Source organism: Anabrus simplex, chromosome 2, assembly GCF_040414725.1.
Source record: "Anabrus simplex isolate iqAnaSimp1 chromosome 2, ASM4041472v1, whole genome shotgun sequence".
In the NCBI taxonomy this organism is placed as follows: Eukaryota; Metazoa; Arthropoda; class Insecta; order Orthoptera; family Tettigoniidae; genus Anabrus; species Anabrus simplex.
The window spans coordinates 955,637,097-955,884,667 of record NC_090266.1 but is presented as its reverse complement, the minus strand read 5'-3'; the positions used below and the strand labels follow the sequence as shown (position 1 = coordinate 955,884,667).

The window sequence follows — 247,571 nt, the reverse complement described above, 5'->3', positions numbered from 1 at the left end:
CCAGTCACCTTCAGAATCTTAAATAGCTTGGTGCAATATAGAAAATTAAAATATTCAAGTTGATGCTTTTACGACCTGTGTTAATAGATCTGAATCTTTCAGGATTTTGCAATATGAAAGATGTAAATGAAATTCTATGGCTAAGTTTAACTGAGACTTTGCTCCATGTCCTCTAGAGAATTTATTCTGACCATGACTGTTCTAACAATGTTTGTCACATTTGACTTAAGATCGCTAGAACAGTTGTAGTCTGTTACTCTTCTGAGGATGTGGAGCAAAGTCTTTGTGAAACTTAAAATTCCCACAATTTACTTTTTTGAATAAAATCTGTGCCTGTCTTCCTGAAGTGTGCAGTCTTGAATTTATTTATAGATTTTATATAAATAATTGGTCCTTGCAAAGAGCTTGTACAAGGAATGCCTTCCTTTTATTCCTTCTTAAAAAAGAATGAATTAAATACTTCAGCATACATATAATAGTTATAAATGGATTTCTTTATTAACATTATATGACAGCAATTTGGCTTTTGATTCTCAGTATTCCTTAAACTTTCAGTCTAAACTTTTCTAAAATCTCAGAAAATGCGAAAAGACTGGAATGTGGGTATAATAAATCCTTTCTCCAAGAGGTGATAGAGTAGTTGTTCAGAGTAAAACTTTAACATCTTAAGGCATATTCCAAAAAAAATTGTAGGAAGGATGATTGGGCTTCTTGACTGAAGTCAGACAGAACAAAGGTATTAATTAGACACTGGATGTAGAGATGAAGTTTGGATGACTGAAAAACTTCTGAAATGAACATAACATGGTGGAAAGGATCATGAATATGTATAAAGTAGGGGTTAGAATCCTCACTAGTTTTGAGGCCAGCTGCCAAAATCTTGAATCTCTTAACCCTTCTGGAATCAAAATAAAGTGTTGCACTCAGTGCATGTGCAAATAGACTTACTCTATATATTTCTCTCAAAACATAGTACTTGAGCTGCCTTAATGATCATGTTTTCTTGTAATATATTGTTATGTATACCAAAGATACATTTTTAGAATTTCTTGCCTTCACAGTACCATATGGTGGATCTTCTTTATGGGTGGGAGGGGAAATAATGGAATGGAACAAACCCCAGTATAGGAACTCTTCAAAAATACAATGAAATCCTGTTTATGATTCAACAAAAATTGTGATTTTCCCATGATTTGCTCAGTTTTTTACAAAAGCCATGTATTTAGCTGCAAAATACTGCTTTAGACATGAGTCTATGCATTTTTTTTAAGTTGATAAGCAGGGAACAAATATTGTATTGCACTTAATTTTTTGGGACTTCTGTGAAATGCTTCCAGGTCTTTAAATTTTCTTTGTAGCCATCAGTGCAAGCTAAAAATATTATATTCTATAAATTATGAACAGAAGGGCACAGATCTTTTACATCTGCCATAAATTGAAAGCTCAAATGAAACCTTTTGTGATGTTGGCCTTGTGGGTTAACAAAGGTAAATCAATCCTGCCACCCTTATTCCTGCTTGTACATAAATGCCAGGGATGGGAAAAGAGAGCATGACTCGAAGTTAGAGAACTTCTTCATTTTAGCAGAAGACTCTCACGAGAATGTTAAGTACACTTCTAACATAACATGGTACAGATATGTCTGCCAACCGGACAAGTCAGGCGGTGGTTTGTCCTTAAGTTCGTAGCAAAGACATGTGCTGGGACAGGGGGAAAAGGTGGTGCCAAGTCTGATATACTCCAGCCTATCTTAAAGGCGGTTAACATCTGTCCTTTCATTTGAGTCTGGGTCTTGGAGATGGGAAAGTTCTGTACACTTCTGCTCTTCATTTTTGAATCTAATATTTTTAGCACACATTTATGGCTACCAAAAGAAAATCTTAAGCCTGGGAGTATTTCACAGAAGTCTCTGAAAATAAAGTGCATTGTAATACTTATTTCCAGTGTATTACTTTTGAAAGCAAATATGAATTGAGCACAATTTGCCATTTTGAAAAGTTATTTCAAGGCAGTAGATTAGACCAGGAGCTCTTCTTTGCAGAGAGTTTTTAGCTCAAACTACTGTCTATTCATTCCCTTTTTGCATATTAGTTATTATTTTGGAGTTAAATACAAGCTTCAACTTTAAAATTGAAGTGCAATTCAAAGAAATAATTAATTGTAAATACTTTTTTAGGAACTGCTAAACTGAGTGTAATTCTACAGGATTTAGTTTGTTCGCAAATAAGCAGTTATGTTAATATTGACAAAGATCAAACATACAGTGCTGTGGAGGAAAGAGGTCGCATATGTTAACATAGATATATAATAATGGTATGAGGCCTCTGGAGAGGCCTGGTGCAGATCTCTTTATTTGACGTCCGTAAGAGACCTGCACGCAGTGATGAGGATGAAATGATGGCACATACGCCCAGTCCCCGTGCCAGGGGAATACACCAATTCTGGTTAAAATTCCCGACCCTGCCGGGAATCGAACCCGGGACCACCGTGACCAAAGGCCAGCACGCAAACCATTTAGCCATCGAGCCAGACGTTAACATAGATTAAACCCACTTTCTTGGACTCAGCACAGCACTACGTTCAGTCACATCATATTGTATTTGTATTACTAGTAGATACAAATACTGTAAACTGATTTTGAGGTGGGAAGTTACGTTGGTAAAGACTTAATTTTCAAGACCATTTTGAAAACTGCTGGAGTCGCTTGCTTTGTGAGAGAACGTTAAAAGTTTGGTTTGCACACTATACAGCACTATTCACTTTGACTTGGGAGGTCTTCAGAGATTCCTGAAATTTTGGTGCCTTCAGCAGTCTACGCTGTTTGCTGTAAATGGAAACCAAACCGCCCCTTGATTGGTGTACTTGACAGAAGTCTTGGTGCGTTTTCGCTCGCGGTGTACTTCTCGAAGTCTCCTCGGCAAGATCTCAGTTCTTGGGCTTCTTGCAACATGCTCTAGCTTCCCATCCATAGCTGTTTATATTGGATGGAAGAGGAGGATGCAAGCAGGATTCAGGCAGCAAAGATGTATGAACGTCCTCAGTCCTATAATGCTCCTATACTACAATCTACATGAAAATGCTACCTTGCCATCATCTGCTGCCATTATACAATGAACACAGCTCAGCTTTTAGCCGACTTCACTCCACCTGGAACTCTGTCCACTTTAGACTCCGGTGTGGTGTGGAGGGACTTTGCCTTGCCACGTATCACATGCTTCAATGCTTCTGTTTGTTCCCTACCAACAAGACTTGTACTGCATGATTCCGGGTGAGCAAAGAGATATAATTTTAATTTTGCGCTGGGGATTGTTTCCCAGAAACCTCAGGCTCTCATGTTACTTAAGCTGTCTTTATCTGTGCTCACGGCCATAAACTGTTGGAGTGCGTGATGCTCTCTTCCTATGTCTCGGTCATTAGATTTGGACTTTGCCAGTAACTCGACGCAAGGAACTTTCAGGTAGTGATGCCCATTCTGAGACGAGGTCTCGGGATTTCTCGAGACTAGCGCAGGCATTATTTCTCGCGAGAAATTTCGAGAAATCTCGAGAGCGTTGTCCCCACAATGTGCTGCGAGCAGCGTGTCGTAGGCCTGCAGGTAGTCGGAGCTGAATGTTGTTTGTTCCGAATATGCGAAAGGCCAACCACGGGCCTTCTCATTTTCGCAAATACGTGTCCACAAGCGCCTGGAGCGTTCATTTCTACCAAGGTCTATTTTGACGCAGTATAACATAAAAGTAAAGGATACGTACTCTGGCATTGTATGCACTGGCAGGCACACGAATGAGTCGTTTAAGTACAGAACCTGACGGCTACTGTAGGTACACGTACCTGGATACTACAGTAGAGGTGTGCATTATTCGAACTCGAGACGAAGCAAGATGCGCCTTGCTGCATATGCAACCACCATTAGGCATGAGTGGAATGTGTAATCTAAAATGCATCGGTTTGCTCCAACTCTTTCGACAGGTAGGTGTACATCATCAGACCCCGCATTCAATAACATACAAGCACTGCTTCTGTTTACCGATATTTCGGTGACGAAGGAAATAATTCATTACAACGTTAGAGTATTCGCGTCATAATTAGGTACTTCGATATATGACGGTGGAATGTGAAATTGTCTAGTTGTACGCGACAACTTGGAGAAGATATCCGAAACGCAACGTAAGTCGTGAATGTCTGTTATTCTGAAGAGATGTCACATAGCACAGCCCGGCACTTACAAACGCGTAATATCAATGAAGAGGAATCGTCACAGAACACCTCCGGCCCGGTCTGAATCACAAGAAGTCACCTTTCCGACAACTATTGTGAGGTATCCAGGTAGGTTTACATCCTAATAAGTTATTAACATATTATACGGGTTATTCAGCTAAGTTCGCCTGAAATAACTCGTGAACAGTTTAAGATACTGGCATTCTGTATTCACTTTCGTTAATGGTATTAAGGATATCATAGTTCAACATGCGGCGCTTTCCTAATCTTTCGACAAAACTTATCACACACGTTTCTATATGAGAAATGCTGATAACTATCGAGCTTACACTCGTAGTAACTGGGACGTCGCACAGCTCGCAGCACACAAGAATCGGTCTCAAGAGCGTTACCCATCACATCTGCTGGAAAAATTGGAGCAAAGTCGGTCGTTTTAGATTACACGTTCCGCTAATGTGTAATGGGGGTTGCATATATAGCAAAGTACATCTTCCCCGTCTCAAGTTCAAATAATGCACGCCTCTAGTATCCAGAGTAGGTGTACATCATATCTATGGTTATTCACAAATTATGCAGGATTATTCAGCTAAGATGTCCACCCCAAATAAATCGTGAACAGTCTAAGATACTGACATTCTGTTTTCACTTTCGTTAAAGGTATTAAAGGGTTCATAGTTGAACATGCAGTACTTTTCCAGGCTGTTGACAAAATGTATTGGCTCACACGTTTTCATATGAGAACGTTATTTCAAGCAATAACTGCTAATGATATACTATCAAGTTTACAGCCGTAGTTACTGGTACGTCGCACGGCTTGCACTACAGAAGGATCGATCACGAGATCTGCTACGTCAGTCTCTAGTCTCGAGCGAGAGCGTTGCCCATCACTACTTTCAGGTCAATTATCTATGGATGTTCTTAGATGAATTATTCATAAATTTTGGCAACTTGCTTGTATGTTCTTGGCTTATATGCCATTTTATCCACGTATGTTATGAGGCAAGTTTGTAAATGAATCTTTAAATACTGGGGTAGCTTGATCGTGTTAAACTTCAAGCATGTTAATTCTTTTTCTAAGTTACTGTTGTCAAATTGTCTTCAAAACGCATGTCCTCTCCTCTCCTCTTGTTACATTATGTTGCGATCTCAATTATTTAAATATCGGTATACGTTGCAGTCTAGATTTTAACTTGAGATTATCTGATGGTTGTTTTCTTCTTTACTTTGTAGCTAACATGGAAAACCTGGTTTCCCAGTTGGTTCAGACAAAACCTATGCTAAGTTGGCATATGAATTACCTCTAAGGAGTGCTAACAAGCCACTATTTGGTCATTTCACTACTATTATTATTATTATTATTATTATTGCCCCTGCTGACCATACAGTTCATTGCAGGGTTGAATAACTTCCACATTCATCCCAGCTGCTAGCAGAGTTTATACTAGTGATGGGCGAGACTCTCGTGAGAATCTCCAGACCGATCCTCCTGTAGTGCAAGCTGTGCGACGTACCAGTAACTACGACTGTACACTTGATAGTATATCATTGGCAGTTATTGCGTGAAATAACGTTCTCATATGAAAAAGGGTGAGCAAATACATTTTGTCAAAAACCTTGAGAAGTACTTTATGTTCAATTATGAACCGCTTAATACCATTAACGAAAGTCAAAACAGAATTGTCAGTTTCTTAAACTGTTCACACGACTTATTTGGGGTGGACATCTTAGCTGAATAACCCTGCATAATTTGTGAATAACTGTAGATAGGATGTACACCTACTTGGATGCTAGAGACGTGCATTATTCAAACATGAGACGGGGAAAGAATGTTGTGCTTTGCTACATATGCAACAACCATTACATGAGTGGAACGTGTAGCCTAAAATACCCGATTTTGCTCCAATTCTTTCGACAGGGGTGATGGACAGCGCTCTCGAGACGATTCTCGTGTGGCGCGATCTGTGCGACGTCCCGGAAACTAGGAGCGTAAGCTTCATAATATATCAGCAGTTCCCATATGGAAACGTGTGTGACAATAAATTTTGTCAAAAGCCTAGGAAAGCACTTCATGTTGAACTAAGAGCTCGTTAATACCATTAACGAAAGTGAAAACAGAATGTCAGTGTTTTAAATTGTTCAGGAGTTATTTCAGGTGGACTTCCTGGCTGAATAACCCGTATAATTTGCTAAAAACTGTAGATAGGATGTACATCTACCTGGATACCTCGCAGTAGTGATGGGCAATCTGAGACGAGGTCTCGAGATTTCTCGGGATTCCTTGCGACTAGCGCAGGCATTATTTCTCGCGAGAAATCTCGAGAAATCTCGAGAGCGTTGTCCCACAATGTGCGGCGAGCAGCCTGTCGTAGGCCTGCAGGTAGTCGGAGCTGAATGTTGTTTGTTCCGAATATGCGAATAGCCAACCACTGGCCTTCTCATTTTCGTAAATACGTGTCAACAAGCGACTAGGGCGTTCGTTTATACCGAGGTCTATTTTGACGAAGTATAACATAATTATAAAGGATACGCATTCGGGCATTGTATGCACTAGTAGGTACACGAATGAGTGGTTTAAGTACAGAACCTGACGGCTACTGTAGGTACACGTAACTGGATACTAGAAGCGTGCATTATTCGAACTCGAGACGAGGCAAGACGCGCCTTGCTGCATATGCAACCACCATTACGCACGAGTGGAATGTGCAATCTAAATTGCTATAGAGTATTCGCATCATAATTGGGTAGGTACTTCGATATATGACGGTGCAATGTGAACTGTGTCGAACTGTACGCGACAACTTGAAGACGATGTCCGAAACGCAAAGTAAGTCGTGGATGTCTGTTATTTTTAAGAGATGTCACATAGCACAGCCCACTGTGTTGCTTATTCGAAAGAAGTAAAACATATCGGCAGAAATACTTCTGGGATGATCCGGCACTTACAAACGCATAATATCAATGAAGACCGGGCGAGTTGGCCGTGCGCGTAGAGGCGCGCGGCTGTGAGCTTGCATCTGGGAGATAGTAGGTTGAATCCCACTATCGGCAGCCCTGAAGATGATTTTCCGTGGTTTCCCATTTTCACACCAGGCAAATGCTGGGGCTGTACCTTAATTAAGTCCACGGCCGCTTCCTTCCAACTCCTAGGCCTTTCCTATACCATCGTCGCCATAAGACCTATCTGTGTCGGTGCGACGTAAAGCCCCTAGCAAAAAAAAATCAATGAAGAGGAATCGTCACAGAACACCTCCGGCCCGGGCTGAATCACAAGAAACTACCCTGCCGACAACGATTGTGAGGCATCCAGGTAGGATTACATCCTAATAACAATTAAGAAATTATAGGGGTTATTCAGCTAAGATGTCCACCTGACATAACTCGTGAACAGTTTAAGATACCGGCATTCTGTATTCACTTTCGTTAATGGTCAGGAGCTCATAGTTCAACATGCAGTGCTTTCATAGGATTTTGACAAAATTTATCGTCACACACGTTTCCATGTGAGAACTGCTGATAACTATCAAGCTTACATTCGTAGTTACTGGGACGTCGCACAGCTCGCAGCACTCGAAAATCGGTCTCGAGACCGTTGCCCATCACCCCTGTTACACGTTCCACTCCCGTGTAATGGGGGTTGCAAAGCACATCTTCCCCGTCTCAGGTTCGAATAATGCACGCCTCTAGTATCCAAGTAGGTGTACATCCTATCTACAGTTATTCACGAAGTATGCATTGTTATTCACCTAACTTGTCTACCCCAAATAAGTCGTGAACAGTTTAAGATACTGACATTCTGTTTCCACTTTAGTTAATGGTATTCAGGGGTTCATAGTTGAACATGCAGTAATTTTCCAGGCGTTTGACAAAATGTATTGGCTCACACGTTTTCAGAAGAGAACGTTATTTCACGCAATAACTGCCAATGATATACTGTCAAGTTTACAGTCGTACTTACTGCTACGTCGCACAGCTTGCGCTACAGGAGGATCGGTCTCGGGATTCTCGCGAGAGTCTCGAGAGTCTCGAGCGAGAGCGTTGTCCTTCACTACCTCTCAGTCTTTGTCGACAGGATAGCTTCTTGTGAATGAAGGCCGGGCCGGGGGTGTTCTGTGACTATTCCTCTTCATTGGTATGCGTTTTTAAGTGTCGGATCATCCCAGAAGTATTTCTGCCGACATATTTCCACTTGTTTTGAACAAGCAACACAGCGGGCTGTGCTATGTGACATCTCTTCAAAATAACAGACATCCACGACTTACGTTGCGTTTCGGACATCGTCTTAAAGTTGTCGCATGCAACTAGACACAATTACACATTGCACCGTCATATATCGATGTACCTAATTATCACGTGAATACTCTATAACATTGTAAGGAATTATTTCCTTCGTCACCAAAGTATCGGTAAACACAAGCAGTGGTCATATGATATTGAATGTCGGGTCTGATAACGATGTACACCTACATGTCGAAAGAAATGGAGCAAACTCAAGCATTTTAGATTACACACTCCACTCACGCGTAATGGTGGTTGCATGTGCAGCAAGGCGCATCTTGCCTCGTCTCGAGTTCGAATAATGTACGCCTCTAGTATCCAGGTACGTGTACCTACAGCAGCCGTCAGTTTCTGTACGTAGCCTATTTATTCGTGTACCTACCAATGCATACAACGTCAGAATGCGTATCCTTTATAATTATGTTATGTTGCGTCAAAATAGACCTCGGTAGAAATGAACACCCTAGTCGCTTGTTGACATACATTTACGGAATGGAGAAGGTGCGTGGATTGCTATTCGCATATTCGGCACAAACAGCATACAGCTCCGACTACCTGTAGGTCTACGACACGCTGCTCGCCACACAATGCGGGGACAACGCTCTCGAGATCTCTCGAAATTTCTCGCGAGAATTAGTGATTGCGCTAGTCTCGAGAAATATCGAGACCTCGTCTCAGAGTGCCCATCACTAATAGAGGCGTGCATTATTCGAACCTGAGACGGGGAGGGTGTGCTTTGCTATATATGCAACCCCTGTTACATATGAGTGGAAAGTGTAATCTAAAATGCCCGACTTTGCTCCAATTCTTTCAGCAGGGGCGATGGGCCAGGCTCTCGAAACCGATTCCCGTGTGCTGCGAGCTGTGTGACCTCCCAGTAACTAAGAGCGTGGACTTGATAGTTATCATCAGCAGTTCTCATATGGAAACGTGTGTAACGATAAATTTTGTCAAAAGCCTAGGAAAGCACTGCATGTTGAACTATGAGCTCAAGAGATTTCTCGAAATTTCTTAACGAAAGTTAAGGCAGAATGCCAGTGTCTTAAACTGTTCAAGGGTTATTTCAGGTGGACGTCTTAGCTGAATAACCCGTATAATTAGTTAATATCTGTTATTAGGATGTAAACTTACCTGGATGCCTCACAATCGTTGTCGACAGGGTAGCTTCTTGTGATTCAGACAGAGCGGGAGGTGTTCTGAGACAATTCCTCTTCATTTATGTGTTTTTAAGTGTCGGACAATCCCAGAAGTATTTCTGCCGATGTATTTTACTTCTCTTGAAGAAGCAACACTGTGGGCAGTGCTATGTGACATCTCTTCAAAATAACCGGCATCCACGACTTACGTAGCGTTTCGGACATCGTCTTCAAGTTGTCGCGTACAACTAGACAAAATTTCACTTTGCACCGTCATATATCGAAGTACCTAATCATGACGCGAATACTCTATAACATTGTAAGGAATTATTTCCTTCGTCACCAAAGTATCGGTAAACACAAGCAGTGGTCGTATGTTATTGAATGTGAGGTCTGATAACAATGTATACCTACCTGTCGGAAGAATTGGAGCAAACTCAAGCATTTTAGATTACACATTACATTCATGCATAACGGTGGTTGCATATGCAGCAGGGAGCATCTTGCCTCGTCTCGAATAATGCACGCCTCTAGTATCCAGGTAGGTGTACCTACTGTAGCCGTCGGTTTCTATTCCTTCGTGTACTTACCACTGCATACAATGCCAGAATGCGTATCCTTTATAATTATGCTGCGTCAAAATAGACCTGTGTAGCAATGAACGCCCTAGTCGCTTGTTGACACGTATTTACGAAATTGAGAAGGCCCGTGGTTGGCTATTTGCATACTCGGCACAAACAACATTTAGCTCCCACTACCTGTAGGTAGTGATGGGCAGTCTGAGAAGAGGTCTCGAGATTTCTCGCTACTAGCGCAGGCATTATTTCTCACGAGAAATTTAGAGAAATCTCGAGAGCGTTGTCCCCACAATGTGCGGAGAGCAGCGTGTCGTAGGCCTGCAGGTAGTCGGAGCTGAATGCTGTTTGTTCCGAATATGCGAATAGCCAACCACGGGCCTTCTCATTTTCGTAAATACGTGTCAACAAGTGACTAGAGCGTTCATTTACACCTAGGTCTATTTTGACGAAGTATAACATAATTATAAAGGATACGCATTCGGGCATTGTATGCACTAGTAGGTACACGAACGAGTGGTTAAGTACAGAACCTGACGGCTACTGTAGGTACACGTACCTGGATACTAGAGACGTGCATTATTCGAACTCGAGACGATTCAAGATGCGCCTTGTTGCATATGCATCCACCATTACGTATGAGTTGAATGTGGAATCTAAATTGCTATAGAGCATTCGCGTCATAATCAGGTAGGTGTCTTACTTCGATAGATGACGGTGCAATGTGAACTCTGTCGAATTGTACGCGACAACTTGAAGACGATGTCCGAAACGCAACGTAAGTCGTGGTTGTCGGTTATTTTTAAGAGATGTCACATAGCACAGCCCACTGTGTTGCTTATTCAAGAGAAGTAAAATACATCGGCAGAAATACTTCTGGGATGATCCGGCACTTACAAACGCATAATATCAATGAAGAGGAATCGTCACAGAACACCTCCGGCCCGGTCTGAATCACAAGAAACTACCCTGCCGACAACGATTGTGAGGCATCCAGGTAGGATTACATCCTAATAAAAATTATTAACAAATTATACGAGTTATTCAGTTAAGAAGTCCACGTGACATAACTCGTGAACAGTTTAAGATACTGGCATGCTGTATTCACTTTCGTTAATGGTAAGGAGCTCATAGTTCAACATGCAGTGCTTTCATAGAATTTTGACAAAATTTATCGTCACACACGTTTCCATGTGAGAACTGCTGATAACTGTTCCGGGATATCTGTGGAACGCAGAGGTGAAAGAAGGTGCCGGGATGAATGGGTCTAACTACAAAGTCAATGTTAATTTAAAATTTCAACAAAGTTTATATTTTCTTTTCTTTTAAAAAATTAACAAATAACAAAGTAACAGGTACCAGTAGCAAAAAACAGGTCTAGTAAAGACAAGATTGGTGGTATAGACAGGTCTTGGGCTTCAAGCCCTACTACACAATTCCTGAGCTACACGCTCAAAATTACAAAGGTCACCATTTATGCAAGGGCAGAACACCCCTCAATACCTGGAGCACTTGCTCCCAGTTTTTAACATCAAGCCTCCCAGAGGCACTTTTACAACACTTGAAAAGAGCTAACACGCTCTCAGGTTTGCAAGCCTATTAGAGGCAATATCAGACTTTACAATACCGAGCTCGATAGCTGAAGTCGCTTAAGTGCGGCCAGTATCCAGTATTCGGGAGATAGTAGGTTCGAACCCCACTGTCGGCAGCCCTGAAAATGGTGTTCCGTGGTTTCCCATTTTCACACCAGGCAAATGCTGGGGCTGTACCTTAATTAAGGCCACGGCCGCTTCCTTCCCACTCCTAGCCCTTTCCCGTCCCATCGTCGCCATAAGACCTATCTGTGTCAGTGCGACGTAAAGCAACTAGCAAAAAAAAAAAGACTTTACAATTACTTGCCATCAAGGCACAACTTACACAAATGAAACGGGGGTATCTCGTACCCAACCTACCGGGCCTAAGCAGAAAACGAACAGGTTAAGTAAATGGCCTGAAACACCAAGTTGAATGGAGGCGTGTACTTGCACTCTTAAATATGCATTCTTAAAACCTAAAAGGCAGTGGGCCGATGAATCAGAGGCTATTCCCAAAGTATGGAGGTGACTCGTATAAGAATAATTTAAGACATTACAGAAAGGAAGAAAACCAGTTACAAAGCGTAGTCACCTCAAACCAATATGAAGGGGAGCTCGAGAGGGTAAATCACTCTATATCCCCGAATTACAGTTTCAGATTTTATGAAATTTTCACATTAGCCGGCAGAACTTACATTTTAGAGAAGAAGGTTACATATTAAAGTTTCGGACCTATCCCTCGGGTTAAACTGCGGAGCTAGCAAGAAATAAGGATGTTAAACGGCCATTACCTTGCTGAAGAACTGCTGCCTGATGAAAGAGGCACCTCTCACCTCCTGCTTCACATACACGCACTCAGATGTTGATCAAATGGCCAAGAGCCGTGAAAATCCGCAGTTTATAAACCCCCGGGGTAAGTTAGAGATCTTTCATGAATAATCAAGCCACGCCCTCTTACTTTTAATGACTAGCGTAAAGTTACACACCAAATCGAAGAAGCCTGTGATAGACCGAAAATAAATTACAGAAATTAGGGATTGGCTGAATTCAAAACTGGCGGAAAGAAAAGATCAATATTGCCAACCCAAAAATGAATTAACATAATTTAGTAAAGAACAAACTTATGAATACAAAATTTCTTCATATAAAGTTCCTTCACTTCGCACCAGGGTGAATGATCATAGTTTTTGTAGTGACATCTGTTTCAGAAAGTCCAAACTTCTTGATAAATGGTAAGCAAAACACGTAGAATTTCATACAGTACTGGAAACTTCACAATCACAAAATTAAGGTGGTGACATCTTCTGAGTAAAAGTTTAAGTAGGTCTAGTTTCAAGTTCAATGCTTCTCCTGTAGAGGAGGTTTTATTGGCGCAAGATTTAAATGTGCGGCGTAGAGGTGTACCTCCCGGTACAGTAAATATCAAGCTTACGCTCGTAGTTACTGGGACGTCTCACAGCTCGCAGCACACGAGAATCGGTCTCGAGAGCGTTGCCCATCACCCCTGTTACACGTTCCACTCATGTGTAATGGGGATTGCGTATGTAGCAAAGCAAATCTTCCCCGTCTCAGGTTCGAATAATGCACGCCTCTAGTATCCAAGTAGGTGTACATCCTATCTACAGTTATTCTCAAATTATGCATTGTTATTCACCTAAGATGTCCACCCCGAATAAGCCGTAAACAGTTTAAGATACTGACATTCTGTTTCCACTTTAGTTAATGGTATTAAGGGGTTCATAGTTGAACATGCAGTACTTTTCCAGGCTTTTGACAAAATGTATTGGCTCACGCGTTTTCATAAGAGAACGTTATTTCACGCAATAACTACCTGTAGGCCTACGACACGCTGTTCGCCACACAATGCGGGGACAACGCTCTTGAGATCTCTCATAATTTCTCGCGATGAATAGTGCCTGCACTAGTCTCGATAAATCCCGAGAAATCTCGAGACTTCACCTTACACTGCCCATCACTAGTTGATACTAGTGATGGGCAACGCTCTCGCTCGGGACTCTCGAGACTGACGTCGTAGGTCTTGAGACCGATCCTCTTGTAGTGCAAGCTGTGCGATGTACCAGTAAGTACGACTGTAAACTAGATAGTATATCGTTCTCATATGAAAACGTGTGATCCAATACATTTTGTCAAAAGCCTGGAAAAGTACAGCATTTTCAACTATGAACCCCTTAATACCATTAACGAACGTGAAAACAGAATGTCAGTATCTTACTGTTCATGACTTATTTGGGGTGGACATCTTAACTGAATAACCCTGCATCATTTGTTAATAACTGTTATTAGGATGTAAATCTACCTGGATACCTCACAATCGTTGTCGGCAGGGTAGCTTCTTGTGATTAAGACCGGCCGGAGGTGTTCTGTGACTATTCCTCTTCGTTTATATTATGTGTTTTTAAGTGTCGGATCATCACAGAAGTATTTCTGTCGACGTATTTTACTTCTTTTGAATAAACAACACAGCGGGCTGTGCTATGTGGCATATTTTAAAAATAACAGACATCCACGACTTGCGTTGCATTTCAAACATCGTCTTCAAGTTGTCCCGTACAACTACATTAGACACAATTACACATTGCACTGTCATATACCGAAGTACCTAATTATTAACAAACACATCGCAAATGGGAAATATCCCGGTGGCCATGGTCACTTACATTAGTATAATAACCAGCATACTGATGTGGGCAAGTTTTCCTTCGTAAACGGGATCCTAAGGGATTGGAATAAATTACCTGCAGCAGTCTTTGATAGATTCTCTTCCGGTATCACATCGTTTAAGATGATGATTAGTGCTAGTGTAAAGTGAAAAGTAAAAGCTGTAAATAGTAATGGGCAACGCTCTCGCTCGAGATTCTCGAGACTGACGTCGCAGATCTCGTGAGTCTCGAGAGAATCTCGAGACCGATCCTCCTGTAGTGCAAGCTGTGCGACGTACCAGTAAGTACCACTATAAACTAGATAGTATATCGTTCTCATATGAAAACGTGTGATCCAGTACATTTTGTCAAAGGCCTGGAAAAGTACTGCATGTTCAACTGAAATGAAAATGAATACGAATACCTACAACCTGTTTTCCAGTCATTGACCGGGTCAGGGATGTAATGAATGAAGCAGATATAGGCTGTTAGTACGATGGGGTCGCCACTCCCAAAGTGATTTATTAATGAATGATAGATGCTATGAAATGAGAAGAGAGTGTTTCTGGAATGAAAGATGTCAGGGAAAACCGGAGTACCCGGAGAAAACCTGTCCCGCCTCCGCTTTGTCCAGCACAAATCTCACATGGAGTGATCGGGATTTGAAACACGGTATCCAGCGGTGAGAGGCCAACGCGCTGCCGTCTGAGCCACGGAGGCTTTTCATGTTCAACTATGAACCCCTCTATACCATTAACGAAAGTGATGACCGAATGTCAATATCTTAAACTGTTCACGGCTCATTTGAGGTGGACATCTTAGCTGAAAAACCCTGCATAATTTCTGAATAACTGTAGAAAGGATGCACACCTACTTGGATACTAAGACGGGGAAGGTGTGCTTTGCTACATATGCACCCCCCATTACACATGAGTGGAACGTATGTTCTAAAATGCCCGACTTTGCTCCAATACTTTCAGCAGGGGTGATGGGCAACGCTCTCGAGACCGATTCTCGTGTGCTGCGAGCTGTGCGACGTCCCAGTAACTAAGAGTGTAAGCTTGATAGTTTTCATCAACAGTTCTCATATGTAAACGTGTGTGAGAATAAATTTTGTCAAAAGCCTAGGAAAGCACTGCATGTTGAATTATGAGCTACCGGGCGAGTTGGCCGTGCGGTTAGGGGCGCGCGGCTGTGAGCTTGCATCCGGGAGATAGTGGGTTCGAATCCCACTCTCGGCATCCCTGAAGATGGTTTTCCGTAGTTTCCCATTTTCACACCAGGCGAATGCTTGGGCTGTACCTTAATTAAGGCCACGGCCGCTTCCTTCCACCTCCTAGGCCTTTCCTATCCCATCGTCGCCATAAGACCTATCTGCGTCGGTGCGACGTAAAGCCACCAGCAAAAGAACTATGAGCTCCTTAATACCATTAACGAAAGTGAAGACAGAATTCCAGTATCTTAAACTGTTCACGAGTTATTTCAGGTAGACTTCTTAGCTGAATAACTCGTATAATTTGTTAGTTGCTTTACGTCGCGCCGACACAGATAGGTCTTATGGCGACGATGGGACAGGGAAGGGCTATGAGTGGGAAGGAAGCGGCCGTGGCCTTAATTAAGGTACAGCCCCAGCATTTGCCTGGTGTGAAAATGGGAAACCACGGAAAACCATTTTCAGGGCTGCCGACAGTGGGATTCGAACCTACTATCTCCCGAATACTGGATACTGGCCGCACTTAAGCGACTGCAGCTATCGAGCTCGGTCGTATAATTTGTTAATAACTGTTATTAGGATGTAAACCTACCTGGATATCTCACAATCGTTGTCGGCAGGGTAGCTTCTTGTGATTCAGATCGGGCCGGAGGTGTTCTGTGACTATTCCTCTTCATTTACATTGGTTTCTTTTTTTTTTTTTTTTTTTTTTTTTGATATTGGCTTTACGTCGCACCGGCACATAGAGGTCTTATGACGACGATGGGATAGGAAAGGCCTAGGATTTGGAAGGAAGCAGCCGTGGCCTTAATTAAGGTACAGCCCCACTTTTGCCTGGTGTGAAAATGGGAAACCACGGAAAACAATCTTCAGAGCTGCCGACAATGGGATTCGAACCCACTATCTACCGGATGCAAGCTCACAGCCGCGCGCCCCTAACTACATGGTCAACTCGCCCGGTCTTATGTGTCTTTAAGTGTCGGATCATCCCAGAAGTATTTCTGCCTACGTATTTTACTTCTTTTCAATAAACAACACAGCTGGCTGTGTTATGTGGTATATCTTCAAAATAACAGACATCCACGACTTACGTTGCGTTTCGGACATCATCTTCAAGTTGTCGTGCAGAACTAGTATAATTTCACATTGCACCGTCGTATATCGAAGTACCTAATTATGACGGGAATACTCTATAACATTGTAAGGAATTATTTCGTTCGTCACCAAAGTATCGGTAAACACAAGCAGTGGTCATATGATATTGAATGTGGGGTCTGATAATGATGTACACCTATCTTTCAAAAGAATTGGAGCAAACTGAAGCATTTCAGATTACACATTTCATTCATGCGTAATGGCAGTTGCATACGCAGCAAGGCGCATCTTGCCTCGTCTCGAGTTCGAATAATGCACACCTCTAGTATCCAGGTACGTGTACCTACAGTAGCCGTCAGGTTCTGTACTTAAACCACTCATTCGTGTACCTACCAGTGCATACAATGCCAGAATGCATATCCTTTATAATTATGTTATACTGCTTCAAAATAGACCTCGGTAGAAATGAACGCCCTAGTCCCTTGTTGACACGTATGTACGAAATGGAGAAGGCCCGTGGTTGGCTATTCGCATACTCGGCACAAACAACATTCAGCTCCGACTATCTGTAGGCCTACGACACGCTGCTCGCCGCACAATGCGGGGACAACACTCTCGAGATCTCTCGAAATTTCTCGCGAGAAACAGTGCCTGCGCTAGTCTCAGACTGCGCATCACTAGCTGCAAACTACGGACATTGAATTTTTGATTGTCTGTTGGATTTAGAATGTTAAACTAGTAGTATTTATTCTAATATTTTCTCGCCATGGAATTTCTTGTTGTACTCTTTTTGTTGTTGAGTAGTTTTGTTTTAACTTTAATATCACTTGTAGTGTTAAGCTAGTAGTAAGTTCAACCTATAGTATCATAAGCCATAGTGTTAAGTAATGGAAATACTTAAGTTGTGTGTGAATTTGTGTATAATGATGCTGGATTTAGAAAGTTAATCTAGTAGTATTTCTTGTCATATTTTCTTCCGTTGTTTGTCGTTATAGGTGTACGGTAACGATGGTTTAACTTCACTTTATTATCACTTGTAATGTTAAGCTAGTAGAAATCTCAACCTATGGTATTGTAAGCGGTAGTGTTAAGCACTGGAAATACTGAATTTGTGTATGATGCTGGATTTAGAATGTTAAATTAGTAATACTCCTTGTAATATTTCCTTTCCATGGAATTGCTTGTTGTACTCTTGTTATACTCTTGTTGTTGTTGTTGTATAATTATCCTAACTTTACAAATGAAGCGAATAATCTATAACATTGTAAGGAATTATTTCCTTCGTCACCAAAATATCGGTACACACAAGCAGTAGTCATGATATGATGTTGAATGTGGGGTCTGATAACGATGTACATCTACCTGTCGAAAGAATCGGAGCAAACTCAAGCATTTTCGATTACAAATTCCACTCATGCGTAATGGCGGTTGCATATGCAGCAGGGCGCATCTTGCTTCGTCTCGAGTTCGAATAAAGTACGCCTCTAGTATCCAGGTACATGTAGCTACGGTACCCGTCAGGTTCTGTACTTAAACCACTTATTCGTGTACCTACCAGTGCATACAATGCCAGAATAGGTATCCTTTATAATTATGTTATACTGCTTCAAAATAGACCTCGGTAGAAATGAACGCCCTAGTCCCTTGTTGACACTTATTTACGAAATGGAGAAGGTCCGTGGTTGGCTATTCGCATACTCGGCACAAACAACATTCAGCTCCGACTACCTGTAGGCCTACAACACGCTGCTCGCCGCACAATACGGGGACAACGCTCTCGAGATCTCTCGAAATTTCGCGCAAGAAATAGTGCCTGCGCTAGTCTCGAGAAATCCCGAGAAATCTCGGGACCTAGTCTCAGACTGCCCATCACTTATTACTGTACAGTATACCTTGTAATAGAAATAACTCTAAATTAACTTTTAACTTATTATGAAACTATACTTAAAATGCTACACACATTTACAATACTTAATGTGAGCAAACTGCTCTCTGGAATTAATAAATAATAGTAATAAAAATGTGGGCTACTTTATCACAGTGCAAAGTAACTTTGACCTTCTCAGTGGCATAATTCTTATTAAGTTTGCCTGTCGGTTTCCCCTGCAACCAATTTGTGTTTATTAATGAGGAAAGCAGTCTTGGGAAATGGTTCATTTCGAACTGCTGTAGCTGATATGAAAAGGTACTCCCTGGCTAAAACAGACAATGTGGGATATAGTTTCTCGTTGCAGCACCATTATTCTAGAAGACTGACTGTACGCTGAACATGGGCTTCTCCAAGGTTATGCTCTCTCGGCAGCAGGAGCATTGGGGTTTCCATTTTTTCTGCTACTATAGCACGTGATGCTCATAGAGAAAATGCATAGGGATAGAGTATGATCGCAGTAGCAAATGGATTGTTTCCAGTGTCACCTAGCTTCATAGCTACAGATCTTCACAAATAGCTCCCTAACTGCAGCCCTGCCTCAGTTCTCCAACCTCCCCTTGACAGCGCCAAACGTAGTTGCCTGTGTTGTTTGTTCAAAAGGACTAAAATATATCAGAAAAAATACTTCTGGAATTAATCGGCACTTAAAAACACATACTGTCACGGAAGGGGAATAGTTGCAAAAAACACCTCCGGCCCATTCTCAATCACAAGAAGGTATGCTGTCAACAATTGCGAGATATCTAGGTAGGTGTACATCCTATTTAAAATTAAAAAAATATACAGGGTATTCAGCTAAGATGACCACCTCAACTTGTGAACAGTTTGATATTGACATTATTTTAATGGTAAAGTTACCTGCTTGACTAGGTACTTCCTGTTTTGTAAGTCAACTGTGAAGGTATCATTCTATCCTACTTTCTAGAAGCACATGTTATGTGGGACAAATTAGTAGAGTTTGAAGCAACCACTGTAGAAATACAGTCGCACTGAATCGCACAGTGAATCTGAAACTTGTTGTTGGGTGTTAATGGCCTGGCATCTCTGCTTGAACAGGATTCAATAACATGGAAGTTTGCGAGCCCCAGTTCTAGACCAGTGATGGGCATGCGAGCACTGTGTAGAGCTCTTCCAACCAGCAATGGGAAGAACAAAGAGCACAAAGCCAGCAACATGACTCAGTGCTGCTACAGTGTGGCAGGACAGATGAGGCCACAGTTTGGGAAGTGCACAGTCTAGCTGCAATGGGTATGGGAATGGGGCTGTGTGTACGGTAAGAAGTGAAGTTTAAAAACGTTCTCCCCTGCTCTGCACTCTTTTTGTTATTAACAAAGTGGAGTAGTCTTAAGATTTCATACATCTGTACTTCCAAATCAATTCTATCCCATTTTTTAAATACATTTTCAAAATAAGCAGTACATCACACATTTCAGCTTAATTTCCAAACTGTGTCAAGGAATTCCTCTTCACTTTCTGTATTAAACTTCCCCTATGTTCTGTGACATTGTACCAGTTTACTTCTGCTTGGTTGGAAGAGTGAATGTGCTTATCGTGCAATTGTCACCAACAAGTGTGCTCCACTTCCCCTCCTTCTTCACGTCCAAGTAGAAGCAGCCTAGTCCTCTTGTCTGCACTCTACGCTAGGAGCATGGGGTGCTCAGTGTGTGTTGGTGACCAGATGCCCATCACTGCTCCAGATTTTGGTGCATGATTATTTCCCTAGGACTTGTCCAATAATTAAACATCCTGCATGGGCCACTGAAAAAAAGTATGAAATAATTTTACTATAATTTAACACTTCATCTGTCCAACGATCATTGCAGATGCAGACATGTAAAAATGTCCCGCGAGAGTTCTGTAACATGCTGGAAGCTAAGAACATTGCTACCGAGCTCGATAGCTGCAGTCGCTTAAGTGCGGCCAGTATCCAGTATTCGGGAGATAGTAGGTTCGAACCCCACTGTCGGCAGCCCTGAAAATGGTTTTCCGTGGTTTCCCATTTTCACACCAGGCAAATGCTGGGGCTGTACCTTAATTAAGGCCACGGCCGCTTCCTTCCCACTCCTAGCTCTTTCCTGTCCCATCGTCGCCGTAAGACCTATCTGTGTCGGTGCGACGTAAAACAACTAGCAAAAAAAAAAAAGAACATTGCTTTTGGACTTAACATCCTTAAATGTCAATGACTTTGTGATTAAATCTTCTAGCTGTTAAGACTTCTGATCCGAAGATAATTGACCGCACCCTAATTATTGTGGAGTTCATGGTAATGCAATTAATATACTTTTAGCTCTGGGTTGGGATAGGTTTTTTTAGAAGTTCATGAAAAGCATTGAAGATTTTTCTGGAGCAGGAGTACAATGTCATCTCGGGTTACAACTACTACTGCCAGGGCTGAATCCTCAAATCTCTAAGCAATGTATCAAATTAATTCCCCACAAGGTTCTGCATTGGTGTTACATGAAAGCATACAAGGTGCCCCAAATAAGTCAGACATTACTTCCAAAGGGCCATTGATAGCCAAGTGACATTATCACTAGCTTCTCATCTGGTTGGATGCAATCCAATTGGAATTTTTAAAAGGGAAAGCCACGTTCGTGTGGTTGAGATTCCCCATAAAAATTTGAGGTATGGTTTATTTTCTAGTGGCTTTACATCGCATAGACACTATGATCATAGTATTAGATTGCATAAAACTACAAGCTAGCCAGTTTACATTACTTCCTCCCTTCATAAAGCAAGCAATTATTATTATTATTTTTAATGACTGTGTATTATTTCCCCACCTCACACCAGTACATGCATCTCCCCATACATCATCACAATTTTACGCACGCAAAGTTCATGGAACAGATGATCAAGATGCTCCAAGTAGTAATGGGCAATGCACACTCTCGAGACGGATTGTCCTGTGCTGCAATCTGCAAGACATCCCAGAAACTATGACCATAATATTGATAGTATATCAGCAGTTATTGCGTGAAATAATTTCTCATATGCAAACATGTATGCTGATAAATTTTGTCAAAAGTCTGGAAAAGTACTGCATATTCAGTTAAAGCCCCTTAATACCATTAAAGAAAGTGAAAACAGAATGTCAGTATTTTAAACGGTTCACGAGTTATTTGAGGTGGACATCTTATCGGAATAACCTTGTATAATTTGTTAATGACTGTAGATAGGTTTTACACCTGGATGAATACCCCAGAATTGCTGACAACATATTGTGTAAGTGCCGGATCATACCAGAAGTATTTCTGCAGACTTATTTTACTTCTGTCGAACAAACTTTGCGAATTGTGCTATGCAACAATTTACATTGTGTTTCAGACAGCTTTAAAGATGTTGCGTACAGTTACACATTGCACAGTCATATACCGAATTACCTAATTATGACTCAAATACTCTTAATATTGTAAGGAATGATTTCCTTCTTAGCTGAATAACCCGTATATTTTATTAATAACTGTTATTAGGATGTAAACCTACCTGGATGCCTCACAATCGTTGTCGATTCTGATAAATTGAGTGATAACTATGTACACCTACAGTAGCCATCAGTACCTGTACTTAGCCTATTCATTCATGTATTTATTGCTGCATACAATACCAGAATGTATAACCTTCATAATAATGATATACTGCGTCAGTAATAGACCTCGGTAGAAATAAACAGCCTAGTCGCTTGTTGACTCTTTTTTACAGAATGGAGAAGGCCTGTGGTTGGCTATTTGCATACTCAGCACAAACAACATTCAGGTCATCTACCTGAAGGCCTACAACACACTGCTCGCCACACAATGCAGGGACAACGCTCGAAATTTCTTGCGAGAAACAGGTGCTTGCGCTAGTTTCAAGAAATCTCGAGAATCTGCCCATCACTATTTCCAAGTCCAAGCAGTGGTGACGAGAACTTTTCACGATCATTTTGGTGGAGATCCAAATAGTCCCATAGCATTACATATTTAATAATAATGTTATTTGTTTTACGTCCCACTAACTACTCTTTTACGGTTTTCGGAGACGCCCATTACATATCTAAGGACCCTGAATTTGTTATAAATAGATCCTATTAGCAGTGAAAAGATAAGGCTCTAATAGGAATGGTGTTTACAGCAGTAAATAAAATTCAGTCTGTTTTATTTTGCACAAGTTATACAAGGAACAAAATCAGAGTATACGTACTCTGTAAAAGTACAAGGTGTGGAGATTATTAAAAACACTGTATTGTAAAAAAATTAAAAAGTGCATATTGTACAAGTTCCTCGCAGGCACATCTGCACATGCGGGAGTCTGTGGACCATGGTTCACACTCTCCTGAAAACAGTTCGGCTGTATGGCTGATTATCTTAGGCAATGGAATGACTGAATCAGTAGAATTAAGTTCACGTTAGCTCTTATTAATGTAGTGAATTAAGAAAAGTCTCTTGTAATTAAATTTATCCACGTTCAGCAATATGATGCATAGCAAGCCACTTCGTATCCATGCCAGGCGATGTAGACACATCCAAGTTGTGCAAGTTTGACTCCCGTCCAGGACATATTTATTTTATTTGTCTATTTTAGAGGTTTTACCATCCACCTGCCAGATGTCATTGTTAGTTAAATTGCTTATAATTAGGGGTGGGATATTATGGTGATGTAATTTTCCCCTTATTTTGAGGGGTAAAATGGTTTCATATGCGGGAATATTTCGTGATTAAAATTGGGTGCATATTTCACACCCTAAAAAATCTATAAAATTTAACTATAACAAATCCAGGATATAAGCAGTTAGGTATAAGCATCACACGATATGAATCCGAGAGGCAAATGGTGGCAGCTTAAGGTATGGGCTCAGAAGAGAGATGCAAGTTTCGATCAGCTGCTTGAAATTTGCATAAAAATATTTCAAATACAAATCAGCAATTAAGTTATTTTATAATGTTAAAACAAACTTTTCTATAGGTTTCAAAGAACTGATCATGAACATTAATCACACGATTGTTTGATTTCATCGACAAAATCAGAATACTTTTGATATTGGTTTAAGTCAGATATCCTACTATAAAAGGAAATGTCTCAGTTTGCATAACATGTTCATTCACCGTCTACAATTGCCACTGGAAACCACAGAAGAAGCAAGAGACTTAAGAACATCTATGGTATCCTTCAGCGTGCCCTCAGAATTAGTGATGGGCAACGCTCTCGCTCGAGACTCTCGAGACTGACGTCGCAGATCTCGAGACTCTCGCGAGAATCCCGAGACCGATCATGTAGCGCAAGCTGTGCGACGTACCAGTAACTACGACTGTAAACTTGATAGTATATCATTGGCAGTTATTGCGTGAAATAACGTTTTCTTATGAAAACGTGTGAGCGAATACATTTTGACAAAAGCCTGGAAAAGTACTGCATGTTCAACTATGAACCCCTTAATACCATTAACTAAAGTGGAAACAGAATGTCAGTATCTTAAACTGTTTACCACTTATTTGGGGTGGACATCTTAGGTGAATAACAATGCATAATTTGTGAATAACTGTAGATAGGATGTACACCTACTTGGATACTAGAGGCGTGCATTATTCGAACCTGAGACGGGGAAGATGTGCTTTGCTACATACGCAACCCCCATTACACATGAGTGGAACGTGTAACAGGGGTGATGGGCAACGCTCTCGAGACCGATTCTCGTGTGCTGCGAGCTGTGCGACGTCCCAGTAACTACGAGTGTAAGCTTCATAGTTATCATCAGCGGTTCTCATATGGAAACGTGTGTGACGATAAACTTTGTCAAAATCCTATGAATGCACTGCATTTTGAACTATGAGCTCATTACCATTAACGAAAGTGGATACAGAATGCCAGTATCTTAAACTGTTCACGAGGTATGACAGGTGGACTTCTTAGCTGAATGAAAATGAAAACCTACAACACGTTTTCCAGTCATTGACCGGGTCAGGAATGTAATGAATGAAGCATATATAGGCTGTTAGTACGGTGGGTGTTATATTAATGACTGATAGATGCTTTGAAATGAGAATGGAGAGTGTTGCTGGAATGAAAGATGACAGGGAATACCGGAGTACCCGGAGAAAAACCTGTCCCGCCTCCGCTTTGTCCAGCACAAATCTCACATGGAATCACCGGGATTTGAACCACGGTATCCGGCGGTGAGAGGCAGACGCGCTGCCGTCTGAGCCACGGAGGCTCCTCTTAGCTGAATAACCCGTATAATTTGTTAATAATTTTTATTAGTATGCAATCCTACCTGGATGCCTCACAATCGTTGTCGGCAGGGTAGTTTCTTGTGATTCAGTCCAGGCCGGAGGTGTGCTGTGACGATTCCTCTTCATTGATATTATGCGTTTGTAAGTGCCGGATCATCCCAGAAGTATTTCTGCCGATGTATTTTACTTCTTTTGAATAAGCAACACAGTGGGCTGTGCTATGTGACATCTCTTAAAAATAACAGACAACCACGACTTACGTTGCGTTTCGGACATCGTCTTCAACTTGTCGCGTACAATTCGACACAGTTCACATTGCACCGTCATATATCGAAGTACGGTACCTACCTGATTATGACGCGAATACTCTATAGCAATTTAGATTCCACATTCAACTCATACGTAATGGTGGTTGCATAAGCAGCAAGGCGCATCTTGCCTCGTCTCGAGTTTGAATAATGCACGGCTCTAGTATCCAGTTGCGTGTACCTACAGTAGCCGTCAGGTTCTGTACTTAAATCACTCATTCGTGTACCTACCGGTGCATACAATGCCCGAATGGGTATTCTTTATAATTATGTTATACTGCGTCAAAAATGAAATGTCGTATGGCTTTTAGTGCCGGGATATCCCAGGACGGGTTCGGCTCGCCAGGTGCAACTGCGTCAGGATAGACCTCGGTATAAATGAAAGCCCTAGTCGCTTGCTGACACGTATTTACGAAAATGAGAAGGCCCGTAGTTGGCTATTCGCATATTCGGAACAAACAACATTCAGCTCCAACTACCTGCAGCCCTACGACACGCTGTTCGCCGCACATTGTGGGGACAACGCTCTCGAGATTTCTCGAAATTTCTCGCGAGAAATAATGCCTGCGCTATTCTCGAGAAATCCCGAGAAATCTCGAGACCTCGTCTCAGACTGCCCATCACTACTCAGAATACTGTTCATGCAGTCACTATTGCTTTTTTTTCTCCTGTGAGTTGTTTTGCAAACTTTCCTTAAAATACATTTAAAAATACCTGTTTCAGAATGCAGTCTAGTTCCTCTACTTTCTTTAGCAGACTACTGTAAACAGTGTTGTCAAGGATGGGTAGGTACGTAGGTTATGAACAGTTTACCTTTAGGGCTGTTCTCAAATACGCGAGCTTTGCAATAGTTTTTGTTGCCACTTGTTGGTACTTTTGAGCATTTGTAGTCTGTCTTTACTTACGGTAGTGAATATCTGTGGCAGAATCCCATCAAATATGAGCAAAAGTTGACATTTTTAAGTACATTCTATTTTAACTGTAATACATAAAGGTTTTTTGTTGAAAATATTGCAGATATATATTCCACAGTTTAGGGCTTTTTATGAAGAGATTTGGATTTCCCATGTAAAATTATGTTAAACATGAAATGCGTTGTTGATTGACAAAACGAAATATCACACCCCTACTTAATCTTCAGTCATTCCATTCTTTTGTGTTTATGAAACATGAACAGATTTTCTTGTCCGTTCTTGCGATATCCAAGGGAATATCGTGATACAGTACATTTTATTACCTAGGGCCAGTTCTACCACCTACGGGTAAAGTAGCGCGTAACTTGCCCTCCACGTAAAAGGATATTTCCATTCAACCACTCCTGAATAGCGCTATCGGCAGCATAAATCATAGTTACCTGGCGCATAATTTGTGCCGATAAGACTTTACCTGCCAGGCAAGTTTTGAGAGCTGAACATTATTAGCTGTATTTTGGATGACATACAGCTTATATTAGCTTAGTATGTTCATAAAAGTATGATACCGTAATTGTGATCGGTATTGTATAACAGGATTTTGAATATGAATGCTTCCCTTGAGTTCCAACGGTCACGCCAGCCTCTCATCTATAACGTTGGGGACACACGTGTCAAGCTTTCGCGAAGAAACTTCACAAGAATACAAAATACACACCTAATTGGAATTTATCTCAAACGAGCTTTAATTTTCTAATTTTTGTCAGTTTTCAGACACCAGGTATAACTTAGTATATGTATCTGAGTTACCCCAAGCGTTCTCGTAGCGTAGTGGCTAAGGCACTCGCTTCGTATTAGGAGGTACGAAGCTTCGAGCCCTCATTATGCAGATTTTTCTTCATAATTAGCTGTTTCAATCTGCATGCATCTTTTCAAATGTTCCTTTCTTGATAATAAATTTAACTGAAATTTTTAATCACAATGTTATGGTAAAGTAGCGCGTGAAGGATCGTGGAGATGCTTAATTCACAGAAGCCTGCAGATAGAATGCTCAAAGGCAGTAAGTCCATAAGGAAGATGTGTGTATATCGAAGCATGTAAAAGAGAGTTAAGAAGAACGGCAGGGAACGAAAATAAATTTCAATTCAAATTAAAAAGACAAAGAGAATCTGCGTACCTTTTATTTGGGAGCGAGCGCCTTAACCACTCTACTACAAGAATACTGTTCGAAACGCTGCCTTACACGACAGTTTATAATTGGCATAAGAACAAATTACGACCTCAAGATTTAAAGCCCAACTAGGTAACGATTTTGAACCTCATACATTAACCTCTCAAAAGCTCGACATAAACAGTTGTTCATAACTCTACAGACACTCTATTATTATTATTATTATTATTATTATTATTATTATTGGTGATAATCAGCAGATGCAAATACAGGAAAATAACAATCGAAATGAGCTTCATACGTCTAACGATAAATAGCACCTCAGTCGAAAGCGAGAAGTCGCTGAAAATCATTCTAGCCAACCCAGCATATCCGTGTCTAGCTCTAGGTAGCTACCTAACGCTTACGTGGAGGTGGTTGTACGCAGACCAAAGTACCAGCTGATTTACACTCCTGGGTAGTTTACATCCCACGCACCTGCCATCTAGTTTACCAGCACATTTACAACAGTCATTCCTATAATGAATGAACTGGTGGACTGTAGGTCAGCAGCATTAGCACTGGTGAAGGATGGTTTCTCAGCTACAGAAGCTGGTCATATGGAAGCTTTGTTGCAAACATGCTCAACAGGCCCTCTGGGAGCACTAGACAACCTTTTGCTCAGCTGTTTCACTTAGGGCTTGGTCATCCTTTCCTGGTATGGTGCAGATCACAGGCACATATTTTTTTCACTTCTCAAGCGCAAGGGCGTAACTTCATGGAATGAGTAAAAATACTCTTAAATAAATATGATACTGTCCATGTATGGTAATGTCTACATCTTTCCTAGCATCAAGGAATCTGTTTAATTAAAATTAAAAACAAACTTCAGCTTGCTAGGATTTGAACCTACGTCAGTTCCCAGTTGCCACTGTCAGTTCTACCCAGTGCCTCTATCCACACAGCTAACACATGGCTCCACAAATCTTCATTTCCTTCCAAATTATTCCCATTTGTAGAGACTGAAGTCAAGTCTTGGGTCACATTATTACTTATTTTCTTGTTTAGTTATCAAAACCAGAGCCTTAACTCAAAGGAATGAGTTGAGTAACCTCAATACACATTCAAAATCCCCAACACGACTGAAAAGGTTCTTGTGCAAACCCACCATTGGGACTTGGCCAAAATAATTATCAGAGTTCTTTTTTTGGGTGCAACAGTTTTTCAGGTGTGGATCTGGCCCCAGTTTATGGCGCATCCCCTTCCTGATGCCAATCCTATATGGAGGGATGTAGTAGTTATTGCACATTTCTGTGGTGGTGGTAGTAATGTAGTGTAGTGTATGTACACCAATGAGCAATTCAATTAAGAGATAACTGCAGTTTTGACAAAACGACTGTGCTCTACCCGGAGAATGTAATGGTACGGCGTGGAATTAAACTACGAAGATGTCAGGGCATGAAAAAGCTGAGCACAGGATGGGTAAGATACAAGATCTCTGCGCATTTTGTCACAGCCAAATTTTCGATGTCCTAAACATGGGCAATTTTATCTCTGAAGTCTTGCGTGCACATGGCTTTCCATGTCCGAGCATACCCGGAGTACGTGAATTTAGTCAAAACTACTGCCGCCAGGGTCAACTCACGATGTGCAATATGTTTACAATAGGGTCCTTAGTAGTCTAGGTCGAATGGTACGAGTGGATAAACTGGCCGCAGTGCATCAGATCACTCGTGAAATCAATGCTGGACAATAACGAAGCGTCAGCGACTATACTATCCAGAACTATCTCCTCGCAGTGGAGTGCATTTCCTTGCCGCATGGCACAAACATTGACATATGCAAAGAAACAGTGCCACTGGACACTAAGCATGGCAAAAGGTCACCTGGACAGACTAGTCTACGTACCATTTCATACATATCGATGGCAAGGGTATGAATGAGTCAAGTACGAGGCGAAGGAGGCCTCTCTTGACAGCAGGGTACTATTCAGGACGCTGGTGTTGGTGGTATCCTTATTATGTTCACATGGGATGAAAAGCAGCCTCTGGTATACCTGCCAACATCCCTCGCCAGCAAACCATATAAGAAGCCGCTGACACATCATTTCCACCCATTTGATCACCTACAGTACCCTAAAGGAGACCTGTACCTATAGCAAGACAATGCACCTGTCCATCATTCCCCAACTGTGGCCAGTTCATTAAATGAAAATGGCACCGACAGGATGATTCTTGCCTAGCTCCCAGGGTCATTTGGTCAGAATACAACTGGGATGCTGTTGAAAGGAATGTGTGCATCCTGCACTCTCTTTCAGTGAATCTCTGAATTGTGAGAAGCTGTGTAGTGGTCATGGACCACTAAGTCTCCCGAAAGCTTCCTGCATGTACGGAGTCTTGTCACGCTACATCACTGCCATCATCCAGTCTCTAAAGTAGGTGCTAAATGCTACTATCCAAGTATCGCCAATTCAATTGCTCTTAAGTATATATATTAGGCAAAGCAAAAGCAAAGTCACCTCCGTACAGGCCATGAAGGCCCTTGGAGGAGTGGAAGGTAAAGGCTTCCACCATTCTTAACCTCGGCACGTGATGGGGTAGAGTGGTTAGCTCTACGCCCGGCCGCCTTTGCCCCCAGGAATTAACCTGGTACTCATTTTTGGTGTAGGCTGAGTGAACCTCAGGGCCATATGCACCTCCGGAAGTGGATATCTCGTTTCTTAAATTTTACGACTTCCTGACGGGGATTCGAACCCACGTCCCTCCGGGCGAACCGAGCACGCCTTTACCGCCTCGGTCAGGCAGCCCCTGTATATATTAGGGATTGAAATTTTTCTTATTCAAGTGTGTCTAGACCGGCATCAAAAAAATCTCTAGAATCTCAAAACCCGTGTGGAGTAGAAGTGAGTAGTAGTGATGGGCAGTCTGAGACGAGGTCTCGAGATTTCTCGGGATTTCTCGAGACTAGTGCAAGCACTATTTCTCACGAAAAACTTTCGAGAGATCTCGAGAGAGTTGTGCGGCGAGCAGCGTGTCGTAGGCCTACAGATAGTCGGAGCTGAATGTTGTTTGTGCTGAGTATGCAAATAGCAAACCACACACCTAACCCATTTCGTAAATACGTGTCAACAAGCGACCAGGGCGTTCATTTCTCTCCAAGTCTATTTTGACGCAGTGTAACATAAGTATAAAGGTTACACATTCTGGCATTGTATGCAGTGGTATTGTAAGTACACGAATGAATGGGCTAAGTACGGAAACTGACGGCTACTGTAGGTATACCGACCTGGATACTAGAGGCGTGCATTATTCGAACTCGAGACGAGGCAAGATGCGCCCTGCTGTCCATGCAACCACTATTACGCATGAGTGGAATGTGTAGTCTAAAATGCTTGAGTTAGCTCCAATTCTTTCGACAGGTTATCGTTATCAGATTCCACATTCAATATCATATTATGACCACTGCTTTTATTTACCGACATTTTGGTGACGAAGAAAATAATTCCTTAAAATGTTACGGAGTATTCGCGTCATATGTAAAGTTAGCATAATTACCCAACTACAACAAGAGTACAACGAGCAATTCCATGGAAAGGAAATATTACAAGAATTACTACTAATTTAACATTCTAAATCCAGCATAATCATACACAAATTCAGTATTTCCAGTGTTTAACACTACCGCTTACAATACTATAGGCTGAGCTTTCTACTAGCTTAACATTACAAGTGATAATAAAGTGAACTTAAACCATCATTACTATAACAAAAACAACAAGGACGAAAGGAAATATGACAAGAAGTTTGACTACCGAAATTCAGCTCCATTATACACAAATTCACACACAACTTACGCATTCCCATTACTTAACAATATGGCTTACAGTACTATAGGTTGAACTTACTACTAGCTTAACACTACAGGTGATAAAGTTAAAACATAACTACCCAACAACTACAAGAGCACAATAAGCAATTCCACGGAGAGAAAATATTAGAAGAAATTCTACTAGTTTAACACTCTAAATCCAGCTGAAAATCACCAATTCAGTGTCCGTCGTTTACAGCTTTTACTTTCCACTTTTACACTAGCGCTAATCATCTTCTTAAACGATATGATACCGGAAGAGAATCTATCAAATACTGCTGCAGGTAATTTATTCCAATCCCTTATGGTCCTGTTTACGAAGGAAAACTTGCCCACATCAGTATGCTGGTTATTATCACACTACTGTAAGTGACCATTGCCACCGGGTTATTTCCCATTTGCGATGTATTTGTTAATAATAATAATAATAATAATAATAATAATAATAATAATAATAATTAGGTGCTTCGGTATATGACAGTGCAATATGTAATTGTGTCTAGTTGTACGCGACAACTTGAAGACGATGTCCGAAACTCATCGTAAGTCGTGGATGTGGGTTATTTTGAAGAGATGCCACCTAGCACAGCCCGCTATGTTTTTGATTCAAAAGAATTGTACGCGACAACTTGAAGACGATGTCCGAAACGCAACGTAAGTCGTGGATATCGGTTATTTTGAAGAGATGCCACATAGCACAGCCCGCTGTGTTGTTTATTCAAAAGAAGTAAAATATGTCGGCAGAAATACTTCTGGGATGATCTGACACTTAAAAACACATACCGGTACTATAAATAAAGAGGAATAGGCACAGAACACCTCCGACCCGGCCTGCATCACAGGAAGCTACCCTGCCGACAAAGATTGAGAGGCATCCAGGTAGGTTTACATCCTAATAACTGTTATTAACAAATTATACGGGTTATTCAGCTAAGAAGTCCACCTGAAATAACTCTTGAACAGTTTAAGATACTGGCATACTTTTTTCACTTTCGTTAATGGTATTAAGGAGCTCATAGTTCAACATGCAGTGCTATCCTAGGCTTTTGACAAAATTTGTCATCACACATGTTTCTATATGAGAACTACTGATGATAACTATCAAGCTTACACTCGTAGTAACTGGGACGTCGCACAGCTCGCAGCACACAAGAATCGGTCTCGAGAGCGTTACCCATCACATCTGCTGGAGGAATTGGAGCAAAGTCAGGCGTTTTAGATTACACGTTCCACTCGTGTAATGGGGGTTGCATATATAGTAAAGTACATCTTCCCCGTCTCAAGTTCGAATATTGCACGCCTCTAGTATCCAGAGTAGGTGTACATCATATCTACAGTTATTCACAAATTATGCAGGATTATTCAGCTAAGATGTCCACCCCAAATAAATCGTGAACAGTTTAAGATACTGACATTCTGTTTTCACTTTCGTTAAAGGTATTAAAGGGTTCATAGTTGAACATGCAGTACTTTTCCAGGCTTTTGAAAAATGTATTGGCTCACACGTTTTCATATGAGAACGTTATTTCGCGCAATAACTGCCCATGATATACTATCAAGTTTACAGCCGTAGTTACTGGTACGTCGCACAGCTTGCACTTCAGGAGGATCGGTCTCGAGATTCTCGCGAGTCTTGAGATCTGCGACGTCAGTCTCGAGAGTCTCGAGCGAGAGCGTTGCCCATCACTAGTGAGTAGTGTTGTACTCTCCGTGCACATGTGCAAATCACAGTGTGTTTTAAACCTTTCTCCCTCGAAGCGCAGGAATAACCGTTTTGATAAATCTCAACACATGAGCAACACCAATTTAGAATTTCTTGCTTTGTGCGTATTAGATTGTCTTTATGTTTACAAGACTTCGTATTTGCAAAAAATAAAAATGTACCGTAATTGAAAAGCTGCATGTGTGTATGTTGGGTATTCAGCCCGAAGGCTGGTTTGATCCTCTGCAGCTCCGCCAACAGCTATCATAAATAGCCTAGGCGTCACTGAAGAGGCGTACTAGGGAAATGAGGAGTGTGAGGTAGTTTCCCGTTGCTTTCCTCACCGAACCAGCAGTTGCTATAACTAAATATTGGGTGTTTTTAATTCTTTAAATTGTGCCTTTTTAATTAAGTTAACTGCAGAATAAAACCCGTAAAAACTGAGCAAATTGGCTGTGTGGTTAGGGTTGCACAGCTGAGCTTGCATTCGGGAGATAGTGGGCTCTAAAGGATGGTTATCTGTACTTTAATCGAGACTACTGTCGCTTCCTTCCCTCTCTTAGGCCTTTCCTATCCCATCATCACCATAAGACCTAGGCCTATCTGTGTGTGTGATGTAAAGCAAATTGAAAGAAAAAGTATTAACTTTATTTGAAAAGAAAAGAAAAAAGAAAAGGAATGAATAGTAAAACTTAGTTTGAGCTGCAAACTCACCCTGCAAGTAGATGCAGGTGTTAGACAGTCGTGAAAGGTCTTGTGGCTCTTCAAGCAGTGAATTGTGCCTGATGGAATTTTGCTTTTGAAATTAGTACACCAAGAGTGAATATTACATTGAGCTTTATTTTCTAGAACTTCTGTAAAATATTTCCAGATTGATTTTTATCTTAGTTTACACAGTCTGCATTAGTTACTATGTTCAACAAACTACAAACAGTAGGCCACAGATCTTTCCCATCCACCATAAATTGAAGGCTCAAGGTCAAATGAAACTACCATTTCTGCCATCCACCTCGCGTAGGCTGATGGCATGGTGGGTAAGAACCATCAACTTTCTTTCTGCTTACACATACGTCCATGCTAAATTCTCCGAATGGAAGACTTGACAGGGATACCACTTGTTATCTCTCAGTGTACTGTGTGACATCAGAAGCATACTTACGAGTTAGTCTTGGAGAGTCTTGATGGCAAGAAATCTAGGAGTTCTTGGGCTTTGAGACATGCACTCATTTCCCATTGTGTATATGGAGATGTACGTGCTGAGACAAAACAAACCTGTAGTCCACCACCCAGGCCATAGGAATTAACCAGATGCACCTAAAAATTCACAAACCAGCTGAGAACCTCTGAATGTAAGGCAACAACACAGATCATTCAGGTTGGGAGTCTGGCCATATTTGTCACTACTTATCAGTTTGATAGAATTATTAATAGCATAGGTATTCATAACATTTTTGCACTATTCCCATTAAGGCTGGATGTTCAAGTAATCATAGGAGCATCATGTGAAGATCATAGAGAGTTATCTTCAAAATTTTCTCTAAAATAAGATTCTTGAATGCACATCTGTGCATCATACTCTCCACATTGCTACCGAGTGTACCAGTTTTCATTTTATGTATTAAACCCCCTTTTTTGGCTCTGTACATTCATTAAATTCAACTTCTGTGTCCACCACTGGACATGTGGGATCGGCATCAAGAATGACTAACAGACTAAACACACTGGCCATATACTTTGCAGAATTGCAACATGCATGATATGGTCTTCACTCTCATTGAACTTTTTCCAACAGATTTGTAGCACTATGTACTGGATGTATTCTCCACCTCTTCAAAAAAACTTTAGTACATTACTGCTTTCTAGTACTACAAATAAACAAAACTGTAATGACCTTTCCTGTTGGTCGCTTCATGAGAGTGATAAGATGCGTCTTCAATCACAACTTGCAAGGATCACTCAACTCTAGTACAGATACCTCTTGTGTGACAGTGATCAGCAAATCTAGTTCCAGCAATAAGAAATAAACCCAATAACTGGGCCTATCTATCAACTGTTGCACAAAATGACCTGCCTTTGATGTACTTCATTTATTAATCCAATTATGAACACTGGGAACAACTTTTTGCAAGATATTTACCTACAAATATTATGCTGCTTGTTTAAAGGGGCCTAACATCTAGGTCATCTGCCCCACCTCCAAATATGCCTGAGTGGAAGAAAAATTCAGATGTCAATTATGATCACTTTTACATCAGAAATACTGTAGATCCTGTAACAGTTGTCTTTAGTGCCCATCTTTATTTTACTTGTGGTTCTTCCTAGTTCAGCAGTGCTTTACACAGGCATTTTTCCACATCCAATCAATGACTGTCCTCCTGATGAAGGGGGAAACAGAAAACAGCAAGTTGAGGGCAGAGAAGAAATGGATGTAGAAAAACTGATGAGAGAGGCAATCTATGTGCAGATGATAGTGTATGAAAGTGTAGTGTGCACTTTCCAGTTCAACCTCTTGTACCCTTTCTGTTGCTCCTGCTTTCCATACTGATCTGTCATTGTATTTATCCTGTTGTGTGTTCTTGTTCTTATTCATGTTCATAAGTTTCTAGAGACAAATTTGTTCCCTTCCGTAACTAATAGGTCATTCAGGCGAGCATGGTAGCTTACTGGTCATGAAGATCAAAGATGTGATGGAGAAGATGTTAGTGGGCCTGAATATAATAATAATAATAATAATAATAATAATAATAATAATAATTTGTTTTACGTCCCACTAACTACTCTTGTACGGTTTTCGGAGACGCCGAGGTGCCGGAATTTAGTCCTGCAGGACTTCTTTTCCGTGCTAGTAAATCTACCGACACGAGGCTGACGTATTTGAGCACCTTCAAATACCACCGGACTGAGCCAGGATCGAACCTGCCAAGTTGGGGTCAGAAGACCAGCGCCTTAACCATCTGAGCCACTCAGCCCAGCGGGCCTGAATACAGTGTATATTTGGTTGGTTGAGAAAAAGGAACAGAATGAAGGAAATCCTGATTTCTTAACTGCACTTTAAAATAAATGTACAAATATTTTGAAAATGAAATAGCCACTAGCAGTACAAAGAAATTAATGGGAAATTGAATAATTTTCTATTCATGGACAAACAAAATCATTTGGTACATCAGCTTCATACTTTTGTCACAATGATGAAATTTAGTACTTAGAGGAAGTAACGTAAAGAAAACAAGATACAAAATTATGGGTGTGTAGTAGATTTGTTACCAAAAGGAAATTATGGGTGTGTAGAAGATTTGTTACCAAAAGGAATGAAGGTAAACCACATACATCTACAGATTTTTTTTACTGAAAATGGGATTGGACTTATCCCAAATGCTTGCTTTAATGACAAATAGTCTCATCTAGTACATTTTGAATCATCTCGCTTTCTTGAGATTGGTACTTCATGTGATGTGAATTTGGCTCAGTTTTACAGCCAGATGCCCTATGCTAGCCAAATTCTACATTTTAAATAAGCAATATAAGGATTTTAAGAATTTTTGCTGTTTGTGCAAGAATTGCCAACAGAGGGGATTCTTCTTGGTTGTTTAGAGACCAGCAGCCAAAATCTCATCTCTCAATTCCTCTAGAATTGAAGTTTTTTTTTTTTTTTTTTTTTTTCTACTTGCTTTACGTCGCACCGACACAGATAGGTCTTATGGCGACGATGGGACAGGAAAGGCCTAGGAGTGGGAAGGAAGTGGCCGTGGCCTTAATTGAGGTACAGCCCCAGCATTTGCCTGGTGTGAAAATTGGAAACCACGGAAAACCATTTTCAGGGCTGCCGACAGTGGGGTTCGAACCTAGAATTGAAGTGAACAGTGTTACAAATCTCAATATGCTGTAAACATTTCTTTCTATAAGCATTTGTCTCAAGCTGCTTAGAAGGACCATATCTTTTGCATCAAGTTGTAAGAAGCACAACTATCCTTTTAGAATACATTCTTTTGCCTTTGGAGGATCATCTTTGTAAGCATACTGATTAGTTGCAAAAACAGAAATGAAACTGAATAGTTCCTAACTTGGGTTTGATGATGATTGTTTAAAGGGGCCCCTAATGGTACGAAATGAGACCAAATGTCATGACAATTTAAAAGTCCAAAATAATCCACCGATCAGAATTCAAAACAATTATGAAGAATGAATGTGTGAATATGAAACAATCAGTGGATCCGACCTGCAATGCTCTCTCAGGAAACTTGAGGTTTCAGAGTTCACCTACTCCTTTTGATGTTGCAGACTTAGATTCCTATAGGGAACTTATTTGTCCTGAATGAGTAATTTCATAATTCCAAAATAATTTGTTATTTGAAATTATAAATTTTTCTGCTAACTCATTCGTGGTTGCCAGCGTTTCGCCCCAGTTTGCTAATTTGGGCTCATCAGTTGATAACAAGGTCACCTACCAAGACTTCTGACTAGTGCATGTAGTGGAGGCCATACACACTGTGAATGTATTATGAGGGAGACTTTTGGTCAGTCTATCAGTTACTCCATAATAAGAGTCCAAGGACAAATATGTGTGTTAGGGCAGAGAGGATTTATTGCTAATTCTCTTAACAGAATCTAACAACATGTCGTCTGTAGGTAAAACTTATAAAAGCATCAAGAATTTTTGGTTTTATCAGCATACATTTACTTTGATTAAGAGGCAATATCTGTTCATTAGTTTGAGGACAACCTTAAGAAAGCAAGATCCAATCTGAATTAAACATATTTAGCTTGCTGAGAAGCTCACATTGCAGAACTCTGGCTTTCTGAGCTCAAGTTGGTAGGTTCAATCCTGGCTTAATCCACATGTATCTAAAGGTGCTCAAATATTTTGGGTAGATTTACCACCATGTAAAAAAGAACTACTGTCTGACAAAATGATGGCACCTCTGCATCTTCTAAAGCTGTAAAATTAGTTAGTATGACAAAAACCAATAACAAAATATAATTTTCTAGTAGAAATAACAACAACAACAACAACAACATAATGTCTGGAGTTTGTAGGGCTCATTACAAATTTGCTCACAGGATAACATTACAGTAGTATACAAGTATCACAATCAATGCCTAACCTTTATTTCTGTTCCAACATTGTTATGGCTTGCTGGTTGGCATTCAGGGACACTTATCAAACACATTTTGGCCACTAAATTTCACTAACAACTTTGAAATGTAGGAACACAAAAAGTATCCAAGGCAAATGGCAACACAAGCCATCTATAGTTCAGTTCTTATGAGTTTTGACTGGACATTTGAGCGCTGCCTTTTGGCGGAGGTTAAGTGAATTAATAAACAGCCCATCATAGGCAGCCAATCGCTCCGATAGAGTGCATTAGACTAGTTGCTGTTACCAGTGTTGTTGATCTGTTTTCTGTAACCACGTGCTATCAGCAGAGTATTGAATTGTGCTCAGTTCACTCTGTCATTCTTGACAACGCACCAACACTGGTGGCTAGAAGTAACGAACTGATTGAGCGGTTGAAGGAGCAAAACATTTTGGTTCACAATAACATAAGGAAGGGGCAAACTCTTGCACCTTGTGAAACAAAAAGCCTTAGTATGCAGTTTACATTGTTGATGAAATACCCAGGAGTGTGAAACCAAAATAGACTGACGATGCTGACAGTAACTTCGAAATCAGTGCCGCAGGATGTCTCTCCTTCCTTAGGAGAAAAATCTATCACCAACGCAAGTTTTTCCAGATTGAGAGTAGAAATTTCATTCCTTTTTCTCACGGTTTATCTGTTGAGAGTTTATCTTTTTTTTTTTACCTTATAGCCTTAGCTTCAATTTTATGTGTGTTATTGTTCATCTTTAGGTTAGTTACGCAGAGGTGCCAACTGTTACGGATTATCCGTAATTATTACGGATTTCCCCTGCCGATTACGGCTTTACGGTCCAAGGATAAATTGTTACGGAAAAGCGACATTATAAGGAAAATATAATTTCTACGGAAAAAATAAGGAAACAAGGAGAATTAAACCTTTTCGAGCATTGGTACTCGACTCTCTTCGTTTCAAATTTTGTGAGTTGCCAACGATACTTATTCGATCGTCACTTCCTTTTGCTACCCGCGAGCGTCGTGAAATTCATTGTGAATGAATAACTCTGCTCTCCTATTCACTAAAAAATGTAACCCTGTATCATTGCAGTATTAAGTGTACCTCTCCCACAGAAAGAGTTGTCAGTGTTACAAGGAAAAAACAGAATGAATTCAGGCCTACAATAATCACATCTACACTGGAATCACTTATTGTTCTTAAGGTGAAAATGTCCTCACAGGGGGAAGAATGCTACGAGAAAAATCCCACACAAAAGCACCTGTTGCGTGGGGAAACAAGTTACAAAGAATATTTTATGACAGAACTAACTGGTAATGTGCAAATTTATGGTGTAATAGGATATGTCTTAGAATAGTTGTTGTTGGGAAGGGCAAAGAGGGTGTAATTATCCAGAAGGGACGAGTGTGCTTTCGATTTGACGCCAACATTTTTCGGAGGGTAGGGGAGGGGAATTACGGAAAAGCCATTTCAAAGGTTGGTACCTCTGGTTACGCATTTTGCTGCAAAGAATAATTGATTCTGGACTTGTATAGTATGTACATTTCCCTTAGTGTTGTGTGTTAATTTGGCACCAACGTCTGCCTTGCGGTTAACCATGAAGTCGAAAGTCATAGAAACTGAACTATAAATCACGGACTTTGAATTGTCACTGGTCAGATATGCTGATCTTCCACAGATGTTCAGTGGAGATTTATCAAACATATGAATAAAGATCATGACAATACAGCCTATGCTAGCTGGCATAAAATTTCCAGATTTGTTTGCGGGTTACCTGGGATGCGTTTCTTTCCAACTGGAACATTACTGTAATCTTATCCTGAAATTACAGAACTAGCCAACAAAATCAAAATCCAGCATCTCTTGAAATAAAGTTTACAACCATTTGTTTTAGTGTACTTTTATTTCACTGAACTTCGTACAACTTTATTACATTTTCATTTCTTATAAAAACTGAATTGGCATCATGAATTTACTTTTTAAAGTCATAAAAAGAAAAAAAAGAAAAGAGTTTTGATACAGTGAAAGCTTAGACTAATGAAATTTAAAAAGTTACAAAAACACTACAGTAGTATAAATGCTTCCAGTTACATGAAATACATATGTAATAATAAATTTGAAGGTTGATAATAAATTAAGAACTTTTCAGTCTGACTTTACTTGCGGGCTTGTACAGTCACTGTAATTGGTTCAGGAATTGGTACACCAGTTATCCCTTTACGAAACTCTGGTGGAATCTGAAAGTGAAGGAAAAGTAAGAATAGAAAGAAGACAATATCTTGACAGCAAAATGATTCATAGCCCAATATAAGCAACTCTTTGCTGCTGGTTTATTCTGACTGGAAATAATATTTAAAATTGCATAACCTTCCCATCAAATATATACTTACAAAATCTATATTATTTTGCAATATAGAAGTTTTAATTTCAAATATTTTTTTAAGTTTCCTTAATGTTGTACTTTATTCATACCACAAGCGAAGATGCATATGAACGTCTTTCATCAGTGCCTTTCACTTATAAAACTCTGGCATATCAACGGAACTTAAATCTACTCTAGCTACCTTCAGCAATATAGATTTGTACTCATTGAAACGTAAAGACCACCAAGTTATGGCATATGAGCTTCCAAGCCCGAGCAAGCCATAGACCGTGCAAGTTAGCACGTCGTCAGCTGACGTTGTGAAAATGTTGTGGGGCAAAGATCAAACCAAGAGCGATGCCTCGTGTATGGAGGGGAAGCGTTCCTGCTCCAATTCAGCATGGGTACATTAGTACTCGGGGAAGCAGTAATCAGATGATTCATTTAATCTTTCCACTCCAGCGAAGTGAGAGCAAAAGCATGGCCTGGAGGGTAAGAGCCTCGACTGGCTGTCCCTGCTTGCTGTATAGGATACTTTCTGCCCTCTGCTTCTCGCTCGCATTTGTTCACATTGTTAAGACATGGCACGTTGACCATTCCTTTCCTAAATACATAGTTTGGTCAAATAATACAAAAACCAACACAACTAAAAGAAGTTACCATAAATGGTAATAAAAATCGAAATAGTAACTGCATTTAAATATCTTGGAGAAGTAATAACACACAACCTAAATTAAAAAATCTCCAATCCAAACAAGAACAAATAGATTAGCTAAATCACAAAAATTAACATGGGATATCTACAAACAGAAACGTCTATCAATAAATGCAAAAATAAAACACTACAACACAGTTATAAAACCGGAAGTTACATATGCAGCAGAAACACTTTTTCACCTGAATAAACAATCAAAGAATGACAGACTTCAGAAAATTGAAAGGAGGATTGGAAGGACCTGCATCAACAAAAAATACCAGAAAGATGGACAGTGGCAGTTAATACCTAACAAAGTGGTGTACAAAGAACTAGAACCCATTACAGATACTATGCGTAAGAGGAGACTGGGATTATTTGGACATATCATGAGGATGCAGGATTCGAGACTTCTGAAACAACTAGTACAACACAATCTCGTCTCAAAAAATACCACCAGGATGTAAATGGATCAGAGAAGTAAGAGAGGACCTGAAGGAAATAAGCTTTACAACAGAAGACACCACAAATAAGATGAAATTGAATACAAAACTCAAGAATACAAACCTCCACTTTACCCTTACACAAAACAAACCAACAACACTCATATTTTCAACTGAGGAAAGGGGCACGAAGATTGGAGCGTCTGAAGAAGTACTGGGATGACCGCAAAGCCCGAACAATCCCTTAAAAGAGACCTGAATGACAGACTGACTAAAGTGATCCTATGTGGTCATAAAAGAAGAATAATGTATACTTTTGTCATTTTCATTCATTCATTCATTCATGTAAAGCTTCCCAGGTTCTTTTTAGATCCACAGTTTGGACATGCCACTGGTGGAGTTATATCCTTCCAGTCTTCATCTTCAAAGTCTCGATCCAGTATCAGGGTAAGAGTTTCCTGCGCAGTACACAGTTTCTCCTACATAATGGAATATGGTACCAGAATGCTTTGAAGCAACCTACAGAAGCCTACGAGAGTTAACAGTGACTAGCATGAAGATCACTGACCGTTCCTTTAAAGCAAATGGCTTCCCCACCTGCACCTCACAGACATCTGGTGGACTCTACTAGTAACTACAGACTCTCAAGGCAACCGTTAGATATCCCAAAAGTGTATCTTCTCCAGCAGTCTACCGTAGCAGAGCACAGAAAAGCCGAACACCATCAACCGTGTAGCATCACTTACGTGTGACCACTGGAGCCATTCACTGGTCACTCAGCAGGTCTCTCTCCAGACTGCTACAGCAGTCCACCAAAGTGAAAAGGTTAACCTTGCACCACACAGGTCTGGAACAAATTTTAGTGAGAGATGGTGAAGGTGTCAGAATTGAGATGCATCTACTCCTTACTGGTTGCTTTCAGTTTAACTGGCTTTGGTGCCCAAAGAACTGCATATTAAGGCAGCTCTCTTTGATGACCACAAGCTTTATCCGTACACATTTGTACAGTTAAATGAAGATTGGGATCATCTCTTTTGAAATGGTTCAAAACTTAGTGCAACAACAGATCAGACCATGAGAAGCCCAATGTGAAAGTACTCAAATTGTTTGCTGAAAAGGCAAATCTTGTTGATTTGCCTGCTCAAGTTCCTGTCTTGAATTTGAATTAAATTTGTGGGCAGAGATTAAAAGTCACATGCACTTGCATCCACAACTGGAGATTCTAAATTTATGCTGTGGAATAAAAACCCACCATAACAGACACGTCTCACCTCCTTAGACTACTTTTTAGGTCCAAAATTAAATCCCATGTTGAGTAAAAGTAATTTACCCCCTTATTTGGACACCCTCTATTACGGACGTGGACACACATTGCCACTAGAAACTCCAATTAAACCTCTCCTAATGGACACCACTGTTTGTTTTTTTCAAAAAATATTTTTGTCCCGTACAGTATTTGTTTATTATTTGCACAGGTGATATTCCGACAATTGCAGGCACCATAACTTGCGGTGCAGGTTGTACACGTTCTTGGAAGGCCGTACTAAGATATGCTCGACAGCACTGGAATTTGTACCTTCAGTGTACAATTACTTTTAATCGACTTGTGGACTTTTGATGTGTTCAGTTTTACATTAGTAAGTTGGTGTATTTTAACATGGCTCCAAGGAAGTTTCTAACTCGGAAAGAAAAGGTAGGAATAATACACTATCATAAACATGAATAGTGTGGTGGGCATAAATTGTCCGAAGTGTTCAAGATTGGAAAGACATAGGCGTCTGAAATTGTGAAAAATCACGAGGAACTAGTGAAAGAAAGGCATTTAAATGGCAACCAACAGTGATTTAAATTGTTTTAACGGGGTAGTGGAATGAAGTAACCCTTCAAACACTGATAAAATGGACTGAATGTTCTCCAAGCAATTTCGTGGATAACCAATGCATGGAGAAACTTTACAGCTTCAACAATTCATAACTGCTTTCTGAAAGCCGGGTTTCTTGCTAGTGGTGTACATCCCGAAATAGAATCCGATATTTCGGACTGCAAGGAAGGAACAACAGTTAATTAATGCAACAGGTAACAGGGTAGAAGTGAACACACATCTAAATTTATTCAGATATTCCAACAGTGTGTTAAAATGGACACACTAAAAAGATTCTTCAGTCAATCCAAGGGAAGAAGGACAAAAATGAAGATTCTGACGAAAGCAGCAGTGGAAGCAATGCTAATGATGATTTTGAAGATTATATGGAAATTAATGTGCTGCCAATAACCTTGTACAGTGATGTTCTCTGCTTTGTTAAGCGACTGAAAGAATTCTATTATAAACAAAATGAAATATGTGTAAATTTGGAACAGGATTTAACTGCACATAGTGAAAATGTCTTTGCTAAACCGAAGTGGACAAAAACTAACATTAAGGACTTTCATGTGCTAATGTTTTACTAGGGATTGCTACATGCAGGCCTACATATTGATTTAAAGTTTCACAGACTCTTATGCTGCTCTTAATTTTAACATTGTGAATTGTAACAGTGTACAGTGTACTCAATAGTTTTCCATAGAAAAGTTTTTGTCTCTCAGATACATTGCAGATGTAGCAGCGCATCTACAACTTTCTCATGCGAGTAGTGTACTGTATAATACTATGTACTATTATTTGCGAGAGTTCGTAACGCATACAATACATGGGTTATTGTATTCCAACTAATGTTTAATGGCACCAGGGGCCTATTCCACAAAAGTATGGTCTTGTACATTACAAGTTACTAGTGTGGGTTCTTGTAATGTATGGAGTTGTACATTTCTGTTCCACAAAAGATTGATAGTCTCTTGTATATTACCAGTGAATTGTTACAAGTTTTACAAGTGACGACATATCAATAAACATACTACGTCATAGCATGAATCAGCTGTTTATCTTCGTATTCCATTCGTTGAATTAGGTTATGCTTGCCTCATTTATCGTAATATCGTATTTTACTGTAACTTATGCAGCAAAGATTGAAAGAACTAATATTCCTGTGAATTTTTTAATGCTACGATGTTATTTTTCAGTTTATTTCTTTGATGATAGGAAATTACTCCGTTATTATCACCCATTCTGTTCTTCCGCGATCCTCGCGTATGTTCTACGAGAGTCTAACATACCTACCTTGGTCTGTCATTAGGAATCAGATGCCGCTAATAACGATATTCGGCCGCCAAACTTAATTGTTACGAAATTGCAAACTCTGCATGAATTGTTAAAATGATGTCAAGAGAAACAAAGTTATTCATTTTGAAGGAAATAGAAGGTAGGAAAGACATTCGTTTCGGTGGATTCAGCGAGAGTCTGAAAAAACAAGACAAAATAAATGGTTGGATGGAAATATTTGACTTGGGAAAAGCTCATGGAGCTTTTGAGGGGAAAAGTTGGACGTATGTAAGAGATATTCTGCTCATTAATGATTCCGGGAATGTCCTTCTTGGAATATGTTTTTTTCAGTATTTTCAGGCCAACAAACAATTTGAGGAAATTTTATATCATTTATTGCAGCTACCACAGACCGAAGATTTTGCCATCCCAAGCATATCTGCAGTACCATGGTACTGACCACCATTTCCTAGCCAATGTAATGTTGTTAGTAAATGTTGTTTAGCAGAGAGAGATTTATTTCTGTTCGTAGGATATTTTAAGCTATGGCCAATATCTATCAAAAGTTCTTCCACTATATTGTGCTTAACCTAAAACGTTCATTGTATTCAAATACAGTGTTAAACTGGAAGTTTATTCTTTCCCTGTACAGACGATAGTTTTCATTTTCATCACCATCACTATCACTACTACTAGACCACATATTTATCAAAATGTATCCAAAATAAGCGTATTTAAATAGCACTAGTACATTTATATATTATTGTCCTTTCACTGGTAGAGAATTCTTCTCAATTCGCTAGTAAGTTAAAAGTACTAGTACTTTTGTGGAACCCGCCTATAAAAATTCACTAGTAGTTTGTAAGTATGGAGTAGTAAAGTACAACTGTAGAAAATTCTTTTGTGGAACAGAAACTCTGGTATTTGTACAAGTTACTAGAGAATTTACTTGTAATGTACAAGACCATACTTTTGTGGAACAGGCCCCAGTTGCATGCCCTCTCTCGGGCAGACCCCTTCACAACAGAATTTTTTCGGTCCCCAAGGTGTCTGTTATAGAGAGGTTTTACTGTATTGGATTAGTTTTGACAGACTGAAGAACCTTACAGTTATAAATAAAGTCTAAGGTGTTGGTGGTGATTGTTTTAAGAGGAAGTACAACTAAGCAACCATCCTCTAACACTAATCAGAGGGAAAATATGGAAGGGGTCCGACACTTCGAAAAATGAAGATATCGGCCAAAGGAAGACAAGGGCCACTAAGGGCGTGAAAATAAAGACTCCCTAGCCCTTGCAAACCTAATAGCGTCGGGGTCAGAAAAGAACAAGAGTTAATCAAGATAGGTCAGATAGGATAGATGAAAGCGAGGAGCCTGGCACAAGTAAGTGGAAGCAATGCCAGGACTCAGCTAAGGGCCCCGTGGTTGCCAACCCACGATCCAAAGTTCAGAGCCACTGGGGCCCCTTTTAGTCTCCTCTTACGACAGGCAGAGTATACCGTGGGTGTTATTCTCCTTAAGTCGCATTGCCAATCAAGTATATGGGTCTTGTTTTTTCTTTAGTGTCTACTCAGTTAATATTACTTTTAAAGTTTTTCAGTTTCAAAAAGAGAAACTTAACACTTAGTTCACTAAAACTGAAAATTGATTTCTATGAAGTAACGACTGAATATTTCAAAGAATGGTAAAGTCCTGGGTTTAGTTCACCAGTTTCCCTTTTGACAATGTGAGAAAAATCAGCTTTGGTTTTGATACCTATTTCTGTGTGTGAAGATATGTTTGATGATTATGACTTGTTAAATGAGGCCTAACATCTGAGGTCACTGGCCCATATGTTTGATGAAGTGACATCAGCTAAATAGGAAATTGAAAGCATTCAGCAGATTACAAATTTATACCTGTGGACAAGGCATGGGTTGTGCTGGAGAATGAATATTTCTTGTCATTAGCAAAGGTTGCTGGAGTGTAGCTGTCCTTGTTTTCATCAAATGCAAGTATTCAATGTGTAATTCCCTTTATGAACAACCAGTGGAGTGAAAATAAACCTTGCTGTGAAAACCTTCCTTCATCTTCCAAGTTCTTGTTTAACTAAGCAGTATGTTCCGAGCTGTCAGTGGAAAGACAAGATGAATAAGCTTGAGTGGAGCTTTTAAAAATGTAGAAAAGGGTCATAATACAAAGATAAAGTTGGAATTCAATAGGACAAATTGCAGCAAATATTAATTTATAGGAATAAATGATTGGAATAATTTATCAAGAGAAATATTCAATAAATTTCAAAGTTCTTTGAAAACATTCAAACATTCAAGAAAGGTCTAGGTAAACAATGGATACGAAATTTGCTACCTGGGTGAGTCCTAAATGCAATTTCAATTGTGAATTTCAATGTAAATCCGGTAAAACTCTTTCATCAAGTACTGACGGACAGTAATTTGAAAAAGCTTGTTCAAGGATGGCTGAAAAAAATTAATGTCAATCACAAACAAACTATTTTGGGTTGTACTATACACAAAGATTGGAACTGATATCGATCATTAGCTTTGACGATGTGCTTCTATTTTTAAAATTGGTTCATCTACACACAATAGCATCTGCATTTTATACCACGTGATAATGTTGTGGTAGGAATACTGACCCACAGCACACACATCATTAGGAGTGAGAATTCTTTGAATGTACTCTCACAATTTTGAACCCTGGATGGCAGAACCTTACTGGCCAAAGATCTAAGCAGGAATTTGTCACATAGCAGGTGCAACGATTATATAATTTGCACTTCCATATATTACATAACTTTAATCATCTTAAATAATTAACGACCTGGTACAAAAGCTGCATTACACAATGTGGCATAGATAGCCCATTTTTTTAAGCACATTTTCAAGTTCATGATCATGATTCCACACAATATTGTGTATATTTTTGTGAAACAGTCAGTTTTGAGAGTCTTCTTTTGCAACAGCCCAAATGTTTCCCTATGGGATTAATGTCAGGGGAGTTCCCTGTGCTTCTAGAGCACAACACATATTGTCACTGAAAAATGTCTTCACTTTCTTTGAAGTGTGGAAAGGAGCAAAGTCATATTGAAGCCATTTCTGCAATGCACAATGAATTCTCCTTTCCAGTATTTCAACGTACTGGTTACTCTTCTTCATGCAATAGACTGGCACTTAGGGACCTGCAAGCACATGCACGGAACGCCCCTGAACATCTTCACAGGGTGTACGGTCTGTTGTAAACATGCCAAACTTGCTGGCTCATTCTTTGCTCAGCGCATATATTCAACCCTCTGGCCCTACACTAAGTACCTTTGTTTCAGTGTTCTACTGTCTAATGCTAAAGACTATGGGTCCACAAGATATTCTTCACAGGTTTGCAGGCTTTCCTTCCACATGCTAGAAGTTTACAATGAACAGCACTTGCAAGCAGAATCACTCCAGTCATCAAATTCATAATCCAAGTTTAATTTGCTTCTTTTGAGGAAAAGAAGTTATCAGGTGGTGTAGTTTTCTATAATAATTCAACAATTGTACTATGCTTCCTGGGAATTTATCTATTTAAGACAGTTATGAAACTGAAGGTTATCTCAAAATCCATGCACTTTTAACCTAAAAATCAAAGACCTATTGCTACCCAATCAACAATTGGCATAGAAAGGGGAATGTTAAGAGTAACCAATGTGTAGCACACTTGCCAACCAATGGGAGAATTCTTTTTAAAGAAAACCTTGTCAGATTAATTTGAGGGGGGACCATCTCTTTGGCAATTTTCATTAAAGTGATGTGGAGTTCTTTTTCATTGAAGTGCCAATTGACTCATGTGTCATAATGTGCTCGGGCAACAGGTGCTCAAAGTTACTTCACCACTGCATGACTTCCTGCTATTTCTTGAGGGATAAAACAATTTTACAAGCGACTACGGGAAGTCCAATTTCATCGGCAGTGACCAATTTTTTCATGGAACACTTTGAAGAGGCGGCTATTTCTTTGGCCAAATTGACTGTTTAAATTACTTTTTAAATTTGAAATTAACATTTTATTGTATCCAATGATAAAATTTAAACAGGGTCGACAAAATGACCGTAGTAGAATATGTTTAAGTTTCTACTTGCACCAAAATGCCAATCTCACCTCACTGAATGGGAAACATTCCAGTTTTGTCTATATCACTGTGAAGACAAATATGAATCCATCTCCACTTTCTTAAGAAAAATGTGAAATACACACTGCATAACAAAAAGAAAACTGAAGCACCCAGAAGGGAAGAAGGAAACGAAACGAAAGTTCACGTATTAAGAGTGTATGTGGTGTTATTTCAGTGATTACATAATAGTCCTATTTACAAAGAACTTTGCAGTATGAGCCCACTTATCAGTACGATATTGCATCCCTCTGACCTGGAAGCATGCACAGATTCAGTTAGGAATGGTGTCAAAGCAATTTAATCCTCCCCTGGGGCAAGATGGCCCACAACTGTTTTAACTGGTCCTCGATATTTTGGATACTGGCAATAGGATGGAGTATACATCCAAACTCGTCCCACAGGTGTTCTTCTAAAGACAGATCTGGGGATGTAGTGCTGGGTATGGGAGTACGTCGACATCATACAGACAGTTGATAGACACGTGCCATGTGTAGACGAGCATTGTCCTGTTGAAAAATGCCACCATGATATTGTCGAATGAGGGGCAACACTCGGGAATGCAGGATGTCCGTGATGTACCATTCTAAGTAACTATTCTCTTTTCAGAACCTGTATTGAAGATCAATTATGATGTAGAAATACAATGGGTTATTACAATCCACCTATTCAATACTACATCATAATGTACTGTTCTGCCATCAGAGTTTCCTCCGCCATTACCAGCCATGACCTGAAGTCACATGCGATGGCTCCGCACACCGACGTCAAAACATTGGAAGAATGGGACCACTCCCCAAGTCACCGCCGTACTCTCATCCGGGATAGTGGAGAACCGTGATTCACCGCTAACACAACGCAACACCATGCATCACCAGTCCCATGCTTCCCAGTCACGGCACCACTCCAAATACAGCCGTTTGTGTTGTGTTAATGGCAGCCTTCGCATGGGACGGTAATTCCATAGTCTGGCTGCAGCTAGTCTCCGATCAATGGTGCAGGATGACAATGTTGCAGGGAGTGCATTATTTGCTCTATGATGGCAGACACGTTGAGCTTGACATACAATACGGCGATCATTCCTTGTGGTCAGATGTGGTCGACTGGAACCAAGACGACGAGTATGCCTGCCCTCATGTTTCCATGCAGTCCAACATCGGCCCACTATCACATCTGAATGCCCCACAAATTGGGATATCGCAAGATTCGACCAGCCGGCCAAACTGAGACCCACAATGAGGCCCCTTTCAAACTCTGTCAGGTGCTTATAACTCTCGTCTCACGCGAGTACGCAGCATCTCCGAGTGTTTCACAGTGATCACTCAACATCTGAAGTTGTTCACACCCCTTATATACCCTACCAGGTCTGGTAACAACACTAAAGCCAAACAAGACTAATGCACTCTGATGGCCATTCTACCAGTCACAGAGAATTGCAACTAATCATTTACACATCCGCCGATGGTGTCTTCGTGAACGAAGTTACTCTGACTACTGATAATTTCTTCTGGGTGCTTCAATTATTTTTTTGTCAGGCAGTGGACATTAATGCAAAATTAAGTAGGCAGTGAATAATATTACCTTTGTGTCTTCCAAGGGCACGAATTTGAAGTTCTTGATCAAACTGGCAAGGGCTAATTTTGCAATCAGCATTGCTACTTGGACACTGATATTTGCTCCATTGTTACCAGCTTGGCCAAATGGTAAGTAAGAGACCACTTTACGTTTCTGCAAATTCTCAGAGGTAAACCTGAAAGAAGAAAGAAAACATTTATTGCTTTCCGATTGTTTCCAGACATTTTCACTAGCACAGGTTACAACCCTTTCCTCAAAACTTTACCAGGAAAAAAAAAAAAGAACTCTAAAAGGAAACTTCAACTGTGTAACACTCAAACTGGAGGACAATTAGCTACAGTCCAGAGCCTTCCAAAACACAGATCAATCTAAATCTATTCAGAAAATGGTAATTTGTACTCCAGATGACCACTAACAAGGCGAGTAGTGTGGTGGACACAGACTGTTGGGTTTTGGTTTTTCACAAAAGTTAATCCACATAAAAATCTAAAAAGAAACCATTTGTTAATACTGGCACTGGTTTAAACTTCTATTTTACAAAGATAGATATACCTTTTATCTGAGGTGATACAATTAGTTCACCTTTAAGTCAATGAATACATAAGTTCATAAATTTACAATTTTGAGCATTGCACTGCTCCTGGTGGTGGTGTAGTTTCATCTTTGTTACTAAATACATCAATACTGTCTTCGTTTAACAGAGCGCTGTTGCCGGAGAACACTTCCTGCAGCTGAATTAAAACAATTCATCGGAATTTATTTCTCTATTTGCTGCCAATGCAAGCAATTGTCGTTTAAAGTTTCCACAGGATCATCACCATTCACTTCCTTTCGTATCAAGTGCAACTAAATTGTGAATCATCCAACTGACCTCTGAAATGACAATTTTGAAAGTCAGCATTGGAAACTTCATTACTTAACTAAAAGTCTTGTCCGTGCAGGCCATGAAGGCCCTTGGAGGGGTGGAAGGTAAAGGCTTCCACTATCCGTAACCTCGGCACTTGATGGGGTAGAGTGGTTAGCTCTACGCCCGGCCGCCTTTGCCCCCAGGAATTAACCTGGTACTCATTTTTGGTGTAGGCTGAGTGAACCTCAGGGCCATATGCACCTCCGGAAGTGGAAATCTTATTTCTTAAATTTTACGACTTCCTGACGGGGATTCGAACCCACGTCCTTCCGGGCGAACCGAGCACGCCTTTACCGCCTCGGCCAGGCAGCCCCTCATTACTTAACTGCCACAACTCATTCTGCTCTTTAAATAGTTACTTCTCGCTTTTCATTGTGAAGGTTAGATGGATGAAACTAAATACAAATTTTTGTTACGTCATGCGAACTGCAGTATGGCCTGTACCCACTTCGAAGCAGAATTTTGTTTCTCTGACAAATTACTTTGGGGGATCTCATATGCAAGCTTTATTCCATTTCCGTAGACTCAAAAAGCCAAGGGAGGGGGGTTTGATACATGAGGGGGGGGGGGGGTCCAAAACGGTTAACATGAGAAGAGGAAACTAGAATTTGCTCAGCAGAGTTTACATAAATGATTATGTAGTGGCTAATGTAATTTTGTCCTGTACTTGTCCTTATCTTGTAACCTTTACAGTTTCTTGAAAAAATTATTCCAACTCCAGGTTTTGTTATAAAATCCTCTACTTTATGAACTAGCATGTTATACAAAATGTTATTATTCACAACATACAGATAAATACAAAGAAATACTCACCTATCAGGGCTGAATGTGTCTGGCTCTGGATAATACTCTTCAAGGTGGTGCAATGCATAGATTGGAACTGAAACAATCGTTCCTTTTTCGATTTTCAGTTTTTCCCATTCTGTTACTTCACAGCATTCTCTTTCTAGTCTGAAAGAAACACACCACAAATTCAGATTAAATACCTTACCTAGCTATTATAGTTTTTTTAAAAAAAAAACAGGAAAACAAGAAGAGTTTGTATTGTTTTAGATTTCTATAGAATTTCTTTCTTAGGGAATAAAGAAGCAAACCTACCCAGCCACTGGCATGCAAATTAATATAGCACAGTCCAAAATGTCTGACTCAACCTTAATCAGTAAAAGGGAGCAGTGGCTCTTGTACCTGGATGTCACTTGGCTATAAGAGGGGAAGTCAAAGTCACACGAGAAGATTGAGATATGAAGAAAGTACCTCTCAAGTCAAGGTCAAATATTTGAGAACACAAACAGGTGTTCCAACTAAAAAGGTCTTCAGGGTGACCAAGTACGAAGACAGGATAAACGATATTAAGGTATAACGGGAATTACACCTGGAATGCCGGATCCAAGAGCTGTGTTTAGGGAGCATTGTAAGTACTGCGATAATATCCATTTTATTAGAGTGAAGAGTGTCAGGGCAATATATAAATTAATTCTTGAACTGAACGGTAAGTGATGGTGCCCTTTCAGGCACTTCAGAACACTGAACAGAGACAGTATACACTGCAGAAAAAAAAAAAAAAAAAATTATCAGACCACACTTTGGCAACTATAAAATTTTATCGTTTTTATGTCCCATTAACTACTTTGGACGTGGAGATGCCAAGGTGCCGGAATTTTGTCCCACAGTTCTTTCACGTGCCAGTAAATTACTGACACGAGGCTGACATATTTGAACACTCAAATACCACTGGACTGAGCCACGATCAAACCTGCCAAATTGGGGTCAGAAGGCCGGCACCTCAACAGTTTGAGCCACTCAACCCAGCAACACCTGCTCATAGGTTTCCAATTCACTCATGATTCATCATAGAAACAATACATATTGAGTACATGAAATGATTACATTTACAGATCAGTAGCTCAAGCAGTTCTGTGGTACCAGATACGGACCAATGCTCTAACACCCATATTAGTAAGCGGTGTAGCCTCCACTGGCGGCAATGCAGGCGCTGACCGACATGCAGTTGATCATACAGGTGGTGAATTCTGTCTTGGGATACGTTATCCCATGCCTGCTCCACCTGTTCCTGTAGTTCTATAAGAGTTATGCGATGAGTCGCACGAGTCATTAGTTGTTTCATCGTGTCCCACACGTGCTTGACTGGAGATCAGAGGTGATCCTCTGACGACACCAGTCTAGCTGTGCACGTCTATGCTGTGGTGTGAATGGAGGATGAGCTAGATGCGTGATCCCCTAGGCCCACTGCTAGTAACAGACAATTCAACAGTTCGTGTTGTCACTTCTGGGTTCACATTCACTTTTTTGTTCTGTGATAGCTGTACCATCTGCCACTGCTGCCCTTACACCACGATGATCTTGGCAAGCTGCATGGATGTCCACGAGTGTGAGAATGTTCATGGGTCCACCGTTGCCAGCATTGTTGCACAAATGACATGGCATGTCCAACGTGTGGGGCAATTCTCTGAAAGGACCATCCTGCCACTCAGTAGGCCACAATGACCTAAATGAGCTATTATTTCATCCTCAATAATGCCACACCACCACCACCACCACCACCACCACCACCACCACCTACCAGTTTTTTTTTTCTGCTGAGGTGTGAAAACTTGCCTGCCATAATCATTTCATGCTCAAATGAAAGACTGTCCATACAATCTAGAAATGAAAGCTCTGACGGAGGAGGATTCTGAAGAATTTCACATACTCCAGTTTCCTTTGAATAACAAAATGAATGAATTAATGAATTAATTTGTTTGCCCCTACCACTGATATCCAGTCACCTTTGCCCATTCTCGCAGGTTTTCATTGTGCCTACCATGAATCAACCGTATGTATTCTCACCATTACTTTCGGACAACGAGTTTAAACCTCGCTTAATATTCTTGTAACACACACTCTTCAAAATCACTTTCTTTCATGTCTGATCCACTATCCGAAACTTTCAAGCACTCAATAACTCCTAATAGGGAAAACACAATTTTCAAAAAAAAATTTAACTACACAAATGAAACCGTAAGGAAACCTATTGCATTGTGATAAGTTACCATTTTCTATCATTAAAAAAAATATTAAAGTCTCCTTCCGCAAGGCAAGTAAAACGTCCTGCAATCTAAATGGTGGGCTGTGACATCAGCATCCAGAACTGCGTGAAGCTCTACCAGCCATTGTGCATGAGCTGTTACTAAAAGCCAATTATTTATTATTTGCGATTGTGAATAACTTCAAAATGACTGAAGAAGAGTTCAAAAAAGCAGTCAGACAACCTAGCGCATGTGGATGCCATCATGGTGGCATCATTCTTGAAAAATAAGAAGCAACTGTTTTTCAGGCTGCAGAAATTCATGGAACAAAAGCAAATTGGCTTCTTTTATATATGTGCAATGTACTGTAACTCATGGTACAAGGATAACAAGGAACATGAATAAAAATCAGTTTAAACTCTTCTACAATTGATTTTTAGACTGGTTCCCATTGTAGACAATATATCAAATTTTTGGACTTTCATCATAACTAAAGTAACAATTTGGACTTCAACAGCTAGCATATAGGATATAGTTCTATATCCTATCATTCCTGAAAAGTATAGATTGATTAAATTTCCTTAGTTCGTTTCTCTGGTTCTTCCCAAGCTGAGCATATCAAGCAAGAACAAAGCCGTGGTGATATTTTTGTCTCTAAATATAAGAACGTCTTTGGGTTCTGTAATTTTTACCCTTTGGTTTATTTATTTGGCATGTACAATCTAAAACTTGGGCTAAGTTTGGACAATACTTTAAACAGCAACATCTTTTATTTGTTGTAATGCATTTTCCAATTAAAATGTTTTAAATTAATATTGATATTAATGAGCATAGTTAACCTAAAAGAAAGAGACCACCCATACCGATAAACATATTTTATAGAGACATATATATTTCTACTAAATTAATGTTTTTTCATGATTTACCTGCTTACTTTCTATTATTTTTTTTTTACAATTGGCTTTACCATAATCTATTAGCTTCGTGTCCCATATTGATAATTCCAATGATCACAAGTATAAAGAATGGACTTTCCACTGTTTACAATTGGCTATATCTCTCTTTACAACAGATAGGTCTTACGACGATGACGGGATAGGAGTGGGAAGGAAGCAGCCGTGGCCTTAAGGTATAGGCCAACATTTTCCTGGTGTGAAAATGGTTTTCTGTGGTATTCCATTTTCAAGGCTACCAGCCGTGGGGTTTGAACCCACTATCTCCCGAATGCAACCTCACAGCTGACCATCCTTAACCCCACGACCAACTCGCTCGATGTTGTATTGCAGAGTATTCAGATGTAGCCTAAATTTGTTTTTCAAATGCGAGTTCTTAACTAAATAAATACTAAATAAATAAATAAATAAATGTTGCATGCTAAGATAAATTTGTATAATTAGAGCAATCATTGTGGTTCATAAACCCTTTGGTTTATTTATTCGACACTGATCACCGTCAACTTGGGTTAGATCTGGAGAATACTTTAATTATCAGCATTAACTTATGCACTGTTTATTACTTCCATACTCCAATATGTAACTGAAACATTTAATTAAAAGAATCATAGATTCATATTTAAAGTTTTACAACTAGAATAGCAGACATGGAAAAGTGATTAAAAGTTCAAACAAATTAAACTTATATTAAAATGATTCACACAGCAATAAACTGTAGCCTTTTTCAATATATCACTGGCATTTCTTCCTAGTTTTACTGTCCATTGGCACATTGATAAATAATTTGTTTTGAGTGGTATGCCATGCATTTTGCATATCTGAACTATACACAATTTATAAATTTTCTGCTTCACTGTCTGCACAAGATTCATTTTAAGTCCAAAAACTAACAGATTATTGTACACCATATATAAATTGAGCCGGCCCCGTGGTGTAGGGGTAACGTGCCTGCCTCTCGCCGGGAGGCCCCGGGTTTGATTCCCGGCCAGGTCAGGGATTTTTCTCTCGACCTGAGGGCTGGTTCGAGGTCCACTCAGCCTACACGATTAGAATTGAGGAGCTCTCTGACTGTGAGGTGGCGGCCCCAGTCTCGAAAGTCCAGAATAACTGCCAAGAGTATGAGTCGTGCTGACCACACGGCCCCTCGTAATCTGCAGGCCTTTGGGCTGAGCAGTGGTCGCTGGGCAGGCCAAAGCCCTTTCAAGGGAATTAAGTGCTGTGGGGTTTTGTTTGGTATATAGAAATTGAAGTCCGCCTCTGTGGTGTAGTGGTTAGCGTGATTAGCTGCCACCCCCGGAGGCCCGGGTTCGATTCCCGGCTCTGCCACGAAATTTGAAAAGTGGTACGAGGGCTGGAACGGGGTCCACTCAGCCTCGGGAGGTCAACTGAGTAGAGGTGGGTTCGATTCCCACCTCAGCCATCCTGGAAGTGGTTTTCCGTGGTTTCCCACTTCCCTCCAGGCGAATGCCGGGATGGTACCTAACTTAAGGCCACGGCCACTTCCTTCCCTCTTCCTTGCCTATCCCTTCCAATCTACCCATCCCTCCACAAGGCCCCTGTTCAGCATAGCAGGTGAGGCCGCCTGGGCGAGGTACTGGTCATACTCCCCAGTTGTATCCTCCGACCAAGAGTCTGAAGCTCCAGGACACTGCCCTTGAGGCGGTAGAGGTGGGATCCCTTACGAAGTCCGAGGGAAAAACCGAACCTGGAGGGTAAACAGATGATGATGATGATATAGAAATTGAACTTGACTTTACCAGACACTAACATAAAGAAGAAATACATTAAACTGTATCCTGTTTCTCAAAGCACACTGTGATTTTGTCTGCTAATAAAATCAACCTGGACACTGAAGTCAGACCAATGAGAATGCGTACTTGCGTCATGTGACATTTTCGTACTTTAATTTTTTTTAAATCATGTCCGAGTTATTTCTACATTCTGAACACATTTTTTAATTCTGCATGAAATATTGAATCAGATTTAACACATTTTTAATTAAAACTCTGGATCATGCATGTTCCCTATTCTAAGATTTAAAGTAAACAGGGCAATAACAAATATGAGGATAAGTGAATCGGTCCCACGCAGCTCAGACCAGTGCGTCATCTTGGAATGACTTGGCTAAGCTCAACTCTGCTCGGATTTGGAGTGCTACAGAGCAAGTGAGGACGAGGGAGACAGGCGGATCGAGCGAGACATGCGTGGAGAAAGAGAGACACAGTGCTATTGCTCCAAATCGAGGAGTGGGGGTCTGCATTCTGGTCAACCAAGCAAAATAGTCTTTCACTGTGCACCGCGCAATGCACTGGTGCATGCGACCTGAGAGGCCCTAGGTTAGACTAATACTGTAATTTCTAACATGGTCTAAACAGTGCAAACAGTATAGGTACATTTTAATTAAGAGTACTGTATCATTGTAACTACAATACCGTACATATTTATTCGTCTGAACATCTGCATGTTTTCGTGTTCTGTTCCGAGGTTCATTATGGTATTACATTTGTATCCCTTTCCCTTTGAGACAACACTTCATGGAACAAGGTAGGTAGCAGCTTTCAATCAATCAATCAATCAATCAATCAATCAATCAATCAATCAATCAAGATCTGCATTTAGAGCAGTCACTCAGGTGGCAGATTCCCTATCGGTTATTTTCCTAGCCTTTTCTTAAATGATTGCAAAGAAATTGGAATTTTATTGAACATCTCCCTTGGTAAGTTATTCCAATCCCTAACTCCCCTTCCTATAAATGAATGTTTGCCCCAATTTGTCTTCTTGAATTCCAACTCTATCTTCATGTTGTGATCTTTCCTACTCTTAAAGACACCACTCAAACTTATTTGTCTACTGATGTCATTCCACGCCATCTCTCCGCTGACAGCTCGGAATACAGTATACCACTTAGTCAAGCAGCTCGTCTCCTTTCTCCTAAGTCTTCCCAGCCCAAACTTTGCAACATTTTTGTAAAGATTACACATACGTCATTCATGTCTGTTTAGCTTCGCTTTTCACTTCGGAAAGCTGTTTAGTTTCATTACTTAATACCTGTGCATTGAAGTACCTTCTGAAGTGCCAACAGCGGAAAGCTATTGCATCATTTAGTTGCCGCTCATTTAAAATCTGACCCATGTGCAGGAATAGCTTTGTTTACTACAGTCTTTGTGATGTGCTAACGAATTTGCTTTTTTTATTACAATTTTTATTAATAATTAGTAATACAAAATTAAGGATGGTAGTCTGTTTTGGTGCTCAGGATTTGGTTAACTGGGGGAAGTTCAATGCATAGGCTTTTACTTCAAAACTTCAGCTTTCATTCATGGTTCACTCAATCTCATCATACAAAAAACATCTGCAAGCGTTAGGATAACTACAAGTAAATAATTAGGCCTACAATTATTTTAGTTGCTTTATAACCTGTGCTGTGATCACTGCTTATACTACAAAACCTCGATTTTCATTCACTTCACCTTATTACCATGCAGAATAGTTTTACTACAATCAGCACACTAATGCTGCCTAAAAAAAAATGTGTGGTCTCTTCCCACTTTACTACTGCTTGCACTTGAACAAAATTTCAATTTGCAACCGCGTTTGTTCAAATCATCAATCGTACTGTTCTGATGATGCTGCTTGTTGTTTAAAGGGGCCTAAATATTTGTTCATCAGCCCCTAATGGTACGAAATGAGACTAAATGCAATGACAATTTTCCCTTTTTCGCTATTTGCTTTACGTCGCACCGACACAGATATGTCTTATGGCGACGATGGGATAGGAAAGGCCTAGGAATTGGAAGGAAGCGGCCGTGGCCTTAAGGTACAGCCCCGGCATTTGCCTGATGTGAAAACTGGGAAACCACGGAAAACCACAATGACAATTTACTAGTCCAAAATTCATCCCAATGACTAGAATTTAAAATAATCAGCGAAGATAACTCGCAATATTGAAAGTTTAAAATAATTCCAAAATAGATCTACTGACTAGGATTCATAAAGATGATGAACAATGACTATGAACTTTAAACAATCAGTGGATCCGACCTGCAATGCCTCACCTTCCCAGAAACTATATTGAAAAATTAGTATTACTGATCAAGGGACTGCTTACAAAACAATTCTGAATCAATGATTCTTGTTGTCCAAAGGGGTCCAAAATCTAGGTCAGAAGCCCCTCATAATGGCACTTATCGCTAGTAAAGTAGAACCATGGTATTTCTCAAGTTGCAGTACTGATCGAGAGTAGTGTAGACTCACTGTTCCAAATGTTATGGTACTAAAGTACTATACATCGCACAGGTAACGCAGACCTATGGTATTTCTCACACGTGTACTAATCGTAGGGACTCTTACTATCCCGTTGTGTTCCTCACATAGTGGGTAATAACCACACGCAACGCAGACCCACAGTGTTGCTCATATAGTACTACTGATCACAGGCAACCCCCAGACCCGTGGCGTTTCTCACAATGGTACTAATCAAGGCAACGTAAGCCCGTGGTGTTCCACATAGAGGTACTAATTATGGGTACTGTAAACCCATATTGAGCCACCCACTACTCTCAAGTAAAGGCAACCCATGGCGTTCCCCACGTGATGGTACTAACCAAAACTAGTTTCATTGTTCTGATTCAATCATCCCTTGGTCGTCCCTTTTAGTCACCTGTTATGACAGGCAGGGGATATCGTGAGTGTATTTTACATCTGCATCCCCCACCCACAGGTTGTAGACTGAGAGAAAAAAAGAAAGAAGGGTACATCACTTCGAAAAATGAAGTACCAGACAAAGAAAGACCAGGGCCACGAAGGGCGTGGAAATTAAAGTCTCCCTAGACCTCGAATGCTCTAATACCGTCAGGGTTGGAAAAGAACAACAGTTAACTAAGGGAGGTCAGACAGGACAGATGAAAGTGAGGAGCTTGGCACATGTAACTGTAAGCAATGCCAGGACTCTGCTAAGGACCCAGTGGTCGCCAGCCCATGCTCCCAAGTTGAGAGCCCCTGGGGACCCTTTTAGTTTCCTCTTACGAGAAGTAGGGAATACCGTGGAAGTTTTCATTTGTGTCCCCTACCCACAGGGGGTTAGTTTTGAGAAATGGCCATTCTCTACATCAGCGATAACATCATAAGCAAAATCTCCTTATATAAAATTCTTTATCATTAACGTTTTTCGATATTCACTAAAAGTTGCTGCATCTGTTCTTGCCTTAATACTGAAAACTCGCTTTAATTTTTATTTTGAAAGGCATTATTATATTAAGGAAGTCAAATGTTAAATTAAAAATTATGGTCTTGATTGTTTTGAGTTATTAAACTTTTAGTCCAACTACGATGATAAAAAGATAAAATTTTGACCATCTGTCTCTTTTCTACATGCTTCAGTAGAGCAAACTCATTCTATGACAAATTCTAGCCCAATTTAAAACAGAACTGATCCACCAATCCTGCTGTATCTTTGAAATATGACTAGTGTGCCAGGTAGACCTCATTTCTAAAATAAAGTCTTTGTTAAAAAGACCATAATCAGAACCAGATTCAAATATTCGGTAATATTTGAATGATGGAAAAAAACTTGCATAATGTAGCAAGGCAGCATGTGTCATCTGTCGTAGGTACGACATCGTAATTGGTGTAAAACCCTCAATTAGTATGTTTAATTATAGTTTATTTAATGCTAAATTATCTTTCATCAAGTGTTAAACATGACTAGTATATGGTTTCCCTGTAAATATGTAGTATAGAATTGTATAACCTCAAATACGTATTGTGCATAAATTTAACCTCAAATCTAGATAACCAAAAGCGGTAGAAAATTCCATAATGTTCGTATCTTAGACTTATTGTACTATAATTTGGTATATATGAAGGGTTCTGGAAACTTACTGTAAGGTTTTATTATCCAGATACATGTAGAGACATTACGAATGTTGTAGATATTTCCATAGGTATTTGTAAATAGCAGAGGAATGTTCGAGTACCCATTTGACTAGCTGGTCGATCGATGTTTCGAGTGTGTTCCATTAGTGTTGTAAGGACTCTTCCAGAAGTCTATCAATCTAGATGGTTGATCGAATGGTATATATATCGAGCTGTCAGTCAGTGAAGTTAGTTCTCAGTTCTTAGGACTCAGGCAAGAGATGAACTGGGAGTGACTGCTGGGCTCTGAGGAGGAGTCAGAGTATTGGAGCCAAGCAAAAGTGAGCGAGGCGGTGAATTCAAAAGAGCATGTTATAGTGCGCGCGTCAGTGTTGTTGATATCTGTACTTGTCAGAATCGACTTCAGGGTACTCCGTTGTTGAGTGTTGTATATAGTGTCATTTGCTACTGTGTATAATTGTGTGTTGTGATGTACAGTGTAAATAAAGTCATTTATACAAGGAAGCGAACGTGCTCATGTGATATTTATCTACGTCAAATAAAATCGCATCGCAGAACGATACATTTAACTCTCCAGCCAGGAGCGTGCTGATAGTAACCCTAAGCATGCAAGGGACTTACAGGCGGGGAAAGCAGAGAGAACAAGGCTACTGGCGGGGAAGGTAAGGGTGGTAAACACATGCGAGCACTAACTGTTCTTGAGACATGGGGTGGGGAGCGAGGACTAATGGCTTAGGTAGAATGTTATCTGGCCTTTGTTTTTCTTTAATACTAATCTGCTAATTTGATTAAAGAATTTTCATCCACAGAGTTTTCATTTAAATGATTGTCAAAGTTGTGCTTCTGTGATGAATTTCCAACTTCTCCAGGACGTCCATATATTTCCCTTTACTTGGAGAATGTCTTAATTTCATAAGTTGGTCAATGATCGTAAATAAATTTATTATTTTTTTTTTTTAAATTGACCTGAGGTGAGTTTCATATCTTCAATTCTTTTCTATAGTACCGCGTATCATTCTCAATAACTCATACTCATTTCACTATTTCCTTTTTTAGGTCCATACTGGTTCGAGATTAACACTATTTACGGCCCATTTCCATCTGGCACATAAAATAATATTCAAGATCTTAACCATAGTTTCGGCCTCAGCCACACAGTTATTTACATTGGAAAATACTAGAAGCAAGGTTCAAATTATTATTATTATTATTATTATTATTATTAGCGAGTTCTCCCAATACTGAAAGATGTTAAGCAAATAACTGTCAATTCTTCTGTGGGTTCTTGTTTATCCAATAGGTTTTCGTTCTTTCCGAGAAGGCTTGTTTATGTTCCGCCGACCACTTTGGTCGGTACTGTTTTTGTTGTGGTTGCTCGGACGTAGCTTCCCAGTCGTTTACTTTGTGCCTAAAGATGTCTCCTAGGATGTCTGTTGAACTTATGTTTGCGTTTTTGAGGTCCTTTCAAAGTTTGTAAAGCCAGGGTGTTGAGTTATTAAGCGAGGTTACATAATCTAGCATTATATCATCATCATCATCATCATCATCATCATCATCATCGAAAATCCACAGTCTGTTTCCAGTCATTCAACGGGTCAGGAATGGAATGAATGAATCCCCCATCTAGCGGCAAGGATAGGAAATGTGCTGGCTGCCGAAGCCTGTCGCACTCTTCTGGGGCAATGATTAACGATTCATTAACAAAATGAAATTATATTGGAGTGTTGCTGGAATGAAAGATGACAGGGATGACCTGGAAAAAAACCTGTACTGCCTCTGCTTTTTCCAGCACAAATCTCACATAGAGTGACCGGGATTTTAACCACTGTATCCAGCAGTGAGAGGCCAGCACGCTGCCACCTGAGCCATGGATATTATTATTATACCATGATGATGATCATCATGATCATCATCATCATCGTGCACATGGTCAAATATATCTAGTGTTTTTTAGCATTTACATGCTCTTTATATCTGACTGCTATGCTGCATCCCAGCTGTCCAATATACGGTTTCTTACAATAGACATTCTAAGGCATATACCCCGCCTTTATTATATTATCAATGTTAATGACCAAGAAAAATGAAGATGAATCAAAAGATTCAGAGATGGAAGACAATGGGGAAGTTAAAAAGATACTCACAGTAAAGGACTACAGGCTACTGAGGGAATGCTGTTACATGGAAGAGCAAGGAGAATCTGCAATCTACGTTTTGTTTCTCGGTGTAAGTGCGTGAAGACAAAGAGAGACTAAAGCATAACAAAATTTTCTCCTACAAAGAACTAGTCAATTCTTTAGTATTGTATGTGAAATTTTAACAATTATTTTAGGGTATGTTGTGCTTCTCTGTATCCTGTATTGTGCTAGAAGTCTCAGAGTAATATGCAGTGAAAGATGAGTTTTGAATAACCCACCCCTTACTCCATAAAACTTGACATTTCAGAAACTACACCTGCCAAGTACACATTACGTCGAGTTTTGCGAGGACTACTTTTACTTGCAGGGGTAGCCGAACTAAAAGCAGAAATGTAACAACGGTCGTCAATGGGTTAAGAGTTGATTAAAACAACTTGTTCCATACATGATTAATCATTACAGTGGACTTTTAAGAAACCAATCCTTTTATTAAAAAAGGCTAACTAAAAACAGCTAAGCTGAATAGCACATAAACCATTGACAGAACTGCTTGCAGAGGAAACACTAGTCTATTACAATGAACGATAAAAAAAAGTGATTATTTTTGCATAATATACTTAAGATTAAAAGAGAGCTACCAAATAAAATTCACATTTTTTAAAACACGTATAGTTTAATTTCTAGCGATTTGTTTTAATTTAAAAGGTTACGAGTTTTCAGGAATATTGTTTTATATTAATACAGTACAATTCTTAAAATATACACACTTTCTTCCCACCCAAATTTTGAAGGTGGCTCATATATGGAGCCATAAATGCACTGGGCAGTTCTCACTGGACATTTATAAAACATGGAAGTATAGACTGCAACAGAATTTTCAAGACATTTAAGAAAGAAAAATTAGTTCTTACCTGAATTCTATTGGGTACATACGCAACATTTCACCCAGAAACATGTCCAAATACTCTGAGTTTTGTACCAATTCAAATGAGATTTCTGCCTGAAAAACAAAGGAAAATAATATGACAAACAATATTTTGGTTTGAGAAGATTAAATTGTAAAAATGCTAGATTTATCAATTATACTCACACTAGTCTGTAGACTCTTGTTGAGCTCAGAGTGCAACTTGTCCTGAATCTCAGGTTTTGATGCCAGAGTGCTGACAGACAGACAGACGAGAGGTTTTGTAGTAAGAGATGCATTCAGGAGAACAGCAAGACACTGAAACACAAACATGTTAAATTAAAGATTAATTCTTAATGGAAATTCTAAGAACAATAATGGGGGGAAAAGCTACTTTTTCCTCTCGCCAAGTGCTTCTGTCAGTGAAGACATATACTATCTCATCAAAAGTATCCAGACACCCTTCTGTATACATAAAACTAGATTATAGATTCCAACCGCTGCTCATCATCATCATCATCATCATCATCATCATCATCATCATTTCCCTTTATCCAGCTGTAGCCGGGTAGGGACAAATATGGTTCCTTTCCACATTGTTCGGTAGGGGACGCCCTAACATTTTCGGAGGCATATCTGCTTTATTCATATAGGCTATTGTTATGATGGGCTCGCCACACCCAAAGGCATTTTATACCTACTGCTAGGTTCAAAATTAGGCCGCCCCTAACATGGAGTCTGAAGCCTTTCATAGCTGCTCCTCTGGAGTACGGACACTACAGGTTTGCCCCTTTTGCTGCTACTGCTTTAAAAGGCAGCTGAGGGCTCGACGTTTTTCAGATCTACGAAATACTTGCAGAATTAGAGCAAGAGAGCTTAGCCACTTTCAACGTGGAATAGTTATTGGTTGCCACAGCAGTAAGGAATCTGTCTCTGCCATTTCCACCCCTCTCAAGTTGCCGAAGATGACCGTCTGGGATGTGGTTATGAAGTGCAAACCATGGTGGAGTATGCCACGTGTTCACCGAATGGGATCTTCTAACACTGAAGGAGGTGGTACAAGAAAATGGCAAGACACTGTGCAATACAATTGGCTGTAAATTCTGCAGTGTCAATAATTGTGTAGCCAGCACCTGGTCTTGTGCCAAGAAATACAAGGATTGGGGTTGAAGGCTCCAGCACCAGCCCATTTCACTGGTCAATGCCAAAAACCACTGCTTCACTGCCTGCACAAGATTCATTTTAAGTCCAAAAACTAATGGTGAATGATTTTAGGACAGCCTGTTCAGTGGCTAGAGTAAAATATGGCAGTCTGGACAACTGTCTATAACTTTGTGGGAGTGGTTAACATGGAAGGAATTTTCTCCGTAGAGCACACTGAAAGCAGAAGGATACAAGGACGTTCTAATAATGTTATTTTCTTTACGTCCCAATAACTATGTTTACAGTTTTTGGAGACGCCGAGATGCCGGAATTTATTCCCGCAGATGTTCTCTTATGTGCCATTAAATCTACTGACATGAGGCCGACATATTTCAGCATCTTCAAATACCACCGGACTGAGCCAGGATCGAACCTGTCAAGTTGGGGTCAGAAGGCCAGCGCCTCAACCGTCTGAGCCACTCAGCCCGGCAGCGAGGACGTTCTGATCAACTAAGAGTTTTCTTCAGTAGACCAGTTTGGAAATTATCGTGTTCCAGCAAAACAATGCTTCTTTCCTAGAGCAGGGTCTGTTCACAAGTGGTTTGTGGAAAATACCGTCCTGAGAAAGGATTAGCCAGCCCAGAGCCCTGATTTCAAGCCTACTTAATACCTCTGGAATGAACTACAAGAAATGACCCAAAACACTAAATTTGCTACAGCACCACAGGAAGAAGGGTCCATCATTATCCTGGAGACTTTCCGACGCCTGTTAAGACAATCTTTGACGCAGAGTTTGAACTGTAATAAAAACCAAGGGTGATGTGGTGCGGGCTCACTGCTCCCACCTTCACCACATATGAATGTCCACTACTGAGCAGTATAACCAAGGAACACTTCGAAGACAGTTTCAAGTAGGTGTCCGGGTACTTCAGATCAGGCAGTGTATTATCGAGGCTATCTTCTTATACTACATACCTGAGCAACTAGTACATCTGTGTTGGGAGAGCTCTGAAGTTTCTCTTCATTTCCCTCTTCTTTATCTGCCTTTTTTTCATCTTTAACAGCCTCAAGCAGCAAGTCCACCAAATCTGGTAACCGACCCTGAGAAGAGAGATAAAGATATACATAAAAACTGTTAAAGCTCTAAACAGGTGTCACACACTGTAAAATAATTTTTTTTAACCATTAAAAAGTATAGTTCAGGATTTAAAGCATCAACCTGGAAACAAAACATGTTAACCACAAGCTTTTCAACAAAATTGATATTCTCTAATATTGGAATGTATGCAAGATACAGAGCTCCGAAGTTTCTCTTCATTTCCCTCTTTATCTGCCTTTTTTTTTCATCTTTAACAGCCTCAAGCAGCAAGTCCACCAAATCTGGTAACCAACCCTGAGAAGAGAGATACTCTGTAGAGTATTCTGTTATTCTCTGCCCCATGTCTGGTTAAGACGCTTGACCCACATAGCTAATCTGCGATAAGCTTCTCTATACAGTGTACAGTAAGATCTAACGTACAGTATTGGTTTAGTGTATGTTATGGTTTCTGAATGAAGTGTATGTCTGCATGCTGTAGATTTCTGAAGCACAAATCTATTGGAAGAGTGAGAATAGAACTGTAAACAATTTCCTGACACACAAGAGCCAACATGTTGCAGAATTAAGAAAAATGAATGAATTTAAAACTGTGGGTACAGTGCTAAAAAAAAATTTAAAATAGTTAAACAACCAACTGTCTTAACTGGAGATACTCAGTTGGGCGCCCGTTGAGGTTAGCTGAATGTGGCTGAGCTGGCCTGACGTAAATGCGGTCATCTTTCATAGCAAGCCTATGTCACAGCAAAAGGTAATATATTTGCATAATTCAATGAGCTTACTAGATTTGGCACAGTACTGTAATGCTGTGTGACTTTCCTTGTTCACTGAATTTCTGCAAATAGTATTTAAAACTTATCAGCTGTCTGATAATACCAAGCCTCTAAATGGTGAGTTTCATCTCTATTGATAACAAATATTTATTATCCAAGATTATAGTACAACAATGTAAATGCATTTACCAAATAAACACACAGTTTGCCTTCAAATAAATAACCTATTCCCCTGGTAAGCATAATTGGATTGTTGGTATCAGATAATTTAAGCCCAATCAACCATAAGCCATAGCTTACCCACCTTAACTCTGTATTGTATCAGAAATGTTTCTATAGCACCTCTAAAAATGTAAGTGAAAATTGTAATTCATATACATACAGTACAAATATTTTGAGGTTGTAGGCCTAATTCAATTGTATCTAGTCAAATCAAATAACTTATTTCTTACAATGTAAATTTAAGAGAGACTGGTTTCTGCCCTCTTGAATTATTTTCTGCTTCCATTTCAACCTCTGGTATTGCTGCAGTGATTGAGTGACAGAACTTTGCCCATCTCTCATGGCCTGTGACATAACCACAATGTCACTGTGACTGAATAGGATGCACTCATCACTTGCCTGCCTGCTTACAATGCTGTGCACCTGCAGGATGAAATGCCTAGCGAAGCTCCTCAGGTCTTAACAGATGAAAAAAGAAAAAAATCAGAATGTTTTTGTAAGACCTGAGAGATTCCCCCCCCCCCCCCACACACACCAAAAATAGTCTTAAAGGAAAGTGGCTCAGCAAAGAGAGGTTTCACATTCTTCTGCATGGTGGGCAGCAATAAAACTGAAATTTAAGCCCAAGTGTTTCAGCCACAGAAACCTTTATTGCAATTTGTTTTTTCAGTCTCAACAGTGGTGAATTAAATCCTGAATTAGTACCATTTCTGATCAAGCATGGTTTTATTTCCATGGACATTTAAATTCATAAAAATAATATTAGTCACTTGAGAATCCAAGAATAATTCATGAAACTCCACTTCATGACCTTAAAATATGAGTGTGGTGTGCTATTTGTGTTAAAAGATTTGTAGGGCCAATTTTTTTAATGCCATTCTGTCCAATACACAGAATTAATATTGAACAAGTTTTTTATCCCAACTGACTCGGCAGGAGAAGTCTGATATTTCCAGCATACCACTCGTAATTCAATGAATGCAGTACGAGAAGTTTTCCGAGACAGTATAATTGGTGTAGGTTTAATTTCAGATCATTCTCCTGATTTAACAACTTGACATTTATTGATGGGATAGTTTGAAAGATAAGAGTTTATAAACAAATAAAAAAACAAAAAACTACACCACAGAAGAAATGAAAAACACAATTTGCTCAAAATTTTGTAGATTCACAAGGCTCAATTGCAGAGAGAGAACAGGAATATCACGCTATGCTTGTCTATATGCCAAGGGAGAGCTTTTTCAACACTTACTTTAACAGGGTAAGTTTTATAGTTTTTCTCTGTTTTTCAATTTGATTATCCACTCATCAAAGTTGGTTTTTTTTTGTTTTGTTTTTTACGAGCGTACAGGAATGGTACAACTGCAACTGCACTATTTTACAGACATATGGTATGCAAGAAGGACTGCAAACCCATTCAGGGCTTGCCCTGTACAATTGAAGAAAAAAAAATTGCTGAGAATGTAAAACTACTATTGCAAAAGTTTATCCAGGCAGACTGGAAACTTAACCATACAAGAGAACATTGATATCAAAGTATAAAATAAAATTGGAAATAACATATATATGGTTTGGCTGCTTTAACAATAATATCCTAAATGTAAAACAGTCTTTATGCATTAATCTTCACAATGAATGTATCGAATTTGTTAGCCCAATTTATCATTTTAAAATAATATATTTGTTTGCTCAGAAAGTTCCAAATGTTTTATTAGATGGAAATGAACCAAATTTCATGCATTTAAGAAAAATCATTCCTTCAAGTAGAAAACAAAAAGATATGATCATGAATAGGAACACAATGGGATAAACACTATAACGAGCCATTGCAGGAAGAGTGAACAACAGAAAGCAGAGACTAAGACAATCTCTTCATCTTCACACACTACCGTCTTCACATCGACAGGCTCTCCCCAACAATCCCAGCTCTTCTACATTCATTCCTTCTCCAACTAATGTTTCTTCTGCTACCCAGCATCATCACGAGGGCAGGTTTTCAACACTCACTGAGAAGCCATCTAGGCAGATCTTCAGTCCTGATGTAGAAGGTGTAGGATAAGAAAGCCAGACAAGTCCAGTTAAGAATTAAGATAAAGAGGAACAGGTGGTAAAAAGAAAAAACCACTAGGAACACAGGACAAGTACAGAAGAACAGCCAGAGTCTAGGTAAATATTGGAAAGGAACGAAAACTGGACACATCAAGTCTAACAGGAAGATAGGCCTATAATTTTTTGCAAGTGACAAAGAACTCAAAGACTTCTATGTTATTGGGACAAAAAAAAATTTCATTCACTAATTCTAGCCTAATCTGTTAAGATATTTCGTATAACTTCTCAAATCCAAACAGACTGTTCAATAATGGCGTGTGGCCTCCCGAGAGGCCTGGTGTAGGTCTTTTGATTGGACTCCCGCAGGCGACCTGCGCATCATAACGAGGATGAAATTATTACGGAGATGACACATACGCCCAGTCACCGTGCCAGGGGAATTAACCAATTATGGTTAAAATTTCAGACACTGCCGGGAATCGAATCCGGGACCTCTGTGACCAAAGGCCAGCACGCTAACCATTTAGCCATGGAGCCGGACACTGTTCAATAGTGACAATGCAACTCGTGGAAAGGAACAGGCCTAAAATCTCAGAAATAAAATAAACTTTCTTGCACGAGTACTCAGTTTTGACTTTCGTTTTTTGTAGATCCCATGATAATTTTTGCACCATACTGTTCTAGACATTTAATGGTTCTAGGCCCACTTACCCCAGGAACATGAACTCTAAAGACATTTCACCAGTATTATTCATCCATAAGCACCCATAAAAAACAAATTCAACCAGAGTAAACTCATTCTGCAGGTTTGTTGTTTAAATTTATTTCTTCTTCTTCTTGAAAATATAAGCTGCTTATGAGATATATTATTTGTAGAATGTGGAACAGAATTTTGGAACATTCAACAGATGATTTGGGCACAAGCACACAGGTATTGTAATATCTCTCCCTCCCTCTCCCCATCCCTGGTCTTAGTACTCATCATACCTTCAAGTTAAGGAATGCAGTCCGACTTAAGTTCTTATATTTACACTTCTGCAGTTGTGAATCAGTCCACCCAACATCCAACTCTCAGATCATCATTTCTGTGCCACGCTCTTCCTTCTGAAGACACGATATTATCTCAATCAATCAATACTGATCTGCATTTAGGGCAGTCACCCAGGTGGCAGATTCCCTATCTGTTGTTTTCCTTGTACAAGGATGGATGATATTTTTTAACACAATAGTTTGGAACTGATTGTGCTACACCTCTGTTATGCTCATATTAAGTTCATTGGATCTGGCAGCACTGAACTGATTGCCATTAATTCTTCACCTGTTAGTCACAATTTCAGAAACTGTTGGTTTCACTGCCTTTTAGGGGTATATTACATGTGGAATATTTGTCCACATGGTTTTGGTCCATCTGGCTGTGTTGTGATTGACTTTACAAGAAGCATTTGTAGAAAAAATTATAAACATCAAAACATGAAATGTGCTTAAGGAGGACAAAATCAGGATGATATTTACTTAATATATGGATCAATTTTACTTTGTACTTATGATACAAACTGAAACTAATAGATATCTGTTCAGTTCATATTCTTCGAAACAAGTTGATTGAGGTAAGTCGAACTTCAAACCAAAATATCTCGGCCTCAATTTAAAGTCCAAGAGAAGATTAATTACCCAGTTATTTTATCATTAACATCTGAAATAACAAGGAGACTTGGACAGCGACAGAAATAGTTTAGCTTCAAACAGTCCCTTCAAAAGGAGCTGTTAAGGGTGGGCAGAGAAGACTAATAAAATCTGAACATTGTACTTTGACTTGAAAAGACTGCTCCACAGTGGAGAAATACAAAGCCACAGTACACTGAACATTCCTGACCAGAGTTCTAAGCTGAAATATTTTGCTTTGTTTGTCTGGGCATAAAAATGATACGAACACTATATCTTAAAACACCAACATTCTTAATAAATAGATGTACATCGAATCTCGTGCAATACACGACCACATTTAAAAAAATATAACTTTCTAACCATAACAATGTTAACAGACTTAAGATATTAAGCATTTTCCTGTCACAGGAGTCTGTTGCTGAGGATGAACATTCAAGAATGGTAGAATATGCCCTACTAGGTAACTCATTTACCATTAAAAACAAGTCCTGTAGTTAGCATCATTCTTTGTTAATAATTGGTCAAAAACATCTTCCTAAATTTGGAATAAATTTATACAGCTGAGTAAAAAAAATCAAATTTCTAAATACTTTCATATACATCAGAATATATTCCTAAATTACTTAATTCACAAATAAAATTCTCTGAATAACTGAAGAAATCTATGATCCTCCTAGATTTCCGAGATTAAGTCCAACATGGCATGAATTATGCCTTCTATAGCCCAATACAGAGAAGGATTAGAAATGTGAATAAGGTAGATACTGATATTTAAGACTTCACATTCTCTATGCGCAAAAAATGTTAAATGCATAACCATTAGTCAATTTTGCTTATTTGACTTACTGTACTAATAATTTCATTTGTTATTACAATTACAACTTCTCGCTTCCCATATGTAACAATTTGTTAGTTAAACATCTAATGCAAGTTGGTTACATGCTGTCAACAAAGTAGTATATTATTATTATAAATAAATAAATAAATAAAATTCGCTGGGGCCATCAAGGACCACGTTAAGTCTTGTTGCATTTGACACTGAACTTGGCCTTCTTTAGAGCCCAAATTTCCCTCATTCTTTGTGAGTGGGCCTGCTTACGCTCCTCTGTCCAAGGAGCACGGTGTCTTCTCTTCGGCTGCTCGTCTCTGTTCAGCCCGTTCGTCAAAATTTTCTTGCGGAAGAGATTTCTGTTAAGGGCGTCTTCAGCTGAGATATGTAGCATTTGCAGGTCTTCTTTGGTATTTCTAAACCAGGGAATTGTGGTTTGGGGGTATGAATCAAAAAAGTGAAAGATTTCTTTAGTTAACTTTCTTCCGTCCATTGTTTTCAGATGACCGTAAATCGTGCCCGTCTTTTTCTGATTGTGTCGGTAATTTTCTCTATTTTGCTGTAGACTTCCTTGTTGGATCTCTTTTGATGGATTCCATTTCTGTACTTTGATCCCAAGATTCCTCTCACTATTTTGCGTTCTCTTTTCTCCAGTTCTTCAAGGAGTCCTTTGTTGGCATTTAGAGGCAGGGTTTTGGCTGCATATAGAACTACTGGCTTCAGAACTGTTTCATAGTGACGTATCTTGGTGTTTTGGGAAAGGCATTTTTTGTTGTAGATTGTGCGGGATGCTTGGTAGGCTATTTCCAGTTAGCGTACTCGCTCCTGAAGTGCTGCTTTGTCCAGTCCATTTTTCATGATGATCTCACCCAGGTATTTGAATTTGTCTACTCGGGTGATGTTCCCGTATTTTGTATGGATTTTTGGTGGAGCCTCTTTGATGTTAGTCATTACTTCTGTTTTCTCAAGCGATATCTGCAAACCAGTTTGTTCGGCAATTTCCTTTAAAATTTCAACTTTAGCTCTAGCGGTTTCTATGTCGTTTGAGAGAACAGCAATATCATCGGCAAATGCTAAGCAGTCTGTTGCGATCCTCTTGGATTTGCTTCCTATTCTTAATGGACTGTAGTTGGTTTCCTGTAATCTCACCCGCCAGGTTCTGATGATCTTTTCAAGAACACAGTTGAAGAGTATCGGGGATAGCCCATCACCTTGTCGGACTCCTGTTTTGATGTCAAAGGAATGTGAGAGACATCCGTGGAACTTCACCTTGGATTTTGTATCGGTCAGGGAGGCTCTAATTAATGCCAGCAGTTTCAAATCAACTCCAAATTCATTTAAGATGTTTAGCAGGACTTCCCGGTCAATGGAGTCATATGCTTTCTTAAAGTCCACAAAGACAGACACATACTGCTTGGACCTTAGCGTACAATATCTGATGATCGTTTTGAGATTTTGGATCTGTTCAGCTGTTGAGCGACCTTTTCTGAACCCTCCTTAGTATTCACCTATTTGATGTTTGACTTGTGCTTCCAAACGCTCCAGGATGGCAAGTGATAGAATTTTGTAAGTCACGGGTAGCAAAGATATTCCTCTGTAGTTGTTGATGTTCTTCATACTGCCTTTTTTGTGTAATGGATGGATCAAAGCTATTTTCCAATCTTCGGGTAGGGTCTCCTTGTTCCAAATATCTTCTATTTGCTTTTGCAAGATATCAAGTGATTCCTCTGGGGCATATTTCCATAGTTCTGCTACTACTACTGAGTCTTCCCCCAGCGCTTTGTTATTTTTGAGACGGGCAATGTGACGCTTGATTTCATCTCTGTCGGGTGGTCTGGAATCTGGGTACCTGAGTAAGGGTTCCTTGGTCTCAATGTCGCTTTGAGGTTTAGATCAATTAAGTAAATTCTTGAAGTAATCTGCCTGAATGCTGCAATTTTCTTCATTTGACGTCGCCAGTGTGCCGTCCTTTCGCTCAAAGCATAGAGATGGTGGTTTATAGCCAGTGAGTTTGCATTTGAAGGCTCTGTAGTACTCTCTGCTTTCATTCTTCCTAAAGTTTTGTTCTATCTTTTCAATGAGAGATTTTTCGTATTTACGTTTCTCAGTTCTGAACACCCTAGCTGCTTGGGCACGTTGGGTTTTGTAGGTTTCCCAATCATTTTCTGATTTCGTAGAGTAGTACTGTTTCCACGCATTGAGTCTTTGTTGGAGGACTGATTCGCAGGTACCATTCCACCAGGCATGTTTTTTGCCTCTCTTGATTTCTGCAACGTCTTTGGCGGCCTCAACAAGGAGACTTTTGGAGTTGTTAAAGTCACAGTCATTTGGTCTTCTCCTGGAACTCCTCGACCCTTTGCCGAAGTTTATCATTGTCGAAGCGTGTGATCTGTTTGGTTGTCTTCTTTGTGTTTGCGGGAATTGGTTTGAATTTGATAAGAGACAATGATCTGAGGCCACATTGATGCCTTTCTTTACCTTGACATTCATAATCTCAGGGCTGTTTCTCCTGGAGATTGCAACATGATCAATTTGGAACTCTCTTGAGAGCTTGGATGGGAGAACGCCAAGTCATTTGCTTTCTGGGTAGATGGCGAAAGTGGGTCGACATGACCTGCAGGTTGTGATTTTCGCAAATGGACACCAGTCTTTTGCCGTTGGGATTGGTTCTTTTGTGAGCAGGGTAATTTCCTATAACTCTCTTGTACTTCTGTTCACGACCCAGTTGGGCATTGAAGTCACCCAAAAGAAGCTTGACGTGGTGTTTGGGGATTTTGTTTAATTTTTCATCCAGTAGGTCCCAGAAATTATCAACTTCATCTGGATCAGACTTGTTCTTATCGTTTGTAGGAGCATGTGCGTTAACTAGGGCATAGGTTTTGTTCGCGCATTTAATTGCGAGTATAGACAATCTGTCGCTCACAGGTTCGAAATTTGCAACCGATTTAAGGATCTTGGTCCTAACAGCAAACGCGGTTCCAAGCATCACAGCTCCATTGAGGATTCCTCTTTGCGCTTTGCTCTTGAAAAATCGGTAGCCTTCGGATTCAAAAATCTCTTCATCTGGGTACCTCGTTTCCTGTAGGGCCATTATGGATATCCGATTTTCGTGAAGAGCTTTGGCGAGGGTTTTCAGCTTGCCAGTTTGTGTAAGTGAATTTATGTTGAAAGTTGCTAGAAAGGTTTTAGATTTTGGCCCGAGTTTGACTCTTCAGGGTACACCGAGATGCTCCGACTCTTCTCTTGCATGATGCCGAGTCTCCCCAGAATTCGAACGAGACTCGTGCGCCGTGGCGTTCACGACGAGGGATTTATCCGAAGATTTACTCCCTGGGGTATGTTTCTTGAAATGTTGTGCCATCATGCTTTTTGACTTGACTTTGCTTTGGACGGGTACCCATCCTTTTACAACTAGGGTTGTTAGCCCTAGAGGTTGCCTCAAGATGTTTTCTGGCTTCTGGTCATTTACCAGTCTTCGCCGTAACCCTGGCAAGGGACCAGTTTTTTTTTTCGTGGTGGTATTTTATTTCCCTACTACCCTCTGACTCTGCTGGCGGCAGAGCCAGAGAGTTTCCCCAATTCCAATGGGACGCGCCCGATGGAGGTAACCGGTAAATCCCCACACGGGTATTACTATTATTATTACTATTATTATTATTATTATTATTATTATTATTATTATTATTATTAGAACTAAATGTGAAAGAATATGCTACTTCAGACAGCAGAGCAAAAACAAAAAAGTCAACTATTACTTAAGTGGTGTCATTAATGCTTTCACGGCCTGTACTTAAAGACATGATACTGTATAGGCTTTTGAGCTGATGCCGTGTCAAGAAAATGAGGTGAAATTCTTAACTTTTCACAGAGAAATGTGCTCTGCGTCCTCAGAAGAAATATTGACTGTCCACAAGAAAGGCTTCGTAAGTGTATTCATAGTGCTACAATGAAAATACTAAAACCAAGTTTGTTGAATAACAGATGGTAACAATGGAGCTCGATGCTGTGATCACGCATACCTTCATTTCAACAACACAATCTCAAAGAAAGTGATTAATAGTAACTATGGTCCACATCAATAAGTATTTGTCACTGAAAATTAATACACAGTTCAAAAAAATTAGGGGAATATGTTTTGTAAAGTCTGGTATGTGAATGTTAATTTGGTAGATAGGGTTCCCATGGTTGTACAGCATACCTTGAGACCTTAGCTACTCAGGGTCAGATAGAAGTTATACTCCATCTGTAGGCGTACCCATGCATTAAACAGTCAGGTGACCCCTCAAAACAAAGTGAATAGCAGTGCCACCGTGTGTCGTGAGGTACACAGACTACTGCGGTCATTTTAGCACATTCTACATCAACCAGCACATCCCACGAGACATCTTAAGGAGGTTCAAGTCGCAGGGGCCGTCGCTTTGATCCAGGAAGGATGGACTTCGTTGTGTTGCTGTGGATCTCAATGTCTCTCAGCCAGTTATTCAATGCTTGTGGAATTGCTACGACACAGGCCAGTTCACAAGGAGGGATGGACAAGGTCGTGGACGCATGACAACCCCACAGGATGACCGATATCCGGCCATCTGTGCGTTGCGGCGTCATTCAGCACCCATCCTGTTCAAGTGCCCTGTTTAATGCAGCAACATCTTGCAGCTCGTCTTCTGTTTGCCTGTAACCATGTCAACTGGCAACTTCGCCAATGGACACCTGCGTTGTTCACAGGCAACCTCAGATTTCCCCTGACACAGAGTGATGGACATCAACGTGTACAGAGATGCCGTGGTGAGCAGTACATGCCAAATGTTGTCCAGAAAGGCGACCGATTTGGACAAGGTTCTGTGATGGTTTGGGGTGGCATCAGTACTGATGGCCGTACGGATCTTGTCGTCCGCAGTAATCTTACCGCTGCGGGGTACACTGAGCAGATACTGCTACAGCATGTATTGGTTGCTGCATGCAGTGTTGGCCCTGAATTCATACTCTTGCACAATGCCAGGGCTCATGTAGCGTGCCATCACAAGAGCTGCCTTGCAAGAACTGGACATTGAAGAGATGGAATGCCCAGCAGCGAGTCCAGACCTCAATTCCATCGAGCAGGTGTGGGATAGGCTTGACAGTGTTCACGGGCGTCCTGTTCCACCACAGACTCTCCAAGACCTCTAAGAGGCTCTCATTGAAGAATGGGACCTGAAACCACAATGTGACCTCCGTCGACTTAAACGGAGCATGCCACATAGGTGCTAAGCTGTGATAAACGCTTGTGGAGGACATACACCATACTGAAGCTCTCCAACTGTGATAAAAATCCACCCTGGAGGACTGTTATCACTTTGTTTTCACCCTTTTTGGACATTTCCGTTTGTGTTCTGAAAATGAATGTGAATCCATCCATGTTCTTCTGTATACTTCAACGGTAAATAATAAAGGTTTAGTTTGTAATATATCTGGGTGTGAGGTGAGGTATTGTGGAGAATGGCATACGTTCAAATACATGTTCCCCTAATTTTTTTGAACTGTGTATGTTCCAAAACAACTTACCTCGTTAGGTTTATCAACTTTCAGTCTTTCTTCAATACTTGAGAGGCACAATGATGTAAAATACTTGTTAGCTTTTTGTCGGAGAACAAATTTATCAATAGGAGCCCATGATGGATAGATAACTGCAACAGGGAAATATTATCCACATCATATGTTATTCTTATTTCTGTAAAATCTTCCTCCACTTTCAACTCTTACAGTACTAGCACACAACAAGATTGTTCTTTGGACCCGTAAGTAGAACTTATTTATACAAAAAAAAGTTGTATACGGTACATAAAGAAAGGAACAATTAATAGAATACAGCATACATGAAGACAATGTTGGAAAAGGAAGAAAATAAAGAGAAGGCAAACCATGCAAAGAAAAAGGAAAAGGACAAGGACAAACTCCACATCTCTGAAAACTGCAGTCTTTCTATAAAATGGCTCATCATTCCCAGTTCTTCTGCATCCTTTTCTTCTCAGTCCCTGACTAGATTGTTTTTATCTCAGCTTCAGACTGATGGTCATCCACATGTACTGTTGAGAATTTCCTTAGAGAAAAATGTAGACAAGGAGAAAGTTGGAGAAACAAGGAAAAAGGAGAGGCAAAAGCAGGAAAGTTAAAACGGATGGTAAAATAAAAGTAATCCAACAGGTTTAATAGAAGTATAGAAACGCAATGAACAAGTGCATAAATATGAATCACTACAGATAGGATGCTAGAAATGTGGATTGAATACAAAAAATGAAAAATGCAATGACGGGTCAGTTTGGAAGAGGGAGCACAAAAAAGACGAGTATGACAAACATGAAAACACAAAGGACAAGAAGAGTCTCTGCATCTACATACACAAATCTACATACACAATGTTGTCTTCAAAGATTGGCTCTTCATCAAACTCAGTTCTTCTAAATTCATTTTTCTCAGCCCTCAACAAACTGGTTTCTGCCTTCCAGCTTCATTAGATATGTCAAGATGGACCCTCAATGAGAGTTTAAGCCAACTTTGATCGACTAATTTAAAATAATTTTCTTAAATGCACTTTTGTTAAATACAGTTGTTTTCTCAATCTTTTACTTTTCCATTTCAGGGGCTTGGTTTGCATTTCAAGTACACTGGTGCCTTCAACATATTACATCAACTTCCAGTTTGTCCCTTCATATAGGTTCTTTGCCTGTTTTGATGCATTTGAAATGTGGTGGCCTTACATGCTGAAATTCAGAAAATACGTATCTCCCCATGTTAAGAGCTTCCTCCAGCCCAAAGAAGTACACCCAACTTGACATGGCATGGATTTTACAAGTAGACAATATCTCTCGAGAGACACTAAGCCATACTGCTTGGATAACTTCAATCCTCCTGTAAGAGGGCACGGAATACATCTATGATATCCCCTGCATGTCGTAAGCTACTACTGCTACCACCACCACCACCACCACCACCAAGCTGGAGTTGGCAACCATGCGGCTTCTAGCCGAGTTTTAAATTGCTTCCACTTGTGCCAGCCTCACTTTTTTCCTTTCCTATCCAACCTCCCCTGGTAAACGCTTGTTCTCTTCTGACCTCAGCAGTATTAGAGTTGCAAGGCCGGAGATGATATTTTCACACCTTTCATGGCCCTTTCCTTCCTTTCGCCAATACTTTCATTCTGGGATGTGTATGGGGAGAAAATTCAGGGCAAAAACTACTCTCAAAATGGTCACGGTGTATACCAGGATTAAAACCTTGGTTCTTGGAACAGTATATCACAGTCTCCTGTTAGGAAGCCAGGCTCAAATTTAAGAAGTTCAGATGGACTATTAGAATGAAAAAAAAAAACACCTACTACATGCCATATAGAACATTTTTCCTAGCCCAAAAAAGTAAGCATCAAAATTAGATTAAGTGGCCTGTTGGGCCGAGTGGCTCAGACAGAAGGGTGCTGGCTTTCCAAGTCCAACAGGCTTGTATGGGAAGCTTTTTTTTTTTTGGCAAGCTGCTTTACGTCGCACTGACACAGATAGGAATTATGGCGATGATGGGAAAGGGAAGGTCTAGAAGTGGGAAGGAAGCGTCCATGGCCTTAAGGTACAGCCCCAGCATTTGCCTGGTGTAAAAATGGGAAACCACGGAAAACCATCTTCAGGGCTGCCGACAGTAGGGTTTGAACCCACTATCTCCCGAATACTGGATACTGGCCACACTTAAGCGACTGCAGCTATCGAGCTCGGTGAAGCATTGATTAGATTTTATTATTAAATTATAAACAGATCTCTTAAACAGAATGATGTTGGGAACTGTTAATGAATATATTTATTAAAGGCTACTCACAGGAAAGTGCAGATGTAGGCGAATCAGGATTGTCATTCGTAAATGCACAATTCAAATTGGAAGAGAACTGTTGCATATCTGTCGCACTAGGGTCCAAACCAAAAAGTGTGACAGCCAGACAGTTACTTAGGAACTCTGATACCAAACTGTGGATGGAAAAAAAAAAAAATCCTTTTAATGACCCAGTCAAATCACAAGAAACAGTTAATTACCTAATAAATACCAATGAATGCCAAATAATATTAGTTAAAACTGTAGCATATATTTAGAAAAAAAGTAATTTAAGTAAAAATCATCCTCTGAACGGCACTTGTATGAGCATAGGCAAGAGGTTTGAAGCTGGTCTGCAAAATACTCATGTGAAGAATGTTAAGTTATATGAATGGAAGAACTTTTTTATAATATGCAACTTCTAAGAGTAGTCTAACAATTCAGATATGTACTGCAGCTAGTTGGAGAAATTACACCATTGATGTGACACACACACACACACACACACACACACACACACACACACACACACACACAGATTGTTTTACCACAGAGTCATACAAGACATTCTGTAATCTGCTTTCTACCTCCCTTGAACCCTTCAGAAATCTTATAACAAGAAGTACGGTTCAATGCAGACTGTGATTAAGAAATTATAGAAAGGTGGACTAACAACAAAAGAAAAACCTGTAGATTACTTCGATCAACGTAAGTTTTGAAACGCTGGTAACAAATAAAAGACAAGATAGTAAGATCCAAGCAGTAGAAATGAAATTTTTAAGAACATCAGTTAGAAAGACAAAGAGATAGAAGTCAAAATATTAAAATCAGAGAAGAGCTAAATATAGAACCGTTAGTACAGAACATACAGAAAGCAAGACAGATGGTTCGGACATGTAAAAAGAATGGGAAAGGAACGGGATGCAAGAAGGGAATTGGAAAGAGAAGTTTAAGGGGAAAAAGACCAGTTGGAAGACCGAGAAGAATGTGGATGGATCAGATTTGGAAAGACATTAGAGAAGCTGGATTGGATGTGGGAGAAGTAATGGAGCAGGAAAAGTGAAAGGACAGAAAGGAGTGGAAGAGGCTTGTTAACCACACCCAGGCGACTGGAGTGAGACGACGACGACGATGATGATGATGATATTTTGAAAAATCTACTTATCACTCATTTGTGTGCATTAACTGTCTTTACTGCCCATTTTTTTCCTCCTCTGAATATATATTTTCTTTTTTTCTCAATCACAGGAGATTAATTCAACAAACAAGGGAATAAGCAAGCTAATACTGAAACCTACTTTGATATTTTACTAAAATCATCTATGTCCAATAGGCAGCTCACTTATCAAAAATTAGCTGCGAGATAACTCGCAAGCTCCAAAGTTGAACCTTGAATAGGTCGTATTAAAGCAATTAGTTAGCAGCTGGATATCCCTAAACAGTTCTTGATGTTGAGCAAGTGGTGGAGAGCATGCTTGACCACAGCAGTTCTTTATCTACACATTACTATTTGTCCAGAATAGAGCAGAAGCACAAGACTCATTTTGGTAAGACTGATTGAAACACACATTTCTGGCACCATGCACCACCAATGATCATCTTATTTTCACACTGTTCTTGTACACAATTTTCTACACTTGTCTGTAAACCATAAATGGAACTACAAACTGAAGTTCGTACCATAATGTATTTGGTTGTGAACATAGAATATTTAATAAATACCCCAGAAGGGAGAGGGGGGGAATTTAGAAATAAATAAAAACCTCTCATTTTCAAAATGCTGTTCGCATCAAACACCTCAAAACTAATGTCTTCGCTAACTGTTAAGATTTCAGTCAATCTACGGTTCGAGTCTTCCACTTTTGAAGAAAATTTAATGGTCAGATTTTCCCTGGGATTAACCTACAGAAGTTCAATGGTCTTGCTGGAAGGAATATCTTCTAGGCAAGATGTATCATCATAACTGGTCCATGAAGCAAAATGCAGGGTACAATTATCTTCACGGAATGCAAAGACTGCCTCCTTTAACAAAATTTTCAGCCCTCATATTTTTCCAGATTTAGTAATTAAGTTTTCCACTTCAAAAGTTACTGTCTCCTCCTGCAGCACTGTCATGTCCAGGGACACGAACTTTCATCAAGTAGCAGTACATGAGTAATACATAGTGATTACTTTGGTAACTCAATCCATTGGCGGTGCTGTCTGAGCAGCCAAGTGTTTGGGTGATATAGAATGACAAACTGTTGTGTGAGGTCAAAAGGTCTCACGAGGATGTCTATATGGACAAATCTAAATAGTCACGTCCTGTCGTCTGGAGATGGCAAGAAAAGGGGTTAGTTTGAAGGATACCATACTTAAAATTAATGGCAACCCAACTAAGTGAAACAGGACGCAGAGTCATGTTTATGATGACAAGTATTAGAAATGAGGGAGTTATTTTAGGAGCATAGGTTTAAGGGCGAGAAGTCAACTTCATGTTAATAAATATTGCCACGTGCATAGCTTGGAATTTTGTGATACATGGGGGAGGTGGTACCACCAATGGTAAGCCAGTAAGGCTTTAAGAGGAGGGGACCCTCATATATTGCTGGTCCCTTTAAATACGTATGTAATTGAAGGAACAAGCGTCTTATTGCATTAGTCTTCACTTTGGAAGCCTTGCCTTCCGCTCACGTTAGGGAATCGCGACTGATTCTCCAAGCGGTCTTGCTACTTAGAATATTTCTTAGTAGATCAGGTTGAACGGTGGTGCTCTAACTCTTTGTATTCACCATTCATACTTTGATTCTCGACTTAAGCCCTAGTTCTTCTGGGTTTTATCGTAGTTGGCAACTTAAAGCTGAGGAATCTCTGTGAGACTCCACGATACTCCGTTTTTAACATCGCTAAGCATTTCAGTGGCACTCTAATGTTTTAGGGTCCACTTGCATTTACTTGGAGTAGCCGTTCTGAGGAAGGCTAGTTTCAGTACGTCACATTACGTGACCAACTTCAATTGTATGTGTATATTCTTTGTACATCATCTGTTAATATACGCACATATATAGGAAATCATATGAGTTTCAACTCTTAACAACCAACTTACCTAACGCCTATAAATTACCATCTTATATCCCTTTCGTTTTTAGTACTGTTGTTAGCCATCAGGTGATTCCACTCACTGCTCGGCGTCTCACCTGTTGGCCGGGATACGACAGCACAATGAATAATTTAGGCAAAAGGGATCCATCCATGCTAATCGTGGGCATTGTGGTATGGGAACGAGCTGATGAGCTAACGGATTGTGCCACAGTTTGTGTATGTTTTAACCCTACAAAGTCCTTTTGGCTCTCATTGCACAAACAAAACCACTTTGATTAGTAGTGAAAGGATTTTAAGGTACAGCACCTTTCCAAAAATATAGCCATTTTCATACCGACAGGTCAATTTATTTGGAGACATAAGCAAAAATAATTTGTTGCACCTTTTTTAGGAGATTACTCTACTTTGCCAACTTTTCCCTTCTATTTCATGCTTCAGCATCTTTTTCCTCCCCTACTTTTATCTGCATCTGTGAAAGATTGTCAAATCTTTTCCTCTCTTCTTGAAAAGATTTTTCAAAAAATTTTAAACCAGAAGTCTTCAACAAACAATTTATGGAAACCACCAGTAATTCAAATCCCAGCAAGAATGGCCAACCTGAAGCTGTGAAATCAAATTAAAATTTAAACAATGATGCTGCAACAGTTTAAACTAAGTTTAATAAGTACCGGCATGAATTTAACAGTTCCACCCATCGACTGTGTACTCTCTCGTTAGCTGGGTTAGCGTCTTACCAGTCCGAACCAGAACGTAATTTTCACAACATGAAATCATGCCGAAGGTTAAGTACAAGAAGTTGTATGCACGTTCAGAAGAACTGAAAATGCAATTTATTGAAACTGTTTGTATGATTCTTCAATGAGCTGTCTAAAGTAAATAACACAATCAATGACGAGAATCAAGAAAGAGAATAAACCAGGACATCGAGTACAGCATACTTGTAGAGAATATTGTTGAACTTCGCAAGTCGAAGCCTAAACAAACTACTCTGATACACGCCTTCGCTTCGGTGTCTGAAAAGCAGCTATCATTTTACGAGTTCTGTGAAGATCTTGCCATGGCATTAATCCAGTCAGGAATTCTCGTCCACAAGGTAAACAATCCTGCATTCAAATCATTTCTTGAAATGTACACAAAGATAAATACCAGATGAGAGCACTGAGAAAAAATGACAGCCATTTTACAAGAACATCTGAGACAATAAAAGAGGCAGTCAGCAAACATGAAGTGGAATTCAATTTAGATGAAACTACTGATGACCTGCAAAGATTTATTTTGAATGTGTATGTGTTTCCATTATCTGGTGAATGAGTGAAACCTACATTTTTTTTTAAATTTATAAACTCTAGAAGACAAATGCCTACACAATAATGCAAACATTCAATGACTCTTATCTGAACCTGTGGGCAGGGGGCATACAATATGAAGAAGTCAGCCTTGTGACTGATCAAACACACTACATGCTTTCAGCTTTCCAACAACTGAGAGGGGCATTTACCCTAACATCAGCTATGTGACATGCATTGCATGTTTGTGAAAATAACAGACAGAATTACAGCAGGGTAAATGACTCCACTGCTACTGCGAAGATGATTCTCGTAAAGGTTCCCAGTCAAGTTTTGTACCTAGAAGCGAGTGGGCTCCACATTCCACAGTTTTCCTGTCACCACAATGTGGGGTACTTGGAAAAGATCCAGTTTTCTTGGGCAAAAAATTGATAAAATCAAATGCTTCATATGTGCCCTACACTCAGACAGTAGCCATCAAGCAGACCTAAGAATTGCTAAACAAGACCTAGAGTTGAAACTTTTTGCAGAGCATGGCTATTAGTATTTGCCTAATATGATTTTGAGTTTGAAAGAAGTTTATGAGTGTTAGCAACTTAGTGTCAAAAACACTGAAATGTGTGTAATCAAATACAACAAGTTTCTTAGTTCTTAGAACCCAGTAAATAGGATAAGGAAAGTTCATGTATCTTTTTTAAAGCTTAGTAACGTGATTTAACAACAACACTTTTTGTATGTATCTTCAGAACCTTTTCCTACCCCCAGCCCCCTCTTCTGACCACACTCTCCATCTTAAAATCCTTTCCCTATTGATCAGCATTGTAAATGGAAGAAGGGAAGTAGTTCAACAATTTCTTCCCAGTCATTTTCAAAAATTGTTCAGCATATTAATTCATTTCTCCTTTCCTATTTCTCAAAGGAACGAGATAATTTAGTTTTTCTGCTTTGAATTCATCTTGAAGAGAGACAACCAAGAAGTATGCTCTAAAATTACTCTTCCCAATTATAACACCTCACAAAATATAACAAGCCCACAGTTATAAATCATCTTCATTAGCAGTGCACTTTGCTCCTCTTAATTCTTCAAAGTGAGGATGTAATTACCAATTCAAACTTCTTTGATGTTCCACACTGCTGATTGACAGTGTCAAATTTATTGCAGGAGTAAAGTAGCCATTATGTCACCAATAAAACTTTCTGCATACACAAAGGAATAAAAACAGTTCTCTGCTACTGCCATTCATCCAGAAAGTTACTGCTCTTTTCTGATCACTGCTAATGTCTCCCTTCTTAGTTTTTTCTGTACTACAAATTTAGCTTGAACTAGTGGATTTACTCTGTTATTAATAATTCGATTCACAAGGTTCCATGGATCTGACATCAGGCTCTAACAATGACCCTTATTGCCACTTATGCTTGCTGCGTGGGTCTCACTTGTAGATAAAGACGATTGTCAAGAACATCATCGCAATTTTCTTGTACATCTAAAACACTTCTCCATAATAACATTAACGCCCATGGCATGTTTTTCGATTACTTCAGAAATATACAGAGTCCTTTCCATTCTTTCGTATTTGTTTCATCCGAAGAACAAAACCCTGAGTTTTTGGAATAACACAAACTGTACTGTAGTAAATAAATTGGATTCAGGACTTTATTCTCACAGAAATAAGAGATAAATGACTTCTTAAAGTCATTCTTGAAAATTTAATTTACAGAAACTAAGCAATAAACATTTGTCTGCATACTGAAAAAAAAACAAAAAAAAACACACAATATCTCATCTTTTAAATCATAACTCAAATTATTGCAGGTAACAATTTTTCTTTCTTTGTTGAAAAATATCCTGAACAGTTCGAGCAAAAACAAAAAATATTGTGTATAATTGCCTTTTTTTAAGGTCTTAAGCTATACCTACCAACTTAAAGCAATCATCATGTCTATCACTCATGCACACTCAGCGAGATATCGAGGGACAGCTATTAGAGCTCTCTCTAGTGGGTAGACCTGAGAACTACTGATTCTGTCATAAGAGCACGTGTATTTGTGTGTGACGTTTTTGGTGTTATTTATGCGTTTTCAGTGAGTTGATAAAATTAAATAGTAGCGTGCATCATTCCTTGATATCTCCTCTCAACAAGAGGGGAAAGGTATGTGCTGTGTTTGGCTGCAGCAACTATGAAGTAGAGAAGAATGTGGGGTCTTTCTTTCACTACCCTCGTGACAAGAAAATGTAAGTAATATTGTGTTTGCATATATATTCTTCCAGTGACAAAGATATTTTTATAGTACTTCATAATCTTCTGACCTGCTCAACCCATATTTTAACTGGCTTAAAATATAATGCGCATATTTTATTGTATAGTGCAGCAGTTAACCTTCAATACTGATATGTTGTTGTAGGTGTGATGTGTTGATTTTGAAATGTCACAAAAGTGATTTGGATAAGGTGTACAAGAAAGAAAGGACATTATGCTTTTATAAGAATTATAAGATCTGTTCAGATCATTTCCAGGCCAGCAACTTTAAAAATCCTCGACTATACAGCCAAGAATATGTTACATTTTTACTCTAATTGTACGTAAATATTCCTCAAAGCATCACTATCGACAACATTTTCATACTTTTCTTTCTTTTATCTCTCTTCTCAGACTAAAGCCAGGATTTTATAGATTTTCTTTCTGTTAGTAGGCTTCATGTTAAGAGGAAAATTGTCCAGCTTTTAAATGTTAATTCATTGCATCATGTGTGTAAGGAATGTGCCGATATTTTTATTGACAAGTGTCTTAATGTGATGATACAATGTTTTTTAAACGAGAAAAAAGACAAATCTAACTCTAAAAGCTCAGGCAGGAATGCTAAAGCAAAAAGTTATGCATAAATGAAAGATCAACCTATTTCACAGTAGTCCACTTCACATCTTGTTTGTCTAATTTCAATCTTTAAATAATAATCTTTTAAATAATTCTTCATTTATCCAGAATTGCTTTAGCAACTTCTAAGTTAATATCTCAATAATACTTTCTTTCTATACGTAATTTATGTATCCATTTTCGTATATGCATTTCCATTGATATTTGAATTTAGCGAGACTTTTCAGGTCAAGTCACTAGGAGCACCACTGTTGAATTGTCTCCCATTTTAACAAGGCTAAATCCTTAAGCGTCGTGTATTGTCTACTGTATTTGATATTATAAATACAAATGAATAGATAGCAACATCAATAATTAGTTCAAAATCTGTTCAAGAGTAAACAACTTACTTTGTTACTGAAATTTTCCCTTCTGCAGCTCCAGAAGCCTGTTCAACATTCTTTGTCAGGGATGCTGTATTTTGCAAGATAGATGGCACCAACTAGAGAAAAGAGGATGCAAATACTTTCAATTAAGAAAAATACAAAAGTAACAGAAGGTTTTTGAGACACTAAGTATCCTGTGCATCATCATTTTCACATAAAAACGAAGCAAAGTAACAGCCTATTTGGATACATGGGATAAGATAGCATAGGTATGTTCCCTATGGAGCTCAAGCCCATATGGGCTCAGCTCAGAGACCAGCAGATTACAGTGTGATGCATGGTCAGTGTGCTGTAATTCTTTGCCTTCTTGACCAGGACTGCTATCTCACCATCAATTGTTCTCTTGTACAGTAGGCGAGTGGACCTCAAACCAGCTAACAGATCCATGTAAAAATCCCTGATGTGACCAAGAATAACATGCAAGCCTCCAGGTAAAGGACACTTTGCTACCCCTAGACCAAAGGAGAGATTTTACAGGGTCATTACTGTAACTTTTGCTGAAGACACCTAATACAAATATTATTGTGACTTATGATTATAAAGTAAGTCAATGTAAATCTGAGAGCTAACAAACTGGCTTGCTATTTGGATAGCACCATCCATATGATAATTAACACAAACACAAAGGATTATGTTTATGTCTTGCCAATGAATTAGTCTAATCTTGAACTCCTAGTTTTAATATTCCTCCACAGAACTTCCAGGTACAAAAAGCAAATCAGATAAGCGGCAAGTGTATGCCAGTAACTCTTGGCAACGTTTAATAATTATCCAAATGAACTATTCAGAGGTTGAAAGAGTGCTAGCCCCTAGGCATGCCTGCTCCTAGGAGACTCCAGACTCAATTCCCAGCTTGGCTAAGGATTGCAATCGTGGACAGATTGCTAGAATGGACTTCACTCAGCCTTGTGAAAGCAACCAAGAAACTGTCTAAATGAGAGGCAGTCGAAGCAATATGGCTAAGGATGTCTCCTAGTTGACCACATAGCACTCCAATATCTGCAAGACATCTGAATGGGTAGCAGTAGTCTTAGCAGGTCTGCAGGTTTTATTTCAACAGACCATGTTAGGCTTTAAGAGAGTCATTTCTGCCTTTTTTGCAGTTTTAATGATGAAATATCCTTTATCTAATAATAGAGATGTTCACAACAACTAGCTACTGAATACTGCTGAAAATGAAAGGCATGATGACAAGGGTGGAGTAACCAAGCTTACTTCATCCACAGGAAGCACAAGAAGCTATGTTTACAAGCAACTTCACTGTTACAATCACTTACATTCACTTTGTATAGAAATATTCTACACACAAAATTCATGTAAAGCACATTTTTGATAACATATCCTACTAATCCTACATTGCAACCCTCTTCAGAATGAAAAGCAAAAAATTGTAGGATGTTCTTTGAGTACAATTGTATAAAATTATAAACACACTACTCAATATGGACACATAATAGTATACAGGGAGTGTGTCTCTTCTACAGTAAAAAGCAAGAGGGCAATCCAGAATGTGATGCAGAAGATAACCAAACCAAGGTGTATAGCCTAATTCACTACCAATATTTGTACTACAACTGTATGACCACAATTTCACACCCGGGCCTGCATCTGATTATGCTAGAGCAACTGTGTGCGTCCTTAGCAACACTAGTAATATATGCAATGCATACCTGCCAACTTCTAGAAATCAAAAGTAAGACATTTAAATTTTTGGATTTGATCACGTATATTGTGTCACAGTCACTGTGGAAAAAAGACAAGATAAAAGTTATACACATCTACAGTTACAGTATGAATTGACCATTCAATTTAAAATCTTAAACTTAGAAAACTAAAAATGGTTTCAAGAAAACTTAATGATCACGGAAGAAAATCCTTAATAGTTTCTTTTATTTGACTAAAATGAAAGGAAAGGAAATTCAATTCATAGGTTTTTGGCCATATTGTGGAGAGAAAATACCAGAAACTCTCACCGAGACAACACTCTGAATACATTCAAATCATTAAAATTATGAACTAAAAATAAACACAAATGCAGTGAAATACGCAAAACTACCACATGCAAAACAGATCAATATGTCACATACATTACTGAAATACAACTTTGACAGGGGGGAAAGCACAAAACCACAAGAAAAAACACTTTGACTACAACTCCAACGAAACTACACAGGAAAACTATGTTAACAGCGCGTGAACCACACAATAACAAAGTAACAAACTCCTATTTTCGTCTTGATTAATGGAGTCTATAGCGCACGCTAGCCTCTCTCACTTGTAGGATGATTTCCGTCCAGAATTCCCAGCTGTAAAATACACACGCTGCTGTAGTGTGCAGGAAACACGATACAATCGTCAAATGAACCATCAAATAAATACGCTTCAAAATTGCACAAGCACATAAGAATTATCCTAGGAGAAGAGTATTGACCGCAATGGAGGTTATATTGGTCAAAAATCTGAAGAAGTAAAAATAAATCAGAAAATCTGAAGAAGAGTTAAAAACTGAAAGTTTCTGGGTAAATCGGAAGGGTTGACAGGTATGGCAATGTTAGGGCAAGTGTCAATAGAAGCTGTATAAGAGATCTCCCCTTTCCATACTGCAATCTGTGGGCAGACTGTTGAGCAAGTCTTGTGTAATAGGATCTCTACTGGGCTTGGTGGGGAAAAAACGTCACAGTAGTTGCTCAAAGAGACTTCCATCGACATGCATGGACGCTTCACAGCACCGTCTGACTGAGAAAACAACAGTGCTTGGCGGTAAAGGCTGACTTCTGATGTTTCCTGCAGTATTCCGTATGCGACCGAGGTGTTCTTCACAGGAATAAAATTTCTGTGGCATGAGAAAGAAATTCAAAAATGTTAAATCAGGGCTCTTGAGAAGCCAGACCCTGGTCCATCATGACCAATCCATTTCAGCGTTCAGCCATAGACGAACACTGTGGGAGTAACGTAGGGGTGCACTGCCTTGCTGAAACTACATGCAGGGGTGTACATAGAGATGAACCTCTTCCAACAACCCCAGCAATCTCTCTTCAAGGAAGTGAAGATCGGGATTACCATCGAGATGTCTTATCTCTGTATTCCCACTATTCCTCTCCAGATGTTAACTGAAAATATTTCCACATAAGAGGAATATTGCACAGAATAAGGGTTCTCCTGAGCCCATACGTGTGCATTATGGACCGTTTTTAAGGCATTCTTTGTGAACCAACCACAATACGTGGCTAAGAAAGTCACACATCACCCATTGCAGCAGCAACCAAGAGAAATTGTAGCTCCTCCATTCTCAGTCTGGAGTGCTTGCAAAGATGTAAATGAAATGGGTATGTATAGCTCACTCTTGTAAAATACACCATGCTGTACTCTGTAGTACGCCAATTCCATCTGCAGCTTAGCAAGTGCTGATTGAACAATTGGCATGCGCTATGTAGAAAAGGTGGGGGATGACATTACTCATGTCTGCAGCACACCTTAAGCTGTAGTGTCTCCTGGGTGGTGCTAAACAATTAACAATTTTGGCAAAAATGTTCCAGAATATTGAAACATGAACAAACAAATGCAAACAAATAAAACTGCTCTTTTCAGAGTAGTATAGCACAAAGTAAGAATACTGCAATGGAATGCAGGTGGTCTTTCGACAAAGTAACTATTGGAAGTAAAGAAAATTATGATAGACCAGAGAGATAGATATCCTTCTCATCAATGAAGCCAATATTACACCTGAAAACATACAATATTTAAAGATCCAAGGTTATACCATCTACATTCTCTTCAAAACAAAACAAGTAACTAGTGGAATATTTGTAGCAGTGAAGAACAGTATGTCAAAATTCAGAATTGTAAAAGAAATGAACTCAGATACACCTGAAATTATCGAACTTTGTCTTATGGATCAACAACAAGAAAACAGCAATCTTTGGCGTTTACAGCCTTCCAAAGAATAAAAATCAATCTCCACCTTTTATAAATCAAAACAGCTATTTTTAAGGAGGACTTCAATGCAGCTTCTCTAGTCTGGTGCTACAACTACACAAATACAGCTGGGAAAGCAATAAAAGACCTTATAGAAAACAGCTCTTTAGAACTATTATACAATAACAAAAATCCAGCAACATTCATTTACCACTCTGGAGCTACAATTACTAACCCAGACATATTAGTGTCAACAGATCTTGCAAACCACAGTCATCAATCAGTACTTGAAGATCCAGACAGTGGACATGAAATGTCCCTCCTTACTGTTACATCATACAGTGAACCTGCTCAATGTGCAGACCAGAATATTTGGTGGAGCTTCAAGAAGGCAGACTGGGAAACTTTCAGAAACAACCTGGAAATAAAAGGTCTGAAATTGATCTTGGTAAACCTCCTAACATCATCCTGAATAAATTCACAAATTCACTAGAGCCATAAAAGACATAGCCAAACTGTGCATACCTAGAGGTACTAAAACAAAATATAAACCTTTCTGGTCAGATGAATTGAACAATCTTATGTCCAACAGAAATAAAGCAAGAAAAGAAGCTGAACTTACTCAGGATCAAAATGATGTACAGAAATGGCAACAAGCAACAACAAAATTAAAGCAAGCCAAAGGGAATCTTGTAACACATTCTTAAGAACAGTTGACTATAGGACAGACAGCAATAACGCCCACAAACTAATAAATTTTCTAAACAACAAACCTGTAGTAACTCCTTTGAATCCTACTGTGATAAATAATAAGGAAATTACAGATTGTCACAAAATAGCAAACAACTTCTGTAAACATTATACTTCAAATAGGTTAACAAGACTGAAAAAGAAAGACAAGACCCTCAAACAAATAGTGAAAAAATTCATGAATAATAATGCAGAAGATATCTGTAACAATGAACTTTCCATAGATGAGTTAATGTTAGCAATAAAGAACACACAAGTCAAAAAACAACCAGGACCGAATGAGATTTTCACAGAATTCATAAAAAAAAACTTGGACCATCTGCTCTCAACATACTGCTGCACATATTAAACATATTTTGGACATCAAATGAAAACCTACCAAATGACTGGACAAAAGCCACTATCATTCCAATTCTAAAAATGGGCAAGCCAAACACCAAGTCCCCTCTGACCTATAGCACTTGCCTCCATTCTGATAAAAATTCTAGAAAGGATGATTACAAATAGACTTAACTGGTACTTTGAAACAAAATATCAGAAGAACAAGCAGGATTCAGGCAAAACAGGTCCACCTCCCATCAAATAATGATATTTACACAAGCTGTGAAGGAAGCTTTTAACGAAAAGGGAAAGTGTTCTTGCAGTTTTCATTGATTTTAAAGGAGCCTATGATGCTGTATGGCAACACATGCTGTTAAGGAAGATTATCAGATTCAAAGTAAATGGATGCATGTTAAAGTGGTTTTCAAGATTCCTTTCCCAAAGAATGATCAATGATTGCTACTATAACAAAACTTCAGGGTGCCCCACAAGGGGCTGTATTAAACACAACATTATTCAATGTGTATATCAATGATCTTCCAACAACAATAAAGGAAGTAAGTGATGTGAATATCAGCTTGTTTGTAGATGTTATCATTTGGACCACAACACGTAAACAGCCCAAATCAGCAAATGCTTCTTGAAGACAAAATGAACCAGGCACCTGTAAAACTCAAAAACTGGACTTAAAATAACAATATGGAAATCAATACTACTAAAACAGTATATCAGCTTTTCTCCCCGAAACATCACAACCCTACTTTCAGTCTAAAATTCAGTGATCAGGAACTTCCAAAAAGTAAAAGCACCAAGTACTTAGGTATCATCATGGACAAGAAGCTCAACTGAACAAAACATGTAGAGGAGATAATAAACAGATGAAATTGCTGAAGAGACTAGCAGGAGCTACTTGGGGAAGCACTCAAGAGACACTCAACAGAACCTAGGCACAACACTTGCATCAAACCTATTATAAAATATGGCAGTGAAGTACTTACTACAGCACCCCAATCAAATACCGATTGCCTTGAGGTGTCAGAATCTTAACAGGTGCAATAAAAACCATGCCTGTAACAGCCTTACAGTTATGTACCCACAACTTACCAATAGAAGACCTGAAACAACAGCCAATGCATATCTCAGCTTACAAAGACTATCCCAAATGACCTGGGCCAAAAAGCCAGTTACTAGCCACAATCTTAAAACCTGAACAGATCCTTTGGAGTCTCACCAAAGAATATAATAACAAGAGCAATCTGCAAATAAAACTAACTACTCTGTATGCCAGTCAATCCCACTGAATAGCTGCAAGCGACTGCAGATCTTACTTTGCTAGAAGGGGCCTGCAAGAAAAACTGTTCACCATATGATCTAAAACAGCTGGCCCTCAGTACAACAGAAAGATATCCATCTAATCAATGGCTAAAATTATATACAGATGGCTCACAGGACAAGGAAAACAGAACTGAGGCAGGAACACATTCATCTAACTCCACTTCCCAGTAGGCCAAAACAAACATTTTGATGCAGAGATAAAAGCAATTTCCCCTGCACTACAACATTATTAGGCAGAAACAATTACTGTACCAAACATTTGTTATCCTTACAGATTCAAAAGCAGCCATCCAAGCCATCAAACAAGTCTCAAGATAAAGAACTGAAAGAAATGTTTTTAATGTATGATAAAAAACCCTCCAAAGACTCCACAAACAGATCTCATTTCAGTGGATTCATTCATTGTTATGTTGGAATAATAGGTAATGAAGAGGCACACATATTATCCAAAACAGGTACCACACTACAACAACCTGCCAGTCAGACTGATTTCATGTCAGCAGAAAGGATTCTGAAAAATGCCATTAAAAACAGGCATGAAGAAATGGCAAAGAAAACAGCAGAAACCAAATTATGGAAGGATATTGATACTAAATGGGATCAGTATAAAATAAAACCAAGAAGAGAAGCTGTAGCCTTCTTCAGAATATACACTGGCCACAACTGTTTTGCAGCTCATCTGAAACTGATCAAAATCCTGAGATCTGAAAAATGCACACTTTGCCATGATCCTGGAAGCAAAATGGATGAGGAACACCTGCTACATTGCAACAAACTTTATGCCACAGCCAGAACTTCAGGAAAACTCAATCAACTATACTGGAACGCAAGAAAGCTAATGGACTGGAATCCGGGCTAGCCATAAGATACAACAACAACAACAACGTTGAGAAGGTAGTTTTGTTTCAACACCCTGTCTTTCATACCCAGCTACTGATCTCTCGCATACTGTATTGCTTTCTCACATAATCGTGGTATACCTGAAATGTATGTCTAAGAGACCGCAGTCTATTCTGAAAGAGACGCTTATTCCCCCTTACGGCTGCTAGAGCAATTCCATCACACAAGTTGTACACATAATGAATACCAGCGTATTCCACATTTGTGACCCTTCTCATCATTCTCTGCATTCCATGCAAGACAACTGAAGAGCAGCTCAGAGTACAATAAAGGGAAGAAGAGAGGGAACTCTTCCACTGCACAGTGTGGGTTACTTAGACCAGGATGACACAGAGCACAGTGAAGGTGTCATTTATGGTTTAACTTTGCAGTAAGTGCATGGACTGGCAGTACTTGCATGCAACAATGAGCAAATGTAGAGCAGCACTGCAGTAGCTTCTGCAATAGTCAACTGTGAGTAGCTCTCTTGCTTGCTAAGTGCAATGCAACACTATGCATATTCTCCTCCATCTTTGATAAACTGAAATTAACAAATAGTAGCAGTGTGCTGGACCACTTCTTTGCTTACCACCCTCCTTCAGCATCCCAGTTACCTCTGTGTTTTGGCCAAGAGGGGAGATTCGCTCAGTATAGTCTGCTCTTATGTAAGTTGCATTCCATTAGGGTTGTTCACAAGGCATATGTAACACATAACAGCTGTATTACACCAAAGTACTCTAGTATAGTAAAGCTTTTGTTATGGTACAGTTTTTAACATCACACAGACTCAGATCTTTCTGAGACTATGGTGTAGGACTGGGAAGGAAGCATTCGTGGCTGTAAGGTACAGCCCCAGCATTTGCTTGGGAAACCACGGAAAGCCATCAACAGGGAGGTTCAAACCCACCATCTCCCAAATGAAAGTTCACAGCTATTCAACCTAACCCGCACAGCCAACATGCCCGGTTTCTTCAACTGTGTGTTAAATTTTACTTAACATATGTTAACTAACAATCTTAATTTAACACTTCGGTTTACAGTACCCTGTTTCACGAACACATTTCCAACACTTGTTAGCAAACAATTGTTAAAGACAAATTAATAAGTTTCCGTGAGATTTCTGAACGCATTTAGCAGTGAGCATCTTTCGTTTCTTTACATAAAGTGTTCCTAGGGGTGTGATACAGTATTTTGTCACACATGGTTCACACTGTTATAAGTTACACTTAGCGGAGACTGCTAAGACTCAAACATGTGCAGTAAGAGGCAACGAAAGTGTTGTTATAATGAATGCGGGACAAATGTTATAGATTTAATTTGAAAGTATAAGAGTGTGCTTGAAAAATGAAAAAATGGACTGTTATATCACAACATTCAATATATTTTTATAAGAGTGCTAACTAAGGTTCCTACAACACCTGAAATATGTGACAATTTATATACATCTAATGATTTTTCAGGCATTCTTTTAATGTGGGGAAGAGAATGTAATGCCTTGCCAATGCTGCAATAGCAGCAGAAACTCTTTGTAGAATTCTACACACTATATTGCACTCCTGAACATAGTCTTTTACAATTACATGAAAGGAGTGAAGTATAACACGAGGTATCTAAGAAATATAAGCAATTGCTGCAATGGAGAAACTGATAAATTTCAATCTGCGGGAAACTAACTTATTTTCACTTTCTTCTAGTACCTTGTTCATTATGGCTTTGGTAATTACTGTAAGTATCATTATAGAAAACTTTCTTCTGAGAGCTCTAAAATTACACATTTTCTTAGTATGGGTCGTCCTTTGCCTTCTTCAGTTTATTAAGTCTTCATACAGCAGTAAAGCTTCAAACTTACGTCTCCTACATGCTTCCATTTTGAAATGTTAACAGCTGTTAAGAGGTTTAATGCAGAGCTGCTGCATTGTTAGTTTACCACAAGTATTAACATTTTGTTAGCATTAACAATACTTTGTGAGATTGCCATTTGATTAAATTGTGTGTTAAGTCTCCTTAACAGCAGTGATAACATTTGTTTAAAAAACTGGGTCTCAGTATAGTAAGGCTTAGTTAGCTTGAATGAACAAATTAAAACAAACATGGTTAAACAGGCCCAGAATGCGAAAGAATAATTGTCAACTGTTACATCTGTGAGAACATCAGCTCACATGAAAATGAAGCATTTGTACGACATGTTTATACATGTGACAAACTAAATGGTTCCAAGATTATAAATAGTGACAGCAATGGTCCAATTAATGTAAAAACAATTAGACAAGACACAGCTCTGTAAAGGATTACAACAGAAAGGGAGGTTGATACAGTCATTCTAGAACAATTCTAGAACAATATAGACAATATAGACTCAGATCTAAGCAACAATGTTATCTCAAATGACATCTAGTTTGTCACCGTTTAAATAAATGTCTAGAATATACTCTTACAGCCTTCAGCACATTAGTAACATTCCTGGTTTTGGGTCCCACATACTACAGGGACGTCCAATCAAAGCAGAACCATAGCCGAGCCTGGCAAGCTATCACTTCCTGTGGGCAGCGCAATATGAGTGCAAGCTAGAGAGACTGCTTGATTAATTCTAATGCACTTCAAAAGTACTCACCCAAGTCACTAAAGGTGATTCTGGAACTGCCTGCCTTCATTTTAGACACATTTCTGGCATCTTATTACTCTTCTTAATTCACTTTGAGGAATCGAACTGATCTCTTTGTGAACTGTATCCTCCAGTTTGTCTATAGTAAGTTGCCTTCTTTGCTTAGTCATTTATATTTCCCCTTTTCAAAAAATTTACCAACTAATCTATGAATTGTCCAGTGAATTGGAACTCTAACACCTGGGAATCTCTTGAAATAATCTAACAGCACGAGCAGATTATGTATTAAGTGGTGGAACTCTTGTTCAACGTTACCACCACAAGGTGGAGCTGGTGTTAGTTGGCCTTAAATGTGACTGCAATACTGTATATTGTAACATGAAATAGCTCGAGCTTCTGTACATTTAAATTCTCATTAACGCAATTATTGGGAGTGCTATATAACTCACCAAAGTACTGTTTACAGAAGTAAGTGGTAAGAATGCAGGACGCACAAAAATGCCGACATCTAATTGGAAGAAACTTTCAATACTTTTCTTGCTGCTTTAGAAGATGACCTGGACTTTGCCTCTTTATATTTCCTTTGACCAAAAAATAAATCTGCATTTAATGTAATGGAATACAATTTTGGGAAAATGTAACAGCAGACAGGCATTTGGAGTCGCTACTGCTGAAGTCCCGTAATTTGGAAAGTATGTTATCACTATGGACACAGTTTCAGAATCACATTCTAATGATTCACACATTCTCTGCAAGGTACAAGTTCCTTTGCTGCTGTGTGTGTAAATAATATAAGAGATTATCTCCTGCTCTAGCTGAACTGTTAGGGAAGAACAATCCCAGTTCAAGCTGAGGTATATCCCCAGGCATCAGCTTAAACATGTGATATTACAGGCTGGCCGGTGCAAGCTTCCTAGTGTTCACAATGAGAAGCGAGCAAGCCCAGCAGTTCACAAGGTCAAGTCAGTACGAGCACACTTTAGGGAGAAATCTAGAACATCTGTTCAACTCAATGCGGTTAGGTGCTCGTTGAACATGAATATTTTAAGTGAAGTCAAGAGTAAAATCAAAAACAAAGGAAGGCATTGAAAGAAAGTGTTGGGAAGAGTGAAGTATAGGAATGATTTTATGTTGTTATTGGAGAGAGATAGAGAGATATAGAGATATAGAATTTGTGCAATCCAAAATAAGTGTGCCTTTTGAGAAGCTCAAACACCAGCACATTAGCAAGGCATTATTGCACTAGTTCTCCTGGGAGTCAAATTAGTGCTTCATGCAGTAGTTATTCCTAGCTCTATAAAACAAAATAACCAAGGCTTATGTTAAAATTTGTGGCTTATACCTACACCCTTTAGCACAAGAATTGATGTATGAAATGACCTTGGTAACGTAAATGCCCCCGAGGTGCTACCGCACTGGAAGACTGTTTTCCGGCAAAGGCATGAAGTGGCTGATTACATTCCTCGCTCTATAAAACCGAACATTCATGACACAATGCAGTGGTATTCTTATGCTGCAAATACAGACATGTAGACAGATGTTTACAAAAATTAGAATTTTATTTCCCTTACGGTTCACTATATTAATGAGTGGGCAGTAAAAAACCAGTTCTTTTTAACCTGCCTCTTCCCAAATACTCCAATGCCTGGTGAAAACATAATGAAAGAATTTACCATCCTATGTGCTGCGTTAGGAATTCAGGTGCCAGATTTACGAAGGATTACGTTTGTAACAGATCAAGATGTGAATATTAGGAAGGTCTTAATGGTTCATGAAGGCTTTACGAGAATACCTGGTGTAGGATATTGATTAAATACAGTTTTGCAGCAAACATTCCAAGATAATTTTCTTAATTCTCAGTACATAATTAAGGAAACCCAAAGCTGTGGTCCATTTTTAACGGGCAGGGTTAGTTAATCATGTAAAGCGTACTCTGTATCAGGATGTGGAAACACGGTGGAATACTAAGCCGATTATGCTGTACATAACCAGTGCGATAAAATGATACGAGGTCCTATTGACTGCAACTGCAGGGAAAAGGTAGAAAGGAAAAGTGAGAAATAAACTGGAAGCAATCAAAGAACTCTGAAGTGACTTGATTTACTTCCTAGAAACTTTCGAAGAAGCCTCTGATGATTTAGGAGACTGCAGTCCAACAATACAAAACGTGCTCCTTTGGTTCCATCATCTAGTACCGGGAATCGAACCTGGACTCGGATGAGGAGCTAGAATGCTATGCTAAGCTTATGGCCATCGTCAATCTTTATTATTACAACTACATTATTTGCAAACAATACCAAATATATCTTGTTTAACTCAGAAGGGTAAGGTGCAAACTGTTAGTGAATGCAGTATGCCAGTTATCAGCCGCTCAGCCAGCCTGGCCAGTATACCAGCCCTAGCAAGCCGAGCCTGCAAAGGAAACCAAGCTCTGCTAGCCTTGACGTGGCCATCGTGATGTAACAAGCTCAGCCTTGTTCTGTAGTACTGTCGCAGGATGGAAGCTTAGCTTAGCTGGCAGACACACATACGAGCCCAGCCTACCCCAAAACCGCTTACTGCTCATCTTATTAACAGTGGACCGACCTATGAGACCGAGGTCCCTTCTCTGTTCATGAAGATTTTCCTTTACCTCCCTACTTCTAAGTCTTTCATCCCATGCCATTGATCTTATCTGTTGCATAAAGGATGACAGCTTGTGGTCAACAACATGCTCACATTTTGCTGTCGAGGTGGGATGATCATCGCTGCTTAAGCCCCATGTAAGATCAAAGTGCCTTTCAGCAGGGTCTCTGTTTAATTTTGCTATTAAAACCTACATATATCCTGAAGATCAAAGGAAGTCTGCTAAATCCAGTGTGCTCCAGGGAAACTTGAAGCGATTCTAAAGTCACAATAGATGCAAAAATGTTATTACTACATTGGATAACTTCATGGAACTCTTTCAAAGTGTTGTGATATTTGTCATTTCTTTGGAGAACCTCAATCGGCAATTTCAAATTCGTACAACCGAAAACGTTCATATCATCCGTAAACTTTTCAGTAGCTTGGCTGTTTTGAAAACCAACCACATTAAATTCTCTATAAAACACCAGACGTACTTCAACCAACCTACTTAGAAGCTGTGTTGCCAACTTGACACTCGTCTTCTGAGAAACCTTTGGATTTGTGCAAATGGGTGTTAAATGCAACGCAACTCTCTTACCAACATTTGAACGGATATCAGTGGTATAAAGCTTCCTGTAATATTCATAATCTGCAGTGTGACCGTTGCATGTTACCTTTCTGTTCTTACTGAAAGGATTTCACACACATTTGACCTCATGACATATCACCCACAGTCAAGATTTTTCTACTTGTATCACAGAGATTTAATATATCGTTTTCCAAATTTCCCATCCACCCTAAAATACCAGGTTCCTTCCAAGCCTTTTTATTGGACATACTACATCACAAATATAGGCTACTACTGTTGTATTATTGTTTTCTAGTTGTATAACCATCTGTAAAATCAATTTTGCAATGGTACAGCCATCAGTTGCATTCTTGCTCAGCAAAAATGCAATAGGTTGCACCCAATTTTACATAAGAGCAACGAAAAACAGTGGTCACCAAGAACTCATGTTTTGTGAATTCACCCATGTTTATAATTCCATCAAAACTGCACATGGCAGAGTTATATCAGATGCCCTCCCTTAAATTCACTTCACTTCAAATATAAGTACACATTTACAGTGATCTTCATCACTTCCCTCCATACCACTGCTAATAGCTTCCATAGCACAAGGCTTTACACCATAGTTACACTTCAGTCCACAAGATAATTTTCTTAATAATGAAAGTGTTGGCAACGGAAGCATTTTATGCTTCTCGCAATGTTGGTATTCTTTTCTGGATTTTATCAGCAAACTTTCCAAAATAAATTCTAGCTCATAATGCACTCCACGTAATTTAAAAAAAATTATTTTTGGTGATGGTGCAAATTTCCAATCTTTGCTTGTCTGGTAAATTGTCCACATTATATTTGAGTATGATAGATTTTAATTTAGCTATTTCTTTGGCCTGTTCAAGACTTCTATTTTCAATGATCATGCATTTTAAGCATTTTTCTTCTCTGCGAAGTCATATCACTTCATTTGCAAAGTTGTTAGGTGACTGAGAATTATCACAATTATGGTGGTAGTATAATTCAATTCTGTCAAACTCCCCTCAATTCCTTAAGCAGTTTTTATTTTCTTGGTTGGTAGAGAGCAATTTTTGCTACTCCCGGAAAATTATGTGGCACAGCATTTTCCATTACCTTCCACCTGTTACAAACCAGTTCCACTGTTCTTCCATCTATATTGAAGGTATTCAGTTTGATCAGCATGTCTTCACTAAAATGTATGTCGCACACATGATCGTTCAAAGTTAAGTCTATAACTCATTAGAACTTTTCTGTCCCATTCACTCACACAATTTTGCATAGGTCTAAACAAGTGCCTACCATCCCCTTTACTACACTCAGACTTACAACCTGGCACAAAACAGCTTGGCGTCTTCATGATTATGGTTACACTTAATACCACCACTGAATTCACACGTAAACAATATTTCACCCTCTAATACAGTGCATTGTGCCTACACAACAGTGCGTTCAACAGCTACTCGCACAGGCCAAACTATGCATGCAGCGCAGAAAAATGGAACTACAGTACATTGTCTTGATCCTAAGGACTGGACAGTACGAGTACAACGTTTTGGAATTTTCGGGAACTTACTCTAAGCAATAACAAGACTAAATTTTCCGTACACAAGTCCCTTCACATGTATTGTTTAAAACTCAGCACATACACAACACAACACATACACAAATTCAACAAAAGACTTTCTTTTTACAGTTAAGTACAACTTTAGGTTTGAGGTAGACTCTTGTCTCCCCAATTTCTCTCTGCACTCTTTACTTGAGAAATGCTAAGCTTTGGGAAACTTGGTGAATACTTAGCTCTTGTTTGAGGGCTTCTTTCTTCTCCTACTTCCATCTTCTCTCTGAGACACAGCAGTCCCCTTGGGCGTCGCAATGACTCGAATGGGAAATGCAAATCTAGAACTCAAACTCGGCATCTTCAAACTCCATCGTCAGTCAACTTGACCAATCTCCCTCCACTACTGGTTGCAAGTTTAAGTTGTCATTAGGAAAGGCACACTAACCTTACTCGAGCCTTTCTAGCAATTGGATCAATGATAGTTTCCAGTTTCTAGTCTCACAGCTACGACAAGTAACAGTCGTCGTAGCTCTAAGTCTATCTATGGCAACCTGCTACCTACGTCTTACACAGTGATCCCTCACTGCCATGCGTTTCCTTGACAATATCTGAACCGTTTCCCCCTGTGGCGCCGGGACACATACGACTTGCTCTTCAGCTCACTGCCACACGACTTGGTCTCTAGCTCACTGCCACACGTCTCCCACAGGTTCTGTCCTGATTCTCCCCTTAGTCTTCTAAGACCTCTGCCTATATCCTCAGTTTGTTTTTGAGAACATCACCCCCTACTCTCCCAGAGATCTGTTGTGTCACAGTGATTGGCTCACATGTTCCTCCCGCTAACTAATGGGGAGTGTCGGAACACTCTCGAACAAAGTATTTTTCTAATGTGTCAAAGTCACTGCATTGGCCTACATGATATTTCCTTCCACTGGCTTTTTGAAATACCCTTAGGACTCCTACTGTGCTTCTGTTTTTACACTGATGCTGTGCTGTCGGATACTTCACAATATTACACATGCAATTCCACTAAACTTTACTTTGTGTTAGACTGGTATGAAAACTTATGCCTTGAATATTTTGATTTTTCACTCAAATAAAATTATAACTCAAACATTCAAAGCACTGTAACTTCTTGCCAATGTTATACATTCACTTAAGTTCTAGACCAATACTCCCAATCTTTATTCTCGGAGGTCGTGGATTCGAGACTTGCACGAGTCCGTTCGCTCGGCACAGATATGAAAGAGGCGTGTCGCGACACGCGGTCATGACAATTCTCTGGACAATGGAGCCTTATGGAAGTTCCAACACTTTATAATTTACTCTTCCTGGATATACATATAAATAAACACTGTGGAATAGAATAATTATGTCTATTATTCTGCATTTATTCTCACTTCACTTTGAACACAGGTGTTTCTCTATGAAACACTTCATTGCAAGACAAAGCCAGAACCACCGAGCGAGTTGGCTGTGCGGTTAGGGATATGCGGCTGTGAGCTTGCATCCGGGAGATAGTGGGCTCGAATCCCACTGACGGCAGCTCTGAAGATGGTTTTCCGTGGCCATTTTCACGCTAGGCAAGCTGTACCTTAATTAAGCCCATGGCCGCTTCCTTCGAACTCTTAGCACTTACCTATCCCATTGTCGCCTTAAGACCTATCTATGTTGGTGCGATGTAAAGTCACTAGGAAAAAAAGCCGAGCTGGTAGTCCCTGCAAGCTCCCCTCCCACCCACACAACTGTCTGCTTGGTCACTACCAGCTGCCACTCTGGTTTCAAGATAATTGGATGACAATACTTTCATGGTTTTCAGAGAAGCTGAGACATCAGAATTTTGTCCTGCAGGAGTTTGTGTGTGTAAATCTACCAACAGAAGGCTGGTGTACTTAATCAACATACTGGGAAGAAGAACATCTTTATGAACTATTGTTTGTCTTGGCAAACGAGATCACTAATATCTGACACGAGATAACTAGTAGAATTTCAAGTTTAGATTTTAGAGTATTACTGGGCATATCCAAGAACCCACCACTACACAGCCTACCAACATTCAACTCGTAATTCCCAGCCTGGAGCAATGGAGTTTTAAACGATTTAAAACGCGTCTTACCTTCTTCACTTTATCTTGGGTAAGTGCCTTGTTCATCTCTGGGGAAATGGCAGATCCACTTCCTTCAAGAGCAAGCAGGCTTTGCTTCAAGTGCTCACATTTCACACACGATGCCTGAAAATAAACAGAAATAAAATTTACAAAGTCTTTATAAACTTCAATTAAAAAACACAAGGGACACAATGTACTTGTGCAAGCAAAAATAATGACTAATGCTAAAATTTTAAGTTCCCACAATGCTACCTAATTGTCAAAAATTCAGCAAGGAGTACAGAGCTCTACATAAAATGTATCTTATTTGTAATCAGTAATGGGAAGGCGCCAAGTGACTAATCAAGTCTCATAAAAAGTAACGTAGAAACTGTCTCTGGATCAGTGGTAGAGGTAGTCAGATTTCTGAAAGGTGGAAAGAAGTCCATTCAACACTATGGCATACGATGATGGCATGTAAAAGATCTCTGCAGACATTTGGCATTCAACTGGCAAAATAAATCAAAACTCTGCCACAGATGCCGAAGAGGGATATGGCTTACTCTGCCATCCAGTAGGCCGCAAGTAATGTCAAAAGTGACAAGCAGGCAGGTAGATGGTACCAAATTAAAATACTTGCACTTGGTGGGCGAGGCCATACGATTTTAGTCACCATCAAGTCATTAATATTATTATTATCATCATTTTTATCATCATTAACATACATTAAGACAAACAATGACAGTGTACAACAGAATGAAGAAGTGAGAACAGACATGAAAACTTAAAGAGGACAAGGACAATTTCCAGATCTGCAAATACAGACACGCTCTCCTTACTAAACCCAGTTCTTTTACATCTACTTCTCAGACACGAACAAGCTCACTTGGGACAGTTCAGAGCAATATTATCGTAACTAGCATTTTTCAAATTTTATATTAACTCTTTATAGGTTACTGGTACATATATGTACCACTTTTTGAAAACATGTATTGGTGTTAGAGATCTTGGCACAACTACTGTACCACCCAGGTAGTGACTCCATAAAGTCCAGCTGAATGTTGCCATCTGTTGGTGTTCTGGAGAATACTTAAGAGCTTTATCACTGCTTTAATTTGTTTTTGTTCTTTGCTTTACGTCGCACCAACACAGATAGGTCTTATGGCGACAATGGGACAGGGAAAGCCTAGGAATGGGAAGGAAGCGGCCGTGGCCTTAAGTTACAGCCCCAGCATTTGCCTGGTGTGAAAATGAGAAACCATGGAAAACCATCTTCAGGGCTGCCGACAGTGGAGTTTGAACCCACTGTCTCCCGGATGAGAGCTCACAGCTGCGCGCCCCTAACCGCACGGCCAACTCGCCTGGTGCTTTCATTTGTTACTGGTACACGTTGGTACTACTGCCAGTCTACTAAACTGCATCTTTGTGAAGTTGAGCCGTTTTTATCATATTGCAAGTAATAAACTGGTAATGCAATAAGTCTTCATTCTGGTGTAAGTATCTATTCATCAACTATATATAGAAGTCAAAATATATATATCTGTTCTTTCAGGCATTATTGCACAGTTTTTCCTGTAGAATATCCTGGACATGTAGGCTTAACCTAAAAGTGCCCCTACATTTTGCTATTTAAAAAAAACACACACACAAATTCAGTGTTATTACTACTTTTATGTCAAAACTTGTGTTATAGGCTGTACATAGTGCCACAGTAGTAGACAGTTGAATATTGCACTAAGATAATATTAAAAATAAACAGTGCCATGGTAGTAACACACATTTTTACGCCATGAAACGACTTGATTCCAAAGAAATAGAGTTGTTGGAAGTTCTTATTGAGAGCCAAGCATATGATTCAGAGGAAGGAGGAGATGAAGAAGCAGAAGACTTGCTGCCAATAAAACCCACAGGATCACCATGTAAAAGGCGTTTCGTTGCAGGTTTACCAAGTAGGCCTACACCAGACCAATCTGAGTCTTTATTATATCACCACTATAACACCATCTACAAGTAAAAGTAAAAGAACAATACAGATAAACTTTCAGACAGACAGTGCTTTCTGGGAATGAAAAGACTTCCTCAGATCTATCAAGTGACGATTCAGTAAGAGATTCAAATTTCTCTCCCAGTAAAGTAAATAATAATTCAGAAGATTCTGACATCTGACAGTAATGACCATGAACTGCTCACTAATGAAGAAGAAACAATTCCAGCAAATAATTTTTTCACTCACTGTCTTTCTGATTCAGATACTGACTCTGAAACACCAGATCAAGTTTCTGAACCAATGTTTACTTGGAATAGACAGGGGAAAAAGGCAAATATAAACTTACATTTTGTCTGATTGTGACCTACCTATTTGCCTAAAACATAGTACTCTCCCTGCAGATTTAGTAGTAAATTAGCAATTTCATTTTATCATTTTTTCATTATAAATAAAATGTTGCATGTCTGTAAGCTAACCAGTTGTCCCTCATTGTACTTATGTTCATGAGTGGTACATTGCCCACCCGTCAAGTATAGCATTGGTTATAGTATACTGGTACACACATGAACCACCACTTCGTAACGGATCAAACACCCGATATAGATAATTAAAACCAATTGCACGCTGGATGCCAGGCTTCGAAATTAAATGTAATTTGAAACCGAATTTAGATATAAAAAGTACTAAACATAATTTAATGAGACTATCTTGGTCGTGAGGTATATGGATACTAACCATTAAATACCATGTGGAAAAACATAGGGAACCTACTAAAAAGTCAATTATTTAACGACGTAAAAAGAAAAAAGTTATTCTAAAAAAATATAAAATTACATAAAAATGAGTTTTTATGTCAAAAGTAAAAAATTTCAGACTGAGATTACAATTCAATACTACACTCGTGGACTTGCGATAACAGGGCTAACTCATGCTCACCAGAGTTGATCTTCTCGTAGTCTGCTTTCGTGGTTGATCGTTGTCGTCCCTCTTCCAACAGCATCATCCTTGTCTGCTTCATGAAATGGATTCCACCCTGAATCTATCACTCCCTATTTTGCCGAGTACCAAAACCATAGTACCAGCCTTCCAATGTGAAATTCCACATCGGAATTAATTGAACAGAGAGAACGGAAAACATCCAGTCCTTCTATATTATTTGAACTTGTCTTCCTAAATAATCTGAGTAAGTCTCACAGAGCCGATAAGAAATGTTGAGTATAAGCACATCGTAAGCGATGCACCCAAATAGCAGAGTCGGATGCAAAATGCAGAATACAGAATGAAGAGGAATCACGAATGATCTTCACTACGCCGTGTAGATCTATATAAATCCTCTTCATATTCCCACTTCCTCCCTTGGTGTCGCATGACATCTCGTTCCAATGAGAGCCGATATACGTCACCACCCTGTCTACATATAGATGAAGTATCTGTCCTTGACAGAAAAAGCCCTCCCGATAGGAGCACGTGATATGGGGTAATTTTGCGTCCCAACAACAAAATTATGTATCTTCCTCTTGCTGTTGCGTACATTTCCAAGAACCATCCAAAATTAACCTTCCTGGACTATTGCGAGATACCAAGTAGCCTGTTAGCGCAAGACCTGTCTTGGCATTACCACGGAATATTCTAATATATTACAAATAAAAATAATATCTCGTTCTTACGTACAATTACATAAATGATGATGGACGTTAATAATGAATAAAATTATATATGATACATGTTACATATATATACAATTAATTCGGGTGGGCAATCAAATTATGTAAATGTCGTGGTGACCACGATTATTATAACTTTTCAAAGCTAGTAAGTAGTTTTCATTGTAATATATTTTAATGATAACATAGGCCTGATTGTATATGGAGTAGAGAAATGAAAAAAAGTATTTTTTTTAACTCTTTACTTCATGCCCTATAAAGGGTTAAAGCAAATTAAAAGCTTGTGAATGCCAGATATCACCATGGAGACTTATGGCTGTCAGCGTTGTAGGCAATACTAACAGCTGTAAGTCTCCAGGGTTATTTCTGGCATATACGGGAACTTTTAATATGCTAAAATTGAAAATCCAGAAAATGCTGGTTACAATAGTATTGATCTGAACCATCAACCTCTGCTCAGTTTCATCACGAGGGCAGGCTTCAACACTCAGCGAGAGGTTATCATCATAAACTTCAGTCATAAGGGAAAAGTAAGATTAGGATAAAGATAGCAAAAGTGAAGAGACAAGAATACAAGGTGTCAAAAGACTAGGAACACATCAGATGGCCCCTTGAGGAACAAGGTGCAGTCATTTAGCTTGTGTCAAAATTAAAGAAATAAAACTTGTGAATATGGATACCTGAAAGGTCTGTCACTAAAATTCACAATTGCTTATTTTTCATGTTCAGCCCCCACCACTTACTTGCAGTATTGGCACTACCCCTGGATCAAGCTCAGTTTTACAGCAGATATCTTTCCTTACACCAACCCTAAGTGGAGGGATGTTTTCACTATATTTTTTCTGTGGTGATTGGTAGTGTGATATGTTGTAAGTGAAGATTTACACCACCAAGCCCCTGACCTAGAAAAATTAATCAGATTCAACTAAAATCCCTGGCCCAGCTGGGAAGTGAACCCAGGATCCTTTGAACCAAAGGCTATACGCTGACCATTCAGCAGAGTAGCCGGACCTAACCCCTTACCTGAAGGTGTGCAGTGATATTTTCCAATGAACTTACCCTATGGCTCTTGAAGTTTTCAGGCTTCTCCAATATGACTTTGATGAGCTCAGGATCAGTCGTCATCAAGCAAGGTGTACGTCCATTAAAAACTCTGGAACATAAAACGAAGATGTGTAATTACCAAAATGAAGTAACTTCTTCAGGAAGAACTTTTAATTGTATCCATGATAAAGATGATGCTAGACCCCTGCACTCAAGGTTATGGCATCGAATCTGAGTGCAACTCTTTAAATGAACGAGTTTTAATGTAGTAAACTAGGATAACTTTCCATCAAAAATTTTGGCATAACCAGAACAGTCTTATGAGAAGAAAAGAAAGGTGGTCACAGAACCCAAGTTTACCAGCAGCATGTATAATTATGATAATGACTCAAGGGCAGCTGAGGTCTAATGCTAAGAAAGGATACACAAGAATATTTGAGGAAGGTAAAGAAGTTAAATGATTTGATTACTACAATGACAATTCAATGAGAAAAATTAACAAGGAAATATTTTTTTCAAATCTGCCACAAACTGAAAGGTAAAGAACAGGAACCACCCAGAAAAGGGATCTCTCAAGTGTTCATAGGTATTTTCAAAAGCTTAGTCTATGTCACTGTTACTTATCAACGATCATCATCCATCATCATCATCATCATCATTTTAAAGCTACGATATTCAACCTTAAGTGTGCCAAGCAGAGCAGTCGTGCTCCTCTAGACTAAGCAATAAGTTTCATATTGATCCATATTGAAATACTAATTACAAATTAGAAAGCGGAAAGCTAAAACAGACTCTTCTAAATTCTCGCTAAAACTGCCAGGAGCACAATCTCGCTCTTCTCATTAGTGCCTCAGTATTGTTTCGTTGACAGGAGGGAAAGCTGGTTGTTGTATGATAAAGGCACCGATTATTGCTTACAGCTTGTTACTACATTTTTTTGTTCAGAATTTATCAGTGCTTGAACATTATGTATGTTCTATGAAGTGTGTCTGGGTAGTTTGTGAAAATGGCAGCAAGGCATGATGCCGACTGATTTATTCCTCAAACGATGAGTAACTGGAGTCGCCCTTTAATGGGAGCGATTCTGAGAATGACTACAGATAGAGATGGTAGAGAGGTTATGGCAGAAACCACGCAAGCAAGTGCTGCAATTACATCAGAGCTCTGAGGACTCCGAAATTGCTGATGGAGGAAATAATTGTCCTGAGGACGAGAATAAAGATTATGATAGTGGTAATGCTCCAGAAACACCTGTGCTTCAAGAGGTTCTTGTAGGAAGCGAGAGTCTATCAACCTCCACCTCCCTACTTCAAAAATCCAGGTCCAAAGCACATCCCACCCTGCAATGCAAAAACCTATGTTGAACTTTTACCTTTTTGTTTTAGTCAGGCCTTGTGGCCGCTAATTGTGACAAACTAATAGATATGCCACTTAATTCTTGAGGTTAGTACAACTGAAGCCACGTTCTCTCGTAAAGCAGTGGCAGGCCGTTATTTTAAAGGAAATGTTTCATCGCTGTATCGTTAGAGATGGGAGTTACAAGTAGACCAAAAATATCTTCATACTGGAACACCCAACTCTTGAGTTCAAGATGTTTAAGGAACAAATTCCAGCCGATTCCAAAATTATTTTACCATATAAATGATTTGCTTCCACCAGGCCATGAAAAATATGATCCATGTGCTTGCTTTAGTCATCCTGTGGATTACGCTAACAATTTGACCAGATTATTCACTTGCCTAGATGAGCACCGGACACTAATTTCCGGAAGAAGGTTATCTACTAAATTTTTGTGGGAATGGTGCTGAATACACGTATTATCTACTAGGAAAATTCTGCTACAAAGAGAATAACAAGCTTAAAATTTATTTCTTGCCATTATTTATGAACAACAAAAACTTATTTATGAACTCAAAAATGCGTTCATGTCAGAAATAAACCTCATTTCCAGCACAGAGCGATACTGGAGAAACTTCCAGGGAACAACCTAAAATGATGCGCTATGTGCAGCAATCAAGATGGAACAGTAAAGAGTTCCATTTACAATGTGCAAACTAGGGTTTCACCCATTATATTTGGGGGTCTACAAGTGTGTTTTAAGTGGTAGTACTGAAAAAGTGTAAATACATTTTTTCTTGCAAACAGTGTTAAAAAAATTCAAATACCAGGCAAAAAAATCCCACAGGGCTTTTTAACATCCGACTCCCGAGTACACATCCTAAGACATCCTACGACACCATACAAAAATTAAATAGTCAACCTTTCTGAGCAATTGGGAAATGAAAAATGAAAATCCAGTTTCCAGTCATTTGACTGGGTCTGGAATGGAATGAATGAAGCCCCCCCTTCTAGCGGCAAGGATAGGAATTGTGGCAGCTGCCAAAGCCTCTCACACTCCTCTGAGGCAATGAGTATTGAAATGAAATATTGGAGTGTGTTGAGATGTCAATGAAAACCAGAGTACCTGGAGAAAATCCTGCCCTGCCTCTGCTTTGTCCAGCACAAAGTTCACATGGAGAGACCGGGATTTGAACCACAGAACTCTGCGGTGGAGCAATTGGGACTAATGTTCAATTATATGGATTCAGAATTTGGAGAATTATGGTTCATCTTATTCAAGCTTGCATCATGAAATAGATGGCATTCTTAGCATTTGCACTGTAAATAGGCATGGCACCAGAAGGAAGGAAGAGGGTATTTTTATTGATGTCTGTAGAAGTTCTGTTTTTATTTGGCAAATCCAGGTTGAATAAAAATTAGTCAACCAGAAAGTGTACAGTTACAATGACTGGATGACTACATACTTCTCTAATTATCCTTCTGCACAATGTAGTGCACTTTTACCTTGATTATTATCAACCTATCAAAGATGTGATATACAATTAAAATAGTATATTACAAAGACAAGGTAAAATACAGGCAGCAAAGAAGAAATTTTTAAGGAAAACATTAAAAATGGAGATAAAAAGATATGAAAACCTTATCCAATAAAGCTTGAAAAGTCAAGTGATAAAAAAACATTAACATATTAAACAGATTGCAAAACCATACTATAAAATTATAAATGAAAGAAAAGAACTAAAGAAAAGCCATATTAATATGGATCCACTTTGTTAAGAAGAGCATGGAGTTCAGAATAATGGACGAGACTGGATGTTGTGGGGAAGAAGGTAGGAGAGACTAACACCCTTCCCCCTTTTTCCTCCTTCCTTTATTAAAGGATGTATATCTACATCCTCAAGTGAACTCTCCTGTATGTATAAGATTACAAGATTAATGATCCTTAAAGAAAGACTGTTTCCGTTCACTATGAAAATAGACTACAGCAACACAGAAATAACAGCCCCACTACCTGCTGCTCGCACAAGCAGACCTGTCGAATCTCGTCAAGTTCCCTCTTCTTTTAAAACACTTCCTCCTCTGCACCCTCCAACAACAAAAATAGCCAACTCCCCTCACAGTTTACTCTTAAAACTACATCTTCAACACTCTGGAAAAACATTATACACCATTATTATCATCATCATCATCATCATCATTATTAAACTGTACAGTATATGCAAATATTCCACACATTTTTTTCTGGAATTTAGCGAAGAAAAGTTGGAGTGCATGTATTATTTGAAGTCAATTTGTACCGCTTCGCCTCAGACAATGATTTATGTTATACTACAGCATTTTCCAGAGTGTGGCATCAGTAACACAGTGAAGCATGAACCACATATTAAATATGCCTACAAGTTCCCATGATCGTTTGTTCATGGCTAAAGATAAAAATAGGGTTATTGAACATACAGAGAACATTGGAAACTGCGCAGCAGGAAGAAAGTACGATGTCAACATTTTACTCTTGACTGGCAGAAAACAAAATTTAAAAATTAAAAAAATAATAGCAACCACCAGGCATTTTGCAAGACATGTTCCTGAGCAGCTAATACCAGACAGCACACACATTCCAACACTGGCAAAACTAGGTAATTACAAGTATCAGGGAAGGGTAACCAAACTGCATGGCAAATCTGATCAGTACGTTGCCTACCCACCAGCATGTTAAGATTGTGGCGAGTTTCTCAAAATAATTAATTTATTTTACTGTATTCAGTTTTGGAGTAAATTGTTGAGGATTAATTTGTAAAAAAAACACCGCCACAAATTACAGCCCTTTTTTTTAAAAAATTCTCTTCTGAAAGTAGGGTGCGTGGAGAATTCAATAGTGTGAATTATCCACGTATATATGGTATATTGTAATGACCATTTTAATTCTCTTCCCAAGCCTGTTCTTAAATGATGCATCCAAGGTTAGGGAACTTATCACTGGAAACCTTGCTAGGTACTGTAGTTCTTTAGCCAAACCCCTCCCCAACTGCTAACAGTTTAACCAGTTTCTTGTATTAACGAATTTCAAATTTACTGTAATTCATCATGATCTTCCTTTTTTTCTTTTTTATGTTCTACCTTTATAAAAAATGTTACCATATTTACAGTTTACACACACAGGTATATAGTACATATACAAGAAAATTTTGAACTGCAACCTCCATCAGTGGAGGGTAGAATAAGAATGGTAATCATTGTCAAAAAGTTGACTACTGTGAGGTTTTGGAAGGGAGAATATAGGAGAGACAAGAGACCTGACAAAAGGAGCAGTTATCTAATGTTGAGGACAGCTGCTTCCCTCAAACTGAGCACAAGTTTATGTCCAACTTTAGAATCTCTAAGAACAAGAAGGCTGAACGTTAACAGTGAAACGATCTTCAAATGTGGTTTGATGGAGCAGGGTGTGAATGGGGACAGAAGATCTATATTATGGGCTTTTGCAGGTGTTGCGGTGACCGCATTCGTTTGACTAGTGTTGGTCATTAAGCCAACGTAGAAAGCTGGGCTGTCACCACTGAAGCTGATATGTTGTCTGATTCGTGCAGTTATGACTTTGTATAGGGTAGGACTTTCGTGATTCTACTGGTGAAAGTGGAGTGGGGTATATGTAGACAGCGAAGATTTTATTCACAGGGAAAAGGAACTTTGGTCTCAGCATTCTCATTTACGTGCAATTATCACACTCTATACTTAGCCTAGGGGTGCAAAAATCCCAGGCGTCGGGTCGCTGCGGCGACTTTTTGCTACTGGCAACCAAGTTTCAGTCCCCCGAAAAAAACTTTCAGAATTTAAAAAAATAATAGTAACCACCAGGCATTTTGCAAGACATGTTCCTGAGCGGCTAATACCAGACAGCACACACATTCCAACACTGGCAAAACTAGGTAATTACAAGTATCAGGGATAACCATCTGTCTGCAACAAAATTCTTGCAACATATGATGTAACATCACTGAACAAGCTTAAAACCACGCCACGATCATCTTAAATAAACGAGACCAAAGAAAATATATTGATGGTCCTATGCCGAGTTATGTATACGTCTATGAACGAGAGAATTAGCATTAACGATAGTGGACAGTCGTCGTGCTAACTCGCGTTGCTGTTATTTGTCACAGCAGGAAAGCATTTGGTGGAAGAATTTAGAACTAATTACTGAAGTCTCATGTAGTTAAAGGTACAATGAATTTGTGGTACTGTTACGTTTCAGAGGTTCTACGCATGGTCTTTGCTATTATTTAAGTTATAATAAATACAGGGCTTATGCCTATAAATCATGAATCTTGTGTATGCGGGCATTTAACGTGCTAGCCTACGAACATGAAACTCGATAAGAAACTAAAGTGTAATGACTTAAACCAGGCTAAGGTGACGATTCTTACATAAGTGGGTATTAGGAGAAAAAGACTGAAAATAACTGGTTCCTCCAAAATCAGCACAGGATTTCAGGCTTTCAGTAAGTCAGCAAGATGGTAAACGGGTAAAGAAAATTCAAAGAAAGTGGTGTAAGGAACTACCGTGGCTAGCATTTGATAAAACTACATAAGTGACTATGTAAATTGCGTGTTTTGTTTACAAGTTTTTCAGATCAGTTTTCAAAAGTAAGAACAGGTTTTACAGGGCTATTTAAACTACACAGTTCAAAAAATTATGGGAACTTTTATTGTAACTGTTACCGTGTTTTAGTGGTAGGTAGAGGAGAAAGAAGGTGCGGGCGTGAACGGGTCTCAAGCTACGGAAGAGAAACTAAGTAAAATTTAACCAGGTTATTTTTTTTTTTCAAAATTAAGTAACAACCAATAAAACAGGTACTCAGTAGCCGAAACACAATTGAAAAATGCATTTACATAGATACCCCATTGGGGGCTTCAAAAGTCAGATACAGAAGTCTTGAGCAATGAGCCCAACTTTCCAATATACACCATTCAACAAAGGGGCCGAAAACCCCCAATTATGCCAGAAACATTCGCTTCCAATTACATAGAAAAGCCTCCTCGAGGCAGAAACCACGATTTTCAAAGGGGCTACTTGCCCTTAAAATAAAAGCCTATCATAGGCCACTCCGAATTCAACCTTTAAGCAGTCCTCAAGGGACATATACACAGGGGTAAAATACCCAACCTACTGAGGTCTGTTAAATGACAAGAAGGTTAATACATGACCTCTAAAATACAATTTGAGAGGAGGCGAACTTGCACTCCGAATACACTTTGCTTAAGACCTACTTGGCACTAGGCCATTAATACAAGGGCTAATCCCATACTACAGAGGTGACTTAATCACAATTTACATTACATTACGGAAGAATTGGTTGAGAAAAATAAGTTCACCTCAAGACGATGTGAGTGGGAGCTCGAGGGGGTTAAGCACTCTCTATCCCGATACTTAGTTTGAAAGATAGAATAGATACCAGTTGTTTTTACATTTTAAAGGAAAGTTACATGGTGGAAGGCCTAGAACCCGCCGCGAGAGTTAAACTGCCGACCTAGCAAGAAAAGAAGTTATTAATTGGCCATTACCTGGTGTTGAACGGCTGGAGAAGAAAGAGGCGCTTCCCGCCTCCTGCTATGTACTTAATACACTGAAAGATGGAACAGAAGTGGCCCGGAGACCCTAAAATCAGCAGTTTAAATACTCTCGCAGAAAGTTCTAGGCGTTAGGGGAAAGAAAACACCCTCCCACAAAGATTTTATTGGGTAGGACCCCGCAACAGATTCAAGTTGGGGAAAGATACACCAGATTGGTCAGAAATTAATTGAAAAAATTTGTGATTGGATACATTCAAAACAAGGGGAAGAAAGGGGTAAATATTGCCAACTTAAACAATGACAGAAAGAAATTTAACAAAGAACAAACTCCTGAAATTAAATTTTCTCCAACAAAATAGTTCTTTGACTCCGCACTAGGGTGCACTATTGTTGATCTTCAGTAGTGTCCTCTAGAAGAGAAAGTTCACACTTCTTAATACAAGCAAGACAAAAGTACGTCGAAAATGACACAGTTCACAAACTCAAAAAATTCCAGGTAGTGACATCTTCTGAGAAATTTGGAAATTAAGACCGTAGATAAAGTTCAGACTTCCTCCAGAAGAGGAGTTTCAACTGGCGCAACTTTTAAATAAACGGTGTGGAGGTGTACCGCCCGGTACAGTAACATCTGGTATATGAATGTTAATTTGGTAGATGGAGTTCCAATGAGACCTTAACTACTCAGGGTATGTCAAATTGAAATTATACTCCATCTGTAGGCATAGCCATGCATTAAACTGTCACGTGACCCCTCAAAACAAGTGAATAGCAGTGCATCCGTGTGTCGTCGTGTGGTACACAGACTACTGCGGTCATTTGAGCATGTACATAAACCAGCACATCCCATGAGGCATCTTAACACATTGCTGACTGGATGCTTGAGCTTGTCACATACCCTGTGGACCGGACATTTTTCTACTAAGCATACTAGGGTGCACTTCATTATAAAAATGTACATAAATATTAAACCAATCAATATTTTATCTTTAAAGTTGGTATGGGTACTCTCCAATGCCCCTAGCAGTAGTCAATCTGCCTTTACAAAACCATCTTCAGCATCAATTCCTAACACATCATTAATGTTTACATCGTTGTAGTCAGAATCGCTTGAATAAATAAGTACACTAGGTAAATTATGGCCTGTAGAAGCTTGAATATCACTTCCACTATCACTCTCACATTCAATTTCCAATTAGACTATTTCCATTTGAACAATCATCGGTATATAATTGTTCTAAAATATCGTCGTCAGCTAACACCGTATTCCGCAGGTGTCTGTTGTCATTGACTGAACCGACAGAAAAAGTCGACGTTTCGAAACTAAATCAAAGAATAAAAGAGGCCGTGAATAAAAGAAAAGTGGCAGATGTACATCTACGATTTATTCTACTCAATGTGCACGTCCAAAATAGTTCAAAATATGGTCAAGAGATGTCACAGGAAGACCGAAAACAATGTTGTGAATAAAACAGATTTCTCGGGGCCCGTCACCCATGTGTTAATGAGGTTCCAGTCACAAGGGCCATCACTTTGATCCAGGAAGGATGAACTTTTCGTTGCGTTGTTGTGGAACTCAATGTCTCTCCGTCACTTATTCAACAATTGTGGAATCACTACAATGAGACAGGCCAGTTCACAAGGATGGTTGGACAGACAAGGTCATAGACGCATGACAACCCCATGGGATGACATCTGACCATCTGTGCGTTGCGGTGTCGTTCAGCGACTACCGGAGAAATGCAACAAGACCTCAGGAGGGTCACTGGAGTCATGGTGTCTGACCAGACAGTAAGGAACAGGTTAAGAGAAGTGGTCTTAACACCCAGACGTCCTGTTCGAGTGCCCCGTTTAACGCAGCAACATCGCGTAGCTCGCTTTCTGTTTGCCCGTACCCACGTCAACTGGCAACTTCGCTAATGGAGACCTGTGTTATTTACATAGTCCAGATTCCCCCCCCCCGACACAGTGTGATGTACGTCGACGTGTATGGAGACGCCGTGGTGAGCAGTACATGCCAAATGTTGTCCAGTAAGGCGACTGATTCGGACGAGGTTCTGGGATGGTGTGGGGGTGGCATGAGTGATGGCCGTATGGATCTTTTCGTAGTCCATGGTAATCTTACCGCTGCGGGGAACATTGAGCATATACTGTTTCAGCATGTGTTTGTTGCTGCATACGATGTTGGCCCTCAATTTGTACTCATGCACGACAATGCCAGGGCTCATCTAGCGCGCATCACCAGAGCTGTCTTGTGAGAAGTGGACATTCAAGAGATTGAAGGGTCAGCAGTGAGTCCCGACCTTAATCCCATCGAGCATGTGTGGGATAAGCTTGACAGAAGTGTTTGTGGACATCCTGTTCCACCACCGACTCTTCAAGATCTCAAACAGACTCTCATTAAAGAATGGGACCCGATACAGCAACGTGACCTCCGTCGACTTGTACGGAGCATGCCAAGCTGAAGGTGTCAACCTGTGATAAATGCTCGTGGAGGACATACACTACACTGAAGCTCTCCAACTGTGATAAGAATCCACCACGGAGGTCTGTAATCACCTTGTTTTTGCTCCCATTTGGACATTTCCGTTTGTGTTCTGAAACTGAATGTGAATCCATCCATGTTCTTTTGTATACTTCAATGGTAAAAGGTTCAGTTGATAATATAGCTGGGTATGAGGTATTGTTTTGTGGAGCATGGCATACGCTCAAAAACATGTTCCCCTAATTTTTTTGGAGAGTGTAGAAATATATAAGAAACAAATTTTTTATAACACAGAAACTGTGGGGCAGCTTGTGATACAACATTGTTTCCATAAACACCCCTGGCCATGTGTCCAAAGAAAATAGATTCCAACAGGTTTGAAAATTTCAGACGCTTTTCAACATTTCCATATTAAATTGCAAAGAATACTTGCCTTTTGTCCAATGGCCCCAGTTCAATTCTCAGAATCAACTCCCTCAAACTCTTGATTTCCCTGGCTTTGGGGACCGAGTGTTTATGACTTCACCATTCATTTCATCCTCATTAGGTCACGAACAAGCCTTTACAGATTCCACACCATTAAGATTAAATTAAAAAAAATTATTTTACAGCATTACCAGCAGTCATACCCATCGTTCACTGGTTTATTGGCTTCCTCTGTAGATCAGTAGTGGTGTCCTACTTACGATCACTGGTTTGATTTCAACCAAGAAGAGAACAAGATTTTATTTTACTTGAGCAGATCTACTTATTAAAAAACTATTACTCCTATGACAGCAGTCTTGCAGTGTCTTCCTACAAGGATGTAGAAGTAAACGGGAGTGAAATACCAGCACTTTGTTATCTATATGATAAAGTCAGAAGTGTCCAGCTCCATGGCTAAATGGATAGCGTGCTGGCCTTGTGTCCAGAGGTTCCCGGGTACGATTCCTGGCTGGGTCAGGGATTTTAACTTTCATTGATTAACTCCGATGGCTCTGTGGGGGGGATGGGTGCGTGCATCAGTCATGATTAGCGTTCATCACAGGTAGGGCCCCATCCTCAGACGCACAGGTTGCCTACATTGCGTCAGTTCGTAAGACCTGCACCGGCCTCTTCGGAGGCCACACACCATTATTATTATTATTATTATTATTATTATTATTAAACTCAGAAGTATGAGGTGAGGAAGTATATACAATGAGGAACGCATGGTTATTTGAAATCAAACATGTGATCATGGGTGGGACACACCACCACTGGTCTACTGAGGAAGCTAATAAACCAGCATATGACCACTGGTAATGCTGTAAGATTAAATAATAATAAAATAATCAAATAATAATAATAATAATAATAATAATAATGATAATAATAATACATGGCCTCTGGAAAGGCTTGGTGACCTAATGGGCATGAAATTAATGGTAAAGACTTTGTGGTGGCTCCACCTACACTTAAACAACTCCGACTTAGTGACCAGTCTTCACATTCTTTTTTGAGATTGTGTAATCTCCTCGTGCAACATTATCTAGGGTTATTCATATCTGGTGGTTAACTGAATGTGCTATGCTGATAATAAATCGTTGAATTTTACCTCAGATTTAATTCTTAAATAGTAACTTAAAAGCATGAATCAAGTTCAACTATAAACAATCTGTAAGATGTCTTGCACATGCAACAAAGAACCCCATTGTACCATAGCTCATTGGTCAATCGTGTGTTTGGAAACTTCCGGAGAAGTTCAAGTCTTTGAGCTATCTCTCCTTAGCAGTGGCAATTTGAGAGACTGAAGCCTAGCACACCTATCCCGCTCCACAAACCTAACAAATATTCAGCAGCAAGGCGCGCAAGGAAAGTCTACAAGAGAGACACAGTGCATGGGCTGAAAGGTCGGTCTCCGATGCCTTGCTATCAGAATATGCCTTTTTTTTTTCCTCTTATAGTTTTCAAATTTTGTAAAATGGAACAATGTATCAGATGCTTACATTATAATGTGCTTTAGATTTCCATCATTCTCATTTGAAGTTTGGGCCTCAGCAAAAGCTTTGATAGCCCTCAATATACACCACTGTTTGGTACCTCTGCATGGCCAACTGGAAGTGATCTGTAAATGTATGGTGTTAATGACACCTCAATGTTGCCGTAACATTTCAGGGAGCAATTTGCAAAATGTAAAAAACAGTGGGAACTACATTCAGTGCATACAAAATAAGTGGTACGAGTTCAAAGTTCTTGGAAGAGGAACAAAAATGCTCCGATTTGTCAAGTAGCGACAGATTTCATATTCTGGGACAGCTACTATCTGTCGTGTGTGTTCTTCCAATCTCTACAGCATCGTTTGAGCGAGGGTTTAGTCAGATGAACCTTAATCAAGAGAGATTCAGATAGTCATTAGAAACAAACATTCTGTGCGATTTGATGATTTGTAATACGAATGACCCTGCAGTAAACTAATTTGGTCCAGCAAGGGTTGTGGACCAGTGGTATTCAGTAGGAAGTCCACAAGGCACATCTATGGTCACAAACGACCATGCATGAATTAGATTATTCTGCGAGATTGTTAGCATATTCTGAATTTTGTAAAACAAAACTGACAAGTGTTTACATGTAATAGTCCTCCTACAGCTCCAACACTTTGAAGAAGAGCGATATGCACCGTACATTGATGGTAATGTTCCATGGAGGACGGGAGACGTATGTCATACGGCGTCTAGTTCTAGTGCTTATATATCCACTTCAACATATTATGAACGTTAGCAGAGTGCTGGAACACATTCTGCAATGCTTACAGTTCATTACAAAAATACCAGGTAGCAGCACATCAGAACCTAATTCTATTATGATATTAAGCTGGTACTACCGAGGCAGTTTCATAGCCACATGGTCTCTCACGGCTGACAACTAGAGCCAATTTTCACAATTAGTCATTTTTTCATTTCTCAACGACTACTATGTATGTTGTGTTTCATAAATGTATCATGGGTGTGTGTGTGTGTGTGTGTGCGTGCGTGTGTGTGTGCGCGTGTGTGTGTACAGTACATAACTTTTCAAGTTTTTAATATGTATTGTGAACATTTAAAAAATTTAAAATAGAAAGTTTTTTTTAAATTTATTTATAAAAGTTAGTGGTTTGCTCCAATTATGAAAACCAATGTATGCATAGCTCAAATGTTCTTGAGTCCAAAATAGGTTTGTGACTAAGTAAGGTTATCAGTTATTTTTGTATATAAATGTGAAAACTCGCTAAAATGCTCCGTCCACAATGTAAGATCTAACTTCACCTGCTCAGCCTTGAATGTGTAAATATTTCTGGATGGTTTAAATAAGAAAAAGTAATACCTAGATCAATGCTAGGTAGCACAACTTTTATTTATAGGTGTCAAATTGGTGGGATTCACGCTGGCTCCTTAACTTTTGGGCTGGCTTTACAGTTCACAGAAAATTTCTGCACCTCAGACTTAAATGCTTCTTATATTCATTATTAGGGCTCAGAAGTTGAAGACCTATCAAACGACTTTTAAAAAGACTTTTTAAAAAAAGACTTAAAAATATCCAAAACAGATCTAAACACTGGCAAAAAGGACAAAAATTCAATCCAAATTTAATGATAATTTCAGTTTTAATTATTTATTTAATGAAGGAATAAAATGTTTAAAATTCAAAATTCTGGTGGCATGCAATATACAGTGCAAAAATATACGAGTGAAATACTTTCGAGACATTTTTACATTACAATTTTAAAAAAGAATTAAGTGTTTGTTTAAAAAAAAAAGTACTTGCAGAATTTAGAATTAAATGGGTTTTTTTCCCAACTAGAATGAATTAAACCCACAATTGACAACCTGGAGAAAGAAATGTATTTCATGAAAAATGAAAATTTTTGAACATGTAACAATAATTCTAAAGCAATATCTACTGAACAATTAACCTTATTTTGTAGGAAAGTTGAAGTTCAAACCTTCAATATGGATGAGGTAAGGTAGTCTAGCTTTCAGTATTCCCTCCCTTACCCTTTGCAAACCTAAATGAAATCTAGTACTTCAATGAGCATTACTAACAAATACCAGTACCCAACAAGAAATAAAAATACGGGTAATTAAAGTAACCATTAACATACCCAAAAACCTTGCCGTACTGTTTGACATTCTTGAGATCTTCCTCACCGATGAACTGAAACATGGATGGATTATGTTACTTCAATATTAGCACTGGTTAACACAGTGATATTTATCATGTAATTTACAAACATTTTACCTTCTGCCAAAGTCTCCACCAATTGCCAAAAACAAGAGTTGGTCTTGGTCCAGGTATTCCTTGCTTCTCAAAATAGTCGAATGAAGATGTAAAGAACCTGAAAGAAGAAAATTCCCATTGATAAAATATTATTCAACTACATTACCTGACAAAAATATTGAAGCACCCAGAAGAAATTGGTCATTATTTTATCTTTCAACAGGGTTTTACATTAATATGCAGTATACTGAGAACTTTTACATCATTCTAGAATGTTTAACTTATGTATTCAGTCTTTGTTGGACTGATAAAAGTCCACACGTGTCAACATAAATTATAAACCTGGTTAAATTTGCTAATATTTTTTGTGACCAAGCAAATTGGCCAGCAGTTTGAGACAAAGAAAGGGTAAGGAAAGGATTTATGCCTGAGAGTTGTGTTTTCAAGATATGTACATGTACACAATACAGAACTTTTGATAATTAAGAGAAAGTATTTCCTAAGCTGTCTCAAGCACAAGCAATGCATGAGCATTCACCTCCCTGCATACCTCAAGGCCAAAAACAAATGGAAACAAGAAGGGATTGGAAACAGTTATGTAACTTCATACTTCAGTACAGAATCATACTCCTGAGGAGTTCCATGCAAGAAAAACATCAAAAGTGAAACCACCACAAAGTGCATTTTTAATTCAGCTAGTGAATGAATTTGGAAAGATGTGTTTACAACAGATGGGCGTGTTTAATTTTTTAAACTGTAGTGTTAAAGTGATCTGGAAAGAAAGTTTGTTGTACAACAGCACATTAAACAAGAAAACCATCCGAAAGCTGTGATGAGGGTGAAGAACAAGTGTTCCCAGGTTCTTTAGGAACAAAATACTGCCACTACATCAGCGAAATCATTACATGTATATTTAAATATACTTTCATGTACAGGTCGGTAGATGCAGAGTGGGTCTCTGCCCATTAAGTGGCAACGGCTGGTCCGTGGTCCAACAGCTCTGCACTCTGAGTGGCCAACCAAGCAGAGGAGGGATGGCCACGGCCATGGCTCTACGCCTCTGCATTTGGGAGACTGGACGGGGCAGGACCTCATGGCTGGCCCCAACCGTCTGCAGTCCTGAGAATGGTATTCTGTGGTTTTCCATTCTCCTGCACTAAGGCAAATGCCAGGACAGTTCCTAGTACAGGCCATGGCAGCCAAACCCCTCACCTTCTCCATGCATCTCCTTCACCATAAATCTCCCAGCCTGAGAGACTGCATCACCATCTAAGAGGCCTGCCTCCCCCTTCAGGAAAGGAAATGTAGTAGTAGTAGTAGTAGTAGTAGTAGTAGTAGTAGTAGTAGTAGTAGTAATGTAAAGAAGAGATAATTCAGTAGAAAGCTGTGCAGCAAATAGAACTGGGATAAATTGCTATTAAACTCAGTTACACATTCACCAAAATTCAGTTTGGTCAAATAATTAAGTCTTTTTACTAATTTTATAGCTATTTTCCATAAATTTAAGGACATTGATATTTTTCAGTGAATTTTTAGCTTGTCAACATCTACCTCCAGTAATTACTAATACATTAGTAAGTACTGTACATAGTGGAGGATATACTTTCAATGTACATTGGTGAAAACAAAATGCAGCACCAAGAAAAGTATGGTTTGTGATACTGGAGATATCAGTTTCAAGTCTGACTGTTCATACGGCTCTCCCCACTCCACTGGTCACCGATGATCCACCTCTAATGGAGCTCAGTTGATGTGAAGTCTAGTGGCTGCAGTATTGCAAAGTGCTCACTTGTGAAACATGTCTCTCCAATTGGAACGAGAAGGATTTCAACAAATAACGCTGGTTTAGAGGGCCTGGACAATTGGTCTGTGAGAGAAAGGGTTATCAGTGTTGGCCAAAATGCATCTACAGTGCAACGTGTAGAACTGCAGTAGTAAAGTAACCTTATTCTTGCTCCAATGTGGTGCAGCTCTTCAGGAACATCCCTGCCATTCTTTGATATCTGGAAGTACCAGGAATTGAACCCGGGCCACACAGAGGACGGCAGCTAATAGTGTTACCGTTATACAATGGAGGGGGAAACTGCAGTGGTCAAATTAAAGGATATATGCTCTGAGATCTGAGAGAGCACCAACCCAATAGACAACAGTGAGAGATGATCCCCACATTTGAATGTCCCAGTGAGACCCCTCAGCAACAGCAGTGGAAATTTGAGCTACTGTGGCACCACACATTATGTGACAACTTAGAATTGTTTGTGTGCATGTGGCTTATGATCATGTGTCCCAGCTGCAAGTGTTGTGCTAACCCCACGGCATTGACAAGTAGCTGTCCTGGTGTCAGGAACAGTCATGCTGAGCCAACGAATAGCATATAGTCTTCTTCAGTGATGTATCACACTTTTTGTCTTGATCGATGGCAAAGTGGCAGAGATGCCATGCCAGTGTTATTGCCTTGAGGCAGTTGTCCGTCTGGGCTGAGTAAGTATGCTTCGCAATAGATTCTGTGTCAGCTGTGGCCCCTTGACCATGCCACCTCAATTTACCTTCCTCTTGTTTTTTCAGGAATCAGGGCAACTCTTAAGGGTGTTCCTGACCCCTTAGTTCATAGTTTAGGCAAGCTATCACGCAACTACCAGCGTCCGTCCCTTAAGTGCAGGAAGTGTTCGTGCCTCTCTTGCTGGCAGACAGGCAGTATCACTGGCCAAAAGACTGCAGTTGACATTCGATTTGAGACAGCGGGATCTTTCAGTCTAGAACTACGACACCCATGACCTGGCACTACTTCAGCCCGTCGCACAGGAGCCAAGGTAACTGAATGCAGATGTCTTCGGTAGTGGAATGTCTTATCAATATATTGTCTCTGACCTGGGTGCCACATTCCAGGTTGTTTTTGCGAGGTTAAGCTGCAATCCAAATGTTTCAAGCTTTGTCTTCCAATGGGTAAACAAATTAAGCCTATTTCGTAAGTCGTTAGCCAGTTAATCACCTGCTTTAAGATTCTCACAGTGTGGCAGAGAAGAATTGGGCGGTAGTTTACGCAGATAGTAACATCACTCTCAGTTCCCGATTGGCACGGTGATACTTGTCTTCCAAGTGGATGGAATGTTTGCAGGTTCGCAGTTACTCTGTCCACGTACAAAATAAACAACTGTGCTAACAGGGCACATCCTTGATGAACTCCCACTCAAACGTCAAATGCACTGTGACATGACCAATATCTTCAGTGGTTCGATGTCAAGATTTGGTGTTGCCACAGATAGCACTGGCTCCTCCAGGTTGATCTATTTGTTCATAGAGGTCACAAAATAAATTTTCCTTGGCAGTTGCTACTGTGTTTGGGGACTGATTTGAGTGTCCTATAGTGGACCAGATCAGTTTCAGTTCTTGTTGGCGATCTTTGATTTCACTGCATGCTATACCTAGTCATTTCACAACCAGACCTGTGTCCATGAAATGCTTTCCTGGTTTCGTCAGTCTTACCATTTCTTTTGCACTCTTGAATTCTTTCAGCAATTTTACCCAATGCATCCTTCACAAGGCAGTCCATATTCAGAAGGGGACAGATATCCTTTAGTACTGTTACTTCGTCATGAAGCTTCCACCACTTGATGCGTTCGGTGGTGACAGGTCAGACAGGTGGACGAAGGTGAAGCTACAATTCAAGAACTAGGGAGTCTATGCGGAGGAGCAATATTGTCCAATTGTGTCTCTACAGTCCAATACTAGCCTCAGATCCTTCCTCTTCACCGTCCAGTAATCTGTTTGAGAATTGTGACAACCACTGCTACATGTGATAATGTGGGACAGGAGTTTCTTGAAGAATGCATTTACTTTTGCCATGTCTCATTCCAAGGCATGTTCACCAGCTTCGTTATGCACACCAGACCTGAATCCACCATCCATTTCTTCAAAATCATCCCTTGAGAAGCCAACATGGCTGTCGAGGTCTGCACCGATTAACAGAGGTTCGCTGGCATCCAAAGACTGGCTGTATGATTCCAGTTCTGTCCAAAACTCATCATGTTCCTCTACAGGGCATCCTACCTGTGGTGTACAACAAAAGCCAATGCATGCTATTGTTGAACCGGTGACAACTGTGAAGCCAATCAAGCAATGGGATATGCAGTCTACCCAAGTAACATCTCAGTCTCCAAGATTGCAATTGCACGTCATTTCAGCACGATTTGCCACATTATAAAGAGCTTGTATCTTTCACCACTGTCGCAGGCTTTCGCACCCTTCTACTTTGTCTACTGGATACATGCTATGTCTACCCATAGTAACTGGTGAGTCGGCCGACTCACGGCTGCGTCCAGTAACTGTCCCAATATTGATAGCCGCAAATCAGGTAATTTGGCCTCTCTTCTTTAAGCCCCTCCAGCCTTGGTTACCCAGCCCTCTTACATTTCTCACACCAATCTGGCAGCATGAGATTTCTGATGGCTCAAAAAATTCAAAATCCCTGGCACTCCATGTCTTAAAACAGGGCCTCTCAGGGTGCATGCGCGTGGTGCATGCACTGTGCACGGTGCAAAAGACGACTTGGCTTGGTTGACCAGAGTGCAGACCCCCCACTCCTCGATTTGGAGCAATAGCGCTAACTCTCTCTTTCCTCACGCCTGTCTCCCTCTCCCCCACTTGCGCCGTAGCGCTCCAAATCCGGGCTGAGTTGAGCCGAGTATAGCCGAGCATAGCCGAGTAGAGCCGAGCATAGCCGAGTAGAGCCGAGCATAGCCGAGTAGCCCGGAGACGAAGCGTTGATCCGAGCCATACCGAGCGGCACCGATGCACAGTGCACGGAGCTCTTGCGCCTCGCTCTGCACGCGTGAGATTTTGGGCGTTTGAGAGGCCCTGTCTTAAAATGTTGCTCCCTTCAAGATCTCTGGTAGACAGTAAATGTACCACCAAACAAAATTCATTAAAAACTGCCATAGGTTACCCAGTACAGCTTTGGTTTACTATCGTTATCTGTCTGAATAAAACTGAATAATGAAACAAATGCAGGCAGCCTAGGACTAGATCATTTTACCTGAAATTTGCTACTAGGGCTAACAATTATTTGCAAATAAACCATAGACTAACTGATTTACTGTCTGGTGTCAAGAAGCAAAAAGCAGTGTCAATTATATCTGGTGATTGCTCCGAAACCCACCCCCACCCTTCCTGTCAAATTTTCGTACCCACTAGGACTGTCAAAGCCCCCACCCCCCAAGAAACTGCTCCCTGGATCTGCCCCTGGTTGCAACGGGTTATGGCCTTCAGTTTAAACAGCTTTAGGAATGCTGCGATGGATAACTTGCTTAGTAGTCCATAACAAGCTGCACTTATTCTCTCGATCTAATGATGTGGAATGTCGCTTACTTGCAGCGACTGGAAAACTTTGCGACTGTGAGTGTTATAAATACATTGCCTGAAGTCTGCAGTATATAACATGTAGGTACTTTGAACAGATTGCACTATTACAGACTTCCCTCCAATCCTAAAGTCATACAAAGATTTATCTTCTGTTCAACCGCAGTTCATTCTTTTCGACCTAATACATCAGATCAAAGGCAATTTGCATGTTCACATCCGATCAAGACAGCAGAACAATGCCAGAAATACATGGGGAATATTTCTCTTTTTGGAACGTTATCTGCAATTCTCTGCTGTACCAATTGGAGGATTCCCGTGTTAAACGCCAGTTTTCTGTTCTAGGTATACGGTTAGACATCCTGATTTCTAAATAGAGGCCAATGTGCTTTCAATGAGGCAAGAGTTATTACCTTTTTCCCCATCAACTCTTATATTTTTTAAAGAAAAAAAGAATCATGTCCAAAGCCCTCTCTCTTTTTTTTCTTTTTTTTTTCTTTTTTACTAGTGGCTTTAGGTCGCACTGACACAGGTCTTATGGCGACGATGGGATAGGAAAGGCCTAGGAGTTGGAAGGAAGGAAGCGGCCATGACCTCGCTGACACAGGTCTTATGGCGACAATGGGATAGGAAAGGCCTAGGAGTTGGAAGGAAGGAAGCGGCCATGACCTTAATTAAGGTACAGCCCCAGCATTTGTCTGGTGTGAAAATGTGAAACCACGGCTGCTGACAGTGTGATTCAAACCCACTATCTCCCGGATGCAAGCTCACAGCCATGCACCTCTAACCACACGGCCAACTAGCCCGGTCCAAAGCCCTCTAACAAGTACCTAACAAATATGCTATGCAGTTTTTCTCTTGCTGTTATTAGAACAGCCTCGATGGCATTATTGAGGGCAGTGTGTAATAATGGTGTATGGCCTCAGGAGAGGCCTGGTGCAAGTCTGAGTTGACATCCATGGGTGACCTGCCCTACCGAGGATAAAATTTATTTTGAATACGGCCAAATACAGTTCAAGATAATACAAGACAGTCTGCAAGATATCGAGAGACAGCTGTCTAGCTGAGGGACCTGGAGTTACTGATTCTGTCATAAGAGTACGTGTATTTGTTTGGAGTTTTTGGTGTTATTTATGAATTTGCAGTAAGTTAACATAAGTAAATAGTAGCATGTCTCATTCCTTTATATGTCCTCTCAACATGAGAGAAAAGATATGTGCTGTGCAAAAGGATTCGCAAAATCATGTACTGTACAGTCTCTCAAAGAATGAGTGCATGGTCTTCTGCAAGTTCAACGCCGGTAATCTTTTCTCAGGAACAACTGAACCTGTAGATTTGTTGTGGGTATCCACATGCTTTGTTTCTGGACAGGAGGTGAATTATATTTTGACCATTAAAATTACATCTATAAAATATTAAATGCAAGGAACATACAATTACCACACGCTCAATTCTTTTCTGAGAGACTACTGTATACATCTAAAGCCGGGTCCACACTTTTATCAGATCAATGTATCTGCATCAGGAACCTATATGCAATCATGATACAGCTGTCTTGACAAGGCTGCCCGATCTGTATCACATGTGTTAGTTTTCCACCCATCGGTCAGTTGAGTGTTTGCTTCGATATAGTGACAATGGCTCTCCAGCTACAGTTGGCTGCTGCAATATCTTCTAACAGCAGCTAGCAGATAATACTCCATATTCTTTTTGCATAATTTGATAGGGCTCTCAACGTAACTCACGATTTCCTCCCATGAGTCATTCTTTTCAAACCGATTACAGTCATGTGGATCCTTTGGGTCTTGCGAGACTCATTTGTTAATAACGTATCAACTTTTTTCCATGGACAACTCCGAATCCATTTTTCTTCAGATCGGAAGATCCCCAAACAAAGGTTGATACGAAATGAAACCAAGTCTGAAAGACGGTAGATAGGGTACAGAGTTGCAAACAATTTTAATTCAATAACTTAGATCATCGAATATAAACTAGGAAAAGCTAAATCAGACCTAGAAAAGAAAAAAAAATAAGCCACGTATTTATAACACTGCTTACTGGGTAGAGAATGAAACTGTTCTGTTCAATTAGCAAACTACCGTACCATAACCACAAACCATGGATATTTAATATGTACACTGAGCTAGTCCTGACAGGTGGTGATTTTTGTAAGAGGAAGTACAACTGGGCAACCATCATTCATGAAAAACTAAGAGAAAAAGTATAAGGGGTTCGACACTTTGAAAAATGAAGATATCGCCCAAAGAAAGACAAAGACCACTTAGGGCGTGAAAATTAAAGACTTCCTAGGCCCCGTGGCCTAATACGTTGGGGTCCAAAAAGAACAAGAGTTTACCAAGAGGGGTCGTATAGCATAGACGAAAGCGAGGAGCCAGGTACAAGTAAGCAAGTGTTGTGAGGTAATCGGATGGTAGTAAAACTGAAGTACGAGAAGGGATGTCATAATATTATAAAGGCACAATCCATGCTCCCGCAGGACCAGTGGTGAGTTACCTACCATAATCATAGCTAGTTTCGCTGTTTCTAGCATAGCATATACCAGAGAGAGCAAGAGAGAGAGAGAGAGAGAGAGAGAGAGAGAGAGAGAGAGTGGGGGGGAGAGAGAGAGAGGGTGGTGGTGGTGGTGGTTGCTTTCAGAGGAAGTACAATGATCAGAGAAGAAATGGAACGGGGTCCGACACTTCAAGAAATGAAGATATCGGCGAAAGAAAGACAAGAGCCATGAAGGGCGTGAGACCAAAAGACTCCCTAGGCCTCGACACCTAACACCATCGGGGTCAGCAAATAAGAGTTGACCAAGGGAGGCCAGACAGGATAGTCGAAAGCGAGGAGCCACCCACAAGTAAGTGGAATGAGGCACGTTGAAGGAAATATGCTAGATTTAGCAGGGGGGAAAAACTACAGCAGGAATATTGTTTTTTTGTGGGGTTTTTTGCCGCTAAACGTTAGATTAAATAAGCTAGATTTAGCGGAAAAGCTAATTTGGCAACACTGATAGGGTAGGAGCAAAGGGAAGAGTGATGGGGACTGAGCATGGGCAGCACACGAAGCCATAAGGAGTGGTGATCGGGGAAACTCTCCGTCCACACTGTCCGTATCTGTATCATGTACGGTATCTGCCCTTTGATGCGACGTCAAGACAGATTCTGTGGGAACATCCCCGATCCGATCATTGTATCATATTTGACACAAAACTGTTTTCACAACGCCAATCATGATACATACAGATACACTGATCTGCTACAAGTGTGGACCCAGCTAAACGTGCGCTGCAAAAACCACTGAGCAAAGCATGTACGAGCAAGATAGCCTCCATCAGTTTTCTACAGAATGAATGACACTTCATTTAGAACCTCCCAAATAGTTGAATTGCTTTAATAACTCAGTTCTCTCGCATTGCCTCCCACGCTACTTAAAACCTTTGTCCGATCATTGCTAACATAGCCTCCTAAGGGATGATTCACACTATGGTTACGGTCACAGTATGCTCACGCCACGGTCACGGTCCGATCACAAACAGTAGGTATGCACATTAGGACGAACCAACTTGAGGCAAGCTCCAGTCTTGACCACTCAGTTGAGATCAGGTTGTTGTTTCTGTAACAATGTCATACGAGTTCTCTACGAGAGTTGGCAATTGTGATTTCACTAGATGAAGAAGAAATTTAAACAAAAAATGTAAGAGGAGGACATGTTGGATACATCCAAGTTTAATTAATAGAAAAATTAAGGGGAATTTTATACCCCCTTTTCCTCACTTGATGGACAAGTACATTTTTGAAGTACTTCAGAATTAACATTGGTACCTTTGAAATGATCCTGTCAAATTGTTTCCAAACTTCAGAAAACAAACTCAATATTTAGAGAAGCCACAACTCCAAGGCAGAAACTGGATGTGTGTTTGAGGTAACAGAATATTTCCCACTTGCATTAATCTTAAATGAAATATTTTATTTACATTGTCTATAATGTTTTACCACAAACTAACCCGACTATTGAAAAAAAAAACTAGTCCCTATTTTTAAACAATAGATCCTTCAGTAGTTACCAGCTAATATAACAAAGTTGACGCGGATGCCACAGAAAACTGAAATGTATTGAATTTATTGAATGGTGCAGGTGCGCGGTATTGTGGCGGGTGCTGATAAATGGTATGTTCTGATTTTGTATTAAATACTTCATCTCCACATCACTTACTAATGAAAAAAACTTTATGAAATGTTGGTCCATTGGGTCGAAGGATTTTACAGTAGAATCCATCAAAGAAAATCCTTGTCCATGGAATGAGGTACACTTTTATCCTTTGGTTAGTAAATATTCCATTAATTTTTCTGAAGCACTGCTTTTTGACGCATCCTCTTGCTGGTAATTTCCGTTTGCCTACTTTTCGTACCTGCCGAGTTGCAACCGAGTGTTTTGCTACTGGCGACAAAGTTTCAGTCCCCCGAAAAAAATCATTTCAGTTTTTTTTCTTTTACTTTCTTCACCTAACCATCAGTCTGCAACAAAAGCCTTGCGACATATGACATAATATCATTGAACAAGCTTAAAGCCAAGTCATGATCATCTTGAAAATAAATGGGACCAAACAAAAATATACATCTCAGCTCATTTTCCTGTTATCGTCAGAGCAGCAGAGCGTTTGGTGGAAGAATTTAGAACTAATTACATCAGTCGCATGTAGGTAAAAGTACAATGAATTTGTGATAGTGTTATATTTTAGCGGTTCCATGCATGTTCTTTGCCATTATTTAAGTTTTAATAAATGCAGGGTTTATGCGTATAAATCATTAATCTTGTGTATGCGGGCATTTAATATTGTGATAGGTTTCTTATTGCGTTTCATGTTTGTAGGCTAAGTGTAATGACTAATCAAACCAGGCTAAGTTGACAGTTCTTCACATTTCTTTAATTTTTTATAAGTTGCTTTACGTCGCATCGACACAGATAGGTCTCATGGCGACAATGGGACAGGAACAGGCCAGAGTGGGAGGGAAGCGACCGTGGCCTTAAGGTACAGCCTCAGCATTTGCCTGGTGTGAAAATGGGAAACCACGGAAAACCATCTTCAAGGCTGCCGACAGTGGGGTTAGAACCCACTATCTCCCGAGTACTGGATACTGGCCGCAATTAAGCGACTGCAGCTATCAAGCTCGGTCACAACTCTTACATAAGTGGGTATTAGGAGAAAAAGAGTCTGAAAATAACTGGTTCTTCCATAATCAGCACAGGATTTCAGGCTTTCAGTAAGTCAGCAAGACAGCCAGTAAATGAAGTTAAACCTGAAGTCAGAAATTTAACATTCCTAGTAGGTCTACAACCAAGTAAAGAAAGTTCAAAGAAGAGTGGTGTAAGGAACTGCCTTGGCTAGCATTTGATAAGACTATATAAATGACTATGTAAATTGCATGTTAAAAATTCTTCATATCAATTTTCAAAAGCAAAAACTGGTTTTACAGGGACATTTAAACTAGAGATTCGTAAGAAAAATGTTTACAATACAAACTGTGTGGTAGCTTGTAATACAACATTGTTTCCATAAAAAACACCCCTGGGCCGATGACCTCTACGTTAGGCCCCTTTAAAGAACAAGCATCAACAAACAACACCTCTGGCCATGCGTGCAAAGAAAATTGATTCTAACAGGTTTGACAATTTGAAGAAGCTTTTCAACATTTCATATTATATTGCAAAGAATGCTTGCCTTTTGTCCAATGGCCCCGGTTCAATTCTCAGAATCAAATCCCTCACTCTATTTCCCTGGCTCGGGGTACCGAGTGTTTATGACTTCTTCGCCCTTCATTTCATCCTGATTAGGTTAGCACCAAGCCTTTACAGATGTCGCACCATTATTATACGATTATTAAATTACAATTTTGAATTTTACAGCATTACCATCGGTCGTACCTATCATTCACTGGTTTATTGGCTTCCTATGTAGATCAGTAGTGGTGTCCTACCTACTATCAGTTTTTGAAACCATAATCACTGGGCAGAGATACAGGAATAACGTCCTCGTACCATTTTTTTTAACAATAGACGGGCAGTGAATGCCAATCTGTATATTTCCAGCAAGGCTAATTACTTCTACGGTGAAAGGTTGCTTGCTGGGCAGTCAGTGTGTTCGAGTCAGTGGTACCGGTATGTGTAAAGATTTCAAACCGTCTGAGAACATGCTCAGGATGACTAAAGCAGAGTTGTATAATCAACCAGCAAGCTCAAGTACCGGTACTTGAGAACCTTGTGATGTGAATATGCCTAAAGGTTCCATAGAACAAGATGATCATGTTTACGATTTCCAGTTATGGGGTAAGGCACTTCAGTGACTTTATATGTCGTGTTGACTACTACTTTACAAATTACCCAATTCTTCAGTAATTTAAATAAAAATTGTTTTCGTATCCTTAATACTGTACGTCACATATTAGCAACTTGACACTGTGCATCCAAACCTGTTTATAGTGTGGAGTTGCGGCAGCAAGACACCTAGCTATCGTGATATAAGTAATCCGCGGAACGTACAGTTTTACGTGCGGCCCGAAGCAACGATACTGGACTCCTCGGAAATTTCATATTAGCCAAGAATCGAACCAGTCAGCTTACGTGGAAGCGAGATATTGCGTCTGTAAAGAGACGCAAAATAACCATTAAAATACTCGCTATTTTAAGTTTTACGATCTTGACTATCTCAAGAGGTCAGCAACGCCGAGTACTGGGCATCCGCGGGACTGAAAGCCCTGCTTGAGCATGTCCGAGCTAACCGATGGAAGTCAGGAATTTACCGAGTAATGGACTGGTTGATAGCCTGTAATGACGCAATGTAGTCCTGAAACCATAGTGTAATGACTAATGAGCGATTTAATTAATAACCGTTGCACCGTTTGGGCTATAAGTGGAACATGCAGAAAGACTTGTCATTCGCCATCAATATTTACAGAAATCAATTAATTACTAAAGAAAAGCATTACAAAACAGAGGGCCAAATTAGCTCACGCCACGAAAATTTAAAGCTAAAAATGTAGCAAATAGCTGAACTTAAAATTCTGTAGCAAAGTACTTCTCAAAATAGATAGAATTAGCTAGAAAATTGCTGCTATAAAATTATTTTGGGAGACTGAAAAGGCACTAGGCTCGCTTTGTGGCTGCCTGCACGTTGTGTATTCGTACTGCCGGTCTAGTCATAGAACGGTACGGTCACGCTCCGGTCAAGATCTATGCTTGCTCATACTTGTACCGTGACCTCTAGTGTGTACAGTTCCCATCAAATCAGTTCGATATCTGACTGCACCGTGACCATACCCATAATGTGAATCATCCCTGGAGCTGCACAGTACGGGCATCCCCTGGCATGCAGACCCCACTGTAAGTTAGCCAGTAAAATGGGACGAACATTTGGCACTCAAAAGTAATATTCAGACTGAGAAATGTACAATCGCGATGACAAGAATTCCGGGCAGAAAAGGAAACCGGTAACGTTTGGGCGAAGATTTTGGCCAACCCTGAAGATGAAGTACAAGTAACAAACAACGTCACGTGTGTTCCGTCTTCCAGGAGGTGTGGCTTGCGACGTTGCGCAATCAGGTCACCCCCAACTCCATTTTTCGGGAGCTGACTAAAATGTTTCTCAGGTTGAACATTCTGGCTATTACTAGCTTTTCCTAATCAAAGAAAACAATTACCAGTAATTTAATTGCGACGACGTGTGCTCGATGTAATCCCACCCCAATATATGGCATTTAATTGCTGATCAGCGCTGACAACTTCATAGGGACGGTTTTCCAAACGCCCTTGCGTCTCTGATAATCGTAATTATTTAATGCCAGGTTATTTTTACTTTGGTTTTTGAGTATAAAAAGTATTGATGATGATGATTGTTTTAAGGAGCCTAACATCGAAGGTCATCGGCCCCTAATGGAACTAGATGGACGACATGATACAGGATATTTAAAATTTTAAAATGTATCCACTGACAAGAGTTAAAAAATTGTGATAAAAATATCATCATTTAACAGGGCCTATATTGACGAAAATAAGGGTTATTTTTTCTTACAGTGGTTGAGAGCGATGTCATTTGATCATGAAATCATAGTCGAGACCGCTAACATTTCAGCCAGACTTCGCGCACAAGAATTACAAATAAACTGGAGAATTTGACCCTCACTGAGTTGACACATTACGTCTGTTGCCTTGAAGGAGCCGTATGGTTCCTCCCTTCCTTCCCCTCCCCCCTCATTGTCGAGCCACTAGGACGTGTGGGGAGGCGGGGAAGCAAGTACCTTCCCCTCCGCGTGTGATTCGTTCATGCTAGATATCATCGTACTTCGTTTTCTCCACCTCCCCTCACTCTTCAGATGTGTGCATGTGTTAACGCGTCTAATGGATGTGACCAATGAGAGAGTGTAAGCAGGTACTGGATGGTTCTGAGGGCTGTAACTTACTGATTTCTTGTCTGAAATAAATATTTCTGGTCACGAGATATTGAAGATTTCGAGTGTACATTAGAGTAAGTTAAAATGCAATAATACGAAACGCAAAACAGTACTCCCACGGCATTTCTACCTTGAATGCACCGTTACTCGAAGATTTTGATCTAAGGAACTGAATGTACTATGGTTCAGACACCGTCTAGGTAGAAACAATCTCCTGTAAAGCCGTCGAGCCCGTCAGCCACACGATTATGCTCTGCAGTATACGACATACAGAGTCTTCTCTGCCGAAGTGTATTGCTTGAGGTAAACAACGGTGTTATACCAGTACCACACAAATATGAATCACCGGCCCTTACAGCGGTTCCGGTATTAGCACTGCCATGTAGCGAACACGGAGATATGGTTGCCCCACGTGGATGTTGTGTGGATGCTAGGAAAAGGGACGCATGACCGTGCGACCATTTTGCAATGTCATTCCTTACGGTCCCTACTACTGCCCGAATTTTTCTAAGCAAACATTTTCAGAAAACACGTATATCTGTAAACAGTCTGTTTACCACTCAGTCCAGAATTCTGATCTTTGAACTAAGAGGTGATTTGAAAATATACGTGTCGTAATTATCGAGCATTCAAAACTTAACCAACACTCCAAATGAACAAATTATGGCTTTAATGTCGTCAGATAAACAAAAACGACTATCTGTTTACGGTATGTTATTAGGGGAGCTGTGTAACGAAGCTGGTTTCCTCGCAACTTCTGAGCCCGAAGATGCAGGATTAAGCCGAGCACGGAATGCCTGCGTTTTATGGTGAATCTGGCGTTAGAACAATCTTTGTTTACAGGCCTTGAAAGCCCTCGAGACCTGGAGGACAATTTTTCACAGTTCGAACCACGAATTGACCTGGTACTCATTTCTGGTGTAGGTTCAATGAACCCTAGCGCCATGCGCCTGTTCAGAAGTGGAAGCCCCGTTTCTAAATTCCTCTACTTCCTTACGGGGAATCAAACAGAGTCTACGCCCTTCCGGGAGAATCAAACACGCCCTTACAGCTCCCCAACCCCACCCCCTTTTCTCACCGTGTTTGCTGAGAATCGACCAGAGTATTTCAACAAACTTCATTTAGTTCATTTTTATTTAAACTGGAATATGGAAATATGTATTCGTTCTGTGTTCTCTTTGAACTTGCATGTACTGGGCCCCATTTTTCTCTTAGTATATACAAGACATAGCTTCCGGATTAAAACACCGTAAATACCACTTATATGCAGATAATGTACAGATGTATAAACATAGTAAACCAGAAAACCTACACAGAAACATTTCACCTGGACATGACTACAGATATACGGGTCAGAAATCACGGAAATAAAATTAAACCCATCAAAAACCCAGGCAATAATATTATTGGTTATCCTATATTAATTTGCAAACTCAATCGAATAGCGTTACCACAGTTGTCCATAAATGGTACTCCCATACAGTACAGCCAAAACGCACGGAATCTTTATGATATTTGACGAGCATCTGTCCTTGTTTGCCCGAACTAGGCTATATCTGTGTAGAAAAATATACGGAACGCTACATTGTCTCAGTAAATTTAAATTAACTTTCTCTTTTAAGCTAAAGAAAATTATTGAAACACGCATTGCCTCCTTTTGATTACTGGCAGAAAGGAATAGATAGTTCTTTTCCAGTTCTTTGTACTCCTTCAGCTAATTCATCGACACGCTCGTTGTGGATGATTCCAATGTTGTATCAGTTCTATGATCATTTTACTTTATGACAATTGTAAGGTGTATGTTTGGTTTCTGTAGAAACAGTAGTGTAGCCAATGGCTTAGTATATAACACATCATTGGGAGTAGCTAATGCAACAAATTTAAGAGGTACCGGATCCGGCCAGGAAAGTCAAACAGTACAACAGAATTTCGTTACGCTGAGCATGTGGTATCCAATATCTACAGGTCATCTGCTTGTACAGCAGTCGTTTTGGCAAGCCACGGGTTCCTGTTAAATTAGTGGTACCTCCAACAGATTGTGGCAAACATCAATTGACTGGTTTTTGCTACAAGAACAACAGTTTCCAGTTTATTTAAATTACAACATTCCCACTGATGTATGAGATTCGTGAGTTTCGACCAGTTTTGCGTGCCTGTTATCCTGATCATAACCATGGAACCTCCAGTGTTACGTGGAATCCGAACCTCAGGGGCAGGACTTTTTTCAAAAATCCCTACATACAATAGCTGGAATTAGAGCCGAGGCCGCATTGGTGAGAAACCTGTAGTGTGCCACTACTACCATGCCCCTTAAAAAAAGTTTCAATGCGGTACCAACCAATGAGCATGGATTACTGATGCATTGTGTGTATGATGAGGGTTATAATGCTTTAGTGTTAGATCATCATCATCATCATCATCATCATCATCATCATCATCTCATGTCCTCATGACGATGGCAGTGCCTTGAAGCTATTTACATATTTCAAAGGTTTCAATGAATTTATTACTGAATCGAACAAACAAATGTGGTGATAATTCTGGCAATAAGCTTTTGTCATTTATCGGTAAGGAGCACTATTTGTATTTCACTCATCGTCTATGTATGAATAGTGTTACGAATAAAGCACTTTTACCGCTCTAAGTTCATTCTAGGCAGTAGCGTTGCCAGGATCGGCTGATTGGGGGGCGGGAGGCGGGGTGAGGTTACAAAATGGTAGAACACAATGAAGGTTCATGAATGGCTTGTCATAAGGACATCGACACAAGTAAATCACAGATCTGTTGGTTATGTCTCCGAATTTTTAGATTGTCAGTTTATTTTCTTTTTGTAAACATACCATGGGATGGGGGTGGGGGTTCTAACCCCCAGTAATCCCCCTGGCTACCCCCTGATTATAGGATAACCCAATAAACATGCACACACACACACACATCTTAGAACTAATAGCATGCCGGAGGCACTGTAGAATAGTGACGATCGCCATGCGGGGGAGCAGGCTTCGGGAACTCCCCGAAGAAGAGAAAAAACCTTTTGTTAAGATGACGAGCTTGGCAGTCACAGCGAGAGGGCGTACACCCAAAATCTTCAGTATCTCGTGGCCAGAAATATTCATTTCAGGCAAGAAATCAATACAGCCCTCAGAACCACCCTGTACCTGGTTACACACTCTCTCTCTCTCTCTCTCATTGGTCACATCCAAAGACGCGTTAACACATGCACACATCTGAAGTGTGAGGGGAGGTGGAGAAAACTGAAGTACGAGGACATCTAGCATGGAGAAACAAATGCGGAGGGGAAGGTACTTTCTTCCCCGCCTGCTCACACGTCCCACTGGCTCGACAATGAATGGAGAGGGGAACCGGAATGAAGGGAGGAACCACGCACCTCCTTCAAGGCAACAGACGTAATGTGTATATCGACTCACCGAGGATCAAATTATCCAGTTCCTTTGTAATTCTTGAGTGCGAGTTCTGGCTGAAATGTTAGCGGTCTCGATTATGACTTATCAAATAGCATCGCGCTCAACCACTTCAAGAAAGAATGACCCTTATGTTCGTCAATATAGGCCCTGTTAAATACTACTAATCGTTATCCTCGAAAACCGAAGTGAAAATAACCTGGCATTAAATAATTACGATTATCACAGACGCAAGGGCGTTTGGAAAGCCGTTCCTATGAAGTTGTTGTCAGCGCTGATCAAACAAATGTCATATTGGGGAGGGATTACATCGTGCACACGTCATCGCAATTAAATTGCAGTTCATTTTTTCCTTGATTAGAAACAGCTATTATAGCCAGAATATTTAACCATAGAAACATCTTAATCAGTTCCCGAAAAAGAGTTGGGCGTGACCTCTCAGTGCGCAAAGTCGCAAGCCACACCTCCTGGAAGACTAACACATGTGGCGTTGTCTTTGTTACTTCTTCATCCTCGGGGTTGGCCAGAATCTTCGCCCAAACGTTACCCCGTTTTCTTTTCCACCCGGAATTCTTGTGATCGCGATTGTACGTGCTTCCCGCTAACTCACTCTCCTCGCCAGGCTATTTGTACTTTCCAAGCATTGTCAGGCAACTTTAATTGTTGGTACATTTCCGAAAGAACTTTGTCTACAGTGAGTACTTTCAGTGCACACTACCAGCATAGGCTGGAGCACTTCCGACTGCTCATATTCTCTTTCAGGAGATTTATTTCAGGAGGACCAGGATGTCTACAGCGGACGAGACGGAGTGGAACGCCTACCGGGACGGGTTTGACCCACCTGATTGCTTCGAGTTCCGGGAGACCAGAGCGACCCCAGAGAACCAGGCTCACCTCGTGCACTACAAGGAGGGGTGCGACGCATCCATAGAATAGTCCTCTATATGATCCGCAACGCCTCTACCGAGGTACCAAAAGTTTCCCCTTCTCGGCTTCTCGGGGCATAGAGAGCTTTCTCCCGGGAGGCCTGATCGCCCGGCACCACAGCGCGGAGCTCCTGGAGAGCATGGCGAAGGAGCTTTCCGTCCGGTTCGAGGTCGGCCGACTACCAGGGAAGGACGGCGCACCAGGGGGTGAACGTCGGCACTCTCAGGACGGAGATCTGGTCAGCTGCCACCCAGACGGCCAGAAAGGACAGATGGACAAGGAATAACGCGGTTAATACCGACTTAGTCCTCCCATCCACGCCGGAGACCAGCGACGCCACCACGGAGGTGGAGCACGCCACCCCCTGGCGCCGCGACTGCGCTACTCAGGCCGAGCGGCCCGGCTCAACAAAGTGGAAGAGGACGCCCCGCGTCGTTCAGAGGTCGCTACCCAGTCCCGGCCTGCTAGCGAGTCGGGCAAGTTGCAGACATCGATGTCCGCCCCTGCAGGACAGGAACGCAATCAGGTGTCAGCAACGACAGACGCCGCCACCGCCAGCCATGAGAGAGAAGCCGGCACTGCAGCGGGGCCACCCGCTATCCCAGGGTAAAAAGGCCGGAAGGACGGCCATCAGGACTAGGCCTCTTTCCCAGCCGAGAAGAGACCCCTCCAACCAGGAAGCAGGCGCTGCCCCGCACCAGGAAGAAGACTACGTCGCCAGCCCACCAGGATAGGGCCACCCAGCCGCAGCCCAGGACTGCTCCTAGGACAGCAGTCGACCGAGGAGCCAAGCAGGAGAGGACCTCAGCGGGTAGCGCCAGTCAGGTGAGACCGAAACGTCCCCCTCGGCAGTTCTTTCAGCGCTTTCGCTGCCTAAGGTGGGGCTACCGACAGGATAGGTGTGGGCTCCTAGTGCGGTGCAACCGTTGTGGGGGTGATCACTACACGGCCTGCGCGGCACTTAAGGAGCCGCCTGTGTGAGGCAACTGCGCGCGGGGAGGGCCACCCGGCCTCGCATCGCAGTTGCCCTGTTTACCGGGCCATGGCGCAGGCAGATAGAAAAGAGGCCCCCGCCTTGGCGGGCTTAGCCTTATTCTCCGCGATCGGAGACTGGATAAGAGGGACCCGAAGGGAGCGGAGCGGTGCGGCAGGCCCTAGAGGCTATTGGCGCATGGCTCCGCAACCGGCAAGACCCGCGCTAGTCACGGCAGTGCCCAGACGGACTGATCCCTTGATAACTGGACTGGCGAGATTATAGCTCGTGGCTGGTGCATGATACCACTTCTCAACTAATACAAACACCTAGACCTATCCAGACACCACATCCTTGCATGTGCTATCGAAATATGTCAGGTTTTACATGTAGGCTGTTTTTTTTCCGTCTACCAAACAGAAACTCCGGCCTTGGGCCTGCATGTTGACACTGAAACCGGCAGATACTCCTTGTATCACTTCCCACTCCTCACAGCTCTCTCGTTTTTCCTTGTAAATTAACAGCACGTCGGTAGCAATGCAGATTAGTGACGACTGCTACGCGGTGGGGGAGGGGGGGAGCGGCCTTCGCGAAAAAGAAAGACAAATTGGGTCTTGGGTCAAATTGAAACAGGTGATAGTGGGTCCACAACCGATAATTTTCAGATAGGGAACCAATGGCCGGAAATGCATGTTTATTACTTTATGGACATACTCGGCGTACACCGCATAACACCTTAGCCCATAGTAATTTTTCAGTGACGACCGCGAGTCTCAATGCATGTATTGTAACGGCGCAAGCATTCTGCCGCACTGCCTGGTTTGAAAATGAGAAATCTCTGAAACTTTTCAAGGCTGCCGACACTGGGGTTCGAACCCACTATCTCCCGAATGCAAGCTCCCAGCTGCACGCCCCTAACCACACGGCCAACTCGCTTGGTACGAAAATTGTTCCAAAGGACTGCATATCCGTATGTGGCTGTGAGGAGTGACTAGTCTTAAGGAAAATAGTGTATGCCCACAGGAAGAGCATTTTGACATAACATACAAGAATGTTTCTTCAACGACGATACACAGAATTCCATTCAACCATGAATGACCAGATTCCACTAATTGCTATTTATTTGCGGTCGCTCATAGGACTCCAGCTGTACAGTCTTTACCTGAACGGGCAATATTCTTTATTGGCAGGCTTTCACTTTCACTCCCACACTCAGCCACTTCACATACTACAGCTGAAAGCAGATAGGTTTGAACACAGGGCTACTAAACTGACCCCACAACACACGACTGTTCCTTGGTTCGATTCCAGACAAAGCCCAGTAATTCACAGCAGTTCACGTGGCTGCTCCACACAGTGAACTAGTTAACAGGAACTAAGCAGTGATCACACAACAGCAACTCGACAGTGATAGCCAGACAACAATAACAGCTAACACTGCTCCAAGGCAGTCTACAGTCCACGGTAGTACACGCGCAGTACTCTTAAGGCAATACACAGACAGTACACGACGATACTCTGATGACTTCGGCGTGACACTGGCAACAATCAGCACTAGCCGTCCAGTTCCAATCACTCCACGTCGGTACCCATAGTACTCCTCTGTTGGTACTGCCAAGCCAAAGCACACCCAGTACTCCGCTCACACTCCGGTGGGACACTGGCGATAGCCAACACTACTGCCACCCCACTCCAACTACTCCCATTACCGATCTTGATGACAGTGCTAGAAACTTCTGGGTTCGGCTAAAGACGGAATATTCTTGCTACACCTTTCAGATGGCACATTGGGAAACCAGACGAAAATACACGGCAAGGCCGGCCATGCCCTCCAGGCCAGCTGGGAGCTCCCCGGTCTGACTAATCCCTTCCAGGAAGTACAGAAGGGAGCTCCGTTGAGCAGTACTAATTCAGTTGCTGCGTAAATGTATTTTATGGATTTCCCTTCCTAACAAGAGTGTCCTTAAAACAAGACTGCTAAAAGTCATGGGATTTCCTTAATATAACAGTGTTCATCAAGAATATTTTCATACATTTATCGTCACTGTACGCCCATCTGCACGCAGCAAGCGACCGAAACTGTAAAACTAAGGCTACGGTAAAACGCCTAACTTTTGCTCAGTCAGTTCAGATTAGGCTTTTAAGTTAAGAAACAAAAAGTAAGTTCTATTACTATTCTGTTAAATCATGACCGTACGATTACGAAGAGTCCCATGGTGAAATTGTAAGGAAATTACTTAAAATCTGCTGTAGGTTCTGTTATGTGAATACGAATTTTGAAACTAACGTGGTGGGGCTGAGAATGTTTCATAGTTTTGCAGCTGGGGTAACGAACGTGTTCACCGCACGCCAGTGGAAAAGAGTGAACGGGTGACTACATTTCTAGAAAACAGAACTGATAATTCGAGTAGGTGAAGCCTTATACGATCCTGCAATCATTAAGGGGGTAATTCTTCAAGGGAGCATTATTCGAGCTTTGATTTCTTTGTATGTATGTATGTATGTAGTAAAGAACAGGAATCAGAGATAAGGCCTTTTGTGGATGATTTTTTACTGTATAGAACACTAAATACGTTACAAGATTTGAGGGCGACTGCGAAAAAGACTTCAACAATGTTGAGAGACAGGCAGCAGGCAAGGATACGATTGTAAACGGCGTGAAAAAGTCAAGGGGGAGTTCAACAACGAGGAAAAGTACTCTCAGATTTAATTACTACGTTGATGTGGTGAAAGTTCCTCATGGGGATCAGTAAGTACCTACGTGGTTATGTAAGGAAATATCTTCATTGGGGTAATCGCAAACGGAATTGTAAATTAAGGTTACAGATCTCTTTATATGATTATGAGGGTATTTTGGAGTTGTAGTAAGGATATAAAGGAGAGCTCAGAAGCAGTGTTGCCAACTTATATTTTCAAGGTCCGCTAAATACTACTAAAAATCCGCTAAAATTCCGCCAAGAAATCTGATCTCAAATAATGAGCAATAATAATAATAATAATAATAATAATAATAATAATAATATATATTATATATTAATATATAATATTAATATATATTATATATATATATTATTATTATTATTATCAGTGGGATTAACCCCCTGCCTGCGAGCCGGCGAGCTAAAACTTGTAGGCGTTTTAGTGCCGGGTGCAAACTAGGTGAATCCCCTACCTCAAGGGCCCACACACAAAACAGGTCAGTTCATTAAACGGTCTTCCTTCATAGCATAAATATAAATGCTACTCTCTCACAGTTTCATTATCTGTCGTCATTCGTCAACTAAGAGATAAGTAGCCTTTTCCCACTCATTACAAAATTTATGATACCATGATCTCAATATCAAATCCAAATAACACGTTTTTCTCATGTGATTACTAGCTCCTGATAGCTCGGAGACAGACTGGAGTAAAAAATTTAAAAAACGTAAAATTGATAAAACAATAAATTCCGCTAAAATAAATCTAGAATTCCGCCAAAAATTCCGCTGTCCGCTAAATGATATTTTTCTCCGCCGACAGTCTTCTAATTCCGCCAAATTTAGCGGAAATCCGCTAAGTTGGCAACACTGCTCAGAAGTTTCTGGTAAGACCCCAATTACAGAATAGTTCCTGTGCATGAGGCACTCGCCATGATTACTGGATTAGAGAACTGGAAAAGTCCAAAGAAAAGCAGCTCGATTTGTTCTGGGCGATTTCCGGCAAGAGAGTTATGAAAAGGTTACTAACTTTGGGTTGTGAACGCTTGGGAGAAAGGAGACCAACTGTTCGACTAAATAAGCGGTGTATTCCGAGCTGTCAGTGACGTGGAATGACATTAGTAGACTAATATGAGTTGTGTTCTTAAAAGTAGGGAAGATCACAATATGAAAATAATTGTGAATTAAAGACGAAGAATTGGGACAAATATTTGTTTATAGCAAGAAGAGTTAGGGACTGGAATGATTTACCACGGTAAATTTTTAAATTCTTTGGAATGATTTAAGAAAATATTGCGTAAACAACTGATAGCAATCTAACACATGGGCGGCTGCCCTGAATGCATATCAGCGATGAACGATACATTTAGTTTAATGTCTAAAAGAAATGAAATTACGTGATTCAGCGCTGGTTCAATTAGATTTTACAAACTCAACTTTAAGTAGATAAGATTTATTTAGAAGAAATTCGATTTTTCCATGCTACTTCAGCTAATATTCTATGTAAGAAACTGCAATTTACAACTTAATGTGAACTATTTTGAAGCTACTTCAGCTAACATTCTCCTTGCTAGCCAACGTATGTAATGCACGCTATCGACTTCATGCAATAACCACCCAAATGATCGGCAACTATAGGGCTCCGTGCCTCTGACTAGTACACTTTTCTATTTGAGTGCACATGCAGTACTACCGTAGTCTTCTGCCCCTATGAATTTAGTTTTAGGCCACATTTCGCACACACGCATTTTAGACTATCTACCGGCCATGCCGGTGTGCACTTACTACGGATCATCATCATCATCACCTAAGTCTTATCAGCACACAAATAGTCACTTCATAACTGAAGGTAGAGCCAGGGCGGCCGGCAAGTTCATGTGTCACGCTCTCACTCTTTCTCTAGCGCGCACACATCCTACTTCCCCACCTCTGCTTCCCGCCACTCACCGTCTACGTGATGCTTAAATGAGCAAACCTTGACCCCCGGAATCAGGTGCTAAATATACATCTGGGTACCGTATGTAATTTTGATATGGCTGAAAAAACATTGCTACTTAAGTCTTACGAAATCTCAATCACATCGGAGACTCATAGTTGGAAGAGTTTCCTTTTAAGTCGAACACTTAATACCTCTATAGTTTTCAGCATTCCCCTCATATTTCATAATTCCAGATTATTTGGCAGAATCCGTTAACATTGTCGATTGATACTGATTTTATAACTACCGAGTGCATACACGTCTTTACAACCATATTGCTGTGATGACGTCATCTGTCATTTAACCTTAAACTAACTTCCTCTGCAAGTTCTCTTCCACGCTGTGGTAAAATATCACAGGTGGGCGAAGGACTACAGAACAGAAGACACTCGCTGTATAGAAGATGGGAAGTCTATGACTAAGGAAACTTAAAAAACATAATTAGGGTTATGAGATTCTTGTAACTAACTGTATTCACGTGCTGCTGTGTGTTTGGTAAGACGAAGTCCATCCAATATTTACAGGCTATCTGACCGTGCGGAAGTTATCATGCAGCCTAAGGTTCTGAAGGGGTATGTGCTATGTTTGGTAGGCTATAACTTATGGCTCCCAAGGAGAAAAGTTTAGGATAAATTTCCATTTCGTGTGTGAATGGAAGGTTTTTACCTCAATACGTCTAATTTGAGTTTCGTACAGGCCACGAGGAGTGGAATTAAAAGTCATTAAGTAGGATAGCGAGCTCAATGCCCCGCCAACTTTCCACTCTGGCACTACCATATTTTCTGGTGTACACAGGGCTAAGTGCCTCTCCATAAGCGGAACTCCACGTCCTTCCCAGAGGTGCGAACACGTCTTAACCGTGTTAGATAGGTAGCTCCCATCTCAATGTCATGGGTGAGAAATCAAGAAATAAATTTCTAATATTTCCAATGGGCTGCCGCAAGGTTCTACTAGTTATATCTCACGTAAAATGATTGGGAAACTTCAGTTAGTATTTTGGCCAGCGTGGGTGATTTGGTGGACAATTTTGCGTGATTTAAAATTAAGTAGCTGTGAGCTCATCTGAAAATAAGATTCGTCACTGAGGGCTTTTTTTTCTTTAGCTTTTCGGGGCTGAGTGGCTCAGACGGTAGAGCGTTGGCCTTCTGAGCTCAACTTGGAAGGTTCGATCCTGGCTCAGTCCGATGGTATTTGAAGGTGCTCAAATCAGCCTCGTGTCGGTAGATTTACTGGCAAGTAAAAACTTCGGTGGGACAAAATTCCGGTACCACGGCGTCTCCGAAAACCAGAAACATGTTAGCGAGACGTGAAATAACATTTAGACGACACGCTTAAAATAGCTCTTAAAGTAAGTTGGTTGAAATTGCAGGAAAGCTCTAAAATTGTGAACTGTTTTGCGGGAGGTAAGCGGGGTAAAGTATGGGTAATTGCGTATTGGACAACGACGTTCAATAACTTGAAAAAAATTGTTATTTGGAAGAACGGTACTGATAACTTACAAGATCTACATTCTTCTTCACCTACATCTGTGGGGTCGCGGGCGCGAAATGGGTAGCACATGTGGATTTGGCCCTGTTTTACGGCCAGAAGCCCTTTCTGACGCAACCTTGAACGGCGCGATATAATCACTATTCCACGTTTCTGTGGTGGCTGGTAGGTAGTATCATTTAATTGTGAAGAGGAAAGTTTTTGGACAAATATCCAGTCCACGAGCCAGGTGAATTATAAAGACGCGATTAAAATCCCCAAACCCGACAGGGAATCTAACCCGGAACCCTCTGAACCTAAGGTCTCAACACTGAGCATTCAGCCAAGGAGTCTGACAATATCTACAGTACCTTCTTAAACTCTTCAGTTGATGGATGTGAGGAGTTTCAAGTTTTAGCATAAATTTTAATATCATCACTCCCACTACAGGAAAACATTGAATATGTGCCTGTCTTCACCAGGATTCCCATTCGGCGACACTGAGCACTTGACGGCCTCATCTTGGTTTGGCAGACTAAACAACAGCGTCTGGCACAGATCTAGCCCAGAGAGAGATTCTTCAACGCGAAGCGTTCTTGCAATTCAAACATATGACCGTACGCATTTAAAAAATATGCGTAACATGTAACGTAATGAAAGATAATAAACCCCGCATATAATCTTGTCTGTATATCCCCCACATTCGCAGGACATACCATATTTCACAAATGCAGAAATTATAATTTGAAGTACTAAGGATGTGTACGGTACTTTCCCAGCATGGTAACCTAGCAAGCGAGATACGTACGAATTCAGGATAGACGACATTTCGAACAGCTTTTGTAAATAATATTCGGTCCCCAGTGTCAAACTTCACTGTGTATACAAACGACTTCATAGATAGTTTTAAATTGTTAAGGAATATGAAGCATTCTGGAGATGGTCTATTATGTCATACTTTACATTCATAGACTTTTCCTTAACGCTGCGATTCGTCCTAGAATAACTTCCTATTCGAAAGCTGATACTTAAGATTCCTCTACGAGTTACTTTAGTTTCTGCACAACCTTTAGAATCACTCGGCATGTAGAAGATTTGGTCAGTATCACACAAAAACCGCACTGCAAAGAAATTGTGATAACACTGACTACTCCCCTGCAATATTTGCTATGTAACATCTATTCTGATTGGAATTTCCTAACTCCACGCATGCTCTGCAATTTAGCTGGATAGAAAACAAGTTATGTTGTGGCTGCCCCCGCTTGTAACAGCACCTCCGTTTCCAGCCTTACTTATCAGTCAACTCCTACTTCATTCTATCATCAAGAACAAGGCTGGATAGATATGTCACAGATCACTTTGGTCTAGCAGCCGTTACTGCTGGCAAATGTGGGCGGTAAATCGTTCCTGGACGTGACAACGTCATGGTCGTTCAGGAAAGGAGTGGCTGTGGAGTATGGTGCGTGAGGTTCTCTCATCGCTGGAAATACTACGGTTCGCGGCGCGGGGGCGGGCTGCTTCCCGTCTGTATGCTAAACACAAATATCAGTTGGTAATGCTAAAGAGAGGAATGCAGCGTGCAATGAGTCACACTTAGCAAGCGGTGTCGTCATGTACGACGCACCAAAATGCGATCTCCTAGCAGGCTATGCTGAACTACATTGGTATACATACTGTAAGTCGTAAAGCCACACTCTTTGATAGCATGTAGCACTGGCACTTAACTACTTCCGTGTTATACATCGTAAATCGTTTGTTCTTGTATACGTACCTTGCACAGCATTTCCCAAGCCCTTCCCGGACTTGCGGAGTACACACACTGACCAAGCAACTGCTCCCTAGCTCCGTAACTACTCGGTCATCAGACTAACGTCGGATCGACCTAATTAGGCGGGCAAAGCATCATTCCATAAACTTTCCCGGAATAGTTTCCGGCCCGATGTAACTGGTTAACATACGGGCCTTTAGCCTAACGGTTCTGGGGTTAAATTCTCGGCTGGGTTGGTGATTTAACCGCGATTCGTTATTTCCTCAGACTCTGGGTATGAGAGTTTGTGCCGTCTGTAACATTAAAAATGATCTTAGGAAGGGCCCCATCCTCGGACACAGATTATTATTATTATTATTATTATTATTATTATTATTATTATTATTGAAATGAAATGGCGTATAGCTTTAAGTGCCGGGAGTGTCCGAGGACAAGTTCGGCTCGCCAGATACAGGTCTTGATTTGACTCCCGTAGGCGACCTGCGCATCGTGATGAGGATGAAATAATGAAGACGACACATACACCCAGACCCGTGCCAGAGAAATTAACCAATTAAGGTTAAAATTCCCGGCCCTGCCGGGAATCGAACCCGGGACCCCTGTGACCAAAGACCAGCGCATGGAGCCGGACATTATTATTATTATTATTATTATTATTATTATTATTATTATTCAACACCGGCGGGAACATTTAAAGGACGACGACTACCGCTAAAGTTATCGGTTTTACGTACCCAGCGGAGTGTTTTTAGGAAGAGGTTAATCTACCGACACGAAGCTGGTGTATTTCAGCACCTTCAAATACCACCGCGCCAACTTTGATTCCGAATGACAGATTGAGAATCAAACGTAAATGATATTATTACACGAATCACATTTATGTTCCGTACATTTCTTTCTTAATCTGTTTACCCTCCAGGTTCGGTTTTTCCCTCGGACTCATCGAGGGATCCCACCTCTACCGCCTTAAGGGCAGTGTCCTGGAGCTTCAGACTCTGGGTCGGCGATACAACTGGGGAGGATGACTAGTACGTCGCCCAGGCGGCCTCACCTGCTATGCTGAACAGGAGCCTTGGTGGGGGATGGGAAGATTGGAAGGGATATGCAAGGAAGAGGGAAGGAAGTGGTCGTGGCCTTAAGTTAGGTACCATCCCGGCATTGGCCTGGAGGTGAAGTGGGAAACCACGGAAAACCACTTCCAGGATAGCTGAGGTGGGAATCTAACCCATCTCTACTTGACCTCCCGAGGCTGAGTGGACCCCGTTCCAGCCCTCGTACCACTTTTCAAATTTCGTGGCAGAGCCGGGAATCGAACCCGGGCCTCCGGGGGTGGTAGCTAATCACGCTAACCACTACACCACAGAGGCGGACGTTCCGTACATTAGGACAATACTTGAAGGCCAGTCCCTCAGCTTGGCGCATATAATTGAACTCAGTTTGGGTTGCGTGTGACATACGACGTTTTGAAGTTGAAACCGACCTTGACCTCCATTCCAACACAGATACTCATCGTTCCTTTGCTCATATTAATATTGAAAGTAAATCAGTTAATGGAATGTCTGGCTGGGTTACTCAAAGTTCAATGAACCAATAAAATGTGCTGATCATTAAGAGATAGCTTTATGATGCACGGGGATTCTATTTACAATTTTCGTTTGATACATCAATATGCATATTACTGTCGAGCAACTAAAAACGTTCCGCGGTATTCTGCTTTGAAGCGGAGCATAATGTGTTCTCGACTTAAGTGAGTAGATGTTTGAAGATGATCTCACTGCAGTGTTCTGCGATTGATCACGCGATTGCGTAAAAACTAAAGCGCACCTCCACCGTTCTCCCGAGAGCCTTCCCTTCAATAAGTTTCAAAGTTGATCCTTCCTGAAAGTGAAATCCATACTTCGTGTTATCACAGAATAGCCAATTGTAATTAAAAGAAAACCAAGTAAATAATTGTGAGAAACTAAATTAACAAAATATTCACCTGAAATTTGCTGTACTGAAAAAATATTTTGTGATATGGTAGGTTTCCTCACAGTTTATTTTCGCGCTTAATCTGCTTTCGTCCAGCATTCCCGTAAAGAGAATGAATGCACTTTACGATCAATGCTTTACGAAGTTAGACTGAAAATTGGCTTGCTTGCGTGTAACTGGAATGACTGTCCGCTCCGTAGCGTAACTGTTAGCACGGGTTAGATTCCCGCTACTGGTAGAAATTTAAGAACGGCATGAGGGCTGGTACGTGGTTAAAATGGTACATGCAGCTTACCTCCATTGGGGGTGTGCGTGAAAATAGCTGCACCACCTCGGGATGAGGACACTAGTTTACTTTTTTTTGTTTTTACTGGAATGACTGCTGAAATCTACAGAAAACAGACCTGACTATAACAAGTGCCGGAACTAGAAATATTCCAATGGTGCCGTTTTGGATAAGGATGCGAATAGGAAAATTATCCAATGCATGAGCACGCTTCATTTCTTCTGCCGACTATTCACTGTATATAACTTCTCGTATTTTACTCAGTTCAACCTCACACCAATGTCAACAACGTAAGAAAGTGCTTTACTGCAAAACACAGACCACGAATACACCACAAAATGCATCCTATTGACTACTGCTGACCAAACTTTTCATTTTCAGATCTTCGAGGAATGAGAGCCAAAACCGGAAATTAAGACTATCCGATAGTTAATACGACCACTTCATGGACAGATAGTGAGGGTTTCAAAATTACCAACAATGCATTTCATAAATATTTAAGGTTAATCCCATGTACACAGAAAAGACACCGCATAGACCTTACTTGTTAAACTTTTAGTCTCGCCGTGCCGAGTCCAGATAATTGGGAGAAAGGGTGCTTAATATTAACCCTGGACTGGAAATGTAGTTTTTAGTAAAGGACAAACTGAAATATGGGGCACAGTGTACCCCTCATATTAAAGGATAATTTGCGTAAAGCATTCTTCAGTATTACAAGTGAAACACAGTAACACTTATGGAAGTACTGCTTAAGGAACCTAACAAGAAATATTTTTAAAATTGAGGAGCTAGATGCAATAACAGCGTAAGTCTACTTACGCTGTTATTGCATAAATACCGTTTTGGGATTTCTCTGTCCCTTCACTACAACCTAGTCCAGGTCTTAGTTCGCTAGGGTGCCGATAGAGGTCAGGAGCTCACTAAGACCAGTACCATGCGCTACGCTGTTATTGCATGAAGCATGCTTCACGAGCGGCACGTTCAGTTGCTGCCAGTTATTTGGCTGGAGAAGATGTCAGCGAGCGCAAGAGAAGGTTTTGTGGCTAGTGCAGACAAAAGGGTTGATGTTCTTTCAGTAATGAAATACTTAAAACCTGAAAATTTTGAGTGGTGTGTGAAAGTCATATGTGCGTAATGATTCCCTAGAGTCTGCTAATGCAGCATGTGAAAGGTGAATCATCCTGATTTTGGTCAATGATGCGGTATTTAAGTATTTTAAACAAGTAAGACATACAATGTCTAAATCCTAATTATATACTTTGTGATCTGTTTTTTGTTTCTTTTCATTTTTTAAGTTTAGAGAATCGCTTTTTAAATGAAAATAGGAATAAAAGTTGTTCAGAAAGCAATGTTTCTAATTTTGTAACATTTCAAATATTTGTTGGGGAAGGTGGGGAATTACCGTAGCCTAATACTATAGTTGGGGAGAACACTGTAACAAACCTCTCTCGGCCCTTTGCGCAACAAAGAACGAAAAAGGTGAATATTATATAACGAATAAACTTATTTTTACCTTTCTTAGTTGACAATTATTTTAATGAATTTGTTCTTAATTTGAGTAAGTTTGGATATTTTTGAGAACTGAGGTGTGATAAACTGCCACTTTTGTTCCTCTATAGTAGGCGCTCATGCTTTTCTATCTCCCTGATCAATACTGGTGTATGGCAAAATATAATATTCCTGCTCTTCATGCAATAACAGCGTATAAAAGGAAATTTTAAATAACTGTCTTTTTTATATGCTAACAGATCAATAAAATTATTTGGGGAAATACATTTCCTGGCTGTTTCAAACGTCTTTTAATGAAATTCAGGTTGATTCCTAATATTACTTTTAACTCAGAACATTTATAAACTTCAAGCTTCTGTTTCTCAAAATAACGTAAATCTACTTACGCTGTTATTGCATCTAACTCCTCAATTTCAAAAGTTATACTTTCAAAAATAATGAAACAATCTGCATTGTCCAATATACCAGGATCAATAAACAATCCCAAAGCATCAGGTGTTAATGAGCTTAGCCTTTAAGACCGGGTCTAATTAACACACTGTCACGCCTCAATGTTCTCCCAGCTTTTATATCAGGCTTCGATGGCCATCTATGACTGTTCTCTCCTTTCACTGAACATGTGTATAGAACACGCATGCAGTCAGATAAGGCATTCTGAGTTAACTGCAACTGTGAATTTGAATCCATGGCACGAGTTTCTTTACCATTTGCCTTGCTTCTCTTTGCACAAGGTTCACCTGTATCACTGCCCGAGGATGAATCACCACTGACTCCACCTGGCTCGCGTACATCACGTATGTCCTAAACAATGACATGAAAATAAGTCTTCTTCCTCGTAGTCCTTGATCAGTGTCGTCCTTTTCACCTGAAGTGAGTGATGTTCATTTACACCCTCCCCTTTGTCCGACTTCATCAGTTCATCTCTAATCTAGTAACCTTTGCCAGCCGTATTTTCCAAGCCTATTGTTAACCAGTAAGTATGGAAGCTGGCACAAAACTAATCCATTACGTTCTTTGCCGGAGAAACAATGACAGTTATACAAACAATAAAATACTTTGAACATAAAGTACCGTTAACTGAAACATGGGGTACTGAATGCCCCAAACCTACCACAAAGCTTTTTTTTTTTTTGCTTTACGTCGCACCGACACATGTCTTATAGCGACGACGGGAGAGGAAAGGCCTAAGAATGGTAAGGAAGCGGTCGTGGCCTTAAGGTACAACCCCAGCATTTGCCTGGTGTGAAAATGGGAAACCACGGAAAACCATCTTCAGGGCTGCCGACAGTGGGATTCGAACCCACTATCTCCCGATTACTGGATACTGGCCGCACTTAAGCGACTGCAGCTATCGAGCTCGGTACCGCAGAGCTTGGAAGCAAGGTTCAGCACACCAACAGATCGTTATACTCTAATGCCGACTCCCTCCGAAGAAAAGTCATGTCGTGTCATAGATAGTACCAACATAAAAAAATTTAAAATTATCTGGAGCACTGTATGCCCTTTTTCCATTCCAGGGTTAAGGGACAACCACCATTTTACCAACAAAAAAAAAATCGTGCTAACGTGAGCGCTTTTGTTACTGAGGATCAAAAGTTCTATCTTCTAATATACAAAATATAAAAAGGCCAGCCTGGAGTTCTACGGAACTATCATTCTAACACAGAACAGCTTAGCTCGGTGCTTTGTGGCACGGCACGGCAGTTATGGCTGGTGTAGTCGGGAGACAGCTGGGCTAGAATCCTCCAGCGGCCATCCCCGAAATGTTTCCTGATGTTTGTTTAAAGGGGCCTAACAGCTATGTCACCGGCCCCTAATGGTAAGAGGTGAACGGAATTGAACCTTCCACTGACTAGAATATAGAACTAAGAGTGAAAAAATGTGAAACAAAAACAATGATACTTATCCAGGTCACCGGACTCACTGGAAAAGTAGAACCATGGTGTTCCTCCTATAGTGGTACTAATCACAGGTAACGTAGACTCGTGTTTCTCGGATGGTGGTACTAATCACAGGTAATGTAGACCCATGCTAGGCTATGTCACACAATGGCACCAATCACAGGTAACACAAACCTATGATGTTTCGAACATAAGGGTGCTACTCACAAGCAACGCAGACCCATTTTGTTCCTCACATAGCGGGTTGAATCACGGGCGCCGGTATTCCCATGGTGTTCCTCACTTAGTGGAACTAATCACAGGCAATGTAGACCCACGGTTAATCACATTAACGCCCGCAGGCAACACAAACCTATGATGTTCCTCACATAATGGTATTACTCTCAGGCAACGCAGACCTATGGTTTTCATTACATAGTGGTACTACTCATGGCGCTAGCCAACCCCATGCTGTTTCTCATATAGTGGTACCAAACACAGAAAACGTACACCCATGGTTTTTCCTCAAAGTGGTACTACTCATAGGCAACGCAGACCCATTCTGAACACACTGGAACCGACCGGAGGAATGTGCACGATGACATTTATCTCAAGCAACGCCCAGACCTAGTGTTCCTCACATAATGGTACTGTTCCCATGTAACGTACTTCCATGGTTTTCCTCGCAAGGTAGTACTAGTTGCAAGTAACATCGACCCATGATGTTCAGCATGTAATTGTACTAATTACAAGTAGTCTCATGGTTTTAATGTTATCATCCCTTGGTTGCCCCATTTAGACACCTCTTACGACGGGAAGGGGATACCGTGGGTGTAGTCTTCGCCCCCACCCACGGGGGTTAAATGGTTTTCTATGGCTTCCCATTTCAACTCAGGCAAACGCCGGGATGGTAACTAACAAGGCCACAGCCGCTTCAATCCCATTCCTAATTCTACATCACAGACGACACCCTCAATAAGCTCGCTGGGGTGTACCGGAAAAAGCAACTACAGAACTGGCGGAACGAACATGTCCTCTGACACTCCTCTCGGCACTTTAAGAACTTAAGCAGCGAGAAGGCAACTTACCTGCAGTTTTTACGTGGACCGAACAAGTGGGACGTGACGGGGAAAGCAACTTCAGAAATAGGCTACAAAGAATAGTTTGTTTTTATTACATTTATATACAAATATTACAGTAACGAATTCAAAATAGGCATTTTAGCTAATTGTTGCAACGGTGCGGGAAGGAATATGCAATGGTATCCATTGTTTAAGCGGTGCGCACAGAAATATGCATTAGCAAAATTTTGTAAACGAGTCCAAGAAATATAACCATATTGTTGGCTAATTGCTTCAACTGTCTCAGAATACCAGATATCCAGGCATACAGCGACTAGTGACAAAGGAAGGGAATGCTGCTGCAAATCGTGGAGTGAGTTTTAGGACACGAACTACTGTGTTGCATCACCCGTGCGGAACTACCAGTAGGACCCCAGATGTACTAAACATAGGTGATGTGAACAGTGTACAAGAAAGGTTGCAAAAGAGAAGTTCTGCATTCTTAATAGCGTCATTGGTTTTACGTACACAAACTACCTTTACGATTTTCGGAGACTAAGGTAGCGGAATTTTGTCCCGTAGGATTCTTAAAACCTATCAGTAAATATATCGACGAGGCTGCCGGGACCGAACCTCCCGACTGTAGCTGAGAACGCCATCCCTCTACCGCGTGAGGTACTCAGCCCGACGCTGCAATCAAGGCGAATATACCGAGTGCATCAGAACTATACAGACAAAAATCAGGGATGCTCTTCGTGTAATTTTAAGAACGAGGGTGCAATCTAATTGGCGGAAAAAATATTTGAGAAAATTTTACTTCGTTACTTCCGGGCGCGCGATTTAAAATTGACGAACTTTCCGTATTTGCTATGCCAGAGAGCGAACCGCTGCCTGTTGCTGTGCGTCAGAGGAGTGGATGGAAGGGAAGGTGGGATACAGAGGTAATGCTCGGTGCGAATGCACAAGATTCTCGTTCGTTTCGCGTAGTCACTTTCCAGGTCCAGTAGGAACTGGACACAGTTTGCTCTGCACAAATCGACTACTATGCGAACCGTGTTCTTGTACCGTGTGTGCAGTTTCGGCTGTTTAATAGAGTGTGGGTATTGCCTGTAAGAAACAAGCACAATCCTGTTCAAGTCAAACGAGGAAACTTATGCATACACGGGGAGCATTATCTCTGTCTCCATCATACCCCACTTCCCCCCTCCCCTTCTCTTCCCTGAAGCACGGCAGCGGCTGTTGCTCTAGCAAAGCCAATACTGAGAGTTCAAGGATCATATAAGAGAAATAGATCCGTCACTCCTGTATAATAAAGTTGGCTGAGAAAACAGGTCATGGAAGCTACAGTGGCCACTTTCTCTCTGCCAACATAAGGAAATAAATCCCACGATAGTACCTCGTAGTAAACACGATGATGATAGTTGTTACTTTGTTAAAATTTTAATTGTGATAGAGATAGTGATTGTATTTCGGTAGGAAAGTTGTATCTAAAGCTTCTCTCGTGTCTTTTACTTGAAAAGTAAATTGCAATTACCGTATTTGTATGTTGGCAATACTGTTATAACGCTAGCTTTTATCCTTGTTTCACCGTTCGCATTTTAATGTAAATTCACATCTATTAAGTGATAAATGCAACATTGATTACTGAAAATGTTAATGCAATTCATATAAAACCCCAAAACCCCCATACTTGCCTAAATCACGATCTAACATAACCTAATTATTTCGTTCGTTCGTTGAACACTTCCCACGACTTTTATGTATGGGAATGGAAAACACGAGAAGGAAAGGATGAAAGTAAAACACAGCATAATGCACACAGTTTATATTTTGAATTTATTTATTCCAAACAGCAGGTAAGAAGCACAATCACACAGACGTTTACTCGCAACAGCTAGGTAGTTCTATGTGAAGTACGTTCATGATCATCATCATAATACTATATCTTCACAATAAGAACGCGCATAATTATAATTTCACACCATACTCTCTAAAGACTGGATCAAAAATCTCGTTCAGTGCGAAAGAATCTTTACAAATTTTCGTCTAACAAGCACTATTACATACCGTACGACCAAGGTCCCTTCGCGAGCAACGATAACGGTGTTGTGTTTTGAATTTGCTGTACCAGGCAACTGAATGTGTAATGCCAACCTCTGCCTTCTAAATTAGCCCTCTAAAAGAGAATTTTAGTTTTCATTAGTTGGCGGAGTTCGACTGGCCCATCTCAGAACTGCTTCGGACGCTCCCTATGAAGTGTCACCCCCCTGTGAGAGTTCGTCAATTTGACTTACGCGCCCAGAAGAAACACAAAGTAACCTCATTTTCGAAAAGAAAAATTTTCTCCGCCAACCTGATTGCACGATTGTTCTTAATATAACCCGAAGAACATCCCTGATTTTTTAGTCGGAGTAGTTCTGATACACTCTGTATATTCGTTTAGACTTAACTTCTCATTCCAACAGTCATACCACGAGAGAGCAAAAGTTGTGAGGTTTCATTCAGAACCACTGCGGGAATGCTAAATGTGGTTCTCTGCCAGGATTGTATATACTCGCTCTAAAATCTCGAAGTAGTGTACTTCATTTAGAGGTCAGGGTACATTTCCAAATTCCAATGTTGACTTAACAGTACACAAGTACACACACTACAATTAAACTATGATTCACAGACATATCGAGTATATTGAGCTGATTACATCCATGTTCCGAGCTCTTTAATGATGCAACGACAGTAATAGTTCACTTCCAGTTTACGTTGCAAGTACCTAAGTAAGGATATTTTTCCCAGTACAATGCGTTTGTATGAACAGTTCTTATTGGACCGGAGTTCTAGATTCATTTTTCTTTAATTCGATCAAATTAACAATTTCCTATAATCAAACAAGCTATTTAAGCATATTGGTAGTGAGTGAAACCTACCAACGAACTGGAATCCCTGAAACATCAGGCCTTTCTCAAGATTTTAACTGAACTATGCTGACAAAATACAGTATTCTAATTTCCATTTAGTATTTGGAAGTATAACTTGCTGACGTCAAAAATAGAACATTTCCTTTATTTGTTTACGGTTGCGAAATAATAGTTTCAATAACTTGAAATGCTGAGGAAATTCAGTATATATAACGCACACAATAGGTACAATTATGTCGTAGCTGAGAATACAAAGGCCATTCTCGGAGTAAGAGTGCTGACGTCATAATCAGAAACAATTGAGTTTTTAAGACGCTGAAGTGTTATTCAGCTCAAAACATCTCTTGAGTATACTGTTAATATTCTGTACACTTCCGCAAGCAAATCGTGATGTGCATCTATACATTTAATGTTAAACTATAGTATATCCGGTCAGGACCATTGCTGTACAGAAGGACTAGCGGAATTCGCATCACCGTCTCCTTTAGTATATACAAAGGCTTGTTTCAAAATTTCAGGGTTGGATTCCTCCAGAATAGAGGAGACAATGTTTTATGAACAGTCCAAAAATTCGTAATGAATGAGATGTCGGGCAAGTATCGTAAGTGGGAATGTTTTACGATTTGCTTCACGTCACACTGACATAGTTTTTATGTCAACGATTGGATAAGAAAGGGGCTAGGAGTGGGAAGGAAACGGCCGTAGTCGTAATTAACTCATTCCTGCCTAGCGTGGCATGTCACATGTACTTGTTGGGTGCTTCTTTGCAACAGTGCATCACCAACAATAGGCTTCTAACAATGGTAAGGACTATGTATAATGACACTGAGGTCACTACTTGTTGACTTAATAGTTCAATGCCATACTTATGTGACTGGTGTTTTAAATAAAAGTGTTCTGCTTACTTGACTCAATGACGTACCATAAAAGGTCAACTTATTTGATTATGAAAATCCATCTTGCCAATAAAAACTATGACTAACTGCAAAGGATGTGAAATATCACGAGTATTATCTTTTTACAGGAACGATGAATTAGGAATGTATGTACAGTTTTACATGGCTGTGGCATGCATCACGTGGCATTATACACATACACTAGCAGTTACCCGCGGCTTCGCTCGCGTGGATTTCGTAAAATAATAAAAGTAATCGTTCCTCGGTACTGTACCAAGACATTATCTGAAAATCCCTAAAGTATAAACCCCCCTTGGTACTGCAGCCCTTGAAGGACCTTGGCCTACCAAGCGACCGCTGCTCAGCCCGAAGGCCTGCAGATTACGAGGTGTCGTGTGGTCAGCACGGCGAATCCTTTCGGCCGTTATTCTTGGCTTTCGAGACCGTCAGATAGCTCCTCAATTCTAATCACGTAGGCTGAGTGGACCCCGAACCAGCCCTCAGGTCCAGGTAAAAATCCCTGTCCTGGCCGGGAATCTAACCCGGGGCCTCCGGGTAAGAGGCAGGCACGCTACCCTTACACCACGGGGCCGGCAAAGTATAAACATTCACCGACAAATTGAGTTTCATGTACCCCGGAAAATGTTTGTAACCCACGTTTGTGTTATTGCCTTTAGGGCTAAGATGACCATGCAACATAGAAGTGCAGATATGAGAAACAGTCTTCTCTCAAATCGAAAAAAAGTTTATTTTTAAAGGATATTCCAATTATCAATCTCCACGTCATAACATCTTCAGTTTTTAAGATAGGCTAAAAGAATCCCTATAAAAGGAATTCAATCCCTTTATCAGTCCTTCCCATTTTCCGAAAACAAAAAAGGAATACACGTTCCTTTACTTTTTAAGGAGATTCCAAATACTTTCTTTTGAGATATAAGTACTCATACAGATAATTTAATTTTTCAATTTTTCACCCCCGCCTAAGTGAATTTTCCGAAAACAAAAAAATACTTTTCTTATTTTTGAAAGAGATTTTAAATGCCAATTTTCACTTCTGTAACATGTCAAGTTTGAGATATACTGTAGATAAGCTCATTCTAAAAATTCACCCCCTTTTTAAGTTCCCCGTAAGTGGATTGAACATTTGTTCAGATTCCAGATCACTGACGGTGCATGAAGTGTTTTCTGTTCTTGAAGATAGATGGGCACACAGTGCACACTGAACCTCCTAGCTTAAATACTGATTCAGATGAGGATTCTGATTAATGGTGGACTACTTGAAAACCTGGGACCTGGTCAACTACAGGCTCTCGCAGTAGTAGTTTTATCGAATAATGAAAGGGTACGTTCTGTGGATGAGATAGATCAATTAGAACAATCGGAAACTCAGTTTGGAGAGCTCGGAAGAAAAAAAAAAAAAAAGAAAAAAAAAACAGTGACAAGATTTGGAAAACCTAGTGCTATCTTTCCCAGGGTAAACAACCTCGCTACACAAAGGTACTGTATACCGGACGAGTCAGCTGCGACTGACCTTTTTGTTAGGCACTGCAACGAACGTCACTGATGGCGTCATGGGCGATTCTCCTTTGCCGTACACCAAGCATCAATCGCCTTTAATCACTTACTGCATTATCACATTTGCAAAAACATTTAACATATGCGACAGGTATACATCAAACTGCCATACGGTAATGTAAAATGTACGTGCTTATAAGCTTTCAGTAGGGTATGAAATGAACGCTAAAAGTGATTGCAAACTGATAGGAAACTTGTGAGCATTTGTGAAGCGGTGTAGGCTTTCCGGTGAACTACTCGCTGGAGTCGCCGTGGTGCCATAGGTTAAGTGGGGTGCTGCTAATACAACTGCGTCAGGTAGGTGGGTTCGAATCCTACTTGAGCCTGATAATTTTATTCGCATCTTGTACTTCGAGAATCATCCAAAAAGCCAATGTATCTGAATGCCCTCAATTTGTAATATTTCTTTTAATTTTAGTTTATTTGCTTATTAATCTGCTTACGCTCCAGGGTCACAATTGGAAAGGAGGACCAGTACCTCGCCCAGACGGCCTCACCTGATATGCTGAACAGAGGCCTTGTGGGAGGATGGGAATACCGGAAGGGATAGACAAGGAAGAGGGAAGGAAGCGGCCGTGGCCTTAGGTACCATTCTGGCATTTGCCTGGAGAAGTAGTGGTAAAATACGGACAACCACTTCGAGGATGGCTGAGGAGGGAATAGAAGCACTTCTCTGCTCAGTTGACCTCCCGAGGCTAAGTGGACTCTGTTCCAGCCCTCGAACCACTTCATCAAATTTCGTGGTAGAGCCGGGAATCTAACCCGGGCCTCTGGGGGTGGCAGCTAATAACACAAACCACTACACCAGAGGCATATTTATTTATTCATTTATTTTTTATTTATTTATTTATTTATTTAGCACTGTTCTAGGCCATCAGGGCTGGTGATGTGGATGTTTTATAAGCAGGGCTGGACGAGGACAGAATGGTTGGGGGCTTTAATCCGCTTGACTGAGTAACAGTCTGTTAGTGCAGGAAGTGTTCGAATAGCCGGTCTTCTGCAGTAATGCAAGTTTCAGCACGCCGTTGAAATGATATTCGAGCTCGTTGTATCATTGTAGGTGTTACGCATTCACAAGCTTCCGTAATAAGGTTTAGAAGGCTTTCAGGATTTTCCGGCTGCTAAGCGTACACTACATCCTTCAAATAGCCCTGTAAATCCAGTGGCGTCAAATCGGGCGATCTAGCAGGGCAGGTGATAGTTCCTCTTCCTATCCATCGACCGAGGTGTGTAACATTCAGGTAGTTGTGAAAATCTGCCGTATGTGAGGGCGAGCTCCGTCGTGTTGATACCACATGGTTACACGCTCGTCCAGGGGTTCATCCTCTAGCAGCAATAGTAGTGGGTCTTTAAGAAACTGTAGGTACCGACCTCCTGTCAAAAGATCCTCAAAGAAAAATGGTCCAATGAGGTGATCATTCAGTATACCACACCAGACATTTACTCCCCATCGTGCCAGAAACGCTGCCTGTCTTACTCAGTGGGGATTTTCAACACCCCAGTAGTTATTAAGACGATTCACAGAGCCATTATTATGAAATCTTGACTTGTACGAAAATAAAATGTGAGATACAAACGCTGGATCATTTGCCATTTGCGTCAGCATCCACGCACAGAAATCAACGAGTTTCGAAATCTCGTCCGTGTAGCTCTTGATGTAGCTGCAGGTGATACGGACGAAACAAACTGGAATGCAAGATCCGTACAACAGACGAATGATAACTGCCTGTTGTGATACTTTCCCGGTACTCGTGTGAAGATTTCCCGGTAAAGTGTCCAAAACCATCTCTGTAGTTTCACCGGACGTAACTAGTGCCTCTCTGAGAAGAACTGTTCGGAAAAGTGACTAAGGTACAGTATACGCAAACGTATTTGCGATTCGTTGTCTGTGTGGAAATCTAATCGTACAGGCGCTGTGCTTGTTGTTCGTTCTGTCTTACCAGATTTCACCGTCGATAAGGAGCATGTCAACTCTCATCTGCTGAAAACATAGCGAAGAAATGACCAGCAGTGCTATGATACACAAGTGTCAGGCCAATATGCATTAAACATGCATACTATTGGTCGAATATGGCGAGAATGGCCTTATTTGAGCCTCAAAACTTAAGATGTGAATAAAAATACTTAGCGCTCATGGGATTCGAACCACCTGATCAACGGCACATGCGTGAGCACGTCTGTTTAGCCCATTACACCACTGTGACCTCGAGCTTATCAGAAAACGTACTTTGTGTAAAATTACTTCCCGCTTAACAAACTCACGTTTTCTATCTGTATGCCATCGCTTGTGGCGTTAATTACATTATCCAATCGAAAGCTTATAACTGGCACGTAATTGTTTCATAACCGTATGACAGTTTGATGCACTGTGTAAATAATACCCGTCGCATACACGTTTTCGTAAAAGTCTTTGCTGTGATGACCCAGTAAGTGGTTTAAAAGGAGACTACGGTGGTATTCTGTAAAGAAGAATCGACTACTGATGTCCGTTAGGATGCCTAATAGAAAAAGTCAAGCGCAGCGGACTTAACCGGTATAGGGACTTTTCTCCAGTGCGAACTACAGATGTGTCTGTGGTTCAGTGGGATTGCTACAAAATGTTTTACACGAAGTGCTCGGATCCCAAAACAATTATCGATGAAATAAAGACCTCGCTTGGGATTCTCATCGTCTGGTTATAACCCACTCCCAGGGATGTGATTTTACTGGAATGCCGGAAGTGACACAATAAACGAAATTATGTGTAACAGTATGAGGGATAGGTTTGAGACCATTATGCGTTTTTTCTCAAATGAAATTAATTTGAGTGACAAGATGTAGAAACTGCGACCTCTAATAGATCTGCTTAAGAACATCTGGATTTATGGTGAGGATAATATAAGGTATTATGGTAAACATGCATGCCAACGGTTTATAAAAGGAAAACTCATCCGATTCTGATATAAAGTTTGGAGTATAAATACCAGTCATGGATACCTGGTGAACTTTGATATTAAATCAAGGAAGAAATCCTCAAGACTACGAAAAACCCGTAGGAAAGTATGCAGCACCTCTCCTTCAAATGATCGATGAAATTCCTGCAAATTATCGAGAAATACCCTTTAAATTTTATTTCGGTAATTCGTTTACTTCAAGCTATACACTGTGAAGCAGAGACTTTTCATTGGTGCAATGTCTAGCGTGACATCACAAGCAATATTATAGAAGTGAATTAAAATGTCAACATTTAATTGACTAACTTGTCCTTAGGTTAGTAATAAATCCCTGTAAGCAAGAAATCTCATTTAACTGTATTTAAAAATCCGGCAGGAATGGGTTAAGGTACAGCTCCTGTAAGCAAGAAATCTCATTTAACTGTATTTAAAAATCAGGCAGGAATGGGTTAAGGTACAGCTCCAGCATTCGCCTGGCGTGAAAATGGAAAAATACGTAATATCTTCAGAGCTGCCGACAGTGGGGTTCGAATCCATCTTCCGAATGTAAACTGATAGCTACGAGACTCAAACCGCGCAGCCGCTTGCTAGTAAATAACATTCCGGGTTACCGCGCATTTAGTTTGAATGTCCTGTAATAATGTACTCCGTTGATTGTCTATTAAGTCATCAGCCCACAGGCTGGTTGGAACCTCATTTAGCAGCACCAGAGGTTATGCTGTTACGGGAAATCGCAAAAACCGATGGTGGCGCTGAAATGAGGCACACTAGGTAAGATGAGGAACCTGTGTTACTGCTCTGTTAAATGTTCGAGATGCACACCATTTACCACAACGCAGGCTTCTACAGATCGCCTCGTGTTACGAACATTCTCAAACATTCCTGCATTGTATGTATCGTTTGACGAAGTGTTGCTTCATGTCCACAGCAGTCGCGTACACGAACCATACAAAGAAGTCCAACGGGCTTATGATGACTTGAATGAAGGTAGTCACGGGCGCAGACTGAAAATGTAGAGGGGCGCCGTCGTGCATGAAGTAGATCGCTTGAAGGAGAGCAAGAGACTTTTTCCAAGAGGGTTAAAGATTTCTCAAATTATGAATTTTCTGAGCCGCGTTTATTTGATCATCTTGACTGCCGTACATATGAAGAATTCAACCCTGCGATTATCCCCGCGTATTTTTTTTATTACTATATATATATATATATATACAGGAGCGGCATAGCCGAGGAGGTAAAGGCGTGCTCGAATCACCCGGAAGGGGTGGGTTCGATTCCACCCCAGGAAGTCTTAAGTTTAGAAATGAGCTTTCCACGTTTGGAGAGGCACATGGCCCTGAGGTTCACGCAGGCGGCCAGACAGAGCCAACCACTATCTCAGCGTAGAGATTACTGATAGTCGAGGCCTTTACCTCGACTCTTCCAAGGGCCTTCGTGAACAGTACGGATATTATTCTGCAAATGGGTCGGATACACCTACCAGTACCAAGGTTCATGCCACAACAAAGAGTTCGATGTAAATAATCGTTTCCGTACTGGCTGAAAGTGCAAAAATAGTACAGTACTTGGCAAAGCGGACGTGGAGTACAGACTATATACATGACCCAGTTTGCAGGAGATTGCTGCCGTAACTTCGAAACCCACTTGAACTATGTTTACTGCTGATTCTTGAATAAGTCATTCTGACGTCATACAATTAATGCATCCTACATTACCCGAATAACTTCACGAAATAGAACGCAGTGTAAGGTAGCATCTGCTTGTAGCAAATCATAAGACAGGCAGGTCGAGCATTCACACAGTTTCAGATTCACAGTAATGCTTCATCGAAAATATGGCTGTCTCAAAAAGGTAAACTATATCTACCGTACATAAAATTACACTTCTACAGTGTTATCCAAATGAAGTAATACAATCTAACAATCTAAAAGAGCTCAATCGTTCGGCTTCTTGGCTGAATTATCATGGCGGCCCTCGGTTCAGACGGTCCCGGGTTCGATTCTCGGCCAGGTCAGGGATTTTTACCTGGATGTGAGGGCTGGTTCGAGGTCCACTCAGCCTACGTAATTAGAATTGAGAAGCTATCCGACTGTGAGATAGCGGCCCCGGTCTAGAAAGCCAAGAATAACTGCCGAGAGGATTCGTCGTGCTGACAACACGACACCCCGTATCTGCAGGCCTTCGGCTGAGCAGTGGGCGCTTGGTCCTTCAAGGGATCTAGTGCTATGGGGTTTCATGCTCAGCATGCTACCAGGCCAGATGTGATGATGGGTATCAATAGCGATGTAATCCGATAAGTTCAGGACAAAACCACACAGGCGTAAAGAGAAAGATGCCTACATGTAAAAACTGAAATTTCCTAGTAGGTGTGGTGATTTTAGACGAAATATTGCATGCTGTCTGAACTAAGCAAGGTCCTGCAAAATCTATCTCTTCCAGTTTCACGACTTCCCGTTCTTGTGTCTGGAATTATTTTTCGTTTGGTGAAGAAAATTTTTAAGCTTTAATGTTCAACTTACGTTCAGTATCTTCGATTTACCAACATTTTTACCAACATTTCTTAACTGGGGCTAACACCTCACTTGTATGTGATGTGGTTTGCATCAATGCGGTATATATACGATTTTTCACGATTTTACGTTAAGCTTTTAACATTCAAAGACCGACCATTACTGCCTACTGGCCATGGGCACGTATTGCAAGGCGCAAGTATACTTACACGACCGTAGGCCAGTAATGTCTGAGGTTGAGCCAGAGGTACTCCTAAGGGGACTGATACACCTGGAAATGTGATTTTTTAATGTTTTTGGCCACGAATGAAAGAACTTTTCCTGAATCTAAAGTTTTATAGTGAAATTTCCAATTTTGACCGAGAAAATTCGATTTAAATTCATGCATGTACTAAATTGTCAGCTGTGTGGGCGTGGCATTTGTGCGTTCCACCAATTTTCACTGTTTCGGGAATATTGGTTTGGAACAAAAATGGCTGACTCGTCAAGGCATCACGACCATTTAATAATTATTCTTTGAATTGGAAATGATAGTCTGGGCTTGTCTTGCTTTGTTATTCCGTGCCTGTAACCTTACCACAAGGTTTTGTTTTGAATCGTGTAAAGTTTGTAAGACTCAGACAAAAGAAGATGACTGGCGTAAAATTAGAAGATGGTGAGGGTGTTGGTGGTGCAGGTCGTCTCACTGATGCTATCATTGACAAGCTGCAGCGTTACTACTGCAATGCCATAACGGAAAAAGTCAACTTGGAAGACATGATGAAGGCTATATGGTACCATGAAGTCTCTACTGACATTGACTTCAACATTATTGTTGTCCGAAATGTTCAGGATCATGGTGTGGGTGGTGTCAAGCCCAGGCAAATGGAACTAAGGAGTATAACCACCCTTACCCAATTCCAATGGCTGTAACGAAGGCAATTAAGCCAATATTCGAAAACCTTGCTGCTACTGACCTCCTAAGAGGTCTGAAAGGTGTCGGACTCAAAATGCGAATGAGTCCTTTAACAACAAGGTATGGACCGTTTGCCCTAAGAATTCAAATTCAGGGAGGATAGTTGTGAACACTGCAGCTGCTGAAGCTGAGTCTTCTTTTAATGATGGTAATAAAAGTAAACTGAAAGTGCTAGAATGTTTAGGCAACTTATTATTCCAGTAAGTTTACAGAGGTCTATCCTGTGTAATTCGGTGTTTTCTTTAAGAAAAAAAAATAGTTTACGCCAGTCACATTGATAGTTTTCAATAAATGTGTTTTGTAACATTCAAGAAATACTTTAATATTTTATTCTGCAAATTTATTACACTTGCATATATTCAATTTTAAAATTTTATACATCTAATGAAAGCCCAGTAATTGTACTATAAGTGTACAAAGTTTAATTCAAATCCCTGTTATGGTTCCATAGATCCAGAGTAATTTACAAAATGCATGCATTCCAGATGTATCAGCCGCCTTAAGCCTGTGGTAATGTGATGGGGAGAGCCCACGTAAAATAAACGGTGGTTGATACGCGTGGATGTTGACGGGGTGGAAGGAGTAGGCCTACCTCTGGCTGTAGGGCTGCTTTGTCATCTGTTATGTAAAAAATATATATATATATATCACTGGTATGTGTGCGACTGTACAGTTGAAGGTGTGCCGTAAAACGGCCTCTGTCCACAATGTGTATCCATTTATACAAGTAAAAAGTGATGATGATGATGATGATGATGATGCTTGTTTCAAGGGGCCTAACATAGAGGTCATCGGCCCCTAATGGTACGAAATGAAATAAGTGCAAATTCATCCACTGACCAAAATAAAATTAAAAATGTCATGAAGAATGAATGGATGGACATGAACCCAACAAAAAAAACAAAAGATCGTAAATAATAGTATTACAAGGATGCTTGATGTCTAAAGGGGTACAATCTCCATGTCTAAGGCCCCACAGAATGGTACATGTCGCGCGTAAAGTAGAACCATGGTATCTAGTAGAACCATGGTATCTGTCATGTTGGGGTACTAATCAAAAGTAGCGAAGACTCACGGTGTTCCACACAGGATGGTACTACTCACAAGTATTGTACTTCGTACAGGGAACGCAGACCTATGGTGTTTCTCACACAATGGCGCCACTCACAGCCAACGCAAACCGATGAGGCTCCTCACCTAGGTGTACTAATCACGGGCGCCGGTATTCCCGTGGTGTTCCTCACATAGTGGGCACCAACCACAGGCAACGCAGACCGACGGTGTCTCTTTTAAAGCGGCACAACACACAGGCTACGCCCAGACCCGCGGTGTACTTGTGTCTCGGGAACGCCACATCTCGAGTGGAACCGAACAGAGCCGAGATGTTCCGAATGGCTCCTCACAAAGAGGATTGTGGCTCCTCACCCTGGGTTCCCGAGCAGAAGTTCGAGACACAAGTAGCCAGTCCAGCCTAGTTCATGGAACCGAAGTGTTCCGAGATGTTCCGAATGGCTCCTCATCCTGCGTTCCCGAGACACAAGTCCCGCGGTGTTACTCACATGGGTACGACGCACGGGTACTGGAAAACCCCAGGCCAGCCTCTTTACTGCTACGAATCACAAACCTATTTCGTACATAATTTAGTGGTACTACTCGCAAGTACAAGCAACCCATGGTATTTCCCGCATGATGGTACGAATCAAAAGTAGTTTCATGGATCTAATGCAATCATCCCTTGGTCGCCCCTTTTAGTCGCCTCTTACGACAGGCAGGGGATACCGCGGGCGTGTTCTACATGTGCGTCCCCCACCGGCAGGGGGTGGTGTGTTTGGTTCGCGAGAGGTATTTCCCTCAAGCCCGCCGGCAAGCCGGTTAGGACCCCCCTATCCGCCACCTGGGACGCGCTACATGGGAGTATAACCTCTCCCCCTGCTACGCCAGCGTAGTAGGTTCGTGGAAGTGAAAAGTTATGTTGCCTGGTGGCAATAGTATGCAGTAGTAGAGGGTTAAGCAAGATCCTGCAAAATCAATCTCTTACAGTTTCACGACTTCCTGTTCTTGTGTCTGGAACTGTGGATCACTTAAGCATAGAGAATTACTGTGGGGAAGATGGTGAAAACGAAGTAGTACATTAATTTAAAAATCTAGAGAACACTGCAGCAGAAGTGAGAAGAGTGTGTTTTGAAGAGAAAACCAATGCCAAATGCTATTTTTTTAACGGACATGATCTGTGAATTGGAGCCAAGGTTTGATGACAAAGTCGTGAAGTTAATCCATTTAATTTCATATTTTGACAATTGAAGTTTTTGACGTCCTATAGACGTCCAGTCGTAATAAATCAGAAGCGGAGACAGACTATTCATCTTCAGTGCCGATATTGGGTTTGAAGCGCTGAAGACACTTGCTGAATATGTATTTTACATTCCTTATTTCAAAAGGTCATTCAGCACTATGACAGGGGTGCTAAAAAATTAAGAAACAGAATGGGCCGGGACAGACTTCAAGCTTGTGCAAAGGTGTCTATCGAGAGGGACGATGAACCGACAGTTTCATCAATGCTAAAGCCAATAGATTTGCTGTAAAGAAACCTCTGCATTCGTCTGCTGTGAAAAATTCAGGTTACTGCTTGTATTTAAAAATAAATGATAGGCCTCCCTAATAATATTTAGCTGAAAAGTATGTGAAATTGCGCTATTCTATTTAGAAGTGTTATTGTAGGTCCATGTATCAGGATATAATTTAAATCTTTCGTCCCATCACCTCACCCCCCTCGGAGTAAAGCGGCTGGAATCAACACTGGTCCTGAGCCTGAACGTGTTGTCACCACGGGGAAAAATCCGAAGTGTCAGCAGCTGGATTCTGAACGGCGCGGCGACAGGCACGTGGCTATCTGTTCAGTCTAGACTTCCACCGAGTGAAAAGAGACACCGCAGGTCTGCAAGGCCAATAATGTAGTCTCGTCGATTGTCAAAGGCAAACCGCTCGACTCTGCCCGGTATATAGGCACTCATTCTGGACACTAGAAATTCATTGAATATTGCAGTCAGGATTTTATTTTAGTTTAAATATACATGATTATTACAAATTTTCAGGAAATGTACCCTATTCAGGAAGCTACAAATTATCTGGTACATACATTGTATCTCAGTATTTCGTGGAGTATCTTTTTGATTTAATTACTGCCTCGATTCTGCGCGACATCGAGTCTACCAAATTTCTGACATCTGGTTTGATCACTCATAACCATGGATTATCGGTGGCCTCTAGCAGCTCCATTTTCTCACTGGGATTCCATCATGAAACCAAAATATTTAGCCTTGACCACGAGTTCTCAATTGGGTTTAGGTCCGGACCGTTGTCAGGCCAAAGAAGCACAGCAATGTGATGGTCAGCGAACCTTATCTTGTCAATTATAGCGCTGTAACACGCCGCACTGTCTTGCTGAAAGATGAAGAGACGGTTGTTTCCTTGAAACAAATCACGGATGGAGGGCAGCAATTTCAACATTAATACGACTTCTTGGTACTTTTTTGCGTTAATGCTGCCCTGTAATATTTGCAGAGGCCCAATGCCATGTCTTGTCGAGCAGCCCCATACCATAATACTGATGGGATGCTTCATAGTGGTAGTGGTGCGCTAAGGCAAATTAGTCTTCGCCCGGTCGACGGCGTAAGAACTTTATTCCATCGCTGCCAAAGATGCTGCTGATCTTAGTCTCATCGCTCGAAATTACTTTAGCCCAGTGTTCTGGCGTCCACTCCCTGGGTGCTAAAGCCCATTGCATACGTTTCTGCCTCAATTTTGTTCAAATAAGGCTTTTATCTCTCGTAAGTCCTCCCTTGCAAACTATTTTCACAAAGTTTATCTGACCATTCGATCAGAAACTTCAATCCCTGAAGTCTTCAAGATGGCATATCTTTTGCGGTATGCCGACGACCTTGCAAAGAAAGACGGCAGATTCTACGACAGTCTTTAACAGTCAACATTGGTTTCCTGCAGGTTCTTGGGATCAGTTTTGGTCGACCCAGTTTGATCATTCTGCTTGTAAACTTTCTTCAGGCCCGACTTCGTAGCGCCTCCACCCAACCTTTTTGCTATTTCTTACAAGTATGATCTTCACGGAGGGTTACTGCCTCACTTTTTTTTTTTTTTTTTTTTTTTTTGCTAGTGGCTTTACGTCGCACCGACAAAGATAGGTCTTATGGCGACGATAGGATAGGAAAGGCCTAGGAGTTGGAAGGAAGCGGCCGTGGCCTTAAGGTATAGCCCCAGCATTTGCCTGGTGTGAAAATGGGAACCCACTATCTCCCGGATGCCTCACCTTTTACTCGGGGACCAATCAGCCAGTTTCGGTACGGGAGACATTGTCATCGATACGGTTTTCAGTATCAACTTAGCTCACTCTAAGGAAATCACACTTCAACAACGTTTTACTGACTAATACAGTTTTCAATAACAATGATAACTTCTCAGTGGATAAAGCAATAATAATAATAATAATAATAATAATAATAATAATAATAATAATAATAATAATAATAATAAGGCATTTTGTTTGATTTGTCGGAAGAGAACAAATGACAAGCTTTCTTTATAGCCGCACAAGCATGTAAAATAATGATGTTTGATAATCGTCGTCAGTCAAGTCTTTTTTTAATACAAATATATAACATCCCATTTTCTAATAATATTTAGTATACACAGATAAAAAATAAATGCATAATTTATCGATTTAGTACGTTTACCACAACTTACGTACATTTCGTGATGTTAAAAATTAACATTTCAATTAAATGTCCAGAATTAATGCCACTACTATAAATATTTGCGCCCGACTCATTTCTCGCTGTATCGCTTTAAATCTTTGTTTGTTGGTACATAGCCTAACTGCCGTTGGCGCAGAGAATAACGTTAAAAAAAAGTAAGTACGCACAGCTCAAGCACTCTTTCAGAAATTACCTATGCATAAAGAAGACTTGCGTACAAGTCAGTTGCACGTAACTCTTGAGATAGTATATGTAGCAGAATGGCGTGTTCGTCGGGCCCTGCGTAGAGCCATGCACAAACCGGAACTACGTACAACTGGGTTACGTATACATCCGTTTCAACTGTATATACTGACTAGCTGATGTACCCGTGCTTCGCTACGAGATTCTGAGAAAGACTGACTTGGTGGTTTTCCTAACTGAATTCAACATAGGTCATTACAAAAACGTCAGTAGGAATGTAGCGATTGAAAGCAATGTTATCATAAAATACTCGATCAAATGAAAAACCGCACACTTTCTCACTTTCAACGAACAGTACTACGGTGCCGATCTAAGAGTCCAAAGTTCCAGAGCTGGAATAACCAGGTCGCAGACTGCCGTGAACACTCCTCTGTCATTATTCCGTTAAATATGCACACTACTCATTCCAATCAGTACCTGAGAGTATGGATTGAATAGCTCGAATACTATGATGAACCAGTGTGTTACGTAGGCCCACCAGATATATCAGAAAATGTATGAACCAGAGGAATGGCATGCTAAAGAAGAAAGTTATCTTACTCCCCAGCTACTTCCCGCCAATATACAGGCAGGCTGTTACAGTCTGTACGACCAGGCGAGTTGCCCGTGTGGTTAGGGGAGCGCAGCTGTGAGCTTGCATCCGGGAGATAGTGGATTCAAACCCCACTGCCGGCAACCCTGAAGATGGTATTCCGTGGTTTCCCCATTTTCACACCAGTCACACCAGGCTGTACCTTAAAGCCAAGGCCGCTTCCTTCACACCACTATTCATTTCCTATCCCATCGTCGCCATAAGACCTACCTGTGTCGGTGCGACGTCAAGCAAATTAAAAAATCCTCGGTACGCTGCAGTAATCCTATCTATCGGGGATGAGAGGAAACAGAAGGCAAAAAGCACATCACAACAAACAATGGTCAATGTAATGTTATTGTTGATAAAGTTTATAAGCTTTCTATATTGCAGGCCTTCACATTAGTTTTCTTTCGACTCTGTGATATTAGGGTGTCCTACAAAATTATTTATATCGTGGACTGTAGTTCCTTATTCTCAGACTTTACATACCGATTTTCACTAAATTCTGTTTACCCATTTTCTCGTGACTCGGCGCTGATATGGACTTGGTAACAAAAAACCAAATTCATGAATATCTCTGATTATTTGCGGTACGGTAACAATGTATAAGACATAAGTGATCGGAAATTTATTAACTTCTTACATTACTACTAACTTACGATATAACTAAAGTTATGTTAGTTATGTAGTATTTATCGATACGACCACTAATAACATAAATAACTTGTTTGAGAATTACATTTCAGACCTTCCCCTAAACTACCATTTCACTCAACGTGAATAAAATAATTTGTAGCCTAGATTCCAGTGGTTCATTACCCGACATTACATACCGATTTTCATTAAATTCTCTTCAGCCGTTTTTTATTGATGCGTGTACAGAGACAGAAATTACGGAAAAGTAAAAAATGCATTTCCTTGTAACTGTGGACATGACCGATACAGAAATACCATTCTTTTCAAATTCTGAGCAATGTACAGACAAAACTCTTAAAAATATATATATATATATATATATATATATATATATAGATTTTTCGACTGGAACAACATTCTTCCTTCCCTCAAAAGTCATCTGGCTCACCTGGAAGGCGCTGAAGGTCTCCGAACACAAGTTAGCGAGCGACAGACACGAATAAAAATTTATAAAAGGGTCTTAAATCCTAGTGCACTAAGCGAGTTGGCGATGCGGTTCGGGTCATACAGCTATGAGCTTGAATTAGGGAGATGTGTTCGAATCCCACCGTCGGCAGCCCTGAATATGGTTTTCCATGGTGTCCCATTTTCACACCAGGCAAATGCTGGGGCTGTAACTTAAGGCCACGGCCGCCTCCTTCCCACTCTTAGGCCTTTCCTATCACATCGTCGCCATACGACCTGTGTCGTTGCGACGTAAAGCAAATTGTAAAAGGCATATATTGTTTTAGTTTCACTTTAGAGAAGTTCAAATATTCAGGGGAAGGGGGGGGGGGGGGAATCCGGTAACCCCCCTCTTCGCTATGCCACTCGATGATGGTACGTATTTAACGATCCTTCAATTACGTCTGATTGGTCATACGAGAGAGTTAATAGCCGGGATGTTGAAATGAAATAACGGGGATTCTTACATTTAAGCATTGTTAAATGCTAACTGACTGCGCAAGTTCCCACCCAACACACCGGGCTATTCATCAGCCAGTCAAATCTGGCCCCAAAATAAACCTGTAAATTACATATAGGCTACAAGCATAGGAAAGTGTTTCCAGTCACCAACAGTTTGATTGCACAGTCCTCACTGTGGGCAAGTCAGCAGAAGTGTGGCGAGCAGGTCCACACAGCAGGTCCAAAGCAGGGATATCCAGCTCCTCCGCTTTACCGCCTGGACACGAAGGATTCCACATTCAATCTCGAGGTTTTGCAGTGGAAACAGGCAGCTTTTCTTCTCGGTGCACGTACGTTATGTTACCAAATTTTTTGCCATGAAGTGTATGACACCTCCCTTGAGGTTCACTCGACAAATGTCCAGAGCCGCGAGACGGTGGTCATTTCCCTCCAGCTTTTCCTCTTGTAACTTTAAGCAGCCTACGGTCACCATCAAGACACCGTTCGGAAACGAATTTTTTTTTTTCGTCTGCTGCTTTCCCAGTGTGGTGACTGGGGAACAGATGTCATCCGTGTCGCACAAACGCACTTTGCCCAGTTTTATCGTATGATACCTTCACAGATGCCAACCTTACACAAAAAGTGTAATAAAAATAAAAATCTTCCGTGCTATTATGCCGAGGTCCACGCATTTCGTCCAGACGTTTCGACTACTGCTGCGGTAGTCATCATCTGTGGCGTCGTGTAGGTACTCTCTCCTGTACCCCACTGGCGATTGCAAAAGCGTGTATTCAACTAAGACTCATTTCCATGGTGGCTGGCAGTGTAGTGAATGGAAATGAACAAATATGTATTAAGACAAATCTATGCACCCAGTCGCCATGCCGAAGGGTTTAACCAGGTCAGGAATCTACCCCGGTACCCTCTGAACCGAAGGCTGCTACGCTGAACATTAGCCAATGGACCGGGACGGGCACACCTAAAACATGACAGCATTGTGCTTTAAAAGTCCCTTCAGTTGCTATATACTGTAGTTTAACGGAGGCCGGTGTGTCAAATTTGTCTCATGAGTTAATAAATAGCTACATTCTCCCGAGTCATTTAATAGCTGCATTCTCCTACGTCTTCACTCATGTGAAAAGAATTAGTTTGCAAATCTGTTCTAAATGACTGGGGACAGTATATATATTACAACTGACATTACGTCGCACCGACGATGGATATGAAAGGGCTAGGAGTGGGAAGGAAGCGGCCGTGGCCTTAAGGTATAGCCCTAGCATTTGCCTGGTGTGAAAATGGGAAACCACGGAAAACCATATTTATGGCTGCCGACAGTGGGGATCTCACACAAATGCAAGCTCCCCTCACGGCGAACTCGCTGGGTGGCAGAATAATAATAATAATAATATGCAAGTGGAGACGAGAATAGATGCCAATATCAATATACTGCAAATAATACAATTCCAGCTACATTTTAATAATTGAGTGACAAACTCAAAAACAATTGCGTATATTTAACGTTAGTGGAAGTACATAGGCACAGTTGTTTCGCAGAAAGTGTTACTGCTCGGCTTCTTTCATCACAGTTCAGTATTGAATTCCGTACATGAAATCCTTCTGTCTAGATTTATAACGGTTTAGGCAGAGTTAAGTCGAGCCTAATGAATGCTTTTCCTTTCACACAGTTCAATATATTTACAGGGAAACTTCCTCGGGGAATCTTCTAGGTAATAACGAAAACCTTACAAAAAAAAATTCCTATCGCAAAAACTTCTTCCCATATCTAACGCAGGATGTCAATTGTTAAACATACAATCTGTAAATTAAGGTCGACGTTTTAACAGATATTAATAGGGTTCCCGGGACGATTTTTGTAGAACTTTTGCAAATCTGTTCTAAATAATGATTGGGGCATACAGTTTGTGGATACTTTAATGATTTTGGCAGCGTAAGCCGAGAAATGTTTCGTGTGCAGTCACTTGAGTTTTTACACAAACCTTTACATCTATGGCTCCTTTCATCACAGTTCAATTAGGAATACATGAACTCATCCGTCGGGAGATTAGGCAAGAGTGGAAACTGCATACAAATTACCCAGCGATTCGAGTTATAGTTTAGCCAGTGTTACGCTGAGCCTGAACAATTCTCAGTCCGTACCTAACATTGCCGACAGTGGGGCTCGAATCCACAATCCCCCGAATACAAACTCACACCTGCTCCCCTCCCCCTCCCCCCAAACAGAAAACTGCATAAGAATCTTTTCATTAGTTCTGAAGTTATGGAATACTATCCCCGTACCTGGCGTAGGATTTCTGCTGTTAAAAAGCGAACTGTTTTCCTGGCCCAACTTAAGTTTATATATATGGTCTCGCGGACATCCTTGTACTTTCCATATCCCACAATTCACACGTACATAGCTTTTAGAGATCTTTAATTGTTTAGGCGGCGTAAACCCATGAAGTTTTTTATCTGGCGTCATTTCCTTCCTATTGTTTTGTAGAAATCTTTACTCCTGTGTGATGTCAGCAGTGTAAGGATTTTATGCAAGAAAAACCTTCCTCTGGAAATTTACGCAACAGCGAAAACCACATAAAAATCCGTCCAGTGGTTCTCGAGTTGCAAGCGGACACCGGATATGTACGGACATAGGGTTGGCGTCAGGAAAGACATCCAGCCGTAAGACAAGGCCAAGTTCACATATCCCACAGGTTGCACCCAACGATCCGAACAGTGCGTGGGAAAAGTTGAGGAAGGTTAGTACTACTACAAACTTTTGCGTCCAAAGACGGACAATGTACAGTCAAGGCAGTGTGAGTCACGGTATTTCAATGGAAAGTCTACGAACTTATCTCCATAACGATATTGTGAAACTACTTGCTAGATAGTCTTATTCCTGAAATTTGTTGACCTGGTTCTCATCTTATTTACTCAGGTTATTTTTGTTTACTTGTGGGGTCATGTTTCGTATGTTGCTGCGTAGATGTATCTGCTGTCAGAGTACTTCATTTTCAAATGACTGCTACTGCAGCGCTAGTTAAGAAAGCTGGTATATTTTCGAGATTTAAGCTTTCGCCTTCCTCAATTATTACCTTTTTACACACCAGGAAAATGCTAAGGCCACATATCTCCAGGTACGATTTATCTACTTCACATCATTCTCAATTACCCTTTCAAAAACTACGCCTATGTGGTCTAGCATAAGATCCCCTGCTCTAAGGGGAGACCGGAGAGGCCAACCTTCACAGGATTAAAAAAAATAAATGTTCAATTTGAATTTCTCTGAAGAACATACTATCTGCGCACTTTTTAGTGATAGATTTACATCCTAGTGCTGAAGTGGTCGACTTCGGTTATTTTCGAGATTCGTATTGGCAACCTTTGAAACACAAACTAAGAATCGCTTATCATCGCTGTGCGACATCTGGCGTACACTTTAAGTACTTTTACTGTTGTTTACACAGCAAAGCCAAACTATAGAATTCATGCTAGGAACACGTTTCGCAACGGGAAATGTTATATAGTATTATATATTGTGTGTGTGACAGAGTTGTTTGCTTAAAATAATAAAGGTTTATAAAATTCATATCGATCGATCATATTATCGATTCAATTCAGATTTCATTTCCATTCAGTTGGCAGTATTAACGGAACTCTTCTTTCTTCTCCAACGAGTACAAAAATCTATCACTAAAAAGTGCGCAGATAGTACTTTCCCCTAATCTGAGGGAAGCATTTCCTCACAGAATACTGTACATTCGTAGGCCGTATGTCCATGAACGTCTTTTGCTACGTCTCAGTCATTTTCGTTGCTCATTTCCCTTATATTTCATTTTATACAAGATTTTAATCATAATTCCGAACATTTAAAACTAGTGCACGAAATTTGTCGTAAGAAGTTTTTTACTTCTATGGCAGACAAGCTCTAGATTTCTTTCTTTGACAAATAATTTAACTTTATTAGTAGCGCAGAAGTACGGAAAATATTAAAGGAAATGATCATGAAAAATATTCCGAAGGAATATCATTCTAGAGTATGCTGATACAAGTCTTTGAATAATTTCAGAAGAATAGTGTACATACTCCGCGAGTTGTAGGCATTTGAAGCGCAAATCCCATGTAGCTGCAAAAGATTAATTAATATGCAAAATTGTTTAAATTAACTATGCTTTTATAAAGTAAACATTTCTGTATGGTAATGAATTAATCTAGAATACGTTTATATGTCTAAATAATTTCAGTAAATATTCATTTATTTAACAATTTAAAAAATAAAACTATGATTTTTAAATAATTTGAACATTCTGTATGAATGGATCTAGAGTATGTTTTTGATATATTTTCAAATTTCAGCAAACATTCATTAACATGCATTGTCCAAAATTATGTACGTTTTCAGAAATGTGAGCATTTCAGCATGGTATGAAATGATTCTAGGGTAGGCCCAAGTTCTTAAGACTTCAAATAATTTCAGAAAATGTTCATTTTTATCCATTTTGCTAATTAAGTGGGTTTTTTTAATTTGAACATTTTTGTATGGTAATGAATAAATCAAGAGCATGCTCTTGTCTTCATTCAGTAAATACAGTATTTAATGTTAACATTTGAAAAATGATTAAGTAGCGTTTTGTAGGGGCGGTGATTTTTAGACTTTTGAAATCAAATTTATCTCTGATTTGTACATTCAGCAGTGTGTAGCAGTTGTAATGTAGCTCATTCAATAAAAATATAGAATTTGAGTTATTTCTCATCTGTAAATATCCTGTTGATAATAGGCTGTTAATGTGAAATTAAAATCTCATTTTCAAATAACAGTTTAAAAAAAATCAAGTATAAGCAAATTGTACATGCATTTTAAATTGATACAGGCTAAATATAATACAAAAATGTTGATGCAATATCAGAATAAAACAAATATTTCACAAGATATTCATGAACCATAGGCAGTTGCAGGATATCAGGGAGCATACCTGAACGTTTTGATTCCATTAGTGTTCTACCACTTAAAATTAAATCAAGTTTCCGGAAGAATAAAAATACATGTCTCGTTTTTTAAAATGGACCATTTCGCATTTTAACGACTTTTTCAAAAGTCGTTAAAAAGTGGATTATAAGTTTGAAAAACAAAATACAGAAGAATAGGCCTTTCCAAGCATTTCGTGTTATCTCTATTGCGAAAAATCGTCCATAACCGTTTGTAATTGTTGAATTATAAAAAACTCAATTTAAATTTAAGCCTACCGGGCGAGTCGGCCGTGCGGTTAGGGGCGCGCAGTTGTGAGCTCGTATCCGGGAGATAGTGGGTTCGAACCCCACTGTCAGCAGCCCTGAAGATGGTTTTCCGTGGTTTCCCGTTTTCACACCAGGCAAATGTTGGGGCTGTACCTTAATTAAGGCCACGGCCGCTTCCTTCCCATTCCTAGGGCTTTCCTCCCCCATCGTCGCCATAAGACCTATGTGTGTCGGTGCGACGTTAAGCAAATAGAAAAAAAATTAAGCTAGCGAAAACTGCACGCTCCTTAAAATATTTAAATGCTGATGAAAGTGCCAATTATTCGGTTACACAATCAATTTAAGACACTTGTGAGATCAGAACGATTCTTCCTAAGGCATACGAGTGTCAACTCATGTACAACTAACAATATCTCACATGACCTGGTATTTAAATAAACTGTTTGTACTTTGTAAGAGTACCGCCTAAAAATATTCTTTCAAGAGAGACATGTCCATCAGGATATTTTTTCCACACTAGTGGTTTAACGTCGCAGTAACATCGATTTTCGGCGATGCAAGGAGAACAGCACGGCCAACTCGCTCAGTCCATTACTGTCAAAATCAGAATTATTATTATTATTATTATTTCTAATGCATTCGTTCATTCTGGTTTATTCATTTCAGAGGATAAGGGCACCTAGTCTCACGCACTTCTCACTTACAAAGTCCATTTAATCCTGTGCTTAGTGAGGTCTGTAGTATTACGTGTAACGGCTATGGTTTGAAGGTAAGTGCTCAAGCACTAGAAGTCAAGTACTGTACTATACTGTATATACTATCCTAGGATTTACCTTGAGTGTCGAAGACACGAGAACATTTCTGAACAACGCACGTTGTCTTGTCGCAAACAATGTCGCTCTCATTGCAACGCCGGCATTGAGGGAGGTCTTGAACACTCTCCGTACTCGCCAGACATGAGTCCTTGTGTGTGACTTGTACTGGTTTCCGAAATTGAAGGAACCCACCCGAGGCCGCCGATTTCCTGACGAGGCAGCTGCACTCCGCGCAGTAGGGCTCTCCGTCGCTGTCGTCAACCGAGAACGCCTTGCCAACGTCCTCCAACGGCTTTCGGGCATTTGGCAAAAGGTAAGACTTGATATTTATTGTTGTCATGCAACGCGATGAGGCACAGCATGCGTAAGAACGCCCTCTTATTAGCCGTATGCCACAATCACCATAAGCGTCACCGAACTGGGTTCCTGTCGAAATGTGTGGACGTGGCGAACCTGGTTGACGCCATTCATTCGATTGATGCCTTAACTCAGGTTCGTAGACTCGTGCCCACATCTCATCGATGGCGACAATACGCTGCAGAAATGAGAGTCCGTCGCTGCGGTATCTCGCCAAGTGGATGCCAGCCAGTGCATACCGGTGCCATTCCTGGAAGTCTGTATGTGGCACTGTTTGATGGCAGACCACCTCTACGGATGATTCCTGAACAGTCCATCGATGGTCTACTCTACGGAAAAGAGACCACTCACATCAATCTGATCTTTAGGAATGGATGGCCGACCTGTGTGGTGCAAATCCGCAGTCTCATTCCGACCAGCACGAAACTCGTCGACCCATCGTGAAACCGTCCTATACAGCAATAATTCTCGCCACAGACTTCGCGTAAACCTCGATTATATTCCGATTTGTTTCTGCCACGGGCAACCTCTATTTTAACCCACGAACGCGGATCACCGTTTGAAAACCTGCTTCAGAGCCGTGAAATCGACACTCCAATTCGACACCACAGCAACAACACAAATGGATGCCCATCAAAAACGCACAACACATCGACAACAGCGCCACCTTGTCGCTCCCATATACCATTTGCGCACGCCCGGCCACCTGCGACGGTCTGGACTTCGTTATCACTACTTCATTTACAACCCTCGGATGATATTTGGGTGAACTAACCCAGCAAATCTAAGTAGAAATGATAAGGTTGGGGAAGGGTAGGTTAATTCCACGCACTAACTCTAACTCCCTCTTCAAGTCGCAGAAGCAAGGGGGTGCGGTCATCTACGGCTGATTCTCTGAGACGACCTCGAGTGGTCGCAACGTAGGCACGAGACAATGCCATTCCAGGAGGTTACTCCAGGCCTGTGGGCCGCTTCGCGGCTCTAACCGGGGAGGGGGGGTGGGGGTGGGAGTAACGTCCCCCAGAACCCCTTTGTATGCCCCCAGCCCAATCGCCTTGACACTAGCTGGACTCAAATTCCTCATGCAGCGCGCTGCGACTTAGCAAGAGCCATCTATGTTGGTTTATAACTTGCCGAGTTCGCGAATTTGTTCAGGGGACGGTTTGGGACAGTTGGCGAATTCATGAGCTTGATTTCACCAAAGTAAGTGAAAGTTGCTGAGTTTGTGCAAGCTTATATTTCTGTCTCTGAAAACATCAGAGCTCTGTACACACCCTGACAAAAACTGAGTGAACACTGTACGGAAAAATCAGCGTCATATTTTGTGTAACTGTTCCTTTGCCATGGTCTTTCATAATAAAACTACTTTTAGCCTTGCTATTTAGTATAAATTTGTGCAGTACATACTTCACCAATAAACTTACTTAGGTAATTCTACTGTGTTATGAAAGTGACAAGCAGAGTTTAGGGCAATTTGTAGTGAATATCAAAATCGTCTAAAAGCAAGAAATTGCACCATTTTATTGACAAAGTGTGAATGGTCAGTATAGTGGCCTTCAGTTCAGAGGGCCCTGGATTCGAACCCGGCTGAATCCAAGATTTTTTAAAATAATTTTATCTTTGCCTCCTGCACTGGGTGTTTGTGCAGTTTCCACAATCACTGCAAGTCATACACCATACCCAACATTATCCTCCACCACAATATCACAAGTTTCACCATACACTGCAGACGCTGTCCACACTCGGATGGTCAGTTTTACAAGGGCTGCAGCACTAGGCTAGAAATAGGCACAGGAAATAATTATTAATTTTAATTATTATAATATTTTTATTTACTGGCATAGTGTAGATAAACCCCGAGTATTTATTAGCCAAGAAATTTATGTGATAAAAGTACTACCAGTCTGACCGTGCTTGTAATCTGGGACTTAACAATTTTCAGCTGATCATTTTTTGTGACAAATATGTCATGTTACCAGGTGTACTGAATTTGCAGTAGATCTCTACATTATTTTCATTTACACCTGAAAATAGAAAATGGGACAAACTTCGTGCTTTCTGTTCTTTCGTAGCGTAACACGAATAAAATCTTTACATATTAGCAAACAGAATGAAAAGCAGCTCATGTCCGCTTAGAAACAAAGAGGATCGCGCAATTACAGGAGGAATTTCCGGAAGCCTTGAATGTATTATAGTACAGGTCGTAGGCCGACTTTCTCAGAAATCTTGCAAATAGTTTGCCGGGATCTCAATTCCCTTAATAGAAAGCCCACACAAATTAAGACGACGTAAATACTAACAAAAATACGATCGCCACCAACGCTGTTAATTTTATCATACCCAGTTTGATGCTCAAGAGAGCTAAAATGACACGGTAAGGTAGTGGATAAATATTAAATTGCTTCAAATCACCTACTTTTAAGCTTTTGTACAGAGACTGAACCTGTGCCCTACAGTTTAAACTCTACTGATCCAATCCCAGTAGAAAAGCTTGAGGCGAACTATTATCTGCACAGAACACCCAGTTTAATTGTAATATTATGCTGAAAAATTAAGAATAGAGACATCTACTTCTGCAGTAGAGTCATAGCCGAGCAGCATTATTTCTGGGCTCACAACAAAGCAGCTGCTCTTCCAATCCTGGTAAATTGATGTGGGAATTTTGACATGAAATCAGATTCCTTCGATCCTTTACCCACCTAATACTGGAGGTTCTGTGCCTATGATCAAAATCAATAGCCATGTAAAACTACAATCTATGTTTGCTTCTTAATTGTTCATACCTGGAGACTCACATGGCCCGCTATAGAAATATCAGGCTAATTCATGGGGCAAGGGTGGGTGGGCATTGAGCTAAACATTGTAACCCACAAAGTCGGTGCACCGTCCACTCCTCAGACTTCCATTACTTCTACTGAGAGTTTTGGCTGTTAATGTACTGCAATTGGAATTAATTTCTGGAGGAGGCAAGAGTCTCAATTCTGTGTTCCACTATAAATGCCATCAAACGTCTGTGGCTCAGACGCCCATGTTCATACTCCAGTGCACGCGCGACGATCCGTTACATCGTTACGCACTCGCAGACAGTCTACATTTGAAATTTCCAGACACGGCGTTTTTATTTTCTTCCTGAATTACGCATTCTCACTATAACTTAAAATAATTTCACTGAAATATTACTATATAAAATGTGGTTTAGAATGGATGATATTTAAGCAACACTTAAATTAATCTAATCTGAGATGAGCAATTAAATCCATAGCAATGTTCAAAAAGCCATGATTATCCTTAGAATGAGCTTTCCACTCAAGAAAAAAAGGCACAAAAACTTGTTCAAGTCCGGGGCATTGAATCTGGCCTTAGAGCTACATTACAACGGATTTCACCAGTTACGAACAGGATTTCTAAGCGAAGACGTTCATACGGAAGAACGTTATTTGTATTTTCTGCCAGGAAATTTAGAAACGAGACGAAGGGCACATGGCCAGGAGTTTCTTTCAGCTCACATCAGAAATTAAGGCAAAGGTGGCTGAGAAGGTACACGCTATTCTATTAGTTGCCTTAAAAAACTGCTTCGGGCTTTTAGTCTCCAAAGCAAAGGGTGAATTACAAATATTAAGTGAATTATAGTAAGTCACCATAATCTTGCAGGCACAAATCATTACTGGACTCATACAAATGTAGTCGTACTTAAAAGTAAAACCAAGATAAATATTTTTTGCGCTCTTCACAATTAACGTTATAGCCGATATCCTGATCATAACCATAGGACCCCCCCCCCCAGTATTTCGTGGAATTCGATCCAATGGGCCGTTCCTTTTTCAAAAATACAGTATGCTTTGACTGTGATTCGAACCTTGGCCGCCGTGGCTAAGCTAGACACGAGTCAAACTCGAACTAGCTTATAAAGCACCATATAATAATAATAATAATAATAATAATAATAATAATAATAATAATAATAATAATAATAATAATAACACCCTTCAATTTCCACAGACTTTAAAGAAACACCAGGGTGTGATTTTTGTCCCGTCTTTTTCTGATGTTAGTCAATGATAGAGATTTGTCGCAGTTCAGTACATTCAAATGTCACTGACCTTTACCAGGATCAAACCTGCCATCTTGGTGACAGAATGACTAACCAACTGAGCCATAGGGTCACTTTATTTAGAAAAAGAGTAATTCGAGAGACTTAATCGAGGTTTACTGATAAATAGTCTGGTGTATGACAATCTGAACTGGGGAATCTGCAGATTTCTCAGCAACACAATGCAACGTCTGTCCAGAGTTCATGTGGATGTAGTTTCACGGCGGGAAGGGTTGTACAAATGGAATCTAATGTACAGCAGACAGCATTTGCTTGACTACAAGCCCAGATAAATATGAGAGAACAAGGCTGCTACTTTTATAGACAAGTTTCAGTTTATTACAACAAAAGCGACGAGGGTGCAACCAATCCCTGTGATAATGGTATGAAGATGTTTATGGGGCCAATTTGTGTACACACTTCCTGACAAAAACTAAGCGGCCTGTTATACGGGAAAGTCAGCGTCAAACTTTGTAGCCTATAGGCCTACCTAGCCCTGTCTTTCGTAACCAAATATTTTTTGTCTCATTCAAATACGTAGTGTGTGAAAAATTTCGGTGAATGCTGTCAGAAAAACTAAATACAAAATTACTTTATTGACCATTTTGGTCGGATGGAAACTCTGGAAATTTAATTACTGCGAACCATCGTCACGGGGGATGAGACCTGGTGCTACCAGTTCAATCCGAAATCGATGGAATGGCGTTCACAGACTTTCTCACGACGAAAATATAATCGCCTGTAAGAGTCCAAGGTCGAAGCACTTCGCCGACATAGCAGCCGTCCAAAGACAGCAGTTCTGCTACAGATTCCTAAAGAGGCGTTAGCTGATGGTCTCCAGAAGCTGTTCGAACGTTGCCAAACGTGTGTTGTAGCGGATGGCGATTATTTTGAGGGGCTATAAAGGGAATCTGTATCTTGTTTAGTTTGAGGTCTGATAGCATTCACCTACCTTTTTAGACGCACTACCGATACATTTGTTTCAATACTCAGTTTACCGATACTTTAGTAGTGCCACAGTGTTATGTGTCAGGTTCCTTGGTCAACTAGTCAGCGTCGTAGCGTTCGGTTCAAAGGATTCCGGGTATGATTCCCGGGCGTGCCGTGCAGATCAATAAGACTGGAAGTCTACTTAATTTCTCTGGCACGGAGACCGGGTGTTTGTGTGCGACTTAATATTCAACTATTTATTTATACACAATACACTACACTGACAACCCCCAGCTTCCACATTGGCCGACGCCGCGAAGAGCACCCGACCGTAAAACTTCAACTACAATATACACATTCCCTGTTCAGCCAATCCTAATTGGCAGTTTTATTTAAATTCAGAACCGCATTTTAGAACTGTGCTACATTAGTTGTCCCCATCCTACCCGATAGGCTATCCATTGCAATCATATCAGACTTTGTAAATGTATTGCATCACGCTTGACACCTCGCACACTGCAGCCATCTACAACGCCCTAGTAAGCGGGCAAGGTTGCGCCTCCACTCGTCCGGCTTGCCATCTTGGTGCTTTCGCGTGGGGTGAGAACTTGTTCAATTTATCATAAGCACGATGTCCATAAAGCTAAGGTAAAATCACGCCATAGCTATCGACAAACAAACGAAACTGATAACGTAGCCAACAGAAAAAAAGGGAACGAAGTATGGATTTCGTAGAAACAATCACCTAGTGAAATGAATACAAAAACCCGTAGCACATCCAGCCATTTGCACTCCATACAAACACTCGGCTGGGCCTCAAGATCACCGCCACCACCTTGCCAAACCCAGCACCTTCCCATCACAATGGCACCGAAAACTTCAGCGTTAGTGCATAAACCACTACAGTGACTACAATAGGGACAGAGTGGTTGTTGCACAGAATTTTAACAAATGCTTTTACACATGAGGAGTGTGATTCAACAGAATCACAATCTTCTTTCAAGAATGAAACCTACAATTTGTTTTAATTAAATTGTTTTGGTATAAAATACGCATTTTTACATTTTATTTTACTTGAAACCGTTTTGACATACTCAAGAACCTCACAGATATAGATTTTTTTTTTTGCTAGTTTTACGTCGCACCGACACAGATAGGTCTTACGGCGACGATGGGACAGGAAAGGGCTAGGAGTGGGAAGGAAGCGGCCGTGGCCTTAAGGTACAGCCCCAGCATTTGCCTGGTGTGAAAATGGAAAACCACGGAAAACCATTTTCAGGGCTGCCGACAGTGGGGTTCGAACCTACTATCTCCCGAATACTGGATACTGGCCGCACTTAAGCGACTGCAGCTATCGAGCTCGGTGAGATATAGATTAAGAGAAAGTAGTTACAACTGGACTAGGACAGAGATAAGAGACTCTGAACTTAAAAGGGGCAATCCCCTAAGACTGCAAAGGAGAATTCGGAAAACTACACTTAAGTGGTCACCGCCAGGCCGAGATTAGAATTCAAGAGCTCCTTAGGACGCAGCTTCTCAGTCCTATCATCGAACGCGAGTTATCACTGATCAGGTATATTGAATAGTATTATTGATATTAATCTGTACGTTAAATCTCTTAACAGGTCCAAGTATTAAAAATCCGTGGCTGAATGATAACCTACTGTGGGAACGTACTTCTCGAGCGCAGAGTACATAGCCTTCATTCAGAACGTGTGAAAGACGCACAGACGGCACTTCACTGTACGTTGCATCATGCATATGGCCTCATTAAATCACAATACAATGGGTTATTCCGTCTTGCATACACACTCCAACCAATGGCGCATTAAATACCAATTTCAGTGTTTTATATACCATTCTCTTGCGGCTGCTAACTCCTGAAGAATCTAATGTTATTGAAAGCCACCTAACGTAAAGGAAATAACCCGCATGCTATTCTGGAGGGTGGAGGGATACTTTACCATGCATAATCAGCGTGCACACTGATATTAATGTAGCATGAGGAGAAACTGTGTGTTCAAACACTCAAGATGTAAACAGTGGACTAATGCATGTTGACTTGTGAGACGTGCTTTTGCTATTTCTTTATGTCTTCCCGGAAGTATTTTAGTTGAACAGGAGATGTATGGCTGAAATAGATTATTGGATTGTGTAGAATTATTTTACGAGGGTTAAACAGGCAAATATCCTTTCAATGTCCTATATTTTGAAATTGTGACTGACTGGAGGTGTACTAATCATAGAGGCTCTTTCTATCCCGTGGTGTTCCTCACATACAATATTGGGTACTAATCATAGCCTACGCCCAGACCCGTGGTGTTTCTCATAATGGTACTATTTACAGGCAACGTCAGCCCGTGGTGTTCCGCATGTAGTGGAAGTCGTCACGGGTACTATAAATCCGATCCTGATTCACACTGTTGCTACTAATCACAAACCTGTGTACCTAACAGTGGTACTACTCTCAAGTCCCATTACAAGTAGTCTCATGGTTCTAATTCGATCATCCCTCGGTCGCCCCTTTTAATCGCATCTTACGACAGACGGGGGATATCTGTGTGTGTATTCTTCGTCTGCGTCCCCCACCCACATGGGGTACGAGAGATTCGAACCCAGCCGTCTCCCGCAGTAGCCGTAACGCACTGAGATAACCTGATGGTATTTTCTCCCAGACATGAAAACGCAGCTCTATATATGGGCATGTTGTAGGATAAAACTCAAATGCATCACCATATTTCGTGTTGTAAAACTACTAATTTCCCCAGGAGTATTAAGTAAAGTAGGAGCAGTAGCTACTTATAGGAGTGGTTCAAGTGACAGTGCATAGTGCTGGTACTTCTTAGTAAATTCTTCAAAATCAACCCAGGAAGATGCTGCTCTGTCATTTCTGTTTCCAGAAAATCCAGGGACTGATCCTCATGATCCCCAATGTATACAAGGCAACTGAAAAACAAATTTAATCTTCGTTAACGACCAACTGAACTTATGTTATTCTAGTGTTCAGAATTACCCGATTGTACATTTTCTCCCCACATTTTTAAGGTTTTGACTTTAAAATATCTCTTGTATTATTTATGACTCATCTGTTTTCTCTGCAGAAGAAATATATCCGTTTATGACATTCCAAATTATACAATGCACTGATGGAGTTTTCAACGACGAGTTCTTGAGTTGGTTTTAGATATTACCTTCGTGTGCGATGTAATGTCGGCATGTTTCGTTTGAACTTTCGTCATAGAAATGTACTATAATTATCAATATTATTATTATTATTATTAATTATTAAACCTTTCACGGAATCGTTGGAATTGTTCTCCGTGAAGGCTTACATAGGCTGTCTTTCGCGACGACTAATTTAAATTACATAAATGTTATTAACGGTTTGCGGTTATAGTAGTTCGCAGTTTGAACAAAGCCAAGGTAAGCAGTGCTGTAGATTTTTCGCCTATTTTCTAACCTTTACCGTTTCTGATTTAGCTTACCTTACCTTGGATCATGACATAACTTATTAAAATTGGGTTGTCAACACCGGTCGCATGCGACACGGTTAAAGATTTATGCGGTCGCTAGTGGCACGGGTCGCAATGCGGTTGTCGCATCTGTCACGACACCACAACTGACTTCGCCACCTAGCCAAATGTTCGGTCAGCTAATTTAAACATTCTGCACAAAGTAAAATCTCCCTTGATGCAGTTTATGAACTTTATGCTACCTATTTTACCTTTGATAGTACTGGTACAATTATTATCTAGTAGTTTTGAAATGTGTATATATTCACGTATTTCAAGTCTGAATTTTGAATAATTTACATTCCAGGCCGTTGCACTTATGGATGCACAAACAGACGCGAAAATGGTTTTTAACAATATAATTGGACAATTGCTTAATTTCACCTCTTATGGCATCTGGTTACGAGTGAAGTAAGCGTAGTAATTATGAAGGGCCAAAACAGGAAATATCACATTTCTCCGTTAATATTAGCCGCATTGAAAACTTCTATAAAAGAAACTTTTTTAGAATACAATTTCCTATCCATGTTTCGGGCGGTTTTACCGTGAGGAAAAGTTCAGATATTCGCGATTATTTTTCACAAACTTCCAAATATCCTCAGAAACATGCTTCATATAAAACCTGTACATAAACTGCCGAGAGAACGGTCACTTTCGATTAATTATATCTAGGGACGAGATTTTGCACATTTGCCTATTTAATTCCTGAATTCGGAAACGTACGCGTTTAAGATATAAATCCGTTTTTGGCTCTTAGCAAGAATTAGTTTTCTTGTGCCTATAAATGTCTATTTGAGGGTTCGAGCATATTTTGAGTATAACTGTCCATTTAATGTTTTAACAGTATTTTATAGAATCCAATTACAGAGTTGACCGTGCGGTTAGGGTGGCGTAGCTGTGAGCTTGCATTTGGGAGACTGAGTTAGAATCGCACCGTCAGCAGCCCTGAAGATTGTTTTCAGTTTTTCGCCATTTTCACACCAGGCAAATGCTGGGACTGTACTTTAAGGCTACGGCCGCTTCCTTCCTTCTAGTCCTCTCCTATCCCATCCTGTCTGTGCGACGTAAAGCAAACTGTAGAAAAAGTATCCAATATTCTTCCAATGCACTATTCTAGCTGTTGTGGTCGAAAGAATTACTTGCTCCTTTCTCAACATCAACTAAAAATAAGGAGAATTCTCGGAAGTCTCAGAATTTGCGCTTGGGGCAATTTCTTGCAGGAAGAACAAGAAACAATTTCACTACAAATTCTTCCACCCACACCCTCCCACCCCTAGCTCCTTAGATGATATGCGAGAACCAATGAACGTCAAACTAAGTTGTACACATCCATACCCCCTTCCTCGCTCTCGCTGCAAATTGTTGGGCGCTTCGTCTTAAGGTCATTTTGAGATCTAAATTTGAAGAAGGGATGATTGATGTTTAAAGGGCCTAACATCTAGGTAATCTGCTCATTTAAAGAAGTATGTCTGGTAATGCGTAAAAAAACAATCTTCCAAGTCCTACTGGCTGAAACATTGGGTCACTAGAGATCCCAACTTCACTACCGATGGAAGGGTAGTCTTCTGCCAAGCTTGAAGTAAAGAGGTCCCTCATATATTTTTGTGATTGAGGACTACGATCGCATTTCGTTGACGCATTTGTAGGCCTATTAATTTATGCAGTATGGCAAGTTGTTTTGTAGCAACGCTATATAATTTAGGCCATGGACGATGAGTATACCGTCTGTATAAGAAGCCAAGAAAATCATGCCCTGCCCATCAGTATATCACATTCGGCATTCCTGAAGGCAACTTCAGTAAGCTGCCGGGAGCCGTCACAGAATTTGAGAGAAGTGGCATGCCCCTTATGGAGTCTACTGAAAGCGTGAAAGAAGTCTAGGGAAGTCTCCAGCAAGCATCTGGGACGGTAACCGCTATCGGGAAAAAGTTTGATAAGATCCTGCAACGAAATCCAGGGTAAGAGACTGAAAGTACTTCATGTGATGTGATGTTGAGAGATCCTTCTCACGAAACAAACATCCTTCATGACAACAGAACACGACTGATACATGCAAAAATTGAAAATTTGTTAGTTGTAATTTTTTTGCTACCTTATTTTACGGCCACGGTCGCTACCTTCATCCTAGCCCTTTTTTCATCCTCCGTCGCCGATTACTTCGATGTATTAGTGCGACGTTAAACAAGTAGCAGGTTCGAACACCACTTCTTTCCCACTCCTAGAACATCGTCGCCGTAAGACCTACCTGCCGGTGAGATGTCAAGCAAATTGTAAACAAGTAGCAAAAAAAATATCTCTGTGTTACTTTCCATCGGAATTATCGGCCGTCAAACGTCAAACTGTTGTAAATACTTCACGCAAAGTTAAGTGGTTTATTCTAGACCACTCGCCCTAACAGTTTTACCTAATAGGCGTTCTAAAACTAATTCCAACTGAGAAGTACGTACTAATAAATTCTGCAACAAACTAAAAAGACCAGAATAATTAAGAAAGAACAATATATTAGACAAAGTAGCAGAATACGTATCTAAATCTATAAACATACTCCAATAGGCCTATATCAAAACCCTGTCCTGCAAATTTCTTCCAAAAACAAAACCGACAGCAAGGACTGACTATGCTTTCTATAGTGTATTAATTTTAATTAAACATGACAGTCTGAATATGGTAGGATTCCGTGTATTTACCAGTGAAGAACTCATACAACCTGTGTCAAAGTAGTATGTGCTTTATAGAAATTTCCATGAAGTTAAGTGAAATATCCAGAGGAAAATATACATTCGGGACTGCTGCTGATAAGCCTTGGATTGGAACCTCTGACCACCGAACTTAGTAGCGTGCGTACACACAGTACGTTAGATAGCTTTCACACACGTGGGAATGGATCATGACATCTCTAACTCCTGAATAAAGGAATTCTAAATAAGCCATAGGTGGCTCTAATCATGAATAACATCGGAAACTGGTAATATTCGAGCACGAAACTCTTCACCTCGTACACTGATAAAAGAATTGCAAATCTCTACTATTTTGTGCGAGATTCTCTAAATGATGTTGGAACACATGTAACGTTCCGCTTCCCCTCACAATACAGGTATACACACTTCACTAACTGAAGTCTCCGACTTCTACACTGTTACCCATACAGAGGAAACCGTACTTGCCAACACTAACTCGCACGGTGTCTGAATTTTTCGTATTTTGCCGAACTATCGCCAATGTTCTAATTGTCGTATCGTAAAAGTCTGCATTGATACAATGCAGTGAGACACTTCAAGTTGGCAGCAATGGTCTGTCCTACTTAAGCCCGTCATGTTCGTATTTTAAGGACCAATTTTATGTTTCAACTTTAGACATTTTACCGTAATTGAATCTAATTTGGTGATATGTCTCACTGTCTACAATATAGGTTCCATTGAAATTGTAAAATTAAGAATACCATACGAACACTTTCATTCTAACCGTGAGTGAGGCCACTGATCTACGGATCAAGATCAACGAGCAGCTAATATCGTAAGAATTAGACAAACAGCAAGGACAAATATTACATAATTTGAAAAATGCATTGCCTGAAGAAGAATATTATAAAATTATTGGCATCGAGAGAGTTACGCAGAGCGGAACGTGTAGCTGTAAGGCACCATTCGGGAGATGGATGGTTGGAATACCACCGTCGACAAACTTTATGGTTTTGCGTAGTTTCGCATTCCATACCAAGCAAATGTTGAAGCTGTAACATAAGACCAAGGCTGACACCTTGCTAGTTCTAGCCCTTATCTCGTCGCCGTAAAACTATATACTGAAGAACAATTTAGTCAGAGATAGCTGCCAATCTGAAGAAATGGCACAGTGGTCGGACCGGCGACGTAATGGCACGTGACTGATCTCTTCAGACCTCACACTTACCGTGTGAGTAATAATTGAACACAGGCTCAGCGAATTTGATCGCGACCAGGTTGTCAGTGCCTCAAGTATGGACCACTATTTCTGAACGTGCGGACAGTGTGTTTTGCCGCGGGCCACAGTGTGAAGAGTGTACCGTGAGTTCGTGGATTTAGGCAAAACCACCGCTACCAGGGTCAACTGCCGCCTTGTACAATGTGTCGATGACAGAGCTACCTGGGATTGCAAGAGCAGATCGCTCGCGAATTTAATTCTGGACAACAACAAAGTGTGAAAATCCATGCCATCCAGAACCATATTCTCGTAAAGGGTTATGGAATACATCTCACTAGGGTACCTCAGCTCACCACCAAGGCAAATAGATCGATATGGAAAAAAAGACCGTCTTTGTGCTCTCTAAGCATGGAATAAGATCGCATGGACAGATGAGTTGAGGTGCTAGTTGGTCACGTCGATGGAAGGGTATCAATGCTTCGCGAATCTCATTGAGAGAATTTTTTTTTTGCTAGTTGCTTTACGTCGCACCGACACAGATAGGTCTTATGGCGACGATGGGACAGGAAAGGGCTAGGAGTGGGAAGGAAGCAGTCGTGGCCCCAGCATTTGCCTGGTGTGAAAATGGGAAACCCCGGAAAACCATTTTCAGGGCTGCCGACAGTTGGGTTCGAACCTACTCTCTCTCGAATACTGGATACTGGCCGCACTTAATCGACTGCAGCTATCGAGCTCTGTCATTGAGGCAAAGAATCCTAATCTGTAGAGTACAGTTCAGGCCGGTGATATCCTCATACAAGACTGTCCACGAGGGGTAAAATGGGACTTCTGGTATATCTGCGAACGTCCGAATTTTGGCTAGTTAGTTCAATGAACGCTCCACGCACATGAGGATGCTTACCCGACCCCCAAGATCACCTAATGTCAATTCTGAGTACATCTGGTGCATGCCATGGACCATGCTGCGACCTGTCTCCGTGCATTATGGGAGGATGTGCAGTGAGCAGTAAGGCTCCCAACGCTTCTGCAGTCTTTTGAGTCCAAACCTTGCCACATCACATCAAGGAATAGTCTTACATAGAATGGTCAAATTACTGGGCAACAACTCAACTCATAGAATGCAAGCAGTACGCCGCTATCCAGAGACGCCTCTCATAGAAACCATGGTTCAATCTACTATCTTTAACTCGCCGCCATATCACATCCATTATCAGAATGAGACTTGGACATGCATCTTACCCCAGTCATCTGTTCAGACTCAAAGTTATAGACTCCCCAAATAGTCCCTCTGACCCCAATCAAGAAGCAGACCTCACCCATACAATGTTAGGATGCACTAGATACAAACCACAGGTAGGCCCTAACCAGTTTATATCAAACGCTTAAACAACTCGAAGTTCCACTTCCCACTTCCGTTTCGTCGTTCAGCAGGTATGACATCCGTATATATCAAGCAATAGACAAATTTTTAAGTGAAGCCAATTTAACATTATTCTCTAGTCTGTATTTAAACTGTTCTCATCCAACCCAAGTTCCTGTACCGTGGCTTTCGATCACCAATTAGTCACAATGCCATGAAAGGTCCCATGTGGTAAAGATGTTTCTCTTTGACCTTATTTTCTAAATGTACGGAGCTGGCAGCATAGTCTTAAGGACCAAATGCCAAAATGTAAATAAAGTAATTTTTAAAAAAACTCGCCACATCGCTTCCGCCGTCAGGATGAAAGAGGTTGCTACACTGTACTAGCCAGGAATCCCTAATTGAATTGCTCATAAATGTGAATTAGTGCGACGTTAAACCCATGCTTCTTCCGGGACTTTCTTCCATTTACCTGGAGTAAATACTTAGTATTTAACCCAGTTTTGTGTCCGGATGCCTTTCCTGACGCCAAACCTATGTGGGTGATGTATTCACCATTGCGCGTTTCTGTGGTAGTTTGTAGTGTGATCTGTTTTATGTGAATGAAGTGTATTTAGACGAACACAAACATCCAGACCCGAGCTAGAGCAATTAGCTACACAGTTTAACTCGTTGACCCGGCCGGTAATCGAACCCAGGGCCCTCTGAACCGAAGACCACTACGCTGATGAGCCGGACTAATGTCAGATATACTGCAAGAAGAAACATTAACACACGGAAAGCGAACTATCTCGGCTAATGGCGAATACAGTTCTTACTTCGGCGGCACGCTCGATATTTGGTGCAAGTGGAGAAGTAACTGCACAGGCTCAGCAGTATATCACGGTGGTAGTAGAGAATGTTATCAATAATATTTCCATTTTAAATTTAATCCAAGATATGCTTGTAGTATGTTGTGTGCGGAGGCATTTTTGAACGGACAGTACGTTAGATAGCTTTCACACACGTGGGAATGGATCATGACATCTCTAACTCCTGAATAAAGGAACAGTCACAAACAACCAATATCCCTTAGTTTAGGGTCAAAAGAGGCCATGTAACCACTAATGCCTTTTATTTACGCACCTGCTGTAAACATTTTAATATAAGGATAAAATAGCTACTAAATACGTGGGGAAAATATATTCAGACAACACTCTTCTAGCGTCTGACTCGTTGACTGAATGGTCAGCGTTGAGGCCTTCGGTTCAGAGGGCCGCGGATTCGATTCCCAGCCGGGTCAGAGATTTTAATCGCCTTTAATCTTTCTGGCTCGGGGACTGGGTGTTTGTGTTAGTCCCAACAGACTCCTCTTCATATTCAAACAACACAACACAACACACCACCAACCAACCACCACAAACACACGCAATCTTTATTACATCCCTCCACATAGGGTCGGCGTCAGGAAGGGCATCCGATCGTAAAACAGGGCCAAATCCTCATGTGCTACACTGATCGCACCCGCGACCCCACAAGTGTGGGACAAGCAGAAGAATACACGCTTCTAGGCTATTACAACAGGAGCCAGGAGGCGGGATAAAAATTGCTGCCAGGAGGGACCAAACTTCAAACATACGTAGAAGTGAAGATTAGACTACAAATTCGCTTAGTTTTCTCACCGATTACTGAGGACAACTGCATATTAGTCAGTATGCCACTTTCGTTCTTTCAGCCCAGCCTATCATTTCTATAACATTTTAATACCTCTGCAAAAATACACCATTCTAAGACAAACGAGAGATTTAGAGGAAAGATTTGTTGCAGGGTCTGCTGAATTGGTCGCTGCGGTTTGGGGTTTCTTCCAGCATTACCTGCAATAAGAACTCACGTAACGCAGGAAGCAAAATACCGAGTTAATGTAGCAATTTTAGAAGCACAGTATTCCAGTGAGAAAATAAACACGAACAATATACCTATTTTTAGTGTTTAAAAACTCCTACGTATACCGTATCCACCTTACACGGAGAAAAGCTGAATATCAGGCCTGTCCCAAAGATGAATAAGACGTAGGACCGGACGTGTTTAAGTACTCTAATAATATGTGCGAAGTTTGGATCATAACTGACCAGCATTGTCATTTACGTAATTCAGGTATGAATCAGTGATCCGGAGTTATTTCTCTTTAATATGGTAGTAAAAGTATTCGGCGCTCATTCTTTGTACAAACCACCCTTCACACAAAGACAAACACGAAGTTAATTGGTTAATTAATAATAATAATAATATTTGTTTTACGTCCCACTAACTACTCTTACGGTTTTCGGAGACGCCGAGGTGCCGGAATTTAGTCCCGCAGGAGTTCTTTTACGTGCCAGTAAATCTACCGACACGAGGCTGACGTATTTGAGCACCTTCAAATACCACCGGACTGAGCCAGAATCGAACCTGCCAAGTTGGGGTCAGAAGGCCAGCGCCATAACCGTCTGAGCTACTCAGCCCGACAATTGGTTAATTAAGTACTAAATGTTTCAACATGACTTAAGAGGTATATAAGGCTTAGTGTCTAGGCAGTGTCTAACGAGGGTCTTCGAAAGAGAACTGAATTTACCGATCAACCGGCAGATAATGAAAAAAATGCCGTATGGCTTTTAGTGCCGGGATATCCCAGGACGGGTTCGGTTCGCCAAGTGCAGGTCTTTCTATTTGACACCAGTAGGCGACCTGCGTGTCGCGATGAGGTTGAAATTATGAAGACAACACATACACCCAGCCCCCGTGCCATTCGAATTAACCAATTAAGGTTAAAATCCTCGACCCGGCCGGGAATCGAACCCGGGACCCTCTGAACCGAAGGCCAGTACGCTTGACCGTTCAGCCAACGAGTCGGACAACCGGCAGATTAAGAGAAGAAAAAGGTGTGCTGGACATATATTGCGAAGATCTATTTACATTATTGTCGGACAAGCTGTTCATTGAAATCCTCAGAAAGAGGTAAGATGTAAACCTAGGAGTACGTAGAAAAGACCAATAGAAGAGCTGGGTTATGGCTGAAGAGAGCTCAGAACAGAACCAGCTGATGAAACCTCGTTTCGACTTTACCGTACAGTAATTTTCAGGAGTTAAGTCAAAAAGTCTAAGTAAGTTTCAAGATAAAATAGGGTTTGCCTTTCTAGGCAATTTCCATCATCGCGTGTGTTCTGTTCCCTTGTTCCACTATTTCGATGGACCTTTTATAAATAGGAAAACTGTAGTTGAAAGCAAAGTAACCGTTAAAAATTTCAACTTTTACCAAGAGGATCAACGATTAATATTTTGAACTTGCTACCATAAATATGTAACTGTCCTGTAAATGAATTCTTTCATCAGAACCCTGGCAACAAAACGTTACAACAGCAATGCTTGAAACATACTCTCCATCTAAATGTGCTTAGTCTGTCTTCAAACACGAAATAATAAATCAGTCTTCACAAAGGAAATAACCATAGCAGCCACAACATATGAAAGAATAAACTAATATGATAGGTCAGGATAATTTGCAATCCTATTCTCCTATTCCTAGCATAGAAATAGTGTGCTAACATCATGCAATGGTAAATCCATGCGAAGAAATTAAGACAATGTCGATGATGATGATGATGATGCTTGTTGTTTTAAGGGGCCTAACATCGAAGGTCATCGGCCCCTAATGGTACGAAATGAAATAACCAAAATTTTAAAGGCATCCACTGACCAAAATAAAAAAATGTCATGAAGAATGAATGGATGGACAGGAATCGAACAAAAAACAGTGGATCAGACTCAAAACAGATCGAAAATAACATTACCGACCAAGGAACCACTTATAAAGCAAAATGATGCTTGGTGTCTAAAGGGGTGCAAAATCCACGTCTAAGGCCCCCACAGAATGGTACATGTCGCGAGTAAAGTAGAACCATGGTATGTGTCATGTTGGGGTATTAATCAGAAGTAACGAAGACTCACGGTGTCCCACACAAGATGGTACTACTCACAAGTATTGCAATACGTACAAGAAACGCAGACCTATGGTGTGCCTCACACAATGGCGCAACTCATAGCCAACGCAAACCGAGGTTCCCCACCTAGGTGTACTAAACACGGGCGCCGGTATTCCCGTGGTGTTCCTCACATAGTGGGTAATAATCACAGGCAACGCAGACCCACGGTGCTGCTCATATAGTGGTACAACTCACAGGTTACGTACGCCCAGACCCGCGGTGTTGCTCACATGGGTACGACGCACGGGTACTGGAATCCACCAGGCCAGGCTTTTACTGCTACTAATCACAAACCTATTTCGTACCGAATTTAGTGGTACTACTCGCAAGTACAGGCAACCTATGGTGTTCCCCGCTACGCCTTCGTAGCAGGTTCGTGGTAATACAATGTCAGCCTACTTCTTGATAACATAATAGGAGGCAAAAGTTGGTACGATAATGCCAAACTCAAATTCTTGTTCGATTATGACACGGGATAGAGGTCGCTCGTCGTTACAGAATATCTCCGGGAAAGGGGAGGGGGGAATGGTCGTTCGTATAGAACCCCTATTTTTTCACGGACTCTCCCTACACAGCCGTACAACGGAGTAGACTATACTTCCTGCTCGCTAACAGGTCTGCATTCCTACTTACTGCAACATTTACAGCAAGTCTTATTCCTACTGATCACCACTTATTCTAGGGCTGTGGTAAGGGAATCGCATGAAATTAAGTAAATGGCTGCCACAATCCATTATATAGGAACATTTTTATGGACATAGTTAAGGATATTTAGGGACACAGATGAACGTAGGCTAGAGGATGAAACAATGTGTGTGATCTTTGTTCTCCGTTCACTATCTAGAATGCAACGTTGTGAATGACTTGCATGGAATCCACGGTTTTCCACCATCGCTGACCCAACTTACTGTCTAGATTCACATTTCCTGCCTTTTCTCGTGCATTAATCCATGTGGAAAAGAAGTAAATAGTTTCCGCATTGAAATTAGGGATTTTCTGTGTAAATTTATCCAATTATGGGAACTTAAAACAAATGTTTAAACAGATTTCAGACTATTTTGTTACCAACATAACATAGCACTGTCCTACAACATGAAGCACAGATGTGGCCGTACTCTTGTTCTTTTCACTAGTCTATCGCCACGCTGACCTCAGCACGTCTCAGCTAACTAGACTTGTGAGCGAACTGCTGGCCGCGCGTGCCCAAAGCGATATCTACGCGCGTCTCAGCTTCAGAACAGTGTTCCACAACCCCCATGCCCTGACATTAATTTACTGCACCTCCCTCTCAGTGGCGGAGGGGGGGTTCAGGGGAGGCGAAGTATGATGGGGGATTTTATGGAACCTCACCGCCTGAAAAGTGTAACAACTTTCGAAACAAACTAGGTACCCAAACTTCCTCTTGAAAGTATATTATAGGGGCAGTAGTTCTAAGGACTAATAACTTACGGATCTTTCTGTAAAGCGCTCTTTATTATCAAATCAGATTTACAGGAGGCAAGTGAGGCACAGGAGTTAGCTTTCTATTTAATACACTTTCAGTGTTAGAAGAAACTGAAGTTCTCTTCTTGGATCAGACTTTCAGACGTCACCTTTTCAACTACGCATGTTACATACATGCTTTACTAAGTGGGAGCCGGACAAACTTTGCCCACAGATATAGTTAAGATTATCATTAACTATTCTGTATTGTTCCAAAATAATTTTTTATCTATTTCGAAGTGTGTGTTAAGTATTAGAAATCATTTTGTTCCTAAACCTAGACTGTAAACAAACTTTGGAAGAAATCAAATTATTATTAACGGATAAAACATGAAATGCAAACTGCGACATTACCACGATATAATTCAACTACCTACATTACAGAACTTCATCGATTTTACTTGACAATCAACAAGCATAAGGGGAGTCTTGCAAATAAGTGAAGCTAATGAGTAACACTGCAATATGGTGGCAGGAAACATTGGCTATTGCCACATCAAAACTTGGAAAGCAAGCAAAAATGAAGTATAAAATATTTTACACAAAAATGCAATATGAGCCTGCACAATACTCTGACCAATCATGACAGTGAGGCAGGGACTCTTAAAAACCACGTAGGCCTACATCTCCAGAACAGCAGCATATGAACAATCTATAGACTAAACAGCAGGGTACATGAAATGAGACTGCAAATTACATTTAAAATAACTACAATTGACTATCTACACCAACATAAAATGAAGTCTATTCGCGCTACTAAAAGGAAGATCCATAGAACGTCCGGTGTAATCATGAAATAAAAATATCTAGCCCAAAAATGGGTAAAATGACCGATTTCCTATACTCACTACTCCAATTACAGTAACACTGTAAATATCCTGCTACAAGAAAATGAAAATTTAACGCACGCGAAGGTGTTAATTTAGTTATTTCATGAGCTATCGATGCCTTTAAGTTATTGGCATCAAGTAGGCAATATTTTATTCAAACTGTAATAAAATCTTACTGTGGTAAGCTGTAACAGTGCAAGATTATATAATGTAATTAATTGAATCCAAAAATCATGCCTTTATGAAACTTCCTTGACAAACATGAAATACAGTTTGAACAGATTAACGTAGTTATGAAAATACAAATTTTCCGTTACATAAGTTCCAGATGCGACGTGATGGAGGGCAAATGGATGGTGAAAGAGTCAAATTGATATCTGCTTGAAAGTAACACTAGTGTAACTACACAATGCTATAATGGTATTGGATTGGGGTCGGTTTGCTTCTTTGGGCTAATCACAATACACACGACAGACTAATGTGGGTGTTCACCTCTATCTAGGAAGTTCATCCTGTACAGTTTTAAATATTTGCAGCAATATTAAATAACAAAAGGAGGCCGAGGAGAAAATATTTTTTCAAAGTAAATCGAAGAGAAATTAGCTTTCATACGCTTATGGGTTCAACGCTGCCACAAAATGAGATGATAGCGAAATAGGGTATAAACAATGCATTTCGCGAAGTACGCAATTGTAAGAGTCGTGATGGTGAGAAAAAAACCATTTCGATTGTTCACTGATTTCCTTTTTTACAGAAAATTACACAAATTGAGCGTTATAGAATTTGTTTAGTTGAAATGTTTTATGTAACAGAGGTACTGGTGCTGAATATTACAAGTTTTATAATGTCTAGTTAGCAGTTCTGAATCTTTTCTCTCACCGCACCCGACATTCTCTTATCGATTCATTCCCTTCCAGCGGTCAATAGGAAATGAGAACTTCCATTAACAGGATCCATCAATGGAAGTCGCTCCAATATTATCCTGACAATCTTGGAACATCCTCAGGAGGAGATTAAGCTTCAACTGAACAGGCCACCACACACAAAGATAAGCTACGCTACGCTACGCTACGCTACGCTACTGAAGCATAACATCGCTCCAATAGATTTTTATGCAATGACATGACACAGGCCGATATGCTAAGCTACACTAAAATTACTAATGCCAAGCTAAAGTATACAGATCACTAAACAGGAGAATTTCGCAGCTATAGCTGGCTTCACGCATGCCATAGCTTTTTTTCTTTTTCGGTGTAGCTAACAGTCTTGTCATGTCATATTGCTGAAATTGTTCTGTGTTTGATAATTATCATGGAAAGCAGAATAAAGATCCACTGAAGAGATGCATATATATCTTCGTAAGATACGTCAAATTATGAAAGAGAACCATGAAAAATCTGTTGGCAAGAAAAAGGAACTCAGAAAACTGAGTACGTATCATTACGAAAGTAACAAATTCATTTCCATACAGTCTTTTAATTAACGAAATTATGGAATTCACCCTACATGTTTCTCATCCTACTCAATCCAGCTATCTTTAAACAGCTGCCTGGCATAGCTCCTTGATTCGTGTCATAGCACAACATACCGTAGCTTAGCACAGCGTATCAGAGCATACTGTGTCGTTGCAAGTTCAACAACAGTCGACTTGTGTTGAAGGGGAAGTACAATGGGATACTAATAAGAAATATTATTGGTTTTTAACTACTACTTCCGGGGTGGCCAACGTGCCGGAATTTTTCCCCCCAGGAGTTAAGAGGCGGTAAATGTACCGACACTAGGATGACATTTCACTACCATGAAATATCACCAGACCGAGCCGCGATCGAACCCACCAACCTATATCGCCTGAGCCCCTCAGCCCGGTTGATAATGTTCTAATTCTAATCATCGAGAAAGAGGGGTCCGACCTTTCGATGAATGAAACTATCGGCAAAAGAAGGAACCATGACAGTTATGGAAACTAAAGCCTCCTCAGGTCTCGTAAACCTTATACAGTCAAGATCGGAAGAGCAGACGAGTTTACCAAAGTAGGTCGGGTATGAAAGTGTACGGCAACGGGCCGAATATAAGTGGAGGCTATATCAGATTGATGCCCCGTGGTCGCCAACCCGCACTCCCAAGTTGAGAGCCCCTAGGGCAGGGATGGCGAACCTATGCCACTAGGTGACACGCGAACACGATTTCGGTGGCACGCCACATGAACATAATTGTTTTATATACGTCTTGTACTGCAGACAATACATATCTTACAGTACAGTGTTTCACGAGTAAGAAATATCGAAAATCTAAATACTAGTTCCATTTGGACGTGCAATATAGCAACACTGCTACACTGATAGGTCCGAAAGTCAAGTGAGGTAGTGTTTTCTGGTGGTTTTGTATACGGATATCACAAACATGTTTTCGGTGCCGAAAAGAACAGAAACTTAACAAAGGTGGTGACCGTACTTTTCAAGACCTCTGACAAGGGAATTTGGACAGATAGAAAGATGTGTTTCCTGTGTTTGAAAACAATTGTATCCCCCACATTTAATGTAAAGCTCAATTTCAAGACTAATCATTCAAATGTTTGTTGCATTTCAAATGAAGAAAGAAGCCAGTTCGTTACACAAAATATCAGACATTACACAAAACTAACTAGTTCTTTTGTATCATCTTTCCGGCCAAGGAATAATATCAGTGCGGCTGTTTCCATCTGTCTCACTGCACAGTACAGCATGCATGGGAAACCGATTTCTCAAGGTGAGTTGTTGAGAGAAACTTTCTTATTGACGTCCGACACATTTGAAAACTTCCCTAACAACTAATAATTAACAGAATTACAGGAATGTCAGCCAGCTGAACTTTTGTCGAGGGTAGAATAATTTTAAAAAAATGAGTGTAGAAGTTTCCGAGCAATTGAAAGCTAATTTGGATAACTCCCACAAGTATGTTTTGATGAAAGCATGAATGTGACCTTACCAGCAAGGATAGCTGTGATGAAGAAGAAATTAGTTTAATTGTTGAGTATACAAACTACAACATGGAAAGATAATGCTAATGGAGGAAGAAGTGAAGTCCATTCGCAATATTACTATTTTTGATTTTTATACCTAATATTTTTTTTAACAATTTGCTTTACGTAGCACCGACACAGATAGGTCTTACGGCGATGATGGGACTGGAAGGGACTAGGAGTGGGAAGGAAGCGGCCGTGGCCTTAATTGAGGTACAGCCCCACAGAACATGCAATCAAATGTATTTACAAGATATATCTGTAATAAATAAATGAATCAGTAAATAAATAAATAAATAAATTAATTAACATATGAAACATAATGGGTAATTTAGAAAGGAAGTCGCCGGGGGGGGGGGATGTTGTAGGTTGTAGACATTCCTTAATGGAAAACAAGTGGCACAGTAGACAGTTGAGAATAATAAACCAGACTTAAAATGGCACACTAGTTGGAAAAGGTTCGCCATCCCTGCCCTAGGGGATCAGCCCCACATACCGTAGATGTATTATATCCCCCACTAATAAGGGACTGACCAAGGGAGAGACTGGCATAAGCGTGGGGGAGGGCCCCAACCGCTCTCTTCTGCCGACAGTCCCTGAGGTTTACGAACTTTTGCCAGATTCCTCACCGTACGACCTCTCTTGGTCAACTCTAGTTAACTCCGACTCCGTATTAATTTGGCGAGTCCTAGGATGTCATTTTCATGCCCTTCCCTCCCTTGTGTAGACACCCTTTATTCTTCGTAGAGTTTGCTGACCTCTTCCATTTTTCCTCTCACTGGTGTTATGAGAGCAGGTACTCTATTGTACTCTTAAAACAAGTCACCACCACATGCAGTTATGCGCATTCTGATGACATTAGAAGGTGCCAAACTGAGAAATAGTTGTACGATGGGAAATAAAATTTATTTTACTGGTTAAAAATATCTTAATTCGGATTATTCCCGAGAAATCGTGAACATTCGCGAATTACGTGGGTCTCTACAAATGACCATCAGCTTCGTCTCTCTGAACCGAGCTATGATCCTCGATAAATGACTACCTCTTAACTAATTCAGCATCCTTAGTCACCATCAAACGGGGGATATCAGCACAATAATCCTTTCTTCATTATCCCCCTATATTGTATTTACGACATCCTGTTTAGCGTGATCAGCGCGCGCCGTTTCCATACACTTCAGCACACGTTCTGTGGAGCCTGGTTGTCCAGTTCTACATCCATACTTCCGCGCACAACGTAAACATGTGCGATTTATTCCTGGATTTATAGCTTCTCCCCACACTGCCGCATGGTTTCTTCCAGTAATATACGCAAGAGACTCACGAAAGGACCAGTGAAATTTTAAAATCAAGTTCATGATTTCCTCTTCCTACGAACAGCCGTATAATACCCAGAGTTAGGAAGTAACGGAGTAATTGAAATATTTGTAAAGATTACTTTAGTAATTTGTACTCAAAATGTTATTTTCAGAAGTAATTTACAAGTTATATTCTAGTATACATCGCGTCGAGACTTTGGCCACTTCGGAGCCCCAGAACTCACAAGGCGTCGTGCCAAGATTATAATTTATTCCAGGATACGACGTACTCTTTCACTTACTCACAGGTTATCGTGGTCAGGGGCGTAGCCAGGCGGTGGGAGGGGGGGATACTGGGTTCTAGAACCTCCCATGGTTCCAAAAAAGAAAAACAAACCGACAATAAACAATAACGAACATTCAGAGACAATTGTAGAACCGACAGATCTGTAATTCGCATATCAGTGCCCGTGTAATGGGAAGTCATGCATGCACCTTCATTGTGTTCTACCATTTTGTAACTAACCCCCTCCCCCCAATCGGCCGATCCTGGCTACGCTCATTTAGATAATTGTGTACTACGTGGTCGATGGTGGTGATTGTTCTAAGAGGAAGTACAACTGGGCAACCATCCTCTTAACACTAACACACTAATCAGAAGGAATTTGAGGAGGTCCACGCTTCGAAAAGTGAAACTATCGGCAAAACAAAGGGAAGGGCTACGAAGGGAGAGAAAATTAAAGACTCTCTTGGCCCCGAACACCTAATATTGTCCAGGTGGGGCAAGAACAATAATTGACCGAGGACCTTGACACAAACTAAAGCAATGCCAGAGCGGAACCGTAGTCACCAGCCCAAGCTCTCAAGTCGAGTCCGTCTCCCTTTCGGTACCCTTTTATGACATGCAGGGAATACCGTAGAATTTCTTTTTTTTTTTTTTTTTTTTTGCTATTGGCTTTACATCGCACCGACACAGATAGGTCTTATGGCGACGATGGGCTAGGAAAGGCCTAGGAGTTGGAAGGAAGCGGCCGTGGCCTTAAGGCACAGCCCCGGCATTTGCCTGGTGTGAAAATGGGGAAAACATGGAAAACCCATCTTCAGAGCTACCGACAGAGGGATTCGAACCCACTATCTCCCGCATGCAAGCTCACAGCCGCGCGCCTCTATCCGCACGGCCAGTTCGCCCGGTAGAATTTATTCTACCCCACCCCCTCCCCACGCACAGGTGTTACATGGGCGAGAATTGAGCCGAAATAAACATGTGACTGAAGGGGTTAAGGCATTTCCATTCCCTTATTTGAATAAATATTTTGAATTAGTTGCCGTGAAAATAACGAAAACACTAAAGTGACATGCAAATTTTGCTTGGGAGCAATCATTTTGGAAGTTGATTAGTTTCACCTATGCTAGAAAAAATGAATTTTTCCTTGCACACTTTGGTATCATTCCATCCCCATGTGAAAGAAAATGTCAATTCCGTAAAGACTCGTTCTGTGAAGTACAGTAATTTTACATATTACTTTCTGAAAAGTAATTAGTGTGTAACAGAGTCATGTTTTCTCGGGTAACTACAATTGAGCCCAATTACTTTTATTTTGTACTTTTCCCATCACTGATAATATCCAACGTATTTGAAGTATGAAAATGGGAAAACAGTGTTAAGTGCCCATAAGTAAATTTTAGGATTTTACGGAGAGGAGTCAAATTTTGATAGTATACAACAATGAAAAAGTAATAAATAGGGGACCGATGGCCACATGACCCTTCAAGTCACCTAAGACAGGCAGAGATTACCTGTGGAAGTATTCAGATTCTCCCATCCACAGGGATGGTACCAAATCCACAATCCATTTCCGCGCATAAGTCGCCCTTTTTAGTTGCCTCTTAGTTGCAGGGAATATCGTGTGTGTATTCTTCGTCTGCATCCCTCACCTACAGAGGTTAAAACTAAGTCACGTTTTCCAAATTACACTATTCACAATCTCAAAACACAGGAGGTCCACCGTTAATGATTCAATTAGAGTGAAGGACTGAAGTCTCTTCTGGAATGATCCTGCTAAACAAACTTTGATACACACCAGAAATATCTCGCACACTCAAATGGAGTGTGATTCCGTACATTCTACCAGAGCAAGGACTCTCAAAAGTTGAGAGATTCATTTTCCCACAGATTATGTGGCTGTTACGAGAGCAGACAGACTCAAACCATCCTCCTGTGAAGCACATCGTGACAAGAATTTAAGATTTCACAAAACGAAATCCATAGATATTCATGTAGCAGGCAAGGTAGCAAAGTTGGAATCAATAGTAAATCAAGAGTCATTTGAAGTACACACAAAATTGTAATCTTCACTACAAACTAAGATTTAGACCGGTTTTTTTTTTTTTTTTTTTTCAGCTGCTGCCAAGAGGAAGAAGCAGCTGCCGAGCGGCATTTCTTATTCGCCTTTGTACACTTCGCGATTGCAAAGGTTCACACTACTTTTATGATAACCTTCCACAGAGTTCTGTTGGGGATTGTCATTTAGTGTTCACTATAATTTCTGATCATGTAATAGTTTTCAATATTACAATAAAATTTGGACTCTCATGACCAAAGGCATTTTTCAAGATGGAACATTTTCCTCCTATGTCCAAAATTCAGCAACCTTCGTAATACAAAAACCTCCCTTACTCCATTTTTGACAATTATATGAATATAAAATTAAAATACATGCATTGCATCAAAAATACGAAAGTAACATTACGAATTAATTTGATAATACACCAAAAGTTATTTTATAAACGCCGGACTGAGTGGCTCAGACGGCTGAGGCGCTAGCCTTCTGACCCCAACTTGGCAGGTTCTAGCCTGGCTCAGTCCGGTGGTATTTGAAGGTGCTCAAATACGTCAGCCTCGTGTCGGTAGATTTACTGGCACGTAAAAGAACTCCTGCGGGACTAAATTCCGGCACCTCGTCGTCTCCGTAAACCGTAAAAGTAGTTAGTAGGACGTAAAGCAAATAATTATTATTTTATAAAAGAGTTATGGCCTCCTGCAAAGTTAAGAGTTTTGGACACAGGAGGTTTCAGTCTTTCACCATCACTACGTTCTTCGTCCTTTTGAAATGGATTGCAGTATTGCTACCGTAGGATAGTATCGCTCAATACCATCTCAGCAAGGAGTTTGTAATTTGCTGGCGATTCTACTCCAGGAGATAAACTGGATTTTAATATGAAACAAACAGAACTGTAAAGCATATTGCCACGGTGCGGACATCGTAAAGTAGCACCCGTTTGTATACTGGGTGAGAAAATAATCGGAGGTGGATGCGTACACGATTAGGAGGGCCGCAGACGACATTCTGTACAGGATTAAGGCTATCCTAAGACATTTCAAGTCAGTTACAAAGAATTTTGCAATAATAATAATAATAATAATAATAATAATAATAATAATAATAATAATAATAATAATAATAATAATAATAAGACACGAGTCTATGTTAATCATTTATTCACACCATCACCCCACTGGTAAGATGAAAATGTCGCACATCAAGAAACAACTTTCAGATTTGAAGTAACCTTGTCCTCGATTACAAATACCGTTCGCATCGCAAGCAGATAGTAAGAAAACTTATGACAATGTTAAACGATGTAGCCAATGATTGGATTAGAGTGAACATTCGAATTGGAAGGTACGTTGAGTCCACAGAATGTTCAGTTTAAATTGCGGTTGACTGTGCAAGGTATCAGTACTGGTTTTAGAAATGAACAGAAGGTACCAGATTGAGTCTATCGTAAAGAGTAACTGCCCTAATCTAACGATACTTCAATACATCACAGTCAAGGTTGCAACCGAAACTGCATAGACTGAGGTCGGTTTCTTCGTCCCACCACTCTAATTAGAAACTTAGGATTATGACCACATATTCGTGCATGTGAACAAATATACCTTCAGAATTTAAATAAGATGTTTAGAGAAAATTTTTGTACAGAGTGAATTGACTTCCTTACTTTCAGACTTACAATGAAACTACAGTATATCGCTGGTAGATGTGCGTAGCAGCTGAATAAAAAAATAGACATTTCGAATGCCACTGCTCATGTTCAAGTTCCTAATCGAACAAATCTGTATGACATTCCATGTGACGATTCTCCACATTTATGCAATCATTTGGAATATTTTCGTCATCCACACAACAACATAGTCTAGATAAGGCTGGTATTAAAGTAAAGAAATTTGTCGAAGATCTTTAGTAAAATCTTTTCTAAAAGATAACAGTGTAATGGAGGACTATTTTACAACATTTATTTGACAAAAGGTATGAACATCGCGTTATCTTTTGCAAAAGATACGACTTGTTAAATCCAAAATGGCGGATCGTACGTTCAGTTGGAATTTATCTAACACAAAATTGCTTTTTCGAGTATGTAATGTACAGCACAAGACACCAGGAATATAAAAACAAACATTTAAGACATTAAGTGTATTTAAACATAGCGGAGGAGAAATACCATGCCGGAAGGACGCACAATTTTGGACGTGAAAAAGAAATGTAATGGAATACGTAGCTAGTATTTAGCTGAAAGAAAATTTAAAATAACCTTTACATTATATTTCTTCCAATTTAATTTTGATTATTGTGAGCAACTTTTATATTTTTCTGATAAGCCACGCAATATACCCTAAAAATCATGTGAATTTTAAACTTAGTACGAACAACCAGACAGATTTAGAACTTGTGGTACTTTCATGTGATTGTTAAATTTAAAACATACCGATACTTTTTACGAGAATTTTTGTCATTACAATATAATAAACTAATAGTAGCAAAACAGGCACACGACTGTCCTCCATCTATTTCTTCTCAACTATGATACAATATTTTAGGTAGTGTAATGGTGCAATGGGTGCATGTAACAATCTTTTATAAAAGTTAACTTGCATAAAATATTTTACAAAAGAGGTTTGACAAATTTCTTGGGTAGTGTAATATCAGCCTAAGAGATGCACAAAACGTGGCAATAGGAGGAATAAAAGTGCTCGTTGAGGACCTTGCCTATCGTTCCGAGCTCACGTGCCAATTACTCATCTCGCTTGTAGCTAGCTCTCTAAGGGTACGAACATGCCGAGTGGATTACTCCTCACTCAGTGCTCATAGCAGTGCTCTTCACTCATCACTCATCATTCAAAGGCGCACATACCGGGTAGGAGACCCTCGATCTTTCTTCATTATGAGGAAAAGTTTTCCATCCAGTTGATTGTGCAGCATTCACGAGAATGTAATTTTGTTTCGTGAAAATGTTCATACTCCTCTGTATACATAATAGTCTCTGTGGAGCCGTGGTAGAGTGTCGGCCTCCGGATCCCAAGATAGCGGGTTCAAACCCGGCAGAGGTAGTCGGATTTTTGAAGGGCGGAAAAAAGTCCATTCGACACTCCATGTCGTACGATGTCGGCATGTAAAAGATCTCTGGTGATACATTTGGTATTTACCCGACAAAATTAATTAAATCTCAGCCATAGACGCCCAAGAGAGATCCGGTTTACTCTAGGTCCGCTAGATGGCAGACAGAGTAAACCGGAACGTCGAAATTGACGAGCAGACAGCCAGATGGCGTCAAATCGAAATGTCTGCAAACGGTAGCTGAGGCCATACGATTATTATTATTATTATTACTGGGCGAGTTGACCGTGCGGTTAGGAGCGCGCAGCTGTGAGCTTGCATCCGGGAGATAGTGGGTTCGAATCCCACTGTCGGCAGCCCTGAAGATGGTTTTCCACGGTTTCCCATTTTCACACCAGGCAAATGCTGGGGCTGTGCCTTAATTAAGGCCACGGACGCTTCTTTCCCATTCCTAGGCCTCTCCTATCCCATCGTCGCCATAAGACCTATCTGTGTCGGTGCGACGTAAAGCAAAATAGCATACATAATAGTTAAGTATAGTAGCAGAAGTGATGATGAACATAGCAATGATAGCAAGCAAACTGTACTTGATTTCAAGTTCTGACAGAAGATACAGCCCACATCCAATTAATAAGAGAAGGCAGAGATTGAGTGAATTCCATCGTTTATACCAAGAAGTGAAGAAAGACCCACAGAAATGTCACGACTATTGAAGAATGTCAATGCAGAAATTTCAGTATACGACTCCTTGGCTGAATGGCCAACGATGATCCCTTCGGTTCAGTGAATCCCGGGTTCGATTCCCGGCCGGGTCGGAGATTTTATTGGCGACATTAATTCTTCTGGCTCGGGGACTGGTTATTTGCGTTTGTTCCAACACTCTCCTCTTCATACTAAGACAACACACCACCGAAACACGCAATAGTAATTACATCCCTCCACATAAGGTTGACGTCAGGAAAGGCATCCATCCGTAAAACAGCGTCAGTCAACATGTGTGATACGGTTCGCATCCGCGGCCCCACAAGGTGTGGCAAAAGGCGGTAGAAAAAGAAGAAGAATGCAGACATTTCAATATTTGCTGAAAGGAATTGAAGGCAATATGAAACCATGGAAGTACAGCAGCTATCATGTCAGCCATACTTGCATTGAAGAACTGGTCATTACAATAACGTAAGCAGTAGTAATATAATATTATTCTCCACTTCAATAAAGCAATCTGTACTTCATTGAAAGATTAAATTTACCGAGTATAAAGATAATATTCAACATGGATTATTTTACCTGCAGTGAACGCAGGCCGATAATATTATGAGTAGGCGGCCGTGGCCTTGAGCCAACCAATCACAGAGCAGCGCTCAAGAAGCACATCGCTCCAAAATCAAACCGATTTGATTCTTGAGGGAGGAGCGGAGAGAAGAGGGATGAGTGAAGTGCCGGCATGAACGCTACTATTGAAATGTATGGGTTTGTTTTGCATCTCTCAGCTTCCTGTGTGAAGACACAGGAGTGATGAGCGCTGAGCGAGGAGTAATCCACTCGGCATGTTCGTACCCTAATGCTCCTCCACTCATACTAGTAGTCTCTCTGCTGCCTACTTGTTGCCTTAACCGTAGCACTTAAGTGTCTTCTTCTTCTTCTTCTTCTTGTATAGGCGTGGCTCAGGCTATGATGCCTGCTGTTATCCCAAACCATAGTATACGTGCTGCATTGTACAAGCTAGGCCCACTGAGTCTTTTTTTGCTATTGGAGTCTTTTTTTGCTATTTGCTTTAAGTCACACCGACACATGTCTTATGGCGACGATGGGACAGGAAAGGGCTAGGAATGGGAAGGAAGCGGCCGTGGCCTTAAGGTACAGCCCCAGCATTTGCCTGGTGTGAAAATGGGAAGCCACGGAAAATCATCTTCAGGGCTGCCGACCTACGGAGTATAAAGGTTCCTAATTACATATAATTAATTATGCAGTTCAACTTAAATAATAGTTATAAACGAAAAGTAAATTTCTGAGAGTTACTATAAAGAAACAAATGTCAACCGACAAATTATTTGACAAACTTTATGGCTTTGGTTCCTATACATGCCCAAACTCCGCACCGGATGGTGCAATATTAGGGGAAAGTAGAACTATGAAATACGTTCAAATTTACAGACTGCTTTCACCAGACCGCTGTCTACCCCATGTAGTGTTAAAAGCAGAGCCCAGATTTTGATTTTTAAATGGTGCATCACACACATTGCCGACATATATACATCCTGATCATTGCCCCCTGAATTTTATTGTCACTTTTCGTCATTTATCATTTTTCTATTATAGGAAGTTTTTCAATTATTCCTCGTTTTGTCATTTATAGAAATTCGTTATTAAGCCATTTTTCTTTGCATTGCCATTTAGTTATGCATTTACGTTGGGTAATCAACATATCTAAATATCGTTCGAGCTTTACATAAACGAGAATATAAAAAGGTGTTGCCTGGCTGAGGTGGTAAAGGAGCGCTCCGTTCACCCAGAAAGATGTGGGTTCAATTCCCAGTGAGGAAGTGTAAAAATTAAAAAAAAACTAGAATTCCACTTCCGGAAGTTCATTGAACAAATGAGTACCAGGTTAACGTTCCACCCTATCAAATACCGAGGTTACGGCTAGTGGAATCCTTTTTACCTTACACCCCTCCATTCAAACATCAAAAGGTGGTTGTTTCTTTATTTATAAGGGAGCTTCCAAATGCCAATTATCACGACTGTAACATCTTCAGGTTTGAGATATATGTATCCTCATAAAAAGGAATTAAACTCCTTTTTCACCGCCCCCGCCTCCAAGTTGATTCCCCCACCAAATGCGTGTTTATTTTTAAAGGAGATTCCAAATACAGTTTTAACGTTTATAACATCTTTATATATAGGCCTACCAAAAAAATCTATGCATTCTCATACAAATAATTCAACTAATTTTACAAATCTTTCACCCCCCCACCCCGTTAAGGGTTTTTCCCGAAAACCAAAGAATACGTGTATTTTTAAAGGAGATTCCAAATACTAATTTTTACGTCTGTAAACTTTTAAGTTTTTGAGATATAGATCTCATTTTAAAAATTACCCCCCTTAGCGACGGAATATCCAAAAATCCACCTTTAGCGAGCACCTACATGTTAAGAATGTATCCCCAAAATTTCATTTCTTTATGTCCAGTAGTTTTTGCTCGGTGATGATGATGAATCAGTCAGGATAAGTTATTTTATATATATACAAGCTCACAAATGCCCCCCCCCCCAAAAAAAAACAGGAAACTGCATAAGAATCATCATTAGTTCTTAAGTTACGGAATTCTATCCCCGTACCTGGCGTAGGATTTCTGCTGTTAAAAAGCGAACTGTTTTTGTGGCCCAACTTTTAAGAGTGATTATATATATATACTAGCAAGATACCCGTGCTTCGCTACGGTATTATACTGAAATTTATAATTGAATCCGCCGAAATTCGCGATCTGACTCGTTTTCTGAGAGATTACGGCAAAGTTCCTCCCATTTTTCAATCTTTCTTTCCAGCAATCAATTGGTCAGTTGGGTCCGTAAATCTTCGTCATCTTTTCCTATAAGCATTTCTTTTTTGCTAGTTGCTTTACGTCGCACCAACACAGAGGTCCTATGGCGACGATGGGACAGGAAAGGCCTAGGAATGGGAGGGAAGCGGCTGTGACCATGAAGTACAGCCCCAGCATTTGCCCGGTGTGAAAATGGGAAATATAAGCATTTTTAATATGGATCAAATCCTAGAGGTGATCCGGCATGCTGTCGTCTTGGGTGCCTTGGCAGTACTGAACCCGCGGCCGGACTGCATTCGTAGTCATTACCCGGCTAGGACCAGTTTCCAGCGCGGTCCGCAAATTTTGACGGCGGTCCAGAACATTATTATCATCATTATTATTATTATTATTATTATTATTATTATTATTATTATTATTATTATTATTCAGGACCACACAGCAAGATGCAAGACCGCTACTTGGCGGTAAATTACATCTGCTGCCATTGGCATTGCTGACTATGTGACCAGCACCATTGTCGCGCGTAGGCAAGTGCGCCGAATTTCCGTCGATAGGAATGATATACTTCCGTGCATTATTGACCTTATTATAGAGGAGTACAAGGAGCCTCCATGGCTCAGACGGTAGCGCGTCGGCCTCTCACCGCTGGATACCGTGGTTCAAATCCCGGTCTCTCCATGTGATATTTGTGCTGGACAAAGCGGAGGCGGGACAGGTTTTTCTCCGGGTACTCCGGTTTTCCCTGTCATCTTTCATTCCAGCAACACTCCATTCTCATTTCATTGCATCTATTATTCATTAATAAAACAGGTTGTAAGTTTTCATTTTCATATAGAGGTGTACAATTGCAGCGTCAATATCATTCCTATCGTTAATTTCAAATGTGTTTTAAAATTTTATTTACATGCCAGGAGAATCTGCTGTAATCAAAGAACGTTCTCCAAAGGAAAAGATGGCTCTTGAAAACGAACCCAGAAAAGATTAAAAATGATCGGTTTATGATCAGAATAAGTACATTGAAAATCCACAGCCTGTTTGAAGTCATTCGTCCGGGTCGGGAATGGAATGAATGAAGCCCCCACCTAGCGGCGAGGATAGGAATTTTGCCGGCTGCCGAAGCCTGTCGCACTCCTCTGGGGCAATGATTAATGAATGACAGATGAAATGAAATGATATTGGAGAGTGTTGCTGGAATGAATTATGACAGCGAGCACCAACATCGTAATATAAATGTATCCTCAAAATTTAATTTCTTTATGTTGAGTAGTTTTGGCTCGGCGATGATGAATCAGTCAGTCAGTCAGTCAGTCAGGACATGTTATTTTATATATATAGATAGATATCGTATGCAAGGAGAAGTCTTCATTTAGAGAGAGGAGACAGTGGTTACAGAGGTAATTGGTAGAGCTGTGCAAAACGACGTGTAGACTTAAACTCTGTCTAGACTCGTTCACATAGCTCGATAGCTGCAGTCGCTAAGTGCGGCCAGTATCCAGTATTCGGGAGATAGTAGGTTCGAACCCTACTGTCGGCAGCCCTGAAAATGGTTTTCTGTGGTTTCTCATTTACACACCAAAAAATGCTGGGGCTGTACCTTAATTAAGGCCACGGCCGCTTCCTTCCCACTCCTAGCCCTTCCTTGTCCCATCGTCACCGTAAGCCATGTCTGCTTCGGTGCGACTTAAAAGCAACTAGCAAAAAAAAAAAAAAAAAAAAAAAGACTCGTTCACAGCGTCCTGCTCGAGCACTCTTCAGCGAGTGTTTGGATAGGACCAAACTCGAAAAGGCACTCAACTTCACGAACAAATTAGTCTACCAAACTGTCCATGCTGTCTGATCACAATAAGAAACGTAGCTCGCTCACTGGTACATTGATTACCACAAGGATCGATTCTCCGAACATCTTTCTTGTACAAGCACAGCATATCGTCGTTGGGCCTAGAAAAACCGCTATGTAATAATCTTTCAGCTTAGAACTCCAACCAGAAAGGTTCTGTCATTTCAGATTCAGTACTGTATAACTTCAACGAAGTTTCATTCTAAGTGATACATGTGCTCCCCCACCCCCTCAACGTTGCCACATAACGATATTTTGAGGTGCAACGACGATTCGTATCACTTAACGCACACACGTTAAAGCTGAAACATGGCAACAACTCTCAGTTAATGTTATTTGCTTTACGCCCCATCAACTACTTTTACGGTTTTCGGAGACGCCGAGGTGCCTGAATTTAGTCCCGCAGGAGTTCTTATACGTGCCAGTAAATCTACCGACACGGGGCTGACGTATTTGAGCACCAAAAACCACCGGACTGAGCCAGGATCGAACCTGCCAAGATGGGGTCAGAGGACCAGCGCTTCTACCGTCTGAGCCACTCAGCCCGGCAACTCTCAGTTTGATCACCCACCGAGTGAATGAACAATCGAGTGGTATGGTATACCGAGCCTGCTATTGAGTTCAGGTTGGCACACACAGCTCACTGTTCAAATATCCCCCATTTCGATTGAGCAGCAAAAAGTCGGTGCAGACTTTCATTTAAGAAATCTGTTTGTTCCAGCAGCAGGCTCGTCTTTTTGACCACACGAGCTGAGTAGAGGTGTGATCTGACGGAACGAGGTCAGACATTCTCACTGCACCGCTCGGGTAGTTGGCACATTACAGGAACCGAACCCTTCAAGTTCGTATCCTCTGACAGACTTTTCCCACACTGGTGGGGTCAAAGGTGCGATCTGTGTCGCTCATGAGGACGTGGCGGCCCAATTTTACGGTCGGATGCCCTTTCAGTCTCCAACCCATACGGAGAGATGTATTCAACTATTACATGTTTCTGTGACAGTTAACAATGCATTATGTTTGGGTACACAAATGACGTGCGTATCAAGACGAACACACATGTTTCTGTGACAGTTAACAATGCATTATGTTTGGGTACACAAATGAAGTGCGTATCAAGACGAACACATACAAAATGTAGGTCTATCCAAGGCATTGAAACTAACCAGACGTGACAAATCTCCGCCCCGTAGAGGAATCTAACCCAGTCCTGTCACTACATTAATCAATCAGCCAAAAGCCGAATAATAATAATAATAATAATAATAATAATAATAATAATAATAATAATAATAATAATAATTATTATTATTATTATTATTATTATTATTATTATTATTATTGCCAAAATTTTAGGAAAGGCTTCTATAAACTATAGGAGGTGGAAGACTGGGCAGGATATGCACATACAGTAGATGAGAAAAGATACAGATGATTCAAAGCACTCAATCCCATTTGCTTTCTTCGAACGTAGATATGCTAGTGAATATACAAAACTAATTCATACGCCTTCCGTGTGTCCTACTGAAAGTGGTCTTACAGAAGAAGGTTCCAGGAACGACTGCCTACGTTAAATGTACGTACGTTGACAATCTAAATTATGAACTTTAATATCTGTTACATACATTTAATAGACAAGACATGTGTTACCCTTTCACACAAGTAAATGAAGCTATCTGCACGTTAGTCGGAAACATTCGCGCTAGGGCTGGATCTAAATAAAGAATGTTCAGGAGAAATGAACAATTTCTTTTTCTGCTGTTACTGGTAAGGCCCTGTATATATGACGTCAAGATAATGTCCAATTTCAAACATTTTTAAAAATTGCCGGGCTGACTGGCTCGGACGGTTGAGGCGCTGGCCTTCTGACCCCAACTTGGCAGGTTCGATCCTGGCTCAGTCCAGTGGTATTTGAAGGTGCTCAAATACGACAGCCTCTTGTCTGTAGATTTGCTGGCACGTAAAAGATCTGCAGGACTAAATTCCGGCACCTCGGTATCTCCGAAAACCGTAAAAGTAGTTAGTGGGGCATAAAGCAAATAGGCTAACATTATTATTATTTTTTTTTTTTTTTTAATTTATGTCTGTAGCTCAGGGAGTATTTAATGATGAATGACTTAGGGCTATAATGAAATACATTACAATACTTCGCGACGTGAAAACGTTCACTTCTTGTACGTACGTTTTCATAAAACTTACGCATCCATACTGCCTGAAGCTGCAGTAGAGTGGACGTACTTAGAATTATTTCTTGCACATTGCGCATGCATACGTCCTGAAGCCGCAGTGAAGCTAATTGTACAGCTGCAGTGCAGTGATGTTCATAGAACTGCTTAAACACATACGAATGCAGAATACGTCCTGCAGCAGCAGCTGAGAAGTGATTTGAACAGCTGCAGTGCAGTGGTGTAGGCCTACTTAGAACTGCTGCTTACCTATAACGCATGCATGATGTCTAAAGGATAGTACGGCAGGTGGTGTAAGCCGAGTGGCAAAATGAGATTTCTACCTCACAAACTTCGTACTTTACTTCTTCCTAGGACAAACCATTCGCTAATATTTACAAAAAATGCTAAGTGCAGACAGTCATCCCTACCTTCCGTAAGGTTATTTGTACTTATTTCAAACATGCTGTATGCAATGCAAAATATTAACAGATTTAAGATTGACGAGACTGTTGATACCAAATCATAACCAAACCACAAGAACGTAAATGATTCTTTAAACCCACGTGCATGACATTCGGATCGCGGCCACTTTAGAGACTACCAATGTTTATATCACGTCCTCAGTATTCAGATTCCATACTCAGATGTTTAAATACTGTTTCGTTTTAGGGGTCTTACCTCATGAAGGAGAGAGAATCAGATGCGGTTGGGAAGTAGCCCTGAAGGAAAATATAGACAGAGCCATGGACCTAGTTGAATACCCGATAAGGAGGGAGGCAAGGATAGAGCGGGAACGTAAAAGTAGACGTAGAGAGTGTGTATGGCACGATAAGGAATGCAAGGTATTAAGGTGCGCAGTAATGGAGGACTTGGAAAAAAAAAAATATATTAACTGACGGTAACAAGGAAAGAAACTTTTGTAGATTAAGAAAGGAGTATAAAAGAAAATCGCCGGGAAGAAAAATGCATGGTCAAAGGAACAAGTAGAGTTAATTAATAAAAAATGCAGGTTAAACCAGGGGGAGAGAGTTTGGAAAGAATAAATAAAATTAACAAAGGAGGATGGGGGGGGGGGGGGGTCCAAGCCAGGATTATGACCAGCGGGTGATATACTTCAGGGGTTTATTAAGGAGAAAGGACTGCTGGAAGTTGAAAGAGGGAATAAGGAGACCAGGGAGAAATCTAGAGGTCTGTATTTATGAACTCGACAAAGAGATTGACATGGAGGAATTCCAGGATGTACTGGACAAACTTAAAAGAGTAAATCTGCAAGGGGATTGAATGGTATAAATAACATGGTATGGAAATTGGTAAATATAGACAGATAAGGGGGGAATTACAAAACTGTTTAATAGGATATTTAATGGTGGTAAAATACCCGAAGGGTGGGAAGGTGGGATCATCTCCCCAATATACAAGAAAAAAACTCTGCCGGGCAACTATCGAGGGATAACACTACTGGACTCACTGAGCAAGATATATAGGCCTACAGGGGTTTTGGCAAAAATGTTAACGACTTGGGCAGAACACCACGCAATAATATCAATACTACAGGGAGGGTTTCGAAAAGGAAGATGGACTACAGACAATATTATGACTGAAGACTTATTGATAAATACTTAAGGGAAAAAGGCTGTGTGTACCTGGCCGCCATAGATTTCGAGAAAGCTATCGATACGGTCAGCAGGGAGGCACTGAGAAAATAGGCAGATAGGGAGTCTCCAGGAAGATAAGGGAGATTCAGACGATTTGCCACAAGGTATACTGTTGTATTAAGATAGGAAAAAACTTAATCAGTGGGCCGATAGATTGTAAGTTTGATTTGAAACAAGGATGCAAACTTTCGCCGTTATTTTTGTTATTTATAAATGATATCTTGGAAGGACACTGAGGAACAAAATGGGCAGTACCTGTAGTACAGAAGTTAGAGATCCCAGGATTGATTTTCGCGGATGACGTCATTCTTATGGCCTTAACAGGAGGTGGTCTACAAAAAAGTCAGAATGAGTTGTCGGAGTTCGCGGAAAAATGGGCCTTAAAAATCAACAGCAAAAAGTCGAAAGTGATAACTAATCAAAAGAAAAGGAGAAATAAAGAGGATCTGGTTGATCCAGGGGGAAAGAATAGAAGTAGATTAAATAGAGTACTTAGGAGTCGTGTTAAATAGAAGAGGGTGGGAAGAGGGGTGTCGCAGCACTAGCTGCGGTCAAGACATTAGTAGCAAAATTCCCGGGGATAGATTACAAGATTCTGAGGTTGGTAGATTATTAGCGCTGATGACTAGAATAAGAGATATTCAACGGCAACGATGGATGGAGGAATGTAGAAAAAACATCTTTGAGTCTATTTTATGAGGTAGTCCAGGTCTCCAGTATTAGCATACGATTCGGAGAGAAAAGGTGGAGAAGAGGTTTAACACGGTGGATCTTGGGGTTACATAAGAACAAGGGATGGACAAGGAGAAATGACTAAATGTTGTGCATTCTATGTGGGAACAGGGCGGATGAATTACACCTAGCTGGTGAATGTGTGGAGACAAAAGTTAAGGAATAAGTTCCCAAGTGTTAAACAACAACAATTATGTACAACTGGTGATAAACCAAAAATTATTGCATGGATCTCCAAAGAATGGAACAGCAAGGGAAATTTGATTCCTAAGTGCCGTGATGAAACTTTGTGAAAGAAAGGTGAAGTCAGCATGTGATAGTGAGTCAAGACATGACTGTGTAAACACACAAGTGGAAAGGAATTTAAACTGTATTGAGGACGGACCTGAGGCAGCAGAAAATTAATACACCCAGCAGAAAGTAAGAGGTTGTCAAAGTTCGCCGGTAGTAGTATTGTGATACCAGACTAGCTGAGGCAACGTTAATGCGGGTCTGGGCCAGGTATTACAGGCAGTTGCAGTTTTCATTAGTTTAGTTTTAGGGGTCTTAGGTCATTGTGAACAACCCGGAGTACCCACACAGCCTGATTGTGGGTCCAAGGAATGTATACGTAGTGCTCGTGAAGCTCCTGATATGAATAGATAGGTACGTGTGTTGGAGGTGAATACTAGGACTGTTCAAGTAGAAGCCGCAGTCTGTATCGTAGGTAATATCTGGCACTGACTAGGGGTGCTGGTGAGAAACCACCAAAACAGGATGAGTAAAGAATAGGATTTTAACCCACTCCACTTCTCAACTGTCCCCACACCAAGTACATTCAGTTTCTGTTTAAGACTGCCAAGCCGAGGCAGTAAAGGCGCGCTTGGATCTTCTGGATTCCGAAACAATTTAGAACCGAGTTCCGCTTCTGGACTCATCTGGCCATGAGGTCCACTCAGCCTATACACACGCCATCGTCTCATCCATTTCCACATTTTATTTCGTTCTCCCTTTCATTCTTATCTGTTCGTCTTCGTCCATGCGGACGTAGTGACAGATAATGTACAAAATAAATGCAAAATAAAGCTATCATTAACACCTTTACTACTGTCCTAGACAGGACAATGTCATTCCTTCCTCCACCCGATTAAGTTTGTTTTAACGATTTGATTTCCGTCTGGAACTTAACTGGTGGTCCGTGTCTATTATAATACGGTAGTGTGTGTGGAATATCGGGAAACACGAAGAAAACTGCAGGAGAGGATATCAAAATAAGAGAAACAGCGAAGAAATGTCGAGAGCTGGCAAGTGGCAGGAACGGGACTATAGTAAACGACTTTATGATACAGTTTATATTTAACCCACGCTTTTCCTAGTCTACATGAAGAAAGAAACGTAAAAACGAAGCGCTGACGCGCCTCAAATCTTAAAGAAACCCGCTCGGAAGTTGGGAACACTGACAACTAGACCAACGTTGCTACATATGTTGGGTCACCAATCCATAGACTGGTTTGATACAGCTCTCCGTGCCACCCTATCCTGTGCTAACCACTTCATGTCTACGTAACTATTAAATCTACGCTAATCTGTTAGTCATATTCATCCCGTGGTTTACCCCTACTGTTCTTATTGCGTACACTTTCCTCAAAAACTAACCAATCAACACTGTCGAATGTATTTTCTAGAACTAAGAATGTCCTTCACGTGGGCTTCTCCTAATTCTATCTTCCAACATCAGACGTAGTCAGGATTCCACATTTCTTCAAGCCAAACTGATCTCCCTACCCAGCTTCAACTTTTCTTTCCATTCTCCTGTAAATAGTAAGTGTTAAAATTTTGCAAGCGTGAGATACTAAACTATTGGTACGAATAGTTTTCACGTATGACATTTACTTTGTTGGAAATAGGTATAACATTTTGTTCAAAATCTGATGGCACTTCTGTACCATACAGAAACTCCTAGGAAAATTGCCAAGAGGTCTGCATGTGGTTACATTTATAAGGATCGTTTTCTCAAATAAGCAAAAGCAAAGCGAAATAATCTCCGTACAGACCATGAAGGCCCTTGGAGGGGTGGAAGGTAAAGTCTTCCACTATCCGTAACCTCTGCACTCGACGGGGGGTAGAATGGTTGGCTCTACGCCCGGCCGCATTTGCCCCTAGGAATTAACCTGGTACTCATTTTTGGTGTAGGCTGAGTGAACCTCAGGGCCATGTGCACCTCCGGAAGTGGAAATCTCGTTTCTTAAATTTTACGACTTCCTGACGGGGATTCGAACCCACATCCTCCCGGGTGAACCGAGCAAGCATTTACCGCCTCGTTATTTTTGACGTAGATCAACCTCCCAAGGTTTGAACTGCTATCCCATACCTATACAAGTATGATTTTTTCGCATTAATGATAAGGCGACAAAAATATTTAGAAGCGATTGAGATATCTTAACGAATCGTATGATTCTGGTTTCAAAACGTGATTTTGTTAGAGAATAGCGAATAACGCGATAAGGTCAGTCTGAAGCGAAATTTACTTGTTTTGCGATAAATGTGAAACTGCAGCGAAATTCGTGGAAAACAAAGTATGAATGGAAACGAAAGACGGAATAAGGATTTTTCAATTCGACAGAAATACCTGTTAGTTTTAATATTCTAGGAAATGCCTTAATGATTTGGCCTTATAGGATGAAAGCCATGACCATGAAGGATGTAAGGGTAATTAAAGTTACCTATTAGCTCTGATGAAGATTACAAAAGGGAATAATTAATGATTACAATATTCTTTCTTTCTTTCTTTCTTTCTTGATCTGTTTACCCTCCAGGGTTGGTTTTTCCCCTCGAACTCTGCGAGGGATCCCACCTCTACCCCCTCAAGGGCAATGTCCTGGAGCGTGAGACATTGAGTCGGGGGATACAACTGGGGAGAATGACCAGTATCTCGCCCAGGCGGCCTCACCTGCTATGCTGAACAGGGGCCTTGGTGGGGGATGGGGAGATTGGAAGGAATAGGCAAGGAAGAGGGAAGGAAGCGGCCGTGGCCTTAAGTTAGGTACCATTGGCCAGGAGGTGAAGTGGGAAACCACGGAAAACCACTTCCAGGATGGCTGAGGTGGGAATCTAACCTATCTCTACTCAGTTGACCTCCCGAGGCTGAGTGGACCCCGTTCCAGCCCTCTTACCACTTTTCAAATTTTCGTAGCAGAGCCGGGAATCGAACCCGGGCCTTCGGGGGTGCAGCTAATCACACTAACCACTACACCAGAGGCGTACTTTTATTTAATTACTTATTTATAAATTAATCTTTCTCACACAGTAAGTAATTCTCCAATCACATGAATTCAACTTTTTATGAATACTTTTTGGAAAGTATTAAAACAGTGAGTCCCATTTTGCGAAATAACGCGAAAACTTGTTCCCTTCACGCGAAATCATACATAAATTAATGCAAAAAATCATGCCTCTATCCATAGATATGGCCTTGTTAGCCAGCAACTGACATCGACGGACAGTTACGAATTCCCGATAGCAGAGAACTGAAGAGATGAAATGTTTAAGTCAGTTTAACAGACACGGACGTATACCATACCATGAGCTTAATTACCCCACTCCTAACATGTCATCACACTTATCGCCTTGAATATTTCAACAATGCTCTCCCTAGTCCATCCATTAGATAACGTCTTCGTCGCCATAAGACCTATCTGTGTCGGTGCGACGTAAAGCCCCTAGCAAAAAAAAAAAAAAAGATAACGTCTATATGTAGTTTAGTGTATTGGGAGGGGCACCATTGCTCATTGGTCTGAACGTACAGGCAGTGTTGATAATCAGAAGTTCTTTTTGCTGCGCTTCGCGTAATCCAACATATTAATCTATGCATCTGCTAAGTAACGGCATTTGAGTGCATGAGTCATTCACACGTGTGGAGTACGAGTTCGTATTTTCGGAAGACTTATCAGATGTATCGTCCCACCCACACATTTCCTGTAACGGAATACAGAAATGCATTTTTAATTTCCCTGTGAAAAGACTGATGAGTTGATTACAACATTAGGACGTACTAAGCAGATCAGCATCAACTCTAAGCTCGCATGCAATTATAGGCCTTATCGAGGATTATTTCATATATAGATTTACACTTGGACTCGATAACATCGTAAACAAATTTGTAGCGCGTGGACGGTTTCGTACCGGGAGCGACCGTGCTGGATGCGACCACGCCAAAATAACGTCTATAATGATAAAGCGAATAAACCATCGTGCGGCATGCAATCAATTCACTTCTGATCTGTATTTAAGGCAGTCGCCGAAGTGGCAGATTGTCTATCGGCTGTTTACCTACCTTTTTCAGAAATAATTTCAGGTAATTTGGAAATGTATCGAACATTTTCCTTAGTAAATTATTGCAATCCCTAACTACTTCCTATAAAGTAATATTTGCCCCAATTTGTCCTCTCGAATTTCTACTTCATCTTCATATTGTGATGTTTCCTTTTAAAAGCACCCCCAAGCCAAACCCCATGGCACTACAGCCATTGAAGGGCCTTGGCCTACCAAGCGACCGCTGCTCAGCCCGAAGACCTGCAGATTACGAGTTGTCGTGTGGTCAGCACGACGAATCCTCTCGGCCGTTATTCTTGGCTTTCTAGACCGGGGCCGCAATCTCACCGTCAGATAGCTCCTCAATTCTAATCACGTAGGCTGAGTGCACCTCGAACCAGCCCTCAGGTCCAGGTAAAAATCCCTGACCTGGCCCGGAATCTAACCCGGGGCCTCCCGGTAAGGCCCGCCGCAAAATGAGACGCAGGTCCGTGAGGTGACGCAGGATGACTCACGGTGAGTTTCTGCGAACCACAGAACTGACTGGACCCGCGCATGTTACGGCGCAGAGTGACGTGACGCAGTTGCTGCCCGTGGTGACCCTGCGGACCGCAGTCTCTCTTCCGCAGTTTCCTGCAAGACTCACGGTGATTTTGGTTGTTCATATTGTTGATAAACCATTTTACCGACTCAGGAATTATTTTTGAAATGTCATATTAAATGTCTTTTTTGTCTAAACCACCATAAACAATATATTGTGTTTTGAGGAAGAATTAATGTACAATATAAAGCAACAGAATACAAATGTATTGCAGTTAAATGTTTTATCTATTGATGAATGCAAAAACAATTGTTTTGAAATGAGAAATTCCAAAAATAAACTCATGTGACAAATACAAATTATTTGTAATGGCTAAACTGAGATATACAAATTGAAAACTTATTTCCATACACAAAAAAATGAGTTTTAGTGAGAAAAATAAGTAACAAATGTGACGGTAATGACATAGGTGGAGTCATAATGCAAAGAGAGATTTCAAGGTCAAAACCGTAAATGTGGGTTGGGGGAGGGAAGGGTGGATGTACAGTCGAGTAATTCCACACTCAGTATTACTCTACCTATGTTTTGTCTGGGGAGGGAATATCTCATGACATTCCAAATTATACATTACACTGATTTAGTTTACAACGACTAGTTCTTGAGTTGGTTGTAGATATTACCTTTGTGCGTTATGTAATGTATTCATGTTGTATTTAAACTTGCGTCATAAAAATGTACTCAGTTACTGTATAATTATAAACTTTTCACGGAATCTTTAGGATTGTATTTCCAGATTAATTCAGAGTACATAAATCTTGTGCACGGTTATAGTAGTTCTCTATTTTAACAGAAAGAACAATTTCATTCCCTACCCGGTAAGCAGTTCTATAAATTTCTTAACCATTTCTGGTTCTGATTAGATTACCTTATCTTGGATGACGACATAACTTCTAAAAATGAAAATTGGGTTTTCAACACTGGTCGCATCCGGCACGCTTACAACGCTGTCGATAGTGGCACCGGTCGCATCTGGCACGACACCGCGTGAACCTCTCTCAGCTGACTGCGCTTTACGGTTTTAGGAGACGCCGAGGTGCCGAAATGTTGTCTTATAGGAGTTTACGTTCCTACGTATCTACCGACACAAGGCCGACGTATCTGAGCATCTTCAAACCTACCATGTTGGAGTCCGAAGGCCAGCGCGTTAACCGTCTGAGCCACTCAGCCCGGCGCGCTACTTTGAGATAGATAATGTATACAGTTGTCCGTTAGTCTCCACAACAATCAATCACTTAAATCTAAAACTAAACAGTGAGTCGAGGCACTTTGGTGATATTAGTACTCAAGTGGCCTTCTAGCCTCGTAATAGTATCAGCCTGGTTCTGAGACAAGTGCCGTAGTACTAGAGAATTGTTTGTAGGTGCAGTAACAGAGTGAATGTAATGTGTGTATTATGGGAAACCATCTTATGTATATTCAACCCCACAAAAATTGACCGGCAAAGAAATATTTAATTTTGTACCTTATCGAAAGGCGAGGATATTCATGAACTAGATAGCCGGTTGCCGAAGATGATATAATTTGAATCCTACACCTGCACAAGATCTTCATCCTATTTCAAACAAGAAGTTTTTGAAAGGAAGTAGCCTCTTGCGACAAGTTTTGTGCGGTTGAGTGTACAAAACAAAAGTCAGCTAAAATGCCTCTAAACACGAACCAATCTGTAGGCTGGCTGGCTCGCTCTGTTCTGAAAACACGCGTGATCGCGGCCCCTTTAATTTCTCAGTTTCAAAAAATAAGAACTGCTGTCACTGAAGTCTATACGAAAGAGAAAATATTGGGCTAAAAATTGGTTTTTACAGAGGAAAGATTTTAGTCATACAAATATTATTAGAACCATTCGATTTTAGAAACTTTCTACGAATGGATATATACACCATGAACTGCTCGACGACAAATCTGCTCGAGTCCCACAACCGCCCTGCACACGACCCATTTTGAGTTGGGAGATTGTGTGGTCTGCGCAAGTTAGATCGTTGCAGACAAGTCCCTGTGTGTGGATCGGAAAACTGAACCGCACAGAGATTTGGAGTAGGGGTTGAGACCACGAAAAATAAATGACGGCATCAACCACAGACAAGTCGTCGCTTGTGGACCCTAAGCATGTCTACTTTTGGGTCCTGGTGGGTGGAAGAAAGATGCACACATGCGATAGCCTCTAATCGTGACAAAAGTTCGAATGGTTCCAAAAATCCCCAAATGGATGTATAGTCCAAGTGCTGCTCTCATCTTCACCTTCCATCGCTAATAATAGTAATATTGATTTTACATCCAACTAATGCCTTAGTGGCGAGATGTAGTGTTTACAGGGCGCTATGTCTTCTGGTATGGGCTAGAATAAATTTGTTAGTTTCACTAACCTGTCTCAGTCTCATCCTTGGCTTCGACAATATGAAAGTGACCGAGGTATGAGTGATTCTAGTAATACCATTCCTTATGCAGCCAGTTTCTGTTATGAATGGTGTGAAAATATCGCTCATAGGGTCGGTTGGCGCATGCATTTCAGTGGGCTTGGCCGACTGATATGTAATAGCAACTTCTGGTTCGGTGAGGATAGCAACGGGAAACTACGTCACTCATTTCCCTAGTACGCCTCTCCAGTGACACCTAAGCTCTTTATGACAGCTTTCGACGGAGCTGTGGATGATCAAACCAGGCTTCGGGCTGAATACCCAACACACTATTACGGTTGTCCTGAGACTCCGAGGTGCCGACATTTTGTCCCGCAGCAGTTCTTTAAAATGCCAATAAATCTACAGACACGATGCTGACTTGTTTGAGTACCTTCAAATACCACCGGACTGAGCCAGGACCGAACCTGCAAAGCTGAGTTCAGAAAGCCAGCGCTCTACCATCTGAGCAACTCCAGTCCCACCGTTCTTCCACAGGCTGATGGGGTCGCAAGTGTGAAATGTGTATCATGTGAACTTGGTCGTGTTTTTCAGCCGGATGCCCTTCCTGTCGCCAACCTTATTTGGATGGGTGTATTCACTATTGCGTGTTTCTGTGGTGGTTTTGTTTGGTGTATATGAAGAGTGTATATTGAAACGAACATCCAGTCCCCGGGTCAAGAATTAATCAGACGTGGCTAAAATCCCCAACCTGAGCGGGAATAGAAGCCGTGACCTTATACTGCTACTCGAATGATCAAATTCATTCAGAGAAGTGTAAGCTTACAGTTTTACGTGATAGTTTTTTTAAAATGTTTAAATTCTAGCTATTTGTTCGGAGTGTCGACCTACAAAGATCTTTTGCCCCTACCTGCACCATTTGGAAATTGGTGAAGTGTAAAGTGTTGAACGTGAGGAAAGGAACGTTAAGGACGACACGAACACCCAGTCCCCAGGCCAAGGATATTAATCATTTACAATTGAAAACCTCTAACCCGGCCGGGAATCGAACCCGGGGCCGCCCGGTGACATGCGGACGCGTTGCCCCGTACACCGCGAGGCCGGACTACGTGATAAGTTTACATCGCCATAGGACCTCCAGTTTTATGTGGAATCCGAATCGTGTAGAAGTGACTTTTTCTTTCAAAAAGCCCATAATCGGCGACTGGGATAAGAACCGCGGTCGCTTTGGTGGAAAGCCAGTTCCGGTGTCACTCTGCTTATCACGACCTTCCAGGATAGCCTGTATGACTAGAAAATCTCGCTACTCCTCCGGAAACTATCTGCGAGAACTACAGGACTTGTGTGCCTTCACAACGGAACAGGATTGGAAGTAGTGTGATAATCGTCTACATTCGCTCAATGAAACTTACGAAGCAAACCCGACCAAATAAAATAGGTGGGCAACTTAGGTCCATGGGAATGGCCGGAAATTATCACATCATTGAATAATTCTAATCACGATAAATTTTACTTCGAACGGCAAACATTCAGAAGTGAGGAATGAACAGCTCTAGAATGTTGTTGGAGTCCATAGACTCGTTTGATTCAGCTCTTCACGCCATCCTATCCTGTGCTAACCTTTTCATTTCTACGCGACTGCTACATCCTACATCTGCTCTAATCTGCTTGTCATATTCATACCTTGGTCTACCCCTACGGTTCTTACCGCCTACACTTCCCTCAAAAACCAACTGCACAAGTCCTGGGTGTCATGTGTCCTATCATTTGTTCTAGAATATGTCAATACTAGCAAGATACCCGTGCTTCGCTACGGTATTATACTGAAATTTATAATTTAATGCTTAACATTTTATATATAATCCGCCAAAATTCGCGATCTGACGGCAAAGTTTCTCCCATTCTTCAATCCACCTTTCCAGCAATCGATTTCTTACTTCCCGTGCTAGCTCCAGGTATTCCGCCCGGTCAGTTGGGTCCTTAAATCTTTGCCAACTTTTCCTATAAGCATTTTTAATATGGACAAATCCTTGGAGACCCGGCATGGTGTCGCCTTGGGTGCCATGGCGGTACTGAAGCCGCGGCCGAACTACATTCGTAACTACATTCGTAAGTCATTACCCGGTCAGGACACGTTCCCAGCGCGGTCCGCACATTTGATGATGATGATGATTATTATTTTTATTATTATTATTGTTCTGGACGGCGCAGCAAGATGCAAGACCGCTACTTGGCGGTAAATTACGTCTGTTGCCATTGTCATTGCTGACAATGTGACCAAGCACCATTGTCGCGCGAAGGGAAGTGTGCGGGATTTCTGGCGATACGAATTATATACTTCCGTGCATTATTGACCTTATTAGAGAGGTGAACAATTGCACGGTCAATTTCATTCCTATCGTTTATTTACAATCTGCTCAAATTTTTATTTATGTGCCAGGAGAATCTACTGTAACGTAACCAAGTTCTTCAGAGAAAAAGATGGCTCTTGAAAACGAACCCAGGAAAGATTAAAAATTATCGGTTTATGATCAGAATAAAGTACATTATGAATGGTAATATCAATTGGTCTCAACTCCTTTTCCACCCCACTGCCGTTAAGTTGATCCCCCCCTCCCCCCAAAAAAGAAAGGCGTGTTTCTTTATGCTTAAAGGAGATTCCAAATACCAATGTTCACGTCTGTTACCTTCAGTTTTGAGATATGTTACCCCATAAAAAGAATTCACTTTTTTCACTTCCTTTCACACTCCTCCTCCCACTGCCTTCAGTAAATTTTCCGGAAAGAATACTCGTTTCTATATTAGTAAAGGATCTTCTAAATAGCAATTATCACGACTGTAACATCTTCAATTTTTGAGATATGTGTCCTCATAAAAGGAATTCAACTCCTTTTCACACACACACACACACCAAGATGACTTTCCCTCAAAACTGCGTTTTCCTTTGTTTTTAAAGGAGATCCAAATATCAATTTTCACGTCTAACATTTTACGTTTCTGAGATACTGTAGATATAGTCTTTCAAAAAATTCACCCCAATTTTCCGAAAACAAAGAAAATAATGTTTATTTTTAAAGGAGATTCTGAATACCAATTTTCAGGTCTGTAATATCTTCAGTTTCGGAGATATAAGTATCCTCATTAAAGGCATTCAATCCCTTTTTCACCCCTCCTAGTGAGATTTCCCGAAAACAAAAAATATGTGCATCTTTTAAAGGAGATTCTAAATACCAATTTTTACATTTGTAAACTTTACAAGTTTTGAGATACCGGTATAGATACTGATTTTAAAATCCACCCCCTTTTCACCCCCTTAGCGACGGAATATCCAAAAAACCTCCCTCAGCCAGCACCTACACTGTAATATAAATGTGCCCTCAAAATGTCATTTCGTTATGTCCAGTAGTTTTAGCTTGGCGATGATGAATCAGTTAGTCAGGACAAGTTCTTTTTACAACACTGCAGTATCTAAAACCAGAAAATAACACAATTTAGTGAAAACTTCGTACGTGGTATTACGCAACTCGAGGGTGAATGAAATCACTACAGAACGATTAGTTATTGGCGCATACTTTACCACTTATGAAACAGATGAAATGGTGACATGTGGGAGTCCCCTCTTAATAAATGGAAGTTGCATACTGCTGTACGGCAATTAAAACTCTGTAGGCCTATGATTGGTTTATAAATAACTCTTTGTTTACTAATTACTCTGCATTAGTGATTATCAACATTTCCCCGCACTTTCTTGAATGTTGGGTCCCGATATATTATAACTCCACACATTCATAATTTTTTAATGCCCCATCGAAACTCCTCCTGAGTGTACAACTACCAAAATTCACATAACCTACTTACTGCTGTGTAACATTCCTAAAAATTATAGTTCTCTCTCGAATGAACCGCATTCAAAATTTTCCATAAGTTTTTCACCCTTTCACAAACAACTTTATGAATTAGTGTTGTGAATAAACTATTCACAAGTCAACCAAAACCACCGCCCGGTTTATCTGCACTTCACGAATTGGAATATGGGAGTCCCCTCCTGTAATGTAAGAAGAAGACGTTCCCAATTTAACTGTTTTATCTCAACACAATTTTTCTCTCTACCACTATGGAACGCATGCAGAGTAAAATTAAACAGTAATTACTGTAGTTTCTGGTGCATAAGAGCTCTCAGAGTAATAATATACCGTATTTAACGCTACCCCTCTACACAACGCCCCTCGTCACAACTCTTATGCAAACTTTGTGCAGATGACTACTACATCACTGTATCATTCTAAAGTATTTAACAGCCACGAAAGTTTTACTTTTCTATGGATATGACAATACTCTTCTGAAAGGATTTTAAAGCGTTAATACTCACCGGTAAGCAACCGCTAACAGAAGTGCGACGGCAGCGACGCAGATTCCAATCGTTTCCAGAGCCATGATAGATGCCACCGACTCCTCAAGCAAGCACTGGACAACTGGCGAGCGTTCAGAGGGATTCGCCGTAGAGACAGACGACTCCAGCGGTGCCGAGGCGCATGCGCTCTACGCTACCGCGCCCTATGCTGAATAGAAATAGACCCGACTGGAAGGGTGGATTCTTGTAACTTCACAGCGGAGGTTTCAGGAAATAAGAAACTGAGTCTGTTTAAAGATGGGTTTAGAAACACAAAAAATCACATTAACGAACTAAGAATATACTAACAACGTAAGCGTCGCGACTAAGAAAGAGCTACAACGTCTCTAAGTTCTTTTCCTTATTTGGATATGGCATTGAAACTGAACGTAAACGATTAAAAGAAATGCCAGTCGCTCATGAAAAGACGTAAAGAGGGGCATATTTTCATGTCTAATGAATACCAAAATCCACAACGGGATATGTCATGGACCAGTAAGAGGAGGCTCCCAGAAGGGGCATTTGTCACCTTGCTGAGGTTGGCCTTCCTTCGTAACTATAGCGCCCTACACTTTCATCTACCTCTAGACCTATCATCATACCCCAACTACCTAAAGCTGCCCATTATATAAAATTCCGATGAAATGAAATGGCGTCTGGCTTTTAGTGCCGGGAGTGTCCTAGGACACGTTCGGGTCGCCAGGTGGAGGTCTTTTGATTTGACCCCCACAGGCGACCTGCGCGTCGTGACGAGGATGAAATGATGATGAAGACGACACATGCACCCAGCCGCTGTGCCAGCGAAATTAACCAATGAAGGTTAAAATTACCGACCCTGCCGGGAATCGAACCCGGGACCCCTGTGACCAAAGGCCAGCACGCTAACTAACCATTTAGCCATGGAGCCGGACACAATCTCCGACAAATCATTACATTAGAATTTTCCCAGAGGAATAAGGAGTATTTTAAATCTTTAAGATCAGGGCCGATGACCTTCGATGTTAGGCCCCTTTAAACAACAAGTATCATCACCATCAAATCTTTAAGATCACTCAGTTTATCCCGAGACTCCTCGTGGTGTGTATACCCGCTTACATAGATATAAGCAAGAGAGAATTGAGAGAGAAAGAAGGAAAGAATGAGCAGTATAAGTGAGATGGCATTTTGCAGTAAACATTAGTAATACGAACTCACTTTAAGATGAACACTCAGTTAACATGTACAAAATGTTGGTCCCGGCAAGGAAAGCATTATTTCTTATGGAAGGTGTCCTCGGTTAACCGAATTTCGGTTACCACGAACTAAGAACTCTGTTATAATAAATTTATGAAATACAATGTGTACAAATTGACTGAAAAAACATGCTTGACTGTCAATAACGTTATTGGCTTTACGTCCCACAAACTACTTTTACGGTTTTCGGAGACGCCGAGGTGCCGGAATTTAGTCCCGCAGTTTTTTTTAAACGTGCCAGTAAATCTACCGTCACGAGACCGACGTATTTCAGCAACTTCAAATACCACCGGACTGAGCCAGGATCGAACCTGCCAAGTTGGGGTCAGAATGTCAGTGCCTCAGCCGTCTGAGCCACTCAGTCCGGCTGTTCGACGGTAATTGCCAGTTATCGTCTTTAGCATTAATCCTAGAAGTGCCGAGTGTTTCCCCCTAAATGCCAGGCCAATTACTTATGCATTGCACATTTATTCTTTAAACAAATTTAATACTGGGCGAGTTGGCCGTGCGGTTAGAGGCGCGCGGCTGTGAGCTTGCATCCGGGAGATAATGGGTTCGAATCCCACTGTCGGCAGCCTCGAAGATGGTTTTCCGTGGTTTCCCATTATCACACCAGGCAAATGCTGGAGCTGTACCATAATTAAGGCCACGGCCGCTTCCTTCCAACTTATACTCCTTTCCTATCCCATCGTCGCCATAAGACCTATCTGTGTCGGTGCGACGTGAAACGACTAGCAAACAAATTTAAGTAGGCCTACCTACGCTTAGTTAGAGAAAAGTTAGACATGTAGCATACCATATTACTCAGAAAACTTTATTTAACATACTCATATACAGTAAGTAATAAGTCCGCCTTTGTGGTGTAGTGGTTAGTGTGATTAGCTGCCACCCCCAGAGGTTCGGGTTCGATTCCCGGCTCTGCCACGAAAATTTGAAAAGTGGTACAAGGGCTGGAACGGGGTCCAATCAGCCTCGGGAGGTCAACTGAGTAGAGGTAGGTTCGATTCCCACCTCAGCCATCCTAGAAGTGGTTTTCCGTGGTTTACCACTTCTTCTCCAGCCAAATGCCGGGATGGTACCTAACTTAAGGCCACGGCCGCTTCCTTCCCTCTTCCTTGCCTGTCTCATCCAATCTTTCCATCCCTCCACAAGGCCCCTGTTGAGCATAGCAGGTGAGGCCACCTGGGAGAGGTACTGGTCATTCTCCCCAGTTGTATCCCCGACCCAAAGTCTGAAGCTCCAGGACACTGCCCTGTCGGTAGAGGTAGAGGTGGGATCCCTCTCCGAGTCCGAGGGAAATACCGACCCTGGAGGGTAAACAGATTAAGAAGAAGAAGATATAAGTAATAGATAATTTATTTACACGGTGATTATCAGGCGATCAAAATTTTGGAAAACTAAATAAGATATTTTTTATATTTTCACATTCAGCGTTAATGATAAAAGATACTCATTTTTTAAAATCTATATACAAAACACGCAACATTTCTCCAAGTTTTAAAAATACTTCCTCGATGGTAAACACAGAAATAAAAACAACAAAAACAAAATTAGTAGTTCCGAGCTGCACACAGGTCCGTCAGCCGGGGTCATTCTTGGAGAGTTTTCTTTCCCTGCCAGTTCTCATAGGTCTCCAAAAGTGCTGCATCCCACAATTACACTTCAGAAGAAACAATATCAAAATAAACTCAATAATCGGTCAAAAGATAACGAAAGGTAGGTCTATACACAGAAACTGACAGCAAGAGCCAAGGAGCGCGAAGTTGCGTAACAACTGTGACCACAGGGGGATAAGCAAAATGCAGGTGACTTTTCTGAGTCATTTGCAGCTAGTGATGAATTTGTGATGAAACTTGAAGCTTTCTCTTCAATGTCTTACTTGTTATAATAGCATAAGTGAAAGATAAATTATGTTACGGCTCATTAAGCAAATACATGTACTATGAGCCGCGCATGCGAGGTGGCATTCTAGTGATATATAGCGTCGCAAGCGCGACGTTTGCCAGTTCTAGGGTTAAGGGAGAGTTGTAATATCTGAAGCCATCTCTTTAGAGTTAATTTATAACTGTTAGGCTCTTCAGCCTGCCGAAACTATACATCGCTACACCTGAAAAAGAAACAACTTAATAATGTTATCATTAGAGCTCATAAAAAAATATTATCTGCATCCGCACTTCCTTCATCCGCACTCTCATCCGCATCCGCGAATGGTTATCCGCATCCGCGAATGGCTATCCGCGGATATCGTAAATATTTAACTACAGTATATTACACCCAATGTATTGAAACTAATGCATCTGTTAACATAATACGATAGGTCTGATACCTGGCATCACCGAGCTCGATAGCTGCAGTCGCTTAAGTGCGGCCAATATCCAGTATTCGGGAGATAGTAGGTTCGAACACCACTGTCGGCAGCCCTGAAGATGGTTTTACGTGGTTTCCCATTTTCACACTAGGCAAATGCTGAGGCTGTACATTAAATAAAACCACGGCCGCTTCCTTCCCAGTCCTAGCCCTTTTCCTGCCCCATCGTCGCCATAAGACCTATCTGTGTCGATGCGACGCAAAGCCAATAGCAAAAAAAAAAAAAAAAGAAACCTGGCATCACGACCCCTACAGTCACAGGTTTATGTGGGCTTACCTCTTGCGACAACTACCGACGTATCGACATTTGTCCCTTCTTTCTGCGGGCAGGAGCCAGTTAGGCTTAGGTCAGATTTACGGCTTTATGGTGTCAAGGCTCCACCATTCTCCCGTACCAATGTCAAGGGTCCCCTAATCACAAGCAAAAATAAGAGCATATCTAAGTGAAAATCAATATACTTCATTACTTACAAATTCTCCGCACTGCCATACAGTTTGCATCCGCCAAGACACTAACTTAGCGGATATCCGTATTCGTGCAGGGCTCTACGTTTTCTCTTTCAGGTAGTTTATAAATGTATTTACTCCAAGTTGGTTTCGGTGGACTGAAGAGGGTTCTTAGTGTGCGCTCGAATAGGTGGAATAATGAGCGGTATAATCCGCAGATTTCGCACATGTATTCCGTCTCTGTGCGGTAGTGGTTATCATGATTACCTGCCACCCCCAGAGGCCCGGCTTCGATTCCCACCTCAGCCATCCTCGAAGTGATTTTCCGTGGTTTCCCACTTCTCCTCCAGGCAAATGCCCGGATGGTACCTAACTTAAGGCCACGGCCGCTTCCTTCCCGCTTCCTTGTCTCTCCCTTCCAAACTTCCCATCCCCCACAAGGTCTCAGTTCAGCACAGGAGGTGAGGCCGCCTGGGCGAGGTACTGGTCACCCTCCCCAGTTCCATCCCCCTCGCCAGTTCCATACCCCGACCCAATGTCTCACGCTCCAGGACACTGCCCTTGAGGCAGTAGAGGTGGGATCCCTCGCTGAAACCAAAGGAAAAATCAACCCTGGAGTGTACACAGATTAAGAAAGAAAGAAAGAAAGAAAGAAAGAAAGAAAGAAAGAAAGAAAACGAAAGCATTCACTGGACACCTGATGATAGCCTTTTCTATTACAGATGCGATAGTGAAAATCATGCATTGCTCCTCGGGTGTAGAGGTGTCTCGACTCGTAGTTGGTTGTTTCCCATTCCTCGCTGAGTATGGCTGGAGTGAGGTAAAACTCTGGAACTATTTCTGCTGTTTTCTGTCGTCGCTCTTCTAAGAATGTTTTACTGGCTGCGGTAGGCAACAGGTTGTTACAGGTTATCAGATCCCCTATGAAAGATTTAGTTTCTTCCAGATGGTATACAAGTCGGGTTGGAGTAAACTTTGTGATACAGAGAGTTCTTTTAATATATCTGGCCTTGACTCTGTCTAAGACTTACAGATTTCTATGGTATATGATGCCACAGAGGTGACTGTGAGTCTGAATTGTGACAATGCGCTCCCGAGTGAGAGAGATTTGAGATTGCGGATGTCCATCGTGGCTTTTATTGCAGCAATAGCCCTGCCCTCATTATGTTTCGTGAAAGTGAGTCCCGTGACCTGTAGTGTCACCCCTAAATATTTAAACGACTTAACTATTTCTAGTCTCTGATTTCCGCAGAGGGGTGTGTCATTTTATCGCCAGCTTTCATCCTTTAGGAAACTTCATGGTCTTCGTTTTATTTTGGTTTCTGTGCATGTTGTTACCATGAGACCACTTCTCTAGATTCTTGTACTGATGTCCTTTTGTTACTTAGTATGACTTTGTCATCAGGATGCAGGTACATACATACATACATACATACATACATACATTTATTGAACATAACAGGCGACTTCGCCCCTATACATGTTCACATGCAGAGTAAAATAAATAATAATAATAATAATAATAATAATAATAATAATAATAATAATAATAATAATAATAATAATAAGGATAATAATAATAAGAATAATATCTAGCAGTCATTAGCTGTAGCAGTCCCTCACTCAATGTTCAAACATATTCATCCAGTGTCCTTATTGTGCTCTGTACTTGCGTCACATTATTGTTCCTGACCTACACCTAATCAATAAATCAAACAACAACACTCAGCATTTCAGCACTTGCACTCCAGCTAACTTTAAAACAAACAGACCATGCAATCCTGTATCATTACCCAACTCCACATAACTAAGTACTCTATCCCTATATTCCCTAATCCATTAGAATTTTATCATACTATCCCCTTCCCTTATATACATAACTATTCCACCCCCCTATTCCCCTGCCTACCCTCTAACTCACTCTCCTTCATTTTACTCTCGCATGCCTTTTTTGTCGCACATAAATACCTGTTCAATTCACCCCCTTTTTCCCATTGTTTAATAATCCATCTCAGGATTGCGTTCTCATCCCCTCTCCCCAATATTTCCCGATGCTCGGCACTCAATAATCCATGTCTTAACCCCCTCGTTACCTCACACTCTCTTAGCAAGTGAAAATCATCATTCACATCTCCGCAAAGTACACATCTTGTCTTATCCCTCCCCTGTATCCACCCTGTATTCCTTTGCAAACCTAAAAGCCACCACATCATCCCATACCGTTTTGACCTATCGACGTATCTAATATTCAACCCTGCTATCTCCTCTATTTTCGTCAAAACCGTCAGCGAATTTCTTAGTCTGCTTTCCCCCAATAATTTCTGCCTATGGATATCTCTAATTCTCCTTTCCAGTATATTCATCCCTCTCACTTCTGTCTTCGACCAAACCTCCCCCCACAGGTGTCCTAATCCTATCCTCTCCAAATATCCCTTTATTTTTTCTAACCATCCACCCTTATACATGCTCTTAAATTGCTGTGCATACGCTGCCTGTAATACCCTCCCACCTTCCTGTCTTTTTAAATTCATCCAGTATCTAACTATTCTTTTCACACCCTCTGATTTCAAATCCTCCCCACACATTAATTCCGCCCCTACATTTGCTGTACACCTCGGTAAGCCCATTACTAACTTAGCAAAACTACTAACAATCCTTCTTAGTTCCTCTCTTTTCTCATCCAGCCCCCAAACTTCTGAGCCGTATAATACCCTCCCAACGATTACCGACCTGAACACAAGTCTCAGTGTTTTATAACTGATCCCCGGGTATTTGACTAGCAAATTTCTGACTGAGGCTAAGGCTGCCAATCCTCTATATTTCACCCTTTTGATCTGGTCACTCCAAGTTCCTTTATCATTAAAAATAACTCCTAGATATTCCAACTTCCTTACCTGTTCCAATCTTTCTCCCTGAATTACCCAATTACCTTCTATCTTTCTTCTTTTGTCCACCTGTACTACTAATATTTTAGACTTATTTCCATTAATTCTCAATCCCCATTTCCTCGCAAATAGCGTCACTGACTTTAAGGCCCTATTCATCGCCCCTGAGGTTAGCGTCATCAATAACACATCATCCGCAAATATCAGTCCTGGTACTTCAAAACCATTAATTACTGGTACAGCCCAATTTTCTGCCCCAAACCCCTCTAAAATATCGTTGATAAATAAAATAAACAGTATTGGCGATAACTTGCATCCTTGTTTTAAACCCACCTTGGACTCTAATGGTCCATTCAGTCTCCCTTCTCCCAATTTTACACAAAACCTGACAACCCTATATATTCCTTCCACTGCCCTCAACATCTTCTCCGAAATCCCTAGCCTGCCTAATTTCTCTAATAGGGCCTCTCTATTCACCTTGTCAAAAGCTTTCTCAAAATCTATTGCTGCTACATAAACCGTACTTCTGGCCATATTCTTATACTTTTCTAAAATAGTCTTTACTATCATTATATTATCCACTGTTCTTTTCTTTTTCCTAAATCCCCCTTGGTAATCTGTCAAAATTTCATTTTCTTCCGCCCACCCGCTTATTCTGTTCGCTAACACACCAGTATATATTTTACTCAAAGAATTCAACAGAGATATACCTCTATAACTGTTCACATTGTTCCTACTACCCTTCCCCTTGTATATAGGGCATATAATTCCTGTTTCCCATTCCTTAGGGTAATTACCTCCCTCAAATATCCTATTGAATAGTTTAACCATGCCCTCTATCATTATCTCATTTTTACTAATTTCCTTCCAAAACTTGTTATTTATACCATTACACCCCCCGGCCGACTTCGCTCTGGCTCTGCTTATCACTCTCAGGATTTCCTCTCTTGTGATTTCTTTATCCAGGTCATAAATTGCCACTCTCCTATTCCTCCAAATTACTTCTTCTCCCGAACCTCTCCATCTTTCATCCCCCTTTTTCCCTAGTAATTCATCAAAGTGCCTGGCCCATTGCACTTCCTCAATACTCGTTCTCTCTATATTCCTTCCACCCTTAATAATTTTATTAATCTTATCCCAAACTCTCTCAAAATTATTTGTCTTGCAGTCATTATTTATGGCTTCCATTTGTTCCTCTAACCACGTCTTTTTTGTCTCACAAATTTTCTTTTTATACTCCTTCCTCAATCTACAGAAAAACTCCCTTTCTTGGCTCCCACCTTTCCTTTTATATTCTCCTAACGCGTCCATCACCTTCCTCCGCATTCCTTCACACTCCCTGTTAAACCATTCTTCTCCCTCTTTCTTATTTCCCTTTCTAGCTTTCGCCTTCTGCGCTATCATCTTTATTGGATGTAGCAACAATTCCAAGGCTTTATCAGTATTATTCTCTTCTAACGCCCCTTCCCACCCATATTTCAGAAGATGTAACTCCTCTTTTACTACCCTATTCCAATCCCGGCTCATCTTCTCTGTCCATTTATACTTATTGTAACCACTCCCTCGTTTGTCATTTGTCTCATCTTCCTTCATTGTACACTTCTCTTCCTCCCTTTTCAGCATAACCCTCACCGGGAAATGGTGTGATTCAATCCAGTCTCTTATTTCCATTCTTACAACTTCCTCAATCATCCCTTCCGAACTTACGACCATATCTATCACACTACCACCCTTGTCAGTAACATATGTCAATTTCCCCGTCCTGTCACCCTCTATCCACCCATTCAGAATATACAAATTTCCCACAGCACACATCTCTAGGAGCTTCTCTCCATAACTATTTGTAATTTTGTCCTCACTCCTTCTACTTTCCAACAAACACATTCCATCCTCCCTACTATAAACTGGGCTCTGTTCTCCTATTCTCGCGTTCCAATCCCCGAATAACAACATATCCTCCTCACCTGGATACATTCCCCTTATCCTACCAATATCCACCAATAACGCTTCAAAAAAAATTTATTTGCATATGCTGAATTACTAGGGTGGCAGTAAACAAAAGCTAGATTTATTTTCTTCCTCCTTCCCTCACCCCCTCCCAAATTCAATCTCAGCCATATGGTTTCCATCATATCGGTCTCTATATCCTCTACTCTTTCACTAATTTCTTCCCTAATTAGAACTATCATCCCTCCTGGTGCTCGTCCCTTATTCCTCTCTTTTCTTCTATATTTATATTTTATCTCAAACCCCTTCCATGAAATCTCCCTCCCTGTTTCCAACCACGTCTCCAAGAGTGCCACAACATCAAAACTTTCAATTACTTCCCGAACTTTCTTGTTTCCTAATTTGTTCCTTAGTCCCTCAATATTCACACATCCTATTTTCCAATATAGTTATAACTTTCCCTCTCTCCCTTCTAGGTCTCCCCCTCTATTCTTACTTCTAGTAGTTATCGACCTCTCGTCCTCTGTATCCTCCATCCCTTTACGTACTTTTCCCCATATGTCTTTTAAGCTCTTACTTCTGATTTTACTCATAATTTTTTACCTTCCTGTCGATCTGTCTCCTCTTGACCTTTCTTGTTCACTACACCACTGCACCCTGCTCTCACCGCTTCTTGCTGCTCACCCCCACTCACCCCCTCACTATTTTGAACTTCTGAATCCACCTTCCCTTGTCCTTTCTTGCTCACTGCAACACTACACTCTACTTTCCCAGTTTCTTGCTGCTCACTCTCACCGTCCACTTCACTATCTTGATCTTCTGTCTCCCGGCTGCACTGCCCATTCTCTTCTGAGATGCTCTCCTCTCCTGCCACGTCCCTCCTCCTCTTCTTTTCTTCTTTCTTCTTCCCATCTTGCCTTGTCCTCTCACCACCCTCAACCCTCTCGTTTTCGTCCATCTTCTTTAGCTTCGTCACTGAATGTACTCTAACCCATCGCCCGTTTGTCACCTCCAACCTCAGACCTCTTATTCGGGCCTTTAGCCCCTGGTTCCTCGCTCTCCATAGGTGCCTATTCAAGATCTTCATGTTTCCACTTCCTTCTCTTCCCATGTCTCTTTTCATCCTTATTTTCTGTCCCTGTAAATTCTTACTGTTACCTACCACAATTTCTGCCATTAGGGTAGATAAAAATTTTACCCTAATTGGCCTCCGACCTTTAGTCTTACCAATTCTCTCTACATCGTCTATGTCTATCTGACTAAAGTTTATCTTCATTGAATCACGTATAACTTCCACCACCTTAGATATCAGTTCAATCTTGCTCTACCTCGCCCCTTCCTCAACTCCATATATAAATATGGCTTTCTCCAATCTCTCCTGCCTGTACCCCTCCGCTTCTTTCTTCATCTTCATCACCTCCTCTTTCAGATGTTTCACTTCCCCTCTCAATAACTCGATTTCTTTCTCATTATTGTCCACTCTCCTGCTCGATTTCTCTGTCTTCGTTTCAAGCCATTTCTTCATGTTCCCTATCTCCTTTCTCTGCTCCTCCATCATGTCCTTTATTTCCTGCACCTTATCCCATTGACACTTTTCCTGCATAACTTCACTTACAACCACCCTGAGTGCGGCCAAATCCTCCGTACTATATTTTCCACTGGTATTTGGGCCTGGGTTTACTTCCCCCCCCCCCCCCCCCCCAATAACCAGTAGCACCGCTATCACTGTCACTACCAGCACCGCTTCACTCATTTTTAATCCGTCCGTACTTATCACCAATCCATTCCTGGTCTCCTTCTTCTGCCTTGCCTGCCATTTCCCAATAGCGGCCCGGTACTGTTCAATGCCGACCATGTTTACAGCACGCACTTCACTACGCAACCTCTCTCCTCGACCGCTCGAGCTAGACTGTGGATGCAGGTACATACACACGTCTTCGCTTGTCACGAACTCTGCGTCATTATATCTCACATAACGCGAACCACCGACTGTTTTTTAAGTCGTTTCTCTGCTAGGAATGCAAGAAATTCGTTTGGTTGAAAGTAAATGATTGCCAAACCATAGTTTATTTGGATGTTAAGCTACGAGTAAGTGGATTAACGTTGACTTTTCTTCGTGCCATTAGATCAACAATCGTGAACGTTAAAGGTATGAACTTGCCGAAGAAGCATCGCTGCTCGCGGTCGAAGTTTACGTCGCGATATAGGTCGATGACGGATGACCACGCCAGAGAGGTTTAAGGTCTGCACACACCAACGCGGGACGCGGAAGCGGGAGCGGGAACGATCCCGTCGTGAACTATTATGAGTACAGCGGGATATGGATCTATTCACACCGGTGCGTCACTCTCCCGCCTACATGATGGGATTGCTGCGAACCATTTTCAGTTCGCTGCATGCAGCGTTTTCCCGCGTCCCGCATTCATTGTGACAGTGGCAATGGCGACTGAACTCTTGATAGAGTGCGTTAAGTTCCACCCAATGCTTTACGATATGAGTAATGAAGATTACAAGCATGTAAGGAAGAAAGATATGTTGTCGGATGAAATAGGAAAAGAACTCCGTCTACCTGGTAACTATCAATTCTTTAATTATCACTGTTTGTTTGTGACCTTTCTCTCTTGCACACATTTCTCCGTTCTTGAACTTCCAGATACACGTAAGATGTATTCTTCTTCTTCTTCTTCTTCTTCTTCTTCTTCTTCTTCTTATTATTATTATTATTATTATTATTATTATTATTAATAGGGCTAAATGGTGTGCAGCAAAGGTGTAAGAAGGGTAGTCTAATTACAGAGCATGCCGTAGGTACTACTACTACTACTACTATCAAAACAATTTCAGTTGTGAGATATCCCGGTGGATATACACTGACTGACAGAGCAAATGCAACACCAAGGAGGAGTGGTTCGAAAGGGATGAAAGTTGGGGAACAAACAGATTCGGCACGGAAGAATAATTGATGTTTATTTCAAACCGATATGCAGGTTACACAATGCGCACGGCATCGACTCAGTAGGATGTAGGACCACCGCGAGCGGCGATGCACGCAGAAACACGTCGAGGTACAGAGTCAATAAGAGTGCGGATGGTGTCCTGAGGGATGGTTCTCCATTCTCTGTCAACCATTTGCCACAGTTGGTCGTCCGTACGAGGCTGGGGCAGAGTTTGCAAACGGCGTCCAATGAGATCCCACACGTGTTCGATTGGTGAGAGATCCGGAGAGTACGCTGGCCACGGAAGCATCTGTACACCTCGTAGAGCCTGTTGGGAGATGCGAGCAGTGTGTGGGCGGGCATTATCCTGCTGAAACAGAGCATTGGGCAGCCCCTGAAGGTACGGGAGTGCCACCGGCCGCAGCACATGCTGCACGTAGCGGTGGGCATTTAACGTGCCTTGAATACGCACTAGAGGTGACGTGGAATCATACGCAATAGCGCCCCAAACCATGATGCCGCGTTGTCTAGCGGTAGGGCGCTCCACAGTTACTGCCGGATTTGACCTTTCTCCACGCCGATGCCACACTCGTCTGCGGTGACTATCACTGACAGAACAGAAGCGTGACTCATCGGAGAACACGACGTTCCGCCATTCCCTCATCCAAGTCGCTCTAGCCCGGCACCATGCCAGGCGTGCACGTCTATGCTGTGGAGTCAATGGTAGTCTTCTGAGCGGTCGCCGGGAGTGCAGGCCTCCTTCAACCAATCGACGGGAAATTGTTCTGGTCGATATTGGAACAGCCAGGGTGTCTTGCACATGCTGAAGAATGGCGGTTGACGTGGCGTGCGGGGCTGCCACAGCTTGGTGGCGGATGCGCCGTTCCTCGCGTGCTGACGTCACTCGGGCTGCGCCTGGACCCCTCGCACGTGCCACATGTCCCTGCGCCAACCATCTTCGCCACAGGCGCTGCACCGTGGACACATCCCTATGGGTATCGGCTGCGATTTGACGAAGCGACCAACCTGCCCTTCTCAGCCCGATCACCATACCCCTCGTAAAGTCGTCTGTCTGCTGGAAATGCCTCCGTTGACGGCGGCCTGGCATTCTTAGCTATACACGTGTCCTGTGGCACACGACAACACGTTCTACAATGACTGTCGGCTGAGAAATCACGGCACGAAGTGAGCCATTCGCCAACGCCGTGTCCCATTTATCGTTCGCTACGTGCGCAGCACAGCGGCGCATTTCACATCATGAGCATACCTCAGTGACGTCAGTCTACCCTGCAATTGGCATAAAGTTCTGACCACTCCTTCTTGGTGTTGCATTTGCTCTGTCAGTCAGTGTATATTCTCGCAATACTATGGGAACGACGTTAAATGAAAACAAATTACCTAACGACAAGCAATTATATGAAAGCAAGACATTGGAAGAAATTATAATAAAGCCAGGAATTTAATGAAAACGAAAGAAGAAGTAAAAAAATAATTTCTATTTTCGTAAATTTAAAATGATATTTCTACAGCATTTCATTCCCTGCGTATTTCCGGCATGTCATCGTACTGTGGATCCCCTCTACTGAGACAAAGTCTGCCTATTAAAGTAGTTTTATTGTTGGGCAATGCAGGGCTACATCCAGATGAATACGAACTAGTATGTGATGGAATTCGTGTTTTACTTTTGCCACCTAACGTAACAAGTTTGATACAACCTATGGATCAGACCGTTTTGTAATGTCTAAAAAGAAAGTATCGGCACCGCCTGCTACATTCACTCCTGGAAGGAACAGAACGTCAGGAAACCATCACGAATTTCCTCAAACAGATAGCCATGAAGGACGTAATGTATTGGACGAACTTCGCTGCGACCGCGTGATTGTAGGTTTCGCTACCGCTCCCGCTTCCCGCGTCCCGCCTTGGTGTGTGCAGAAACACGAACTTCGCAGCGACCGCGGGATTGTAGGTTTCGCTCCCGCCCCCGCTTCCCGCGTTGGAGTGTACAGACCTTTATCCTTTCAGTGTTCTGTGATGTCTGTCCGTGGGCTGACGTATGTTTTAGGTCTTCACATTTGAATGGATGAAAACCATAACGGTATAAGTAGCATTTTGGTCATTCAGAGAAAAAGGCATTTAAACATCTCATTTAAGCATGCTATTTGTAGTTATACCACCCGTCACTAGAGCGCAGAATATTACCGCTATCACTTGTATCTCTTTGCTGGTGAAAGGATACATCCTCCCGGAGTTACATCCTGCATTTAACTAATTTTTTTAAAATGTCACTTATATCGTTATGGTTTTCATCCATTCATTTGAGGAAATAAATCTTTCTTCTCTAGTACAGTGATATTACAGTTACTGACATCATGTGAAAGCCACGAGATCTCTTCAGATAGATTGGCTGTCAAAATATTGTTGCTCGCTTAGCACCAACCAGGGGTCACGTGTAGGGTACTTCAAGGTTATGACTAGGCCCGTGAGCTACATCAACCCCCATTGTACATATGTACATTTCATACCATACGTTAAATAAACAGTTACTGAACCATGCATTCAAGTGGTGGTGAAGCCAGTGATTCATTGTGCTTAAGCAGAAGATTGTAGCTACTTTCAAATCATTCAAGCCGTCAGTGGAGTGTTCATCCTAAAAATTAAAGAAGGCAGGAGTTGGGAGAATACAACTTGTTTGAAGAACTGAAGCACCATCCGGACAGATTTCATTCATACAGGACAATGTCCCTTGAGATGTTCCGGTATGTATACAGCAAAGTTGAATCGAAAATGGATAACTTACGTTCAAGTACAACAACTACCACACAAATCCAATTCTAGCGGAGGAAAGATTGGTCGGGACGATAAGGTAAGGAACGTTCAAAGTATATAATATGTAAATGTAATGTAAACAAGAATGAAATCTCTGGAGTTTAGTTTCAGCAATATACGAAATTGTCCGACTCGTTGGCTGAACGGTCAGCGTACTGGCCTTCGGTTCAGAGGGTCCAGGGTTCGATTCCCGGCCGGGTCGGGGATTTTAACCTTAATTGGTTAATTCCAA

The 247,571-nt window shown here is 40.8% G+C and overlaps 1 protein-coding gene across 1 annotated transcript; it reads right to left on the bottom strand.

Annotated features, from left to right (window-relative positions):
* Positions 1-39,794: 39,794 nt before the first annotated feature.
* Positions 39,795-232,823, bottom strand: LOC136863213 (cytochrome P450 3A16). The gene is made up of 14 exons (XM_067139583.2): positions 232,678-232,823; positions 122,278-122,374; positions 122,141-122,193; positions 108,670-108,763; positions 103,990-104,103; positions 87,291-87,382; positions 79,671-79,816; positions 77,376-77,497; positions 66,179-66,304; positions 64,247-64,378; positions 64,068-64,156; positions 51,979-52,116; positions 50,265-50,433; positions 39,795-40,147 (listed from the first exon to the last, which is right to left on the bottom strand). The coding sequence occupies exons 1-14, from the start codon at positions 232,740-232,742 to the stop codon at positions 40,067-40,069; spliced, it is 1,518 nt and encodes a 505-aa protein (XP_066995684.2). The 5' UTR covers positions 232,743-232,823; the 3' UTR covers positions 39,795-40,066.
* Positions 232,824-247,571: the final 14,748 nt, after the last annotated feature.

What these genes read in the sequence shown, in the direction of transcription:
- LOC136863213 (XM_067139583.2), bottom strand. Translation starts at nt 232,742, where the DNA reads ATGGCTCTGGAAACGATTGGAATCTGCGTCGCTGCCGTCGCACTTCTG. An exon ending in GCCTACATCTGCACTTTCCT is followed by an intron (nt 77,498 to 79,670) that starts GTGAGTAGCCTT and finishes TCCCTGTTGCAG; the next exon opens with TTATCTATCCATCATGGGCT. An exon ending in GACACATTCAGCCCTGATAG is followed by an intron (nt 50,434 to 51,978) that starts GTGAGTATTTCT and finishes TTCTTCTTTCAG; the next exon opens with GTTTACCTCTGAGAATTTGC.